Source organism: Natrix helvetica (genome assembly GCF_964273705.1).
Source record: "Natrix helvetica genome assembly, chromosome: 3".
Taxonomy (NCBI): domain Eukaryota; kingdom Metazoa; phylum Chordata; class Lepidosauria; order Squamata; family Natricidae; genus Natrix; species Natrix helvetica.
This window is the reverse complement of record NC_138549.1, coordinates 171166700-171449889: the sequence shown is the minus strand read 5'-3', so window position 1 is coordinate 171449889 and position 283190 is coordinate 171166700. Positions and strand designations below refer to the sequence as shown.

Below are 283190 nucleotides of genomic sequence, written 5' to 3'. Positions count from 1 at the left end.
GTGGAGGACTACCTGTATCCCAACCACAGTTGCAGGAAAGGGATTTCAACCCTGAGAATATTGCCCATCGATTCACCCTCAATTTCTTAGCCAAAAGTTGTAGACTGGCAAAGAATTGATTCCACTGGCAAAGAAGAGGAATGACTTGGCTCCAGAAGTTACGGGTGCTCCATCACTGGAGGATTTTAAGAAGAGCTTGGGAAAAAAGAACACATATAGACTGGGTGAAACCAGGCTTGAGAGCAGTAACTGTGAGAGGATCTTGGAGTCTTAGTGGACAACCAGCTAAATAGGAGCTAGCAGAGTGTGGCGGCGGCATCCAAAAAAGCCAACGCAATCCTAAATTGCATTAACAGAAGGACACAATCAAGATCAAGTGAGGTATTAATACCACTCTATAAAGCCTTAGTAAGACCACACCTAGAGTACAGCATCCAGTTTTGGTCACCACACTATAAAAAAGATGATGACACTCTAGAAAGAGAGCACAGAAGAGCAATCAAGATGACTAGAGGCTAAAACGTACGATGGACGGTTGCAGGAACGGGGCATGGCTAGTTAGTGAAGAGAAGGACCAGGGGAGACATGATAGCAGCGTTGCAATATCTCAGGGGTTGCCACAGAGAAGGGGGTGGTGGTGTCAAACTATTTTCCAAGGCACCCGAAGGCCAGACAAGGAATAATGGATGGAAACTGATCAAGGAGAGATTCAACCTAGAACTAAGGAGAAATTTCCTGGCAGTGAGAACAATCCACTGCTGGAACCGAAGTTGCCTTCAGAAGTTGTAGGAGCTTCATCATTGAAGGCTTTCAAGAAGAGACTGGACTGCCATCTGTCAAAAATGGTGTAGGGTCTCCTGCTTGGGCAGAGGGTTGGACTAGATGACCTACAAGGCCCCTTCCAACTCTGTGAATAGAGTTGGTACAGATATACCTTATATCTGTAAGCCATTTGTCTGAAATGGGATATGGTCTCCTGCTTGAGTAGGGGGTTGGACCAGAAGACCTCTAAGGCAGGGGTCCCCAACTCCTGGACCGCACCCCACTACCAGGCCGTGGCCTATTCAAAACTGGGCCACGCATGTAGCAGGCCGGAGTGTGTGCATGCACATGAGCAGCAAGCTCGTTGCCAATTCTCATCATGTCTCTATAATAAGGCATCCTGGGGTTTGAAGTCTACGCATCTTAAAAGGTTTCTATTTCTATTGTTAAGCCAGGCAGTCGTTAAGTGAGTTTTGCCCCATTTTACGACTTTTCTTAGCACTGATGTAAAATGAATCCCTGCAGTTGTTAAGTTAAATAGCACGGTCGTTAAGTGAGCCTAGCTTCCCCATTGATTTGGCTGGTCAGAAGAACGCCAAAAGGGATCACGTGACCCCGGGACACCGCAAGTCATAAATATGAATCCGTTGCCAAATGTCTGGATTTTGATCATGTAACCATGGAGATTTTGCAATGTTGGTAAGTGTTAAAAAAATGGTCATGTCACTTTTTTCACTGCCGTTGCAATTTCGAACGGTCACTAAACGAACTGTTGTAAGTCGAGGACTACCTGTATTGCATCTCTAGCCCTGTTTGTAGCCATTAGCAGGAGGGATAAGTAGGAGGACAAGTAGTCCTCGACTTACGACAGTTCATTTAGTGACCATTCAAAGTTACAACGCCTGATGACTGTGTTTCACACTTATGACCGTTGCACCATCCCCAGGGTCACATGATTTACGTTCGGATGTTTGACAATGATTCACATGACTGTTGCAGAGTCCCGGGGTGATGTGATCCCTTTTTTTTTTTCATCCTTCTGGGAACAAAATCAATGAGGAAGCCCGATTCACTTAATAACCGTGTGGCTCATTTAAGAACTGCAGTGAATCACTTAACAACTATGGCGAGAAAAATCGTAAAATGGAGCAAACTCATTTGACAAATGTTTCACTGAGCAACATACATTTTGGGCTCCCTTATGGTCATAAGTTGGGGACTACCTTTATTCATGAACCACTGGGAGTAATTGTTCCTATTTATTAATCAATCAATCCTAACCTTCTTCCCGCTTGGCATCCCGGCGAGGAGGGGGTTGGATTAGATGACCTCTAAGTTCCCTTCAAACTCTGTTAGTTTGCTTCTCCCTCTGCCAAACGCGTGGTCGCACAGCCACCCCCGCGAGCAAGGCAACAGTGGACCTTTCCCTTCGGCCCCCTCCCCTCTCGGCCCGCATGGTACGTTCCGTCGCTGCCTCCCTCCCGACTCGTCCGGCGTGTGACGTCAGAGGCGCTCTGGCGGTGGCGGCGGCGCCTGCGCAGTGGCGCTGGGCTGAGGGGGGCTGTTTGGCCAGCTGGGCTTCTGTTTACAGCCGTGGGACGCGGCGTGTGGCTGGGCGGGGGGAAGAGTTGGCGGCTCGGAGGGCCGGCGGAGGCGGCTCGCGCTGGAGGAACAGGTACAGCTGCGCCGGCTGTTCTTCCTCGGGGCTCCCTCCGTCCTCGAGTGACGGCAGGCCGGGGGGGGAGCCCCCCCCTCGCTCGTGTCAGCCCTGACAGCCAGGTCCCGCCCCCTTTGCCCCTAGCAACAGCCAGGCCCCGCCCCCTTTTGCCCCCCTAGCAACATCCTCCCCCCTTCCTGCCCCAACTTCTCCCCTTTTCCTCCGCTCTGGCGCCCTGCACAGAGGTTGGACCACAGGACCCATCATCCTTGGCCAGGGTCGGTGGTGATGATAGGAAGGGAGTTGCACTCCAGAGGGGTACTGGCCCAAGGCCAGAAAGCAGAAGTGCCTCTCATCAGCTGGGGGGGTGCCCATGGTGCTGTGCTGGCTGTGCACCATGGGTGGGAGGATTCCCTGCTAGGGATTCCCTTAGTATCCAGTTTGCCATACTGGCTGTGCATCATAGGAGGTGGCATTCCCTGCTAGGCATTCCCTTGGTGCCCCAGACTCCCATACCGGTGGTGCCTTATGGGGAGGAGATTTCCGGCTAAGGATTCCTATGGTTCCCAATCTCCCATCCTGGCTGTGCATTGCAGGAGGTGGGATTCCCTGAGTGCCCCAGACTCCCATACTGGATGTGCATTATGGGGAGGAGATTCCCTGCTAAGGATTCCCACAATGGCCAGCTTCCCATACTGGCTGTGCATCATAGGAAGTGGGATTCCTTGCTAGGCATTCCCTTAGTGCCCCTGACTGCCATACTGGATGTGCATTATGGGGAGGAGATTCCCTGCTAAAGATTCCCACAATGGCCAGCTTCCCATACTGGCTGTGCATCATAGGAAGTGGGATTCCTTGCTAGGCGTTCCCTTAGTGCCCCAGACTCCCATACTGGATGTGCATTATGGGGAGGAGATTCCCTGCTAAAGATTCCCACAATGGCCAGCTTCCCATACTGGCTGTGCATCATAGGAAGTGGGATTCCTTGCTAGGCGTTCCCTTAGTGCCCCAGACTCCCATACTGGATGTGCATTATGGGGAGGAGATTCCCTGCTAAGGATTCCAACAGTTGCCCAGCTTGCCATTCTGGCTGTGCATCATAGGGGAGTAGCAGCCCCCATATCTGGAAATCTCCCCTCGCCCTGCTGAACCCTTCAAAGGGGCGCTTGAAAAGGTTAATCTGGAAATAATAGCACTGCTGGGTTTTTTGTTGCCTTGCCCTGCAGCCCTTTTGGTGTAAAGTTTGAGTGCTGGGAGGGTTGCTTTTCTGTGTGTAACATCTTCATCAAAACAAAGCATCTTTTTATTGGGTTAATAAATGGCTGGCAGTGAATGGGACGTTGGTGTTTCTTCTTAGCAGATGTTTCTCAACCTGAGAGCCTCTCCAGATGTGTGGGATTTGGCTACCAGCATCCCCCTCCCTCCCAGCCAGCCTTTGCTGAGGAGTCTGGGAGTTGTTCCACATATTTGGAGATCGGGGAAGGCTGGCTCCCAACCATTTTGGTAGTGTAGAGTAACATCAAGCACACACACCAAAATTACTGTCCCCATTTCTTTCTCTTGAAGTAGGCCTTTGCCTTAGTTTCTTTCCTGGCGATGTGTTGCTTGCTTGGGAAGAGAGGATTGGCAACTTTCCTTTGCCCTGTATTTCATAATACTCCTCCTCTCGGAAGCAAGTGTTTTCTCCCTATCTCGCATACTGGATATAGGTAAATATTTATCTGGGTTTTTAATCCTTAAAAGTCCTTCTGGCTATTTGTCACGGTGAAAGCTGCTGTTATGTTGTTGTTGTTGTTAGTTGCAAAGTCATTTCCGACCCATGGACAATGTTCCTCCAGGCCTGTCCTCTGCCATCCTCTGGAGTCAATTGAAGCCCATGCCTACTGCTTCGGTGACTCCATCCAGCCACCTCCTTCTCTGCCATCCCCTTCTTCTTTTGCCCTCCATCTTTCCCAGCATGAGACTCTTCTCCAGGGAGTCCTTCCTTCTCATTAGGTGGCCAAAGTCTTTGAGTTTCCTCTTCAGGATCTGGCCTTCTAAAGAGCAGTCAGGGTTAATCTCCTCTAGGACTGACCCGTTGGATGGCCTTGCAGTCCAAGGGACTCGCAGGAGTCTTCTCCAGCACCAGAGTTCAAAGGCCTCCATTCTTTGGCGCTCAGCCTTCCTTATGGTCCAACCTTCACAGCCATCCATTGCAACTGGGAAAACCATAGCCTTGACTATACGCATTTTGGTTGGCAGGGTGATGTGTCTGCTGTCTAGATTTGCCATGTCTAGATTTGCTGTTATACAGTCTTGCAACTTACGCAGCTTTTGTCTTGTGCTGGTGTTTCCCTGCCATTTCTAAAAAAAAACTCCGCAATTACAGGTCGTTTGAAGCTTATGTGTTTTCTCACGATTCCAGATAACCTGCATTCCTGTACAAGTAGTCCTTGACTTAACAACTGAGCCCAAAATTTCTGTGGCTAAGCGAGGCAGTTGTTAAGTAAATTTTGCCTCATTTTCTGACCTTAAGGTTTCTGTTGATGAGTTGTTAAGTTAGTAACATTGTTGTTAAGTAAATCTGGCTTCCCCATTGATTTTGCTTGTCGGAAGGTCACAAAAAGTGATCACGCAATCCCAGGTCCGACCATGGGGGTGTTGCAGTGGTCGTAAGTGTGAAAAATGGTCATCAGTCTTTTTTTTCAATAGCGTAACTTTGAACCGTCACTGCATGAAGTGTTGTAAGTTTAAGAAATCCTGTTTCAGAATGGCTAGGCGGTATCTTTTGAGTGTTTGTGTTTGGAATTTCCTAATAGAATAGAATAGAAAATAGAAATAGAATAGGAATAGAAAAGAAAAGAATAGGAATTAGAAGAGAAGAGAATAAGTAGAATAGAATAGAATTCTTTATTGGCCAAGTGTGATTGGACACACAAGGAATTTGTCTTTGGTGCCGATGCTCTCAGTGTACATAAAAAGACAAGGTACGTTCGTCAAGAATCATAAGGTACAACACTTAATGATGGTCGTAGGGTACAAATAAGCAATCAAATCATACTAGGAAACAGTCAGTATAAATTTTAAGGATACAAGCAACATGGTTACAGTCATAAGTGGGAGGAGATAGGTGATGGGAACGATGAGAAGATTAATAGTAATAGTAACACAGACTTAGTGAATAGTTTGACAGTGTTGAGGGAATTATTTGTTTAGCAGAGTGATGGCATTCGGGGGGGAAACTGTCCTTGTGTCTTAGTTGTTCTGGTCATATAGCGTCATTTTGAGGGTAGTTGAATCTATTTATGTCCAGAATGTGAGAAGTACCTTTTGATTTCTCTGAAACAGGGCTGTTCCTTTTGAAACCCCAAGCGTTTCCTTTCAGAGCGAAAATCACTTCCGCTGTTTCAGGTTGGGTCCTGCGAACGTAGGCGAAGTTCTGCCCCACAACTTCATTGCTGTAAATAGAAGGAACATCTGGGCTGCCAATCCAAGGAGTAAAGCTTAGACACTCTTGTCGGTCTGCATGGAGCAAAACGCCAGGCCTTGTGATGGTCCTGTAGCAGGAAAAGAAACACAACAGATTTTTATTTTTATTGTATTTTGGCATTCGGAAACCAGGCTGCCTGCTCTCGGGCCTGGGCTGCAACGTGAGCGTGTTGTTGTCAGAAGAAAGCTATTCATTACCCTCCACACCCTCCTTCCCTTGGGATACACAGTCCTTCAGCGATAGGGCAACGCCGGCAGGAGACCTTGTTTTCGCGAAGTGTGCCCTGAGTTGGCTGCAAACCAATTATCTCTTGTTGTGGCTGAACAAAGCATGCAGAAGCATGCTAATAGCTCCTGTAACAAGAGAACCAGCCAGGTTCAGAGGACACGTGTCCTCCTGCAGAGAGGATCTTTGTGACTTTGAATATGTTGTTCAGGGAAGAAGGGACGGTAAGTTGAAAATTAAGCCACTAGATTATTCCGAATATAGGTGCTGACAGTAAGCGTTAAGGCGTAGGAAGCACCAGCAGTTGAATGCTAGGAGGAGGTGCATTTCTACTTAAAACCCATTTAGGACGCTTCGTTTTGGTCTCTGTTTCGCAGGATCCATAGGAGTCTGAGCTCAAATCCTGGGTACATCCATTCCTCGAGCTATAAATATGCTCCTTTATTGATATCCGTTCTTTCTTTGATTTTCTTTGAAAGCGGTCATTTTTACTTTCACTTCTAGAAACGGTCGTTTGATAACAAGGCGGGGTGGGGGTGGGGTTGGACTGGATGACCCACAAGGTCCCTTCCCACTCTGTTATTCTAACAAGAGAGTAGAGGGAGGGGGAAGGTGACCTACGCCTCAGGACCTTTTCAATTCGCGATCAGAATCACGTCTTTGTGGGGAAAGGTAGACTTGAAGGTATATTACAATAGACGATAGTTCATGAGGAAAGGAAAGAACAGTGTCAGTTTGGTCTAGTGGTTAAAGTCACCAAGCTTGAAAGCGAGAGTGTGTTATAGTCCCGCCTTAGCCATGAAATCAGCTGGGTGACTTCGAGCCAATCACCAGGAGACAGTGAGTTATAGTCCCGCCTTAGCCATGAAATCAGCTGAGTGACTTCGAGCCAATCACCAGGAGACAGTGAATTATAGTCCCGCCTTAGCCATGAAATCAGCTGAGTGACTTCGAGCCAATCACCAGGAGACAGTGAGTTATAGTCCCGCCTTAGCCATGAAATCAGCTGAGTGACTTCGAGCCAATCACCAGGAGACAGTGAGTTCTAGTCCCGCCTTAGCCATGAAATCAGCTGAGTGACTTCGAGCCAATCACCAGGAGACAGTGAGTTATAGTCCCGCCTTAGCCATGAAATCAGCTGGGTGACTTGCTCTTTCTCAGCCCAAGCCACCTCATAGGGTTGATGTTCTGGAGAAAATAGAAGGAGAAAGGAGTTTTGGATATGTTCACTGCATTGAGTTGTTTACAGAAATAAAGATGGAATGATTCAATCAATCAATAAAACCAATCAATCAATCACCCTTTTTGCCTATCTGGCCAGTGTTCAGGTCATCCAGCTGGCATCAGTGACAAAAGCATTATTTAAACCAGGCAGGCTGTTGAATTGATCCATCAAGGGAGCCTCGCAGCCGGCATCTTCCCAGCCCTATCTATTCCGTGGGATGATCAAATTAAATCAAAGACCGGATTGAGAAGCCCGGCATTCTGGCCCAGGCAGACCCATGGCTAAAGAATGGTCCGAAGTACTTTTCTGCGCCTGACTGTTGAATTCTGCTATTATCAGAAGCATATAGGTGATGATCTGCTTATGCGATTATCTCTGGGGCAGGTAGAGCTCCTGGGAAGATCCTGTCAGAGCCACAAATCCTTCACAGCCTCCTCATTTCAAGCCATGATTATCCCTTATCAAGCAGCTCTGCATCTGTTCAAACTCGGGCAGGGAAGCCAGATCCCAAAAATGCAGGTTTGCCCAACACAGGGGTCAGCAACCCGTGGCTCTTTCATCCCTCTGCTGCGGCTCCCTGTCGCCAGTTGGCGACACAATTGATGGGGCTTTCGGTTAGGACGAGTCCCTTCTGGGAGAGGGGGCGGTCTAGAAATCTAAATAAAAGTAAAGTAAAGGTAGAGGAAAAAGGACGCCACACTAGGAAGAGACTCTATGGTGGGAACTGGACTTCCGGTCGGCTTCAGAATTGAATGGGGGGGCTTCCATTTAGGATCTTTGTGGCTCTAAGTGTTTAGGGTTGCCAACCCCTGGCCTAACAGGTAGAGACAAGGTCCCTTCCAACTCTGTTAGACTGTTTTATTACAAACCTGCTGCCTACCTTTTAAATCGGGCAACAGTGCAGGTACTTCAACTTAGGACCAGTTCTTTAAGAACCTCAGGTAGTCCTCGACTTACAACAGTTCATGTAGTGGTCATTTGAAGTTGAAAAAAGCACTGAAAAAAGTACTTATGCCAGTTTTTCACACTTATGACCGTGGCAGTATTCCCACCGTCGCGCGATTTACATCTGGATGCTTAGCAACGGACTCACATTTATGACGGTTGCGGTGTCCCGGGAGTGACATGACCCTCTCTCGCGACCTTCTGACAAGCAAAGTCAACGGGGAAGCCAGATTCACTTAACAACCGTGTCGCTAATTGAAGAACAACAGTGATTCGCTTGCCAGAGGTGGCGGGAAAGGTCGTAAAATGGGTCGAATCTCACTCTGACAAATTTCTCATTTAACAACATAAATTTTGGCTCAACTGTGGTCGTACGTTGAGGACTACCCATATTCAAAGTTATGACAAAGCTACCTTGGCGCTGCTTGCTGCCCTGATTCAAAGTTAGGACAGTTACCTCTCCACCAAACGTCACATGCTTGGCAACATGGCTGCCTTTAGGTCTACAGTTTTTGATGGTTTTGCTGAAAACTGGCACTTATAGAGCGAACCTTTGTTCACTTAACAACCAAGGCTTAACGTAATGCCTGTGGATTCCCTTAATGACTGGGGTGTTTTGCTTAAGTACCCCTGTGAAAAGGACAAAAAAAAATCAGGTCAGCTATGTGACATGCTGTCACGTTTTATGACCAACCTGACTTAAAACCATGATGGGCAAGGCTCCATTATGGTCGTAGGTCAAGGACTACCCATAGTTCAGATTCAACTCCAACTGTATAAGCTCTCTTGGTGACTTTGGACCAATCACACGCTTTCAGCTTATCCTACCTCATAAGATTGTTGTTGTGATTAAAAAAACAGTCACATCTATTTGACCTCCTGCAGAAAAGTTGGTGTATCAATCTAACAAATAGATACCTTGATGCATGTTTTTTTAATATAGTTATTTTGCAGATTATCCGAAATCCAGCTAAGTACAATACCAGTATTTGTAAAAATAAGAACTCTTCCGAAGTTCTGGATTTTGAAGTGTGTTTTATTGTATTGATATAGTTTTGATACAGACAGGTAGTCATCAACTTGCAACAGTTCATTTAGTGACTGTTCAAAGTTACAACGGCACTGGAAATAGTGACTTACGGTCATAAATCACGTGATTTATATTTGGATGCTTGACAACTGACTCACATTTATGACGATTGCGGTGTCCCGGGGTCAGCTGATCCCCTTGTGCGACCTCCTGACAAGCAAAGTCAACAGGGGAAACAGATTCATTTAACAACCGTGTAACTAATTGAACAACTGCAGTGATGATTCAGTTAACAAATGTGGCAAAAAAAAAAGTCGTAAAATGGGACAAAACTCACTTAACGCATTTCTCACTTAAACTCAACTTAAATTTGCGCTCATTTGTCAAGGACTATCTGCATAAATGGATTATTGGTTTTCCTGAACACATGCCAAAGTAAAACATGTAAAACGGGGAACTAAAGACCAGGTTGTCTGCTTCTACAAGTCTTATTAGAAGAGCAAAATACCGTAATTAAAATTCCCTTGCTCTGTTTCCTGTATGTATTATTAACCGTCTATCTAAATGCCACTTGGTTATTAAACAGTGCTCGCTCGTTAGAACTGATGTGAAAAAAAAATTCGGTAAGATTTTTTTAATGTGATCCTTACTGTACAATGATCCCAGTTAAGACAATTATTTAAGAATGGACAACCATTTAAATAGGAGCCAGCGTGTGCAGCAGCTGCCAAAAAAGCCAACACAGTTCTAGGCTACATAAACAGAGTCAAAATCACGTGAAGTGTTAATACCACTTTATAAGGCCTTGGTAAGGCCACACTTGGAATATTGCATCCAGTTTTGGTCGCCATGATGTAGAAAAGATGTGGAGACTCTAGAAAGAGTGCAGAGAAGAGCAACAAAGAGGATTAGGGGACTGGAGACTAAAGCATATGAAGAACGGTTGCAGGAACTGGCTATGTCTAGTTTAATGAAAAGAAGGACCAGGGGAGACATGATAGCAGTCTTCCAATATCTCAGGGGTTGCCACAAAGAAGAGGGAGTCAAACTATTCTCCAAGGCACCTGAGGGCAGAACAAGAAGCAATGGGTGGAAACTAATCAAGGAGAGAAGCAACTTAGAACTGAGGAGAAATTTCCTGACAGAACAATTAATCAGTGGAACAGAAGTTGCCTCCAGAAGTTGTGAATGCCCCAACACTGGAAGTCTTTAAGAAGATGTTGGATAGCCATTTGTCTGGAATGGTATAGGGTTTCCTGCCTAGGCAGAGGGTTGGACTAGAAGACCTCCAAGGTCCCTTCCAACTCTGCTATTGTATTGTATTGTATTGTATATTTCAGTTAAGAGGATTTCTGGTTGAAATATTGGATTGGAGGTTGCCTGTGTTTTAAAGCAAGGATCCAAGCAACACTGACCCACATCCCAGATTTGTATAGTAGAACTTTGTACCCCTCTTTGACCTCTCTTGCCCAATTACTATTTTCAGACTGATCAACAGATATGTGCCTTTCCATCATCTTTAATTCCTTGTGCAATTTCAAGTGTAGATTATGCATTCAATTATAAAGTCTCATTGCTACTACAGGTCATCCTCAACTTATGACCACAACTGAGTCCAAACTGTAGGTTGTTAAGTGAGAAAGTTGTTAATGGAATGTTGCCCCATTTTTTTGGCTTTTTTTTTTTTGGCCACATTTGTTAAGTGAATCGCTGCAGTTGTTAAGTTAGTAGCATGGTCGTTAAGTGAACCCGGCTTCCCCATTGACTTGGCTGGTCAGAAGGTTGCAAAATGGGATCCCATGATTCCAGGACGCTGCAACCAGCATAAATGGCAAGATTTTTTTTGTCAAGTTTTTTTTATTTTTTTGATACAAATTATACATGTTATAGGAACAAAGAGTTCTCTGGGTCTTTATTTTTACATCCTCTCATTTATATACGTAGTCCATTTTACATCATAGTCTTGTTTTCACTTTCAGCCAAATTATTCTCTTCCATTATTTTTCATCTTTATAATTATTTTGTCTTACTGCATAAACAATATCTTCCATTGCCCTTTCACAGCTACACCAAATTTTCATTTCTTATTTTCTCTACTGGTATATTTTGCGACAAACAGCGTATATCCTCTAATTCAATTTAAACACAGAGAGCATTTCTTTCAGGTTTTTTCCTACACTTAACAATATACTATAGCAGTGATGGTGAACCTATGGCACGCGGAGCCATTTGTCAGGGCACGCACATGCGCTCTGGCCAGCTGAGTTCACCCTTTTTTAAGCCATTTTTCGCCCTCCCCAGGCCCCAGAGGCTTTATAGGAGCCTGGGGAGGGTGAAAAGAGCCCCCCCCGCCCCCCTGGAGGAGTTCCGGAGGTTTCATGAGCTTCCCTGAAGCCTCCGGAGCGCAATAAACCGGCCCTACGGGCAAACCGGAACTTCGGGAACGGATTTTCTGTTTGTTCGGAGGGTCGTTTTGACTGCTCCGGAGGCTTCAGGGAAGCTTCCTGAAGATCCCCGAAGCCTTTGGAGCACTTAAAACGAGTGTAACTTCAAATGGTCCATCAATTTTTATTTAACGGTCACAGATCAGCAAATAAAAGCATCAAAACCAACAACAATCGGGGAGAAGAGAGCTGACATAGCGACAGCATGACATGCGATCTTGGGGCTCCGAGATCGCAGTCGATATTTCTGCCGCTGGACGGTCTATTCAGACCTAAACTGTCCCGTAGAGATGGTGATTGAGAAGGGCACCTCCTGCTGATCTCAGGGACACGGCAAAGTCCCTGAAAGATCCAGAAATAGCCTTTTTTTCTGGTGACAGAAATGCAGTTAATGAAGCTGCTGAAGTTGGGACAGCTCCGGAACGGGAAGAAAGCGGAAAAGGAAAGTGTGTCGAATTGGTGAGGAAATTTTATTATTAGAAAAAGAGACTACCCCCAAAAGTAGTCTTAAGTTAAATTAAAATTGAAGACAGAAGACTGTAAGTGGTGAAATTAATCTACATTAAACTTAGTGTGTTATCCTGTTTCTAGTTTGTTTTTTTTCACGGATGGAATTTTTGCAAAGGCTCCCTATTTTTTAAACTGAATGGATTAATTCTTCCTTCTTCTTTTTTCACTTTTGCTTGCACCTATGGATTAAAAATTTTCTTCTTTTTTTTATAACGCTTGATTGGATTGTTTTTGATCTCCATTTAAGGTTTTTTTTTCTTTCTTAAGCTTGGAATATAAAGAAGATAATAAGGATTATAAGAAGGGTTGTAACAACCGGAGGAAAAGCAGTTACACTGTCACTTAGAGGCTGGAGGCTGGATACATAATAATAATAATAAATATTTATTTTTTAGCCGCACCCTCTCCCGAAGGACTCGGGGCGGCGTACAATGAAACATATGAAATAAATATGGACAAAACAAACATATAACAGAGACATATACCGAGACATACACAAGGAGGAGGTCGGCTGATAAATAAAACAATTAAAATACAGTCTTTAAAAACCCCTAGATAATTAAATATAATTAAAATACCCAGTAAAAGCCCGTCAGGAGCGATATGGTTAGATCAAAGTTGAGCCAGGCCAGCTGCTTGGAATAGGTGGGTCTTAAGCTTAATACGAAAGGAGCGGAGGTCAGAGGTATTCCTAATATCCGGAGGGAGGTCATTCCACAGGGCTGGGCCCGCCACAGAGAAGGCTCTACTCCTAGGCGCCGCCCCCCGACACTGTCTTGTGGACGGCACCTGGAGGAGGCCCTCTCTGTGCGAGCGGATTGGTCGCAGGGATGTATGGGGCAGAATACGATCCCGCAAGTAACTAGGTCCTGAGCCATGGAGCACTTTAAAGATTATCAAAACCTTGAAACGCACCCGATAGACCACAGGAAGCCAGTGCAGCTCGCGCAGGAACGGTGTCACATGGGAGTACCTAGTACTCCCCATAATTACCCGCGCGGCTGCATTCTGGACCAACTGTAGCCTCCGGGTACATTTCAAGGGAAGCCCCATGTAGAGAGCGTTACAGTAGTCCAAGCGAGACGTCACCAGCGCATGAGTGACTGTGCGTAAGGCGTCCCGGTCCAGTAGGGGGCGCAATTGACGCACCAGGCGAACCTGGTGGAACGCCCCCCTTGCCACGGCTGTCACATGGTCATCCATGGACAGCCGGGCATCCAGGAGGACGCCCAAATTGCGCGCCCGCTCCACGGGGGCAAGTTGAATGCCCCCAATGGCCAATGATGGAATTAATTGGCTGAACCGGGGAGCTGGTACCCACAGCCACTCCGTCTTGGAGGGGTTGAGCTTGAGTCGGTTGTCATCCATCCAGATCCGTACGGCTTCCACACACCGGGACATCACTTCGATGGCCTCGTTGGGGTGGTTCGGGGTGGAAAAGTACAGCTGAGTATCATCAGCGTACAGATGGTATCCCACCCCGAAACCACGGATGATCTCACCCAGCGGCTTCATATATGTGTTGAAGAGGAGTGGCGAGAGGACCGACCCCTGTGGCACCCCACAAGTAAGGGGGCGTAGGGTCGACCTCTCTTCTCCTGCCAACACACACTGCGTCCGGTCAGAAAGGTAGGAGCTGAACCACCGCAAAACGGTGCCCCGGACCCCCAGCCCCTCCAGCCGGCGCAGCAGGATACCATGGTCGATGGTATCAAAAGCCGCCGAGAGGTCTAATAGGACCAGGATAGAGGAACAACCTCTGTCTCTGGCCCTCCAGAGATCATCCACCAACACAACCAAGGCCGTCTCCGTGCTGTGACCGGGGCGGAAGCCGGAGTGGCGCGGGTCTAGATAATCATTTTCCTCCAGATGTCGTGGAAACTGGTAGGCCACCACACTCTCTACAACCTTCGCCAAAAAGGGAAGGTTGGAGACAGGACGATAATTGGCCAGCTCCAAAGGGTCCAGGGAAGGCTTCTTGAGCAAGGGTCTCACCACCGCCTCTTTCAAGGCGGCCGGGAGAGACCCCTCGCTCAGCGAAGCATTCACTAGGCCCAGGAGCCAGTCTCGTGTAACCTCCCAGGATGCCAGTACAAGCCAGGAGGGGCACGGGTCCAATAAACATGTGGTGGGTCGCAGTCGTCCACGCAATCTGTCCAAATCCTCGATGGCAACCAAGTCAAACTCCTCCCAGATCGATACCTCAAGACTCGCCATGGACGTCTCCATTGGATCACTGACAGGAACCCAATCTCTCCGGATTTGAGCGATTTTATCCTGCAGATATTTACCAAATTCCTCTGCCCTGCCCTGTAGGGGGGCCTCCCGCGGCCTCTGAAACAAGAGGGAGCGGGACACCCGAAACAGGGCGGCAGGGCGGTTCTCCGCGGATGCAATGAGAGTGGCACAATATTGGCGTTTGGCCACTCTCAATGCCACAAGGTACGTCCTTAAATGGGCTCGTGCCTGTGTTCGATCAAATTCGGAACGAGAGGATCTCCAACGACTCTCTAGACGTCTCTTGCGGCACTTCATCACCCTTAGCTCCTCGGTAAACCAAGGGGCTAGGGTGGATCGTTGCCGCCGGAGAGGCCGCAAAGGCGCCACCCGGTTCAAGGCCCCGGTAGTTGCATTATTCCACGCAACTACCAGGTCCTCTACCCGGGGGCGGGTCAAGGTTACAGGAGGTGGCTCAAGCTCCGTCTGGAACCTATCAGGTTCCATCAGGCACCTGGGGCGGAACCATCTGGAACTTTCCGGTTCCGCCTCCCCGCAGCGGGAGGTAGCACCAGGGAAGTCAAGACGGAGGAGTGAGTGATCTGACCATGACAGGGGAGTGATGGTTAAGTCCCCTCCTCCCAGATCACTCAGCCACTGGCCAGAGACAAAAACAAGGTCCAGAGTGTGTCCTCCCTCGTGTGTCGGGCCCTGAATCATTTGAGTCAGGTCCATGGCTGTCATGGAAGCCATGAACTCCCGAACCCCCTCTGATGCTTCTCCCATCGATGGCAGGTTAAAATCCCCCATCACTAAAAGTTTGGGGGTCTCAACTGCCACCGATGCGATCAGCTCAAGGAGTTCAGGCAGGGCCGCTGATGTATAGCGAGGAGCCAGGTATACTATCAGCAGGCCCAACTGTCTCCCAGGCCCCCATTTCACAACAAGGGATTCACATCCGGACGTCTGTGGCACAGTAGACTCCCTCGGCTCTAAGTCCTCCCGAATAATTGCTGCCACCCCACCGCCCCTTCCCTGGGCCCGGGGCTGGTGAAATGCTCGGTAGCCTGGTGGGCACATTTCGACGAGGGGAAGACCTCCCTCGTGGCCCAACCAGGTCTCCGTTATTCCCGCGAGGTCCGGCTCCCCCTCTAAAATTAGATCGTGAATGAGGGGGGCCTTGTTAACAACGGACCTCGCATTGCATAACAGCAGCCTCAGGCCTTGGGTCTGTAACTCTTGACCACCTAGAACGCGGGGGTTGGTACAAGCGACCGGGTGTAACCAGCAACCACGGTCTCCCAACCGACTGTAGGTTCTTAAGCTGTCCTCGTATCTGCCCCTCCCTGCGACCGTTGGAATTAAAGTGCCCTGTATAGAAATGGTGTCCTCCCCCTCCTCCTCCTTTCCGCTCCTTCTGTTCGCGACCACACCTGGAGGCCCGGCTCTCACATCGCTCCTGGTCTGACCCACCCACCCCCCCTCCCTGGAACCCCCTAAAAACAATGTAAAACATTTGACTAAAAATCCCCTCAGCTTCCGTTTCTTCCACCTCTCGGGGTTCACAAACCCGTCATCAAGGCAGGCCCTTGTAAGAGCCAAGGGCCATACCTGCGAGAGAGGGGCCTCCCGCAGGCGGAGCAGGTCTAACCTTGAATAAATTGATAGAATATTAAAGCCCAATTGGGTAAGGGTGCAGGTAGTAAAAGTCAATAGCCGGAGGGCTAAGGTCTTAATGGGATACTAAAGCTGGAGGCCTTAGTATCCAGATAGTACTTGGAAAGAGGGCGGGGGGGAAATGTTCAAATATTCCCAAAGTGGAGCAAATGGGGGACAGTCCAAGGTGGTTAAAAGTAGATGTAGTTACAGATGTTACAGATGTGGGTTCCTTAGTGAATGGGAGGTGGCCTTTTTAAGCCCAGCTGTTCTTAGTCTTAGTCTGGTCTGGGCAGTCAGTCTGGTCTGGGTAGTCAGTTAGGCTCATCCATGGCCCTAACACGGGTCTCCAATGACCTCTAAGGTTCCAGGCCATCCCAACCATTATTTAAGGTCTTCTTCTTCTTCTTACTGGTTCCCAACATCCTCACCTTGACCCCCCCATCCGGCGTCTCAGTTCTCAGTTCTCTTAACATTCGCAGCAGTTTGGGGAAACGCTTCCAAGATTATCAAGACACCAGAGCAAGTTCCCGGGAGCATGGGAGCAGCCAGGATACGGCCAGCTGTTATGGGGGAGTCCCTGGCTGCGGTTCTTTCCACACACCCAATACCGCAGCCATCTCCCAGTGCCGTTCCCTGCTGCCTCCCCATTCTGCTCACCATTCGGTGTCCTCTGGTGTCCTTTAGCATTGTAAGGCGGCTCCCAAACTTCCATTGCCTCCCTGTCCTCTCTGGTGCCGCTGGCTTGCCTTTTCCCCTTTCCTCTTTCAAGCTCTTTCAAACTCTTTCAAACTTCGCGCCGCGCTGCGCAGCTGCGATGCGCCGCCGCCGCCATTGCCTCGCGGCTTCCTTCCTCGGCTTCTCAGCTCCGCTCCGCTCCTTTTGCCTCCAAGCTTCTCCGACCACCCCTGGTGGGCTAAAACAAGCCCCAAACACGCCAGGGTGGTCGGGCTATCCGAATCTCAGCCCCCCGATGCCATGGGGACCGGCGGCAACCTCCTACCCCTGTTGGGCGCTCCCCGGTAAGCTAGGAGCTCAAACAGGCGACCGCCATCGCCGGAAGCTCCTCCCCCTTTTATTAATAAATAATAAATATTTATTATTATTACATTGTTTTTTTCTTTTTTCTCTTTGATCACTTGAGATTCAAGTTTCTTTCAGTTTGTTTACTGATAGTGATAGTAGGAAGAGCACAAGTTGTTTATACAGGTGCTTTTTGGGAGTTCTTTCACTAGCTATTGGAGGGAAGACAACATTTTGACTTGAAAGATAATAAATGAACCTGTTTGAAGTTTATTAAAATAGCCTTCAACCCTATAGTGGCAGTGCCTGCAAAATTGAAAGAATGGCTCAGCAGGAAAAAGAAACTGTAACATTGCAAATGATTATGTTTGAAATTCAAAATCTATTAGTTGTGACAGAGATAATTGAAAAGAGATTGGAGAATATGGAATACAAAATAGAAAAATTTGATGGAGAAACTGAGGATGTTTATCAAATGAAGAAAGTGAAGGACAGAGTTCAAAAAATGGAAGAAAAAAATGAGCAAAGAGATAAGAAAACTGTGGATACTGACAACAAAGTGAGTGTGGTTGGTAATGGCAAGAGTGGAATATGGAAAGGGGAGATAAATGGATTGGAACGTTATCCCAGACTTCAAAGCACAGAAGAAGAAAAGAGAGAAAAATTGACGGAGATAAGGAGAGAAATCTTGACAGAAGCACCAGCGATAACCAAAGATAAGTTGATGGAAAGAACAGATATTGGGTTTCAAGCTTTTATGAGATACGAAAGGAACAACATGTTGCGAAGAGAAGTTTATACAAGATTTATTAAGAAAGTAACTAGAACAGGGGTGGCGAACACGCGGCTCGTGAGCCGCATGCGGCTCCCGGCCAAAATAAATGAGGCTCTTTGCCTCTTATCATTATTTAGTATACTGTGGCTCGGATCGCGCGCTCCCTTTCGGAAGCTGGGGAGGTCCTTTGCAGGCAGCTAGAACGGACCGCCTGCAAAGGACTTCCCCAGACTTGCTTTGAGGAGCACGGGGCGACTGAGGCTAGTTGTGAAGCCCCAAAGCCCCCACCGCCACCGGAAGAACTGCTGCCACCTCCTCCTCCTCCTCCTCTAACAGGCAGCACTGCCGGATTTGCCGCCCGCCGCTGTGGCTGAGATGAAGCCGCCAAAGCTCCAGCCGGCATCTCCGCGCATGGCAGCGGCGCCTCCCCTCCGCTCGGAGCAGCTGAGCTCAGTCAGCGCTGGGTTACCCCTGCCCCCTCCTCCTCCTCCGCCGTGCTTTTGAGGAGCCATGAGGCTGCAGGAGCCAGTAGGAAGGCGGGGGGGAGCAGGGGGAAAAAAGCCTCATGGCTCCTCAAAAGCACGGAGGAGGGGGAGGGGGCAGAGGTAACCCAGCGCTGAGCTCAGGAGCAAATCTGGTGATTCTGTTGGAGGAGGAGGAGGAGGAGGAGGTAGCAGCAGTTATTCTGGTGGCAACTCGTACTCATCGGCATCTTCAGCAGAAGCCCTGCCCACAATGAAGAAAGCAAAGATGGAGCAGATCCACGCAGATGACGTCACTGCAACATGACTGGAGGAGGAATTCTGGGAGTTGAAGTCCACAAGTGTTAAAGCTGTCAGGTTTGAAGACCCCTGGGGTTTTTTTTCCCTAAAGGGTTAGGGGTGCAAGGGTCTTGTAACTTGACAGCTTTAAGAGTTGCGTGCTTCAAATGCCAGAGTTTCTGAGCCAACATTTTGGTTGCTAAGCAGGAGCGTTGTTAAGTGATACTGATATTATATAACACTTTGAATTAAGCGGGTACCTTGAAGAAACATAACTTTGAGTTTCAAATAATACTGATTTCGTTGTTGTCTTAGGTGACATCTGTGGAAAAAATTCGGCTGCTCAGGCATGAAAATGTGCCGCTCAAACACTATACTTTTCTGCTCACATCGAAAAAAAATTAGAGGGAACATTGCTTCCGGGTCTGTTTTGGCAGGTCACTGCGTGGTGTGGCTCTCTGACTCTCACAGTTTAAAATTTTGGCTCTTTTTGTCGAACTTGTTCGCCACCCCTGAACTAGAACATTAATGCTACAAATAGCAAGAGATATAAGACTGCACTATTACTGGAAAGATACAGGTTGATGCAATGAAAATGTATAATAAATACTAAGCTAAATTTAGTTCACTAGTAGTATGTATAAAATGAAGTGACAATAGCTATAGTTAAATCATGATTAATAATGATAACAATACATATAGATATATTAGTTTGAAAATATGAAATTTTAGATAAACAACACATGGAGAATATGAGAGGACGTTTAAAAGCTTTATCTAGATTATGTTATAAAGATGTATTGCGATTGGATGATTTCAGAATGATTTAATAGAATGTTATCATATAATCCTATTCTAGATTTTGAATATTATATATAAAAGGATGTAAAAACAATTATAGTCAAATTAAGGTTGAGATATAATAATCGTGATATACATGAATATAGGTGAATTTAAAATATGCGATTTGATATGAAAAGCAGGTGATGACTACGGAAGAGATGCATGGAAATACTGTAACCAACAGACACACTTTCTACAATTTGTAATGGAAGATGGTTTTTTTTAAATGTTTGTTTGTCTTTGTCCAAAAATAAATAAAAATTGTTTTTTAAAAAAACAATCATAAAAAAATAAAAGAATAATAAAGAATAATGCAATTATTGGTGGTTTAACAGTGGGCAGTTGGCCTAATTTTACACACAGCGTAGCCGAATGTGGCCACATTCAGGGAAACTACCATATTTTTCGGAGTATAAGACGTACCAAGATTTTGAAAAGCCAAATTTAAAAAAAAAAGGTTTTGCACTCTGCAGAGACCTCCCCAAAATGGTCCGGTTTTTGACAAAAAAAGGGCATGCATAACCTTTACAGGGCTTGCAGAGTGCTCCTGGGGGCTGGGGGGTACAAAAATAAGCAAAAAATGGCCTATTTTTCACTCATTTTTGCCCTCCCCAGCCCCCAGCAGCACTCTGGAAGCCTCCTAAAGTCTATGCACGGCCATTTTGGTGAAGGGGTTCTCGGGAGGCAAAAAATGCTGTATTCAGTGTATAAGACACACCCAGATTTTTTTTTAAGGAAAGCGGTGCGTCTTAGACTCCGAAAAATACGGTACCTCTCAAAGACGTTTCGTTTCTCATCCAAGTCACCTTCCAGTCAGAGCTGAAGAAGCTTCTTGGAGGAGAAGCGAAATGTCTTTTTAAAAAAAACAAGGAAGCCCAGTTGCCTCCTGAAAAAGGTTGTCCTTTGGGACAACCATGACTTGGATGACTGAGAATCTCTACAGCAGGGGTGTCAAACTCAAGGCCCGGAAGCTGGATCTGGCCCGCAGGGTGCTTAGATCTGGCCTGCAGGGCCGCCCTGGAAACAACGAAGGAATGGTGTTCTGACCGAGGCTTCCCAAGATTATGAAGCAAACTCCTGGTCCTAACAAAAAACCCTTTCATTAATTAACTGTGAATTCTGCTCATTCACATCCAGCAGAGTCTTTCAAGGGAGGATTTACAGTCACAGACCTTATCTGGCTTGGAGAGCTGCCAGGCCGATATCTACATAAGTTGGCAAGCAGTCTTGGAGAGTCACGAACCAATGAAGCGAACTAATGGTCTCCTGCAAGCTCTATTCCCCTTTCGCTCCTCTTTTATTTCCTCTGGGAGGGGCCATTCATCATTCACCTGTAGCCTTACTCCCAAGTCGACCCCTGTTCTTTAGCTGTTCCCTCCGTCTGGCAACTCTGCGCATGCGCCCACTGGGAACAGGCTGCCCCTATTCGTCTGCCCTACTGATGTCCGACTCCAAAGGCAGCTGATAACTGTCAGACGGCTCTAGCCCCATCTCTGCCTCCAACACAGAGCCCCCATCAGAGCCTTCCCCAGACTCCAGGACTGGCCCATGTTCCTCCCCAACCGCGTCACTGTCCAAATCTGCTGCCAGCTCCTCACAAAACTGGCCTGTGGTTGTCCTGCCAGCACAAAGGGAGCTTGGGAAGGCAGCACACGGTCCCCCCAAGCTCCATTTTTGCTGGCAGGGAGTTGCAGGAGGCCGTTGAAGCTGGCAGAGAGCTTGGGGCCCCCACAGGCTGGCCACGCCCACCTCAGTCCTTGAGGTCAAACTCAAACCTGATGCAGCCCTGAATGAAATCGATTTTGACACCCCTGCTCCACAGACTAGTCGCTAATAATACTTTTTCTGCTTCTTCTATCATCCAGGCTTGATTTTTTGGGGAACCGGCGTGGACAATGGGTGGTGCGGTGAGCGCGGGAGAAGACAACGACGAGTTAATTGATAACCTGAAGGAGGCTCAGTACATCCGGTCAGAGCTGGTGGAACAGGCCTTCCGGGCGGTCGACCGGGCTGACTACTACCTGGAGGAATTCAAGGAGAACGCCTATAAAGATTTGGCCTGGAAACATGGGAACATCCATCTCTCTGCCCCCTGCATTTACTCCGAAGTCATGGAAGCCCTGGACCTGCAGCCTGGACTTTCCTTCCTGAACCTAGGAAGTGGCACCGGTTACCTGAGCTCCATGGTTGGGCTCATCTTGGGTGAGTTGTCTTGCGTGGGTAGTCCTTGACTTATGACCGCAACAGAGTCCAAAAATATCTGCTGCTACGTGAGGCGTTTGTTAAGCGAGTCTTGCTCCGTTTGACCCCCCTTCCTTAGTTTAGTTGAGTTTATTGTCATTGCACCTCGTACAACGAAGTTAAATGCCCTCTTCCGTGTACATTACAGCTGTACAAATAAAAACACAAACGCACATCCTTCACATGCTATATAGTTGAAATTGAAAACCCAATACTGCATTAATAGTGCACTCTACCACCGATCCTCAAACTACGGCCCGTGGGCCAGATATGGCCCGCCAATGCAAAGTATTCGGCCCACCAAGTGGTGGAATTCAGCCCTGCTGTCAGCGTTCCAAATACTCCAAATTCCAAATTACCAAATTTCCAAATACCAAATACTGTATCATCCAGAATTAAATCAGAGTCCAAGGCAGAGCTTTCCTCAAAGTTCCAATTTAATAAGGGGAGACATGTTGGTACAATCTGTGGGAAACCCGAATCTGAAAGCTTCCTGGGTTTTCCCCACCCAGTTGAAAGTTCATGATCTTGTCCCCACACCCACAAGTTCATCCCATGGTCCAATCTTCCTCTGCCACGCTGGCATTTCCACCCATCTAGTTCCAGTCAGATGCAGAGGTGCGTAGACAAAGAATGACCTTGATTTCTAGAAAGCAATGTTTTATTTATTTATTTATTTATTTATTTATTTATTCAATTCAATATAGGCCGCACCCTCTCCACAAAGGGACTCGGGGCGGCATACAACTCAAAATACAAATAAATAACAAGGAGGAGGTAATCAAAACATTGTACAATTCATAAATAAATAATCATAAGTTAAAAACAACACAATAAAATTTAAAACAATTAAAATACCCCAAAAAATCAGTTAGTTTAAATTTAAAATTGTCCAGGGGGGATTAGAAAATGTAGTTGTAATTTAAGCCAGGCCAGCTGGTTGGAACAGGTGGGTCGTTTTTTTGAAAACAACACATTCTACACCTTACTATTCCCCTTCCCATTTCCCCACTAATGAAACAGCATAGTAAAGAAAGAGAAAGAGTGTGGCAGGCCAAAGATCCTAAAAGGAATATGGCTGCAGGCCTGACACCCGCTCCTCGCCCTGCCCCTCACCGTTGGCCTTATCTTCCAGCGAGCATCCACTCCAGCTGCACTTCTGCTTAGTTATTTCACTGGTTGAGCTGCACTTCTGATCGCACCGCTGCTGCCGAAGGTAAGGCTAAAGGGTGCTGACTGAGGGGTGACCTCATCAGTGCAGCCACGTCATCCAGGGCTGATGGGGTGAGTAGGGAAAGGGCTGCTGCCAGCTTGTAAAGTAGTGCTTTAAAAGTCTTTAAAAATATTTTAAAAACAGCCTTTCGGGATGTTTTCAACAGCCATAGGATCCAGGGCTGTTGGGTGTTTAGGAGAGGGGCAAGCAATGGGTGGAAACTAATCAAGGAGAGAAGCAACTTAGAACTGAGGAGAAATTTCCTGACAGTTAAAACAATTAATCAGTGGAACAGAAGTTGCCTCCAGAAGTTGTGAATGCCCCAACACTGGAAGTCTTTAAGAAGATGTTGGATAGCCATTTGTCTGAAAGGGTATAGGGTTTCCTGCCTAGGCAGGGGGTTGGACTAGAAGACCTCTGAGGTCCCTTCCAACTCTGCTATTGTATTAGTGTACTATAACCATTTGTCTGAAATTGTATGAGGTTTCCTGCCTAAGCAGGGGGTTGGACTGGAAGACCTCCAAGGTCCCTTCCAACTCTACTATTGTATTATTGTTATTGTATTGTATTATTGTAAGTACAGCAAGGACAAAGCAAAATGGACTGCTAAATTGGCCACACCCACCCAGTCACATGACCATCTAGCCACACCCACCCAGCCGGTCCGGCCCCCCCAACAGTCTGAGGGACTGTGAATCGGCCCCCTGTTTAAAAAGTTTGAGGACTCCTGCACTATACCATAGAATTCAATATAGTTACTGCTCTGGGATCGAAGCTGTTTTTCAGCCTATTTGTCCTTGTTTTTATTATCCTGTACCGTCTGCCAGATGGTAATAGTTTAAAAAACAAATCACTTTCTTGCCACAGTTAAATGAATCCCTGTAGTGGTTAAGTTTAGTAACACGGTTATTAAGTGAAACTGGCTTCCCCCCATCGACTCGGCTCCTCCGGAGTTCAGAAAAGGGGATCCCGGGACCCTGCGACAGTCATAAATATGGGTCGGTTGCCAAAAACCTCTGTATTTTGATTACTTGGCCGAAAGGCTACTTAACTTACAGGGCAAAATTCACTTCACAATTTTCACATAGCAGCAGAAATTTGGGGCTCAATTGCAGCCGTAAACCGAGGACTGCCTGTTATAGAGTGGGCACTGCCAGGATGCAGGTATGATTTGCTTATTTCCCCAAAACAGAGATTTTCCACCCAAGGAACATTGATAGACCGTTGATAGAATTACAGAATGTAAGAGTTTGTAGGCTCTGGAAGGCCATCTAGTCCATCCTCTAAGGAGTGCAGGAAGCTCCCTGATAGACACTCCCCCCCTCCCCCCAGCTCTGTTCAAACGCTCCAGTAAAGGAGAGCTCACTGCTTCTGAATGGTGTCCAGGTGAGAGTCAAACAAATGTTAAAATGCTCAAAGCTTTCCCAACTTAATCTACATCCTTATTGCTGCCCAAGGCTAAGTCAACCTCCCAGCCATGGTGGGTTGCAGGCGGTATGCCCCGGTACAAGCATACCGGTGCCTGCCCGTTCCGGTACAGTGCTCCGGAGGGCACACCCACTCACCCGAGCTCCTTACCTGTATTTGAGCTCTTCCGCGCATGCAGCGCATGGCGCCTGCGCGACGCTCCCCCAAGCAGCTGGAGAGTTGCAGAGGCTCACGGAGGCATCAGAAGAGGTAAGGACGCATGTGTGCATTCATATAGATCCGGAACCCACCACTGCTCTCAACATTTCCTTCTTTGAATGCTGACCAACCCCAGGCACCATTTCTCCTTCACTTTTGGTGGCCAATGTCCTTCCACAAATTTGGGGCACAGAATTGAGTGACACATCCTAGGTGTGAACTGAGCAGCCGAAAAAGAAAGGGAATCCTAGCTTCTTTCCAGCCAGAGTCTGTACTTCTCTAGGGATTTGTTTGGATTGCCTCACATTGCTGGCTTGTGTTTGTCTTGTAATCCAGAGATTCTCCCCCCCTCCCCCAGCCCCCCGCCCCCCACCCCATGCAATTCAGGATGAGCAAATCAGGGCCAGATCTGGCCATGTCACCCATTTCATTCAGGGGGTCCATTATGCTTTTGTGGCATATCTGTGGGGAAGACTGTGGGGGAATTACAGTTTTTCTGCATCTATTTCATGTTCCCATGTGCCGTCGCATCCTCCCTGCCTGGCTTCAGCTGTCAGTTTTAAACCAGCGACTTTCCTAGCCTGACCACGAGTTGCTGTGTGACTTTTTCCCTGCTTTGGAAACAAAATGAGTGCTCAGCACTATGTTGGATTAGCATCCTGCTGGCTGTTAGCACTGTTGTATTTTATAGCTCTCTCAACTCACTGTAAAAGTATTTCACAGTTCTCAAAAGCTCTGGTCCTTTGACGAGCTGGGAAAGGCTCTTTCTCCCCAGTTTGAATTGGCTTTAGGTCCTGAAAATAACTACCCTGTTTCCCCGAAAATAATACCTCCCCGGATAATAAGTCCAATCGGGCTTTTGAGCGCATGCACTAAAATAAGCCCTCCCCGAAAATATTTAACCGCATGCGTAGCCAATCACCGCCATTTCTGCCGGGAGGGGGGGTGCTGATCCGTGGGCCGAGGTTAAGGGGGCTCCTGCACCTCAAAAATAATAAGACCTCCCTGAAAATAAGGCCAAGCGCTTATTTCGGGGGTCAAAAGAAAATAAGACCTACACTATATTGCCAAAAGTATTCGCTCACCTGCCTTTACTCGCATATGAATTTATATTGGCTCCCAATAGATGTTCAGGTGCAATTCAAGTTTCCTGGTTATTGCCTTTAAAGCTTTAGAGGCCATAGAATTGAGCTACTTGCAGGACTCCCTGCTCCCCTCAATCTCTGCCTGCCCCATGCATTCCCATAAGGACATGCCGCATGCTTCAGATCTCTGCTGGCTGATGTCTAATGGATGTTGTTACAAATCCTCTACCCAATACGCATAGTAATACAGAGCAGATGCATGAAAATCAGTCTGATAAAACCCAGACTAACTGTAATTAGCACAAAGGATAATGAAAAAAGTCATTAATTTGGAGAAGTCACGTTATAACTGATAAGCATCTGTAGGATACTAAAAATGAATGAAGCATGGAGTAGACCAGCGATGGCGAACCTTTTTTCGCTCGCGTGCCATAAGTGGGGGGAGCGCAGGGGGGTAGTGTGCGGGTATGCCGCACCCATAATGCAATGCGCGACACCCCCCCCCCAGTGCATGCATGCACTACAGGCGCGACCCCCATTTTTTGCATGCTTTTTTTGTCCTCCCCAGGCTCCAGAGGCTTTATAGGAGCCTGGGGAGGGCGAAAACAGCCTCCCCCGCCCCCCTGGAAGCCCTCCGGAGGCTTGAGGGGCCTTCAGGACGCTTCCCTGAAGCCTCCGGAGCAGTCAAAACGACTCTCTGAGCAAACCGGAAGTCACTTCTGATTTGCTCGGAGGGTCGTTTTGAGCGCTCCGAAGGCTTGAGGGACCTTCCCGAACTTCCGGTTTGCCGGTAGGGCCGGTTTTTTGCACTCCGGGGGCTTCAGGGAAGCTCATGAAGCTCCGGAGGGCCTCCGGGGAGGCGGGGGAGGCTCTTTTCGCCCTCCCCAGGCTCCTATAAAGGCTCTGGAGCCTGGGAAGGGCAAAAAATGGCTTTAAAAAGGGGTGAATTCAGCTGGCCAGCGCACATGTGCGTGCTGGCCAGCTGACAGGGCAGCGCCTCGGGTGCCCTGACAAATGGCTCCGCGTGCCACCTGTGGCACGCGTGCCATATGCTCGCCATCACTGGAGTAGACTAAGGAAATACCTAGCTATCTCATGGGCACTAATGCAGTGTCAGTGACTCAACAATGAATCCAAAGGGGAAAAAATACTAACAGCAATTCAGTCAGGAAGAACATAATCACAGGTTAAATATTGTAAGTTCATATGCGAGTAAAGGCAGGTGAGCGAATACTTTTGGCAATATAGTGTATCTTATTTTGGGGGAAACACAGTATTAGAGAATATTTCCTAGGTGGCTTCGATTGGGGTCCTCTTCCCTGTATTCTTCCCCCTAAAGTGTTCGTTTGTTGGTCTACTTCTTGGTTTAAGATGGCTTGCTTTTTACTGCGAACTAGGATTCTTGCAACGTAGTTCAGCTGCCTCAACAGTGGCACACTTCTTAAAATGTTATCCCTTGTTACTGCAGCATTGGGTTGGTATTGACACCATGAATTCCGAAACCACTCAGACCTGGCAAAGAGGGGAACCCAAAGATTTAGTTCAAAAGCTTAGTTCTTGACAAGGAGAAAATCCCGTTCTGTCCCCTGGAGACTCCAGATACACAAAAAAATAGAACACACAATTTCCCACTCGGGAATAAGTGGGAACAGTTTAATTACCAGCCCTTATGCCAGACCTGGACATTTTATGGCTTCCTGGCCACATCCAGCTTTTTGGCTCTTCCTGTCTGGCCTGCGTGGATTGCTTTTATTTTGAAGGCGACTGCAATTTTTGTGTGTTTCAATTCACATCTTGTGCATGCATTCCTACACACCTTCACCTTCAATATTTTTCCAGCTTTCTAAATCTTTCTTTATTTGTGTCACTAGTTTATTATAATTATTGTCCTTAATTGTGGAACATTTTGCAGACACTCAGATCCCCAAGTATTTCACTTTCTTAGTTATTTGCATTCTAGTTGCTAATTCCAGTTCCTCTTCTTGCTTTTTTGTCATATTCTTGGTTATCATTTTTGTTTTGCCTTTATTGATTTTTAATCCTGCCACTTCGCCATATTCTTCTAATTTTTTAATTAATTTCAGACTGGATTCTAATGGATCTTCTGGAACAAATATTAAGTCATCGGCATAAGCTTGGGCTTTATATTCTTTATCTTTCTTTATCATAGAGATGATAAAACATAAGATCAACTTAATAACTCAAAAGGAATTAGCACAGAAAATTAAAGTGGCCTGACAAAATTACTTTGAACAAGCCAACAAACCTGGACAATGGCTGGCATATCGATTGAAGAATGAAAGAGAAAAAAGGATGATATACCAATTAAAAGATGATGAGGGAAGAATTCAATACAAAGCGGAAGAAAAGAAGCATATTATTCATAAATACTTCGCAAAATTATACGCACAAGATAGTATGGAGGAAATCAATATAGAACATTATTTAAACACAGAAAAGACCAATCTCAAAAGAACAAAGGGAGGCGATAAACAGGCCAATAACATTAGCCGAAGTGGAATTAGTCCTGAAAAACCAGAAAAATAATAAAACCCCAGGACCAGATGGAATACCTGTGGAGCTATAGAAATATAATAAAATAATATTGGAAGAACTAGGAGTGGAAATGTTTAACGAACTCTTAAGAAAAGCGAAGATGCCTGAATCATGGACTGAAGCAATAATATCACTAATCCCGAAAGAAGAAGAATGATGTGGAGACTCTAGATAGAGTGCAGAGAAGAGCAACAAAGAGGATTAGGGGACTGGAGACTAAAACATATGAAGAAAACGGTTGCAGGAACTGGGTAGGTCTAGCTTAAGAGAAAGAAGGACTAGGGGAGACATGATAGCAGTGTTCCAATATCTCAGAGGTTGCCACAAAGAAGAGGGAGTCAAGCTATTCTCCAAGGCACCTGAGGACAGGACAAGAAGCAATGGGTGGAAACTAATCAAGGAGAGAAGCAACATAGAACTGAGAAGAAACTTCCTGACAGTGAGAACAATGAATCAGTGGAACAGAAGTTGCCTCCAGAAGTTGTGAATGCCCCAACACTGGAAGTCTTTAAGAAGATGTTGGATAGCCATCTGTCTGAAACGGTATAGGATTTCCTGCCTAGGCAGGGGGTTGGACTAGAAGGCCTCCAAGGTCCCTTCCAACTCTACTATTGTATTGTACTAAGAAACCAACCTACAGGAAATTCAAAACTACAGACCAATTCCATTACTAAATTATAAAATATTTGCAGCAATTATGGCAGGAAGAATTAAACAGGTTTTAAATGAACGAATACCCCCGGACCAAAATGGATTTTTACTTCACAGACACATTAAAAATAATACGAGAGTCATCCTAGACATAACAGAATATTACGAGGCGCATCCCAGAAAAACAAATGGTACTGGTTTTCCTTGATGCACAAAAAGCATTTGACAACGTAATTTGGAAATTTATAATAACACTATTAGGATGAAATTCGGAGGAAAATTTACAAAAATGATAGAAAAACTTTATAACAGTCAGACAGCCAAAGTTCTGATGAACGGAGAACTAACAGAGAAGATCGAAATTAAAAAGGGAGTCAGACAGGGGTGCCCCCTCTCTCCTTTGCTGTTTATCTTAACCCTGGAAATTTTATTAAATGAAATTAGGAAGGACCAGGGAATAAAAGGTTTGAGACTCAAAATGAAGTTTCCTTAATTGGGCAGCTCTCTACTATTAGCTTGTTTTTTTCTGCCAGAAAACAACCAAGCTCAGAGAGAGCACCCCCCCCCCCCCCGCAGTTCAACCCTGAGCTATAAATTAATAGAACAATTAATCAGTGGAACAGAAATTGCCTCCAGAAGTTGTGAATGCCCCAACACTGGAAGTCTTTAAGAAGATGCTGGGTAGCCATTTGTCTGAAACGTTATAGGGTTTCCTGCCTAGGCAGGGGGTTGGGCTAGAATACCTCCAAGGTCCCTTCCAACTCTGCTATTGTATTGTATTGTATTGTAAATATTCTCTTCTATGAATATAAATCTATGGTATATATGCATGTGTGCTTTTATGGTTTTAAGTTCCTTTCACAGGCTAGGCTAAAATGTGTTTCTCTGTGTTACAGAAATACAGCATTTTCTTCGTTTATTGCCGAAATGAGGGAATCACAGCCAGGGTGTTAGCTAGGTGCCTAAATGTCTCCTTTAATTTCCCTCTTAACAGATGTTCATTCTATAGATTTTGAAGCATTGATGGCTTGGATTTGGGGTTGTTAGATTGAGTCCTTTAATTTGATGCCTTCTGCAGAGAAAAACCGCAGCTGTTCTTGTCTGAAGCGTTAATTATTGTTTTGCCGTGCTTCATATGTCAGCACAGCACAGCCGAAGAGGTCTGGGTGACCTGTGGATCCTCCCTGCGCACAAACATCTGCAGAGGTTTGTCAGGGGAAAAAATGCCTGATATCTGAGATCAATGGACCGTGGCTGATTCCCTTCCACATATCTTTTGAGATATTGAGAAAAAATAAAAGTCTTTTAAAATATTCTAATTAATAAACAAACTTTAATAATAAAATAATAAAAGTAAATGAAACAGCAATAACTAATTGGTTACATTTTGATAATGAAAGCTACGTCTGCCAAAGTTGGCTGCCGAACAAAGAAGAGAGGAATTTTGGAATGTGTAACGCGTGCGCAATAAATCACTTTCAGATAACATTTTGTTTTATGACCTGCGCAAGAAAGCTTTCTTAGTTTAACTCTTGAGTGTCAATTCAGGCAGTTCAGGCCTAGCAAACTTTTTAACATCGTGACACCCCTTCTTTTGCTAGTCTGGGCTGACGTCATCAAATCATCAATTAAGGCACATCTTCTTTCGCAGATACTCGTGTTGATTTGTGGCGAGTGGTTTGTTAAGCATGTCTGCAATCTGATCATGTGTAGAAACATATTGCAATTTAACAAAACCTTGCTTAACTAATTGCTTTGTGTTTTGATAACGAATGTCAATGTGTCTGGACCTAGAACCTGTAAAATGTGACTCAGAAATATAAACAACAGATACATTATCTTCCATCACGGTGATTGGTCGAATCGGACGTGTCCAGATATCTGTGATCAAAGCATCAAACCACGTTAGAGAATTACAAGCATCTGAAACACAAGCATATTCAGCTTCAGTAGATGAACATGAAACAAAACTCTGTTTTCTCACTTGCCAGTAAACAGGACAACCATTTAGGAACATCATGTAACCAGAAGTGCTTTTGCGTGACTTCTTGTCGCTCGCCCAGTCGGAAATCAACAAAACAAATCAACTTTGGTTGATCAGTGTGTGTTGGTTCTAGCAATAACTTCATGTGCTTAGTGTGTTTCAGGTATTTCAACAACTTCTTAATGCATGACCAATGAAATTGTGTTGCCTTACCTACGTGTCGTGATAAAAGATTAACACTAAGTGCGATGTCAGGTCTGGTCCAACTACTAATGTATAATAGTGAACCAATGACTGAACGATAAAGTGTTTGATCCTCGAACTCAGGACTTGGTTCATGTGTTAAGTTGTGAAAATCTGTTTGCATGGGTGTCTTTGTTGTGCTAGCATCTTTCATGTTGCAATGATGTAGAATGTGGTCAATTTTCTCTTCTTGTGAAAGACTAAACCCCTTCTGTGTCTTTTCAATTTGAACACCTAAATAAGTGCTAATGTGTCCTAAAGATTTTAGTGTGAAGTATCTCTGCAAACTTTTAGCAAAAATCTCACTCATTTTCTTATTTGGACCAATATAAACAATATCATCAACATAAACAAGAATTATCTCATATGCATTGTTAGATCTTTTTGTGAACACGCATTCATCAGTTTCGGACTTAATAAAGCCCATTGAATTTAGTTTGTCAGTAAGACATAAATACCACATTAAACCTGACTGTTTCAGACCATAAAGACTTTTGTTCAGGAACCAGGTATCCCCTTCTTGTTTTCGGAATCCTGGAGGGCTTCTCACGTAGATCTCTTCATCTAGGTCTGCATGTAGATAAGCTGTGTCCACATCAAATTGAAAAACTTCTAAACCAAGAATAGTTGCAGTGGTTAAAGCAATTTTTACACTTTCAGTTCTGACTGTTGGTGAGTAAGTGTTTGTGTAGTCCTCAGGATAAGGTTGAGCGAAACCCTGAGCTACAAGTCTGGCTTTGTATAAAGACTCACCATTCGGTTTCTTCTTGATTCTGTAGACCCATCGAGTGCCAATGACTTTCTTGTTTGCTGGAGGTTTTGCAGGTGTGAATACATTAAGTTTCTTTAAACTGTCCATTTCATCCTGCATTGCATCATACCACTTGTCTTGTTCTGAATCAGGAAGCTGTTTGATTTGTGTGAATGTCTCAGGAGGAAGAGTAACGTTGCAAATCAAAGGTACTGGTGTTTTTGTCAGTTGCCATGAATAACGTTGTGGAGGGATTCCTTTTGTGGCCCTCTTGGAGCGTCTAGGAACATCAGTCCAGTCTTCTTCTTCATCATCATCATCATCCTCGTCCTCACGTTCGTCGCTAGCATCAGCATCCGCGGCTTGCGAAGACGGAACATCAGGTTGTGAAGAACTGGTAGAAGGAACATCTGCCTGCGAATTGTCATCAGGCTGCGTGGCATCTGGAACACCATCTCTAGGAAAATAAACTTCAGGATCATTGGAATGAATCCTGGACCAGTCAATGTCTTCCTCAAAATTAGCAGATTGTGAAATGACAATCACATGTTTAGTATCAATGAATTTGTACCATTTTGAATTATCATCAATACCCATAAATCTCAGTCTCTTTGCTACTGTACCTCCCTTTCTTCTTTGACTTAAGGGAGTGTTCACCATAGCATATGAACCAAAAATGTGGAGGTTCTTGAGATCAGGCTTGTAGCCATACAGCATGTAGAAAGGAGTTTGATTGATTACACTGCTCCAAGTACGGTTGACAATGTAATTTGCATATTTGATTGCTTCACCCCAGTATGTGTTACTGAGATTGGCATCTTCTAGAAGACAACGCATCATGGTTTGTAGAACCCCTTGTCTCCTTTCTACGACTCCGTTATGAGCCGGTGTATATGGAGCAGATGTCTGATGAAGAATTCCATTCTTACGCATCCAGTCCTGGAAACGCTGAGACATGAATTCTGCACCACGGTCACTCTGGATTCTGGCAATGCGAACTTGGTATTGTGTAGAAACAAACGCTGCAAAGTCTTTAAAGATCTGAAAGGTCTCAGATTTCTCTCTCATAGGATATACAAATCCATATCTAGAATGATTATCTACAATTGTTAAAAAATACTTTCTGCCACCAAGTGTTGGTGGGAAAGGACCCACTATGTCAGTGTGTACCAAATCAAAAATGCGTGTTGACAGGCGTGTAGCGTGTTTGGGAATTGCAGCCGCCTTGGATGTAGCCTTTTTGCAAACCGCACAATCCAAAAACACCTTACACCCCTTTAGATCCAAACCTTTTGCGAACTCCGGCATCTTTCTAAGAACACGGAAACTGGCATGCCCCAATCTTCTGTGCCACTTGTGAATACACCTGGAATGCAAAGGTTTACCAGTTAGTGAATTCTCAACATTAACAGTTTCATGAGGACCCTCAGGCTTGCTCTGAGCAATCTGTTTCTGTTTTCTTTGTTTGTTGGCTTTAGGAGCCTTTGGCACAGTAACGCTTTCTCTCTCTGGGACAACTCTCTCTGGGTCTACGTTGTGCCTTTTTGGAGTTTGCATACTTGCCTGTGCTTGCCCTTTAGGCTTTGGCTTTAAGTAATAAACACCACCAATCAGCATGGTTTCAGCAACAATATCACCATCTTTAACTAAGTAACTTGCTTTTTCGAGGTGGTGAACCTGGAACTTTAACTCTCTAGACAAGTGACTTTGACTAAGCAAATTACTGGTTGCTGAAGGTATGTAATAAACATCAGGGATGTGTGTATCGAGCTCTTCAATGTAAACAGTTCCTTTTCCCATAACCTTGCAAGTGTGGTTGGTGAAGGAATACAGTTCTCGATACTCGGGCTCTGGTTCGCCCATCTCTGTGAAAAGTTCCCTTCTGTGGGTAACGTGCACAGCTGCTCCACTATCTAAAGTCCACAAAAGACGTCTGTCGAACTTTGGAACAGGTTGTGGAACGTTGGTTATGGCCAGTGTTGCAAGTGGAGCTTGTGGATCACGCCTTGGACCACGACGACCTTGTCTTCCGCCTCTACCTCTGCCTCTGGAATCTGTTCCTCTGGGCTGGTACGTGGCGGGAGCTGGAACTCGTTGGGGACAATCCCGGGTGTCATGTCCCACACGGTTGCAGGTGTAGCATTTTGACATCCTTGGAGCGTAGCCTCTTCCTCGGAAGGGACGTCTGGCTGGAGCCTTTGATGCTGGAGGCCGTTGCAGATGTGGGGTAGCTAACCTGATAGCTTCGTCTTCCACTAAAAGTCTGCAAACGTGGTTAACTGTGCGTTGAGCAATAGGCACGTAGTTAATCTTTGCAACAGCATCTTTCCATTCATAATTCAATGAGTTAATGATGATGCTAATCATTTGGATATCATCGATTACATGGCCATTTTGTCTCAATTCACTTCTCATTCTTTTCAGTTTGGTCAAATGTCCACCAATTCGTTCACCAGGTTTCAACTTCGAACCATGGAACTCAGACATGAGCAAACATGAAGATTCAATTGAAACGGGCCTGTAGCAATCTTCCAAAATAGCCCATATTTCTTGGGCAGTTGCATCAGGTGGAAAGATACCTTGGATCTCAATTTCCATTGACATGAGTAAAGTCGTGATTGCTCTGTTTTCGAGGTCTCTTATTGCAGGCGTCCACGGTGGAGGAGGAGGATTAAAAATCATGGAATGTGTGCCTTCTCTTCGAAGTAAGAGCGCAATTTCACTGACCCAGGCTTTATAATTCTCTCCTGACTCCTTTAATTTGGACTCACCAGTCAAGGGGGTGACTGTGAATACCTGCTGAGGAACAATTTGTTGCTCTGGTTGCAAATCTGGTTGTTGAACCAGGGGATGCTGGGGTTGCATCATTGGCCTTTGCGTGGCAACATCAAATTGGCTTCCTCGAATTCGCCTTTGGCTTTGCCTTTTTCCATCTAGGGAGGATTCAACGCCGCCAGGGGGTGTTGAAGACTTAACCTTTGGGGGCAAAGTTTGGGCTTCTGTAAAACTCATAGACAGATCTCTAAAAATCTGGTCCAACTGCTTCATCTTTTGCTGTAATAATTTTTCTCCGCCAGCAGATGGCAGTGCAGCTTCACTTTTTGGCTGCCTCACCTTTCTATACGTATGCGGAAGTTCAATGGGCTCAAAGGGACCACGTGACCTCGGTGACGTGTACATGTCTCTTTGTTCTAATTGACCAATGAACTCTGTGGGGTGTGTCTTAGGCTGTTGTTTTGAAGACAAGATGGCGTCCTCAGACATTTTGGGAATGGGGGAGCTCCTCCTACTTCGCTTTATTTCGTTAAAGCACTCTCTCACCTCCCTAGTATATTTTTCAAACAGCTTTATTTGATCAAGATAGCTTTGCATTTCTTGCTCATCATCTGGGGAGATTTCATAAACTTTGCTTTCTGCGTGGGAGGATTTTTTCTCTGCCGGCAGTTGCCATTTAGACTTTTGCCGTTCGTTAATTGTATCTTGATAATGAGGAAGATTTACTGACCTCAGTCCGTGGATCTTGCCTTCTGTAACTCCTTCCCCCACATCTGGCTCGGCACCTGAAGAATCTTGCTCCTCTGTGTCTGAGGGAATGGATTCTTTCGAGCGCTTTCCATGTCCGTGTTTTTTTCTTTTCTTTCTCTTCTTTGACATGGCTAATTAGCCTTAGTCGGTCATCTTTAGATAGCATGAAGGGAAAATACAGCCATAAATTGTAGCCATCTCAGCTTGTATCATCGGACCAACTCTGCTACCAAGTTGTCAGGAAAAAAAAAAAATGCCCTGGGATCAATGGACCGTGGCTGATTCCCTTCCGCATATCTTTTGAGATATTGAGAAAAAATAAAAGTCTTTTAAAATATTCTAATTAATAAACAAACTTTAATAATAAAATAATAAAAGTAAATGAAACAGAAATAACTAATTGGTTACATTTTGATAATGAAAGCTACGTCTGCCAAAGTTGGCTGCCGAACAAAGAAGAGAGGAATTTTGGAATGTGTAACGCGTGCGCAATAAATCACTTTCAGATAACATTTTGTTTTATGACCTGCGCAATAAAGCTTTCTTAGTTTAACTCTTGAGTGTCAATTCAGGCAGTTCAGGCCTAGCAAACTTTTTAACATCGTGACAAGGTTATTACGAAAGTTTGGGAATAAAAGCAAATTCAAAACTAAAGACTGTTGTCCGTGCTGCACGAAAAGAGTCAAAACAGGTTTCAGTGCCTCTGTTCAGGGTTAGCAAAGTGAGGGGGAAAATAAAGAAAAGCTAACGGTTAAAAGACCCTTTCCACTTACTCCTTGTCCTTTTTTAAAAAAAAAAATGCCTCTCCAAAATCTCGGTGCGTCTTATACTCCGATATATACGGTAGATTGTGGTCTACTTTGTCAAATGCCTTCCTGAAATCTAAGTCTACTATGTCCACAGCATTTTGCTGGTCTACTAATTTAGTCACTTCATCAAAGAATGAAATGAGATTGGTTTGGCATGATCTGTTTGTAACAAAACTGCTAGTTATAACTTTATTTGGTTCTAGTTGTTCGCAGATCTGTTTTTTGAGTGTCTTTTCCAGGATCTTCCCAGGTACTCTTTTTATCCACTGCACTAGTAAACAAAATTAAAGAATGTATTTATATGTGGCTTTAAATGAGAACCTGCCCACGATAGGCCAATGAAATTGCAATAACACTGCCTTAGTTTGTTTTTCAAGTCGGGAGGAACTTGTTGAGCTGAATCTGTATTTTTCCTACCTTTTATAACTTCTCTCTTTGCATTCCTTAAACATCTAGGTCCTTTTGGAATAAATCATGGCGTGGAACTTCATGCCGACGTTATAGAATATGCAAAGCAGAAACTGGACTTCTTCATCAGAACAAGTGACAGCTTTGACAAGTAAGATGAGAGGGTCGCTTAGGTTGCATTAAAACAGATTTTCAGAAAAAGTCCAGCCCTTCAGACAGTAATTCCTAGTTCTAGAAGAAAGGGAACCCAAGACAGGCTCATGTACCGTATTTTTCAGATTATAAGAAGGATCTTTTTCTCCCCAAAAAGAGGGCGAAAATCTGGGTGGGTCATACACTGAATACAGCTTTTTGCTTCCCGAAACCCCACCCCCTTTGCAAAAATGGGCATGCATAGCCTTCAGGAGACTTGCAGAGTGCTCCTGGGGGCTGGGGAGGGGAAAAATAAGCAAAAAACAGGTAGTTTTTTGCTTGTTTTTGCCTCCCCAGCCCCCAGGAGCACTTGATAAGCCTTCTAAAGGCTATGCATGGCCTTTTTTTGACAGAAAAAAAGGGGGGCCCTTTTCACAAAAAACAGGCCATTTTGGGGAGGTCTGCAGAGTGCAAAACCCTTTTTTTAAAAAAATTGCCTCTTCAAAATCTTGATGCGTCTTATACTCTGAAAAATACGATAATCCTCATTCAGCAGCCACTTGTTCAGCAACACAACTAAGCAAAAATCCCCATTCTCCTTGGTTCTTTTTTTAAAAGTTTTTTTTAATTTTTTTTTATTGTGAAAAAAGTAAGGTTCTATATTTGGGCAAGAACAGGTTCAGAATAGGTGGCACCTTGCTCAATAGTAGTAACTGTGAGAGGGATCTTGGAGTCCTAGTGGAGAACTATTTAAATATGAGCCAGCCGTGTGCAGCAGCTGCCAAAAAAGCCAACACAGTTCTAGGCTGCATCAACAGAGGGATAGAATCAAGATCATGTGAAGTGTTAATACCACTTTATAATGCCTTGGTAAGGCCACACTTGGAATACTGCATTCAGTTTTGGTCACCACAATGTAGAAAAGATGTGGAGACTCTAGAAAGAGTGCAGAGAAGAGCAAGAAAGAGGATTAGGCGACTGGAGACTAAAACATATGAAGAACGGTTGCAGGAACTGGGTATGTTTAGCTTAAGAGAAAGAAGGACTAGGGGAGACATGATAGCAGTCTTCCAATATCTCAGGGGTTGCCACAAAGAAGAGGGAGTCAAGCTATTCTCCAAAGCACCTGAGGGCAGGACAAGAAGCAATGGGTGGAAACTAATCAAGGAGAGAAGCAACTTAGAACTGAGGAGAAATTTCCTGACAGTTAGAACAATTAGTTGCCTCCAGAAGTTGTGAATGCCCCAACACTGGAAGTCTTTAAGAAGATGTTGGATAGCCATTTGTCTGGAACGGTATGGGCGCGCTGGCCAGCCTAGTTCACCCTTTTTTAAAGCCATTTTTCGCTCTCCCCAGGCTCCACAGGCTTTATAGGAGCCTGGGGAGGGCGAAAAGAGCTTCCCCCGCCCCCCGGAGGCCCTCCGGAGGCTTCATGAGCTTCCCTGACGCCTTCCGACCGCTCAAAACGACCCTCCGAGCAAACCGGAAGTCACTTCCTGTTTGCTCGGAATATCGTTTTGAGCGCTCCGAAGGCGTCAGGGACCATCCGGAGGCTTCCCTGACGCCTCCGGAGGTCGTCCGGGGAGCGGGGGAAGCTGTTTTCGCCCTCCCCAGGCTCCTATAAAGCCTCTGGAGCCCGGGGAGGGCAAAAAAAGCATGTAAAAATGGGGGGGAGCTCCTGTAGTGTGCATATGCGCACTGGACGTCCCGCATTGCATTATGGGTGCGGCACGCCCGCACACGACCCCCCTGCACTCCCCCCACTTATGGCACACGAGCCAAGAAAGGTTCGCTATCGCTAGAATAGGGTTTCCTGCCTAGGCAGGAGGTTGGACTAGAAGACCTCCAAGGTCCCTTCCAACTCTGCTATTGTATTGTACTGTATTGTATTGTATTTTGTTGAATTATAATCTTTCCTTAATTTTTGAATATTTCAATATATTGATTTTTTTTGGCCAACCTCCATATTCTTGAGATCACTTCTTTTACTATAGATAGAATGCCAATAATCATATTTGCTATGTTTAAGAATCTTCTATAATTCTAATAGTAGTACACTGATTTATATTGAATTATAATCTTCCATTGTTTCCCTTTCTAATTTTTAATTATGCCACTGTTATATTTAAAAAAGGTCCCCTTTCTAATCCCATTTTAAAAACAAATAAAACAATGTTCATCTTAGTTATATTTGACAAGTTACATAATTCTAATAATAGTAATAATAAATCTGTAATCTTTCATTATTATCTTGTTCAATAATTCAACATGTTGTTTTCATGCCAAATTCTACATATCATTCCTTTTACTATAAATAAATTTTTGATAGTCATATTTGTTAAATTTTAACAAACGTGTATGGTTATACCAATAATACACATATTTGTATTAAGTTATACTCTTCAATCTTTTCCTTATTCAATATTTCTATATGTTATTTTTAAAGCCATTACCATTTTATTCCAACATATTCAAAACTGTCGTCATGAAAAGCCTAGGTTTCCTTCTTATTATTAATTCACCTGGAAAAAAATATATACCCTGTTTCCCCTGAAAATAAGACCTCCCTGGATAATAAACCCAATCGGACTTTTGAGCGCATGCGCTAAAATAAACCCTCCCCGAAAATATTGCAACACCGCAGCAACCATGGGGTGACCACGATCGCTGCCTCCTGCACCTCAAAAATAATAAGACCCCCCAAAATAAGGCCAAGTGCTTATTTCGGGGGTCAAAAGAAAATAAGACCCTGTCTTATTTTCGGGGAAACACGGTATTACATTAGCCCCACCCCCACCCCCTTCTCTAACTTCCCACTCTCTTTGGTTCTGAAAGGTGAAGGTTGTATATAGTGGATCCCTATAATATGTTCATTTTTCTTTTTTTGCTGTCACAGCTGTTTTTGTGTGGACGGTTATTGTATGTGGGCTGAGCAGGTCTTATTTTCTTTTGGACCCCAAAATAAGCACTAGGGCTTATTTTCAGGGTGTGCCTTATTTTTTTTCCCCTTGTATGGGAGGCCCACTTCTTCTGGTTGCTTATGGCGGGGCAGGAGGCTGTGCAATGCCGCCACCGTGAGGCAGGGGAGTGGAACTGCCCCATGCGCCCACACTGGCTCACCCCAGAGCCCCCGCAGCCAGTCTCTCCATACCCCGACACCTGCCTCGCCTCGTGGCGGTGACTCTAGCAGCCACATCCCGCAGGTGAGGTTTAAAACTAAAATAAACTAAACCGCTCTCACTGTTGAATTCTCCTGCCGTGAAGAAAGTCTCGTTCACCACCCACCTTCCTTCCTTCCGAGGTTTGAGTTCTGCGAGCCATCCTTTGTCTCTGGAAACTGTTTGGAAATCTCTCCGGAATGCTCTCAATACGACCGCGTCTACTGTGGAGCCGGCGTCCAGAAGGAGCACGAGGATTACATGAAGAACTTGCTGAAAGTCGGGGGGGTTCTTGTCATGCCCCTGGAGGAGAAGGTTTGATAGTGGGATGGGTGCCTTCAATTGTCTCCGATACTGTTCTGAGTTCGGTAAATTCCATAAAGGGTGACCTTTATATACCATCTTCCAAGAGACAAATGAAAGGGCACCCACAAAATTAAACAGATCTGAGATAGCTGGGGGAATGGAGAGTGGGAGGCCTAGAGAAGGAGCAAGCCAACTGGTTGGAGAGTGGGAGACCTAGAGAAGGAGCAAGCCCACTGGGTGGAGAGTGGGAGACCTAGAGAAGGAGCAAGCCCACTGGGTGGAGAGTGGGAGACCTAGAGAAGGAGCAAGCCCACTGGGTGGAGAGTGGGAGACCTAGAGAAGGAGCAAGCCCACTGGGCGGAGAGTGGGAGACCTAGAGAAGGAGCAAGCCCACTGGGCGGAGAGTGGGAGACCTAGAGAAGGAGCAAACTCACTGGGCAGAGAGTGGGAGACCTAGAGAAGGAGCAAGCCCACTGGGCAGAGAGTGGGAGACCTAGAGAAGGAGCAAACTCACTGGGCAGAGAGTGGGAGACCTAGAGAAGGAGCAAGCCCACTGGGTGGAGAGTGGGAGACCTAGAGAAGGAGCAAGCCCACTGGGCGGAGAGTGGGAGACCTAGAGAAGGAGCAAGCCCACTGGGCGGAGTGTGGGAGACCTAGAGAAGGAGCAAACTCACTGGGCAGAGAGTGGGAGACCTAGAGAAGGAGCAAGCCCACTGGGCAGAGAGTGGGAGACCTAGAGAAGGAGCAAACTCACTGGGCAGAGAGTGGGAGACCTAGAGAAGGAGCAAGCTCACTGGGCAGAGAGTGGGAGACCTAGAGAAGGAGCAAGCCCACTGGGCGGAGAGTGGGAGACCTAGAGAAGGAGCAAGCTCACTGGGCGGAGAGTGGGAGACCTAGAGAAGGAGCAAGCCCACTGGGTGGAGAGTGGGAGACCTAGAGAAGGAGCAAGCTCACTGGGCGGAGAGTGGGAGACCTAGAGAAGGAGCAAGCCCACTGGGCGGAGAGTGGGAGACCTAGAGAAGGAGCAAGCCCACTGGGCGGAGAGTGGGAGACCTAGAGAAGGAGCAAGCTCACTGGGCAGAGAGTGGGAGACCTAGAGAAGGAGCAAGCCCACTGGGTGGAGAGTGGGAGACCTAGAGAAGGAGCAAGCCCACTGGGTGGAGAGTGGGAGACCTAGAGAAGGAGCAAGCCCACTGGGCGGAGAGTGGGAGACCTAGAGAAGGAGCAAGCCCACTGGGCAGAGAGTGGGAGACCTAGAGAAGGAGCAAGCCCACTGGGTGGAGAGTGGGAGACCTAGAGAAGGAGCAAACTCACTGGGCAGAGAGTGGGAGACCTAGAGAAGGAGCAAGCCCACTGGGTGGAGAGTGGGAGACCTAGAGAAGGAGCAAACTCACTGGGCAGAGAGTGGGAGACCTAGAGAAGGAGCAAGCCCACTGGGCAGAGAGTGGGAGACCTAGAGAAGGAGCAAGCCCACTGGGTGGAGAGTGGGAGACCTAGAGAAGGAGCAAGCTCACTGGGCAGAGAGTGGGAGACCTAGAGAAGGAGCAAGCTCACTGGGCAGAGAGTGGGAGACCTAGAGAAGGAGCAAGCCCACTGGGTGGAGAGTGGGAGACCTAGAGAAGGAGCAAGCCCACTGGGTGGAGAGTGGGAGACCTAGAGAAGGAGCAAGCCCACTGGGCGGAGAGTGGGAGACCTAGAGAAGGAGCAAGCCCACTGGGCGGAGAGTGGGAGACCTAGAGAAGGAGCAAGCCCACTGGGCGGAGAGTGGGAGACCTAGAGAAGGAGCAAACTCACTGGGCAGAGAGTGGGAGACCTAGAGAAGGAGCAAGCCCACTGGGCAGAGAGTGGGAGACCTAGAGAAGGAGCAAACTCACTGGGCAGAGAGTGGGAGACCTAGAGAAGGAGCAAGCCCACTGGGTGGAGAGTGGGAGACCTAGAGAAGGAGCAAGCCCACTGGGCGGAGAGTGGGAGACCTAGAGAAGGAGCAAGCCCACTGGGCGGAGAGTGGGAGACCTAGAGAAGGAGCAAACTCACTGGGCAGAGAGTGGGAGACCTAGAGAAGGAGCAAGCCCACTGGGCAGAGAGTGGGAGACCTAGAGAAGGAGCAAGCCCACTGGGTGGAGAGTGGGAGACCTAGAGAAGGAGCAAGCTCACTGGGCGGAGAGTGGGAGACCTAGAGAAGGAGCAAGCCCACTGGGCAGAGAGTGGGAGACCTAGAGAAGGAGCAAGCCCACTGGGTGGAGAGTGGGAGACCTAGAGAAGGAGCAAGCTCACTGGGCAGAGAGTGGGAGACCTAGAGAAGGAGCAAGCCCACTGGGTGGAGAGTGGGAGACCTAGAGAAGGAGCAAGCCCACTGGGTGGAGAGTGGGAGACCTAGAGAAGGAGCAAGCCCACTGGGCGGAGAGTGGGAGACCTAGAGAAGGAGCAAGCCCACTGGGCAGAGAGTGGGAGACCTAGAGAAGGAGCAAGCCCACTGGGTGGAGAGTGGGAGACCTAGAGAAGGAGCAAACTCACTGGGCAGAGAGTGGGAGACCTAGAGAAGGAGCAAGCCCACTGGGTGGAGAGTGGGAGACCTAGAGAAGGAGCAAGCTCACTGGGCAGAGAGTGGGAGACCTAGAGAAGGAGCAAGCCCACTGGGTGGAGAGTGGGAGACCTAGAGAAGGAGCAAGCCCACTGGGTGGAGAGTGGGAGACCTAGAGAAGGAGCAAGCCCACTGGGCGGAGAGTGGGAGACCTAGAGAAGGAGCAAGCCCACTGGGCAGAGAGTGGGAGACCTAGAGAAGGAGCAAGCCCACTGGGTGGAGAGTGGGAGACCTAGAGAAGGAGCAAACTCACTGGGCAGAGAGTGGGAGACCTAGAGAAGGAGCAAGCCCACTGGGTGGAGAGTGGGAGACCTAGAGAAGGAGCAAACTCACTGGGCAGAGAGTGGGAGACCTAGAGAAGGAGCAAGCCCACTGGGCAGAGAGTGGGAGACCTAGAGAAGAAGCAAGCCCACTGGGCGGAGAGTGGGAGACCTAGAGAAGGAGCAAACTCACTGGGCAGAGAGTGGGAGACCTAGAGAAGGAGCAAGCCCACTGGGCAGAGAGTGGGAGACCTAGAGAAGGAGCAAGCTCACTGGGCAGAGAGTGGGAGACCTAGAGAAGGAGCAAGCTCACTGGGCAGAGAGTGGGAGACCTAGAGAAGGAGCAAGCCCACTGGGCGGAGAGTGGGAGACCTAGAGAAGGAGCAAGCCCACTGGGTGGAGAGTGGGAGACCTAGAGAAGGAGCAAGCCCACTGGGCGGAGAGTGGGAGACCTAGAGAAGGAGCAAGCCCACTGGGCGGAGAGTGGGAGACCTAGAGAAGGAGCAAACTCACTGGGCAGAGAGTGGGAGACCTAGAGAAGGAGCAAGCCCACTGGGCAGAGAGTGGGAGACCTAGAGAAGGAGCAAACTCACTGGGCAGAGAGTGGGAGACCTAGAGAAGGAGCAAGCCCACTGGGTGGAGAGTGGGAGACCTAGAGAAGGAGCAAGCCCACTGGGCGGAGAGTGGGAGACCTAGAGAAGGAGCAAGCCCACTGGGCGGAGAGTGGGAGACCTAGAGAAGGAGCAAACTCACTGGGCAGAGAGTGGGAGACCTAGAGAAGGAGCAAGCCCACTGGGCAGAGAGTGGGAGACCTAGAGAAGGAGCAAACTCACTGGGCAGAGAGTGGGAGACCTAGAGAAGGAGCAAGCTCACTGGGCAGAGAGTGGGAGACCTAGAGAAGGAGCAAGCCCACTGGGCGGAGAGTGGGAGACCTAGAGAAGGAGCAAGCTCACTGGGCAGAGAGTGGGAGACCTAGAGAAGGAGCAAGCCCACTGGGTGGAGAGTGGGAGACCTAGAGAAGGAGCAAGCCCACTGGGCAGAGAGTGGGAGACCTAGAGAAGGAGCAAGCCCACTGGGCAGAGAGTGGGAGACCTAGAGAAGGAGCAAGCCCACTGGGTGGAGAGTGGGAGACCTAGAGAAGGAGCAAGCTCACTGGGCAGAGAGTGGGAGACCTAGAGAAGGAGCAAGCCCACTGGGCAGAGAGTGGGAGACCTAGAGAAGGAGCAAGCCCACTGGGTGGAGAGTGGGAGACCTAGAGAAGGAGCAAGCTCACTGGGCAGAGAGTGGGAGACCTAGAGAAGGAGCAAGCTCACTGGGCAGAGAGTGGGAGACCTAGAGAAGGAGCAAGCCCACTGGGTGGAGAGTGGGAGACCTAGAGAAGGAGCAAGCCCACTGGGTGGAGAGTGGGAGACCTAGAGAAGGAGCAAGCCCACTGGGCGGAGAGTGGGAGACCTAGAGAAGGAGCAAGCCCACTGGGCAGAGAGTGGGAGACCTAGAGAAGGAGCAAGCCCACTGGGTGGAGAGTGGGAGACCTAGAGAAGGAGCAAGCCCACTGGGTGGAGAGTGGGAGACCTAGAGAAGGAGCAAGCCCACTGGGTGGAGAGTGGGAGACCTAGAGAAGGAGCAAACTCACTGGGCAGAGAGTGGGAGACCTAGAGAAGGAGCAAGCCCACTGGGCAGAGAGTGGGAGACCTAGAGAAGGAGCAAGCCCACTGGGCAGAGAGTGGGAGACCTAGAGAAGGAACAAGCCAACTGGCAGAGGGAGAGAGGTACAAAGCTGAAATTGTTGGGCCTTTAGTTTGATAGGGAAGAGGCAATTTTTCAGACTAGGACTGAGGGACACTTTAAATTGTATAGCATGCTGGGAGTTGAAGTCCACAAGTCATAAAGGGGCCATTGTTCCCCACTCTGAGCTATCTGATGGCGCTGGGGAGAGATACCATATTTTTGGGAGTATAAGACGTACCTTCCCCCCCCCTAAAAGCGTGGAAATGTTAGTGCGTCTTATACACCAAATACAGCCTTTTTTGGCCTCCCAAAGCCCCACCCCTGCATCCTATTTTTGCAAAACGAAAGGGCTGTTTTTCGCAAAAACAGAGGCATTTTTACCTTCCCCCAGCCCCCAGCAGCATTCTGCAGGCTTCAGCAAAATCGCCTCCATTTTTGCAAAAAACAACCCGTTTTCCATCCGTTTTTTGCAGAAAATGGGAGCGTTTTTGCCTTCCCCCAGCCCCGCTGAAGCCTGCAGAATGCTCCTGGGGGCCAGGGAGGACAAAAACTTTTTTTTCTCACTTACCTCTTCGAAATCTTGGTGCGTCTTATACACCAGTGCGTCTTAACAGTCCGAAAAAATATGGTAGCTTGCTGGAAAGGCTGTTACGGTGCAGTGTATCTCAACCTCCACAACTTTTAAGATACGGGAACTTCAACTCCCAGAATTCCCCAGCCAGCATCCTGTCTAGAGCATTCTGGGCATTGAAGTCCACCCAACTTTGGAACAGTTGAGTTTGAGAAACCCTAGTTTCTCAGTCTACAGCCCGCCATCCCACTCTTAGCAACTTCCAGGTCTCTAGAGCAGTGTTTTTCAACCTTGGCAACTTGAAGATATCCGGACTTCAACTCCCAGAATTCCCCAGCCAGCGAATGCTGGCTGGGGAATTCTGGGAGTTGAAGTCCGGACATCTTCAAGTTGCCAAGGTTGAAAAACACTGCTCTAGAGCAACTTCCAGAATTTCCTTGGGCAACGGGGCCACGGCTAAGTCTTCTGGGAGCTGAAGTCTGCCGCGAACCACTACGACTGCTGGGATTTACGTTTAGCAAGGGTCACATTTGCAATGTCTGAAGCAGGGAAGTGGGTGGGTGTATTGGGGGGCGGGGGGGGGAAGGTTGTGTTTGATGATTTCTGCCCCAGCAGACACTTGACCTCCTGCTTTTGTCGTTCCATGCAGCTGACAAAGATTACTCGAACAGGCCCTTCCGCCTGGCAGACCAAGAAAATCCTGGCTGTCTCCTTTGCTCCTCTGATCCAACCCAACCACTTAGATTCAGGGAAGTCAAGACTGGTTCAATTGCGTAAGTCAACCACACCTACGTCCACATCTCTGTTTATCTGTCCATTCGCTCCATTTTGAAGATTGGGTCTAGTGCTTAAGCCCAGAAGCCAGGAGGGTGTGAGTTCTAGTCCCGCCTTAGGCATGAAAGCCAGCTGGGTTTCTTTGGGCCAATCACCAGGAGACTCTGAGTTCTAGTCCCTCCTTAAGCATGAACGGCAGTTGGGTGACTGGGCCAATCAGGCTGTGAGTTCTAGTTCCGCCTTAGGCATGAAAGACGGCTGGGTGCAGGGGTAAAATGCTACCAGTTCAGGCCAGTTCACCCGAACCAGCAGTAAAAAAAATGCTTGACAAAGTTAAAAAAAACTTCCGACGATCAGCTGTGCTGCGCGATGGTAGGAACTTTATTTTTACATACTTTTTTTAAGCATTTGGGGTCCATTTTTGTGCCCAGGAGGCTTCCCTGAGACCTGCTAGGCCAGTGATGGCGAACCTATGGCACGCGTGCCACAAGTGGCATGCAGAGCCATTTGTCAGGGCACGCCATTTTTCATCCTCCCCAGGCTCCAGAGGCTTTATAGGAGCCTGGGGAGGGTGAAAAGAGCCTTCCCCCCCAAGGCCCTCCGGAGGCTTTATGAGCTTCCGTGAAGCCTCCGGAGCACAAAAAACAGCCCTAAGGGCAAACCAGAAGTTAGGGAACAGACTTCCTGGTTGCTCAGAGGGTCATTTGGACTGCTCCGGAGGCTTCAGGGAAGCCTCCTGAAGCCTTCGGAACGCTTAAAACGACCCTCCGAGCAAACCGGAAGTGACTTCTGGTTTGCTCGGAGGGTTGTTTTGAGCGCTCCGAAGGTGTCAGGAAAGCCTCCTGACGGTCCCTGAAGCCTCCGGAGGGCTTCCAGGGGGGCAGGGGAGGCTGTTTTCACCCTCCCCAGGCTCCTATAAAGCCTCTGGAGCCTGGGGAGGGGAAAAAAGCATGTAAAAATGGGGGGGTGAGCACCTGTAGTGCGCGCATGCGCACTGGGGGTGTCACACATTGCATTATGGGTATGGCACGCCCGCACATGACCTCCCTGCGCTCCCCCCACTTAAGGCACGCAAGCCAAAAAAGGTTCGCCATTGCTGTGCTAGGCCAAAAATGGGATGGTGGTGCAGAGAGAGAGGGAGAGGGGGGAGGGAGGGAGAGAGAGGAAGGGAAGAAAAAAAGAAAGAAGGAAGGAAAGAAAGAAAGAAGAAAGAGAAAGAAAGAAGAAAAAGAAAGAAAGAAAGAAAGAAAGAAAGAAAGAAAGAAAGAAAGAAAGAAAGAAAGAAAGAAGAAAAAGAAATGGAGTGGGAGAAAAAAGTGAGGGAAGGGAGAAAGAAAGAGAGAGGGAGGAAGGGAAAAAAGAGAGGAAGGAAGGACCATAAACCTGGCATTAGACGCAGCTTCAGAGGATACCATGAAAGAACACATCAGTCCAGGGCTGGAAGGGACCTGGAGGTCATCTAGTCCAACCCCCTGCTCCAGCAGGACATTGTTAAAGTGAGTTTCTGTCTTTTACACCATCACCACCCTAGTCACATGACCCCCACCAAGCCACGCCCACAGAACTGGTAGGGGAAAAAAATAGATTTCACCACTGGCTGGGTGACTTTGGGCCAATCACCAGGAGACTGTGAGTTCTAGTCCTGCCTTAGGCACGAAAGCCAGCTGGGTGACTTTGGCTTACTTTTCCATCAGTCTAAACCACCTCACAGGGTTGTGGGGAAAATAAAAGGAGGGAGGAGTATTAAGAATGTTTGCTGCATTGAGTTATTTATTTAAAATATAATAAAGTCAGGTTAGAGACAAGCACATCAACATTGACCACACTCGGTTGCTGAAGTCGCATTTTCAGCAATCGAGTTTGGAACAGTTTGCCTTGAGTTTGTATCGATTGTTTGCCCGTGCATTATGGCGGTTGAAGCTGAAGTAGCCGTTGACAGGTAGGACGTTGTAGCGGATAATTTGGTGTACTCTGATTTAATTTGGGATGATGTTTGGAACCCTGACACTGCGCTTAGGTCAGACCGTAGGCGGCCTAGTTCCAGATTCTTGGATGAGAAGCGAAACGTCTTCAGAGAAAAACCAGGAAGCGCAGGGGCCTCTTGAAAAAGAGAAGAAGGGAGGGGGGAAGCATCTGACTGAGAATCTTGATACTCCACTAGGCGTTGCCGACTCTAGGGGGCGCCGTTCTTCTCCTTTTCAAAGCCATTGAGCCAGCGCTGTCCAAAGACACATCTGTGGTCACGTGGCTAGCATGACATCATCGCGGTGACCTTCCCACCAAAGTGGCACCTATTGATCTGTTTAGGCTAATTTCGGACCGCAGGAAGCTGGGGGGGCGGGGGGGAAGCAACATGGCAGCCGTTACGATACTGCAGTAACTCCTTGATGTTGCAGCCATTCTGGTTGCTCGGGAGATCTCATTACAGGTAGTCCTCTACCTGTGACCACAATTGAGGCCAACATTGATGTTGCTAAGTGAAACGCTTGCTAAGGGAATTCCGCCCCATTTTAACCCCTTTTCTTGCCGCAGTTGCGTTTCAAGGTTTTGATTACGATCTTTAAAGCGCTCCATGGCTCAGGACCTAGTTACCTGCGGGATCGTATTCTGCCCCATACATCCCTACGACCCATCCGCTCGCACAGAGAGGGACTTCTCCAGGTGCCGTCTACCAGACAGTGCCATGGGGCGGCGCCTAGGAGCAGAGCCTTCTCTGTGGCGGGCCCAGCCCTGTGGAATGACCTCCCCCCGGATATTAGGACTACTACTGACCTCCGCTCCTTCCGTGCCAAGCTCAAGACCCACCTTTTCCAAATAGCTGGCCTGGCTCGACCATAACTTCGTAACGCTCCTGATGGGTTTTTTAATTTGGTAATTTTATTAGGGGATTTTAAATTGTATTTTTAACTGTCTTTCACTTAAGTCCATCCTCCTCCATGCACATATGTATATGTCTCTGTTCTCTTGTATATATGTTTGTCCTATGTGTATTTTTTATCCGTTTGATTGTACGCCACCCCGAGTCCTTCGGGAGAGGGTTGCGGCTAATCAAATAATATTATTATTATTATTATTATTATTATTATTATTATTATTATTATTATTATTATTATTATTATTATTATTATTATTATTAAGTGAATCACTGCCCTTGGTAAGGTTGTTAAGCGAATCCAGCTTTCCCTTTGATTTTGCCTGTAAGAAAGGGGATCGCATGACCCTGTGACACGGCAACCGTCATAAATATGAGTCAGTTGCCCAGTGTCTGGATTTTGATCCAAGTGACTCTGGGGATGCTGTCACCGTCGCAAGCGTGAACAATGGTCGTAAGTCACTTTTTTCAGGGATGTTGTAACTTTGAATGGTCGCCCAATAAGTCGAGGAGTACCTGTATGTCCTGCCTCGCTTTGGAAGACATTGTAGAGACCAGTCAGCTCTCTGCTCGTGCCTGGCATAGATTTCTCCAACTGGCCACCAGCTCCTTGATCAGACGCACTTTTTTGATCGGTGTAATTCCTGTGGAGTCCTTGGTGCTCTCTGAGCTTGGTGGTTTTCTTGCAGACATTGCATGACCCAACTAGGTGACATCATCAGTGCTTGAAGGGAGGGGTGTTTGTATAGAGGAGGAAGAGGAGGAGGAGGAGGAAGAGGAGGACGGTGGGATCTTTGGTGCACACTGAGCTTGGGGGTTTTCTTGCAGACGTTTCATGATCCATCTAGGTAACATCATCAGTGCTTGAAAGGGGTGTTTGAGTAGTGGAGGGAGAAGGCGGAGGAGGAAGAGGAGGAGGTGGAAGAAGAGGAGGACAGTGGGGTCTTTGGTGCTCTCTGAGCTTGGTGGGTTTTTTGCAGACGTTTCGTGACCCAACTAAGTAACATCATCAGTGCTGGAAGGGAGGGGTGTTTGTGGAGTGGAGGGAGGAGGAGGAAGAGGAGGTGGAAGAAGAGGAGGACAGTGGGCCTTTGGTGCTCTCTGAGCTTGGTGGTTTTCTTGAAGACGTTTCATGTCCCAACTAGGTAACATCATCAGTGCTAGAAAGGAGGGGTGTTTGTGGAGTGGAGGGAGGAGGAGAAAGAGGAGGTGGAAGAAGAGGAGGACAGTGGGTCTTTGGTGCACACTGAGTTTGGGGGTTTTCTTGCAGACGTTTCATGACCCAACTAGTTAACATCATCAGTGTTTGAAGGGGGGGTGTTTGTGTAGTGGAGGGGGTAGGAGGAAGAAGAGGAGGAGGAAGAGGAGGACAGTGGGGTCCTTGGTGCTCTCTGAGGTTGGTAGTTTTCTTGCAGGCATTGCATGACCCAACTAGGTGACATCATCAGTGTTAGAAAGGAATGGGGTTTCCTCTCTGCATATATACAAATGGCGTGCCTTATCGGTGGGAATGTTCTTGGTAGTTCCTTGATCAGGCTTGTTACAAATAATTTGTGTATAAAAAGAGCATTCCCGTTTCCTTCTAATGCTGATATTACAGGGAGAATCAGTGGAATGACCGGCCTTCAGAAGTCATGGGTGCTCCATTTATTGGAGGTTTTTAAGAGGAGATTGGACAGCCATTTGTCCGGGATTTATTTCTATTCTTTATTATGAAATGTATTGCTTACCAATCTCGTATGCAATGACTCTGGTATAGGAATGGTATAGGACAGTGATGGCGAAACTATGGAGCTGAGTTCACCCTTTTTAAAAGCCATTTTTCACCCTCCCCAGGCTCCAGAGGCTTTATAGGAGCCTGAGGAGGGTGAAAAGAGCCTCCCGCCACCCCCAAGGCCCTCCGGAGGCTTCATGAGCTTCCGTGAAGCCTCCGGAGCGCAAAAAATGGCCCAACGGGCAAACCAGAAGTTCGGGAACAGACTTCCTGTTTGCTCAGAGGGTCGTTTTGACTGCTCCGGAGGCTTCAGGGAAGCCTCCTGAAGCCTTCGGAATGCTTAAAACGACCCTCCGAGCAAACCGAAGTGACTCCGGTTTGCTCGGAGGGTCGTTTTGAGCGCTTCGAAGGCGTCAGGAAGCCTCCTGATGGTCCCTGAAGCCTCTGGAGGGCTTCCGGGGGGCGGGGGGGCTGTTTTCACCCTCCCCAGGCTCCTATAAAGCCTCTGGAGCCTGGGGAGGGGAAAAAAGCATGTAAAAATGGGGGGGTGAGCACCTGTAGTGCGCGCATGCACACTGGGGGGGGGTCGCACATTGCATTATGGGTATGGCACGCCCGCACATGACCTCCCTGCGCTCCCCCCACTTATGGCACGCGAGCCAAAAAAGATTTGCCATCGCTGGTATAGGAACTCCTTCTTGAGCAGGGGTTGGACTAGAAGACCTCCAAAGTCTCTGCCAACTCTGTTATTCTGTTAGTTTGCTAATGCCATGTCTGCAAGAAAACCACCAAGTTCAGAGAGCACCAAGCGCCCTGGAGTTCAACCCTGAGCTCCAGAGATTCTCTGTAGACGCCTGAAGGCTAAAACAGGCGATGAACGGTTGCAGAAACCGGGCATGGCTAGTCTAGAGAAGAGAAGGACCAGGGGAGACACGAGAGCATCTTCCAATATTAGAGAGGCTGCCACAGAGAGGAGGAGGATGTCAAACTATTCTCCAAAGCCCCTGAAGGCCAGACAAGGAATGGATGGAAACTGACCAAGGAGAGATTCCACCTGGAAATAAGGAGGAATTTTATGACAGTGGGAACAATCAACCAAGGGAACAGAAGTTGCCTTCGGAAGTTGTGGGAACTTCATCCCTGGAGGCTTTCAAGAAGAGACTGGACTGCCATCCATCAGAAAGGGTGTAGGGCATTGGTGTCAAGTGTTCAAAACATGCATGCTTGCACGCTAATTGATGCACGTATGCCCCAATCTCCAAAATGGAATCTGAATGTCCCCCTGCGCATGCGCCCCACTCTGCGCATGCATGCACGTCTCTGCACATGCACCCCGCACCCCATTTTGGCCTCCAGGTTGGTGCAGGTGGCAGAAATGGAGTAGAAAGGTAGGGCATGCTGGGGAGGGAACCTGCGGAGATCGGGAAAGGCCCCGCCCTCAGTGCATGCACAGCAAAGACCCAATGACCAGCTGGCCGGCGGGAGGTTTGGGTGCATGCATGGTGGAGCTGCGCCGGGGTGATGGCTGGCGTGCTCACAGAGAAGGCTCTGCGTCCAGCTGTGGCTCGCGTGCCATAGGTTCGCCATCACTGGTGTAGGGTCTCCTGCTTGGGGGGGTGGGGGGTTGGACTAGATGACCTACAAGGTCCCTTCCAGCTCTGTTAATCTGTTAAACACCTGTTCTATCGGTTTAGTGTCTAATTTCTGGCTCCAACACAGATTCCCTTACCTGTTCCCTTCTCCTCTTCCCCGTTTCCAGCCCCGGTGATGGTTCGCGGCCTACAGGACCTGGCTCGCATCGCCATCCGTGGCACCATCAAAAAGCTGATCCCTCAAGAAACAGCCAGCAAAAACGGGAACGGCCTCCGGAACCCGCCGAGGTTTAAACGGCGGCGCATCCGGCACCGCCGGATGGAAACCATCGTCTTCTTGGACAAAGAGGTGTTTGCGAGCCGGATCTCCAACCCTTTGGAAGACAACAATTGTGAGGAATTGGAGGAAGATTGCCGGGAAGAGGTGGAGAAACCTATGCCGGAACTGAAGCCCGAGCCGGCTACAAACACCTTGAGAGAAAAGATTCTCAGCCTTCCTCTCCCGGATCCTTTGAAATATTACCTGCTTTACTATAGAGAGAAATAAGAGCCTTGGGAAGCGACCGATCCGTCTGGGAGGGAGGCAGGACGATAAAACACTCAGCACGTCTGACCAGCACAAGGCCTCTTCTTGCCTGTCCACACAACCACCCCCTCCCCGTGGGAGTGAGAGCTAAACTGGGGGAAGACGGCTGCCAGGAATTTAAAAACGGGATAGCCTCTTTTATTTTATTTTCTCCCCTCCAGATCCTTTCCCTTGATTTGTGCGCTCCGGTTTTGTCCTAAGCAGAACTTCCTTGGTGGAGAAGAGAATGCGGCAAGCCAATCCCGTATTATCTGACGGAAGGGAAGGGTTTCGTTTAAAAAAAAAAAAAACCTGAAAGGAAAATCACACATTTGCTGAAATACCTGTGAATATCTCTTCTGTTTGTTCGTTTGTTTGTCTGTTCCTTCGTTCCTCTTTCTCTCTCTCTCTCTCTCTCTCTCTCTCTCTCTCTCTCTTTCTTTCTTTTCCAGGAAGCAGTTTAGCGGGACCCAAATGCCTCCTCGATCAGCCTGCAAAAAAAGAAAAGAAAAAACCAGAAAATTGTTGCGTCGGATTGGATTCGCTCAGCCTAGCATCTCCAAGAACCCACTGGAAAAATAAAATAAAATAAAATAGAACTCTTTATCGGCGAGTGGGGCTGGGAGGCTGGCCTCAGCTGAACGCACAAGGAATGCCTTCCCATCAGATGTCGAAGCAGAGCTTTTGCAAGACCGATTCCCCAGAGAAAATAATCTGGAAAAGAAAGAAATCCTCCCGTAGGATTTAAAAGGAGAGAGAGAAAAGGCCCGTGCGGCTTAAGCGAGGACGGTCAAATCGCGACACCTTAACGCCGCAGAAGTCTGACTTTTTTCTTTTTTTTTTCATTTGCTCGCCTGAAAATTTTGCTGGGTTTAATCATTGCCCACACGGATTTCAGGCGACGGAGAAGGAAATCAGCAAGAGAAGGAAAGCAGTTCCTTCAAACCCACTGGGCCTTCCCCCTCCCCCCTAAAAAATAAGAGTCCATTATCAAGTATGTCACAGAAGAGAGAATAATCGGGCACCTTGTTCGAATTCAGGTAGTTAGTTATCCTAACAGGAAGGGCCTGGAGAAAACTACCAGAGGGTGGGGGTGGGCTCTTGTATCTTTAAACCCCCCCCCCAATCTTCTGCTTTGGCAGAGAGGTAAAAACTCACCTTAGGTTCATTTCCCCCCCTTTACGGTAAAGCTTACTTTGAAAACATGGCACAAGACTTCTTAAATGTCCTGCTACACATAAATCCTTATTCTGGAAAGTTAAGCTTGGTTTTTGGGTTGGAATTTAGAGTGAGCGGAAGCAATAACTCTCATTAACTTTTTAGGGGTTCCCCCCCCCCCTTCTAGCTGAAATATTGGGCAGAATCATCCGATATTCCTCCAAGGGAAGCTGAAGGTAGTTTTCAGTTTGCTTTAGATTTCCTGTGAAACATTTTTTAACTTCTCAATATTCGTGGTTTGGCTGCTTAACCGTAAACCAGAGGTTAGCCTTGTTTTGGTATTTTTTTAATTTTAAGTTGAAATGCAGGCAAGAAACCATTTGTTTTAGCTCTGGCAAGCAACTCTCCTCATTCTGAAGTGTAGCGGCAACATCCTCCAGATTTACTGGGAGCTGAATAAACCTGTGCTTTTGTGATTCCCGTCAGGGGAGGCACAGACACACCCCACTAGTCTAGTAGGCACTGCTTGTGCAATGTTGCGTTCCATGTTGTGTCCTCTGAAGCTTTTGTGTCAACTTCGGTATCTTTCATTCTGCTCTAAACGATGCTGTAAATTGTTTGATGCCCTGTATCGCTCCTCTGGTCCGTTGGTCCTTATTGGGCTCTCCATCCTCTTGGGTGAATGGCCCCGTCACGTTTTGACACCCTAGGCCTCTTTTCCCCGTGGCAGGCTCAAGTTTTTTAATTGTCCAGAAAGCAGTTTTATCAAAGAACCTACGAAGACTTGGGTTTTTATCCTCACCTTTCGTTCAGTCAACCTTCTTCTTTCGGCGTTAAATGAATTTCTGCCTCCCAAAGAGGCGTTCTTTTCATCCGCTATGACTTCTTTCCACTTGTTATTGGGTTTTCTCAAGAAAGAAGGATCGGAATTATTGGGTGAAGGTTTTTGCTTCGTTCTTCTCCGTTGTTAAAAAAAAAACACAACGATCTAGGGATCTTTTGTTTTCGGCGCGTAAAAAAAATCAAACAAAGAAAGCAACCAAGGATCTTATGCAGCCTTTTTCTCTCGTTTGGGGTGAAAGATAGCAAGGTTTGCAAGCCATCGTGATTTTGTTCCGTTGTTGTTTTATCAATATACGAAGGTAGAAAAATGTGCGTTTGGGTGACAGCATAACTGTGAAATAACATAGGCTTTAACGTTGCAACAGAAGAGGAATTGTTAGTGTGGTATTCCTACACACCAGCATTCACACACACACACACACACACACACACACACACGTTAATCCAGTCAGTGTGTTTTAGCAAACTAACGTGGCCTGTGACATCTGTTCTTGCAAAATATATATATATATATATTGCCGTTCCCTCCAATGTTTATTGTTTCCAGTTTCACATAAGCATCTTCTTTTTTTCTTTTCTTTTTTTTCTTTTTTGGTAGTTTTGGATAGAAAGAATCACCAAGTGGTACCCTTACAAAAGGTTTTGCTTTCCTAAGGTAGTTTAAAGATGTAAATAGCGTAGAGATGAAGATTGGAAAAGGAAAGTTACTTCTGGAGCACGGAGGCCGTTGGAAAGAAAGCGGTTTCAAAAGTACAGATTTTTATCCACATACATGTCTCTGTCAAATAATAAAAATGGTTCCACCTTAAGTGGTAGTCTTGGTGCTTCGTCCTGGGGATAAATTCTCCTGGTGGAGGTTCCTCCCGTTCTTCTCACAGTCACTTTCAGAATGGAGCTTCAGAATCGGGGGGCAGGGGGTGTGTGGCCTGGTTAAGGGAAGAAAGCTTAGAGAGTGTTCCCCTTTGAAAGAGCTCCAACTGTTTCTTTGTCCATTCATTATCTATCTATCTATCAAATCAATCTATGTATCTCTCTAGCTATCTCTCATCTATCTGTCATCTATCTCTCATCTATCTAACCATCTATTTAGCCATCTAGCTAGCTAGCTAGCTATCAAATCTGCCTATGTATCTCTCTATCTATCATCTATCTATCATCTATATAACTATCATCTAACTATCATCTATCTAACCATCTATTTATCTAGCCATCTATCATCTATCTGCCATCAATTTAGCCATCTATCTATCTGTCTGTCTATCTGTCTATCTTTCAAATCTATCTATGTTTCTCTCTAGCTAGCTATCATCTATCTACTATCTATATCTATCTATCATCTAACTATCATCTATCTAACCACCTATCTAGCTATCTATCATCTATCTATCTGCCATCTATTTAGCCATCTACCTATCTGTCTGTCTGTCTGTCTGTCTATCTATCTATCTGTCTATCTTTCAAATCTATCTATGTATCTCTCTAGCTATCTATCATCTAGCTATCTAGCTATCATCTATCTAACTATCATCTATCTAACCATTTATTTATCTAGCCATCTATCTATCAAATCTACCTATGTATCTCTCTAGCTATCTATCATCTATATATCATCTATATAACTATTTATCTATCTATCATCTAAATATCATCTATCTAACTATCTATTTATCTAGCCAGCTATCATCTATCTATCTGCCATCTATTTAGCCAACTATCTATCTGTCTATCTTTCAAATCTATGTATCTATCTATCATTTATCTGTCATCCATCTATCTAGCTATCTAGCTATCATCTATCTAACTATCATCTATCTAACCATCTATTTATCTAGCCATCTCTCTATCAAATCTATCTATGTATCTCTCTAGCTATCTATCATCTATCTATCATCTATATAGCTATCTATCATCTATCTAACTATCATCTATCTAACCATCTATCTATCGCATCTATATCATCTATCTAGAACTATCTATCTATATATCATCTGTCTGTCTATCATCTATTCTTCTATCTACGTACATACCTACCCTCCAGAAGTTGTGAGTGCCCCATCACTAGAGATTTTAAAGAGACTGGACAGCCGTTTGTCTGAAATGGACTAGGATCTCCTGCTTGAGCAAGGGGTTGGACTAGAAGACCTCCAAGGTCCCTTTCAACTCTGTTATTCTGTTATCCGTGTAGCGCAGAAGCCGAAAACGAAGCTGTGATAAAAGCATCCGTCCATTCCTATAAGCCATAGGAATTTTTAAAAGCGATCTGTTTTTGGTATCTGATAGATTTAAAATGTCATCTCTGCCCTTGAGACATTTAAACATGGGTCACTTAATAGGAAAGCAGTGACCTCATCATGAAGGACATTAAACTTTCTAATCCCTGGAGTTAAGATCCGGATCACCATCTTGTACAGAGTGAATCTTAAGAGTGACGCTTGAGGCTTTGTTCCCTGAGCAACCTGGGAGAAAACGAGCAACCTCCACAAATAATTGTCTAGTCACACAAAGGCACAGTCAGTGATCCAGGATAAAAGCACATTGTGTGTGTGAAACAAGTTTTGGGAGTTGAATTATGGGAGTTGAAGTCCGCAAATCCTAAAATTGTTGCGGTTGAGAAAACGCTCATCTTGCTTGAACAGGGGGTTGGACTAAAAGACCTCCAAAGTCCCTTCCGACTCTGTTCTGTAACTGGAAACAGGGAAAGTTTTCTCCTTCACAATATGTTTCTTCTCATTTATTTTTAACAGAACTGCATTCAGAAAGCCAGAAGGAACATGATTTATTTGGAAGGGTGAAATGTCAAAAGATTTGTAAAATGCTTTCCGTCTCCTCCTTTTGGGGCTTTCTCATCCTGAAAACTTATACGGAAAGAGTTTCTCAAAAGACACAATTCAAGAGACAACTGCACCTCTATCGGCTGCACACACAAACACCCTTAAATAGAGGACGAGTGTTACCAAATATTCATTGTGTCGTGGCCCGCCAGCGGTCACCAGAGCTGGCAGCAGATTCGGACAGTGAGGAGGTTGGGGAGGAACCTGGGACAGTCCTGGAGTCTGGGAAAGACTCGGATGAGGGCTCTGTGTCGGAGGCAGAGATGGGGCCAGGGCCGTCCTGCAGTTATCAGCTGCCTTCTGAGGCAGACATCAGTGAGGCAGATGAACAGTTGGAGCCTGTTCCCAGTATGTGCGTGCACAGAGTTGCCAGACGAAGGGAGCAGCTAAAGAACAGGGGCTGACTTGGGAGTAAAGCCACAGGTGGACGATGAATGGCCCCTCCCAGAGGGAATAAAAGAGGAGCGAAAGGGAGGTGGAGTTTGCAGGAGACCATTAGTTCACTTCATTGGTTTGTGACTCTCCGAGACTCCTGGCCAAGTTTTGCAGAGATCGGCCTGGCAGCTCTCCAAGCCAGAGAAGGTCTGTGACTGTAAATCCTCCCTTGAAAGACTTTGTCGGCTGTGAATGAGAAGAATTCACAGTAAATTAGTAAAAGGTGTTTTTGTCGGGACAAGGGGAGTGGAGTTTGCAATTAGTTGCAAAAGAGACAATTAGTTTGCTTAATTGGTTGGGTTTTGCTGGGTGATGATGTAACGAAAGGGCTTTGGGTTTCCTATTATGGCTCTGCCTGAAGGAGGCAGATCTTTGTTATATAGAATAGACTGGCTCAGGCCTTAATGGCCCATTGACAAAGGTGGGAGGAGCTGAGTTTCTGCCTCCCTTTTAGGGGGAATATTCTGCCCTTTTAATATTTCCTAAAATATTTCATTTTCCTAGGAGAGGGTGGATGCTAACTTCCTACAGGTCGTAACTTGATCAATATACCGAAGAGCACATAACTACCACAGAATTGCCAAAACGCCTCGACCAGCCCAGGAATAATCTCATTCTCTTGAAATCGTAGCCGATCAAGAGACAATAAACTTTGCCTCTCGGCTCTCCCTACCCGAGTTCACCATTCAAGAGCCAATCAGCAGAAATAACTTCTTTTTGCCACTAGATGGTGCTCTCCTCCTGGCTTTGTCAGAAACGCTTACAGCGTTTCTCCAGGAATACAAAACAAAGGGCATACAGAGAGTTCTTGACTTACGACCATTCGTTTAGCGACCAAAGTTACAATGGCACTGAAAAAAAGTGACTTATGACAATAATTCCCAACCTGTATAGCTGGGCGCATTGGGGGGAGGGGGAGGGGAGTGGAGTGCCAGCCAGTTGCACAAGTTGAGCTGCACAAGTGCACCCTGGCCCGTTGCTCACACAGGTTAAGTTGCACATGCGTGCACCAGAGGTGGGTTCCTACCGGTATGTACGGGTCGGCTGAATAGGTAGTAACTCCTGCAGACCCGTGACTGTTTTCTCCTCGGTGGCGCCATCTTGATTTTCTGTTCTGCACATGAGCAGAACGATCTTCATGGGAAAATTGTAATTTTTTTCCCTTTTTTAATGTGCGCATGCGCAAAATTTTTCAGGCACTGAACCGGTAGTTCCCACCCCTGGCGTGCACACATGCTGTCCAGACGCTCCCATGGCCCCATTTCAAACAGGCAATGGCCTAGTAAGTAGGCCGCGGCCCAGGGATTGGGGACCTCAGACATACGACCGCTTTTCACTCCACTGTTGAAGCAGCCGACTGTCATGTGATTGAAATCCAGATGCTTGGCAACTGGTATGTATTTATGACGGTTGCAGCTTCCCTCCATTTGCAACCTTCCCAGCAGCTTCCAACAAAGTTAAGGGGTGAAGACAGATTTGCTTAACAACCACATGATTCACTGAACAACTGCAGTCATTTATTTAATGACTTAACGGCAAAAAAAGTATGGCAAAACCGACTGAACACCTGCCTTGCTCGGCAACAGAAATTTGGGGCTCAATTGATACAGGTAGCACAGATAGTCTTCGATTTACGACCTCAATTTAGCCCAATCTTTTTGTTGCTAAGTGAGACATTTGTCCAAGTGAGTTTTGCCTTGTTTTATGATGTTCCTGGTATGGCCGGCCCCGAATCTAGCAGCAGATTCGGACAGTGAGGAGGTTGGGGAGGAACCTGGGCCAGTCCTGGAGTCTGGGGAAGGCTCTGATGAGGGCTCTGCGTTGGAGGCAGAGATGGGGCCAGGGCTGTCTGACAGTTATCAGCTGCCTTCAGAGTCAGACATCAGTGAGGCAGACAAACAGCTGGAGCTTGTTCCCAGTGTGCGCATGTGCAGAGTTGCCAGACGAAGGGAACAACTATGGAACAAGGGTCGACTAGGAGTAAGGCCACAGGTGGGACAGTGAATGGCCCCTCCCATAGGGAATAAAAAAGGAGCGAAAGGGGAGTGGAGCTTGCAGGAGACAATTAGTTCATTCCTGCATTCTTGCCAAGTATTGCAGCATCTGAAAGATATCTGCCTGGCCACTCTCCAAGCCTGATCAAGGTCGGTAACTGTGAACTATCTTGAAAGACAGTGGGAGAGGAAAGACTTTGCTGGAGAGGAATTCACTGGAAATTAAATAAAAGGGGTTTCTCGGGACCAGGACTCGGCTTCGTGCTGCTGGGGAAGCCTCGGTCAGAACAGTTCCTTACCATAATTGCGAAGTGAATCACAGCCTTAAGTGTGAGAAACGGCCATAAGTCCCTTTTTTTTCAGTGGCGTCGGAACTTTGAACGGCCACTAAGTGAACTGTCGTAAGTCAAGGACTTACCTGTAATTGAATTTTCCTGCAAAGGTAGCTCGGGGCAACATTACACACAAACACACACGAAGACACGCACAGAGACGGATGAGTCACTCCTTGAAGCTGGGCAGATCTGAATCAATGAATCAGAGCAAGGAAATTTCTTGCCGAAAGTCCCTGGTGGTTTTTCAGCCGGCGTGGTGACAGGCGTCCCATCCTGACCTCAGCCGAAAGTTGATTTTCTCAGCGGAGGAGCCAAAAAACCTCACCCACCCACCCACCCCCACCCTCCTTTTTTTCCTGAAAAGACACTGAATTTTGCTCCGGGGCTCCGTCTCAAGAAGATGACTAAATCCCGTAACCTCATTTCTTTGCAAAACAAAACAGACGCACCACTGACCGGTTTTTCCAAGAGAAACAACTCCTGGCGACTTCCCAAATCACTGAAAAAGGGAGATGACAGGTAGCCCTCCACAGGCAACAGTTCATTTGGGGATCGTTTGAAGTTACAGCGGCAGTGAAGAAAGGGACTTATGACCGTTGCAGCAACGACCGTGGTGACATGAACAAAATTCAGACTCTTGGCAACTGGCTCCTCTTTACGACGATTGCAATGTCCCGGGGTCACAGGATCTCCTTTTGCGACCTTCTGATAAGCGAAGTCAATGAGGAGGCCCGGTTCACTTAACAACCGTGTTACGAACAGAACAGAATAGAATAAGGAAATAGGATAGGATAGGATAGGATAGGATAGGATAGGATAGGATAAGGAAATAGGATAGGATAGGATAGGATAGGATAGGATAGGATAGGATAGAATAAGGAAATAGGAAATAAATAGAAGAGAAGAGAAGCCTGAATGGAAGGGGAGGGGAGGGAAAGGGGGAGGGGAGGAGAGGAGAGGAGGAGAGGGGAGGGGAGAGGAGAGGAGAAGAGAGGAGAAGAGAGGAGAGGAGAGGAGAGGAGAGGAGAGAATTCTTTATTGGCCAAGTGTAATTAGACACACATGGAATTTGTCTAATTTAACCACTGCAGTGATTTCCTTTAAGAACTGCAGCCAGAAAGGTTGCAAAATGGGGCAAAACTCATGTTAACACCTGTCTCGTTTAGCAACAGAAATTCTGGGCTCAGTTGTGGTCATAAAGCCGAGGACTGCCTATATTTATTTATTTTTCTTGCAAAATTACCTTTTTTTTAAAAAAAATCTGGGTTAAGATGCAAAAAGTTGCCATCCACTGAATGCTGTTCCTTCGTTCATCTGGGGACGGATTCTACATTACGAACCCTTTTTTTTCCCCCAGTGGAATCAATTAAATGACTCAGTGGGAGGGAAATGGGCAGGCTTCCCATCCAGATGTTTTAAATCTTAACGCTCACCTCTTCCTCCACACCCTGCTTTGACCCTCCAGAGCAACCCAGGATGACACATGAAGGGATCTAATCTCACAAAGAAGACATTTTTCAAGCTGGCAGAATGTCAGTGTATTTTATTAGATGTTTTTTATCCAGTTTTCATTACTTTGTAACTCAAGACGTTGAACATAATACTCCTTCCTCCTCCTATTTCGCCCACAACAACAACCTTGTGAGGGGTATTGTGCTAAGAGAGAGGGACTGGCCCAATGTCAAGCTGATTCTGATGCCTAAGGCAGGACTAGAATTCCCGGTCTCCTCGTGATTGGTCCAAAGTGATCCAGCCAGCTTTTGTGCCTAAGGTAGGACTAGAATTCACGGTCTCCTCGTGATTGGTCCAAAGTGATCCAGCCAGCTTTTATGCCAACGTAACACTAGAACTCACGGTCTCCTGGTGATTGGTCCAAAGTCACCCAGCCAGCTTTTGTGCCTAAGGTAGGACTAGAATTCACAGTCTCCTGGTGATTGGTCCAAAGTCACCCAGCCAGCTTTTATGCCTAAGGTAGGACTAGAATTCACGGTCTCCTGGTGATTGGTCCAAAGTGATCCAGCCAGCGTTCATGCTAAGGTAGGACTAGAACTTATGGTCTCCTTGGTGATTGGTCCAAAGTCACCCAGCCAGCTTTTATGCAGGACTAGAATTCACCTTGCCTGCTTTCATGCCTAATGCAGAACTAGAACTCCCTCCAGCACCTACAACACGTTAAACCTCAAAAAATCCAACCAGGCTTTAACCAACTTCAGCAGGTTGAGTGAACGCAAGTAGGGGATGCCATTTGAATATATTCTGTTAGGCAACTGGCCATTACGTAGCAAACAAAGGGGGGAAATCAAACTTTTTAAGACCTGCGGACTTCAACTCCCAGAATTCCCCAGTCCGCCGCGGCGACAGGGGAATTCTGGGAGTTGAAGTCCTCCCGCTTTAAATTTGTCAAGTCTGAAAAACACCAAATAAACTCTTCTCAGCAACCAAGATCCAGGGAATAGATGTCCTGAAACCCTTCTGTTAAATGTACCATCCGAGAACTGGCAGTTGATTTAATCAAGTCCATTTATCAAGGCTCAAAGGAGCTAGCAATTCATCGGAAAATTAAAAAAAAACCTCTAAGTAGGAATTCAACTTCTCTTTTTCACTCCCCCTGCCCTTCTGTTCTTCCATTGTGTGCCCTGAAACCCAAAGATTAAAAGACGTATTGAAAAGACATCTAAAGCTGCTTCTACAACCAGCGAGGTTCTTTGCCCTGACAATTAGTCTTAATTAGAGTTCGTTAATGTCTAAAAATCAGCCAAGAGTGAATAATCCTTTTCATTTAGGATGGATGGCTGTCTGAGCTGGCATCATCGGTGGGGCCTCAGCTGGAGGGATTCATCTGCGATGGGGCACTGTAGAGGGAAAGAAGAACAGAAGAACAGAATTGGAAGGGACCTCGGAGGTCTTCTAGTCCAACCCCCTGGCTCAGGCAGGAAACCCTGTATCAACCTGGATAAATGGCTGTCCAATCTGTTCTTCTTTTTTTAAAAAAAAAGGTTTTTATTAGGTTAAAAACATTTAAAACGTTGGACATTGTGCGACATTTCTGGCATAGTCATTTCCACAGAGTTTTTTTGATCTTACAGTAATAACAGTTTATATCCGTTACATAGGCACGTGTAGTCAGTCAAATTGCCTACCCATTTATCCCTTTCATTATATAGTTACTATCAGTAGATGTACATCTCCAATTCCTACCTATCGTACAGTCTTAAAACCATATTTTCCAATTCTTAACTACTCTGTGTTTTTCCTCTCCTGAACTTTTCCCCTCGTTTCTAACCATTGGTAAACATTTGTCCCAGATTTCGTGGTATTCCATCTCACTCTTGTCTTTGAGCTCTAGAGTCAGCCTGTTCATTTCTGCGCACGTCAGTATCTTCTTTATTATTTCTTGTTCCGGGGGAATCTCTCTCTCTCGTTTGTGCGGAGACCAGTCTTGCTGCCATTAAAATAGGCAACATTAAATATAATCCACCTTTGCTGTATTTTTCTTTTGTGATCCCTAAGAGAAATAGTGCTGGCCTCAACTCCATCCTTTGATTTAACATCTCTTCCAACCACTTTCTTATCTTTATAAAGCCTTGGTAAGGCCACACTTGGAATACTGCATTCAGTTCTGGTCGCCACGATGTAAAAAAGATGTGGAGACTCTAGAAGGAGTGCAGAGAAGAGCAACAAAGAGGATTAGGGGACTGGAGACTAAAACATATGAAGAACGGTTGCAGGAACTGGGTATGTCTACTTTAATGAATAGAAGGACTAGGGGAGACATGATAGCAGTGTTCCAATATCTCAGGGGCTGCCACAAAGAAGAGGGAGTCAAGCTATTCTCCAAGGCACCTGAGGGTAGAACAAGAAGCAATGGGTGGAAACTAATCAAGGAAGAGAAGCAACTTAGAACTGAGGAGAAATTTCCTGACAGTTAGAACAATTAATCAGTGGAACAGAAGTTGCCTCCAGAAGTTGTGAATGCCCCAACACTGGAAGTCTTTAAGAAGATGTTGGATAGCTATTTGTCTGAAACGGTATAGGGTTTCCTGCCTAGGCAGGGGGTTGGACTAGAAGACCTCCAAGGTCCCTTCCAACTCTACTATTGTATTGTATTGTATTGTATTATCTGGTGCCAAAAGGCTCCAGCTTTTGAGCACTCCCACCACATATGGTGAAAGGTTCCTAGCACAACATTGCATTCCCAACGTCGTGGCAATAAGTTTTTTTTATTAATTTTAGCTAATCAAATGGTTGCCCAATCTCTTCTTGAAAACCTCCAGTGTTGGAGCATGTACAACTCTTCTAAAAAGCAATCTGTTCCAGCCACTCTTTTGAAGACAGCAAAGTCCACATTTTGGGTAGAGAGGACCGCTGGTTTGAAAGAGGGACCAAAGAGGTCATCTATGTCAATATTGAACATCCCAAGAAGTTGCAAGGAGGCTCCACGCCATTTGCACCACTCAGGTGACCCTAAGGACACAGAGAAATATCCAAGTGGCCTCTAAAAGGATGCAAATGGCCAGCTGTCTGCAAGGTGTATAAATCCTTCCATTCTCCACCATCCAGTCAGAGCTGAAGAAGCTTCTTGGATGAGAAGCGAAACCTCTTCAAAGAAAAACAAAAACTCCTGTTGCTTCTTGGGGAGAGGGGGGAGAAACACCTTTGGGGACAATCAATACCTGGATGACTGAGAAGTTCCATAGATGTTCCATTGCTTTATTGTTCTTTCTGTCAGGAACTTTCTCCTTAGTTCTAGGTTGCTTCTCTCCTTGATTAGTTTCCATCCGTGGCTCCTGAGGAAGGGGGGAAAATGAAGGCATCTCAGAGTTGATAAACAAGGGCTGAGAAACTCTGCAGAAAATCCAAGGATAATGTCATATCTGCATTAGTACCTAACAGTCCTCGACTTACAACCACAATTGGGGACCTAATTTCTGTTGCTAAGCCAGGCGGACGGAATCTCTATGGAGATTCTTGGTCATCCTGGTCCTGGTTGTCCCAAAAGTGTTTTTGTTCAAGAGGCAACTGGACTTTCTCATTTTTTTTTCTTTGAAGAAGTTTCGCTTCTCATCCAAGAAGCTTCTTCAGTTCCGGCTGAATGGTGAGGAATGGAAGGATTTATATTCCTTGCAGACAGCTGGTCATTTGCATCATTTTCAGAGGGTTGTTGAGGCCACTTGGAGGTTTACCTGTATCCTCAGAGTCACCTGAGTGGTGCAAATGGGTGTGGAGCCTTCTTGGGACTGCTGAAAGGACCGTGTCATAGACTGGAGATAGATGAGGTCGTATCACTCCCCCTCTGTTGAGGGAGGGCTGCTTAATTTTGACATTCTTTTAGAGGAAGGGTCCCAAAACTTGGCAACTTTAAGACTTGTGGACTTCAACTCCCAGAATTCCTCCTCCAGTCATGTTGCCTCAGGAACTCTGGCATTGAAGTGTGCAAGTCTTAAAGCTGTCAAGTTAAAAGACCCTTGCACCCCTAACCCTTTAGGAAAAAAAACCCCAGGGGTGTTCAAACTTGACAGCTTTAAGACTTGTGGACTTCAACTCCCAGAATTCCTCCTCCAGTCATGTTGGCTCAGGAACTCTGGCATTGAAGTGTGCAAGTCTTAAAGCTGTCCAGAATTCCTCCTCTTGCTCTTCATCTTGATGATGTGCAGACGGACGGGGAGGGGAGGGAGCTGGAACCGGTTCTAAAAGGCACTGTAGATTTGTGAAACCTCTTCTACAGAAGAGCTTAGAACTGGCAGGAACTCACCCCTGCTCAGAGGTCTTCAGGTCCAACCCCGGGGATCCTATGCCATTTCAGACAAACGCCATTTCAGACAAACGGTTCTCCAATCTCTTCTTAAAAACTTCCAGTGTTGGGGCATTCACAACTTCTGGTGGCAATTTCTGTTCCACTGATTAATTGTCCTCACTGTCAGGAAATTTCTCTTTAGTTCCAAGTTGCCTCTCTCCTTGATTAGTTTCCACCCATTGCTTCTTGTCCTGCCTTCAGGTGCTTTGGAAAATAGATTGAACCCCCCCCCCTCTTCTTTATGGTAGCCCTTCAAAATAGAAGACTAGGCCTTCTAATCCAACTCCCGGTCTCCAAGCAGGAGACCCTGTCCCATTTCAGACAAGTAGCTCTTCGTTAAAATCTCTAACGATGGGGCACCCACAACTTGTAGACTAGCCGTGCCCAAATCCTGCAACGCACCATCGTTTCGATTGTAATGTACACTCAATGTCTCCCAGTGACCAAGGGAAAGTGAATTCACTCCCCCCCCCCCCCCGCTGGTGTCGTGGCAGAGAGCCGAGGGCGAAATTAACCACCAACTGTAATGGATTACGAAGGCCAACTAGGGTCGCCCGTTGCATTCTCAGATGTTATATGAGCATCTTAAGCCGGGAGGGTGGGAGGGGGGGGGGCTTGTCAAACTTAATAGGAAACATATGTTTGTGTGTCTCTCTGCGTGTGTGTGTGTGTGTGTGTGTGTGTGTGTGTGTGTTCTCCTCCTCCTCCCTGTTCGCTCTTAAAGCTGGGAATTTCCTGCCTGCCTCTTTTTTTTTTTTTCCCCCAGATCAAAAAATCGCAGAAACGTTCCCTTTCCAGCAAATACCATGCTAAGCACAATTGTAGCCTTTTCAAGTATTTGGCTTGTCCTGTCCACACCTCCCTTGGCCACTTTCTGTCCCAGCCGATGTCTGTGTTTCAGGACCACTGTAAGATGCATGCATCTGATGCTGGAGAGCGTCCCCGAAGTTTCGCCGCAAACCAACGTCCTGTGAGTAAATTGTTTTGCTTTGGGGTTATCATTGTCCTGGGTTTCGCTTCACTCAGATCAAACCGTGGCGGGCAAAGCTTTTCTGAGCCGATTAAGCCAAGAGAGCTGAGCCTGGCTACGTGTTCAGCAGGCTTCTGGTCGCAGATGTGATCGTTAGGATTGGATTGCAAAAATAATTGGTTTGCTGCTTCGCCTTCTTTTTAATGGCAGGGGAATAAGAAGAAGATACTTTTCAGGGCTGATCTAAGGGCAAACTTTAAGTGGATGGATGGATGGATGGATGGATGGATAGATAGATAGATAGATAGATAGATAGATAGATAGATAGATAGATAGATAGATAGATGATAGATAGATGATAGATAGATAGATAGATAGATAGATAGATAGATAGAGATGGATGGATGGATGGATGGATGGATGGATGGATAGATAGATAGATAGATAGATAGATAGATAGATAGATAGATAGATAGATATAGATGGCTAGATAGATGGCTAGATAGATGGCTAGATAGATGGCTAGATAGATAGACAGACAGATAAAGATTATATATTTATCTAGAGATCCCTCACATCCTGGACATAAATTGTTTCAACTTTTACCCTCAGAATAACGCTATAGAGCACTGCACATCGGAACAACTACACAAAAGGATAGGCTTTTCCTGCATGCCATCACTCTGCTAAACAACTAATTCCCACAACACTGTCGAACTATTTACTAAGGCTGTATTACTATTATTCTTCTCACCCTTCCTATTACCTATCTCCTCCTACTTAACGTTGCTTGTATCTCTAGGATTTATATTGTTTGATTTAGTTTCCTAGTGTGATTTGATTGCTTATTTAGTAACCTATGACTATCACTAAATGTTGTACCTTATGATTCTTGATTTTTATGTACACTGAGAGTTTAGGCACCGAAGACAAATTCCTTGTGTATCCAATCACACTTAGCCAATAAAGAATTCTATTTTGTTTTGTTCTGTTCTGTTCTGTTCCATTCTATTATATTCTATTCTATTCCTTAATTCTATTCTATTCTATTCTATAAATTCCATTCCTTAATTCTATTCTATTCTATTCTATAAATTCCATTCCGTAATTCTATTCTATTCCTTAATTCTATTCTATTCCTTATTTCTATTCTATTCCTTAATTCTATTCTATTCCATTTATTCTTATTCTTATTTTATTCTTATTCTATTTATTTCTATTCTATTCTATTCCTATTCTTATTCCTATCCTATCCCTATCCTATTCTATTCTTATTCTATTCCTTATTTTCATTCCATTCCATTGCATTCTTCTATTCTATTCTTATTCCATTCCTTATTTCTATTCTATTCTGAATTCTGAGTGTTGAAGTCCACACCTCTTGAAATTGCCATGGTTGGAGAACCCTGGAATAGGGCCAGAAGTGGTATTCAGCTGGTTCGGACCAATTTGGGCGAACTGGTAAGCACTGACGATCAGTTGGCCCCGCCCACCTGCCCCTGCCCTACCCTGTCCTTTATTTCCTCCTTTCTAGCGCATCTCAATCACGCGGCACAGCTGATCCCCCCCTGTTCTGCTTACTGCGGACTTGAAAGGTAAACAGCTGAGCTTCTAAATGCTCCATTTTCAGCGCTGCATGCAAGCACTTTACCTGAGCGTGCGCCAGTGGTGGGATTCAATTTTTTTTACTACCGGATATGTAGGCGTGGCTTGGTGGGCGTGGCTTGGCAGGGGCATGGCAGGGGAAGGTTACTGCAAAATCCCCATTCCCTCCCGATCAGCTGGGACTCAGGAGGCAGAGAATAGATAGGGCCGGTCAGAGGTAATATTTACCGGTTTTCCGAATTACTCAAAATTTCTGCTAATGGTTCTCCAGAACTGGTCAGAACCTGCTGAATCCCACCTCTGGCATTCACTGAAACAGTTGTTAAACCGCCAGCATCCCACCACTGTATAGGGACGTGATAACAAACCTATGGCACGCGTGCCACCTGCAGCCATTTGTTAGGGCAGCTCCAGAACTGTGGCCAGCTGACTTCAGCCTTCTTTTGATGCCGTTTTTCGCTTCCTTGAAGCCTCCAGAGCGCAAAAAAACGGCCCTTCGGGCAAACCGGAACTTTGGGAATGCACTTCCAGTTTGCCCAGAGGGCCCTTTTTCACCTCCGAAGCCTTTAGGAGGCTTCCCTGAAGGCTCTGGAGGCCATAAAACGGCCCTACAAGCAAACCGGAAGTCCACTCCCGAACTTCCGTTTTGCCCATAGGGTCGGTTTTTCGCACTCCGGAGGCTTCAGGGAAGCTCCTGAAGCCTCTGGAGGGCCTTTTGGGGAGGGGCTGTTTTCACCCTCCCCAGGCTCCTAGAAAGCCTCTGGAGCCTGGGGAGGGTGAAAAAACCAAACCACTAGTCTGAAATAATATAGGGCCGTGAGGGCAAACCCATGGCATGCGTGCCAGAGGTGGCATGCAGAGCCCTCTCTGTGGGCAAGTGCTGTCGCCAGGTGCTCTTTTGGTTTCCAGTATGCACATGCGCACCAACCAGCTGCTCTTCGGGCATGCCGGAGAACCAGAAAACCAAAAGCCAGCTGGCCGGTGCGAGTATGTGTGCCGGCCCCCTGGTCTTCAGATTTCTGATGCTCTGGTGTGCAAATGCTCACCCATGTTTTCCGATTTGGACACTCAATGGAGAAAAGGTTCACCATCCCTGGCATTGTCAGCGTTCCAAATATCATGCAGAATTAAATCAGAGTCCAAGGCAGGGCTATCCTTAAAGTTCCAATTTAATAAGACAGACATGTTGGCAACAAACTGTGGAATCCCAAATCTAAAAGCTTCCTGGGATTCCACCCAGTTGAAAGTTCATGATCTTATATCCCCACACCCATAAATCCATCACACGGTCCAATCTTCTTCGGCCACGCTGGCATCTCCACCCAGCTGGTTCCGGTCAGGTGCAGAGGTGCGGAGACAAAAGATGACCTTGGCTTCTAGAAAGGAATGACAACAACACATTCCACAATTCCTCTCCTTTCTATTCCCCCTCCCAATTACTACACTAATGAAACAGCATAGGAAAATAATAGAGAGTGTGGCAGGCCAAAGATCCTAAAAAGGAATATAACTGCAGGCCTGACAGGTATAGGGTTTCCTGCTTGAGCAGGGGGTTGGACTAGAAGACTCCAAGGTCCCTTCCGACTCTATTTTGATTGAAATCCTGTCTAGATTTGTGCTAGTGCAGACATTTTTGCTCAGATGGGAAGTGAAAAAGAGCAAGCAGCATCAAGTGTGCAATGGGCAGAAATAGTAAACATAAGATTCCCACGTGCTTTAGAGGGCTGGGCTGCACATTCTCTCTCTGTGCTGTTAAGAAGAAGATAATTTTCAAAGGATTGTGAATAGTTTCTACCTGACTGTGCTGGACCCTATCCAGGTAGACCTCGACGTACGGCCAACATTGAGCTCAACATTTCTGCTGCTAAGTGAGACGGTTGTGAGTGAGAGTTTTACCCTATTTTACTACCTTTCTTGCCGCCATTGTTAAGTGAATCACTCCAGTTGTTAAGTAAGTAACACGGTTGTTAAGTGAATCTGGCTTTCCCATTGACTCTGCGTGTCAGACGGTCGCAAAAGGGGATTGCGTGACCCCAGAACGTTGCCATGCCCACCAAAATTCCCTGAACAACTGTCTCACTTAGCAACAGACGTTTCGGGGTCATTTGTGGTCCTAATGCGCGGATTCCCTGTATATCAAGATATTTAAGATAATTAAAAGTATGAGAGGCATGGCTGTATTTTTAAAGAGAGCATTTTGAGAACATAGGACAAAATGACTAATCTTTTCAAGTTGCCTAGATTTAAAATATTTCTCAAGGTTTGCGGAGTTGGCTGTGATTTGAGTCTCCAGAGGAACTGAGGGGAGAGAGAGAGCTAGTGGAAAATATAGGATTTGCGCTCGTCTCTGATAGAAGAGGTCGGCAGTTCAGCGGTTCGAATCCCTAGCGCTGCTTAATGGGGTGTGCTCCCGTTCTTGTCCCAGCTTCTGCCAACCTAGCAGTCCGAAAACACATAAAAATGCAAGTAGAAAAATAGGAACCATATTTCTTGGGAAGGTAACAGCGTTCCATGCGCCTTCGGCGTTTAGCCATGTCAGCCACATGAGCACAGAGACATCTTCGGACAGCGCTGGCTCTTCGGCTTTGAAACGGAGATGAGCACCGCCCCCTAAAGTCAAGAACAACTAGCACATATGTGTGAGGGGAACGTTTACTTTTACCTTTACCTGGTGGGAGAACTTAAAAGAAGAAGTTTAGCTAGCCATTATGCAGCAGAGGTGTAGATGAAAAAAACAAAAGGAGAGAGAGAACATATGAAAATTTTATTCTGGCTGATCCATCAAAGATAAATAAGTAGGTTTCCTTTCCCTTCAATCAGTGTTTCTGAAACTTGACCGTTTTAAGATGAGTGGAATTCCCAGAATTCCCTAGGCAGCTTTGTATTTTGTATATTTGAAAAGCCTCAACAACAGGGGTTGTAGTGGAAACCTGCGGGTGGGGTGGCCCCCTGCCACAGCTCTTTGCTGTCCTATTTAGCCTCGTTTTCTAAGCCGTATGCATGCATGCATGCAAGCCACGCATGCAAGCAAAGCGCATGTGGAGAAGGCGCACGCACTCATGAAGGGAGTATGCATGCACACGCACTTACAGTTTCGGTGTGCAGTGAACTGGTGATAAAATTATGTGAAACCAGCTCAACAACCCCACCTGATGCTTCGATAACAAAAACTCCCATGTAAATTTATTCTTATTTATTTATAAACCTTTGTTTCTTGAGCCGTTTCTGTCTCGTAACCAGGAAGAGGGATCTGGTCCGTGTATTTAATCAAAAGGTACTTTGCTGTCTTAACAACATTCCTCGCAGGAAATCCCTCAGATTGTTATCCTAATTTTCTCTAAAGCAAGCCGTGCATTTCTCCCCCTCCTGCTTCTCCCCAAATTCGGCCAGCGAAGAGAGCAAATGCACAGGAAACTCGGCTCTGAAAATCGCCTGCCGGAGGAATGGCCCAAACTGTCTCTTGGCACTTCTCCTTTGGCGGCTGCTGGCTGCAGCTGGAGGCCCCAAAAGTGAAGGGCTGAACGGGTTCCAAGGCCAACAACAGCTGTGGGCCATTTGTGTTCTGCACTCTTCAAACCCAATGAGATCCGTGGTGGTTTGTTCCAGGGTTTGGGCTGTTTGAAGTCCAAGGTCAACTGCATGGAAAGGAACTCCGCATCGGTCCAGAAAAATCTGAATTGCAGCTTGCAGAGCGGATGGTGGGGAAGGGAGGAGGGGGGGGGGGGCTGGCTTATGCTTGGGTTTGGTGGACAAGAAGGTTACGGTTGGCTTGAGGCGCTTTGGTTTTTCGATGGTGCAAAACCCACAGATGGGCTCCACTAATTGATTCAAATGTGGCCTTGCCAAGATGTGGATTTCAAACAGAGCATCGATCTCGTTTTCTTTCTCTCCTTCTTCCCTCCCTCTTCATTCTTCTTTCCTTCTTTCTTACATTCCTTTTTAACCTTCTTTCCTTCCTTTTCCTTCTATCCTTCCTTTTCTTTGTTTCTTTTTCTCTCTCCTTCTTCCCTTCCTCCCTTCTTTCTTTCATTCTTTCATTCTTTTTTCCCTTCCCTTCTTTTTCTTCCTTCCTTCTTTCTCAATTTTTCTTCCTTTCTCTTTCCTTGTTCCCTTCCTTTCTTCCTTCTTCCTTTCTACTTTCCTTTCCTTTTTTCCTTCCTTCCTTCTTTCTTGTTCTTTTTTTTGCATTCTTTTTCTTTCCTTCTTCCCTGCCTTCCTTTTATTTCTTCCTTCATTCTTTCTTTCCTTTTTTTACCTCCTTCCTTTTTCATTTCCTTCCTTCCCTTTCTCTTTCTTTCTCTTTCCTTTTTCTCTTCCTTCCTTCCTTCTTTCTTACATTCCTTTCTTTTTACCTTCTATCCTTCCTTTTCTTTTTCCTTCCTACATTCCTATTTTCTTTCCTTCCTTCTTTTTCATTCTTTTTCCTCTTTCCTTCATTCTTTTTTCTCATTCCTTCTTCCCTTCCTTCCTTCATTTTACCTTCCTTTCTTTTTCCTTCCTTCTATTTTTCCTCTCCCTTTTCCTTCATTCTTTCTTCTTTCTTTCATTCCCACATTCCTTTCTTTTTTCTTACTTTCCTTTTCCTTCTTTCCTTTTATCTTTCTCTTCTTCCTTCCTTCATTCTTCCTCCTTTCCTCCTATCTTACCTTCCTTTCCTTCTTTACTTCTTTCTGACCTTCCTTTCTATTTACTTTCTTTTTTCTTTCTTTCTTTTATTTTCTTTCTTTTGATCTTTTTGTAACCTTCCTCTTTTTCTTTCTTTTTTAATCTTGTTTTTTTTAAAGGAATAACTCAAGGCAGCAATACTTCATATTCCTTCCTCTTTCTATTTTCCCCACAATAACTCTGTCAGGTGGGTTAGGCTTAGAGACAGTGACTGGCCCAAAGTCACCCAGCCACCTTTCGTGCCTAAGGTGGGACTAGAACTCAATGTCCCCTGGGGAGTGGCTCAAACTCACTCAGCTCCCTTTCATTTCTAAACCCGGACTAGATCACGAGATCACATTTTGGGAGCTCAATAGGCCTAATTTATGGCTTTAACCATTTGTCATACAATTTATCCTGCAATCTCTTAATCCTCGTTGTTGCTCTTCTCTGGACTCTTTCTTGAATCTCAGCATCCCTTTTACATCGTGGCCACCAAAACTGGAGGCACCACTCCACGTGGGGCCTTGCCGAGGCCTTAGAACAGGGGGGCCCAAAGTTGGCAACTTTTAAGAGTTGCGGACTTCAACTCCCAGAATTCTCCAGCCAGCATAAACAGCATAGCTCCAGCCACCATAGCTGGCTGGAGAATTCTGGGAGTTGAAGTCCACAAGCCTTAAAGGTGCCAAGTTTGGGCACCCCTGCCTTAGGAATTGGCATTAGCGCTTCACGGGATCTTGATTCTCAGTCCCGCTGTTGATGCAGCCTGGGAGTGCATGGGATTTCTTGGCAGCTGCAGCCAACTGCTGGTCTCCCATAAATGCAAGGCGGGACGCGCTACCGCGGGACTTTCACACGGAACGGAACGCTGCATCCCTCACGGCAGAATCGCAGCCTTCCCTCCTCGCAAAGCATCACGGTAGAAGGTAATGCAAATGAGGCTGCTCATCGCCCCGCCTCCCCGCCCAGTTCGTTCTCCGTGAGCTGCGATGCTGGCGAGAAACCCGGGCGATCCAATCGGAGCCACGCCTCAAGTTACCATCAGGATGCAGAGTGACGTCAGGTACGTGGGGATGTTTCATCTGACGTCACTTTCCAACCGCTTGAGGCGTGGCTCCGATCTGTGAGTGTCGGTCTTGACCCGCCAGCAAAGCATTAAACCTCATCCAAACGGAGCGGGGAGCTGAGCAGGCTCATTTGCATGGGCTTCAACCGTGATGCTTTGCGAAGAAAAAGGACCCGCGACTCTCCCGTGATGGGTGCCCCGTTTCGCTAACGTGCGGAAGTCCCGATTCTAGAACCGGCGGGAATGTTCGAAAACACCTTCTTGCCCATCCACGGACAGGTGTTTCGCCGCGGTCGCACGGGACGCCGTAATCTCAATGTGTATTGCCGCCATAGGGTTTGGTGTCTGTGACAAGCATTCTCCCTTCTCGGACGTGGAGATAGCATCCAGATGGGTTGTTATTATTGAATTTTTGGAGGCCCATTAGGGCTACTTTTATCTTGTAAAGGTAGATATAAGTTTGCGTATTGGCTGTTATATCTCCCTTTCCAATCGTTTTCTTTGTAGTATCATCTTGGTTGAGAATGGGTAGAGTATCCTTTTGTTCTCCTTTCTGTCCCCACCGCTGGCTTTTGGGTTTCCCCCTGGCTGGCTGGGGAGTTTTGGGAGTTGAAGTCCACCAGTCTTGAAAGAGCTAACTTTGCGGACCCCTGATGTAGCCGCACAAGTAAGCGTTGGTGGCGGTAACCCAAAAACCCAATGCAATCCTAAACTGCATTAGCGGAGGGATACAATCAAGGTCAAGTGGGGTATTAATACCACTTTTTAAAGCCTTAAGACCACACCTAGAATACTGCATCATAAAAAAAATGTTGAATCGCTCTTTCTAGAAAGAGTGCAGAGAAGAGCAACCAGGATGATTAGCAGACTAGAGGCTAAAACATATGAAACAGTTGCAGGACCTGGGTATACTTAGTCTGATGAAAATAACGAGGGGTGACATGATAGCAATGTACCGATATCTAATGGGCTGCCACAGAGAAGGGGAAGTCAAGCTATTACCCAAAGCACCTGAAGGCGGGAGAAGCAGCAAAAGCCCAAAGTCGCCCAGCCACCTTTCGTGCCTAAGGCGGGATTACAACTCACTGTCCCCTGGTGATTGGCCCAAAGTCACTCAGCTCACTTTCATGTCTAAAGCGGGACTAGATCACACGATCACATTTTGGGATCTCTGTAACACAACCTAATTTGTGGCTGTTTGTAGCAACCCATTGTCACCTGACAGTCACTAATGATGTTTTTATTTATTTATTTATTTATTTATTTATTTATTTATTTATTTATTTATTTATATTTGGTGCTTCTAGACCGCCCCCTCTCCCAGAAGGGACTCGGGGCGGTGTACAGTCCATAGAGAATATCACAAAATACAATAAAAAAGTGAAATATGTACAGTTTGGAGGAGGTTAAAATACAATTAAAAGAACTGTACAAAGCTAATATAAATATAAGTTTTTTAAATCCTAAAACAGATGCAACAAATTAAAAAACCCCTAAGATAGCCAGATAATAATACATTTGCCAGGAGGGACAGATTGTAATTATGCCAGGCCTGCTAATCGGAACAGGTGAGTCTTCAATTTTTGCCGGAAGGAGCGGAGGTCAGAAGTGGTTCTAATGTTTAGTGAAATACACTTCCTCTTTTGGGTAAAACCATGCCCGTTAACAACCATGGTGTCCATTTAACGACCACTGCAAAAGAAGCTCCTGAAGCCGCCTGCAAACTCCTCAGTCCTCGTTGTTGCTCTTCTCTGGACTGAGTCTCAACATCCTTTTTACATCGTGGCCACAAAACTGGAGGCAGCACTCCAAGTGGGGCCTTGCCAAGGCCTTAGAACAGGGGGGCCCAAAGTTGGCACCTTTTAAGACTTGTAGACTTCAACTCCCAGAATTCTCCAGCCAGCTATGGTGGCTGGCTGGAGAATTCTGGGAGTTGAAGTACAAAAGTCTTAAAAGGTGCCATTTTGGGGCACCCCTGCCTTAGAAAGTGGCACTAGCGCTTCACGGGATCTTGATTCTCATTCTCGCTATTGATGTAGCCTGGGAGTGCATGGGATTTCTTGGCAGCTGCAGCCAACTGCTGGCTCTCCCATAAATGTAAGGCGTCCCGCGCGACCGCGCATAAACACGTGTCCCTGGGTTCACAAGAAGATCTTTTCGGACATTCCCGCCGGTTCCAGAGCCGGGACTTTCGCACGGAGCGAAACGCTGCATCCCTCACGGCAGAATCGCAGCCTTCCCTCCTTGCAAAGCATCATGGTAGAAGCCAATGCAAATGAGGCTGCTCATCGCCCCGCCTCCCCGCCCAGTTCGTTCTCCGTGAGCTGCGATGCTGGCCAGAAACCCGGGCGATCCAATCGGAGCCACGCCTCAAGTTACCATGAGGATGCAAAGTGACGTCAGGCACGTGGGCCTCGTTCATCTGACATCACCTGCGTGTCGGTCTTGACTCTCCAACAAAGCATTAAACCTCATCCAAACTGAGCGGGGAGCTGAGCAGGCTCATTTGCATGGGCTTCAACCGTGATGCTTTGCGAAGACAAAGGACTCGCGACTCTCCCGTGATGGGTGCCCCGTTTCGCTACGTGCGGAAGTCCCGATTCTAGAACCGGCGGGAATGTTCGAAAACACCTTTTTTTCTATCCACGGACACATGTTTCGCAGCGGTCGTGGTAATCTCAATGTATATTGCCGCCGTAGGTTTTGGTGTCTGTGAAAATCGTTCTTCCATTTTCTGAAGTGGAGATAGCAGCCAGATGGGTTGTTATCGTTGAATTTTTGGAGGCCCATTAGGGCTAATTTTATCTTGTTCTTAAGGTAAATGGAAGTTTGCGAGTTGTCTGCTGTATTTCCCTTTTTATGTTTGGAAGTGTTTTTCACTCTCGTCCAATTACTGCTCGTTTTCTTTGTAGTATTTTATTGGGTGACAATGGTAGGGTATCCTTTCGTTCTGCTTTTGCCTCCACCCTGGCTGGTTGGGGAATTCTGGGAGTTGAAGTCCACAAGTCTTAAAAGTTTTTAAGTTTGGGCACCCTTGCCTTAGGAAGTGGCACTAGTGCTTCACGGGATTTTGATTCTCATTCTCGCTGTTGATGCAGCCTGAGAGTGTATGGGATTTCTTTACAGCTGCAGACAACTGTTGGCTCTCCCATAAATACAAGGCGTCCCGCGTAACCGCGCATAAACACGTGTCCCTGGGTTCGCAAGATCTTTTCGAACATTCCCGCCGCTTGCAGACAAGCGACTTTCGTACGGAGGGAAACGCTGCATCCCTCCTCGCAAAGCATCACGGTAGAAGATAATGCAAATGAGCTGCTCATCGCCCCGCCTCCCCGCCCACTTCGTTCTCCGTGGGCTGCGATACGAGCGATAAACCCGGGCGATCCAATCGGAGCCACGCCTCAAGTTAACATCAGGATGCAAAGTGACGTCGGGCACGTGGGCCTCGTCACTTTGCACCCGCTTGAGGCGTGGCTCCGATGTGAGCGCCTATCTTGAGTCGCCAACAAAGCGTTAAACCTCATCCAAACGGAGCGGGGAGGCGGGGAGCTGAGCAGGCTCATTTACATGGACTTCTACCGTGATGCTTTGCGAAGAGGAAGGACCCGCGACTCTCCCGTGATGGTTGCCCCGTTTCCCTTCGTACGGAAGTCCTGGTTCTAGAACCGGCAGGAATGTTCGAAAACGCCTTTTTGCCCACCCACGGACACGTGTTTCCCGCAGTCGCGCGGGACGCCGTAACCTCAATGTTTATTGCCGCCCTAGGACCTTGTGTCGGTGGACGCATTTTACACTTTTCTGTGCGATGTGGGAGACTCCACGTATGGGTTATTAACCAATTTTTGGAGGCCCAGTAGGGCTAATTTTACCTTGTTGTAAAGTTAGAGAAACGGTTGCTAATCGGCTCTTAATTTTTTATGTGTCTGTTTGAAAGTTACTTTAGGTATGTGCCAAATATTACTCTTTTGGGAGAAAGTCCTTTCATTCTGCTTTCGTCCCCCTATGGGTCCCCTGGCCGCGCAAGTAACCAGGATGATTAGCGGGCTGGAGGCTGAAACATATGAAGAACAGTTACTAGAACTCGGTGTACTTAGTCTGATGAAAAGAACGAGGGGTGACTTGATAGCAATGTACCGATATCTAAGGGGCTGCCACAGAGAAGGGGAAATCAAGCTATTCTCCAAAGCACCTGAAGGCAGGAGAAGCAGCAATGGCCCAAAATCACCTAGCCACCTTTCATGCCGAAGGCGGGACTAGAACTCACTGTCCGGTGAGGAGTGGCTCAAACTCACTCAGCTCCCTTTCATGTCTAAGCCGGGACTAGATCACATTTTGGAAACTCAGTATCACGACATAATCTATGGCTGCTTGTAGCAGCCCATTAACACCTGACAGTCACTAACGATGTTTTAATGAAATACACTTCCTCTTTTTGGCAAAACCATGCCAGTTAACAACCATGGTGTCCATTTAATGACCACTGCAAAAGTGCAGTAGTTTAAATTTACAATTTATGTACTCACATAATGGGCATTGTGGTCATAACTCAAGGATTCCCCACCTGCATTCCCAAGGGACAGATTCATCTTTTTGGAGCCTTTTCAATACATGTAGTTCTCAACTTACAACTGTTTGTTTAGTGACCAAACTTTAAACAGCATTGAAAAAAATGATTTGTGACCATTTTTCACCAGGGTCATCCCCAGGGTCATATGATCAAAGAACCACTAATTCCAACAACATGGTCAAACTATTTAAGGCTGTAATTCTTCTCCTTCTTATACAATAATACAATAGTAGAGTTGAAGGGACCTTGGAGGTCTTCTAGTCCAACCCCCTGCCTAGGCAGGAAACCCTATACCGTTTCAGACAAATAGCTATCCAATATCTTCTTAAAGACTTCCAGTGTTGGGGCATTCACAACTTCTGGAGGCAAGCTGTTCCACTGATTAATTGTCCTCACTGTCAGGAAGTTTCTCCTCAGTTCTAAGTTGCTTCTCCTTGATTAGTTTCCACCCATTGCTTCTTGTTCTACCCTCAGGTGCCTTGGAGAATAGTTTGACTCCCTCTTCTTTGTGGCAACCCCTGAGATATTGGAACACTGCTATCATGTCTCCCCTAGTCCTTCTTTCTCTTAAGCTAAACATACCCAGTTCCTGCAACTGTTCTTCATATGTTTTAGTCTCCAGTCCCCTAATCATCTGTGTTGCTCTTCTCTGCACTCTTTCTAGAGTCTCCACATCTTTTTTACATTGTGGCGACCAGAACTGAATGCAGTATTCCAAGTAATGCCTTAGTAAGGCCACATTTCTCATCCTTCCTATTACCTACCTATCTCCTATTTATGACTATAAACTTGTTGCTTGTATCTTTAGGATTTATATTGCTTTATTTCGTTTCCTAGTATGATTTGATTGCTTATTTAGTATCCTATGACTATCACTAAGTGTTGTATCTTATGATTCCTGATTTCTATGTATGCTGAGAGTTTAGGCACAGAAGACAAATTCCTTGTGTGTCCAATCACAATAAAGAAGGCCAATAAAGAATTCTATTTTGTTCTGTTCCGTTCTATTCTTTTTCTATTCTAATCTATTCTATAAATTCTATTCCTTATTCCTTTCCATTCTATTCTATTCTTACTCTATTCTTATTCTATTCTATTCTTATTCTATTCCTTATTTCTATTCTATTCTGAATTCTGGGAGTTGAAGTCCACAAATCTTGAAATTGCCATGTTTGGAGAACCCTTATATAGGGCCAAAGGTGGTATTCAGCCAGTTCGGACCAGTTCGGGCAAACTGGTAAGCACCGACGGTCCGTTGGCCCCACCCACCTGCCCCTGCCCCACCTTGTCCTTTATTTCCTGCTTTCTAGCTAATCTCAATCGCGCGGCACAGCTGATTTCCGCCCCCTCGCTGTTCTACTTACGGTTGTTAAGTGAATCTGGCTTTCCCATTGGTTCTGCGTGTCAGAAGGTCGCAAAAGGGGATTGCGCAACCCCAGAACGTTGCCATGCCCACCAAAATTCCCTGAACTGTCTCACTTAGCAACAAACGTTTTGGGGTCATTTGTGGTCATAATGAGAGGATTACCTGTATATCAAGATATTTAAGATAATTAAAAGTATGAGAAGCATGGCTCTATTTTTGGCTGTGATTGAGTCTCCAGAGGAACTGAGGGTCGTGAGAGCTGGTGGAAAATATAGGATTTGCGCTCCTCCCTATGGGAGACAGAGACGTGGTGGCTCAGTGACTAAGATGCTGAGCTTGTCAATCAGAAAGGTCGGCAGTTCAATTCCCTAACACCGCCTAATGGGGTGAGCTCCCATTACCTGTCCCGGCTTCTGCCAACCTAGCAGTTCAAAAGCACATAAAAAATGCAAGTAGAAAATTAGGAACCACCTTTGGTGGGAAGGTAACAGTGGTCCATGCACCTTTGGCATTGAGTGATGCCAACCACATGACCACAGAGACATCTTCGGACAGCGCTGGCTCTTCGGCTTTGAAACGGAGGTGAGCACTGTCCCCTAAAGTAAAGAACGACTAGGACATATGTGCGAGGGGAACCTTTACTTTTACCTTTACCTGATGGGAGGACTTAAAAGAAGGTGGAGGTGAGCTAGACTTTATGCAGCTAAGGTGTAAATGAAAAACAAAACAAAAGGGTGTGCACCCTTCCACAGCTCTATGCTGTCCTATTTAACCATGTTTTCTAAGGCGTGTACTGTACATGCATGCAAGCCACACATGCAAAGTACATGTGCAAAAGCTGCTTGCGCTCATGAAGCACGTTTTCAGTGCATGGTGAATTGGTGGTAAAATTATGAGAAATTCACCTCTGCTCATCAACCCCACCTGATATTCGATAACAAAAAAAACCATGTAAATTTATTCTTATTTATTTATAAATATGTGCTCCTTGAGCAGTTTCTGTCTCGTAACCAGGAAGAGGGCCACTTTGCTGTCTTAACATTCCTTGCAGAAAATACTTCAGGTTATTATCCTAGACTCTAAAGGAAGCCGTGCATTTCTCCCCCTCCTGCTTCTCCCCAAATTCGGCCAGCGAAGAGAGCAAATGCACAGGAAACTCGGCTCTGAAAATCGCCTGCCGGAGGAATGGCCCAAACTGTCTCTTGGCATTTCTCCTTCAGCTGCTGCTAGCTGCAGCTGGAGGCCCCAAAAGTGAAGGGCTGAACGGGTTCCAAGGCCAACAACAGCTGTGGGCCATTTGTGTTCTGCACTCTTCAAACCCAATGAGATCCGTGGTGGTTTGTTCCAGGGTTTGGGCTGTTTGAAGTCCAAGGTCAACTGCATGGAAAGGAACTCCGCATCAGTCCAGAAAAATCTGAATTGCAGCTTGCAGAGCGGATGGTGGGGAAGGGAGGAGAGGGGGGGCTGGCTTATGCTTGGGTTTGGTGGACAAGGGGGTTAAGGTTGGCTTGTGGTGCTTTGGCTTTTCGATGGTGCAGAACCCACAGATGGGCTCCACTAATTGACTCAAATGTGGCCTTGCCAAGATGTAAATTTCAAACAGGATCTGTCTTGCTCTTTCTCGTCTTCCCTTCCTTTTCTTCCTTTTCTTCCTTCCTTCATTCTTCTTTCTTTTCTTTTTCCTTCTTACATTCCTTTTTTCCTTCCTTTTCCTTCTTTCCTTTTATCTTTCTCATTCTTTCCTCCTTTGTTACATTCCTTTTTCCTTCATTTCTTTTCCTTCATTTTATTTTTTCTTTCTCTTATTCTTTCTTTCTCTTATTCTTTCTCTTCCTTCATTCATTCTTCCTCCTTTCCTTTTATCTTACCTTCCTTTCCTTCTTTCCTTCCTTTTCCTCCTTGTTTCTCTCTCTTTCCTTCTTTCTAACCTTCCTTTTCCTTTCTTTTTTAATCTTGTTTTTTATTTTATTTTTTTAGAAATAACTCAAGGCAGCAAACATACTTCATATTCCTTCCTCTCTCTATTTTCCCCACAATAACCCTGTCCAGGTGGGTTAGGCTTAGACACAGTGACTGGCCCAAAGTCACCCAGCCACCTTTGGTGCCTAAGGCAGGACTAGAATTCACCCTCTCTTGGTGATTGGCCCAAAGTCATCCAGCTGGCTTTTCTGGCTAAGAGGGGATTAAAACTCTCTGTCCCCTGGTAATTGGCCCAAAGTCACTCAACTCACTTTCATGTCTAAGCCGGGACTAGATCACATTTTGGGAGCTCAGTCACACGGCCTAATTGATGGCTTTAACCATTTGTCATACAATTTATGCTGCAAACCCCTCAATCCTCGTTGTTGCTCTTCTCTGGGCTCTTTCTAGAGTTTCAACATCCTTTTTACATCCTGGCAACTAAAACAGGAGGAAGCCCTCAAAGTGGGACCTTGCCAAGGCCTTAGAACAGAGGTCTCCAAACAGCAACTTTTAAAACTTGTGGACTTCAACTCAGCTATGCTGGCTGGAGAATTCTGGGAATTGAAGTCCAAAATCTTAAATGGTGCCATTTTGGGGCACCCCTGCCTTAGAAAGTGGCACTAGCGCTTCGCGGGATCTTAATTCTCATTCTCGCTGTTGATGCAGCCTGGGAATGCATGAGATTTCTTGGCAGCTGCAGCCAACTGCTGGCTCTCCCATAAATGCAAGGCGTCCCTCGCGACCGCGCATAAACACGTGTCCCTGGGTCCACAAGATCTTTTCGAAAATTCCCGCCGGTTCCAGAGACGCGACTTTCGCACGGAGCGAAACGCTGCATCCATCACGGCAGAATCACAGCCTTCCCTTCTCGCAAAGCATCACGGTAGAAAATAATGCAAATGAGGCTGCTCATCTCCCCGCCCAGTTCGTTCTCCGTGAGCTGCGATGCTAGCGAGAAACCCGGGCGATCCAATCGGAGCCACGCCTCAAGTTACCATCAGGGTGCAGTGACGTCAGGCACGTGGGGCTCCTTCATCTGACGTCACTTTGCACCCGCTTGAGGCGTGGCTCCGATCTGAGTGTCGGTCTTGACTCGCCAACAAAGCATTAAACCCCATCCAAACGGAGCGGGGAGCTGAGTAGGCTCATTTGCATGGGCTTCAACCGTGATGCTTTGCAAAGAGGAAGGACCCGCGACTCTCCCGTGATGGATGTACTGTTTCGCTTCGGACGGATATCCCGATTCTAGAACCGGTGGGAATGTTCGAAAGTTCCTTCTTTTCCACCCCCGGACACGTGTTTCACTGCGGTCGCGCGGGACGCCGTAACCTCAACATCTATTGTCGCCGTAGGGCTCGGTTTCGGCAGACGTAGTTATTCCGTTCTCGGAGTTGCGCAGGAGAGTCCAATAATGGGTTATTATTATGAATTTTTGGAGGCCCAGTAGGGCTATTACGTTGTTGTAAAGTTAGAGTAATTTTTGTCTTTTACCTCTCCATTTTTATGTCCCTGCTTGAAAGTGCATTTACTGTGTTCACGTTATTGCTGTTTTGCATTGTAGTATCTTAATAGGGGAGAATTCTTTTGTTCTCCTTTCATCCCCCCCTCCTTGGTTTATGTGTTCTCTGGCCGTACAAGTAAGCGGCGCCTTTTGGGATGCAGGCAGCATTTAAAACTACCAGGATGATGGGATTGGAGGCTGTGCTGTAACTCGGTATACTTAGTCTGATGAAAAAAATGAAGGGTGACATGATAGCAATGTACCGATATCTAAGGGGCTGCCACAGAGAAGGGGAAGTCAAGTTATTCTCCAAAGCACCTGAAGGCAGGAGAAGCAGCAATGGCCCAAAGTCACCAACCACTTTTCATGCCTAAAGCGAGACTAGAAATCACTGTCGCCCAGCTCACTTTCATGTCTAAGACGTCACTTTGCAGCCGCTTGAGGCATGGCTCCGACCTGAGCGCCTATCTTGAATCTCCAACAAAGCATTAAACCTAATCCAAACTGAGCGGGGAGGCGGGGTGCTGAGCAGCGTCATTTGCATGGGCTACTACCGTGATGCTTTGCGAAGAGGAAGGCCCCGCGACTCTCCCGAGATGGGTGCCCTGTTTCGCTTCGTGAGGAAGTCCTGCTTCTAGAACCGGCGGGAATGTTTGAAAATGACTTCTTGTCCACCCCCAGACACGTGTTTCGCCGCGGTGACACGGGACGCCATAACCTCAATGTTTAATGCCGCCGTAAGTCTTGTCGTCGGAGGAAGCAGTTTATTTGTTTCTCGTGGTGCGGTGGGACGAGCTACAGTTGGGTTTTTTCTCAATGAATTTTTGGAGGCCCAATAGGGCTAAATTTTGTCTTGTTCTAAGCATAAGAGGAAAGGTTGGTGATTGGCTCTTGTCCCTCTGCATTTTTTTACATCTCTGGATTGTGGTATCTTCATTAAGTGAGAATGGAGAAAAAGCTAATGAAGTTCTAAATTGCATTAGCAGAGGGACACAATCAAGATTGAGGTATTAATAGCCGCTCTGTAAAGCCTTACTTAGTAAGAACGTACCTAGAATACTGCATTATACAATAGATGAAGGGCAACCAGTATAATGGGACTGGAGGCTAAAGCTTATAAAGAACAGTTGCTGAAACTGGATATGCCTAGTCTGATATAAAAACTGTGGGAGACACGATAGTGTTCCAGTATCTGAGGAAGAGGAAGTCAGCCTATTCTCCAAAGCACCTGAAGTCAGAAGCAGCAAAGGCCCAAAGTCACCCAGCCACATTTCATGCCTAAAGCGGGACTTTGATCACATTTTGGGAGCTCAGTATCACTGTCTGATTTATGGCTGTTTGTAACCCATTGTCACGTGACAGTCACTAACGATGTTATTACTAATATATACTTCCTCTTCTTGGCAAAACCATGCCCGTTAAAAACCATGGTATACATTTAACAACCAGTGCAAAACAAGTTTAAAATTACAATTTATGTACTCACATAATGGGCAGGCTCCATTATGGTCATACCTCGAGGATTATCTACCTGCATTCCCAGGGGACAGATTCATCTTTTTGGAGCCTTTTCAACACAGGTAGTTCTCAATTTACACCCATTTAGTGACCAAAGTTACAACAGCGCTGAAAAATGTGATTTGTGACCATTTTTCACCCTTACAACCAGAGTGGCATCCCCAGGGTCACATGATCAAAACTCAGGTCCTTGGCAACTGAGCATGGCTGGGGAGAAATCGGGGGGGGGGGATGGAAGATTAAGCCCACCTTCTGCTAACAATGGCCTTCTCCCTCTCTCTCCCCCTGATTTATCCCTTGCCGCTTTCCCGGCCAGCCACCCAGCTAAGCAGGGCATACAGGGCTGCAGCCAACTGGAGCCAATAGGAAGGAGAAAGCCGAGCTTCTGCTAGGGACGGCCTTCTCCTCCCTCTCTCCCCCTGATTTCTCTCTGGCCACGCTTGCGGAGGAAGAAGGCAAGGATGCTGGCCGGCGCTTGCTTCACTTACTACCAACCACTGCCATCCCTGCACCTGCCAGCTTCAGCCCCCATCTGCCCTGCTTAGCTGGGTGACTGGCTGGGAAAGCGGCGAGGGGGCGAGTGCAGCCAGCATCCCTCCCTCCTTCCTCTGAGAGCTGCGGCGAGGTGGCCTCAGGTCAGATACCATCTGGGGAAAACGCCTCAGTGGTGTTGCTTCTTGTCCTGAAACAAAGCCGCAGCAAGGAAGGAGTCTCTGGTGGTTGCAGCAGAAGCGGTGGCGGAGACTGAAGCACTGTCCCGAGCATGTCCTGTTGTTTCTGGTGCCATTTTGGTGAATCTGGCTCGGCGATGGGGTTTTTGCCATTGCTGAGCATCACTGGCAGCCGCTTCTTACCATTGCCACCGAGTCAGATTCATCAACAGCAGTGGCAGCAGCAACGGGACATGCTCGGGGAAGGGAGAGCCGGAACTGACTGCCTGGGATTGTGTTTCAGCTGCTGCCGCCACTTCTGCTGCTGCTGCAGCCACCAGAGTGTCCTTCCTCACCGCCGCTTTGTTTCGGGCTGAGAAGCGATGCCTCTGAGGGGCTGTTCCCGGATGGCACCTGAGGCCACCTCGCCTCCTTCTGCCCCGTGGAAAAAATAGCAGCTCCCCTCTCACTTTCCTCAGCCTATGCACTATTCGGGGGGTGGGGGGGCCCTTCGGCTGCCCCTCCAGGAGGACCACCGCACATGCTCCATGGCTGGGAGATTGAAGGGGCGAACCACATGTGAAGAGCGGCGAGGGGGGGGGGTTGGCAGCGCAGGAGAAAGACTTCAAAGTCAGTGGAGGTGTTTTGTGTGGCTGGTGTGCCTTGTTCCAGACTCTCCCCGGGTGCAAAATGCTTTAAAAAATAGAAGTTTTAATTTTGGGTTTTTTTTTTTTTTATAAAGGTTAGAGTGCAAGGGTCTTGTAACTTGACAGCTGCACACTTCAAATGCCGGACTTTCTAAGCCAACATTTTGGTTGTTAAGCAAGTTTCACATTTTACAAGTTGACCACACTCACCCAGTCACATGACCACCACCCCATGCCCATGAAATAGGCCACGCCCACATAATAGGTAATGAAAAATTGTGAAAGCCACCCCTGGTCACTTGGTGATTGGCCCAAAATCATCCAGCTCGCTTTCGTGTCTAAGGCAGGACACATGATCACATTTTGGAGATCAGTAATAAAGCGTAATGTATGGCTTTACCCACCTGTCATACAATACTCTCCCTACAAACCCCTTAATACTCCTAATTGCTCTTCTCTGGACTCTTTCTGGAGTCTCAACATTCTTTTACATCGTGGCTACCAAAACTGGAGGCAGCACTCCAAGGGGGGCCTTGCCCACGCCTTAAAAAGTGGCACTAGAGCCGGGAATTTCGCACGAAGCGAAACGCTGCATCCATCACGGCAGAATCGCAGCCTTCCCTCCTCGCAAAGCATCACGGTAGAAGATAATGCAAATGAGGCTGCTCATCTCCCCTCCCCTACACCCATCTCCTTCTCCGTGGGCTGCGATGCTGGCGATAAACCCGGGCGAGCCAATCGGAGGAACGCCTAAAGTTACCATCAGACACGTGAGCCTCGTTCATCTGACGTCACTTTGCAGCCTCTTGAGGCGTGGCTCCGATCTGAGCGCCGATCTTGACTCGCCAACAAAGCACTAAAACTTATCCGAAATGAGCGGGGAGGCGGGGAACTGAGCAGCTTCATTTGCATGGACTTCAACCGTGATGCTTTGCGAAGAGGAAGGACCAGCGACTCTACCGTGATGGGTGCCCCGTTCTTTTCGTGCGGAAGTCCCGGTAATAGAATCGGCAGGAATGTTTAAAAGCGTCTTCTTGTTCACCCAGATACGATTTTCGGCGTTTGCACGGACGCCCTAACTTCAATGTCTATTTCCGCCGTAGAGTTTGGTGTCGGCGGAAGCTGGTTTTCGATTTTCGTGGAGTCGAGGGAGGAGCTACAGTTGGGTTTTATCAAAGCAATTTTTGGAGGCCCACTAGGGCTATCTTTCTGTTGTTCTAAAGGTAGATAATTGTTGTGAGTTACTTTTTATTTCTCTCCCTTTTTCGTATTTCTTTGAAAGTGATTTTCGCTGTGTTCCAGTTATTGCTCTTTTGCATTGCAGTATCTTCACGGGGAGAATGGGAAAACATTATTTCGTTCTGCTTTCGTCTCCCTCCCCCTGTGTTTTCTGGGTCCTCTGGACCAGGGGTCTCCAACCATGGCAACTTTAAGACTTGTGGACTTCAACTCCCAGAGTTCCTCGGCCAGCAAAGCTGACCGAGGAACTCTGGGAGTTGAAGTCCACAAGTCTTAAAGTTGCCAAGGTTGGAGACCCCTGCTCTGGACGACGCAGGCAGCATTCAAAATTGCCCAAGAGTGTGCAATGGTGACAGCCAAAAAAGCCAATGCAATTCTGAAATGCATTAACCGAGGGATACAATCAAGATCAAGTGGGGGATTAATACCACTCTTTTAACGCTTTTGGTAAGACCACACCTATAATAATGCATCATAAAAAAGATGTTGAGAGACTCTTTCTAGGAAGAGCGCAGAGAAGAGCAACCGGGATGATGAGGGGAGGCTAAAACATGGAGAACAGTTGCAAGAACTGGGTATGCCTAGTCTGATGAAAAGAACGAGGGAAGACATGATAGCAGTCTTCCAATATCTCAGGGGCTGCCACAAAGAAGAGGGAGGGAGTCAAGCTATTCTCCAAAGCAACTGAAGGCAGGAGAAGCAGCAATGGCCCAAAGTCACGTAGCCACCTTTCATGCCTAAGGTGGGACTAGAACTCGCCATCTCTTGCAGAGGTTGATTTCTCCCGGTACAGGCATACCTGTAGCGGAAATTGGCCGTATCTTTCCATACCATTTCTGATGGCAGACTGGTCACGCTCCCGTACCGTCCTTTGGCCTATCCCCGCTCACTCCCCCTGCCTGCCCGGTCACCGCTCTCTCTCTCGCCCCGCCTGTTCGCACCATGCTTACCCTGCCCACCCACTTCCTTTGTCCGCCCAGCCAGCGGGGCTGCAGCTGGTGGGTTGAAGGGGCAGCAGTGGCGAGCAGTAAGTGAAGCGAGCACCGGCCAACTTCCCTGCCTCTTTCCTCCACGAGCACGGCTGGTATAGTTTTCCCAAAAATAAGTATATTTTACTAAAAACATCGCTAGCGACTATCAGGTGACGGGATCATAAATAGTCATAAATTAGGCGGTGTTACTGAGCTCTAAAATGTGATCATGTGATCTATTCCCGCCTTAGACATAAAAGTGAGCTGAGTGACTTTGGGCCAATCACCAGGGGACAATGAATTCTAGTCCTGCCTTAGCCACAAAAGCCAGCTGGATGACTTTGGACCAATCACCAAGAGAGGGTGAATTCTAGTGCTGCCTTAGGCTCTAAAGGTGGCTGGGTGACTTTGGGCCATTGCTGCTTCTCCTGCCCTCAGGTGCTTTGGGGGATAGCTTGACTTCCCCTTCTTTGGGGCAGCCCCTCAGATATTCAGCAAGGCTTCTTGGCTAGCCAGAAAGATTGACATTCAAACGTGGCGCCCAGTGGTGGGTTTCAAAATTTTTTGGAACCTCTTCTGTAGGTGTGGCCTGCATTGTGGGAGTGGCTTGCCGGCCGTGTGACCGAGTGTGAGTGGCTTGCTGGCCGTGTGACCAGGTGGGAGTGGCTTGCCGACCATGTGACCGGGTGGGAGTAGCCAAGACGATGCCACTGAATTCTTTGCCCCAATGGATGATCTACAAAAAGAAGATATTAAAAAAGGAAATTTATTATTTTGTGCACTTACTACTTAAATAAGATTAAAATAAGTACACAAAACAATAAAAGAGCTACTTACAGAAGGTAAGTAGCTTACTACTTACTACTTGTATTTCAAAGGGAATACAATGCATATTTAATGTTATACATGTTAACAGCTGCTGGAATTGTGTTTGCACAACAGTGGAAAAAATAAAGATATGAAAATGAATAAATATTAGAATGTGCGGGAATGAATAAATTCACAATTAAAATCAAGAAGGCTTCGAATACTTTTTCACGTGGGATTTGTTTTATCAATTGCTAAGTAACAGAAACAGCAATTAGAAATCTAAAAGTATGAAAGAAAACACCAATTATGTAAGGAAAGGTCACTAAAATGTATAAGGAAATATTATTAGTACTTGATCATTATTGATGTGTAGATAACTGCGGGACATTATACACCCACACACACAAACTATGACAGTGCCAGGAAAACACCAAAAAATAACAATTTCCTCCCAATTGACTGCAGATGAAACCAGTTTTTTCCCTAACCCTAAGAACAGGAAAGACAAAACCACTGGAATAAAAACCCTCAAGGCATTGTGGGAAATTATAAAGGACAGTGCCAGGAAGCTCACAGAACCAGCAACCACCTCACAATTACCTAAACAACCAGGTATCACACACAAAATCTGGCAAAGCTGCCTTGCACCAACCTGGCCTGCCCATAGAAAAGCAGCCACCTTGAGATACATAAACCATGCACCAACCTGTACACTTAAAAGCAACATAGTGCATCACAAATAAAACATTTGCAAAAAAGAATAACATTTCTTGTAATAAACATTCTATAAACAATAAATAAATAAAATTTCCCTAAGAATAATTTTAAAAAAAGATATTCTATACACAATAAATTAAAATAAAACCATTAAAAATATTCTATACACAATAAATAAAATTTGAGATTGTGGAGATGTAATTCTGAGGCCGGTCATTGTGGAAGGCCCTGATGAGGAGTTCCTGATGACCATGAGGCAGGAGGCATATAAATTTAGTAAATGAAGAAATAAATGCCCTGTGGTCTCGAAGGTTTGCTTGCAGATATTTTATTGTCATTGGTGTGAGATACCTAGCTGGGTCATGAAATGTCTGCAAGAAAATCACCAAGCTCAGGGAACACCAAAGGACCCCACAGTCCTCTCCCTCCTTATCTTTTTCCTTTTTGTCCTTCTACTTCTCCTTCCTCCCAACCCCGCTCCCTTCTAGCACTGATGATGTTACCTAGTTTGGTAATAAAATGTCTGTAAGAAAACCACCAAACTCAGAAAGCAGCAAGGATCTCACTATCCTCCACCTCCCCTTTCTCCCTCTCTTTCTCCCTTTTGTCCTTCAATCTTTCTCCTCCTTCCCCCCAACCCCACTCCCTTCTAGCACTGATGATGTTACCTAGTTTGGTAATGAAATGTCTGTAAGAAAACCACCAAACTCAGAAAGCAGCAAGGATCCCACTCTCCTCCACCTCCTCTTTCTCCTTCTCTTTCTCCTTTTTGTCCTTCAATCTTTCTCCTCCTTCCCCCCAACCCCACTCCCTTCTAGCACTGATGATGTTACCTAGTTTGGTAATGAAATGTCTGTAGGAAAACCACCAAACTCAGAAAGCAGCAAGGATCCCACTCTCCTCCACCTCCTCTTTCTCCTTCTCTTTCTCCTTTTTGTCCTCTATCTTTTTCCGCCTTCCCCCCCAACCCCACTCCCTTCTAGCACTGATGATGTTACCTAGTTTGGTAATGAAATGTCTGTAGGAAAACCACCAAGCCCAGAAAGCAGCAAGGATCCCACTCTCCTCCACCTCCTCTTTCTCCTTCTCTTTCTCCTTTTTGTCCTCTATCTTTCTCCGCCTTCCCCCCAACCCAACACCCTTCTAACACTGATGATGTTAACTAGTTTGGTAATGAAATGTCTGCAAGAAAACCACCAAGCTCAGAGAGCACCCAGGACCCCTCATTACAACCTGGAGCTATCAAGAGTCTCTTCTGTTGGAGAGCCTTGATGCAAGGGAAAACTGAAAGTTTTAATTTTAATTCAGTTTTAGCATTTTAATCATCTTTGCCTCTTTCAAATTTTACGTGCTTTTTTTTTTAGGTTTTAATGCTTTATTTGTACGCTGCCCGGAGTCCCTTTGTGAGGGAGATGGTTAATTTGATCAAATAAATAAAAGCAGGGGCTGAGAGAAAATATGAAGGGACAAATATAAAAAGACCATCTCTGCAGTGTTTCATCCTCGTGGATTTTTAGCCTTCATTTAATTAAATTTAATGCTTGTCTCTGCCGATTAGCTTTTATAGCATTGTAAGCTGTCCCAAATCAGTTAAGCTAGTGAGATGGGAGGTATATAAAATTAATAAATAGACAAACTCAGTTATGGGCATGCAGAACAAATTGGAAGTCTCTAAATGATGGATTACAATTGGTGATTCTCACACAAGTCATTCCTCTTTACCCTTTCAAGAATATTTATTTTTTAAAAAAAACCTTTGGTGGGGATGTTGTCTTTGCATATAATCTGGCTTTTACTTTACTTGCAAGTACATATAGGTTCCTTCTGATAAAGACCCTTTTAACATTCTGAATTTGCAAAAGATGCTGATCTCTTGCAGGAGGACGAGTCACGCAAGAGCTAAACAATCTTAGCATTAGTCCTGGTTTTCATCTGTCCCACTAAACCACAATGGGGTTGATTGGATTCTGGTTGAGTAAACAGCAAACTTGGGGTACCTGAAACACAACTTGCAATCTGTGGATTGACCCCAGGATCCCAAATCCTGTAGCCCCCAAAGTTTCTTTTTTAATTATTGACCTATTTGAATTTATTAGCCGGCCAACTCCAATGGACTTCCCTGTCCAGCATCCCTTCCCCCCCTCACTCCTTTCACCCACTGCGTGTACACTACAGGCCCCAACAAAGGCAAGAAGCGAAACGGTGAACCCATAGAGGTTTAGAACGTGGGAACACGGTAGAGCCTTAAGGGGAAACTCGTTTTGCAAAACTCCTGTTCCGTGAGAGTTTCCGCCAAACCCTGTGGTGAAAATCCTCCCAAGCCGCTTCCCCCTCCGCGTTAGCCCCAAGAGCCACGGCCACCGATGCACGTGGAAACTAGTCAACTCCGCAGCCTCGGAAAGAAAAGGGGGACGGATTTATCGCGAAAAAGGAGCCTGGCAAAAGCCTAACGGGCGGAAAACTAAGCACTGCAGCCAAACCAACCTGGAACAAGGAGCAATTGCTTCCTCCGCCTGCTACTTCAAGCGGTAGGCCTCGGCGGCAGTTAAGGCTCCTATCTTTAAACGCGGATCTTTCCTCACCGCTTTATGAGGTTGGCCCGGACTTGCTTTCTGAGCACGGGGGGGGGGGTGGGCTGTAGTTTGCGCGGCTAGCGCAAACTACCGTCCATTTCCCTGTGTTCAGAAAAGGAAGCCCGGCTAACTCCTTTGCTAGCAGGCAGGTTCTAGGATGCCTGCCGCCACCAAAGCACCTTCCCGGAGTTACTTTTCTGAGCATGGGGAGAAGGACGGCACAAAATACCGTCCATCTCCCCGTGCTCAGAAAAGGAAGCCTGGCTAAGTCCTTTGCTAGCAGGCAGGTTCTAGGATGCCTGCCGCCACCAAAGCACCTTCCTGGAGTTGCTTTTCTGAGCACGGGGAAACAGACGGTAGTTTGCGCGGTGCGGCCGGCACCTAGGAGGTCCTAGGAGACCGGCTGCACTTTGTAAGCTCCCGTTGCCGTCCCGACCCCTGCGCCCGTGCTTTCTGGTGGCCCGGGATTGTTGCAAGGCCACAAAAGGTCACTGGACGTGCTTATAGTGCAGGGCCGCGGCAGCCCCCCGCCCCCCGCGCTTAGTTGCAGCTTACTTGCTGCCTCGGAGTCAGCAGGCAGCAATAGAGAGCCAAGCAGGAAAAAAGGTAAGTGGGTTTAGATAGGGCTCTTAGAGGTGGGCAGGGTTATTGGTGAGCCAGCCAATCAGTGAGTGGTGGGTGGGGCTAGGATAGTGCAGACGGGCGGAGGAGCAAGTGATGGAGTGGCTTCCGGACAGGCGGGAGCGAGCGAACGAGCGACAGGACCGGGTCAGGTGTTCCGGAACTTACTTCCGGGTCCACCGGTTCGGTAGATTTGATGAACTCGTTCTTTTTAACTGGTGCGAACCAGTTGGAACCCACCTCTGGTGGCGCGGCAATAGCTCGCAACGGCCACTCCGGATCCAAAGTGGTGCTATTTTTATGTTGTATCCCGTCCGGCAAAACTGGCGTTTATGTGTACCTTCGGCAGACACTATAAAAATACAGAAACAACTCCAACGCCATTAATGATTTGCGGGAGAAGCTGCACAACCTCGGCTTGCTCTGAGTTCCAGGCTCTCAGACCCCAGCATCGCCAGAAGCCAACGGATGGAGGAGGGGGCATCAGAAGCGGTGCGAGAGAAAGCGGAAGCGCGGAAAGCGAGCAGGGGTTAACGCTAGGCTAAAGGCAAACCCTAGCTGGCCTGCTCTACCACCCATCCTGCTAGCAAATGTCTGCTCCCTGCACAATAAAGTAGATTCCCTCAGACTCCAGCAAGGTACACTTTGTGAGTACAGACACTGCTGTATCTTTGTTTTCATGGAGACATGGCTGAGTGATAGTTCCGGATGCTGCTATTCAGCTGGACAAGTTAACTGCGTTTCGTGCCAATAGAAATGCAGCTCTGTGCGGTGGACTGTGTATATCAACACAGAATGGTGTAAAAACTCTGTCCTCGTTTCCACCTACTGCTCACCGTTTGTGGAGTTTATGGTTGTGAGATGTAGACCTTTTTATTTATCCAGGGAAATTCACCACTGCTATTATACTTGGCATGTATATTCCACCTAGCGCTAATGCTAAGGAAGCGCTCTGTATACTTCACCGGACCATCAACAGACTGCAGAACAGACACCCTGATGGATTGTTTATTGTTGCCGGAGATTTCAATCATGCAAATCTCAGGACTTTGCTCCCTAAATGTTATCAGAATGTGAACTTTGCAATCAGAGGGGAAAACACACTGGATGTTGTTTGTACAAACATCCTGAGTGCATACTGGGCGAAGCCCCACTCCCTTTGCTACTCAGATCACATCTCTGTTATGCTAGTTCCAGCATACAGACCACTCACCAGGCGTTCAAGACCAGTTCGGAAGCAGGTGAGGACTTGGCCAGCAGGAGCCATCTCTGCTCTTCAGGACTGCTTTGAATGCACTGACTGGGACATGTTCAGGGAGTGTGCAACCAACGGTGACTCCATTGACTTGGAGGAGTACACATCGTCAGTGACTGGCTACATGAGCAAGTGCATTGATGATGTCACAGTCTCCAAGAAAATTATCTCACCCCAACCAGAAGCCGTGGATAACTGGAGAGGTGCGTGCTCTACTGAAAACCCGAGATTCTGCATTCAGGGCAGGTGATAAAGCAGCCCTAAGAACAGCGAGAGCCAATCTGTCCCGGGCCATCAGAGAAGCAAAGCATGCACATGCCCAGAGCATCCACCAACACTTCACGAACAGTGGCGACACACTGCGTATGTGGTAGGGCATCCAAGCCATCACTAATTACAGAACAGCAACACCTGCCTGTGAGAGTGATGGCTCACTTCCAGACGTGTTAAACAGCTTCTACGCCCGTTTCGAAGCACAGAACCACATGACAGTGAGGAAGACCACACCTCCTTCCAAAGACCAGATATTTTGACTCTCCACTACTGACGTGAGGAAAGCTCTAAGCAGGGTCAACCCACGGAAAGCTGCGGGACCAGACAATATTCCTGGCAGAGTGCTCAGAGGATGTGCAGACCAACTGGCAAATGTTTTCACTGACATCTTCAACATCTCTCTGAGTACCACTGTTGTCCCAAAGTCCTTCAAGACAATGACCATCATCCCCGTGCCAAAGAAACCATCCACGTCCTGACTCAGTGACTACCATCCCGTTGCACTTACTCCCATCATCATGAAGTGCTTCGAGAGGCTCGTCCTGAGGCAGATAAAGACCCTGTTGCCCATAACATTGGATCCACTGCAGTTTGCATACTGCTCAAATCATTCCACCGACGACGCCATCTCCACTAGACTCCATCTAGCCCTCACTCACCTAGAAAACAAAGACTCATACATACGAAGGCTGTTCATAGACTTTAGTTCAGCATTCAACACTATCAATCCTCAACATCTGATGGGGAAGCTGACTCTATTGGGCCTGAGCACCTCCCTCTGTAACTGGATCCTGGACTTTTTAATTGGACTGTCTAACACCTTCATACTGAGCACTGGAGCCCCTCAGAGCTGTGTGCTCAGTCCCCTGCTGTTCACCCTTCTGATGCACGACTGTGTAGCAATGCAGAGTTTGAATCACATCATAAAGTTCGCTGATGACACGACCGTGGTGAGTCTTATCAGCAAGAACGACGAGACAGCATACAGAGAGGAGGTGGAGAAGTTAACGAACTGGTGTAAAGCCAACAACCTGTCTCTGAATGTAGACAAAACAAAAGAGATGGTTGTTGACTTCAGGAGGACACAACACGACCGCTCCCCGCTGAACATCAATGACTCCTCCGCGGAGATTGTAGAGGGCACCAAATTCCTTGGTGTTCACCTGGCAGAGAATCTCACCTGGTCCCTCAACACCGGTTCCATAACAAGGAAGGCCCTGCAGTCTCTTTACTTTCTTAGGAAACTGAGGAAGGCACAGCTTCCACCACACATCCTCACAACCTTCTGCAGAGGGACCATCGAGAGCACCCTGAGCAGCTGCCTCACCAACTGGTTTGGGAATTGCACCGTTTCAGATCGCAAGACCCTACAGCGAATAGTGAGGACAGCAGAGAAGATCATCGGGGTTGTTCTTCCCTCTGTCATGGACATATACACCACACGTTGCATTCGTAAAGCCAGAAACATTGTGGCTGACACCCCCAACCCCACATACATGCTCTTTACTCTCCTGCCATCTGGAAAAAGGTACAGAAGCATTCGGGCCCACACATACAGACTGTGTAACAGTTTCTTTCCACAAGCCATCAGACTCAACACTCTCTAAGTTCTTAGATTTAGAGCTATACAGGTGAAACTCGAAAAATTAGAATATCATGCAAAAATACATTTATTTCAGTAATGCAACTTAAAAGGTGAAACTAATATATGAGATAAGACTCATTACATGCAAAGCAAGATAGTTCAAGCGGTGATTTGTGATGATTATGGCTTACAACTCATGAAAACCCCAAATCCACCATCTCAGAAAATTAGAATATTACATGCAATCAATAAAACAAGGATTGTACATAGAACAATATCAGATCCCTGAAAAAGTATAAGCATGCATATGTACTCAGTACTTGGTTTGGGCCCCTTTTGCAGCAATTACTGCCTCAATGCGGCGTGGCATGGAAGCTATCAGCCTGTGGCACTGCTGAGGTGTTATGGAAGACCAGGATGCTTCAATAGCGGCCTTCAGCTCTTCTGCATTGTTCGGTCTCATGTCTCTCATCTTTCTCTTGGCAATGCCCCATAGATTCTCTATGGGGTTCAGGTCAGACGAGTTTGCTGGCCAATCAAGCACAGTAACCCCACGGTCATTGAACCAGGTTTTGGTGCTTTTGGCAGTGTGGGCAGGTGCCAAGTCCTGCTGGAAAATGAAGTCAGCATCCCCATAAAGCTCGTTTGTGGAAGGAAGCATGAAGTGCTCCAAAATCTCCTGGTAGACGGCTGCATTGACCCTGGACATAATGAAGCACAGTGGACCAACACCAGCAGATGACATGACTCCCCAAATCAACACAGACTGTGGAAACTTCACACTGGACTTCAAGCATCTTGCAGTGTGTGCCTCTCCATTCTTCCTCCATACTCTGGGCCCTTGGTTTCCAAATGAGATGCAAAAGTTGCTCTCATCAGAAAAGAGGACTTTGGACCACTAAGCAACAGACCAGGTCTGTTTTTCTTTAGCCCAGGTAAGAAGCTTCTGGCGTCGTTTGTTGTTCAGGAGCGGCTTGACAAGAGGAATACGACATTTGAAGCCCATGTCCAGGATCCGTCTGTGTGTGGTGGCTCTTGATGCACTGACTCCAGCCTCAGTCCACTCCTTGTGAAAGTCCCCAACACTTTTGAATGGCCTTTTCCTGACAATCCTCTCCAGGCTGCGGTCATCCCCGCTGCTTGTGCACCTTTTTCTTCCACACTTTTCCCTTCCACATAACTTTATATTAATGTGCTTTGATACTTTGGGAACATCCAACTTGTTTTGCAATTACCTTTTGAGGCTTTCCCTCCTTATGGAGGGTGTCAATGATGGTTTTCTGCACAACTGTCAGGTCAGCAGTCTTTCCCATGATTGTGATTCCTACCAGACTGAGAGACCATTTAAAGGCTCAGGAACCCTTTGCAGGTGTTATGGCTTAATTAGCTGATTAGAGAGGGACACTTTGAGCCTAGAATATTGCACCTTTTTACAATATTCTAATTTTCTGAGATTGTGGATTTGGGGTTTTCATGAGCTGTAAACCATAATCATCACAATTATGACAAATCATGGCTTGAACTATCTTGCTTTGCATGTAATGACTCTATCTCCTATATTACTTTCACCTTTTAAGTTGCATTACTGAAATAAATGAACTTTTGCACGATATTCTAATTTTTTGAGTTTTACCTGTATGTAGTTCTGTGTCATGCTCTTTTTCTTTTTTATCTATGTTGTCTGATGTAACACCTCGGTCCTGAGGAAACGTTTCATTTCACTGTGTACTGTACTGTATATTGTTGAAATGGCAATAAAACCTACTTGACTTGACTATTGGAATACTGCTATTATGTCTCCCCTAGTCCTTTTCATCAAACTAGACGTACCCAATTCCAGCAACTGTTCTTCATAGGTTTTAGCATTTAGCATATTAGTCCCCTAATCTTCCTGGTTGCTGCTCTTTGCACTTTTTCTAGAAAGGATCTCTCAACATCTTTTTTATGATCCATTATTGTAGGTGCGGTCTTACCAAAAGCTTTAAAGAGTGGTATTAATCCCTCACTTGATCTTGATTGTAACCTTCTGTTAATGCATTTTAGGATTGCATTTCCTTTAGCTGCTGCCACTGCACAGTCGTTACGCATGCTGCGAAATAGAAACCACGGAAGGGGGGAAGCAGAACTAAGGGATTTTTCTCCCATTCTCATTCATGAAGTTACTACAATATAAGTAATCAAAAACCAGCACAAAGCGAAAATCACTTCCAAACAAAGACGTAGAACCGGAGAGATACAAAAGGCAATTCAGAACTTACTCTCTAACCTTAAAACAAGATAAATTAGCCCTAATGGGCCTCCAAAAATTCTTGAATAACCCATCAGTGAGTTATCCCACGCCAACTTCGAGACAAGAAACTTTTTCCACCGACACCGACCCCTACGGCGGCAATAGATATTAAGGTTACGGCGTCCCGCGCGACCGCGATTAAATACGTGTTCGTGGGTGGAAAAGAAGGAGCGTTCGAACATTCCCACCGGTTCTAGAACCGGGACTTACGCACGAAGCGAAACGGGGCACCCATCTCAGGAGAGTCGCGGGTCCTTCCTCTTCGCAAAGCATCACGGTTGAAGCGCATGCAAATGAGGCTGCTCGGTTCCCCGCTCAGTTTGAATGAGGTTTAATGTTTTGTTGGCGACTCAAGATCGGCGCTCAGATCGGAGCACGCAAGACGAGCCCCACGTACCGCACGTCACTTTGCATCCTGATGGTAATTTGAGGCGTGGCTCCGATTGGATCGCCCGGGTTTATTCCCAAGCATTGCAGCCCACGGAGAACGAACTGGGCGGGGAGGCGGGGCGATGAGCAGCCTCATTTGCATTGGCTTCTACCATGATGCTTTGCGAGGAGGGAAGGCTGCGATTCTGCCGTGAGGGATGCAGCGTTTCGTTCCGTGTGAAAGTCCCGGCTCTGGAACCGGTGGAAATGTCCGAAAAGATCTTCTTGTGAACCCAGGGACACGTATTTATGCGCGGTCGCGGGGGACGCCTTGCATTTATGGGAGAGCCAGCAGTTGGCTGCAGCTGCTAAGAAATCCCATGCACTCCCAGGCTGCATCAACAGCGAGAATGAGAATCAAGATCCCGTGAAGCGCTAGTGCCACTTTCGAAGGCAAGGGTGCCCCAAAATGGCATCTTTTAAGACTTTTGGACTTCAACTCCCAAAATTCTCCAGCCAGGTATGGTGGCTGGAGCTATGCTGTTTATGCTGGCTAGAGAATTCTGGGAGTTGAAGTCTACAAGTCTTAAAAGTTGCCAAGTTTGGGCCCCCCTGTTCTAAGGCCTTGGCAAGGCCCCACGTGGAGTGCTGCCTCCAGTTTTGGTGGCCACGATGTAAAGGGATGCTGAGATTCAAGAACGAGTTCAGAGAAGAGCAACAAAGAGGATTAAGAGATTGCAGGATAAATTGTATGACAAATGGTTAAAGCCATAAATTAGGCTGTTACTGAGCTCCCAAAATGTGATCATGTGATCTAGTCTCACCTTAGCCACGAAAGGCAATTGGATGACCTTGCGCTAACATGGGGTGAGTTTCACAATTTTTTATTATCTATTCTGTGGGGCTGGCCTGTTTCATGGGGCTTGGCGGTCCTGTGACAGAGGCAGGTGTGGCCCACTTGTAAAATGTGAAACTCAACGCTCTTGCTTAGCAACCAAAATGTTGGCTCAGAAACTCTGGTGAAGTGTTTGAAGTGTGCAAGTCTTAAAAGCTGTCAAGTTACAAGACCTTTGCATCCCTAACCCTTTAAAAAAAAAAAAAAAACAATAACTTTATTTTTTAAAGTATTTTGCACCTGAGGAAAGTCGGAACAAGGCACACCAGCCACACAAAACACCTCCACTGACATAATAATAATAATAATAATAATAATAATAATAATAATAATAATAATAATAATAATAATAATAATAATAATAATAATAATTTATTTCTAAGCCGCGCCCTCTCCCGAAGGACTCGGGGCGGCGTACAATAAAACAAATAAAATACAAAGTACAATACAATACAATACAAATCTGAACACGACATACATATAACAAGAACGTATATAAAACGTATACAAGGAGGAGGTAGGCTAATAGCTAAAAAACAATTAAACAATTAACAATTAAAACAATTAAAAAGTCACAATATTTAAAAACCCCGATAAATAAATTCTATTGAATTACATTAATAAAAAACCCGTCAGGAGCGATATAGTTGGATCATGGTTGAGCCAGGCCAGCTACTTGGAATAGGTGGGTCTTGAGCTTAACTCTGAAGGAACGGAGGTCGGACGTCGTCCTAATATCCGGAGGGAGGTTATTCCACAGGGCTGGGCCCACCACAGAGAAGGCTCTACTCCTAGGCGCCGCCCCTTGACACTGTCTGGTGGACGGCACCTGGAGGAGTCCCTCTCTGTGCGAGCGAATTGGTCGCAGGGATGTATGGGGCAGAATACGATCCCGCAAGTAACTAGGTCCTGAGCCATGGAGCGCTTTAAAGATCGTAATCAAGACCTTGAAACGCACCCGATAGACCACAGGAAGCCAGTGCAGCTCGCGCAGGAGAGGTGTCACATGGGAGTACTTGGTACTCCCCATAATCACCCGCGCGGCCGCATTCTGGACCAACTGCAGTCTCCGAGTGCATTTCAAGGGAAGCCCCATGTAGAGAGCGTTACAGTAGTCCAGGCGAGACGTCACCAGCGCGTGGGTGACTGTGCGTAGGGCGTCCCGGTCCAATAGGGGGCGCAATTGGCGCACCAGGCGAACCTGGTGGAACGCCCCCCTGGCCACGGCTGTCACATGGTCATCCATGGACAGCCTGGCATCCAGGAGGACGCCCAAATTGCGCGCCCGCTCCACGGGGGCGAGTTGAATGCCCCCAATGGCCAGAGATGGGATTAACTGGTTGAACCGGGGGGCCGGAACCCACAGCCACTCCGTCTTGGAAGGGTTGAGCCTGAGTCGGTTGTCATCCATCCAGACCCGTACGGCTTCCACACACCGGGACATCACTTCGACGGCCTCGTTGGGGTGGTTCGGGGTGGAAATGTACAGCTGAGTATCGTCAGCGTACAGATGATATCCCACCCCGAAACCACGGATGATCTCACCCAGCGGCTTCATGTATGTGTTGAACAGGAGTGGCGAGAGGACCGACCCCTGTGGCACCCCACAAGTAAGGGGGCTTAGGGTCGACCTCTGCTCCCCTGCCAACACACGTTGCGTCCGGCCAGAAAGGTAGGAGCCGAACCACCGCAAAACGGTGCCCCGGACCCCCAGCCCCTCCAGTCGGTGCAACAGGATACCATGGTCGATGGTATCAAAAGCCGCCGAGAGGTCTAATAGGACCAGGATAGAGGAACAACCCCTATCTCTGGCCCTCCAGAGATCATCCACCAACGCGACCAAGGCCGTCTCTGTGCTGTGCCCGGGGCGAAAGCCGGACTGGCGCGGGTCTAGATAATCATTCTCCTCCAGATGTCGCGGGAACTGAGAAGCCACCACACTCTCTACAACCTTCGCCAAAAAGGGAAGGTTGGAGACAGGACGATAATTGGCCAGCTCCGTAGGGTCCAGGGAAGGCTTCTTGAGCAAGGGTCTCACCACCGCCTCTTTCAAGGCGGCCGGAAGAGACCCCTCACCCAATGAAGCGTTCACTAGGCCCAGGAGCCAGTCGCGTGTAACCTCCCAGGATGCCAGTAGAAGCCAGGAGGGACACGGGTCCAATAAAAATGTGGTAGGTCGCAGTCGTCCACGCAATCTGTCCAAATCCTCGATGACAACCAAGTCAAACTCCTCCCAAAAAGGTTCCTCAAGACTCGCCACTGGCGTCTCGACTGGGCCACTGAAGGGGACCCAATCCTTCCGGATTTGAGCGACTTTATCCAGCAGATATTTCCCAAACTCCTCTCCTCTACCCTGTAGAGGGGCCTCCCGCGGCCTCTGAAACAGAAGGGAGCGGGACACCCGAAACAGGGCAGCAGGGCGGTTCTCTGCGGATGCAATGAGAGCGGCACAATATCGACGTTTGGCCGTTCTCAATGCCACTAGGTACGTCCTTAAATGGGCTCGTACCTGTGCTCGGTCCAATTCGGATCGGGAGGATCTCCAACGACTCTCTAGGCATCTTGGAAGTCTTTCTCTCCCGCTGCCAAAACCAGTGTTACCTCTAATTTTTTTTCAATGTGAGCAGAAAAGTATAGTGTTTGAGCGGCACATTTTCATGCCTGAGCACCTGAATTTTTTTCACAGATGTCAGACAACAACGAAATCAGTATTATTTGAAACTCAAAGTTATGTTTCTTCAACGTACCCACTTAATTAAAAGTGTTATATAATATCAGTATCACTTAACAACGCTCCTGCTTAGCAACCAAAATGTTGGCTCAGAAACTCTGGCATTTGAAGCACGCAACTCTTAAAGCTGTCAAGTTACAAGACCCTTGCACCCCTAACCCTTTAGAAAAAAACCCCAGGGGTGTTCAAACTTGATAACTTTAAGACTTGTGGACTTCAACTCCCAGAATTTCTCCTCCAGTCATGTTGGCTCAGGAACTCTGGCATTTGAAGTGTGCAAGTCTTAAAGCTGTCAAGTTACAAGACCCTTGCTCCCCTAACCCTTTAGAAAAAAAACCCAGGGGTCTTCAAACCTGACAGCTTTAAGACTTGTGGACTTCAACTCCCAGAATTCCTCCTCCAGTCATGTTGCAGCGACGTCATCTGTGTTGATCTGCTCCATCTTTGGTTTCTTCATCGTGGGCAGGGCTGCTGCTGAAGATGCCGACGAGCTGCCACCAGAATAACTGCTGCTACCTCCTCCTCCTCCAAAAGCACCACCACATTTGCACCTGAGCTCAGCGCCACGTTATCCCTGCCCCCTCCTCCTCCGCCGTGCGCGGGGATGCCGGCTGGAGCTTTGGCAGCTTCGCCTCAGCCGCAGCGCCAGGTGGCAAATCCGGCAGTGCTGTTAGAGGAGGAGGAGGTGGCAGCAGTTATTCCGGTGGCGGCGGGGGCTTTGGGGCTTCACAAGTACCCTCAGTCGCCCCGTGCTCATCAAAGCAAGTCCGGGGAAGTCCTTTGCAGGCGGCCCGTTCTAGCTGCCTGCAAAGGACCTCCCCAGCTTCCGGAGCCTGTGGCAATAGAAATCACTGCGCGGCAGTTGAAAACTGCTGCGCGGCGTTTCCTTGCCATGTGCGCGGCCGCGCAGCCCCGCACCTTAGAGGGAACATTGGCCAAAACTTCTCGCCGCTCTTCACCTCCGGTAGCCCCTTCAACCTCCTACCCGTTAAGAATCCACAGTGGTCCTCCTGGAGGGGCAGCTGAGGGGCACTTCCCCCCCCCCCCCCCGAATAGCACGTAGGCCAAGGAAGGGGAGAGGGGAGCTGCTCTTTTCTCTGCAGGACAGAAGGAGGCGAGGCAGCCTCAGGTGCCATCCGGGGAGAGCCCCTCAGAGGTGTCACTTCTCGGCCCGAAACAAAGCGGTGGTGGGGAAGGTGTCTCTGGTGGCTGCAGCAGAAGCGGCGGTGGCAGCTGAAATACTGTCCTGGACAGTCAGTTCCGGCGCTCCCTTCCCTGAGCATGTCCTCATTGCTGTTGCTGCCGCTTTTGATAAATTTGGCTGAATGGTGATGGCAAGACGGGGCTTTGCAGTGATGCTCTCAGCGATGGCAAGAGCTCCACCGCTGAGCCAGATTCACCACAAGCGGCAACAGAAGCAACGGGACATGCTCAGGAAAGGAAGAGCCAGAACTGACTGCCCAGGACAGTGTTTCAGCTACCGCCACCGCCCCTTCTGCTGCAGCCACCAGAGACTCCTTCCTCGCCGCCGCTTTGTTTTGGGCCGAGAATCAACGCCACTGAGGGGCTTTCCCCAAATGGCACCTGATCTGATGCCATCTCACCGTGGCTCCTATAGGAAGGAGGCAGGAATGCTGGCCGGCGCTCACCCCCCTCACCGCTTTCCCAGCCAGCCACCTAAGCAGGGCAGGCGGGACTGAAGATGGTGGGCGGTAAATGAAGCGAGCGCCGGCCAGCAACCCCGCCTTCCTCCACGTGGTTGGCCAGAGAGAAATCAGGGAGAGAGGGAGGAGAAGGCAGTCCCTAGCAGAAGCTCGGCTTTCTCCTCCCTTTCTCCCCAGCCGTGGCAAAAGCAGCAGTGGCCCAAAGTCACCCAGCCACCTTTTGTGCCTAAGGTGGCACTAGAATTCACCCTCTCTTGGTGATTGGCCCAAAGCCATCCAGCTGGCTTTTGTGGCTAAGGCAGGACTAGAACTCACTGTCCCCTGGGGAGTGGCTCAAAGTCACACAGCTCCTTTTCATGTCTAAGGTGGGAATAGATCACATGATCACATTTTGGGAGCTCAGTAACATGGTCTAATTTATGACTGTTTGACCCCCATTTAACAACCATGGTGTCCATTTAATAACCACTGCAAAAGAAGTTTACATTTACAATTTATGTACTCATATAATTGGCAGGCTCCATTATGGCCATAACTCAAGGATTTCCTACCTGTATTCCCAGGTGACAGATTCATCTTTTTGGAGCCTTTTCAATACAGGTAGTTCTCAACTTACAACCATTTGTTTAGTGACCAAAGTTACAACAGCACTGAAAAAAGTGATTTGTGACCATTTTTCACCCTTACGACCATGGCTGCTTACCCAGGGTCACATGATCAAAACTCAGACCCTTGAAAACTGAGTTGTGTTTATGACGGTCACATTGTCCCAGAATCATGTGATCCCCTTTGGCGACCTTCCAACAAAGTATCTCTCACTTGATCTTGATTGTATCCCTGTTTTGGCTGCTACCACCGAACACTCTTGAGTAATTTTGAATGCTGCCTGCATCTCAAGAGGCGCAGCTTGCTTGTGGGGAGGGGGAAGAAACTAAACCAGAAGGAAAGAATTTTCTCCCATTCTGACACGACAACGGAAAAGAGCAATAATTGTAACAGAGTGAAAATTACTTCAAAGACACACGGAGAAAAGGAAAGAGAAAGAGAATTCACATTTTCTCTTTATCTTTTGAACAACGGAATATTAGCCCTAGTGGGCCTCCAAAAATTGCTTTGAAAATAACCCACACGTGGGCACTCCCGTCGTACAATGAAAAGGAAGAACCAACTCCACGTACACCCTACTCCACGGCGGCAGTAGACATTGAGGTTACGGCGTTCCGCGCAAACGCGGTGAAATTCGTCTCTATGGATGAATAAGAAGGCGTTTACGAACATTACCGCCGGTTCTATTACCGGGACTTCAGCAGGAAGCGAAAGGGGGTACCCATCACGGGAGAGTCGTGGGTCCTTCCTCTTCGCAAAGCATCACGGTTGAAGTCCATGCAAATGAGGCTGCTCAGTTCCCCGCCTCCCCGCACACTTTGAATTAGGTTTAATGCTTTGTGGGCGAGTCAAGATCGGCGCTCAGATCGGAGCCACGCCTCAAGAGGCTGCAGAGTGACGTCATCCAAACGAGCCCCACGTGCCTGATGGTAACTTGAGGCGTAGCTCCGATTGGATCGCCCGGGTTTCTCGTCGGCATCGCAGCCCGCGGAGAACGAACTGGGCTGGGAGGGGGGGAAAAATGAGCAGCTTCATTTGCATTGGGTTCTAACGTGATGCTTTGCGAGGAGGGAAGGCTGCGATTCTGCCGTGATGGATGCAGCGTTTCACTCCGTGCGAAAGCCCCGGCTCTGCAACCGGCGGGAAGGTCCGAAATGATCTTGTGAACCCAGGGACACGTTTTTATGCGTGGTCGCGCGGGACGCCTTGCATTTATGGGGGAGCCAGCTGTTGGCTGCACCTGCCAAGAAAGCCCATGCACTCCCAGGCTCCATCAACAGCGAGATTGAGAATCAAGACCCCGTGAAGCGCTAGTGCCACTTTCTAAGGCAGGGGTGCCCAAACATGGCACCTTTTAAGACTTGTGGACTTCAACTCCCAGAATTCTCCAGCCAGCTATGGTGTTGGAGCTATGCTGTTATGCTGGCTGGAGAATTCTGGGAGTTGAAGTCCACAACTCTTAAAAGTTGCCAAGTGTGGGCCTCCCTGTTCTAAAACCTTGGCAAGGCCCCTCTTGGAACTCTGCCTCCAGTTTTGGTGGCCACGATGTAAAAGGGATGTTGAGGCTCTAGAAAGAGTCCAGAGAAGAGCAACAAAGAGGATTGAGGGGTCTGCAGGATAAATTGTATGACGGATGGTTAAAGCCATAAATTAGGCCGTGTGTGTGACCAAAGTTACAACAGCACTGAAAAAAGTGATTTGTGACCAGTTTTTCTACTTCCGACCATGGTGCCATCCCCAGAGTCACATGATCGAAACTCAGACCCTTGGCTACTGATTCGTATTTATGACGGTCACAGTGTCCCAGAATCGTCTGATCCCCATTTCCGAACTTCTGACAAGCCAAGTCAATGGAGGAAGCCAGATTCACTTAACAACCAGGTGACTAATTTAAGAATGGCAATGATTCACTTAACAACAGTGGCAAGAAAGGTTGTATAATGGGCCAAAACTCGGTTAGTTGTCTTGTTTAGCAACAAATTCGGGGCTCAATTGTAGTCATAAATCGAGGACTACTCGGAGAGCTAATAAGTTACCTTCTGGGGAGGGGACAATCTTCCTAGGAAGCCTGGAATTGAAAAGGGGATTTCTGCAAAAGAAGCCATCCCCGATGCGTCTCTTTTAAATCCACTTTTAAATCTGTTCCTGGTTCTAGACTCAAAGTTTGCGAACTGGCAGTGGGTTCCTTCCAAGATCTTGTTTATCTTGGAGACTTGACTGAATGAAAGTTTCTTTCCTGCTGTGCAATCTGAATATTAGATGGAGCCAATCAAGATAAAAGTATTTGTAGGTTGGGAGAAAGAAAGAAAAGAAGAAAGAGAGAGAGAGAGAGAAAGAAAGAAAGAAAGAAAGAAAGAAAGAAAGAAAGAAAGAAAGAAGAAAGAAGAAAGAAAGAAAAGAAAGAAAGAAAGAAAGAAAGAAAGAAAGAAAGAAAGAAAGAAAGAAAGAAAGATCCCTGAGGCCTTTCAGCAAAAGATTTAGTGGCCTTGACCGTCCAACCAGATGTTCAGGGCTGTGAGTACAGACGGTGCAAAGAAGAAGAAGAAACAGGAGTAGATCCCAGACTCCTGCAAAAAGATGCCGACAGCTGATTACAAAACAACACCTAACACAGAGGCCAAAGTGAGTCACTCGAAGAACATCTGTAAAAATTATCCTGCGCCAGTCCTGAACATGGGTGGGAATTAGAAGGGACTAAAATATGTGGAAAATGAGCAGGTTAAAAGGTTGTGAGATTATCAAATACACCTGGACTTACGACCACAGCTGAGCCCCAAAATTTATGTTGCTAAGTGAGACGTTTGTTGTGTGAAGTTTAGCCCGTTTCCATGACCTTCCTTACCGCAGTTGTTTTACGTGAATTGCTGGATTGTTGAGTGAAAAACACAGTTTGTAAAATGAATCTGGCTTCTGCATGGATTTCATTTGACGGAAGGGCGCAAAAGGGGAACTTGTGACCCCGGGACACAAGAACCGTCATAAAGATGAGCCAGTTACCTAGCGGCTGGATTTGGGTCACGTGACCATGGGGTTGCTGCAGTGGTCACTAAGTGGGAGAAACGGTCTTAAGTCACTTGTACAAACTTGGCTCACAACTCAGCATATGGAACTGTTTTTGAACGGAAGAGAGTGTGGGTAATTGGGGTAATATCAGGAGATTGCACAGCTAGTCCTCAACTTACAACAGTTCAAAGTTACAACGGCCCTGAAAAAAGTGACTTATGACCGTTTTTCACAGTTACGGCCGTTGCAGCATCCCCGTGGTCGCGTGATCAGAATTTGGATGCTTGGCAGCTGGTTCATCTTTATGACGGTTGCAGGGTCCCGGGGTCATGGGATCCCCTTTTACGACCTTCTGGCAAGCGAAGTCATTGGGACAAACCAGATTCACTTAACAACCATATTCCTGACTTAACAACCGCCATGATTCACTTAACAAACGTGGCAAGAAAAGTCCTAAAATGAGCCAAAACTCACTTAACAAATTCTCACTCAACAACAGAAATGTTGGGCTCAGTTGTAGTCATAAGTCATGGACCTGCTGTAAAAAGAAGAGGAACAATTGAAGGGGGTGAGAGAGTCCAGAAGGGGAAACGGAAATTGGAAAATTGTCGCCTTAATCAGCCGTGATGCCCTCAATGGTGATTGGCAAACTGGCTGCCACAGCAAAACATCTCCGTGTATTGACCAAATCTGCCCATTGCAAAAGGCCCCCCTGCTTAGATCTGGGCATATGCAGGTAGTCCTCGACCTACGTCGAAAATTGAGCCCAACATTTCTGTTGCTAAGTGAGACATTTGCAAAGTGAGTTGTGCCACATTCTTGCCACATTTGTTAAGTGAATCACTGCAGTTGTTAAGTTAGGAACATGGTTGTTAAGTGAACCTGGCTTCCCCGTTAACGGTGGTTGTCACAAGGTTGCAAAAGGGGGTCACGTGATCCCGGGAAACTGCAACCGTCATAAATACGAGTCAGTGGCCAACTGTCAGAATTTTGATCACGTGACACAATGGTCATAAGTGTGAAAAATAATCATGTCACTTTTTTCAATGACGTTGTAACTTTGGCCACTAAATGAACTGCTGTAAGTTGAAGACTACCTGTATTATGCCATACTTAACGACATCCTAGGTTCTTGGGAAGAACTTAATGCAAATGACAGCAAAAGAGAGGAAAAAAGAAAAGAAAGGAGAGAAATACAAAGACCTGCAAATCGAAATAGAACAACTAAGGCAAAAGAAAGCAAAGGTAGCGCCAATAATGATAGGCCCCTTGGATGCAATTTCCAAAACAACTGGAGCACCACTGCAACCCCACCCCCCCACCCCCGGTGACAAAATCCACATTACAGCTAGTCCTCGACTTACAAGAGTTCGTTTAGTGACCGTTCAAAGTTACAAGGGCCCTGGAAAAAGTGACTTATGATTGGTTTGCACACTTGAAACCATTGCAGCCTCCCCATGGTCAGGGGAACAAAATTCAGATGCTCGGCAACTGACTCGTATTTATGACGGTGGCAATGTCCCAGGGTCATGTGATCCCCTTTTGATCCCCAATGGAGAAGCCCATGATTCACTTAACAGCCATGTTCCTGACTTAACAACTGCCATGATTCACTTAACAAACGTGGCAATAAAAGGTTGCAAAATGCGGCAAAATTCACTTAACAAACGTCTCCCTTAGCAACAGAAATTGGGGGCTCAATCCTGGTCGTAAGTTGAGGATTACCGGTAGCCAATTGCAAAAGGCAACTTTACTTGGAACAGGTGAGATTGTGCCCGGATCCTTTTCCTGCCAACGTCCCATCCTGTCCATGGGGAGAACTCCACAGGGGGACAAAAGCCCTAAATCCCCTCTCAACCTCCAGCTGACTCTGCCATCCGCCACTCCTCCTGAATTCAGTCCCAGGCCTACAAGTGGAAGTACCCCTTCCTTCCTCCTTTCACTTTCCTTCCTTCCTTCCCTCCGTCTTTCTTCCTTCTAGACTTCCTCCCTTTCCATTCTTTCTTCTTCCTTCCTTCCTTTCACCTTCCTTCCTTCCCTCCTTCTTTCTTCCTTCTAGTCTTTCTCCCTTTCCATTCTTTCTCCTTCCTTACTTCCTCTTGCCTATCTACCTTCTCTGTCTTTCTGCTCTTTCCATCCCTTTCCCTTCCTTCCTCCTTCCATCCTTTCATCTTCCCTTTCTCCTTCCCTCCTTCCTCCCTTTCTTCTTTATTTTTCTGTTCTTCCCCTTCTCTTCCTTTCTTTTTCCATTATTTTATTCTTTCCTCCCTCCCTCCCTCCCTTCTTTTTCCTTTTTCCTTCCTCCTTCCTTCTTTCTTTCTTCCTTCCTTCCTTCCTCTTGCTTATCTACCTTCGCTGTCTTTCTGCTCTTTCCCTCTCTTCCTTCCATCCTCTCTTCTTTCCTCACACACTCCCTTCCTTTTCTATCTTCCTTCCTCTTTCCATTCTTTCAGCTTCCTTCCTCTTGCCTATCTACCTTCTCTGTCTTTCTGCTCTTTCCATCTTTCTTCCCCTTCCCTTCTATTCCTTCCTCCTTCCATCATTTCATCTTCCCTCATTCCTATTTCTTCCTTCTTCTTCTTCCTGCCTATCTACCTTCACCTTCTCTGTCTTTCTGCTCTTTCCCTCTCTTCCCCTTTCATTCCTCCCTCCCTTCTTTCCTTTCAAGTTCCATCATCTTTTCTTCTTTCCTCCCTCCCTCCTTCCTTCCTTCCTCTTGCCTATCAACTTCACCTTCTTTGTCTTTCTGCTCTTTCCCTATCTTCCCCTTCTTTCTCCCTCCTTCCTTCTTTCCTCCATCCCTTCCTCTTTTTCTTTCTTCCATCCATCTTCCTCCTCCTTTTCCTTCCTCCTTCTATTCTTTCTCCTTCCTTCCATCTTCTTTCACCCCCCTCCCTTCTTCCCTTCCTCCTTCCTTCCTCTCCTTCCCACTCTCTCCTTGGGAGGGGACAAAACCCAAGGGCTAACGGGGTGGGAGGCAGCAGAGTCCAAATAAAGTCAGAAGATCTTATTAAAACTTTCCTGTTTGTTAGATCGCATTGCTGCGAACTTATAAACCAAATCAGGGGAACATTTTGCAACCGATGGTCCTGCAAGGAAAGGGGGGAGGGAGGCGACTTTGCCGTTTCCCCAGTTTTGCAGGGAATGAGAAACGGTGCTTTAATCCGAAGTAAAGGACGGCTGCAATCAGAACCTCAGATCCTTGCAGCACAAAGCCCACCTATGCCAGGTTGTGAGAACGCAGGTAAAAAAAAAAAAGCACAACGCCCTCCTGAAGCCGCGTTAACGTAACCTCCCTCCGCCCTCTGAATGGGACTCGGCGTGACTCCGATTTGAATACGAGCACACGGAGCCGGGCGGGGAGATAAGCACCTTCATTTGCATTTATTACTGGAACCGTGATGCTTTGCGAGGAACAATCCGCGGTGCTCCCCGTGACTTTTTGCATATTTTTCCTTTCGTGAGAAAGGCCCGGTTCTTAAAAGCGACGGGAACGGTAGCACAGATATTTCTCTCGACCGGGTGATGCGCGTTTTGATACGTCTCTTTGTACGCCATAATCTGGGCAGCCTTCGCCACCGTAGCGGTTGGCGTCGGCGAGGGTGGAAAAGCATACTCTGGTTTCTCTTCAGATCGTATAAATCTTTCGCCTTTTACTAAAGATTTCCGTGGAGAGGAACATTTATGAGTTTCGATTAATTTTTTGAGGCCCTGCTTCGGTGGGGCTACCTTTTCCTGGTTCTAAAAATAGAGAAGAAAGCATTGTCATTGGGCTGTTAATTCTCTCTTGCTGCAGCGAGGTTGTTTCTGCGCTTGCGTGCCAGTTGTTGCTCATTTACCTTACTATATCTGGATGGCAGACGAAGCAATCTTTTGGCATTTATTCTCATGGATTGTCGGTCTCCAAAAACCGGTCTATGGACCGACACCGGGCCGCACAAATAAGCGAGATGCCGGCAGCGCACAAAACCACGCCTCCTCTGGTCTACGAACTCGTGTATTAAATCTCTCTCCACTGGTTCTCCGATTGGTGCAAGGAACAATAATGGATATTTGTTGGTTGGTTTGTAAAAAGTATATGGGACCACAGGGCTGGAAGGGACCTTGGAGAAGACCTTCCCATCCAGAGGCCCCCTAACTCTTTCTGGCTCTGTGGACTGGCCCTCCTCTTGTGACATCCCCTCCAATACTGGGAGACAGTTTTCATGTCATTATTATTTTCTTTATTAGACTAGACCAGTGATGGCGAACCTATGGCACGCGTGCCACAAGTGGCACGCGGAGCCATTTGTCGGCACGCGAGGTGCTGCCCTGTCAGCTGGCCAGCGGGCATGCGCGTGCTGGCCAGCTGAGTTCACCTTTTTAAAAGCCATTTTTCGCCTTCCCCAGGCTCCAGAGGCTTTATAGGAGCCTGAGGAGGACGAAAAGAGCCCCCCTCGCCCCCACCGGAGGCCCTCGGGAGGCTTCAGGGACCGTCTGGACGCTTCCCTGACGCCTTCGGAGCGCTTAAAACGAAGGCTTCAGGGAAGCCTCCGGATGGTCCCTGAAGCCTCCGGGGGGCGGGGGAGGCTCTTTTCGCCCTCCCCAGGCTCCTATAAAGCTTCTGGAGCCTGGGGAGGGCAAAAAAAGCATGTAAAAATGGGGGGGTCGCGTGTTGCATTATGGGTGCAGCACGCCTGCACACAACCCCCCCTGCGCTCCCCCCACTTGTGGCACGCGAGCCAAAAAAGGTTCGCCATCGCTGGACTAGACATACCGAAGTCCGTCTAATCTTCTCTGGATTCTTTCTAGAGTCTCAACATCGTTTTTATGTTGGGCCAACCAAAACTGAATGGAGTATTCCAACTGTGGCCTTACCAAGGCATTATAAAGTGGTATTAACACTTCACGTGATCTTGATTCTATCCCTCTGTTTATGCTGCCCAGAACTGTATTGGCTTTTTAGGCAGCTGCTGCACACTGCTGGCTCCTATTTAAGTGCTTCTCCTGCTAAATCCCTCTCAGTTGCTGCTGTTGAGCCAGGTGTACCACCTATTCTGTACCTGTGCATTTGGTTTTTCTTCCCTAAATGTTCTTTTCTCACCAATGAACTGTGCCCATTTCATGGAAAACCACAGTGCCATTTGTTTTAGACAACACAACAGGTGCCTCAGGGTAATGTCATCTGAAGGCCAGCCAGCCTCCATGGATGGGCGTCTGTTGGACTTCTACTTGAAGAATTATCAAAACAGAAATTGGGTGTGAACTTTGATGGATTGGAACTACTCAAGGAGAGAAGGACATAACATTTGGAATGATTGCTAGCTCAAGCTGATTTCTGCTTGATCCATTGTGAAGAATAAATGATTGGAATGTTAAAAACTGCAGAAATGAAACACATGGGAATTGCGTAAAGGAAATTCATAAGAAACCCTGGAACATCATTCTTTGTCCATTACTTGCTTGAGGTTCCTTATGCATAGACTTGGATATCACCCAATGCATAATATTAAAATAAAACATATTTAAATAAATATATTAGGATGGAATAATCCAGGTAGCCAGAAATTTACAAATACAGATTTTGAAATAGATTTATTTTTAGTTATCTCCCCCCCAGCACTTTTTCATTTTCTGTTACATTTTTAACATGTCCCCCGCAATGACTTGTTAAGTAGTCCTTAGTATTCATTTAACAATTGGGACCAGAATTTCCTTTGCTAAGCAAGGAAATTTTAATGTGGCTTTTAATTGAGTCAATCATGTGACTGCACCTGATTTTATAACCTTGTTCTGCCAACTCCCTCGCATGGTGATTTGGTGAAACAAAAATCACATGGTGAAAGATTGACGGAATGCCTTACAATGTCCTCAATTTTGTCCCTATTTTAGGGCTTTATACATCAGTGATAAAAAACCAACCCTAATTTTTTAGGGTGGGTTGAAACATGTTCTTTCTAGGTAATGAGAAAGATTTAACAGTGTTTCCAGAAGGTCTTTCGGGCTGAAAATACCCTATTTTCCCTTCGGGGAGAGGGGGCGGTCTAGAAGTCTAATAAATTATTAATTTTTATTATTATTATTATTATTATTATTATTATTATTATTATTATTATTATTATTGGCATTTTTACAGAAATGTCATCGAAATCCATGATGGTTGAGAAGGCAGTTCCAGGCCACTTGACATGAATTACCCATAGCTGCTAGGGCAGTGATGGCGAACCTATGGCATGCGTGCCACAAGTGGCATGCGGAGCCATTTGTCAGGGCACGCGAGGCGCTGCCCTGTCAGCTGGCCAGCACGCATTGGCCAGCTGAGTTCACCTTTTTAAAAGCCATTTTTTTGCCCTCCCCAGGCTCCAGAGGCTTTATAGGAGCCTGGGGAGGGCAAAAAGAGCCTCCCCCCCCCCCCCCCCCAGAGGCTCTCCGGAGGCTTCAAGGACTCTTCGGAGGCTTCCCTGAAGCCTTCAGAATGCTTAAAACCACCCTCCGAGCAAACCGGAATGCTCGGAGGGTCGTTTTAAGCGTTCCGAAGGCTTCAGGGAAGCCTCCGGACAGTCCCTGAAGCCTCCGGGGGGGGGCGGGGGAGGCTTTTTTCACCCTCCCAGGCTCCTATAAAGCCTTTGGAGCCTGGGGAGGGCGAAAAAAGCATGTAAAAATGGGGGGGTCGCACGTTGTGCGCGCACGCATACTGGGGGGTGCGCTTTGCATTATGCGGCACGCCTGCACATGACCCCCCTGCGCTCCCCCCACTTGTGGCACACGAGCCAAAAAAGGTTCGCCATCGCTGTGCTAGGGGTTGAAAAAACTTGATGTCACATAATCATTAAAATGTATGGGGGTTCATTTAGCAACTGAAATTGGTCATGTGATCAAAATTCAGATGCTTGGCAACTGATTCATATTTATGACGGTTGCAGGGTCCCGGGATCATGTGATCCACTTTTGCAACTTTCTGACAAGCAAAGTCAAAGGGGCAGCCAAGATTCACTCTACCACTAAGTGGTAGAGAAAAGAAGGACTAGGGGAGACATGATAGCAGTGTTCCAATATCTCAGGGGTTGCCACAAAGAAGAGAGAGTCAAACTATTCTCCAAAGCTCCTGAGGGCAGAACAAGAAACAATGGGTGGAAACTAATCAAGGAGAGAAGCAACTTAGAACTGAGGAGAAACTTCCTGACAGTGAGAACAATTAATCACTGGAACAGAAGTTGCCTCCAGAAGTTGTGAATGCCCCAACACTGGAAGTCTTTAAGAAGATGTTGGATAGCCATTTGTCTGGAACGGTATAGGGTTTCCTGCCTAGGCAGAGGGTTGGACTAGAAGACCTCCAAGGTCCCTTCCAACTCTGCTATTCTATTCTATTCTAAGTTGCTAACTTAACAACTGCAATGATTCACTTAAGAATGGTGGCAAGAAAGGTTGTAAAAGAGGACAACACTCACTTAACTGTCTCCCTTAGCAATAGAAATTTTGGGCTCAACTGTGGTCAGAAGTCAAGGACCACTGCCATAGACTGTCTAGGAAATAAATAGAGAAGAGAAAGCAGGACACTCACAGTGGCTGCTTAACAGTCAAGGTAGGAAATCAAGGAAGTAGAAATAGCTCATGCTTCTTTTTTGCCTGGTCTACCTACCATACAATGCGGTGTATATTGCCTTATGCCAGGGGTGTCCAAACTTGGGAACTTTAAGACTTGTGGACTTCAACTCCCAGAATTCCCCAGCACTGGCTGGGGAATTCTGGGAGTTGAAGTCCACAAGTCTTAAAGTTCCCAAGTTTGGACACCCCTGCCTTATGCTTTATAAGGTATATACGTACAGCTATCACAGTGTCCTTGCAATGACATGAGCGCAGTTTGGATGCTTGCATTTATGGTGGTTGAAGCTTCTCAGGGCCATATGATCATGTGTGACTCCCAAGTGGCTTCCAACAAGCAAAAATCAAGGGGGAAATCTGGATTCACCTAATGACCAGAGCAAAAAAAAAGGTTATAAAGTCAGATGACTCAATTAAAAGCCACATTAAAATTTCCTTGCTTAGCAAAGGAAATTCTGGTCCCAATTGCTAAATGAATTTAAGGACTATTTAACATATCATTGTGGGGACATGTTAAAAATATAGAAAATGAAGGGGAAACAAAACATTTAACAGACTGAAGAAAGGGAAGGGGAGTGAAGAATAACTAAAAATAAATCCATATCAAAAATCTGTATTTGCAAATTTCTGGCTGTCTGGGTTATACTATTCCATCCTCTGCTTCTCTATAGTATGTTTATTTTAATATTATGCATTGGTTGATATCCAAGGAACCTTATGAATTTCATTTATGCCATTCCCATGGGTTTTCATTTCTGCAGTTTTGACATTCCAATCATTTATTCTTCACTATGGATCAAGCGGAAATCAGCTTGAGCTAGCAAGCATACCAAATGTTATGTCCTTCTCTCCTTGAGTAGTTCCGATCCATGTAAGTTCACTCATTCCCACAACATCCCATTTTCTATTCTTCATTTCTGTTTTGAGGATTCTTCAAGTAGAAGTCCAACAGACACCCATCCATGCAGACTGGCTGGCCTTCAGATGACACTGCCCTGAGGTCCTGTGTGAGGGACCGGTTGTCTGAATTGGATAAACACAAATGGCAATCTGTGGTTTCCCATGAAATGGGCACAGTTCAGTGATGAGAAAATAACATTTAGGGTAGAAAACCAAATGCACCTGTACAGAATAGGCGATACACCTTGTGGAGCACAGTCAATTCAATCCCACAACACCTGGCTCAACAGCAGCAACTGTGAAAGGGATTTAGCAGGAGAAGTACTGAAGTATGAGCCAGCCATGTGCAGCAGCTGCCAAAAAAATCAATATAGTAATACCACTTTATAAGGCCTTGGTAAGGCCACACTTGGAATACTGCATCCAGTTTTGGTCGCCATGATGTAAAAAACCTAGAAAGAGTCCAGAAAAGAGCAACAAAGAGATTAGACGGTATGATGAATGGTTTAAAGAACTTAAATGCTGAGGGGATGTCACAAGAGGGGATCAGCCTATTTCCCAAAGCACCTGAAGGCAGGACAAGAAGCAACAATGGAAACTAATCAAGCAGAGATCTAACCTAGAAATAAGGAGAATAATTAACCAGTGGAACCACTTCAAATATAGAATGGAATATCAATTCTTTAAAATTTCCAGGGTTGGAGCATTCACAACTTCTGGAGGTAAGTTGTTCCACTGGTTAATTGTTCTGTCAGGAAATTTCTCCTTGGAATTCCAAGTTGCTTCTCTTCTTGATTAGTTTCCACCCATTGCTTCTTCTCCTGCCTTTGGGTGCGTTGGAGAATAGTTTGACTCCCTCTTCTTTGTGGCAGCCCCTCAGATACTGGAAGACTGCTATAATGTCTCCGCTAGTCCTTCCAGTCCCATCATCATCCTGGTTGCTCTTCCCTGCACTCTCTCAACTTCTTTTTTATAGTGTGGTGGCCAAAACTGGATGCAGTATTCTAGGTGTGGTCTTAACCAAGACTTTATAGAGTGATATTCATACCTCACTTGGATCTCGATTCCCTCTGTTAGTGTAGTTTAGGATTGTATTGGCTTTTTTTGCTGCCATCACCACTCTCTTTTTGGGTAGTTTTGCATGCTGCCTGCATCCCGCGAACCGAGGCAGCGCGGACGCCCCCGTCCCCCCTCCCCGAAGATGTTACAATGCATACGAAGGATAATTGGCACACATAGAATCACACTTGAAACAAAGTCAAGAAAGAGAGAAATAAGATCAAATTCTTGTCCTTATCCTTGGAGAAAAGTAAAATAAGCCCTACCGGGCTCCCAAAATTTCTGGATGCTACTCTGCATCTATGAGAAAGGGTTATTTTCTCACCGACATCAAGTCCTACGGCGGCGATGGATACTGAGGTTATGGCGTTCCGCGCGACCGCGGTGATCCCCGTGTCCGTGGGTGGACAAAAAAGCTTTTTCCAACATTTCCGCCGGGTCTAAAACCGGGACTTCCGCGGCACCTATCACGGGAGAGTCGCCGGTCCTTCCTCTTCGCAAAGCATCACGGTTGAAGCCCATGCAAATGAGGGTGCTCAGCTCCTTGTCCAGTTTGGATGAAGTTTAATGCTGTGTTGGCGAGGCAAGATCGGCGCTCAGATCGGAGCCACGCCTCAAGCGGGTGCAGTGACGTCATCTAAACGAGGATCACGTAAATGACGTCACTTTACATCCCTATGATAACTTTAGGCCTGGCTCCGATTGGATCTCCCGCGTTTATCCTTAGCATTCCCACGGAGAACGAACTGGGCGGGGAGGCGGGGCGATGAGCAGCCTCATTTGCATTGGCTTCTACCGTGATGCTTTGCGAGGAGGGAAAGCTGCGATTCTGCCGTGAGGGATGAAGCGTTTCGCTCCGTGCGAAAGTCCCGGCTCTGGAACCGGCGGGAAGGTCCGAAATGAACTTGTGAACCAAAGGACACGTGTTTATACGCCATTTCGCGGGACGCCTTGCATTTATGGGGGAGCCAGCAGTTGGCTGCAGCTGTCAAGAAATCCCATGCTCTCCCAGGCTCCATCAAGAGCGAGACGGAGAATCAAGATCCCGTGAAGCGCTAGTGCCACTTTCTAAGGCACCTTTTAAGACTTTTGGACTTCAACTCCCAGAATTCTCCAGCTAGCTATGCTGCTATGCTGGCTGCAGAATTCTGGGAGTTGAAGTCCACAGATCTTAAAGGTTGGGCACCCGTGGTAAGGCCGCCCTTGGAGTGCTGCCTCCAGTTATGGTCGCCACGATGTAAAAAGGATGTTTAGAAAGAGTCCAGAGAATAGCAACAAAGATGATTAAGGGGGTTTGCAGGATAAATTGTATGGCAGATGTTAAAAAGAATTTGGGTATGTCTTAGCGAAAAGCATTAGGAATGACATGAAAACTGTCTTCCAGTATTTGAGGGGCTGCCACAAAGAAGAAGGGGGCAACCTATTTCCCAAAGCACCTGAAGGCAGGACAAGAAGCAATGAATGGAAATTGATCCTGGAGAGAAGGAACCAAGAAATGAGGAGGAATTTGTTGTGGATTTTCAAGAAAAGATTGGGCATCAGTATGTCTGGCATGGTATGGCCAGTCTGGCCTTGGGTAGGGATTGGACTAGAACAGGGGTCCCCATCCCCTCGGGCCACAGTCCGGTGCCAAGGCTGCAGCCCTTTGGAAACCAGGCTTCACAAGCTGCAGGGAAATGATGTTCCATTCGTGTAACAGCAGGTGTGTGCCAAAAAAAACCCCACCCCTGCTGCCAGTCCACAGAGCCAGAAAGAGTTAGGGGGCCTCTGGATGGGAAGGTCTTCTCCAAGGTCTCTTCCAGCCCTGTGGTCCCATATACCTTTTACAAACCAACCAAAAAATATCCATTATTGTTCCTTGCACCAATCGGAGAACCAGTGGAGAGAGATTTAATACACGAGTTCCACTGAGAAACGTAATCCCCACCCCACCCCACGGGATCAGCTACAGCAGCTGCCCTCAACCTTTGGGGCACCAGGTTCGTAGACCAGAGAAGGCGTGGTTTTGTGTGCTGCCGGCATCCCGCTTATTTGTGCAGCCCGGTGTCGGTCCATAGACCAGGTTTTGGAGACCCACAAACCATGAGAATAAATGCCAAAAGATTGCTTTGCCGGCCATCCAGATATAGTAAGGTAAATGAGCAACAACTGGTACGCAAGCGCAGAAACACCCTCGATATAGTAAGAAAGATTTAACAGCCCATTGACATTAATTTCTTCTCTATTTTTAGAACCAGGAAAAGGTAGCCCCACCGAAGCAGGGCCTCAAAAAATTAATCGAAACTCATAAATGTTCCTCTCCACGGAAATCTTTAGTAAAAGGCGAAAGATTTATACGATCTGAAGAGAAACCAGAGTATGCTTTTCCACCCTCGCCGACGCCAACCGCTACGGTGGCGAAGGCTGCCCAGATTATGGCGTACAAAGAGACGTATCAAAACGCGCATCACCCGGTCGAGAGAAATATCTGTGCTACCGTTCCCGTCGCTTTTAAGAACCGGGCCTTTCTCACGAAAGGAAAAATATGCAAAAAGTCACGGGGAGCCCCGCGGATTGTTCCTCGCAAAGCATCACGGTCGCAGTGAATGCAAATGAAGGTGCTTATCTCCCCGCCCGGCTCCGTGTGCTCGTATTCAAATCGGAGTCACGCCGAATCCCATTCAGAGGGCGGAGGGAGGTTACGTTAACGCGGCTTCAGGAGGGCGTTGTGCTTTTTTTTTTAACCTGCGTTCTCACAACCTGGCATAGGTGGGTTTTGTGCTGCAAGGATCTGAGGTTCTGATTGCAGCCGTTCTTTGCTTCGGATTAAAGCACCGTTTCTCATTCCCTGCAAAACTGAGGAAACGGCAAAGTCGCCTCCCTCCCCCCTTTCCTTGCAGGACCGTCAGCATGCGCTCCGTAGTGGGGGAAATCCCAGGCGCAAGTACAGCACTCAGCTCATGCTCAGAGGTCCCATTGCCCTAATCTTCAAATTGCAAGACCAGGTTCAAAATCAAAGAGCCTCGAAGCCTGAAGGAGACCAAATTCGGATTAAAATGGATCAGCCTCTTAACCAAGACTGCCGGCGAGGCTTTGTGACGTGACCTCGGGACGGAGGGCAGAATGAGGCAACCCACGTCGTCCCCCTTTTCTCTCCCCTCCATCCCTGTCGTGAGTTAGGACCCTTTTCCCTCCGCCCGGTTTCAAAATGTTCCCCTCATTTGGTTTATAAGTTTGGAGCAATGCGATCCGACGAACAGGAAAGTTTTAATAAGATCTCCTGCCTTTATTTGGTCTTTGCTGCCCCCCACCCACCCGTTAGCCCTTGGGTTATGACCCCTCCCAAGGAAAGGGTGGAAAGGAGGGAGGAAGAAAAAGAAGGGCTGGAGGGATGAAAGAAGAGAGGATGGAAAGAGAAAATATGGAAGGAGGGAGAAAGAAAGGAGAGGATGGAAGGAAGGAAGAAAAAAGGAGGGAGGGAAGAAGAGGATGGAAGGTGGAAGGATGGAAAGAGGAATGAAGTTAAGGAAGGAGAAATTATGGAAGGAAGAAAAAGGGAGGGAGGAAGGAAGAGAGGAGTGAGAATGGAAGAAAGGAAGGAATGGGAAGGAAGGAGGAAAGAAGGGAGGTAGGAAAGAAAGAAAAATGGATAAGCTAACACAAGGAAAAGAAAGAGACTAAATACTTTTTTTTTTATTAAAAGAGTTTTGTACAAACAGATTTTCCCCCTTTTCACCCCCCCCCCCGCCATACAATGTAAATCTCATACAAATGCTATACCCCCCCAACCCCCCCGCAAAAATTCACATTCAAATATTGTACCAAATACTTTGCCCCCTCCCCTCCCCCGTCTTAAAGTAAATTACTCGTATTGTAACCCCTCCTCCCAACAAACACAATATAAATTTCTCTTAGATTAATAATAACACATTGATCCCATTTTCTAAGCTAATTTAACATCTATAACTCTTAATATAAATTTCTCCTAGAATAACAATGTTTCGTTAATCCCATCTTCTAATTTATTCATACATATATATTGCCCCGCCCTCCACCCTAACCCTCCCCCACCTCCCACACAAACCCACCCCCCTGACTTCCGCTGTATACCACTCTAACAATTCCAAACATCCCATATATTATTTACTCTGATCATCTATCGGTCTAAACATTCTTACCTAAAGGCTACATAATAACTCCTAGTCTGGTATTTATTCTGTATATAATCAATCCATTTTGCCCATTCCTGTGTATAATCCTCCTGTTTCTGAGCTTTTAAGAACAACGGTCGAACAACGTATTACTAGATCCACGACTAGACAAATGCTAGAATCTCACAAGCGCGTCGACCCCCAAACACAATGAGACTAAATACTTTTTGACTTGGGACTTATTTTATCAATGGCTAGCCAATATGTTAACAGTTAAAAAAAATTAGATTATTATTATTATACAATTGTATCACAGCGGCCAGTTGTTTTGCCGGATTTGGCATTGATTACTAGTCGGGCCCCACCCAGGGGCCTAGGATGTCGTAACGTATTTTCGTAATATATGTGCGGATCCAAGCAGTGCAGCTTTTTGCATTTGACTGATGGTGATATTGTCAAGTTTATTATTATTATTATTATTATTATTATTATTATTATTATTATTATTATTATTATTATTGCATCAACAGAATTGTATCACAGAGGCCAGTTGTTTCGCCGGATTTGGCACTGATTACTAGTCAGGCCCCACCCAGGGGCCTAGGACGTCGTAACGTATTTTCGTAATATGTGTGCGAATCCAAGCAGTGCGGCCTTTTGCATTTGACTGATGGTGATTTTGTCAATTTTTAACTGTTTTAAATGTAATTCCAGTGCTTTTGGAATAGCACCCAGTGTGCCGATTACCACTGGAATTACCACTGCTGGTTTGTGCCATAATCGTTGAATTTCAATTTTTAAGTCCTGGTATTTTGCGATTTTTTCATATTCATTCTCGGCGACCCTGCTATCACCTGGTATTGCGATGTCTATGATTGTAACCTTATTTTTCTCAACCAGTGTGATGTCTGGTGTATTATGCGCCAGTATTTTATCCGTTTGTATGCGAAAATCCCACAAGATCTTGACCATCTGACCCTCGACGACTTTTTCAGGCTTATGTTCCCACCAGTTTGTTGCTGTTTTAATGTTATAATTTTTGCACAAATTCCAGTGGATCATTTGTGCCACTGAATTGTGCCGCATTTTATAGTCAGTCTGCGCGATTTTTTTACAGCAGCTGAGTATGTGGTCAACAGTTTCATCAGCTTCTTTGCAAAGTCTACATTTGGCATCATCAGAGGATTTTTCGATTTTGGTCTTAATGGCTTGTTCTTGCGCAGCCAGGATTAGTGACTCTGTTTCTTTCTTTAATGTACCTGCTGTTAACCATAACCAAGTTTTTTCACTGTCCACTTTATCTTTTATTTTTTCCAGAAATTGGCCATGCAATGCTTTGTTCTGCCAACTCTCCATTCTTAATTTTATCACATCTTTTTTGTATTCTTGTTTCGTCTGTTGGGCCTTCAATAGATTTTTGTTCTTTACTTCGATTAATAGATGTTCTTGACTTTCTTTTAAATAATCAGCCAGTGCATGTTTTTCTTTTTCAACTATTTGCTTCACTTGTAATAATCCTCTGCCACCTGATTTCCGGGGTAGGTATAGTCTATCAATATCACCACGTGGATGTAAACTGTAGTGCATTGTCATTAGTTTCCTGGTTTTTCGGTCTAAAATGTCCAAATCAGCTTGTGTCCAGTTAACTATACCAGCTGTGTATCTTATAACTGGTATTGCCCAGGTGTTTATGGCCTTGATTGTATTTCCACCATTCAATTTAGATTTCAAAATTTTCCTAACTCTGTTGGTGTACTCTCCCCTGACAATAGTTTTTACTTCTCCATGCTTGATGTTATCCAACTGCAGAATGCCTAAGTATTTGTAGGCTTCATTTTCGTTGCATTTAATTAGTTGGCCATTGGGCATTTCAATTCCCTCACACGCAGTGATTTTGCCCCTTTTTATGGATACAGTGGCACATTTTTCCATGCCAAACTTCATTGAAATATCGGTGCTGAATACTCGGACTGTGTTTGTCAATGATTGGATTTCTATTTCTGACTTTCCATAGAGTTTCAAATCATCCATATATAATAAATGCGAAATTTTTTCGGCTTCTTTGGCTGTTTGGTAGCCTAATTTCATTTTTTTAAAGATTACTGATAGTGGGATCATTGCGATGATGAAGAGAAGAGGTGAAAGTGAATCACCCTGGAAAATTCCTCGCTTGATATTAACCATTCCATAGTTCTCATTCCCTACTGCCAACTCGGTTCTCCATTGTTTCATCGCCTTTTCAGTAAAGGATGTAATATTTTTGCTAATGCCAGTTGTTTCTAAGCATTTTATGATCCAACTATGTGGCAATGAGTCAAATGCCTTTTTGTAATCAATCCAGACCATATTCAAGTTCATTTTTCTGTTCTTACAATTTTCTAATATCATTTTATCAATTAGGAGCTGATCTTTTGTGCCCCTGCTACTTCTTTTGTTGCCTTTCTGCTCTACTGGCAAGATGTTGTTTGTTTCCAAATAATCCATAATGTTATCTGCAATAATGCCTGTGAGTAATTTGAAGGTTGTTGGCAAGCATGTTATTGGTCTGTAGTTTTCAGGTATTGTTCCTTTAGTTGCATCTTTCTGAATCAAGTATGTTTTTCCAGTTGTCAACCATTCATCAATTTGGCCATTTTGTAACATCTCATTCAGTTGCCTGGCCAATATTGCATGTAAACTGGTCAGATATTTGAGCCAGAAACCATGTAATTGGTCCTTTCCAGGTGATGTCCAATTCTTTACTTTTTTTACTCGATTTTTGACCATCTCAGTTGTTATTTCTAATAATTGCATTTGTGTCACGATGTTAAAAAGTTTGCTAGGCCTGAACTGCCTAAACTGACATTCAAGAGTTAAACTAAGAAAGCTTTATTGCGCAGGTCATAAAACAAAGTGTTATCTGAAAGTGATTTATTGCGCACGCGTTACACATTCCAAAATTCTTTTCTTCTTTGTTCGGCAGCCAACTTGGCAGACGTAGCTTTCATTATCAAAATGTAACCATTAGTTATTTTCTGTTTCATTTACTTTTATTATTTTATTATTAAAGTTTGTTTATTAATTAGAATACTTTTAAAGACTTTTATTTTTCTCAATATCTCAAAAGATATGCGGAAGGGAATCAGCCACGGTCCATTGATCTCAGATATCAGGCGTTTTTTCCCCTGACAACTTGGTATGCAGAGTTTGGTTTTGATGATACCAGCTGAGATGGTTACAATTTATGGCTGTATTTTCTCTTCGCGCTATCTAAAGATAACCGACTAAGCCTAATTAGCAATGTCGGAGAAAAAGAAAAAAAAGAAAAGGAAAGATGGGGCGAGCACAGATGAATCAGCTTCCTCTGACAAGGAGGCTCCCTCGGACACAGAGAAGCAAAAACCTTCAAACGTATTCCAGGAGCAACAAAGTGCCGAGCCAAATATGGGGGAAGGAGCTACAGGACGCGACATCCACGAAACGAGGTCAGTGGTTCCTCCTTCTAAAATATCTCCAGGAGATTATGAATTTTTGGGGGCCAAGCCAAAACTTCCCACTCTGCCAGAGCCACTCCATTCCCAGACCCTCGCAGATTATCAAACAATTGATGAATGGCCGGCACAAAAAAAATTCTCCCACGCAGAAAGCAGATTTTATGAAATCCCCCCAGATGATGAGCAAGAAATGCAAAGCTATCTTGATCAAATAGAACGTTTCGAAAGATATGCTAGGGAGGCGAGAGTGTGTTTTGAAGAGATAAGGCGAAGTAGGAGAAGCTCCCCCACTCCCAAAATGTCTGAGGACGCCATCTTGTCTTCAAAACAACAGCCTAAGACACACCCCACAGAGTTCACTGGTCAGTTAGAACAAAGAGACATGTACACGTCACCGAGGTCACGTGGTCCCTTTGAGTCAACTGAACTTCCGCATACCTATAGAAAGGAGAGGCAGCCAAAAAGTGAAGCTGCACTGCCATCTGCTGGCGGAGAAAAATTATTACAGCAAAAGATGAAGCAGTTGGACCAGATTTTTAGAGATCTGTCTATGAGTTTTACAGAAGCCCAAACTTTGCCCTCAAAGGTTAAGTCTTCAACACCCCCTGGCGGCGTTGAATCCTCCCTAGATGGAAAAAGGCAAAGCCAAAGGCGAATTCGAGGAAGCCAATTTGATGTTGCCACGCAAAGGCCAATGATGCAACCCCAGCATCCCCTGGTTCAACAACCAGATTTGCAACCAGAGCAACAAATTGTTCCTCAGCAGGTATTCACAGTCACCCCCTTGACTGGTGAGTCCAAATTAAAGGAGTCAGGAGAGAATTATAAAGCCTGGGTCAGTGAAATTGCGCTCTTGCTTCGAAGAGAAGGCACATATTCCATGGTTTTTAATCCTCCCCGTCAACCCTGGACACCTGCAATGAGAGACCTCGAAAACAGAGCAATCACGACTTTGCTCATGTCAATGGAAATTGAGATCCAAGGTATCTTTCCACCTGATGCAACTGCCCAAGAAATTTGGGCTATTTTGGAAGATTGCTACAGGCCCGTTTCAATTGAATCCTCATGTTTGCTCATGTCTGAGTTCCATGGTTCGAAGTTGAAACCTGGTGAACGAATTGGTGGACATTTGACCAAACTGAAAAGAATGAGAAGTGAATTGAGACAAAATGGCCATGTAATCGATGATATCCAAATGATTAGCATCATCATTAACTCATTGAATTATGAATGGAAAGATGCTGTTGCAAAGATTAACTACGTGCCTATTGCTCAACGCACAGTTAACCACGTTTGCAGACTTTTAGTGGAAGACGAAGCTATCAGGTTAGCTACACCACATCTGCAACGGCCTCCAGCATCAAAGGCTCCAGCCAGACGTCCCTTCCGAGGAAGAGGCTACGCTCCAAGGATGCCAAAATGCTACACCTGCAACCATGTGGGACATGACACCCGGGATTGTCCCCAACGAGTTCCAGCTCCCGTCACGTACCAGCCCAGAGGAACAGATTCCAGAGGCAGAGGTAGAGGCGGAAGACAAGGTCGTCGTGGTCCAAGGCGTGATTCACAAGCTCCACTTGTGACACTGGCCATAACCAACGTTCCACAACCTGATCCAAAGTTCGACAGACGTCTTTTGTGGACTTTAGATAGTGGAGCAGCTGTGCACGTTACCCACAGAAGGGAACTTTTCACAGAGATGGGCGAACCAGAGCCCGAGTATCGAGAACTGTATTCCTTCACCAACCACACTTGCAAGGTTATGGGAAAAGGAACTGTTTACATTGAAGAGCTCGATACACACATCCCTAATGTTTATTACATACCTTCAGCAACCAGTAATTTGCTTAGTCAAAGTCACTTGTCTAGAGATTTAAAGTTCCAGGTTCACCACCTCGAAAAAGCAAGTTACTTAGTTAAAGATGGTGATATTATTGCTGAAACTATGCTGATTGGTGATGTTTATTACTTAAAGCCAAAGCCTAAAGGGCAAGCACAGGCAAGTATGCAAACTCCAAAAAGGCGCAACGTAAACCCAGAGAGAGTTGTCCCAGAGAGAGAAAACGTTACTGTGCCAAAGGCTCCTAAAGCCAACAAACAGAGAAAACAAAAACAGATTGCTCAGAGCAAGCCTGAGGGTCCTCATGAAACTGTTAATGTTGAGAATTCACTAACTGGTAAACCTTTACATTCCAGGTGTATTGACAAGTGGCACAGAAGATTGGGGCATGCCAGTTTCCGTGTTCTTAGAAAGATGCCGGAGTTCGCAAAAGGTTTGGATCTAAAGGGGTGTAAGGTGTTTTTGGATTGTGCGGTTTGCAAAAAGGCTAAATCCAAGGCGACTGCAATTCCAAAACACGCTACACGCCGGTCAACACGCATTTTTGATTTGGTACACACTGACATAGTGGGTCCTTTCCCACCAACACTTGGTGGTAGAAAGTATTTTTTAACAATTGTAGATAATCATTCTAGATATGGATTTGTATATCCTATGAGAGAGAAATCTGAGACCTTTCAGATCTTTAAAGACTTTGCAGCGTTTGTTTCTACACAATACCAAGTTCGCATCGCCAGAATCCAGAGTGACCGTGGTGCAGAATTCATGTCTCAGCGTTTCCAGGACTGGATGCGTAAGAATGGAATTCTTCATCAGACATCTGCTCCATATACACCGGCTCATAACGGAGTCGTAGAAAGAAGACAAGGGGTTCTACAAACCATGATGCGTTGTCTTCTAGAAGATGCCAATCTCAGTAACGCATACTGGGGTGAAGCAATCAAATATGCAAATTACATTGTCAACCGTACTTGGAGCAGTGTAATCAATCAAACTCCTTTCTACATGCTGTATGGCTACAAGCCTGATCTCAAGAACCTCCACATTTTTGGTTCATATGCTATGGTGAACACTCCCTTAAGTCAAAGAAGAAAGGGAGGTACAGTAGCAAAGAGACTGAGATTTATGGGTATTGATGATAATTCAAAATGGTTCAAATTCATTGACACTAAACGTGATTGTCATTTCACAATCTGCTAATTTTGAGGAAGATATTGACTGGTCCAGGATTCATTCCAATGATCCTGAAGTTTATTTTCCTAGAGATGGTGTTCCAGATGCCACGCAGCCTGATGACAATTCGCAGGCAGATATTCCTTCTACCAGTTCTTCACAACCTGATGTTCCGTCTTCGCAAGCCGCGGATGCTGATGCTAGCGACGAACGTGAGGACGAGGATGATGATGATGAAGAAGAAGAAGAAGACTGGTCTGTTGCTCCTAGACGCTCCAAGAGGGCCACAAAAGGAATCCCTCCTCAACGTTATTCATGGCAACTGACAAAAACACCATTACCTTTGATTTGCAACGTTACTCTTCCTCCAGAGACATTCACACAAATCAAACAACTTCCTGATTCAGAACAAGACAAGTGGTATGATGCAATGCAGGATGAAATGGACAGTTTAAAGAAACTTAATGTATTCACACCTGCAAAACCTCCAGCAAACAAGAAAATCATTGGCACCCGATGGGTCTACAGAATCAAGAAGAAACCAAATGGTGAGTCTTTATACAAAGCCAGACTTGTAGCTCAGGGTTTCGCTCAACGTTATCCTGAGGACTACACAAACACTTACTCACCAACAGTCAGAACTGAAAGTGTAAAAATTGCCTTAACCACTGCAACTATTCTTGGTTTAGAAGTTTTTCAATTTGATGTGGACACAGCTTATCTACATGCAGACCTAGATGAAGAGATCTACGTGAGAAGCCCTCCAGGATTCCGAAAGCAAAAAGGGGATACCTGGTTCCTGAACAAAAGTCTTTATGGTCTGAAACAGTCAGGTTTAATGTGGTATTTATGTCTTACTGACAAACTAAATTCAATGGGCTTTATTAAGTCCGAAACTGATGAATGCGTGTTCACAAAAAGATCTAACAATACATATGAGATAATTCTTGTTTATGTTGATGATATTGTTTATATTGGTCCAAATAAGAAAATGAGTGAGATTTTTGCTAAAAGTTTGCAGAGATACTTCACACTAAAATCTTTAGGACACATTAGCACTTATTTAGGTGTTCAAATTGAAAAGACACAGAAGGGGTTTAGTCTTTCACAAGAAGAGAAAATTGACCACATTCTACATCATTGCAACATGAAAGATGCTAGCACAACAAAGACACCCATGCAAACAGATTTTCACAACTTAACACATGAACCAAGTCCTGAGTTCGAGGATCAAACACTTTATCGTTCAGTCATTGGTTCACTATTATACATTAGTAGTTGGACCAGACCTGACATCGCACTTAGTGTTAATCTTTTATCACGACACGTAGGTAAGGCAACACAATTTCATTGGTCATGCATTAAGAAGTTGTTGAAATACCTGAAACACACTAAGCACATGAAGTTATTGCTAGAACCAACACACACTGATCAACCAAAGTTGATTTGTTTTGCTGACGCCGACTGGGCGAGCGACAAGAAGTCACGCAAAAGCACTTCTGGTTACATGATGTTCCTAAATGGTTGTCCTGTTTACTGGCAAGTGAGAAAACAGAGTTTTGTTTCATGTTCATCTACTGAAGCTGAATATGCTTGTGTTTCAGATGCTTGTAATTCTCTAACGTGGTTTGATGCTTTGATCACAGATATCTGGACACGTCCGATTCGACCAATCACCGTGATGGAAGATAATGTATCTGTTGTTTATATTTCTGAGTCACATTTTACAGGTTCTAGGTCCAGACACATTGACATTCGTTATCAAAACACAAAGCAATTAGTTAAGCAAGGTTTTGTTAAATTGCAATATGTTTCTACACATGATCAGATCGCAGACATGCTTAACAAACCACTCGCCGCAAATCAACACGAATATCTGCGAAAGAAGATGTGCCTTAATTGATGATTTGATGACGTCAGCACAGACTAGCAAAAGAAGGGGTGTCACGATGTTAAAAAGTTTGCTAGGCCTGAACTGCCTAAACTGACATTCAAGAGTTAAACTAAGAAAGCTTTATTGCGCAGGTCATAAAACAAAGTGTTATCTGAAAGTGATTTATTGCGCACGCGTTACACATTCCAAAATTCTTTTCTTCTTTGTTTGGCAGCCAACTTGGCAGACGTAGCTTTCATTATCAAAATGTAACCATTAGTTATTTTCTGTTTCATTTACTTTTATTATTTTATTATTAAAGTTTGTTTATTAATTAGAATACTTTTAAAGACTTTTATTTTTCTCAATATCTCAAAAGATATGCGGAAGGGAATCAGCCACGGTCCATTGATCTCAGATATCAGGCGTTTTTTCCCCTGACAACTTGTTTGTTGCCAATGCTTTTCTCAAAGTCATGTATCCATTTTGCTTCCTTATTGTAGTCCTTTGCATTTTCCCACAATTCTTTCCAGAATTCAACTGTGGCCTGCTTTTCTGGTTTTTGACTTTTGGTGTCATCATTCACATTAAGACTTTGATAAAAACGCCGTTGGTCTGATCGAAATTGCTGATTTTGTTTATACTGGATGATTCCTGCCTCATATCTTTCAATTTTCCTAGCTGTTGCTGTTATCTGCTGTTTTACAATCTCTACAGCTTCATTGATGTTTCTTGTATCCAATCTATACCTTCTGATTAGCTGATCTATAATTTTGTTGTTTCTAAGCCGTTGCTCACGCATGTTCTTCAGATTGCTAGCATCTGCCCTTAATTTTTTGACTTTTTGTTCCAATCGGATTTTCCACTTTGGCTTTGATGCTTTTTCTGTTGTGTAACTAGGTGCTTTGATTTTAATGCCTAGTTCATTAGTGACTATTGCGGCTGCGCTGTACATTAACTGGTTCGTTTCCAAGATGGATCCCGATTCAATTGTTGAAAGCACTGCATTAACCATTTTCATGATAGGGGCCAAAATTTTCTTAGGCACAGTTTTTAATGTTGGTAAACGTTGCCGTTCCTTATTAAGCAGAAAATGCTCCATGATCTTGTCATTATTATTATTGTTATTGTTATTGTTATTGTTATTATTACTAATATTACTAATATTATTACTATTATTATTACTAATATTACTAATATTATTACTATTAGAATTAGAATTAGAATTATTATTAGAATTGATATTAATGTAAGAAATATTGGTGTGAATACCATGATTATTATTTCCTAGAATGGATTGTACCGAGACAACACACTATTCAGCCGAAAAGGGAATCTTTGTATGTAAAAAATAAAATAAAACTTATATAACAAAGAAAGAAAGAAAAAAGGAGGGAAGGGGGAAGGGAAGGAAAGAGAGATGGAAAGAGCAGAAAGACAGAGAAGGTAGATAGGCAAGAAGAAGGAAGGAAGGAAGGAGAGAAGAATGGAAAGGGAGGAAGGCTAGAAGGAAGAAAGAGGGAGGAAAGGTAGGAAGGAAAGAAGGAAAGTGAAAGGAGGAAGGAAGGAAGGGCTACTTCCACTTGTAGGCCTGGGACAGAATGCAGGAGTAGACTCTCCATAGGATCCGCTGCTCCACTGATCATGGTCTATACAAGTGTTGCTTCCTGCCTGATGCACGCCAAACTTTAGACAGATGGTGCTTTGGGCTGCCCCTCAACCCCCCCCCCTTACTCCTCTCCGTGTAGAATTCAGCCCCCAGAGTTTTGCTTTTGAGGGGCATCTAAATTCCATGGGTGGTGATGGCGGATGGCAGAGTCAGCTGGAGGTTGAGAGGGGATTTGGGGCTTTTGTCCCCCTGTGGAGTTCTCCCCATGGACAGGATGGGATGTTGGCAGGAAAGGGATCCGGGCACAATCTCACCTGTTCCAAGTAAAGTTGCCTTTTGCAATTGGCTACCGGTAATCCTCAACTTACGACCAGGATTGAGCCCCCAATTTCTGTTGCTAAGGGAGACGTTTGTTAAGTGAATTTTGCGGCATTTTGCGACCTTTTGTTGCCCACGTTTGTTAAGTGAATCATGGCGGCTGTTAAGTCAGGAACATGGCTGTTAAGTGAATCTGGTTTCTCCCATTGACTTTGCTTGCCAGAAGGTCGTAAAAGGGAATCCCATGACCCTGGAACCCTGCAACCGTCATAAAGATGAACCAGTTGCCAAGCATACACATTCTGATCACGCGACCACGGGGATGCTGCAACGGCCGTAACTGTGAAAAATGGTCATAAGTCACTTTTTTCAGGTCCATTGTAACTTTGAACTGTTGTAAGTCGAGGACTAGCTGTGCAATCTCCTGATATTACCCCAATTACCCTCGCTCTAAAACAGTTCCATATGCTGAGTTGTGAGCCAAGTTTGTACAAGTGACTTATGACCGTTTCTCCCACTTAGTGACCACTGCAGCAACCCCATGGTCACGTGACCCAAATGCAGCCGCTGGGCAACTGGCTCATCTTTATGACGGTTCTTGTGTCCCGGGGTCACAAGTTCCCCTTTTGCGCCCTTACGTCAAACGAAATCCATGCAGAAGCCAGATTCATTTTACAAACTGTGTTTTTCATTCAACAATCCAGCGATTCACGTAAAACAACTGCGGTAAGGAAGGTCATGGAAACGGGCTAAAATTCACCCAACAAACATCTCGCTTAGCAACATAAATTTTGGGGGTCAGCTGTGGTCGTAAGTCCAGGACCACCTGTATTTGATAATCTCGCAACCTTTTAACCTGCTCATTTTCCACATATTTTCGTCCCTTCTAACTCCCACCCATGTTCAGGACTGGCGCAGGATAATTTTTACAGATGTTCTTCGAGTGACTCATTTTGGCCTCTGTGTTAGGTGTTGTTTTGTAATCAGCTGTCGGCATCTTTTTGCAGGAGTCTGTGATCTACTCCTGTTTCTTCTGCTTCTTTGCACTGTCTGTATTCGCAGCCCTGAACATCTGGTTGGACGGTCAAGGCCACTAAATCTTTTGCTGAAAGGCCTCAGGGATGTTTCTTTCTTTCTTTCTTTGTCCTCCCTACAAATACTTTTATCTTGATCTGGCCCTATCTAATATTCAGATTGCACAGCAGGAAAGAAACTTTCATTCAGTCAAGTCTCCAAGATAAACAAGATCTTGGAAGGAACCCAATGCCAGTTCGCAAACTTTGAGTCTAGAACCAGGAACAGATTTAAAAGTGGATTTAAAAGAGACGCATCGGGGATGGCTTCTTTCGCAGAAATCCCCTTTTCAATTCCAGGCTTCCTAGGAAGATTGTCCCCTCCCCAGAAGGCGACTTATTAGCTCTCCGAGTAGTCCTCTATTTATGACTACAATTGAGCCCCAAATTTGTTGCTAAGCAAGACAGCTAACTTGAGTTTTGGCCCATTGTACAACCTTTCTTGCCACTGTTGTTAAGTGAATCATTGCCATTCTTAAATTAGTCACCTGGTTGTTAAGTGAATCTGGCTTCCTCCATTGACTTGGCTTGTCAGAGGTTCGGAATTGGGAATCACACGATTCTGGGACACTGTGACTGTCATAAATACGAATCAGTAGCCAAGGGTCTGAGTTTCGATCATGTGACTCTGGGGATGCCACCATGGTCGTAAGTAGGAAAACTGGTCACAAATCACTTTTTTCAGTGCTGTTGTAACTTTGGTCACACACGGCCTAATTTATGGCTTTAACCATCCGTCATACAATTTATCCTGCAGACCCCTCAATCCTCGTTGTTGCTCTTCTCTGGACTCTTTCTACAGTCTCAACATCCCTTTTACATCGCGGCCACCAAAACTGGAGGCAGAGTTCCAAGTGGGGCCTTAGAACAGGGAGGCCCACACTTGGCAACTTTTAAGAGTTGTGGACTTCAACTCCCAGAATTCTCCAGCCAGCATAACAGCATAGCTCCAGCCACCATAGCTGGCTGGAGAATTCTGGGAGTGGAAGTCCACAAGTCTTAAAAGGTGCCTTAGAAAGTGGCACTAGCGCTTCACGGGATCTTGATTCTCAATCCCGCTCTTGATGGAGCCTGGGAGTGCATGGGATTTCTTGGCAGGTGCAGCCAACTGCTGGCATAAATGCAAGGCGTCCCGCGAGATGGCGTATAAACACGTGTCCTTTGGTTCACAAGATCATTTCGGACCTTCCCGCCGGTTGCAGAGCCGGGGCTTTCGCACGGAGTGAAACGCTGCATCCCTCACGGCAGAATCGCAGCCTTCCCTCCTCGCAAAGCATCACGGTAGAAGCCAATGCAAATGAGGCTGCTCATTTCCCCGCCTCCCCGCCCAGTTCGTTCTCCGCGGGCTGCGATGCCGACGAGAAACCCGGGCGATCCAATCGAAGCCACGCCTCAAGTTACCATCAGGCACGTGGGGCTCGTTTAGATGACGTCACTCTGCAGCCTCTTGAGGCGTGGCTCCGATCTGAGCGCCGATCTTGAGTAGCCAACAAAGCATTAAATCTAATTCAAAGTGCGAGGGGAGGAGGGGAACTGAGCAGCTTCATTTGCATGGGCTTCAACCGTGATGCTTTGCGAAGAGAAAGGACCCACGACTCTCCCGTGATGGGTACCCCCTTTCGCTTCCTGCTGAAGTCCCGGTAATAGAAGCGGCGGGAATGTTCGAAAACGCCTTCTTCACCCATGTAGACGAATTTCACTGAGTTTGCGCGGAACGCCGTAAGCTCAATGTCTACTGCCGCCGTGGAGTAGGGTGTCCGTGGAGCCAGTTCTTCCTTTTCAGTGGAGTAGAGGGAGGGCCCACATTTGGGTTTCTTTCAAATCAATTTTTGGAGGCCCACTGGGGCTAATTTGCTTTGTTATAAAGATAGGAGAAAACGTTGTCAATTCCTTTTCCTCCGCGTTTCTTTGAAAGTGACTTTCACTGTGTTCCAAGTATTGCTCCTTTCCATTGCAGTGTCTCGTTGGGTGAGAATGGGAGTAAGTTCGTTCGTTCTGCTTTAGTTCCTTCCCCCTGCTCCTATGTCCTCTGGACGGGCAAGCAAGCAGCACCTCTTGAGATGCAGGCCGCATTCAAAATTACCCAAGAGTGTTCGGTGGTGGCAGCCAACAAAGCCAATGCAATCTAGAAATATATTAACAGAGGGATACAATCAAGATCAAGTGTTGGAAGGCCGCCAAAGGGGACACTGTGACCGTCATAAACACAACTCAGTTTTCAAGGGTCTGAGTTTTGATCATGTGACCCTGGGTAAGCTGCCATGGTTGTAAGTGTGAAAAATGGTCACAAATCACATTTTTCAGTGCTGTTGTAACTTTGGTCACTAAAGGAATGGTTGTAAGTTGAGAACTACTTGTATTGAAAAGGCTCCAAAAAGATGAATCTGTCACCAGGGAATACAGGTAGGAAATCCTTGAGTTATGGCCATAATGGAGCCTGCCCATTATATGAGTACATAAATTGTAAATGTAATCTTCTTTTGCAGCAGGGACTTGCGGTCAGGGGAGGCAGAGCCTTACCGCTCTCATCATGAAAATAAAAAAAGGGAAAAGGCGCTGAGGAGCCTCCTGTACACGTCCCATTTCCCGCCTTCCTAAGTAAACATGGAAGGGGACCGCAGAGCGTGAGCCGCGGTACCCGTGGTCCCCTTCATGTTGACTCAGGAGTCAGGAAGGCGGGAAATGCCTCAGCTTCCTGCACACGTCGTCCCATTCCCCGCCTTCCTGAGTCAACATGAAGGGGACAGTGGAGCACGAGCTGCGAGACCGCGGAGCGCGAGCCGCGGTCCACTTCAAGATGAACCAGTTCCCAAGCATACAAATTCTGATCACGCGACCACAGGGATGCTGCAACCGCCGTAACTGTGAAAAACGATCATAAGTCACTTTTTTCAGGGCCGTTGTAACTTTGAACTGTTGTAAGCCGAGGACTAGCTGTGCAATCTCCTGATATTACCCCAATTACCCACACTCTTCCGTTCAAAAACAGTTCCATATGCCAAGTTGTGAGCCAAGTTTGTACAAGTGACTTATGACCGTTTCTCCCACTTAGTGACCACTGCAGCAACCCCATGGTCACGTGACCCAAATCCAGCTGCTGGGCAACTGGCTCATCTTTATGACGGTTCTTGTGTCTCGGGGTCACGAGTTCCCCTTTTGTGCCCTTTCAGCAAACGAAATCCATGCAGAAGCCAGATTCAGTTTTCAAACTGTGTTTTTCACTCAACAGTCCAGCAATTCACGTAAAACAACTGCGGTAAGGAAGGTCATGGAAACGGGCTAAAAGTCACTCAACAAAGGTGTCACTTAGCAACATAAATTTTGGGGGTCAGCTGTGGTCGTAAGTCCAGGACCTCCTGTATTTGATAATCTCGCAACCTTTTAACCTGCTCATTTTCCACATATTTTCGCCCCTTCTAATTCCCACCCATGTTCAGGACTGGCGCAGGATAATTTTTACAGATGTTCTTCGAGTGACTCACTTTGGCCTCTGTGTTAGGTGTTGTTTTGTAATCAGCTGTCGGCATCTTTTTGCAGAAGTCTGTGATCTACTCCTGTTTCTTCTGCTTCTTTGCACTGTCTGTACTCGCAGCCCTGAACATCTGGTTGGACGGTCAAGGCCACTAAACCTTTTGCTGAAAGGCCTCAGGGATGTTTCTTTCTTTCTTTGTCCTCCCTACAAATACTTTTATCTTGATCTGGCTCTATCTAATATTCAGATTGCAGAGCAGGAAAGAAACTTTCATTCAGTCAAGTCTCCAAGATAAACAAGATCTTGGAAGGAACCCAATGCCAGTTCGCAAACTTTGAGTCTGGAACCAGGAACATATTTAAAAGTAGATTTAAAAGAGACGGGGATGGCTTCTTTCGCGGAAATCCCCTTTTCAATTCCAGGCTTCCTAGGAAGATTATCCCCTCCCCAGAAACTGACTTATTAGCTCTCCGAGTAGTCCTCGATTTATGACTACAATTGAGCCCCAATTTTGTTGCTAAACAAGACAGCTAACCGAGTTTTGGCCGATTGTACAACCTTTCTTGCCACTGTTGTTAAGTGAATCATTGCCATTCTTAGTCACCTGGTTGTTAAGTGAATCTGGCTTCCTCCATTGACTTGGCTTCTCAGAAGTTCAAAAAATGGGGATCAGACGATTCTGGGACACTGTGACCGTCATAAATAAATAGAAATGTGAATGTGAATAAATAAATACGAATCAGTAGCCAAGGGTCTGAGTTTCGATCATGTGACTCTGGGGATGCCACCATGGTCGTAAGTAGGAAAACTGGTCACAAATCACTTTTTTCAGTGCTGTTGTAACTTTGGTCACACACGGCCTAATTTATGGCTTTAACCATCCGTCATACAATTTATCCTGCAGACCCCTCAATCCTCGTTGTTGCTCTTCTCTGGACTCTTTCTACAGTCTCAACATCCCTTTTACATCGCGGCCACCAAAACTGGAGGCAGAGTTCCAAGTGGGGCCTTAGAACAGGGAGGCCCACACTTGGCAACTTTTAAGAGTTGCGGACTTCAACTCCCAGAATTCTCCAGCCAGCATAACAGCATAGCTCCAGCCACCATAGCTGGCTGGAGAATTCTGGGAGTGGAAGTCCACAAGTCTTAAAAGGTGCCTTAGAAAGTGGCACTAGCGCTTCACGGGATCTTGATTCTCAATCCCGCTCTTGATGGAGCCTGGGAGTGCATGGGATTTCTTGGCAGGTGCAGCCAACTGCTGGCATAAATGCAAGGCGTCCCGCGAGATGGCGTATAAACACGTGTCCTTTGGTTCACAAGATCATTTCGGACCTTCCCGCCGGTTGCAGAGCCGGGGCTTTCGCACGGAGTGAAACGCTGCATCCCTCACGGCAGAATCGCAGCCTTCCCTCCTCGCAAAGCATCACGGTAGAAGCCAATGCAAATGAGGCTGCTCATTTCCCCGCCTCCCCGCCCAGTTCGTTCTCCGTGGGCTGCGATGCCGACGAGAAACCCGGGCGATCCAATCGGAGCCACGCCTCAAGTTACCATCAGGCACGTGGGGCTCGTTTAGATGACGTCACTCTGCAGCCTCTTGAGGCGTGGCTCCGATCTGAGCGCCGATCTTGAGTAGCCAACAAAGCATTAAATCTAATTCAAAGTGCGAGGGGAGGCGGGGAACTGAGCAGCTTCATTTGCATGGGCTTCAACCGTGATGCTTTGCGAAGAGGAAGGACCCACGACTCTCCCGTGATGGGTACCCCCTTTCGCTTCCTGCTGATGGTAATAGAACCGGCGGGAATGTTCGAAAACGCCTTCTTCTTCACCCATGTAGACGAATTTCACTGAGTTTGCGCGGAACGCCGTAAGCTCAATGTCTACTGCCGCCGTGGAGTAGGGTTTCTGTGAAACCAGTTCTTCCTTTTCGGTGGATGAAAGGGAGGGACCCCAACTGGGTTTCTTTCATATCAATTTTTGGAGGCCCACTGGGGCTAATTTGTTTTGTTATAAAGATAGGAGAAAATGTTGTCAATTACTTTTTCTCCGCGTTTCTTTGAAAGTGACTTTCACTGTGTTCCAATTATTGCTCCTTTCCATTGTAGTGTCTCGTTTGGTGACAATGGGAGAAAGTTCGTCCCATTCCCCCACTTCCTGAGTCGGGGGGGGGGGGGGGAACCGTGAAAGCAGCCATCGGCGCTGGGGGAGACGGCGGCTAATGCAAGCAGGTGATGCCTTGCGGAGGAGGGAGAAAGCAAAGCTGAAGAGGCGGGTGGAGGCCCCTGGCTTTGCGGGAGGGAAGTGCCACGGTTCTGGGAGCGGAGGAAGGTCTCCATTTTGTGGGACTTTGGGGCGGCAAGGTTTTTGGCCCGGTTTCTTTCCCCTTCCCCGTTCGCCTTGTACAGCTTGGAAAGAGAGCTTTGACTCGGCAAACGGACCCCGGGCTTGCACGCCTGCTGTTGGATCTGGGCAACGAGAGACAGACTGCGGACATGAAGTGACTTAACAGCTCTTTATTAATAGTAGCAGTGATCCAGCTTGCTCTGTGGTTGGAGGGTTCCCCTTTTATAGGGATCGGGTACGCCCCTCGACCAATCAGAACGATACCTGTTTCCCGCTGTAGCAGCGGACCAGAGGGGAGACTTACTACGATATATGCTAATATCTAACACCTCTCCCCTCCTAGATGGAACGTTGCGGTAGGTAACATAGTCTTTTAGGTATGTGGGTGTTTGTCTTGCTCAGGAGGAGCGTCGTAGTTCGGGTTGGTTAGAAGTGGTTGCAGGATCAGGTGCTTTTCCTGTTTCACGTTCGGGAGTTTTTGTGCCTTCGTTGCTAGGGCGTTCTGGAGTCTGCTCGGTTGCGTTGTCTGGGGTTTGCTCTGCTTCGTGCGTGTTTTCTTGTTCCAAGCTTGGTTCGCAGGTGTCGTAGTTTTCTATGATGGGGCTCTCGCATGGCTGACTTTCTGTAGGCAGGAAAATCTCGTCTTCGTTTCGAAGGTCTGAGTGTGCTAGGCGACCCCGAAGTTGATCGATGTGCCTTTTCCAGTTTCGCCCATCTTCTAGTTCCAGCAGATACGATTGTGGACCCGTGATGCCAATGACCTTTGCCGGCATCCACAATGTTCCCCCTGCATAGTTGTGGGCGTATACTGAATCCCCTATGCTGAAAGACCGAATTTTGCTTGTGGAGTCTGGGGGAGCTGTGGCAGAGTAATTTGGGTGAAGACGGTCCAGGTGAGACCGTAGACGGTGGCCCATGAGTAGTTCAGCGGGACTCCTACCCGTCGTTGAGCTTGGGGTAATATGCTGAATTAGGAGGTAATGGTCAATGCGTGTTTGCCAATCACCTGGACCCATCCTAGCGAGGGCCTCTTTTGCAAATCGCACCATTCTCTCCGCCTGTCCGTTTGATGCCGGATGGAATGGCGCGACGAGGGCATGCCGAATTCCCTGACCTGCTAAAAACGTTTCGAAATGCATGGCCGTGAATTGGGGCCCGTTATCGGAGACTAGGAGGTCGGGCAGGCCATGAGTGGCGAAAAGTCGCCGTAGAACCTTAATGACTGCCTCTGCCGTGGTTGAAGTCATTAGGACTACATCTAGCCATTTTGAGTATGCATCCACAACTATAAGGAAAGTCTGACCTTGGAATGGCCCTGCGAAGTCGATGTGTATTCGCGACCAGGGTGCTTTAGGTTTCTCCCATTCTGTGGCGGGCGCTTCCGGGGGTGCTGGTCTCGATTCCTGGCATGGTTCGCAAGTGGCCACCCACTCCTCTATTTCTTTGTCCATGTTTGGCCACCAAACGTAACTTCTTGCTAACGCCTTCATTCTAACAATCCCCGGATGACCCACATGTAAAGCATCTAATACATTCCTACGTAAAACATACGGAATAACAACTCGATCCCCCCACAATAAACAACCTTGTAACACTGAGAGTTCGTCCCGTTTTGACCAAAACATTTTGAATTCCGGGCCCACGTTTCCCTTCGGCCACCCCCTCCAAACCCAAGTTTGAACTTGCTTTATTACATTGTCTTTAGAGGAGAACCTTGCAACGTCGTATGAAGAAACCGGTCCAGAGTCCAAACAGTCAATGAGCAATACCGGTACTTCTGGAGTGGGGTCTGGCAGAATGTCAGGTAATGGGCAACGGCTGAGTGCATCTGCGTGTCCGAGAGTGGAGCCCGGTCGATGAATCAATTTGTATGAATACGCAGCCAGGAAAACAGTCCACCTGGTCATGCGTGGAGAAAGGGAGACCGGGGTGGGGCGGTTTCCCGCCAAAAGTCCCAACAACGGTTTGTGATCTGTAATTAGTTCAAAATCGCGGCCGTAGAGGTATTCGTGGAAACGCTTTACTCCAGCTACAGCAGCCAGCGCTTCCCTGTCCATTTGGCTGTAATTCCTTTCGGCCGATGAAAGAGTTCTGGAGTAGAAGGCGATGGGTGCTTCTTTTCCGTCGGGCATCCTGTGGCTGAGGACTGCTCCAACTCCGAAGGGTGATGCGTCGCAGGTCAATACCAGCGGTAGGGTCTGGCTGTATTGGACAAGCAGTGAGTCAGTGGTGAGCAGGCGCTTTACCCCGGTGAAAGCTGCGGCTTCGGATCGTCCCCATTTCCATGGTGCGTTCCTCTGGAGTAGACGGTGTAGTGGCTCAGCAACGGTCGCCTTCTGCCTCAGAAAAACGCTGTAGAAGTTAAGTAATCCGAGGAAGGCCTGCAACTCGGTCTGATTTCGTGGTGTGGGGGCGTCCTGGATCGCCTTAATTTTCTTTGAAGTGGGGTGTATTCCCTGACCATCGATTCTATAACCCAGGAATTCTACGCTAGGCACGTTAATTTGGCATTTTTCCTTTTTAAGGCGGAGACCCTTTTCTCTGATTCTGGCCAAAACAGTTCTGACTCTTTTATTTAATTGCTCCTCGTTTGCAGCGGACACCAAGATGTCGTCAAAATAGGGGACGACTCCCGGTATCCCTTGCAAAAGTCGTTCCATGACGCTCTGGAACAATCCTGGGGCAATGCTCACGCCGAATTGTAGCCGGTTGCATTTGAATGCTCCTCTATGCGTCACTATAGTTTGGGCCTCCGCTGTGGCGCTATCAACTGGCAGTTGCTGGTAAGCTTGTGCCATGTCTAACTTAGCAAATACCTTTCCTGGCCCCAACGAGTGCAATAAGTGCTGTACTACAGGCACAGGATATGCGCTCTGTTGTAGCGCGACATTAATTGTGCATTTATAGTCCGCGCAGATGCGGACTGATCCGTCTGGTTTGACTGGGGTCACGATGGGTGTTTCCCAGCACGCGTGATCTACCGGCTCAAGGATTCCTTGCTCCACTAACTTATCTATTTCCTTATCTATTTTTGGGCGGAGTGCAAAAGGCACTCGTCTCGGTTTAAGTCGGATTGGCGCCACCTTGGGGTCTAAATTGAATGATATTGGTTTACCCACATACTTACCAAGACCGGGGCTGAACACATCCTCGAACTCCTTAAAAATCTGTTCAGCGGCGTTGATTCCGGTGACTTCTAACCCCAGGGCTTCAAACCAATCAAGCCCCAGAAGGTTCTGTAATGGTGCGCTGGCGATGGTCACGGGCAGCTGGGCTTCGATGTCCTTGAAACGGATGTGGAATGTGCCTTGGCCCACGATGGGGACTTGGTTCCCCTGGTAGTCTCGTAGCAGGACGTCTGGAGTGCGTAGTTGGCTCTTTCTGAGGCTAGGGATAGCCTGTTTCATGGATGCCCATGAAATAATCGTCAGGGTCGATCCTGTGTCAACTTCTAGCTCGCAGGGTGAGCCCTCCAAGAGGACTGTGACTCTCAGCCTTTTTGGCCGCTTAGGGCGGACCTGATGTATTGTGGTGAGATACGTTCGCAACTCCTCTCTCTGGGTCAACTCTATCTCATCGTCTACATCCTGAAAATACTCTCGTTGAGCGTCTTGATAGAATGCTCTTTCAGCTCCTTGTGTGTATTCTCTCTGGGGATACGCTCGCTCAGCTCCTTGTGAGTAATCTCTCTGGGGATACGCTCGCTCAGCTCTTTGGGAATTTTCTCTCTGGGTATACACTTGTGGATTTCTCTCTGGGCGCCCTTTCTGATTCCGCCAAGCCCCTGGGTTGGGCTTCTGTTGGCGGTACATGGGTGGCTGCCCTGAGGCAGGGACTCCGCTCCGGCACACTCGTGCGATGTGCCCAAGTTTGTTGCAGTGCGAACAAACAACGTTCCTGAACCTACAAGTAGACCTGGGGTGATTCCCTCCGCAACTTGCGCAGGGCGGCAAACGGGATCCGGGTCTCCCCCCAGACCTCATGTGACTGCTCCGCATCAGGTGACTGTCCTTGAACTCGGGATCCTCGTAGGCGGGGCTTGTGTCCTCGTAGTGAACTTTGGTGTGTCTTGGCGCTGGCTGGTCAGTGTTGAACCCGCGTTGAATTGTCTCCGCTGATCTGTCTGCTGCTTCTGAAGCTCTTGCCTCCTCGAGTACAATCGGTAGGCTTAAATTGGTTTTTGCTAACAGCCGCTTTTGTAGGGAAATGTCTCTCAGCCCGCTAACGAGTCGATCCATAATCTGCTCATCCAGGTCTCTGAATCTACAATGTGTGGCTGCTTTACGTAGGGCTGCAACATATTGGTTGATAGATTCTCCCGCCTTCTGGTTCCTCGTGTTGAACGCTTGGCGGCAAACATGGCGGGAAGGTTTTGGCGCGTAATGAGTCTGTAGAGCCTGTTGCAACGTCGCCCATGATACTGCCTGTATTGGAGTAGGCGCGGTGAGGTCTCTGGCCGTATTGAAGACTTCCTTTCCGCAGTAGCCGAGGAAAATGTTTTTCTTCCTTGCGTCGGTGATCCCCGTGTATTCATTCGCTTCGAGGAAACACTCGAAACGAATCATGAAGGCTTCCCATTCGTCGTTTTCTGGGTCGAAAGGAGCGGGGGGAGCATGCATCGCCATCTTCTCTGTTTGAATTTGCCGCGCTGCGGTGATCTGATATGGCGGCCGGAATTTCTGCTGAATTCCTGGGCTGGATCAAATCCGGAGATTCTGGAGGTAGCGTTCTTCGTCCTATCTGCCTCTCGATCCCACCCTCGTCGCCAATGTTGGATCTGGGCAACGAGAGACAGACTGCGGACACGAAGTGACTTAACAGCTCTTTATTAATAGTAGCAGTGATCCAGCTTGCTCTGTGGTCGGAGGGTTCCCCTTTTATAGGGATCGGGTACGCCCCTCGACCAATCAGAACGATACCTGTTTCCCGCTGTAGCAGCGGACCAGAGGGGAGACTTACTACGATATATGCTAATATCTTACACCTGCTCTGGGCACGTTCGCAGGAGGGACGAAGAGACGCCCGAGTGCTCCATGGAGCTTTCGTTGTGCAATCGAATCTGGGAAAGAGAAACCTTCTGCTGTTTTTAATGTCGGCTGGGGCAGAAGGTTTTTTTTTATTCCGAGGTAATCCAGTTTCAGAGAGGTCAGCAGCCAGCCTTCCCCATATATTCAGATGGTTAAATTAATGTCGGAACCCGGGGTTACTATCTCCAGTATGAGGTCATTGGGGCATTTATTATAGAGTGCTTAAGTCAGCTTGGCATTCAGGTTATATGACTAATCCTTTACAAGTCTCTTTCCCCCCCCCAGCTTTTTAGGATGGCCTTTAAAAAAAAATCATCAATCACTCAGGAAGGAGGGAAATGGGACCACGTGTGCAGGAGGCTCCTCAGAGCTAGCCTCCTACACACGTGGTCCCATTCCCCTCCTTCCTGAGTCAACATGAAGGGGACCGCGGCTCGCGCTGATGTTTTGCAGTGGTTGTTAAATGGATACCATGGTTGTTAAATGGGGGTCAAACAGTCATACATTAGACCATGTTACTGAGCTCCCAAAATGTGATCATGTGATCACCATTGAGGGCATCACGGCTGATTTAGGCCACTATTTTCCAACTTCTGTTTCCCCTCTGGACTCTCTGATCCCTTCAATTCTTCCTCTTCTTTGCTACAGCTGGTCCTTGACTTACGACCTCGACTGAGCCTAACATTTCTGTTGTTGATTGAGAATTTGTTAAGTGAGTTTTGACTCATTTTATGACTTTTCTTGCCACCTTTGTTAAGTGAATCACTGCAGTCGTTCAGTTAGCAACATGGTTGTTAAGTGAATCTGCTTTCTCCCATTGACTTTGCTTGCCAGAGGTCATAAAAGGGGATCCCATGACCCCGGGACCCTGCAACCGTCATAAAGATGGACCAGTTGCCAAGCATCCGACTTCTGATCACGCAACCATTGGGATGCTGCAACGGCAGAACTGTGAAAAACGGTCATAAGCCACTTTTTTCAGGGCCGTTGTAACTTTGAACTGTTGTAAGCGAGGACTAGCTGTGCAATCTCCTGATATTACCCCAATTACCCACACTCTTCCGTTCAAAAACAGTTCCATATGCCGAGTTGTGAGCCAAGTTTGTACAAGTGACTTATGACCGTTTCTCCCACTTAGTGACCACTGCAGCAACCCCATGGTCACGTGACCCAAATGCAGCCGCTGGGCAACTGGCTCATCTTTATGACGGTTCTTGTGTCCCGGGGTCACAAGTTCCCCTTTTGCGCCCTTCCGTCAAACGAAATCCATGCAGAAGCCAGATTCATTTTACAAACTGTGTTTTTCACTCAACAATCCAGCGATTCACGTAAAACAACTGCGGTAAGGAAGGTCATGGAAACGGGCTAAAATTCACCCAACAAACATCTCGCTTAGCAACATAAATTTTGGGGGTCAGCTGTGGTCGTAAGTCCAGGACCACCTGTATTTGATAATCTCGCAACCTTTTAACCTGCTCATTTTCCACATATTTTCGTCCCTTCTAACTCCCACCCATGTTCAGGACTGGCGCAGGATAATTTTTACAGATGTTCTTCGAGTGACTCATTTTGGCCTCTGTGTTAGGTGTTGTTTTGTAATCAGCTATCGGCATCTTTTTGCAGGAGTCTGTGATCTACTCCTGTTTCTTCTGCTTCTTTGCACTGTCTGTATTCGCAGCCCTGAACATCTGGTTGGACGGTCAAGGCCACTAAACCTTTTGCTGAAAGGCCTCAGGGATGTTTCTTTCTTTCTTTCTTTGTCCTCCCTACAAATACTTTTATCTTGATCTGGCCCTATCTAATATTCAGATTGCACAGCAGGAAAGAAACTTTCATTCAGTCAAGTCTCCAAGATAAACAAGATCTTGGAAGGAACCCAATGCCAGTTCGCAAACTTTGAGTCTAGAACCAGGAACATATTTAAAAGTGGATTTAAAAGAGACGCATCGGGGATGGCTTCTTTCGCAGAAATCCCCTTTTCAATTCCAGGCTTCCTAGGAAGATTGTCCCCTCCCCAGAAGGTGACTTATTAGCTCTCCGAGTAGTCCTCGATTTATGACTACAATTGAGCCCCAAATTTGTTGCTAAGCAAGACAGCTAACCGAGTTTTAGCCCATTTTACAACCTTTTTTTTTTTAAACAAAGTTTTATTGGTTTGTTTTTAAAAAATAAAAAGGAAAGGGGTATTGGAATGGATTACAAATTTTGGCAGTTACAATGTGTGAAAGGTGTCCCGTCCCCCCCCCTACTCATAGTATTCATTTAAACAAATAATTCAATATTACATAATAGTAATTTGTCAGCATATAAATTCATATAATGGTTTCAATCAATTTGTATCAAGCCGATTTCCTTATTCATTTTTGTGATCTGAGTTTTCTTGGTATTGCCCCTTCTCCCCCGGCAGCAGGGCTCTGGCCCCTCCCGTGTCTTGTATATCAGGTGTAAGATCATCGGGTTTATCTAGGAGTGCTTTATTTTTTTCCATAAAGGCCTGTGCCTCTATGGTTGTATTAATTCTAACTCTAGCATCCTCCCAGAAAATTAACATACCTTCAGGCATCAACCATCTGAACCACACCCCTTTCTGGTAAAGCTTCTTCGCTAATTGTGAATAATTTTTTCTTTTCTCTCTCACTTTCTTAGGGATCTGTTTCAGAATGGTTATTTCTCTATCTTGATATTTCAACACTTGCCCTCTTTGTGCACTCAGAATCTCATCTCTTGTGGTCTTTCTGAGAAATTTAACATGTACCTCCCTGGGAACATTATGTGTTCTAACATATGCTGAGTTTACTCTATAAACCAGATCCAGTTCCCACCCCATCTGTTGTTTTTCTTTCTTTATGTATTCAGCCAAAATGTTTGTCATGATGTCCCTTAAATCTTCATCATCTGCCTCCACTACATTTTGGAACCTGAGGAAAAAGGACATTCTTTCAAATTCTGTTTTCATTTCATGGATTTCAATCTCCTGATTCCCCTTCTGCACCCCTTGCACCTCCCCCCTCATCTCAGCCATCCCTCCCTCCAAAATATCCAGTCTCTGTGTATTTTTACTCGTCTAGTCTTGGTTCGCTTTAAGCTGCTCTCTCATCTCCTTTAGTTCACTTTTTATGTCTTCCTGTCCCTTTAAAATTTGTTGGAACATCTGTTGAAAATACGTCTCAGCAGGTTTGGGTTGCATCAGTGATGTTAACGTTTGTTGTCTGCTCGGACTTGAAACTATAGATGTGGGGGCGGAGACAGCAAAGCCCGGCTTCCCCGGGGGTGGTCTTTTAGGTGGCATTATATTGAGCAGTAAAAGTTCACAGTCAATACAGAGAGGAAATTGAGGAGGGAAACCACCGAGAGAGTTCAGGAGGCTAGGAGTCCAAGCAGAGGGGAAATTATTCTAATTACTTCTGGCAGTAGAGTAAAAAAGTCCTTTGTTCCAGGGAGATACGATTCAACAGGAGATTTGTCTGAGTGTCACAGAGGACAAAGACAGGAAGCCTGAACTTCTATAGGTGGAGTCAGTTTTCAATGTTTATAAAGACAACGGAAGTGTGCCATCTTGCCCTGCCAACTTCGGGGTTTAGAGGCATAACAGAAAGTTTCCAAAGCTTCCAAAGTTTTCAGATCATCACCTCATTTATAAAGTTAAAATCCAAAATCCGCCTTTGTTATGGGCGTGAAATCATTAGTTGGCTCTCTCCCTTCCTCCTCTAGGGCCGAGAGCAAAATAAGCCGCCTGTCCGAGGGGGGAAGAAATCCCCCTCCCTCCAGTCACGCCTCTCCAGCCAAGTTGAAAACGACTTTAAAAACAGCTGGCAGTCTTTTCTTTCCTTTTCTCTCCAACAAGCAAGGGAAGGGGGGGGAGTTTCCACCTCACCACACAGTAACCACGTCCTTCAAATCGCGTGTTCTTCCAGGTGCCTCCTCACGAAGACGCTGCAGCGCCTCCCCATCATGCCTTCCGGTGCCTAGGGCGATGTGGGGGCTCCCCCGGCTGCCGCCGACTCAGGGGATCCCCCGCTACGCCGCCCCTTCGGCAGGAGCCTCTACGTGGCGTCCTGTGCCCCCCAGACAGTGGGGGGCCCACCAGAAGAGCGCGGGGCGAGCAGAGCCTGCCCGTCGGATCAGCAGCCGGAACCAGAAGCCCCATTGTACAACCTTTCTTGCCACTGTTGTTAAGTGAATCATTGCCATTCTTAAATTAGTCACCTGGTTGTTAAGTGAATCTGGCTTCCTCTATTGACTTGGCTTGTCAGAAGTTCGGAAATGGGGATCAGACGATTCTGGGACACTGTGACTGTCATAAATACAAATCAGTAGCCAAGGGTCTGAGTTTCAATCATGTGACTCTGGGGATGCCACCATGGTCGTAAGTAGGAAAACTGGTCACAAATCACTTTTTCCAGTGCTGTTGTAACTTTGGTCACACACAGCCTAATTTAACCATCCATCATACAATTTATCCTGCAGATCCCTCAATCCTCATTGTTGCTCTTCTCTGGACTCTTTCTAGAGTCTCAACCATCCCTTTTACACCATGGCCACCAAAACTGAAGGCAGAGTTCCAAGTGGGGGCTTCGCCAAGGCCTTAGACCAGGGGTGACCAAAGTTGGCAACTTTTAAGACTTGCGGACTTCAACTCCCAGAATTCTCCAGCCAGCATAACAGCATAGCTCCAGCCACCATAGCTGGCTGGAGAATTCTGGGAGTGGAAGTCCACAAGTCTTAAAAGGTGCCTTAGAAAGTGGCACTAGCGCTTCACGGGATCTTGATTCTCAATCCCACTTTTGATGGAGCCTGGGAGTGCATGGGATTTCTTGGCAGGTGCAGCCAACTGCTGGCTCCCCCATAAATGCAAGGCGTCCCGCGAGATGGCGTATAAACACGTGTCCTTTGGTTCACAAGATCATTTCGGACCTTCCCGCCGGTTGCAGAGCCGGGGCTTTCGCACGGAGTGAAACGCTGCATCCCTCACGGCAGAATCGCAGCCTTCCCTCCTCGCAAAGCATCACGGTAGAAGCCAATGCAAATGAGGCTGCTCATTTCCCCGCCTCCCCGCCCAGTTCGTTCTCCGTGGGCTGCGATGCCGACGAGAAACCCGGGCGATCCAATCGAAGCCACGCCTCAAGTTACCATCAGGCACGTGGGGCTCGTTTAGATGACGTCACTCTGCAGCCTCTTGAGGCGTGGCTCCGATCTCAGCGCCGATCTTGAGTAGCCAACAAAGCATTAAATCTAATTCAAAGTGCGAGGGGAGGCGGGGAACTGAGCAGCTTCATTTGCATGGGCTTCAACCGTGATGCTTTGCGAAGAGAAAGGACCCACGACTCTCCTGTGATGGGTACCGTCTTTCGCTTCCTGCTGAAGTCCCGGTAATAGAACCTACGGGAATGTTCGAAAACGCCTTCTTCTTCACCCATGTAGACGAATTTCACTGAGTTTGCGCGGAACGCCGTAAGCTCAATGTCTACTGCCGCCGTGGAGTACGGTGTCCGTGGAGTCAGTTCTTCCTTTTCTGTCGAGAAGAGGAAGTGGTCACATGAGGGTTATCACAAATCAATTTTTGGAGGCCCACTAGGGCTAATTTGTTTTGTTATAAAGATAGGAGTAAAGGTTGTCAATTCCCTTGTCTTCGCATTTCTTTGAAAGTGACTTTCACTGTGTTCCAATTATTGCTCGTTTCCATTGTAGTGTCTCGTTGGGTGACAATGGGAAAAAGTTCGTCCCATTCCCCCCCTTCCTGAGTCGGGGGGGGGGCGGAGCCCGTGAAGGCAGCGAGCGGCGCTGGGGGAGACGGCGGCTAATGCAAGCAGGTGATGCCTTGCAGAGGAGAGAGAAAGCAAAGCTGAAGAGGCGGGGGGGGGGGGGGGACTTCTGATCACGCAACCATGGGGATGCTGCAACGGCAGAACTGTGAAAAACGGTCATTAGTCACTTTTTTCAGGGCCATTGTAACTTTGAACTGTTGTAAGTCGAGGACTAGCTGTGCAATCTCCTGATATTACCCCAATTACCCACACTCTTCCGTTCAAAAACAGTTCCATATGCTGAGTTGTGAGTCAAGTTTGTACAAGTGACTTATGACCGTTTCTCCCACTTAGTGACCACTGCAGCAACCCCATGGTCACGTGACCCAAATCCAGCCGCTGGGCAACTGGCTCATCTTTATGATAGTTCTTGTGTCCCGGGGTCACGAGTTCCCCTTTTTCACCCTTCCGTCAAACGAAATCCATGCAGAAGCCAGATTCATTTTACAAACTGTGTTTTTCACTCAACAATCCAGCGATTCAAGTAAAGCAACACTTGTAAGGAAGGTCATGAAAACGGGCTAAACTTCACCCAACAAACGTCTCGCTTAGCAATATAAATTTTGGGTGTCAGCTGTGGTCGTAAGTCTAGGACCACCTGTATTTGATAATCTTGCAACCTGCTCATTTTCCACATATTTTCGTCCCTTCTAATTCCCACCCATGTTCAGGACTGGCGCAGGATAACTTTTACAGATGTTCGAGTGACTCATTTTGGCCTCTGTGTTAGGTGTTGTTTTGTAATCAGCTATCGGCATCTTTTTGCAGGAGTCTGTGATCTACTCCTGTTTCTTCTGCTTCTTTGCACTGTCTGTACTCGCAGCCTTGAACATCTGGTTGGACGGTCAAGGCCGCTAAATCTTTTGCTGAAAGGCCTCAGGGATGTTTCTTTCTTTCTTTCTTTGTCCTCCCTACAAATACTTTAACTTGATCTGGCTTTGTCAGATTGGAGACTTTCATTCAATCATGTCTCCAAGATAAACAAGATCTTGGAAGGAACCCAGTGCCCCTTCGCAAACTTTTAGTCTGGAACCAGGAACAGATTAGGAAACTCTGGCTGGAGAAATAAAAGTCGATTTAAAACAAAAGCATCGGGATGGTTTCTTTAGCAGAAATCGCCTTTTCAATTCCAGGCTTCCTTGGAGGTGACATTAGCTCTCTGGGTAATCCTTGATTTATGACTGCAATTGAGCCTAACTGTTACTGTCTTACTGAGCTCCCAAAATGTGATCATGTGATCGTGTCCCATTTTAGAAATGAAAGCAACTGAGTGAGTTTGAGCCACTCCCCAGGGGACAGTGACTTCTAGTCCTGCCTTAGGCACGAAAGGTGGCTGGGTGACTTTGAGCCAGTCACTGTCTCTAAGCCCAACCCACCTCATAAGGTTATTGTGTTGAAAATAGGACGACGAAGGAATATGAAGTATGTTTGCTGCCTTGAGTTATTCCTATAAAATAAAATAAAAAACAAGATTGAAAAAGAAAAGGTTAGAAAAAGAAAAAAGAAAAAAAAAGGAAGATAAGAAAGGAAAGAAGAATGAAGGAAGAAATAGAAAGGGAAGAAGGAAAAAGCAAAAGAAAGAAAAAAGAATTAGAAAGAAGGAAAAGGAAGGTAAGAAGGAAAGGAAAAAGAAAGGAAGGTAAGACAAGGAAAGGGGGAGGAAAGAAAAGGAAGAAGGAAAGAGGAATGGAAGAGAAGAAGAAAGAATGAAGGAAGGGAAGGAGAGAAAAAGAAGGAAGGAAGGAATAAAAAGAATGAAAGAACAAAGGGAAGAAAGAATAAAGGAGGAAAGAGAAAGAAAAAGGGAAGGAGGGAAGTAAAAAGGGAAGAGGGGAAGGAAAGAAAAAAGGAATGTAAAAAAGTAGAAAGGAAGGGAAGGAGAAAAAAAGAAAAAATGAGAAAGGAATGTAAGAAAGAAGGAAAGAAGAATGAAGGAGGAAAGGAAGGAGAGAAAGAAAGAACAAAAATGAGACCGATGCTGTTTGAAATTTACATCTTGGCAAGGCCACATTTGAGTCAATTAGTGGAGCCCATCTGTGGGTTTTGCACCATCGAAAAGCCAAAGCGCCTCAAGCCAACCGTAACCTTCTTGTCCACCAAACCCAAGCATAAGCCAGCCCCCCCCCTCCCTTCCCCACCATCCGCTCTGCAAGCTGCAATTCAGATTTTTCTGGACCGATGCGGAGTTCCTTTCCATGCAGTTGACCTTGGACTTCAAACAGCCCAAACCCTGGAACAAAACCACCACGGATCTCATTGGGCTTGAAAAGTGCAGAACACAAATGGCCCACAGCTGTTGTTGGCCTTGGAACCCGTTCAGCCCTTCACTTTTGGGGCCTCCAGCTGCAGCCAGCAGCCGCCGAAGGAGAAGTGCCAAGAGACAGTTTGGGCCATTCCTCCGGCAGGCGTTTTTCAGAGCCGAGTTTCCTGTGCATTTGCTCTCTTCGCTGGCCGAATTTGGGGAGAAGCAGGAGAGGGAGAAATGCACGGCTTGCTTTAGAGAAAATTAGGATAACAACCTGAGGGATTTCCTGCGAGGAATGTTGTTAAGACAGCAAAGTAGCTTTTGATTAAATACACGGACCAGATCCCTCTTCCTGGCTACGAGACAGAAACGGCTCAAGAAACAAAGGTTTATAAATAAATATGAATAAATTTACATGGGAGATCTTGTTATCGAAGTATCAGGTGGGATTGCTGAGTAAACTTAAAGGTAACCTAAAACAAGAACCTCCAAAAACTCCACTTCAATGGGAAAAACATCATTTGATGCTTCAATGCTGCTAATACATTGCATTTTCATACACCCCGGCGCTGGATACTGAGGTTACGGCGTCCCGCGAGACCGCGCATAAACACGTGTTCCTGGGTTCACAAGATCATTTCGGACCTTCCCACCGGTTCCAGAGCCGGGACTTTCGCACAAAGCGAAACGCTGCATCCATCACGGCAGAATCGCAGCCTTTCCTCCTCGCAAAACATTGTCGGTAGAAGCCAATGCAAATGAGGCTACTCATCTCCCCGCCGAATTCCTTCTCCGTGGGCTGCGATGCCAGCCATAAACCCGAGCGATCCAATCGGGAGTCACGCCTAAAGTTACTATCAGGATGCAAAGTGACGTCAGCTACGTGAGGTCTTTTTTTTAAGAAGGGGGTGTAACTTTTGCTTTCAAAAGGAATCCAAACTGAGCGGCGAGATGAGTAGCCTCATTTGCATAGGCTTCAACCGTGATGCTTTGCGAAGAGGAAGGACCCGCGACTCTCCCGTGATGGATGCACCGTTTCGCTTCGTGCGGAAGTCCCGGTTCTAGAACCGGCGGGAATGTTCGTAAAAGTATTTCTGTTCACCCACAGATCGGTGTTGGCCACGGCCGCGCGGGACGCCCTAATCTCAGTGTCCATCTCCGCCGTAGGGCTTGGTGTCGGTGAAAACAACGAGCATACTCTGGTTTCTCTTCAGATCGTATAAATCTTTCGCCTTTTACTAAAGATTTCCGTGGAGAGGAACATTTATGAGTTTCGATTAATTTTTTGAGGCCCTGCTTCGGTGGGGCTACCTTTGCCTGGTTCTAAAAATAGAATGAGCGATGTGTTGTCGGTTGTGAGAATATCACATTCCCCTGGGTACATAGTTAAATACTACAGTGTCTGACCCTTGTGAACTGTACTCACGTGGATGAAAGCCATTAACTTGGTTTAAACTAAGTGTGAATTGCCACCATTAGAAATTAAATTAACTGCCTGTAGGGCGTGGGATCTAGAGTCTAGAACAGTGATGATCTTTTCCAGTCAGAATGCCCAGAGCGTGCAAGCGTGCACATGCGCCCGAACCCGCAATGTATATACCCTGCCTCCCCCCATGCATATGCACGCTACCCCCTGCACATCCCCCCCCTGTACATGCGCACAAGATATCCCAGACCTGCCCCCAAAGGCCCGAAGATCAGCTGGCCGGTGGGAGGTGCATGCACATGCGCAGCAGAGCTGAAGTAGGGCAATGACTTGCGTGCTTTCAGGGACGACATTGCGTTCACCATCACGGGTCTAGACCATCATACCCAAATCCTGCAACCGTTCTTCCTATGTTTTAGTCTTCAGGCCATCAGCCATCTTAGTTGCTCTTCTCTGCACTTTTTCTAGAGTCTCAACATCTTTTTTATAATGTGGTGACCAAAACTGGATGCAGTATTCCAAGCGTTTGTTATAAAGCAATGCTCATTCTTCGCATGATCTTGACTCTTATCTCTCCGTTTATGCAACCAAGGATTGCATTAGATTGCACTCCACTTCTGTGGTGCCGTGTATGCCTCCAGAAAGAAAACAGATCGAATTGACAAGGATGAGGAAAGTTCTACGCACTCCTTAATTTTGGAAAGAAATGCAGCTGGGATGCGGATGAGTTTTCAACTCACATTTTCCTTGTTTTGAAATAAGACCCGGGATGCAAAAATCCATTTCGGGACTGCCAGACAAATCCATGGCTTTATAGATTTGGAAGGCAGTTTGGAAGTTTTCTCCCTGCCCAGTAGGGAATCTGCTGCAGTGTTTCTTAACCTTGGCAACTTTAAGAACTGTGGACTTCAGCTTCCAGAATTCCCCAGGCAGCATGGAGAATTCTGGGAGCTGAAGTCCAAACATTTTCGAGTTGCCAAGAGAGAGAAACACTATCCTTGCCCCTTCGTCTTACTCTTTCCCCCCCTTACAAGTTCTCATCCAGTTTGACAGGAAAGGATGTGTTTTGAAAAATGCCTCATCTTGCAATTTCCTGCTTATTTTTTAAAAAACCTTCCAAAGCTTTACGATCTCATGTTGTTGCTGGAGAAAAACACAGAAGGAATTCTTCTCTTTCTATATGTAGTGCGACTCATTTGGCATTTATGTGCAGGCGTCTCCCATTCCCATTTGAGACATCACCGTGGTGCTGACTTTTATTTGCTTCAATAATTTTTCTAAACGCTTTAGGCCAGGGATGGTGAATCTTTTTGTAAACGTCTGCCAAAATTGTCTGTGTGCGTGGCCCACACCCACAATGCAATGTGCCCCACCCACTTGCGCATGCACGCACGAACCCCGTGCATGCACATTAACCCCCCTTGCGCATGCGCGCATGCATGTTTGACCCCCTCCCCCTCCCAATGGGCCAACTGGAAGTTTGGAAATGATCCGTTTCCGGCTTGGCCAGGGTAAGGCCGTTTTTGTCCTCCATCCCCAGTCTCCAGGAAAGCCTCTGGAGCCTGGGGAGGGGGATGAAAACGGTTTCCCCCTGGAAACTGGAAACAGATAATTTCCAAACTTCCAATGGGCCCGTTGGCCCTGTTTTTTGCCCTCCCCAGACTCCAGACGCTTTTCTAAAGCCTGGGGAGGGCAAAAACGGTCTCCTCCCCCGGCCCGACTGAAGGCTGAAAATCAGCTGGCCGGCGTGCACATGTGCACTGGAGCTGATGGCTCGCGTGCCAGCAGATATGGCTCCAGGTGCCACAGGTTTGCCATCACTGCTTTAGGCTCTAACTCATAGGCACTTGGAGCGCCAAGTTAAAATAGAAACTCAGATCGTAGAGTGGCATGCGCAATCATATTGCATAGATTGAAATTGCTCATGCGTCAAGAACACCTGAAAAAGGTCCAGATATTATAGTGCAAGTGCCGTGTGTAATCCATGAAAGTGGGTTTTGGGCAGAGGTGGGCTGCTGCCTGTTCGGACTGGTTCAGGTAACTGGTAGTTCTGACCACCGGCTGAGCCTGCCCACCCGCCCTGGTGCTATCCCATCCTATATATCCAGGGTTGGGATTCAGCCGGTTCGGACCGGTTCAGGCTAACTCGTAGTTCTGAAAACCCTCTGAGCCTGCCCACCCACTCCGGTGCTATCCCATCCTATATATCCAGGGGTGGGATTCAGCCACTTCAGACCGGTTCAGGCTAACTGGTAGTTCTGACCACCGGCTCAGCCTGCCCACCCGCCCTGGTGCTATACCATCCTATATATCCAGGGTTGGGATTCAGCCGGTTTGGACCGGTTCAGGCTAGCTGGTAGTTCTGACCACCGGCTGAGCCTGCCCACCCGCCCCGGTGCTATACCATCCTATATATCCAGGGGTGGGATTCAGCCGGTTTGGACCGGTTCAGGCTAACTGGTAGTTCTGACCACCGGCTCAGCCTGCCCACCCGCCCCGGTGCTATCCCATCCTATATAACCAGGGTTGGGATTCAGCCGGTTTGGACCGGTTCAGGCTAACTGGTAGTTCTGACCACCGGCTGAGCCTGCCCACCCGCCCCGGTGCTATACCATCCTATATATCCAGGGTTGGGATTCAGCCGGTTTGGACCGGTTCAGGCTAGCTGGTAGTTCTGACCACTGGCTGAGCCTGCCCACCCGCCCCAGTGCTATCCCATGCTATATATCCAGGGGTGGGATTCAGCCGGTTTGGACCGGTTCAGGCTAACTGGTAGTTCCAGCAATCAGTTGGCCCCGCCCACCAGCTCCTGCAGTAGTCTGTCCTATATTTCCTTTGTTTGAAGCCCAGCTGATAGGCGCGGCAGAGCAGATTGCTGCGCCTCAGCTGTTTTACCGCGGCTGCAGTAGAAGGTAAGTTTTAGAGCTGTTTTCAAATGTACTGCATGCGTGCGGAGCATACGTTTGGCGCGCTCAGCGAACCGGTTCCACTGGTTGAATCCCACCACTGTAATATATCTGTTTGGCTTGCTCGCCCCGCCCACGCAGCCCAGCTGATTTCTACGTCTCATCTGCTTTACGCACCACGGCTGCCCGAATAAGAGTGCTGGAAGCTGCACGCATGAAATCGCCGTGTGTTTGAAGCCACATGTGTTCACATTTTTGGTTCTGCACTAGGCAAACCAGTTGTTAAATTACGTGAAGCACACCTCTGGTTTTGGCACTAGGTGCCTTAGGGTAGGGGTGTCAAACTCAATTTCATTGAGGGCCGCATCAGGGCTGTGGTTGACCTTGGGGAGGACAACTGGGTGGGTGTGGCCAGCTTGACGCCACTCCCCAAATTGCTGCCATGTCTCCTCTTCGCACTGGGTAGACCAGGCCGAAGCGACACCGGCCAACCCTTCACATTTTCCAGGATGGCCCCGTGGGGTGGATCCAAACATATCACGGACCGAATCCAGCCTGCGGGCCTTGTGTTTGACACCCCTGCTTTAGGGGGAATAAGACAGGTGTGTGCAACTGTTAGTTGAGCTTCTTAGCTCAACATGTCCTACAGACCTGCTCAAAAGTCAATTATTAGGATGATTGGGGGAGCTAAGCACACACGGGTGATGGACTAAGCTCTTTTCTCATTCTTTCCAGGGATCTGCGCTTCAACCGCATCAAAACCATCAAGCCAGGTGTCTTCAGGAATCTGAAGAATCTCGACACTCTGTAAGTTTCTCGTGTGCTCCCTTGCTCGTTTCACCCGCCTTGACCTAAAATGGAAAGATGGAAAGCCACCAGCTGTTTCTTGCCTAACCTGGCAGAAATAACCCCGCTGAGCCATGGATGGTTTTGATTTTCTTGGCTGGGGCACGATGCTTAAGTTCAGTCACGGTCTGCTGGATGAGTTTCAAGGTAGCTTGATTTGTTGGCTCAGATTGGGCAGGCAGAATCACCTGCTCTGTTGTGCTTGGACAGGGCTGTGTTTTATTGCATTCCACGAGATCATAGCTCATGAGTTGGGCTTCAGAACTCATAGGTTTCTAGGAAGCCTTGATCTATGTAGGACAGAGGCGGGCAATTAATTTTCTCCAGGGCCCACATGAGAAACTGGGACTGTTGTAGAAGGCCAAAATAAGAAAGACCCTTGGTGCTCTCTGAGCTTGTTTTCTTACAGATGTTTCGTTACCTAACTAGGTTATATCATCATTGCAAGAAGGGAGAGGGGATTGCAAGGAGAAGGGGAGAGGAAGATTGTGGGGTCCTTGATGCTTTCCAAGCTTAGTTGTTTTCTTACAGAAGTTTCATTACCCAACTAGGTAACATCATCAGTGCTAGAAGGGAGTGGGGTTTGTAAAGAGGAGAAGGAGGACTCTGGGGTCTTTGGTGCTCTCTGAACTTGATTGTTTTCTTGCAGACATTTTATTACCTAACTAGGTAACATCATCAGTGCTAGAAGAGAATGAGTTTGCAGGGGGGGGTGACGAGGAGGAGGAGGAGGACTGTAGAGTTCCAAAGGTGCTTTTTGCAAGAGGCAACTGGACTTTCTGGTTTTTCTTTGAAGATGTTTCGCTTCAGCTTCTTGGATGCTTTTTGTTTCTTCAAAAAAAGTCCAGTTGCCACTTGAAAGAAAGCACCATTGGGGGAGCCCATGACCTGGATGACTGAGAATCTCCATAGACTGTGAAGCCCTTGGTGATCTCTGAACTTGGTTGTTTTCTTGCAGACATTTCATTACCCAAACTAGGTAACATCATCAGTGCTGGCAAAAGAGTACCAAGGACCCGTCATTTCAATCCTGAGCTACCAATATTCTCCTTTATTAGAACCAATAAGGCTATGAAGGTGTATAGGGACATGCACATGCGCACCAGTGGTGGGTTTCAAATTTGTTTAGAACCTCTTCTGTAGGTGGGGCCTGATTTGTGGGAGTGGCTTGCCAGCCATGTGACCTGGTAGGAGTGGCTTGCTAGCCATGTGACTGGGTGGGCGTGGCCAACTTGTAAAATGTGGTGAAACTCACTTAACAACGCTCTTGCTTAGCAACCAAAATGTTGGCTCAGAAACTCTGGCATTTGTAGTATGCAAGTCTTAAAGCTGTCAAGTGACAAGACCCTTGCACCCCTAACCCTTTAGGAAAAAAAAAACCAGGGGTGTTCAAACTTGACAGCTTTAAGACTTGTGGAGTTCAACTCCCAGAATTCCTCCTCCAGTCATGTTGGCTCAGGAACTCTGGCATTGAAGTGTGCAAGTCTTAAAGCTGTCAAGCTACAAGACCCTTGCACCCCTAACCCTTTAGGGAAAAAACCCAGAGGTGTTCAAACTTGACAGCTTTAAGACATGTGGACTTCAACTCCCAGAATTCCTCCTCTCGCTCTTCATCTTGATGATGTGCGGACAGGCAGGGGGAGGGAGCTGGAACCGGTTCTAAACGGAACTGTAGATTTGTGGAACCTCTCTTATAGAAGAGCTTAGAACTGGCAGGAACCCACCCCTGGTGCACACATATATAAATTGAAACAAAAAGCACTAGTCACCTTTATCCTTGGACAGTAAAGGTGACTAACAAGCAAATTTTATTGCATTTCACTAGAAGGCAAAATCACAAAACTGTGTCTCACTTCTTTGGTCATTTGAAATCCACTGGAGAAAGCAATTTGTGTTTGGGAGAGTTAGCAGTAAAAGGAAACCACTTCAACAAAGAACGTGGTGGATAGACACTATCAAAACTGGCACCAGTTGGAACATAAAACAATTCAGACGGTGCCATATCTGAAGTGGAATATGCTATGCAGCCAGGGCCAAAAGAAGCAAACTTTCCTAGCAAAAAAGGAATGGATTCATGCTCACTTAATGACCACAGAAAAATGCTGTAAAAACAAGTCAGTTTTGTAGGTGCCTCGCTTACAGCCATCATGACATATGATGGAAATACCACGTTCCTTTTCCTACCGATGCACTGAAATGATTTTTCTGAAGCAGCAGAAAACAGCCAAGCAATTAAAAAAAAAAAGGAGCAGATTCCAACTTGGGATCCAAGCCCAAGAACTGAAGAAAGTGAGGAGGGAAACAAAACTGGATCAGTTCAAGGCAATCCAGGCCAAAAGGTTTAAGCCAAGAAGCTTATCACCAACTCTGCTTTGCAAACTTTGGCGATGTTGACGGATGCCGCTGGACGCAAATCCTTCTGTGGAAACAGACCACAGCTTGTTTTCACCAAAGCCAAAACACAGACAGCCAAATCTTTTGGCCGCTCTTCCAGATGTGTTTGACCGGTGCTGTTTCTGGAAACCATGGCAACCATCTGCAGATGTTTCAAGTGGAGACCTAAAACTGAAACCCTCATGAAATTGCAGATTGTGGAAACTCGCACTCCAGCCTCTCGTTTCCTGCCCTTTGAGGGTTTGTTATGAATCGTTGGGATAGGGCCGAATAACCCCTCGGTTGCCGTCCGAAGCATCGTTCAAAATAAGGTAGTCCTCGACTTACGACCGCAGTGGAGGCCCCCACATTTCCGTTGCTAAGCTGGACAGCTGTTGAATGAGTTTTGCCCCATTTTGCGTCCTTTCTTGCCAATGTCGTTAAGCGAATCACTGGAGTTGCTGAGTTAGTAACATGGTCGCTAAGCGAATCTGGCTTCCGCATTGAGGACGTAAAATCGGATCACAGGACACTGTGATCCGTCAAAATGTGAGTCAGGTGTCAAGCATCTGAATTTATCCAGTGACCGTGCAATGGTCGTAAATGTGAAAAATGGTCTTAAGTCACTTTTTTCAGTGCTGTTGTAACTTGGAATGAACTGTTGTAAGTCAAGGACGAGCCAACATATCCCTTGAAGATTGCTGCTCAAGAAGAATTTCCTTCACCCAGAGCCTGTCCCAGCCACAGAGGGAGGAGAAGACTTTAGCATCAACTTTTCAGTCTACCTGAAAAAAATATTGTTGCCTCTTTAGAGGGAAGTCGCATCATTCCAAAGCAGGTAGAATTTCTGTAACTCAGAGTTGATCTGGAATTGGCTATCTCTGAGCTTGCTTGTTTTCTTTCAGACATCTCATTACCCATATAGGTAACATCATCAGTCCTAGAAGGTACTGAGATTTGTGGGGTGGGGAGAGGAAGAGGAGGACTGTGGGATCCTTGGCTATCTCTGAGCTTGCTTGTTTTCTTTCAGACATCTCATTGCCCATATAGGTAACATCATCAGTCTTAGAAGGTAGTGAGATTTGTGGAGAAGAGGAGGGGGAGGAGGAGAACTGTGATGCCCTCTCTGAGCTTGCTTGTTTTTTGAACAGACATTTCATCACCCAACCTAAGTAATGGCATCAGTGCTAGAAGGGAGTGACGTTTCTTCCCTTTTTCTACCTAGCAACTTGCCATGCCATTCTTGGTAAGGCTGTGGCTTTTTCCTTGGCGTTCCTTGACTCTAGTGCATTGGTTTCTCCTCATTTGTTTGTCTGGTGTTAATCCCTGCTTATCTGGGTGTTGGCTGGTGGAGAGGATGCGCAAAATCACTAAAGAGCAAACCCCACTCCCTTCTAGCACTGGTGATGTTACCTAGTTGGGTAATAGATTGTCTGAATGCAAGCAAACAACCAAGCTTGTTTTCTTTCAGACATCTCAATACCCATATAGGTAACATCATCAGACCACTTTACAGCCCGGTGCTGCCTGATGGATGGAGTTAATTCCAGGCTTAACTGTAGCTGTTTTGTTCAGATTTATATCCTGTTTATATCCTTTACACAAATGTTTTTTTTTCTATTCCCAGTAAATTGAGGGATGGTTAAATGTGAGACTCACCTTTTATTAATCCGTCTACTGGGATTTCATAGTTGATTGTCTTACTTCTGAAGTCTTCGAATAATCCTTGGATGAGCAACGGATGATAATCGGTTCACGAGGAAAACATCGGAACTCAGCCGGAAAGCTCCAAATAATGTATTCATCCATTGCTTTGATCTATCTCTTTCAACCCCCCCATCCCCCCCCACCCTTCCAGGCTTTTGAACAACAACTTATTGAAGCACATAGCACAAAATTCCTTTGAAGGGCTTAAGAAGCTGAAATACCTGTGAGTATTGATCTTTCCACAGCTTTTGATATTCTCTGAAAAATCAATGTTTCTCAAACTTGGCAGCTTTAAGATGGGTGGACTTCAACTCCCAGAATTCCTCAGCCAACTGGGCCAATCACCAGGAGACGGTGAATTCTAGTCCACCCCTAGCTGAGTGAGTTCTAGTCCCACATTAGGCATGAAATTTGGTTGGGTAACTTTGAGCCAGTTTCTAGGAGACGGAGTTCTAGTTCCGCCTTAGACATGAAAACCACCTGGGTGACTTTGAGCCGGTCTCCAGGAGACTGTGAGTTCTAGTACCACCTTAACATGGAAGACCTTAGACTGGGTGACTTTGGGCGAATTCCCAAGTGATGGCGAGTTGTAGTTCCACCTTAGGCATAAAAGCCAGCTGAGTGACTTTGGGCCAGTCACTCTCACTCAGCCCAAGCCACCTCACAGGGTTGTTGTTGAGGGGAAAATAGAAGGAGGAAGGAGTATTAGAGGCCTGTTTGCCGCCCTGCGTTATTTATAAAGGCGGAATAGAAATAAATAAATAAACTGGTCCAGGCAGTCAGGAGGAGTCAAGACTAACTCAAAGGCTCAAAATACATATTGTGGTATAGCATGTTTGTTTGACTTCACCCCCAAATGCATTAAAACATACTTATGTTCTGCATGTATTAAATGGTATTGTAGTACTGTATTAAGTACAATAATATGTACAAATAATGCATGTACAGTATAACTATCACAAATATTTAATATAGTAGAACATTTCCTGCCCTTGAAACATTCCCGGAATGTGACATGGAATGGCTAAAAATGAATGTATAATCTGACGCATATAAGAGTGTAGGAATTTTGCTGCAGAAAATTTATAGCAGAGATAACATGGATATAACCTGTTTTATTAGAATTATTGGTTAATTCTGCATAGAGATAGTCCTCAACTTACAGAAATTCATTTAATGACTATTCGAAGTTATAATCGCACTGAGTAAAATGACTTATGAGCGTTGTTTATACCTACGACCACTGCAGTATCCCCATGGTCACATGATCGAAATTCAGACACTTGACAATTGACTCATATTTATGACGGTTGCAGGGTCCCAGGCTCATGTGATCCCCTTTGGCGACCTTCTGATAAGTAAAGGCATCGTCACTTAGCGACGATGTTGCTAACTTAACAACTGCTATGAATCTCTGTGGCAAGAAAGGTCGTAAAATGGAGCAAAACTCATTTAACAACAGTCTCAATTATCAACATAAACTTTGGGTTCAATTGCGGTCGTAAGTTGAGGATTACCTGCATTTGAGTCTTAGCTGGCTCAGGAAAATTGTTGCTGTTAGATTCATTACAAACTTATTATCTGGGATGCTGTAGTCCTTGACTTATGACCGTAGTGGAGCCTGCCATCTGCAGTTGTAAGTTGTGATGGCTGTAAAGCGGATCACATATACGACCGACCCTTTTTCATAGTGGTCATTAAGCAAACACTGCAGCCATTAAGCCAGGCATGTCCAAAGTGCGGCCCGGGGGCCAAACGTGGCCCTTTTTCAAATTTCAAGCGGTCCGCAGCCTCTTTTCCCCACTGGAGTTATTTGTTTAGTCTTTCATAAAATACCGTATTTTTCAAAGTATAAAGATGCATCTTTTTCCCCTCAAAAAAGAGGCTAAAAATCTGGGTGCGCCTTATACACTGAATACAGCATTTTTTGCCTCCCAAAACTCTGCCCCCTTCACCAAAATGGCTGTGCATAGCCTTTAGGAGGTTTTCAGGGTGATCCTGGGGGCTGTGGAGGGCATAAATGAGCAAAAAACGGGCCATTTTTTGCTCAACTTTGCCCCACCTAGCACCCAGGAGCACTCTAGAAGCCTCTTAAAGGCTATTCATGCCCTTTAAAAAAAAGGCCCATTTTCGTGAAAAATGGGCCATTTTTGGGAGAGTGCAAAAACTTTTTTTTTAATTTGCCTCTTCAAAATCTTGGTGCGTCTTATACTCCGAAAAATACGGTAGTTAATTCGTATTTAATGTTAAGGGTTCAAAGAATGTCAGGCTGAATGATCGGTCCCACACATTTTCACATCACCAAATCTGGCCCTCCTTGCAAAAAGTTTGGACACCCCTGCATTAAGCAAACCAGTGGTTTGCTATAGGCCGATTTGGCTGAAAGCTGGAAGTATATGCCGGTTTTCGGCAATCATAAAACACAGCCATGTGATATTGGTCATAAGCAGGGGTAGGATGGAAAAATGTTAGCAACCGGTTCTCTTCCTGGTTGCTGAGTGGGCGTGGCCATGGTGGGCATGGCCTACGGCACTATGGCAGGGGGGTAGGGGTGTTTTCATCCTCTCCAGGCTCCGGAGGCTTTCCTTGAGCCTTCGGGAGGGCAAAAATGGCTTCCACCGGGCTCCAGAGGCCCTCTGGAGGCCAAAAATGGGATCGTTTCCAGAATTTTTGGGAGGCCCATTTTTTCTCCTCCCCAGGCTCCGGAGGCTTTCCTCGAGCCTCCAGGAGGGTAAAAAAGGCCTACCCCGGGTTCCGGAGACCTTCTGAAGGCCGGAAACGGATCTGTTTCCGGAACTTTCAGGAGTCCCGTTTTTCGCCCTCCCAGAGCCTCCGCACGGGCCCTGCACTTACCTGGCATCCAAAACGGGCTGTGTGGAGACTCCTGGGAGGGGGAGGGGAGGGGTGGGAGGGGCCAGCCAGTCCTTGCAACTACCAGTTTGGCGAATCAGATGTAAAATTAACATCCGGTTTGCCCAAACCGGTCCGAACCGCCTGGTCATAAGTCGAGGACTACATGTATAATGGTGCATGAACTTTTGAGTTATTTTGCTTGCTTGCTTGTTTAAAGACTTACATACACCCAGACAATATTGTTTACACCACCAAAGATTTTCCCCGTCCTAATTCTTCCCTTTCTCTCTCTCTCTCTCTCTCTTTTTCCAAGTTACCTTTACAAGAATGAAATTCAAAGCATTCAGAGCGAGGCTTTCAAGGGGCTGCATTCTCTGGAACAGCTGTAAGTTGGGGCCAAACCTTAGGTTAGAAATTGCACAGAGACCGATGGAATTTCCTCTCTGGGTTTTAGCCATGCAAACCCCCATCTCTCTTGCCTCCCTCCCTCCCAAAAATAACAAATGCAAGTTGTTCTTAAAAAATATTTTGGCTGGCCAAGATGACCGTGAAGTCTTGGCAAGAGTTCGTTGGGAGAAGATAAAACAGCACCAAAGAGTTGGGGGTTTTTTTGCAAAAAGATGGAGACCTAACCCTCATCTCGTCTCCTCCCTTTAGAGCAGCGGTGTCAAACTCGATTTCATTGAGGGCCACGTCAGGGTTGTGTTTGACCTCGGGTGGCGTGGCAGGGTTTGGGCAGTTGGTTGGATTCACATCATTTAAGAACCAGTTTTCTGCCCTAATGGTCAGCTGTGTGGGCAGCACTCTGCCTCCTGGATTCCCCTGGGAGCAAAAAGGGCTGCTGCAGGGAGCTGTGCCTCACCTGTCCCCTGCACCCTGTTTTGGGCCTAGTAGGTCTCCCTGCACTTACCTGGGAGCCAAAACGGGGCACATGGGGACTCCCGGGAGGGGCAGGGCCAGCCAGCAATTTAACAATCGGCTCTTCCGAACCGGCTCAAACCGACTGAATCGCAACACTGGAGTTGGGGTGTATGTGGCCAGAGTTGGCATGGCCTGCTCGATGTCGATCACGTCGGGGGCCCCTGTGTGGTGGCCAAGTGCTAAGGCAGGATTTCCCTGAGATCCTCCCCCCACTCTCATTATAATCTTCCTTCCTTCCTTCTTCTTTTTCTTTCCCTCTTCGTTCTCCTTTCTCCTTCATTCCCCTTTCCTTATTTTTCCTTCCTTGCTCTCTTCTCATCTTCCCACCTTCGTCTTTCCCTTTCTCCTTTCTGCCCCTTCTTGCATGCTGACTCTTTAAACCGCTTAGAGAGGGCTGCAAAGCCCTGTAAAGCGGTATATAAATCTTAAGTGCTAGGGCTATTGCTGTGCTCAAATGCAAAAGGGGAAACATTTCTCCTTTTGTTTTCTTCTTACTTTATTTGCTAGCATTCTGCCAGCGAAAACAGAGCTCGGGCGGGAGGGTGTCACACATGGCCCCTGAGCTCTGTTTTTGTTGGCAGAGGGTTGCAGGAGGCCGTCACAGCCAAAAAAATGGGGTGCAGGGGGGGCGCAATAGGCCCCCCGAGCTCCATTTTTGCTGGCAGGGGCACCATGGGCCAATGTTTTACTGTTTCCTGGCTGGCCCTGAGGGCCAGATCTAAGCACCCCACAGATCCGGTCCTTGAGTTTGACACCCCTGCTTTAGAGAATTCCATGCTGTGTCTTCCTAGTTGTATAGCCTGGGTTATATATCGATATATCTTTAGATGTATTTATAAACATCTACTGGCAGTCCTCATCTTACAACAATTCATTTAGCGACCGTTTGAAGTTTCAACACACTGGGAAAAAAGGGGACTTAGCACCGCTTTTCATGCTGATGACCTTTGCAGCATTCGCACGTGGTCGTGCGATCGAAATCCAGATGCTCGGCAACTGGCTCGTATTCATGGCGGCTGCAGTGTCCTGGGGGTCATGTAAATCCCCTTTTGCGACTTCCAGCGAGTCAATGGGGAAGCCAGATCCCCTTAAGAACCGATGTGCCTTCCAACTCTGTTATTCTATTCCAGTGATGGCGAACCTTTTCGACACTGAGTGCCCAAACCACAATGTGTGTGGATATGTGTGCATGCCGGAGCACTGGAAATCCGAAGAGCAGCTGGCTGGCGTGCGCATGCCTGTTTTTTGGCTGCTTTTGGGACTGTTTGGGGGGCTGTTTTCCGGGCTGTTTTCCAGCTGGTGTTTGGACCAAAAACAGATTGAAAAACGGCCTGAAAGTTCCCTGAAAAACAGTCGGGAAAACGGCCCAAAAATAGCCCCAAAACAGGCCGTTTTCCGGGCTGTTTTTCAGGGAATTTTCAGGCCTTTTTTGAGCCTGTTTTTGACTTAAAAATAGCTTGGAAAACAGCCAAAAACAGGCCATTTTCCAGGGAATTTTCAGGCCTTTTCTCGAGCCATATCACCCCCCAAAAGACCAGAAAACGGCCACATGCAAGCCGTAAACAGAAGAGCAGCTGGCAATGGCACGCATGCCCACAGAGAAGGCGCTGATTTTCTGTTGTAGGAATAGCTTTTGATCCGGGTCCTAAAGCAGATGCCCTTCCATTTGCCCAAATCCATCTTGTAAAACTGAGCCGCTTAATGGGAGCCTCAAATATCTTTTTGGATGGAAACAGGAAAAAGACAAAGAAGAAGTTAGGAGAAAGGAGAAGAAAAATGATTAAAAGTGGAATTCTTGAGAACTCAAGAGAAAAGGGATAAAAGAGGAAGAAGGGGAAAAAAGAGTTGTATTAGTAGATTGAATGGAATAGTAGTAGGATTGGTATGCAACTAATTAAGAAATAAAGAATTTATAGCATATTGTTAACTGTGGAAAAAATGGGAAGAAATGCTCTCTGTGTTCAAATTTAATTAGAGGATATATGTTGTTTATAGTAAAATAGACCGATAGAGAAATAGGAAACGATAATTTGGTATAATTTTTGAAGGGGCAATTGAAGAGGTGGTTTATGTATTAAGAAGGAATAAATATAAAAATGGAAAATAATGGAAGAAAAGGATTTGGCTGAAACAAAGCTACGATGTAAAATGGATTATGTAAATGAGAGGATGTAAGAGGAAAGATCCGGTTAACACCTTGTTTGTATAATATGTGTAAATTTGTATTAAAAAAGAAAAAACACTGGATTAAAAAAAATACATTTTTCGATGGTGATCGGATTCTGGAAAAACGCTTGCACTGATCTCACTGTTTTTCCTAAATCCCTCCACCCGTTTGTGACTCATGCAGTGCAGCTCTCTTATCACACATCCAACTCAATGTGCAATGAATGGTCAATTCTATTCGGTCTCATCGGGTTTAAAATACTTTACCACATGTCAAAATGCATCGGAAGGGCTGAGAAAACTCCAGAATGCTGGATGTGTTACATTCCTGGCTAGAAAAACTAAACAATTATGTTGGAATCGAAGGATCTGTCCGGGATAATCAAGCAACATGGGAGAAGAGAAAGAATAATAGATGACAGACTTCTAGTTATTGCAGCCTAGATAACAATTGTTTTTTTTTTCTGGGTCTGTAGTAGCAACCTGACGGGGAAATTCAGTTGTTTTGAGGAATACATTTTTACACCAATAGAGAAAACTTTGAATTTCTGACTTTCTTGTTGCTAATTAAGTTTCCAACCCACCATATGCAGATAGTCCTTGACTTACAACCACAATTACGTCCCAAGTTACCGTTGCTAAGTGAGACAACTGTTAAGTGAATTTATTCCCCATTTTACAACCTCTCTTGCCACAATTGTTCAGTGAATTGTTCAGTTAGCAACACCGTTGTTAAGTGAATCTGGCTTCTCCATTGACTTTGCTTATCAGAAGGTCGCAAAGCGGGATCCTGTGACCCTGGAACACTGCAACCGTCATAAATACGAGCCAGTTGCCAAGAGGCTGAATTTTGATCATGTGACCATGGGGATGAAGCAACGGTTTTAAGTGTGAAAAGTGGCCATAAATTTTCAGTGCTGTGGTAACTTCAAATGGTCACTAAATGAATTATTGTCAGTTGAGAGCTATCTGTATATTGTACCTCATTCCAGATCCCCATTCCGAGGAAGAGGGACGGTTAAGATATATGAAATGTAAATAAATAAATACTTGTGGTTTAGTAAGCAGCCTAACTTTGGAAATTAATTAACTGTTCTGTTTCTTTATTTTTTACCCCTTGTCATACCAGCTACCTGCATTTTAACAACCTTGAAAATTTGGAAGTGGGAACTTTTAATGACCTACCCAAGCTGGAAAGACTGTAAGTGGTGAGGTGATGGACAATAAATTGGTAGTAACTTTTGCTCATGCAGATTTCATGTAGATTCCAAAGGGATGCTGATTTTTAACAAGGCAGCCAATGGCCTGGTTCACCAGGTGCCCTGAAATTCTAGATTATTAGTAATTTATTAGAAAGCTGAACTGACTAAGTTTGTCTCATATTTTACAACAGGAAGCCTTGGTTTCATGCAACCCACAGTGCCAAAAATGGAATAAACCACAGTGTGATTCTTATTTTACACTATACGTGTAAGGGACTTTCTGTTAATGGGGGTGGAACCACTCCGGGATCTCTCCTTAAGCCCAGGGTCTTTCATAGCTCTTCTGCAGCTGAGGGCATGTTTGACTCAGCTTGGAGCTGGAGCAACTTTTCTTCCTCCTCCTCCTTCCCCTCCTCTTCTTCCTCCTCCTTCTCCTCATGTCCCCCCTTCTCCTCGTTCCTTCTTCCTTCCTTTTTCCTTCTTCTCCTCTTCTTCCTCCTCCTTCTCCTCATGTTCCTCCTTCTCCTCGTTCCTTCTTCCTTCCTTTTTCCTTCTTCTCCTCTTCTTCCTCCTCCTTCTCTCCTCTTCTTCCTTCCTTTTTCTTCCTTCTCCTCTTCCTCTTCCTTTTCTGCTTCCTCTTTTTCCTCCTCCTCCTCCCGTTTCTCCTTCCTTCCTTTTTCTTTTTCCTCCTTCTCCTCTTCTTCCTCCTCCTCTCATGTTCCTCCTCCTCCTCTTGTTCCTTGTTCCTTCTTCTCCTTCCCCTCCTCTTCTTCCTCCTCTTCTTCTTCCTCTTCCTTCTACCTTCCTTTTTCCTTCTCCATCCCCTCCTCTTCCTTTTCTTCTTCTTTTTCCTCTTTCTTCTCTTCCTCGTCTTCCTGTTTCTTCTTCTTCCTTCTTCCTTCTCCTCCTCCTGTTCCTTCCTCCTTCCTCCTTGTTTCTTCTTCTTTCTCCTGTTCCTTCCTCCTTCTTTCTTCTTTCTTCTTCCTTCTCCTCCTGTTCCTTCCTCCTTCTTTCTTCTTCCTCCTCCTCCTGTTCCTTGTTCCTTCCTCCTTTCTTCTTCTTCCTTCTCCCTCCTCCTCCACCTCCTCCTCCTCCTCCTATTGAGGGAGATTCAAAATTCTGGTCCATGCTCTTCTGCTCTGTTAACTGATATTGCTGTGGTGTGTCTTCAATGTTGTCTTTCCATCTTCTGGATGTGCCTGGTGTTCTTTCACCTTCTTCCCTTTTTGTATATATGCCTCAAATCCCAAGTCAACCTCTCCCCTTTATCTGCTGCTTTTGTATGTAGGAGCCACTAATGTGAGAACTTTTTTGCAGCATTAATTTCAGAGCTTCAGAGCTACATAGTATGAACTATATCAATATCTTGCTTAGAGAAGACCCACCAACTGTAAACACTCACCTATGTGGGCCTACCTTTAATTTCCAAGTCTTTGATTCTTGCAGAAAATTAAGGGACTCAGACTTCGGAACCAAAAGAAGTAGTTTTTATTTGCGCAAAGGTTCAGAGCAAGATAGCCAGAGCAGACATCTAAACATCTGAACAACTTTCTTATGGAGAAGCAAGTTCTTATATGTTCTTCAAAAGCAGTCAGACCCGGAAATGTACTATGTCAGCGTTAATTGGTCACATAATCTATAGACTACTGTTACTATGCAAAAAGCAGATAAACATCTTGGCCTCCTCTCGTAGATCAAGGTCACAGGTGACTTGCAAAGAAGCCTCTAAGTTTCCGATAACGGGTTTGTGGTTGGCTGAACTTTAGCTGAACATGAGGCAGGTGTGAATGTTTAAATTTCCTGTTCTTCTACAAGTCTTAAAAGTTATTCCTTCTTTCTGTCTTGCCTCATTTCATGTCTTGTCTCACTCTTATGTCCTGCTTTACTTTATGTCCTGCCTCATGATGGTCACTCAAGCACATTCTCTTTGTTGTCTCCAACACAGATTCTTGAACAACAACCGAATTTCTCAGATCCAGCCTGGAGCTATAGCTCAACTCGAGTCTCTCAAACGCCTGTAAGTAAACAGCACCCATTACAGGTAGTCCTCAACTTACAACCACAAATGAGCCCAAAATTTCCATTCAAGCTCAAGCAAGGAAGTTGTTAAGTGAGTTTTATCCCATTTTGCGACCTTTCTTGCCGCAGTGAATCACTCCAGCGGTTAAGTTGGTATAATAACATGGTGGTTAGGTGGCTTCCCTATTGATATTGATTGTCAGAAAGTCGCAAAAGGTGATCACATGATCCCGGGGCAATGCAACCGTCTTAATAATACAATACAATACAATAGTAGAGTTGGAAGGGACCTTGGAGGTCTTCTAGTCCAACCCCCTGCCTAGGCAGGAAACCCTATACCGTTTCAGACAAATGGCTATCCAACATCTTCTTAAAGACTTCCAGTGTTGGAGCATTCACAACTTCTGGAAGCAATTCTGTTCCACTGATTAATTGTTCTCACTGTCAGGAAGTTTCTCCTGAGTTCTAAGTTGCTTCTCTCCTTGATTAGTTTCCACCCATTGCTTCTTGTTCTACCCTCAGGTGCTTTGGAGAATAGTTTGACTCCCTCTTCTTTGTGGCAACCTCTGAGATATTGGAAGACTGCTATCATGTCTCCCCTAGTCCTTCTTTCTCTTAAGCTAAACATACCCAGTTTCTGCAACCGTTCTTCCTATGTTTTAGTCTCCAGTCCCCTAATCCTCTTTGTTGCTCTTCTCTTAAGTACGAGTCCGTTGATTATGTCACCATTGGGGATGCTGCAATAGTCATGTGTGAAAAATGGTCATTTTTTTCAGTGCTGTTCAAACAGTCACTAAATGAATGGCGAGCTATACAAGAAATTATTCACCATCCTGTTTTTTTAATCTAAGGACCAGGAGAAATCCTTCTTCGGCAATCCAGGGGTTTAGTCCCTGATAAAAATGACCGGCCCTTAACCTTCCGAAAAACCAGATCACTGAGTACCCCTTACACATCCTTCCTCAACAAACCTTTCTTAACAGTTCTCACCCCCTGATCTCAGTTGGACAGTTGGACAATATCATTATTTTGTTCAGAAGTGCCAGTTTAAAGCTGCTGAATTTTGCTCTTTGAGGTTATACAAAAGTCACAATAAGCCAGAGGTGATATTCAGCAGGTTCTGACTAGGTCTGGAGAACTGGTAGCAGAAATTTTGAGTAGTTTGGAAAACCAGTAAATACCACCTCTGACTGGCCTCGCCCCCATCTATTCTCTGCCTCCTGAGCCCCAGCTGATCGGGAGGAAATGGATATTTTGCAGTATCCTTCCCCTGTAATGAGGAGAGAATGGAGATTTTGCAGTATCCTTCCCCTGGAGTGGGAAGGGAATGGGGATTTTGCAGTATCCTTCGCCTGGAGTGGGGAGGGAATGAAGATTTTGCAGTATCCTTCCCCTGGAGTGGGGAGGGAATTGAGATTTTGCAGTATCCTTCCCCTGGAGTGGGGAGGGAATGAGGATTTTGCAGTATCCTTCCCCTGGAGTGGGGAGGGAATGAAGATTTTGCAGTATCCTTCCCCTGGAGTGGGGAGGGAATTGAGATTTTGCAGTATCCTTCCCCTGGAGTGGGGAGGGAATGGAGATTTTGCAGTATCCTTCCCCTGTAATGAGGAGGGAATGGAGATTTTACAGTATCCTTCCCCTGGAGTGGGAAGGGAATGGGGATTTTGCAGTATCCTTCGCCTGGAGTGGGGAGGGAATGAAGATTTTGCAGTATCCTTCCCCTGGAGTGGGGAGGGAATGAGGATTTTGCAGTATCCTTCCCCTGGAGTGGGGAGGGAATGAAGATTTTGCAGTATCCTTCCCCTGGAGTGGGGAGGGAATTGAGATTTTGCAGTATCCTTCCCCTGGAGTGGGGAGGGAATGGAGATTTTGCAGTATCCTTCCCCTGGGGGGGGGTGGGAATGGAGATTTTGCAGTATCCTTCCCCTGGAGTGGGGAGGGAATGGAGATTTTACAGTATCCTTCCCCTGGAGTGGGAAGGGAATGGGGATTTTGCAGTATCCTTCCCCTGGAGTGGGGAGGGAATGAAGATTTTGCAGTATCCTTCCCCTGGAGTGGGGAGGGAATGAAGATTTTGCAGTATCCTTCCCCTGGAGTGGGGAGGGAATGGGGATTTTGCAGTATCTTTCCCCTGGAGTGGGGAGGGAATGGAGACTTTACAGTATCCTTCCCCTGGAGTGGGGAGGGAATGGGGATTTTGCAGTATCCTTCCCCTGGAGTGGGGAGGGAATGGGGATTTTGCAGTATCCTTCCCCTGGAGTGGGGAGGGAATGGGGATTTTGCAGTATCCTTCCCCTGGAGTGGGGAGGGAATGGGGATTTTGCAGTATCCTTCCCCTGGAGTGGGGAGGGAATGGGGATTTTGCAGTATCCTTCCCCTGGAGTGGGGAGGGAATGGAGATTTTGCAGTATCCTTCCCCTGTAATGAGGAGGGAATGGAGATTTTACAGTATCCTTCCCCTGGAGTGGGAAGGGAATGGGGATTTTGCAGTATCCTTCGCCTGGAGTGGGGAGGGAATGAAGATTTTGCAGTATCCTTCCCCTGGAGTGGGGAGGGAATGAGGATTTTGCAGTATCCTTCCCCTGGAGTGGGGAGGGAATGAAGATTTTGCAGTATCCTTCCCCTGGAGTGGGGAGGGAATTGAGATTTTGCAGTATCCTTCCCCTGGAGTGGGGAGGGAATGGAGATTTTGCAGTATCCTTCCCCTGGGGGGGGGTGGGAATGGAGATTTTGCAGTATCCTTCCCCTGGAGTGGGGAGGGAATGGAGATTTTACAGTATCCTTCCCCTGGAGTGGGAAGGGAATGGGGATTTTGCAGTATCCTTCCCCTGGAGTGGGGAGGGAATGAAGATTTTGCAGTATCCTTCCCCTGGAGTGGGGAGGGAATGGGGATTTTGCAGTATCTTTCCCCTGGAGTGGGGAGGGAATGGAGACTTTACAGTATCCTTCCCCTGGAGTGGGGAGGGAATGGGGATTTTGCAGTATCCTTCCCCTGGAGTGGGGAGGGAATGGGGATTTTGCAGTATCCTTCCCCTGGAGTGGGGAGGGAATGGGGATTTTGCAGTATCCTTCCCCTGGAGTGGGGAGGGAATGGGGATTTTGCAGTATCCTTCCCCTGGAGTGGGGAGGGAATGGGGATTTTGCAGTATCCTTCCCCTGGAGTGGGGAGGGAATGGAGATTTTACAGTATCCTTCCCCTGGAGTGGGGAGAGAATGGAGATTTTGCAGTATCCTTCCCCTGGAGTGGGGAGGGAATGGGGATTTTGCAGTATCCTTCCCCTGGAGTGGGGAGGGAATGGGGATTTTGCAGTATCCTTCCCCTGGAGTGGGGAGGGAATGGGGATTTTGCAGTATCCTTCCCCTGGAGTGGGGAGGGAATGGGGATTTTGCAGTATCCTTCCCCTGGAGTGGGGAGGGAATGGGGATTTTGCAGTATCCTTCCCCTGGAGTGGGGAGAGAATGGAGATTTTGCAGTATCCTTCCCCTGGAGTGGGGAGGGAATGGGGATTTTGCAGTAACCTTCCCCTGGAGTGGGGAGAGAATGGAGATTTTGCAGTATCCTTCCCCTGGAGTGGGGAGGGAATGGGGATTGTGCAGTATCTTTCCCCTGGAGTGGGGAGAGAATGGAGATTTTGCAGTATCCTTCCCCTGGAGTGGGGAGAGAATGGAGATTTTGCAGTATCCTTCCCCTGGAGTGGGGAGGGAATGGGGATTTTGCAGTATCCTTCCCCTGGAGTGGGGAGAGAATGGAGATTTTGCAGTATCCTTCCCCTGGAGTGGGGAGGGAATGGGGATTTTGCAGTAACCTTCCCCTGGAGTGGGGAGAGAATGGAGATTTTGCAGTATCCTTCCCCTGGAGTGGGGAGGGAATGGGGATTTTGCAGTATCTTTCCCCTGGAGTGGGGAGGGAATGGAGACTTTACAGTATCCTTCCCCTGGAGTGGGGAGGGAATGGGGATTTTGCAGTATCCTTCCCCTGGAGTGGGGAGGGAATGGGGATTTTGCAGTATCCTTCCCCTGGAGTGGGGAGGGAATGGGGATTTTGCAGTATCCTTCCCCTGGAGTGGGGAGGGAATGGGGATTTTGCAGTATCCTTCCCCTGGAGTGGGGAGGGAATGGAGATTTTACAGTATCCTTCCCCTGGAGTGGGGAGAGAATGGAGATTTTGCAGTATCCTTCCCCTGGAGTGGGGAGGGAATGGGGATTTTGCAGTATCCTTCCCCTGGAGTGGGGAGGGAATGGGGATTTTGCAGTATCCTTCCCCTGGAGTGGGGAGGGAATGGGGATTTTGCAGTATCCTTCCCCTGGAGTGGGGAGGGAATGGGGATTTTGCAGTATCCTTCCCCTGGAGTGGGGAGGGAATGGGGATTTTGCAGTATCCTTCCCCTGGAGTGGGGAGGGAATGGGGATTTTGCAGTATCCTTCCCCTGGAGTGGGGAGGGAATGGGGATTTTGCAGTATCCTTCCCCTGGAGTGGGGAGGGAATGGGGATTTTGCAGTATCCTTCCCCTGCAGTGGGGAGAGAATGGAGATTTTGCAGTATCCTTCCCCTGGAGTGGGGAGGGAATGGGGATTTTGCAGTATCCTTCCCCTGGAGTGGGGAGGGAATGGGGATTTTGCAGTATCCTTCCCCTGGAGTGGGGAGGGAATGGGGATTTTGCAGTATCCTTCCCCTGGAGTGGGGAGAGAATGGAGATTTTGCAGTATCCTTCCCCTGGAGTGGGGAGAGAATGGAGATTTTGCAGTAACCTTCCCCTGGAGTGGGGAGAGAATGGAGATTTTGCAGTATCCTTCCCCTGGAGTGGGGAGGGAATGGGGATTTTGCAGTAACCTTCCCCTGGAGTGGGGAGAGAATGGAGATTTTGCAGTATCCTTCCCCTGGAGTGGGGAGAGAATGGGGATTTTGCAGTATCCTTCCCCTGGAGTGGGGAGGGAATGGGGATTTTGCAGTAACCTTCCCCTTGCCATGGCCACCAAGCCACACCTACAGAACTAATAGTAAAAAAATTTGAATCCCATCACTGCAATAAGCCCTATATTTTTAACTCGGGGCAGGAAACACATTGGTGCAAATCTGTGTTTCACAAGCTTGGCAACTTTAATCAGAATAGAGCTGGAAGGGGACTTGGAGGTCTTCTACTCCAGCCCCCTGCTCAAGCAGGAGACCAGCCGATACCATTTCAGACAAGTGAATCTAATCTCTTCTTAAAGACTTCCAAGGTTGGAGTACCCACAACTTCTGGAGGCAATTTCTGTTCCACTGATTAATTGTTCTAACTGTCAGGAAATTTCTTTTTAGTTCTAAGTTGCTTCTCTCCTTGATTTGTTTCCACCCATTGCTTCTTGTTCTACCCTCAGGTTCTTTGGAGAATTGCTTGACTCCCTCTTCTTTGTGGCAGCCCCTGAGATATTGGAATTCAGCTATCATGTCTTCAATGAAATCCACACACTTGAACCTGTGTGGACTTCAACTCCCAGAATTCCCCAGACTGAAATTGAACTCACACACCCCTAATGACTATCCAACAAATACGAAATGTGAATTATTAAGTTCTAATAGTCCTTAGGTGGCTCAGTGGCTAAGACACTGAGCTTGTCGATCAGAAAGGTCGGCAGTTCAGCGGTTCGAATCCCTCATAACGGAGTGAGCTCCCGTGACTTGTCCCAGCTTCTGCCAACCTAGCAGTTCGAAAGCACGTAAAAATGCAAGTGGAAAAATAGGAACCACCTTTTGGTGGGAAGGTAACAGCGTTCTGTGCGCCTTCGGCATTTAGTCATGCCGGCCACATGACCACGGAGACGTCTTCGGACAGCGCTGGCTCTTCGGTTTTGAAACGGAGATGAGCACCGCCCCCTAGAGTCGGGAACGACTGGCACATATGTGTGAGGGGAATCTTTACCTTTATCTTTAATAGTCCTTACTTAGTGCTCACCAGTCATTAATGACCAATCAGTGACCATTCAAAGTTACAATCAACCCCCCAAAGATACTTATGAGCCAGTTCCAGAGTTCCAATGACAGTACTTGCCCCCATGGTCACATGACCACATTTTGGTTGCTTGGCTCTCCTTTAAATCCAGTTGCGGTCACATAACACGATTTGTGATTTTTTTCCCCCTGGAAACTGGCTGTTTTTTCACCAAAACCCCCTCATAGGCATGCATTGATTTATTTAATGGCCATCGTATTCGCTTTACGACTGTGCTGTTTCTTTTTGCCACAAAAAGTCATAAAACTAGGTCAAAACATGTGGCTGCCTCAGCTTACGACTATCATGATTTAGGATGGACATTCTCGGCCCTATTACAGTCGTTAAGCCGAGGACTGTGTGTAAGCCTCAGATTAGGAAGCATATAAAACGTGATGTTGTGTCAGATCCTTCAGCCGTTCAAAAGGACATTCCTTCTTATTTGTTTAGGTGATCAGAGCTTGGTCTATGTAAACTTTGATGTGGAAATACGTTGCTGGTTGAGCTGGGTGGCTGTTTAGCCAAACCTTCTGTGAAAGCATTTTTGAAACGCTTTTCGGATTTGGAAAAGGATTGTGCTTTAATAAAAAGAGCGGAAAACGGCATGTTTGCCTCAGAGAATTGTCTAAAAATAAATATTTGTGCAGGCAACGTCCCAAGAGACTCATGGCAGAGTAACGTTGACTATCTCAAACGATCCCTGAGCCAGGCATTGATTAGACTATTAGCGCTGTGCCAATTTTGTCCTTTCCCCCCGCCCCCTGGTTATTGTTTTGATTTCACGAAGAAAGATACGGAAACTTGAAACATTCTCCCCCCTCTCCCCAAGAAGAACATGGTGGGGAAACATCTCACAATTGGGACACAGGTTTCTTGCCCTGTAAGGCAAGAAAGGGGAGCGGACTTTCATTTTGGATTCCTCTCACCAGCGGCCTACAGCAGGGGTGTCAAACTCATGGCCCGTGGGCCCGATCTGGTCAGCGGGATGCTTAAATCTGGCCCGCTGGGACCAGGCTGGAAATAGTTAAGGAGCAGCCTGCAGTGCCTCTGGTAGCCAAAACAGGGTGTGGGGCAGTGGTGGGTTCCGGATCCCGTCGCAACCAGTATGCTGCGACGGGGCCGAGCGTCCACCTCAGGCGCTGCGCACACATGCACAGGCCACTGCCCTGCGACGCTCCAGCTACTCGGCGGAGATCGCACAGGCACCGCCGTACGCAAATGGCCCAATTGGCTTAAAAAGAGGCAAGGAATGAGGGCAGGAGGGTGGGCCCACTGCAACACCGTTCTGGTACGGTGGCTGCTGCTCCCAGCTGCCATCAGTATGCCTGTACCGGGGTGTACCGCTCGAAATCTACCACTGGCCCGCGTAAGCCCCCCCTCCCAGGCCCGTTTTTGACCTGGACGGCCTCCTGCAACACTTTGGTGGCCAAAATGGGGGGGGGGCTTACGTGGCCCCCTGCACCCTGTTTTGGCTGGCAGCGGGGTGCAGGTCATATCCGTCCTGTCGTCATCTCCCTCGGCCAGCCCATGGAAGAAAACAATGCTGATCTGGCCCTCAAAAAAATCCAGTTTGACAACCCCGGCCTTCAGCCTCTTTGGAGTCCCACACTTCCATTCTGTCTGCCTTTCTTGAGGTAGCTCAAACAAGAAACCCAAACTAGGAACATTTACACTACTTTTATTTTTAGGTAACGAGGAGAAATCTTGCAGTTCTGAAAGCTCCTCTTCCCTCCTCAACTTACGACCACAGCTGAGCCCCAATTTTTTTTAATTTTGCCCCATTTTAAAACCTTTCTTGCCACAGTTATTAAGTGAGTCACTGCAGTTATTAAGTTAGTAACAGGGCTCTTAAGCGAATCTAGCTGCCCCCGTGGACTGTGCTGGTCCGAAGGTTGCAAAAGGGGATCCCACGACCCCGGGATCCTGTAACCGTCATAAATATGAACCAGCTACCAAGCATCCAAATTCAGATCACGTGACCTTGGGCATGCTGCAACAGGTATGTCTGAAAAATGGTCATCTCTTTTTCAGTAGCTTTGGTCATTAAACGAATGGTTGTAAGTTGAGGACTACCTGTACTTTCCAGAGAACAAGGGAAGATTCCTTCTGAGATGTGTCTCGCACCTGTGGGCTGAGATGCCTCTTATCTCTCTGTTTGCCTAGGCTGCAGTTCTTCCTTCTCCTGTCTACCAAGGTCATTCTCACAGGCTATTTACACCTTTGATCACAAGGAAAGAAAACTTGCAAATTCTCTTCCCAGGTCCTTTTCAATCAGGAAACTCCCATTTGGATTGTTTTTGAGCATGGGTGTAGCAGCCTTCTGAAATAGCCTTAAAACTCATATTCAGAAAAAGGCCAAAGGCATGGAAAGGTGCTCTTTTTAGAAACCACTGTGAACAAATAAACCACTCACGCAAAGCCAAAGGAATATCTGGCAGATGCTAAATTCTGGTGGTCGAGTTCTTTCACCAAACTGACCTCTTCTGCCATTCGCTAGTCCCCAACCCCTGGTCCGCAGCCTGGTACCGGGCTGCAGCCCATTTGGAACTGGGCCATGGAAGTGGTGGGTGAGTGTATGTGTGTGTATGCGAAGCTCCAGTGTTTCACAAAGCATTTGTGAAATACCAGAGGTTTTTAAGTAGTGGTGGGATAACCATTTGTCTGAAAAGGTCTTAGGGCAGACTTCCCCAAGGTTTCCAGATTTGTGGATTGGGAGGGAGGGGGGAGGGAAGGGTTCACGCAAGTGGCCGGCAAACACCTACATGCAGCTGCTTTTGTACAAGTGGGGTGCCACTCATTTAAATGGAGTGCGGCAGTGGTGGGTTACCGGCGGTACGCCCTGGTACGGGCGTATAGGTGCCTGCTGGGAGCAGCAGGTATTGTTCCGGTACAGTGCTGCGGAGGGGCCACCCGCCCACCTGCTCTCCTAACTGGTATTTGACCCTACCGGGCCATTTGCACAACGTACGGCGCCTGGACAACACTCCGCTGAGCAGCTGGAACGTCACAGGACAGTGCCGGACGCCCAGCCCTGTCGCAGCATACCAGTTGCGACGGGATCCGGAACCCACCTATGGAGTGCGGGTGTGAGCTCAGCCGCGACGCGCGCAAATGAGAATATACACAAGGTTGCTTGCCGTTTCCGCGGCCCAGCTGCAAAACCCTCACTATATAATATCGTCAGTGTTAGAGAGGTGTGCGAGGAAGAGGAGGAGAACTGTGGGGTCCTTGGTGCTCTCTGAGCTGGGTTTTCTTGCAGACGTTTCATTACCCAACTATTTAACTTCATCAGTGTTAGTAGGAAGTGGGGTTTGCTCCCATTTTATACTCTAGTGCTGTGATGGCGAACCTCTGGGCACCTATGGCATGCAGAGCCCTCTCTGCGGGCACACAAGCCGTTGCCCCAGCTTAGCTGCACTGTATATGTGCGCCCATCCTGCCTGCCAACTGATTTTCAGGTCTCTGCCGTGCATGCGTGAGGCGGGGCGCATGGGGGAGACACGCACACAGGCGCGCGGGGTGACGTGCACAGGCGGGAGCATAGGGTCACCCCCACATGGCCCGTTTTTGGTCCCAGGAGACTGCAGGGAGGCCTACTAGGCACAAAATGGGGTGTCGGGGGGGGGGAATGTTGTGCACGCATTGAATTATGGGTGCGGGCTGTTGCGTGCGCGCACTTTCGGCACACAACAACAAAAAGGTTAGCTCTCACTGCCCTAGCGGCTTGCCCTGAGAGTATTGACAAGGGTGGCCTTGGTGTTTCCCTGATCGGCCTGTAGTTTGCTCTTCGCTTGCCTGGCAGATGACTGTCCTGTATCTATAGTTCAACAGGAAGGACGGTTAACCCATAAAGTCAACCCTTTTTCTTCCCCATCTGCTTCCTCCCAGGCGGCTGGATTCCAACGCCTTGCTCTGTGACTGTGACCTGATGTGGCTGGCAGAGCTGCTGAGGAAATATACCACGGAGGGCAACACGCAAGCCGCTGCCACTTGCGAGAGCCCACCTGAATTACTGGGTCGTTCAGTCATCACCTTGACTACCCGAGAATTCAACTGCGGTGAGTTGACATCATCCGATCCATTGAACTATTTTATGCACTGTTTTTCCTGACTGTACAGCATACCTTCACGCCTTACTAGCACTGATGATGTTACCTAGTTGGGTAGTGAAACAGTATGTAACAGTCTGCAAGAAAACAAGCCAGCTCGGCGACCACTAAGTACCCCATAGTCGGCGTTGGCGTCCTCCTCCCCCATTCCGTTCTAGCACTGATGATGTTAGATAGTTGGGTAACGAAAGGTCTGTAAGAAAATCATCAAGCTCAGAGAGCATCAAAGATCCCACAGTCATCCTCCTCCTCCTCCTTCTCCCCATTCCCTTCGAACACTGATGATGTTACCTAGTTGGGCAACGAAAAGTCTGCAAGAAAACAACCCAGCTAAGAGAGCACCAAGGGCCCCTCAGATGGTACAGGTAATTCTCGATTCACACTCATTTATTTAGTGACTGTTTGAAGTGGCAGCAGCCTTGAAAAAAATGACTCGTGACTGACCCTCACACTTAATAACCATCCCGGCATCCCCGTGAGTACATGGTCAAGATTCAAACATTTGGCAACTGGCATGTATTTATGGCGATTGCAAGATCCTGGGGTCATGTGATCGCCAGTGGGGACCTTCCCAGCCAACTCTCGGCAAGCCAAGTCAATGGGGGAATCTGGATTCGCACTATGACTGTGTGATTTGCTTAACAACTGCAGTATTTCTCATAACAACCGTGGGAAGAAGGATGCAAAATAGGGTGCAACTCGCCTAACCGCCACCTTGCTTTGCAACAGGAATTCTGATCCTAATTGTGGTCGTAAGTCGGTGATGACTTGCCTTGATTCATGTCCCAACAATCCCTGGGAGCAGTTAAGCAAATATTGACCTGGGTTTCTGGGCTGGGTTCAGACACTTGGCTGACTCTGACCCTTAATTAGCAAGTTTCTGGGTTCACATAACATATTTTGATTGACTGCCTGACTGATTGAATGCACAAGTGAGAGTAGGATAATTGTAGGGAAACAGTGCCATCTAGAGGAAATGTATGGTTCTTACAAGACTGATGTCAGCTCTACAAGGTAGATCAGATCAATTTCATGGGAAGGTAAAAATAACTTTTATTGCAATTGACTACAATAACAGAATCTTGCAAGTTAAGGCAATGGAATGGAATAGAGTAAAATAGAGTGGGGTAGAGTAGAGTAGAAAAGAAAAGAAATCTGAAAGGCACCTTGCAGGTCTTCTAGTCCAGCCCCCTCCTCAAGTAGGAGACCCCGTAGCATTTCAGACAAGTGACAGTCCAATCTCTTCTTAAAAACCTCCAGTGTTGAAGTGCCCACAACTTCTGAAAGCAAGCTGTTCCACTGGTTAATTATTCTCACCGCTGGGCAAATGAACAGCTTGCTTTCAGAAATGAATGAATGCCCACCTTCCTCCTCCTCCTCCTCCTTATATTTATATAATCGAATTAGGGAGCTGTTGGCCTGCGGAATAGGACAACTCACCCTGGCCATCTCGCCATGGCCAAATCGCCTCAGACAACTTGCCACAGGAAAACTCACCATTGCCAACTTGCTACAGGACAATTCAACCCGTTGATAATTCAAGAAAAGGGCAAGTAGAATTGCAGCTCACCCCAGCCTCAATAACTTCTAACTTAAGAAGTTCTCGAGCAATTCTGACAAATCATCCATCCATTCCATTTGCTCATAAATTCAGTAGAGCATCAAAGGTGATTAGGGGAGTGGAGGCTAAAACATAGGAAGAACGGTTGCAGGAACTGGGTATGTCTTGTTCAAGAAAAAGAAGGAGTACAGTAGAGGTGAATGATGCCCTGTTTCCCCAAAAATAAGACCTCCCCGGATAATAAGCCCAATGGGGCTTTTGAGCACATGCTCTAAAATAAGCCCTCCCCCAAAAATAAACCCTCCCTGAAAATATTGCAACACAGCAGCAGCCATGAGGTGACCTCGCTCGCTGCCTCCTGAACCTCAAAAATAATAAGACCTCCCCGAAAATAAGGCCAAGTGCTTATTTCAGGGGTCAAAAGAAAATAAGACCCTGTCTTATTTTTGGGGAAACACGGCAGCCGTCTTCTAATATTTGAGAGACTGCCACAGAAAAGAGGGTTTCAAGCTATTCTTCAAAGCACCAGAAGGCAAGACCAGAAGCATCGGATGGAAACTAATCAAGGAGAGAAGCAAGCTAAAACTAAGGAGAAATTTCCTGACAGAACAATTAATCTATGGAACGACTTGCCCTCAGAAGTTGTGGGTGCTCCGTCACAGGAGATTTATAAGAAGTAATTAGACAGACATTTGTCTGAAATGGTAGAGGGTCTCCTACTTGGTCAGGGGGTTGGGCTAGAAGACCTCCAAGGTCCCTTCCAACTCTGTTATTCTTCCTGAGCAGAGGCTGACTATAGAAAACAAATGTAGGGGGTGAATTAAATCAGACCAGAGCTCAATTTAAGCTCATCTTAATTAACACCCTAAGGGCCTTAATCTGGATGTTGGCTCAAGAGGGACCGTTAGGAATATTAATTGAAAACACCAAAGTCATGTATGACCTCCTTCAGCCTTTGAAGGGTTCCCCTCCGTTTGTCTGTGTGTTTCAGAGAGCCCTCGCATCACAACTGAACCGCAAGATGTCGATGTTACTCTGGGCAACACCGTCTATTTCATCTGCCGGGCAGAGGGGAATCCGAAACCTAAGATCACCTGGCTTCACAACAAGTAAGCAAGATGGACCGATGGGCATGATGGCGGAAGCAGCGTGCCAGTCTGTGTCGGAAAGACCTTGGAAGATGGAGCCGAGAGACAGTCCCAAGGGAATGGTCAGATAAGAGATAGCATAGCCCACAGTTGGATAGGGAAAGGGGCAAGAGGCTCTACTGACCCTCCCTAGTTCATTGAGCTGAAGAGCGGTGGGAGGATTGAACTTTCAGAGTTACAAGATTGGTGCCAGCTTCGCCGGGTAAAGCAGATAGAAATCACAACCAGGTGAGTTCATTCTACTTAATTGCAAAGCTACACAGACAGAATCTTGCCGGTATGAAAATAGAATTCTACTTCTCCGTCTCCTTTACAGCCTGAGAAACTAGGGAAAGTCTCTTCCGAGCATCAAACCTGGCCCATTATTCAGCTGCAATGTCAGGGGAAAATTTCACCCTGAACTAAATGAGGCTTAGACTGCGGCTTTTCCAAACAGGCATATTCTTCAAGAAGCGAAAATTAAAATAAAACCCGAGAACATGTTCTAATAAAAAAACATGTTTAATACAAAAATAAGAAATAAGGAAATAAAACAAATCTATCTAATTGTTACATTTTGGCAAAAGCAATTTGTCTCCCAGCTTCCTGGCAGACGAACAAAGATCAAAAGGAGAAGAAGTCTCTGGAATGTGTGATGTATATAAACATGTTAAGCATGCGCAATAAATCATTGTCAGATAAGGCTTATGACCTGCGCAGTAACTCTTTCAGTTCAGTTTGGCTAGCAAACATTTAATGCAGTGACATGCAAGCTATGCTGTCTCTTATCAGATCATTCCCTTGGCAGCATCTTTTTTTGCTCAGTCCCTCAAGGTCTTTCTCACATACCTTTACACGATCTCAGGTCAGGCGATATGACCTTCCCAGCTGGCTTCCAACAAGTGAAGTCAATCGGGGAAGCTGGATTCACTGAACGACCATGTGGTCCACTTGACAATTGCAGTGATTCACTTAACGACTGTGGCAAAGAAGTCGCAAAACTCATGACTTTGCCTTGCTTAGCAATGAAAATTCTCATGCCAATTTTGGTCGTACATCAAGGGCTACTTATACTCCCACGTTTCTGCACTAGTTTGACACACTTAAATTCTCTTGGCTCATGCTGCTTAAGGTTACTCCATGTCCCCCTTGGATAGATTGACAGCAGGCCTTTCCCCCATCTCAGATTCAGATAGTTGGGATTGTTATCTGGGAGTAACACCAGCTGTAGTCTAATCCTTCCCTAGATCAAAGAAGGAATGAAGCTGGCTGCCATCTTCTTCTTCTTTTTGCATTGCAGCAACGAGATTGACATGAGGGATGATGGGCGGCTGAACCTGCTACAAGATGGCACATTGATGATCCAAGACACTAAAGAATCCGACAAGGGAATCTATCAGTGCCTGGCCAAGAACATTGTGGGCGAAGTGAAGACTCCTGAGGTTGCCCTGCGCTACTTCGGCATTCCTTGTAATGTCCTTCAGATAAATGAAGATCTTGTCCCTAGGTCTACATAGAACCAGATGGATAATCTCTTCCTGCTGGTTTTAGGGATGGGGCCCTGAAATCCGGTCGTAGCATCTCACCTGCTTTGGCTGATGAAACTGGACCAATTTGGGAGAGTTTGCAAACTTACCGTTGTTACGGGTGGGATTTGCTATCCCATAAAATGCAAATGAGTGAAAAACCAAAAGGGTTTTGAGTGAATGAGTGAATGACGTGGCCAGGAGAACTGTGGTAAGGAGAAACATCTCAAGAACTTTGTCTCAGGGTCATCCGTGAGGGGCTGGTTAAGAAAGTCAACATGGCAACCACCACTGCACCATCAAATCAATTAATGACACTTTTTTTAAAAAGGGGTGTGGCTTTCATTGCACACCTTGTGATTGGCCCCTTGGCTCTTTTGACCCCCTCACTGTGGGCGGTCCTCTTCTGCCAAAGACTCACTCTTTCCTACAAATGTGGCCTTCAGGTTGATTTTAAAGAACCAGCACAACCTTTGATTCCTCACTCATGCTACAAGTGGTAGTGTCAAGCGAGATTCACACAATACGCCAAAATCCTAAACTTGAACTAAGAAAACATCGTTGCGATATTTGTATGTCATGTTATATATCCAAGGTCAAAATAAATCCATCCAAGTTTTCTCAACAACATTTTCCAAAGTGGTTTGCCACTGCCTTTTCTTCCCCCTAAGGCTGAGAGAGAGCTAGACTGGCCCAAAGTCACCCAGTTGGCTCCAGGCCCAAAGCAGGACTAGAACTCACTGTCTCCCACACCAAAGTGGCCATCAGCGTTCCAAATATCATCCAAAATTAAATCATAGTCCAAGGCAAAGTATTGCTCTAAGTTCCAATTTATTAAGCGAGACATGATGGCACCTCTGTGGAAAACCCAAATATGAAAGCTTCCTGGGTTTTCCACCCAGTTGAAAGTTCATCATCTTGCCTCACACCCACAAGTCCATCACATGGTCCAATCTCCCACTGCCACGCTGGCATCTCCACCCATCCAGTTCCTGTCAGGTGCAGAGGTGCAGAGACAAAGGATGACCTTGACTTTCTAGAAAGGAATGTTTTGTTTTGACAACAACACATTCTACAATTCTACTCTTTACTATTCCCCCTCCCAATTACCCCACTAATGAAACAGCATAGTAAAATAATAGAGAGTGTGGCAGGCCAAAGATCCTAAAAGGAACCAGCTGCAGCCTGACACTGGGACTCTAATAAAACACTATGGTTTAATACAGTGCTTTTCAATTCATTTTCAGGCAAGGAAAACAAATGCACAGGTACAGTATAGGTGGTACCTTGCTCAATAGTAACTGTGAGAGGGATCTTGGAGTCCTAGTGGACAACCATTTAAATAGGAGCCAGCCGTGGGCAGCAGCTGCCAAAAAAGCCAACACAGTTCTAGGCTGCATAAATAGAGGGATAGAATCAAGATCACATGAAGTGTTAATACCACTTTATAATGCCTTGGTAAGGCCACACTTGGAATACTGCATTCAGTTCTGGTCGCCACGATGTAGAAAAGATGTGGAGACTCTAGAAAGAGTGCAGAGAAGAGCAACAAAGATGATTAGGGGACTGGAGGCTAAAACATACAATGAACGATTGAAGGAACTACTAGGTATTGCCTATCAAAGAGAAAGATTGGGGTGGCCTGATAGCATTCTTCCAATATTTGTTCGGCTGCCACAAAGAGGAGGGAGAGTCAACCTATTCTCCAAAGCTCCTGAAGGCAGGACGAGAAGTAATGGATGAAAACTTATCAAAGGGAGATTCAACCTAGAATTAAGGAGAAATTTCCTGACCGTGAGAACAATGAATCAATGTAACGGCTTACCTCCAAAGGTTGTGGGTGCTTCATCACTTGAGGTTGTCTGGAGTGGCATAGGCCAGTTCTCAACCGGTGGTCTGCAGACCTCTGGAGGGCCCTTGAACAAAAAATGTTATGGTTTAAATCTTAAGTTAAGTTTTGGGGGTCCATGGCCACAAAGCAGGGTCTGTGGCAGTTGTGGGTTGCAAATATTTTTACTACTGGTTCGGCCGTGCTCCCGCACATGGCACAATACTTCTGTGCATGTATAGAAACATCTGGGCAGGTGGGCGGGGCCTCCTGCCACCGAGCCGGGAGCTACCCACCACTGGTCCATGGTGAAGAAAAGGTTGAGAATCACTGGTGTAGATTCAACTACTTGAGCAGGGGGTTGGACTAGAAGACCTCCAAGATCCCTTCCAACCCTGCTATTCTATATTGAGTCGGAATATTCTGAAATGGTCGGAGTTTCTTTACGGTATTCTTTACGAGCGCGTCTCTGTCCTTTATGTTTTTCAGCCAAACCTACATTTGTCATCCATCCCCAGAACACAGAAGTCCTGGTGGGGGAAAGCGTGACTCTGGAATGTGGGGTGTCAGGGCATCCCCTGCCTCGCGTCGTCTGGATGCTGAGCTCAGGGTCGCCCCTGCCCCAAAATCCACGCTTCAATATCACCAGCTCCGGCGGCCTCTATATCCAAAATGTCACTTTGTCGGATGAAAGCAAATACATCTGTCAAGCCACCAACAAAGAGGGATCCATTACGGCAACAGCAAATATCATTGTGCAAGGTGAGAATATTATCAGCCAAACTAAGGTGATAAATTAGACCAAAGTTGGGTGCAGGTAGTCCTTGTTTAGCGACCGTTTCAAAGTTACACAGGCACTGAAAAAAAGTGACGGTTTTTTCACACTTAAGACCGTTTGCAGCATCTCCTTGGTCACATGATCAAAAATCAGACACTTGGCTACTGACTCCTACTTATAACGGTTGCCGTGTCCTGGGCGTCTGTGATCCCCTTTTGCGACCTTCCGACAAGCAAAGTCGATGGGGAAGCCAGATTCACTTAACATCCGTATGACTAACTTAACAACTGCAGGGATTCACTTAACAACTGTAGCAAGGAAGGTCGTAAAATGGGGCGCAACTCACTTAACAACTGTCTCTCTTAGCAATATAAATTTTGGGGTCAGTCGTGGTTGTAAGTCGAGGACAACCTGTAGTTCAGCACGGGGGGGGGGGGGCGGGAAGATAAACTTGAAAGTTTCACAACTAAGACGTAAACCAGTTTTGTTCACTCAGTTCATTTATAGATTCTATAAGTAATACTTGATTTATAACATAATTGGGACTAGAATTTCCATTGCTCAGCAGCATGTTTCTTAACTGAGTTGTGCCTTGATTTCACAACTTATTTTGCCATGGCTGTTAAGCAAAGCAATGCAGTTGTTAAGTGCATCATACGGTTGCTAAGTGAATCCTGATTCCCCTATCGATAAGTCCACAGCTCTTCTCATGGCTGAGGTTGAGAAACATTGCCTTAATCTGGTCTTCTCCATCTTTCTCTGGGGTTTTAACTTAACCTTTGATGCTTGATGAAAAGATAGTTGCACATTCCCGCGCATCTTTATAGACGATGTCTCTTTTCCTTCTTTTCCTCCTGCAGATACCCCCAGGTTCTTGATAGCTCCCAGGGATCAGACCGTGACTGAGGGTCAAAATGTGGATCTGCTCTGCTCTGCAGATGGACATCCTCGCCCGGTCATATCTTGGACAAAAGAAGGTACTTTCTTGGCCTTGCTGTCTTCTGTAAGGATTTAGAGCAGGGGTGTCCAAACTTGGGAACTTTAAGACTTGTGGACTTCAACTCCCAGAATTCCCCAGCCAGCATGGCTGGCTGGGGAATTCTGGGAGTTGAAGTCCACAAGTCTTAAAGTTCCCAAGTTTGGACACCCCTGATTTAGAGTCATGGAATCATGAGCTGAAAAGGATCTCTAAGATTGGACTCGATCCGTGTTTCTCAACCGCAACAATTTTAACAGAATAACAGAGTTGGAAGGGACCTTGGAGGTCTTCTAGTCCAACCCCCTGCTCAAGCAAGAGACCATATGCCATTCCGGACACATCTCTTCTTAAAAACTCCTGTAATGGAGCACCCACAAGTTTTGGAAGCAACCTGCTCCACTGATTAATTGTTCTCACTGTCAAGAAATGTCTCCTTAGTTCTACGTTGCTTCTGTCCTTGATAGGTTTCCATCCATTACAATACAATACAATAGCAGACTTGGAAGGGACCTTGGAGGTCTTCTAGTCCAACCCCCTGCCTAGGCAGGAAACCCTATACCGTTCCAGACAAATGGCTATCCAACATCTTCTTAAAGACTTCCAGTGTTGGAGCATTCACAACTTCTGGAAGCAATTCTGTTCCACTGATTAATTGTTCTCACTGTCAGGAAGTTTCTCCTGAGTTCTAAGTTGCTTCTCTCCTTGATTAGTTTCCACCCATTACTTCTTGTTCTACCCTCAGGTGCCTTGGAGAATAGCTTGACTCCCTCTTCTTTGTGGCAACCCCTGAGATATTGGAACAATGCTATCATGTCTCCCCTAGTCCTTCTTTCTATTAAATTAGACATACCCAGTTCCTGCAACCGTTCTTGGTGCCATATGCTTTAGCCTCCAGTCCCCTTTATGTCTTGTCCTGCCTTCAGGTGCTTCCTCTGAAATGGGATACACAATACAGAATAATAGAGTTGGAAGGGAGACCTTGAAAATCTTCTAGTCCAACCAGTGATGGTTAACATTTTTGGTGCCAAGCGTCCAAAGTGCGTGCATGCGCACCACAATCTCCAAAATGCAATACGAGTGCCCCCCCATGTATGTGCCCCACCCCCAAGCATGCATGTGTGTTTCCTGTGCATGCGTGTCCCCCCCTTGCACATGCGCCCCCAGCCCTTGCAGGTTGGTGTAGGAGGCTTTTCAGGCCCAACATGGGAGGCCATGGAGAGGCCTCTCGATCTCTGCAGCTTCTCCTCCCCAGTGCAGCCTAGCTTTCCCCTCCATTTCTGCCTCCTGTGCATTCCCTGATCTCCGCAGTTCCGTTCCCCCCCCCCCAGCGCACCCTGGCTTTCTCCTGCCTTCCTGACGCGCGGTGCACCTGCAGAGGATGGAACCTGTGGAAATTGGGGCACAGGTGGCAGAAATGCAGGAGAAAGCTACAGAGCGCTGGGGAGAGAAACTGGGGAGATTGAGGAAGGCACGGGCAGCAGGAACGGAGGAGAAAGAGCGCGCAGGGGGGGAGGAAACTCTGGAGATCGGGGAAGGTCCTGCCCCCATGCATGCACGGCAGAGAGCCAAAGACCAGCTGGCTGGCGGGAGGCACAAGTGCGTGTGTGGTAGGGCTGGGCTGGGGTGATGGCTGGCGTGCCCGCACGGAGGGCTCTGCATACCACCTGTGGCCCGTGTGCCATAGGTTCGCCTTATACCATTCCCGACAAGTGATTGTCCAATTTCTTTTTAAAAGCCTCCAGCGATGAAGCACCCGTAACTTCTGGAGGCAAGTCATTCCACCGATTAATTGTTCTCTCTGTCAAGAAATGTCTCCTTAGTTCCAGGTTGCTTCTCTCCTCGATTAGTTTCCATCTCTTGCTGCTTGTCCTGCCTTCAGGTGCTTTGGAGAATAAGTTATTCTCTGTCAAAAGTTATCACCCAGCCCTCATTTCTTTCAACACCTCCTTTTTTGGGGAGCAGCCCCTCAAATACTGGAACACTGCTATCATGTCACCCCTAAGCCTTCTCTTGGCTAGACTAGGCATGCCCGATTCCTGCAACTGTTCATCATATGTTTTTGCTCCCCCACGCCAATCATCTTTGTTGCTCTTTTCTACATTTTTTTCTACTCTCCACATCTTTTTTTTATATCACAGTGGGCTTCCACTTCTAGAATTCCCTTGTCAGCATCTTAAGGATGCTGAGGTTGGGAAATGCTGTTCTAAGGAAAGGTGTGAGAAGAAATTAGATCCCAGACTAATTTTAGGCCTTTGACTCTCCTTTTAATCAGTAGTATGACTTGCAAGCAACCGAAACCAGGAAACTACAGTGCATCACAAACTAAACTAATGCAATTTTGCGAAGACCACTTAACTTCTTTCAGGTGATAACTGACAACCAGGCTAAATTAAGTGTCAGGCGTGCCTCCCTCAATAACCAAGAAAGAAAACTCCTAACTCCATTTTTCGTGGAATTAAAATACTTTTACTGGTTATGAAAAGATAGCAGCGAAAGTAAAGCAAGATCTGAGCCAGGAAGGAGCGAACAGATACATATCAAATGATAACCCAGCCCCCTCCCTACAAGGACCCTCATCCCAGTGTCCAATCTGCAACTCCTTTAGGTGTCATGTGGGGTGCATCTCCAAAAGGCATCGTCAGGTTGGTATGCAGGACGGTTGGCCTTGACCAAGTCCAAACACCCGGCCACCAGCATGCGCAGAAGATGGTGAGAAGAAAACTCCCTTTTTCATAGCACTCCTGTACCATTTATTCTCATCCCAAATACCATGCCCCCACCCTCCCCGTTTCCATGGCATCCGATAGTAAGTAAGCAAAGCAGAGGCTGACACTAAGTAGGAAACCAGGAAAATCTTTGTAGAAGACAAACTTTTCTGAGCACACACAGGTGGGGCCCAGTGGTGGGTTTCAAAAATTTTTGCCACCGATTTGGTGGTCATGGCTATGTGGGGGCATGTGATTGAGTGGGTGTGGCCAACTTGACATCACTCACGCACACTCAGTCACATGACTTCCCGCCACCACCAAGCCACGCCCGCCGAACTGGTGGGGACTTTTTGACACTTATGACCTGGGGGGCCATGGATCCGTGGAAACGAGGTCACCCTCTTCGCCGGGGACCTGGGCGCATCCTCAGTGAAGCCACCCCCAAGATATAGCGGGAAGCCTCTCTCCTACACGCTCATCTCGCGGACGGGACCTGGCCAGCCCGGTTCAGCGCACCAGCAGGAGGAGGGTGCTCCGGCTGCAACTGTGGGGATGGCCCGTCAGAGGCGAGAAGGGGGCACTTTTCCCATGGCCGTTGCAGAAGCTGCCTGGGTGAGCCTCTCCCCGCCTCCCCAGGCCAGTTCCGCAGCTCGTGCCAGACTGAGGCCGCAGCTGCCACCCACTACCTTTGTCTGCCTGGCCAGCAGGAGTGGAAACAGCACAGTTCAGGCCACCAGCTCTCAAAGAGGCAGCTGAGAGGCTTCTTTGCCAGCCAGTCGCTGGCCCCAGGGCGCCGAAAAGTCCTCTGTTGGCCGGCGAGAAGAAAGCTGCTGTCATCTTTTCACATGCGTTGAAGTCCACAAGTCTTAAAGTTGCCAAGTTTGGAGACCCCTGATCTAAATTAGGCATTTCCAGTGGCTATTTCCAATAACTTGTTAGTCCACTCCTGCTCTCTCTCTTTTCCCTATCTCAAAGTGGTATTTTTCCCTTTTCACACACACCCCACCAGCTCCAACCAACCATATTTACCTAGAAGATGTCTTGCAACCTTGGAAGGACGCCATTTCTCCACAGTGTCCTTCAATCCAGAAGAAAAGATCAAAGGAGAGTTACAGTTGGACTTTCAGGCTCAGCATCAAGACCAAGCATGGTGTCCCTCAGGAAGAAATCCAGGGTGAACCTCTCAAAATTAACAATCCGTTCTCATCAACTGGACCCAACTGGGTAGATAGCACCCCTGCTGTCCTTACTTATGGAGCTTCTCAGTCATCCAGGTCCTAGTTGTCCCAAAAATGCTTTTTCTAAAGGCTTTGTTTTTCCTTGAAGACATTTCGCTTCTCATCCAAGAAGCTTCTTGGATGGGAAGCGAAATGTCTTCCAAGAAAAAAACAAAGTCCAGTTGCCTTTTGAAAAAGCACCTTCGGGCCTTGTCTATCCGTCATGGGAGAATTTCTCCAACAGCACCATGTCTTCACACAGTCCTCTTGTTCATAGGTGGCCCATTACCAAACAGTTGGAGATACAGAGTCCTCTCCACGGGAACTCTGCAGATGGTCCAAGTGTCCCTTCATGATCAAGGCAACTATGAGTGCCATGCCATCAATGCTGTTGGAGCCCAGAGATTTTCTGCGAGCCTCAAGGTCACCCCACGCGGTAAGTGCAGGCGCAAAATTCATGCTGATCTCATTTTCCTTGTTCAGTTGATTTCGTTCTGCCTTTTACCGATAGATCCATAGAGGCACAGAAGAAGCAAAGCCAATTCTAAAGGTTTCCATGGAAAACAGCATAGGTAACATTCCCTTTTTCCCTGTTAGCCCCCGCCCCGTCCATAGTCCACAGATTCAATATGTTCTTTGTGTTTTGAGAAACAGTCCGTGCAGTTTGAAAAGTTCTCCGAACGTGACCTTGAAGTGTCCCTGTCCCTCCCAATTTCCCTAAGAATCCCACCCCCTCCCTTCAGTTTCTGCTATTGAGCTGCGAGAATTGCAGGTACTGATAGAATCCGAGTCGGCTTTGACACTGGTCTTCCCCAACCTCATATTTTCCAGAGTGTTTGGAGTTCAACGTTCATGGCCAACCCATGTGGAAGAAATGTCTTCCCTTAATTTCTGTCCCCAGTTAAATGCAGAACACAGCATAACAGTGTTGTAAGGGACCTTGGAGGTCTTCTAGACCAACCCTTTGCTCAAGCAGAAGACCCTGCATATACCATTCCAGACAAATGTCTGTCCAATCTCTTCTTAAAAGCCTCCACTGATGGAGCACTCACATCTTCTGGAGGCAAGCCGTTCTACTGCTTAAACCTGATTTAATGTTTTCATGTTTTCACCCCACCCCCACCCTTTTATCTTTCCTAAACAGTTATGCCCGTATTTCTTCATCCACCGCAAGATACGGTTGCAGAAGTTGGCCAAGACATTGAGATCCCTTGTACCGCCCAAGGGGACCCACAGCCAACGATAACGTGGTCGAAGGTCAGACGGTTTATCACTTAACACACGCAGGATCGCCTTTTGTGTAGGGCTGGGAGCAATGATTCAATTTTTTTTACTACCGTTTCTGTGGGCGTGGCTTGGTGGGCATGGCAGGGGAAGGAAGGTTACTGCAAAATCCCCATTTCCTCCCGATCAGCTGGGACACTGTATATCGGTGTTTCTCAACCTCATCTACTTTAAGATGTGTGGACTTCAATTCCCAGAATTCCCCAGCCAGCATTTCTGAAGTCACCAGGCTAGAAACCAATGAGTTCTAGTCCCAACTTAGTCATGAAATCTGACTGGGTGACTCTGAGCCAATCACAGAAGACGTGTGAGTTCTAGTCCCTCCTCAGGCACCAAAGCTGGCTAGATGACTTTGGGTCATTTCCTCAGCGCAACCCACCTCGCAGGGTTGTTGTTGTTGTGGGGACAATAGGATGAAGAAGGAAGATTAGGTATGTTTGCCACCTTGAGTTGTTTATAAAAGTAATAAAGGCGGGATATAAATTAAATAAATTAAATAGAGAGGTGAATAGAATTTGCTCCTCCTTCAGAATAAGACATCCCCCATCAGAAGCCCACATCCAATGTCTCCCAGCCAGAGATGGTATCCAGCAGGTTCTGACCAGTTCTGGAGAACCGGTAGCGGAAATTTTGAGTAGTTTGGAGAACCGGCAAATGCCACCTCTGGCTGGCCCCGCCCCATCTATTCTCTGCCTCTTGAGCCCCAGCTGATCGGGAGGGAATGGAGATTTTGCAGTAACCTTCCCCTGTAATGAGAAGGGAATAGAGATTTTGCAGTATCCTTCCCCTGGGGTGGGGAGAGAATGGAGATTTTGCAGTATCCTTCCCCTGGAGTGGGGAGGAAATGGAGATTTTGCAGTATCCTTCCCCTGGAGTGGGGAGGGAATGGAGATTTTACAGTATCCTTCCCCTGGAGTGGGGAGGGAATGGGGATTTTACAGTATCCTTCCCCTGGAGTGGGGAGGGAATGGAGATTTTACAGTATCCTTCCCCTGGAGTGGGGAGGGAATGGAGATTTTACAGTATCCTTCCCCTGGAGTGGGGAGGGAATGGAGATTTTACAGTATCCTTCCCCTGGAGTGGGGAGGGAATGGGGATTTTACAGTATCCTTCCCCTGGAGTGGGGAGGGAATGGGGATTTTGCAGTATCCTTCCCCTGGAGTGGGGAGGGAATGGGGATTTTATAGTATCCTTCCCCTGGTGTGGGGAAGGATGGAGATTTTGCAGTATCCTTCCCCTGGAGTGGGGAGGGAATGGGGATTTTACAGTATCCTTCCCCTGGAGTGGGGAGGGAATGGGGTTTTGCAGTATCCTTCCCCTGAAGTGGGGAGAGAATGGGGATTTTGCAGTATCCTTCCCCTGAAGTGCGGAGAGAATGGAGATTTTACAGTATCCTTCCCCTGGAGTGGGGCGGGAATGGGGATTTTGCAGTATCCTTCCCCTGAAGTGGGGAGGGAATGGGGATTTTGCAGTATCCTTCCCCTAGAGTGGGGAGGGAATGGAGATTTTATAGTATCCTTCCCCTGGAGTGGGGAAAGAATGGAGATTTTGCAGTATCCTTCCCCTGCAGTGGGGAAGGAATGGAGATTTTGCAGTATCCTTCCCCTGGAGTGGGGAAGGATGGAGATTATACAGTATCCATCCCCTGCCACACCCACAGAACCGGTAATAAAATTTTTTGAATCCCATCACTGATCCAATCTTTCCAGGTAGTTCTCATTACAATATAGGGAGTCCTCAACTTGCAACAGTTCATTTAGTGACCGTTAAAACGGCACACAAAAAACTGATTTATGACCAGTGGTGGGATTCAAATAATTTAACAAGTGGTTCTCTGGTTTCTAACAACAACTAGTTAATCAAACTGCTCAGAAAGTTAACAACCGGTTTTCCCGAAGTGGTGCAAACTGGCTGAATCCCACCACTGTTTATGACCCTTTTTCACAGTTACGACCTCTGCAACATCCCCATGATCACCTGATCAAAATTCAGATGCTCGGCAACTGGTTCATATTTATGACCGTTGCTGTCTCCTGGAGCCCTGTGATCCCCTTTTGCGACCTTCTGACAAGCAAAATTGATGGGGAAGCCAGATTCACTTAACAATCGGGTTACTAATTTAACAACTGCAGTGATTCACTTAATAACTGTGGCAAGACAGGTCATAAAATGGGGCAAAACTCACTCTACAAATGTCCCACTTTACAACAGAAATTTCGGGCTCAATTGTCAAGGACTACCTGTAGTTCTTTTAGTGACCGTTCAAAGTTACAGGGGCACTGAAAAAAGTGACACAACTGTTTTTCACACTTACGATGGTTTGAGCATGCCTGTGGTCACATGATCAAAATTTGGCCACTTGGCAACTGACTCATATTTATGACAGTTGGCAGTTGCAGTGTCCCAGGCGATCTCCTTTTGCGACCTTCCGGCAAGCAAAATCGATGGGGAAGCCAGATTCGCTTAACAACCATATTATTAATTTTAACAACTGCAGTGATTCGCTTAACAACTGTGGCGAGAAAGATCGTAAAATGGGACAAAACTCACTTTAACAACCAGAGAAATCTTGGACTCAATAGTGATTGTAAGTCGAGGGCTACCAAATTTATATTCTGTTGGTGAACGAAATTAATAAATTAAATAAAGCCCGTGGCTCTACTTGTGGGTGCCATTTTGCCTTTTTTGACCTTGGTGGATGACTGTGGACCAGATCGTGATCTCCCCACCAGAGAGAATCCTATTCATGCTCCAGATTTTTTTTTTCCTTTTTCTACACCAGGACCGGATTCAGATCACAGAGAGTGGCAAGTTCCACATCAGCCAAGAAGGCACTTTATCCATCCGGGATTTGGGTCTGGCAGATCAAGGACAATACGAATGCATAGCCAGGAGTAGCTTTGGGCTAACCGCCAGTGCCATGCAGCTAACCATCATCGGTAAGAGAAAAAGAGACATTCTTCCTTCCAAACCGATTTTGTTTCATTTTTTCCTAGAAGGGAAGGTAGGAGAGAGACTTCTAACTTCTAATGCCAAGGAGAGAGAGAGAGTCAAAATGTTAAGAGCAATAAGGTAACAAAAGACCCACCTTTTTTTTAACCTGTATTGTAAGTGATTGTGCAGAAAAAGAGACAGGGCTTTGATTGTATGGTTGTGGTTGTCTTTCACATTGTGAAAGATCATGTCAACACAAATTACGGCTTCGCCATTGTCTTCTCCATTAATTGTTTGTGACCGTGAGATGCTGCATTGACTATAAATCCAAGAATCGGTGGCAAAGTTGGCTTTTTTTAATAAAGTTTTTTATTTGTTTTCAATTTTAAAAAATATAAACATTCCATCTTTCCATAAGCAGCGGGTCGTCTGGGTATGTATTTCTTCCCTAAATTATAATACATTGAATATTTAGGACATTATAAAACTCAATATTTCCTTCTTAACATATCTTCTAATAAAAAAATACAATAATAACATTAAACATCATTATTTTCATAATATTGGTACTAACAATTGTCATTTAACTCTCATCTCTATTTTGCTATATTTTCTATTCTTCTTTTAACCTTCTTCTATTTCCAATTTCCTTCTTTTATTCTCTAACCATTGAAAGAACACTTCCCATATCACAAAATAACCAGTTTGTTCTTTCTCCTTAATTGCCAATGTTAATCTACTCATTCCTGCAAAGCTGGTTTTATTCAACTGTTGTAACCGTGAATAGTCAGTCGGTAAGCAAGCAAGGCATACCTGCATTACCTACAAGCTATTGAGATCCTAGTCAAATGAGCTCTTGCTTAATTTTCATGAATCCTTTCAACTAATTACATTCTTATTCTTAAAGCCACGAACATCGGAAGGAGCGGTGATACCTTTGTAGCCACCTCCATCCAGGAAGCCATCAGCAGTGTGGACTTCGCCATCAACTCGACACGCGCCGAACTGTTCAGCAAGTAAGACTATCAGGAATTCCATAAACACTGAATGAGATTTGTTGCCACGCTGCACATCAGATAGGTGGTACCTTGCTCAACAGTAGTAACTGTGAAAGGGTTCTTGGAGTCCTAGTGGATAACCATTTAAATATGAGCCAGCAGTGTGCAGCAGCTGCCAAAAAAGCCAACGCAGTCCTAGGCTGCATCAACAGAGGGATAGAATCAAGATCACGTGAAGTGTTAATATCACTTTATAAGGCCTTGGTAAGGCCACACTTGGAATTCTGCATTCAGGTTTGGTCACCACAATGTAGAAAAGATGTGGAGACTCTAGAAAGAGTGCAGAGAAGAGCAACAAAGAGGATTAGGGGACTGGAGACTAAAGCATATGAAGAACGGTTGCAGGAACTGGGTGTGTCTAGTTTAATGAAAAGAAGGACTCGGGGAGACATGATAGCTATGTTCCAATATCTCAGGGGTTGCCACAAAGAAGAGGGAGCCAAGCTATTCTCCAAGGCACCTGAGGGTAGAACAAGAAGCAATGGGTGGAAACTAATCAAGGAGAGAAGCAACTTAGAACTGAGGAGAAACTTCCTGACAGTGAGAACAATTAATCAGTGGAACAGCTTGCCTCCAGAAGTTGTGAATGCCCCAACACTGGAAGTCTTTAAGAAGATGTTGGATAGCCATCTGTCTGAAATGGAATCGGGTTTCCTGCGTAGGCAGGGGGTTGGACTAGAAGACCTCTAAGGCCCCTTCCAACTCTGCTATTGTATTACAGATGCAACAGGTAACAATCAACCATGGAGTCATTGGTGCCTGTCTGAGCTTGATTGTTTACTTGCAGACATTTGATTACCCAACTAGATAATATCATCAGTGCTTCAAGGGTATGGACTTTGGTCTCTGTTTATATACAATTGGCTTGCCCTGTCAGAGTAGAAGTGTTCTTGGTGGTTCCTTGATCAGGCTGTCTTTAATGTTTGTTTGTTTGATTGATTATTGAGTTGGTAGTTTCTTGATTGTGGAATTGTATACTGTTTATGAAGATGTTGTTTACCTCTATGTGCCTGTTAATGGTTGATTCAACAGAGCGCCAGGCTTCCCAGAATTCTCACAGTTGCTCACCGTTTCCCACTTAATGTCCATGTGTTGTGCAATTAAGGATGTCTTCTGACTGCTAGTTGGTGTTCATCAATGTGCCCTGTTAGTGTTCTGTCTATCTGTCCTACACAGTGGCTGTTACAATCCCTTCTAAACAACTTCTAAGCATTGATGTTACCTAGTTGGGTAATGAAATGTCTGCAAGAAAATAACCAAGTTCAGAGAGCATCAAGAACTCCACAGTTGAACACTGAAGTACAAATATACTCTTCTATTGGTAACAACCAACCAGTCAGGAAATTAATTGGGGAAAAATATTACAATGCAGAAATCGAAGTTTGCAAGATACGATGAGCCACTAAAAGGATCACATTCTTTCCCTCCCAAACAGGAGACCCAAAACACCGAACGAATTGCTGGCCCTTTTCAGATATCCACGGGATCCCTATACCATCGAGACCGCTCGGGCTGGAGAAATCTTTGAAAGAACCTTGCAGCTCATTCAGGATCACGTGCAGCAAGGATTATTCGTGGACATGAACGGAACGGGTATAAAGTGGGAATATTCCCCCTGCTTTTTTTTTAGTCGTAAGAATATACTCCAGGAAAATAAAAAACTGTTACATCGGGTAATGAGAAGGCAGACACAGGCTTAACATAACAACAGCTCTTTATTATAGAGGAACAAGTCTGTACAATCCAGCAACTATTTGGTCTGACAGCAGCCCTTTTATAGGGAGCTGTCAGACCTCTTAACCAATGGGATTCAATCTCTGTTCCCGCCTGAACAGAGGACCTTGTTGGAAACCACAGCAGACAGAGTTAATATCTAACAAAAAACGACGTCGTTTTTTCTTGCTAAGTTGTTAGCAGGAGCACCAGAGCTTCCTGCAAAATTCAGCGGGCATTTCCTATATTCTAGGCCAGGGGTTGGCAAACTTAAACACTCATAGAGCCATTTGGACCCATTTCCCACAGAAAACACAGGGAAGCCACAAAGATCCTAACCGGAAGCCCCCTGTTCAATTCTGCAGCTGACCGGAAGTTCAGTTTCCCCACCATAAAGTCTCCTCCTAGTGCGGCGTACTTTTTCCTCTACCTGTCATAACCGAAAGCCCTATCAATTGTGGAGCTGACTGGAAAACCCTCCCCTTGCCATAGAGTCTTCTCTGGCTCACTGTGCTTCTCCCCCCCCCCCACTCCACCGGAAGCTCCTCTCAAAATTGTGGCGCCGACCGGTGACGGAGGCACAGCAGAGTGAGGAAAGAGCCACATGCGGCTCCCAGAGCCGCAGTTTGCGAACCCCTGTTCTAGGCAACCTTCGTAGGAGTCTTAGGCTGTTAAATTATGAAATGTGGAAAGCCTTTTTACATCATTTCATACTGAATGGCTGTGTTCCAAACTCCTAGAGCTGTGATGGTGAACTTTTGGCACTGCCCTCCCCCCCGCGGCCCATTTTTGCTCCCAGCAGGCTGCAGGGAGGCCTACTAGGCCCAAAACGGGGCACAGGGTGAGGGGTTGTAACCCCCTGCAGCCCGTTTTTGCTGCAAGGAGGCTGCAAGGAGGCCTACTAAGCCCAAAATACAGCATGGGGAGCGCACATGTACGCGGGGGACGCACAAGGGTTGCATGCACGTGTGCAGGGGGGGAGAGGAGTGTGGGGGGAGGTCACACACGCATTGCATTGTGGGTGTGGGCACACATGTGCCCCAGGGCAGACACGCACACTTTTGGCACGCGACAACCGAAATGTTAGCCGTCACTGTCCTAGAGACTTAGAACAGGTAGTCCTTGACTTACAACTTTGAATTTAGTGACTATTCAAAGTTACACCAGCCCTGAAAAAAGTGACATGGCCATTTTTCATATGACCGTCGCAGCATCCCCAGGGTCACGTGATTAAAATTTGGAGGCTTGCCAACTTACTCATCTTGATGAGTTTTGCAGTGTCATGTAATTCACTTTTGCAATCCTCTGGCAAGCCAAGTCAATAGGGTAGCCGGATTCACTTAACGGCCATGTTAGTAATTTAGCAACTACAGTGAGTCATTTAACAACTGTGGCTGCAAAGGTTGTAAAATGGAGCAAAGCTCACTTAAAAGCTGCCTTGCCTAGCCACATAACTTTTTGGCTCAATTGTGGTCATAAATGGATTAGTTATGCCTCTGGAATAGACGTAAACAATCAGGAAAAAGATGGATCTATTGATAGCATCTCATAAACTCGCACAGCCCGGAGGCTGGGAAGAAACACTTCGAATCACTGAAAGAGATGCTGCCTTTATGAACTTAACTCTTAATGAGTCTGAGAAATTCTCTTCATTCGTATCGTCCCGTCCCACCACCTCACCAGATAAGGAACAATGCTGGACTTGGCAGTAAAGTTTAAGCAGATTGCAAAATGTAGGAGGCTAGAAAGTGGGAGATCGTGAGTTCAAGTCTCGCCTTAGCCATTAAAGCCAGTTAGTTGAATTTGTGCCAATCACAAAGAGATGGTGAGTTCTAGTCACGCCTTAACCATGAAAGCCAGCTGGGTGACTTTGGGCCAATCACAAAGAGATGGTGAGTTTTAGCCCCGCCTTAGCCATAAAAGCCAGCTGGGTGACTTTGGGCCAATCACAAAGAGATGGTGAGTTTTAGCCCCGCCTTAGCCATAAAAGCCAGCTGGGTGACTTTGGGCCAATCACAAAGAGATGGTGAGTTCTAGTCCCACCTTAGCCATGAAAGACAGCTGGGTGACTTTGGGCCAATCATAAAGAGATGGTGAGTTCTAGTCCCACCTTAGCCATGAAAGATAGCTGGGTGACTTCAGGCCAATCACAAAGATGGTGAGTTCTAGTCCCGCCTTGAAAGCCCACTGACTGCCTTTGGTCTAGTCCCTCTCTCCCAGCTCAATTCATCTCACGGGGTTGTTTTGTGGCAACGATAGGAAGAAGGTGGTGTGTTGTCTATGTTCACCACCTTGAGTTATTTGTAAAAATAAACAAACAAACAAATGTAGTTCATCCACTTAGATTCTAATTCTAACTCCAATCCAACATTTTAACCTTGTCTTGCAGGCTATCGCTACAATGACCTAGTTTCCCCGCACTATCTGAACATGATTGCCAACTTATCAGGATGTTCCGCCCACCGCCGCACCCCCAACTGCTCCGACATCTGCTTCCATAAGAAGTACAGGACCCACGACGGGTCTTGCAATAACCTCCAGCACCCTATGTGGGGCGCATCCCTTACGGCCTTCCAACGGCTGCTGAAGCCCGCTTACCAAAACGGCTTCAACCTCCCCCGGGGCTTCTCCTTGGCGGAAGATTCCAGGGATCTCCCCCTTCCTCTGCCTCGCTTGGTCTCGACCGCCCTGATTGGCACGGAGACCATCACCCCGGATGATCGCTTCACTCACATGCTTATGCAGTGGGGGCAGTTTCTGGACCACGACTTGGACCAGACGGTGGCTGCGATCAGCATGGCGCGTTTCTCGGACGGGGTGTCATGCAGTCAGGTGTGCACCAGCGATCCCCCTTGCTTCTCCATTATGATCCCCAAGAATGACCCCCGGGTACGCCGAGGACGGTGCATGTTCTTTGTGCGTTCCAGCCCCGTGTGCGGCAGCGGGATGACCTCCCTGCTGTTGAATTCCGTCTACCCCCGGGAACAGATCAACCACCTCACCTCCTTCATCGACGCTTCCAACGTCTACGGTAGCACTGAACAGGAGTCCCTCGAACTGCGGAATCTCAGTAACCAGAACGGGCTTCTGAAGTCAGGCCAGGTGGTTCCGAGTTCGGGAAAACCCCTCCTGCCTTTCGCCACTGGGCCGCCGACTGAGTGCATGCGGGATGAAAGTGAGAGCCCGGTGCCGTGTTTCTTGGCTGGGGATCATCGGGCCAACGAACAACTGGGATTGACTTCCATGCACACCTTGTGGTTCCGTGAGCATAACCGGGTGGCTGCCGAGCTCCAGTCTTTGAACCCTCACTGGGATGGGGATACCATCTATCATGAGGCTCGCAAGATTGTGGGGGCCCTGATGCAGCACATCACCTATTCCCACTGGCTTCCCAAGATCCTTGGAGAAGCTGGGATGAAGGTCATGGGAGACTACAAAGGCTACGAGCCCACCACCAATGCTGGCATCCTGAATGTTTTTGCCACCGCGGCTTTTCGCTTCGGCCACACCCTCATCCATCCGCAACTCTACCGGTTGAATGAAACTTTCAAGCCCATCCGGCAAGGCCATGTCCCACTTCACAAGGCGTTCTTCTCCCCATTCAGGATCATCCAGGAGGGTGGCATTGATCCCCTTCTGCGCGGACTTTTTGGCGTGCCTGGGAAAATGCGGGTGCCTTCTGAACTCCTCAATATGGAGCTGACCGAGAAGCTGTTTTCAATGGTGCACTCGGTCTCCCTGGACCTGGCAGCCATCAATATCCAGAGAGGGCGCGATCATGGCATCCCTCCTTATAATGACTTCCGGGTCTTCTGCAACCTCACCTCTGCTCAGGAGTTTGATGACCTCAGGAATGAAATTAAAAATCTGGAGATCAGGGAGAAACTCAGGAGGTATGGGAGCATGGACAATGGATGCTAGAGAAGTCTCCATCTCCCTTCTTTCTCCTCCTTCTGTGTCTCCATCTCCTTTCTTCTTCTTCCTTTCTGTTTCATCTCCCTTCTTTCTCCTTCTTTCTCACTTTATGTCTCCATCTCCTTCTCCCTCTCCTCTCCACCTCCTCTCCCTTCTTTCTCACTCTGTCTCCATTTCCTTCCTCCTCCCTCTCCTCTCTATCTCCATCTCCCTTCTTTCTCCTTACTCCGTGTCTCCACCTTCTTTCTTCTCCCTCTCCTATCTCGCCTCCCTTCTTTCTCCTCTCATTGTTTCCCTTTCTTCTCCCTCTCCTATCTCATCTCCCTTCTTTCTCCTTCTCTTTCTCACTGTCTCTCTATCTCCTCCTTCTCCTCCCTCTCTATCTCCATCTCCCTCCCTTCTCCTTTATCACTGTGTCTCCATCTCCTCTCTTCTTCCTCTCCTCTCTAGCTCCCTCTCCCTTCCTTCTCCCTCTGTCTCCACCTCCTTTCTTCTCCCTCTCTTTCTCCCTCTCCCTCCTTCTCCATTCAACTTGTTGGGTCAATGCTTCTTCAATGTCACTCTCCCAGTCTAATATCATAGCCAAGATATCTGTCCAGTGTAGTTCTGGGTTTATCCGTTACCATTTCAAAAAGCCGAGACCTTCCCTTTGTCTCTTCTTGAAAGATAAACATTTCACCCCCATGAAAATCCTTGCAGTCCCTCAATTGGATCTGCTCCACGTCTCTTAATCTTTTCCTCCTTCGCTCCTGCAGCTTATATGGAATTACAAAGAATATGGACCTCTTTCCCGCCTTGATGGTAGAAGATCTTATCCCAGGGACCAGAGTAGGGCCAACTCTCATGTGCTTACTGGTGACGCAGTTCAGAAGACTCCGAGATGGAGACAGGTAATTCCCAATTTTCCCTCAGAAACCAGTCTCTCTACCAGCTTCTTCAGTCTGGCAGCCAGCAGGTATGTCAGTCCCCATCAACCTTGCCAGAAAGATCATGCTAGTTAACAGAGTTGGAAGAGATCTTGTAGGTCATCTAGTCCAACCCTGCCCCCCCTCCCGCCCAACCAGGAGACCCTACCTACACCATTTCTGACAGATGACAGTCCAGTCTCTTCTTGAAAGCCTCCAGGAATGAGTTGACATCCAACATTTGGAGGCTGCCAAGTTGGAGAAGGTTGCTCTTTATTCTTTTACCCAAGCAACTTGCTGTTGATTTACCCTATTTCCCTGAAAATAAGACCTCCCTGGGTAATAAGCCCAATCGAGCTTTTGAGTGCATGCGCTGAAATAAGCCCTCCCCTGAAAATAAGCCCTCCCCCAAAAAATATTGCAACATAGCAGCAGCCGTGAGGTGATCACTCTCGCCGCCTCCTGCACCTCAAAAATAATAAGACCTCCCTGAAAATAAGGCCAAGTGCTTATTTCGGGGGAGGGGGGGGTTTCAAAAGAAAATAAGACCCTGTCTTGTTTTCAGGGAAACACGGTATCATAATTTATTATTTGTCATAGCTGTTTGTTCTGACCCCCTCTCCACGCCTGTGAATAAACCAGAACACAGAGTTGGCTGTTTGCCACTGTTTAATTATTGAGATAACGAATCCTTTGACTGAGAGGCCAGACAACTCACGTTCAAATGAAGCAACACAGATAGTCCAAACGAACAGACACGGCTAGAATAAACAGATAGATTTTCTTAACTACTAATTCGAACGGTTGTTTCCTGCAAATGTCCCCTCCCAACGCCTCACCTATAATCTCTTGGGAGGGGCCAATCCACAACCACCTGTGCATAATCATCTTCTGTGAGTCTGCCTATGGAGTTGCTGCTTCCGTTTCTCAGCCCTTCTCAATCTAGCATCAGGGACAAACTGCCTTTGAACCTCCCCACTGCTCCATGCCTCAGGCGCCTCCTGGTGGCCAACCAGCCTCTCTGGTCCCTGCTCTGAGGCTGAACCCTGAACAGGGTCCTCCACATCATCCAGGGCAAACTCATATGGTTCCTCGCTATCCGAGTCCATCAGCAGCTCAACCGGATCCTGCTGGGCCACAACAGCTATTTATATCTTACTTTTCAGGATAACAGCCTCCTTGAAAAGGGCTTTCAATCCAGAGTGATAATTATAAATGAAACACAATATTTGGTGATTTTATTTACTGTTAAATCCACTTCAGCAGATTAGCCTTTCTCCCATTTCCTTGGGGAATCTGTTGTTTTAATCAAGGCTCACCAGCCCTGGCAAAGAGCGTGTTTTTACATTAGTCGTATCTTATTTGGTGAGTTCCCATCTGTTCTTGCCGAGATATAGCAATAGCACTTAGACTTATATACCGCCTCCCACAGTGGTGGCATTCAATATTTTTTTTACTTCCGGTTCTGTGGGCGTGGCTTGGGGGCAAGGCATGGCTTGGTGGGCGGGGCAGGACGGATACTGTAAAATCCCCATTTTCTCCCGATCAGCTGGGACTCAGGAGGCAGAGAATAGAAGGGGCGGGGCCAGTCAGAGATGGTATTTACCGGTTCTCTGAACTGCTCAAAATTTCCATTACAGGTTCTCCAGAACTGGTCAGAAACTGCTGAGTACCACCTCTGGCCTCATAGGGCTTTACAGCCCTCTCTAAGCAGTTTACAGAGTCAGCCTATTGCCTCTCACAATCTGGATCCTCATTGTACTGGCCTCGGAAGGATGGAAGGCTGAGTCAACCTTGAGCCAGTCAGGATCAAACTGCTGGCAGTTGGCAGTGTTAGCTTGCAAAACTGCATTTTAATTGCCATGGCTCTTATAGAGGAGCACATCTAGAGAGTCTATGGAGATTCTCCGTCATCCAGGTCATGGATTGTCCCAAAGGTGCTTTTTTTCAAGAGGCAACTGGACTTTTTGTTTTTTTTTTCTTCGAAGACGTTTTGCTTCTCATCCGGGAATCTTCTTTCGCTCTGACTGGATGGTGAGCCTCCCATTTCCCACCATCCAGTCAGAACTGAAGAAGCTTCCTGGATGAGGTGCAAAACGTCTTCAACCCCCCCCCCCCCAAAGCCCAGTTGCCTCTTGAAAAAAAGCACCTTTGGGACACATCTAGAGAGAGGAAAAATGATGTTCTTTGAAGACCATAATTAAATCTCCCTCTTTTGAGTTCTCCAGATGTTCTATATCCTCACCTTTTTGCTTCTCTCTCTTAGGTTTTGGTATGAAAATCCAGGTGTGTTCACTTCGGCCCAGTTGACACAAATCAAGCAGGGATCCCTGGCCCGCATTATCTGTGACAACAGTGACCACATCCAGCAGCTCCAGAGGGATATCTTCCAGGTGGCCTCCTACCCTCAAGGCATGGTGGACTGCAGTGAAATTCCCCAGGTGGATCTGCGTTTGTGGAAAGACTGCTGCGAAGGTGAAGAAATCACAGCACGGTGACACTTTGCAGGAATAGGTCAAAAAAGTGCCTTTCCCCACTTAGAAGACACTATTATCTCTTCTGACCTAGACTTCCTCATACAGTAAAAAGCAGACGCTTAGTCCCCCAAATCCTCTTTTTATTTCAAAGGCTGTGAATTATGTTCATTCACAGCCCATAATTAGTCCCAACTAGTTCGTAAAGGGTTGCAAAATCCCCATTCCCTCCCCACTCCTGGGGGAAGGATATTGCAAAATCTCCATTCCCACCCCACTCTGGAGCCAGCCAGAGGTGATAGTTGCCAGTTCTCCGAACTACTCAAAATTTCCGCTACCAGTTCTCCAGAACGTGTCAGAACCTGCTGAATTTCACCCCTATTCATAACTCACATTTTTCAGTGCCATTGTCACTTTGAACTGTCACTAAATGAACTACCTGTAACTATATTTCAGAGTCCTTGGTGCTCCATGAGTTTGATTGCTTTCTTGTAGGCGTTTCATGACCCAACTAGGTAACATCATCAGTGCTACAAAGGGGTGGGGTTTACTTCCTGTAAATATATTTACCTTGTCAGTGTTGGTGGAAATACTGTTTTTTGTCTTGGTGGTTCCTTGATTAGATTGATTATTTGTGCTGGTAATTTTTTGATTGGGGTATATCGTTTATTGCTTGATTGTTGGTATATCTTGGTGTTAATCTCTGCTTATCTGGCTGTTGATTGCTGGCGAGGAGGTGTTTTGGCCTTTTGTTTCCTTTTTCAGCTTTCATCATGTCTTCGGACTGCCAGTTGGTATTCATGGATGCACTTTACTAGTCTCCTGCTTGCCTCTCCTACGTAGTGGCTGTCAGTGACGTGCAGTCAGGGGAGGCAGAGCCTCACCGCTCTCATCATGAAAATAAAAAAAAATACTCCGGGAAGCCGCGAAAGTGGCTGGGAGAGGTGCGCGGCTTGGTTTAGCCTCCCTGGACATCTCAGCAGCAGCCCCAAGTGTGCTGATCTCACCATTTTTTGCATCGGGCGAGCCCGGGATCCTTGCAAGGGGAATGGGACCACGTGTGCAGGCGGCTCCTCAGCGCACAGCCTCAGATTAGCACAGCCGCAATCCCCTTCCCCTGCACACGTGGTCCCATTCCCCTCCTTCCTAAGCCAACATGAAGGGGACCGCGGCTGCGCTGATCTAAGGCTGTGCGCTGAGGAGCCGCCTGCACACGTGGTCCCATTCCCTTTGCAAGGATCCCGGGCTCGCCCGATGCAAAAAATGCCTAGGAAACATCATCAGTGCTAGAAGGGGGGGGGAGGAGAAAGGAGAAGTTTCTCTTCTCAGAAATGTCTTCTCAGTGGAGCTGCTGCAGCCTGTCTGTCCCTTTCTGACATTTGAATGATAAAAGAAGAAGTGAAAGTTCACCTGCAGTGGCCTTCAACCTAGGTAGCGTGACATAGTCCTTGCATAAAAAATGCGAGTTGATACATGTGTGTTAAGAAACCTCATTCTTTGAGACACATGGAGGTGACTCACCCGATGAATTGAAATTCAGCTGTCTCCCAGAGAATGGTATTTTTGAGGCATCTCATTTCAAGGATTGCATAGAACATAGAAGAATAGGATTGGAAGGGACCTTGGAGGTCTTCTGGTCCAACCCCCTGCTCAGGCAGGAGACCCTGGACAAACTGCTGTTCTTCAAAGGCTGGAGTTCTGGAGGAAAGCTGTTCCAGACTGTTTGTTTTCACTGTCAGGAAACTTCTTTTTTTAAGGTTCTTCCTGCCCTCCAGAGCCTTTACCATTCTCGTTTTTCTTCTCTGCCCATTTTCTAGAGTCTCAACATCTTTTTTTATATTAGGGTGACCAGAAATAGATGTAGTGTTCCTACGGTAGCCTCACTGGTATCCTAAATAAGATAATGTCTTCTTGGAGAACATACAATACAATACAATAGCAGAGTTGGAAGGGACCTTGGAGGTCTTCTAGTCCAACCCCCTGCATAGGCAGGAAACCCTATACTGTTTCGGACAAATGGCTATCCAACATCTTCTTAAAGACTTCCAGTGTTGGGGCATTCACAACTTCTGGAGGCAAGTTCTGTTCCACTGATTAATTGTTCTAACTGTCAGGAAATTTATCCTCAGTTCTAAGTTGCTTCTCTCCTTGATTAGTTTCCACCCATTGCTTCTTGTTCTACCCTCAGGTGCCTTGGAGAATAGCTTGACTCCCTCTTCTTTGTGGCAACCCCTGAGATATTGGAACAATGCTATCATGTCTCCCCTAGTCCTTCTTTTTATTAAACTAGACATACCCAGTTCATGCAACCGTTCTTCATATGTTTTAGTCTCCAGTCCCCTAATCATCTTTGTTGCTCTTCTCTGCACTCTTTCTAGAGTCTCCACATCTTTTCTACATTGTGGTGACCAAAACTGGATGCAGTATTCCAAGTGTGGCCTTACCAAGGCATTATAAAGTGGTATTATCACTTCACGTGATCTTGATTCTATCCCTCTGTTGATGCAGCCTAGAACTGTGTTGGCTTTTTTGGCAGCTGCTGCACACGGCTGGCTCCTATTTAAATGGTTGTCCACTAGGACTCCAAGATCCCTTTCACAGTTACTACTGTTGAGCAAGGTACCACCTATCCCGTACCTGTACATAAATGTTCTTCAGTTGAAGTTTAAATGTAGTCCTTTCAGATATCGAATTTGTGACCGTTTCTTATGCGTTTTGTCCAGCAAAAAGTGGCAAGGGGTGTTGCTGACCTGAGGTTAGCTTTTTGGAAAGAGAAGTGAACATGCGCTTTTGTATAAAACCCATTTAGCTGGTTCCCCTGTATCTTCTACATGCAGGGAGAATGAAGAAAGCTAAGATGACAGATATGGGCATTTATGAGTTTTGGTTTTTTTTCAAAAGTTGTGAAATTCTTCTTCTTGCCCTAGATTGCAACACAAGAGGTCAATTAGGGGCTCTCTCCCAGCAGTTCCGAAGCAAAAGATCATCCAACTTCAGCTATCCAGGAGAAAACCCATCCAAAGCCACGTTAGGAGAACCAAGGTATATTTCTGAGCTTCTTCTTCTTACACTTGCGTAGTTTAAGATTTAATGGACTCTTTTTTTAAAAAAAAAGCTCATCCTCTATATATTTTTTGCATGATCAACACATTTCTGGGTTTATTCACAGAAGGGCTAAGGCAATTTCAGCTACATTGTGTGTGGACGTCAACTCCCAGAATTCCCCAGTCAGATGAAAAAGCCAGTTGAGAAACATTGGGCTAAGACTACCAGATGTGGTTTGAGAAATTCCACATGACTGCAGTATGGTCTAGTGGTTATTGTTCTAGTAGCTAAGGCACCAGGCTAGTAACCAGGAGACGGTGAGTTCTATTCCCACCTTAGGCATGAAAGCTAGCTGGGTGACTTTGGGCCAATCCTTGTCTCTCAGCCCTCACAGGTTGTTTTTTGTGGGAAAAATAGAATTATTTATTTATTTATTTTATTGAACTTATTAGTCGCCCCCTCTCCCCACAGGGACTCGGGGCGACGTACAGAGCAATAATCAAGATAGCACCATATATCGTGCAGAGGAGGTAAAAATAAGTCCATAAATAAGCATACTTACAAAATTTAAAACCCCAAAAATATTAAACTCTAAAAACTTTAAAAAACAAAATTTCCCATTATAAAATGACCTGGGGTGGCAAGATTGTAACGTTATGCCAGGCCGGCTTGACAAAACAGGTAGGTCTTCAGCTTCATACGGAAGGAGCGAAGGTCGGTTGTTGTCCGGATGTCTGGGGGGAGGTCATTCCAAAGGGTAGGGCCCACCACAGAGAAGGCCCTACTCCTGGGCACCGCCCTCTGGCACTCTCTAGAGGACGGCACCCGGAGTAGCCCCTCTCTGTGTGAGCGAATGGGTCGCAGGGATGTATGGGGCAGGACGCGATCCCGCAGGTAACTGGGCCCTGTGCCATGGAGCGCTTTGAAGATGGTAACCAGTACCTTGAAGCGCACCCGGTAGGCCACAGGAAGCCAGTGCAGCTCGCGCAGGATAGGTGTTATATGGGAGAATCTCGATCTCCCCATAATAACCCGCGCGGCTGCATTCTGGACCAACTGCAGTCTCCGGGCGCACCTCAAGGGGAGCCCCATGTAGAGAGCGTTACAGTAGTCCAGGCGGGACGTCACCAGCGCGTGAGTGACTGTGCGCAAGGCCTCCCGGTCCAAAAGGGGCCGCAACTGGCGCACCAGGCGAACCTGGTGGAACGCCCCCCTTGCCACGGCCGCCACGTGATCTTCTAAGGTCAGCCGATCATCAAGGAGGACGCCCAAGTTGCGCGCCCCTTCCACCGGGGCTAATTGCTCATCCCCGATGGTCAGCGATGGAATATGCTGATTGAATCGGGAAGCCGGGAACCACAGCCACTCTGTCTTGGAGGGGTTGAGCCTGAGCCTGTTGTCATCCATCCAGACCCGTACAGCTTCCAGACACCGGGCCATCACTTCGACAGCCTCGTTGGGGTGGTTTGGGGTGGAAATGTACAACTGAGTATCATCAGCGTACAGATGGTAACTCACCCCAAAACCACGGATGATCTCGCCCAGCGGCTTCATATAAATGTTGAACAGGAGAGGCGAGAGGATCGACCCCTGTGGGACCCCACAAATGAGGGGCCTTGCGGTCGACCTCTGCTCCCCCGTCAACACACATTGCGTCCGGCCAGAGAGGTAGGAGCGGAACCACCGTAGCACGGTGCCTCCAACCCCCAACCCCTCCAGCCGGCGCAATAGGATACCATGGTCGATGGTATCGAAGGCCGCCGAGAGATCTAATAGGACAAGGATGGAGGAACAACCCCCATCCTTTGCCCTCCAGAGATCATCCACCAACGCGACCAAGGCCGTCTCCGTGCTGTGACCGGGTCGGAAGCCGGACTGGCGCGGGTCTAGATAATCAGCTTCCTCCAGGTGGCGCGGAAACTGCTGAGCCACCACACTCTCAACAACCTTCGCTAAAAAAGGAAGGTTGGAGACAGGACGATAATTTGCTAGCTCCTTTGGGTCCAGAGAAGGCTTCTTGAGCAGGGGCCTGACCACCGCCTCTTTCAAGGCGGCCGGCATCAGGCCCTCCCCCAACGAAGCGTTCACCAGTCCCAGTAGCCAGCCTCGTGAGCCCTCCCAGGAGGCCAGCACCAACCAGGAGGGACACGGGTCCAGTAAACATGTGGTGGCCCGCAGTCGCCCGCGCAACCTGTCCAAATCTTCGATGACAACAGGGTCAAACTCCTCCCAGCATGGTCTCTCAAGACTAGTCTCGGACGTCCCCACTGGAGCACTGGAGTGGGTCCAACCTCTCCGGATATGATCGATTTTATCCTGCAGGAACTCTCCAAATTCCTCTGCCCTGCCCTGCAATGGGGGGTCCCGCTGCTCCTGTGACAGAAGGGAGCGGGTCACCCGAAACAGGGCGGCAGGGCGGTTCTCTGCGGACGCTATAAGAGTGGCACAATACTGACGTTTGGCCACTCTTATTGCCACAAGGTAGGTCCTTATGTAGGCTCTTACCTGTGTTCGGTCAGCTTCGGAGCGGGAGGATCTCCACTTACTCTCCAGGCGTCTCCTAAGGCGTTTCATCGCCCTTAGCTCCCCGTTAAACCAGGGGGCCCGGGTCGATCGTGGCCGTCGGAGAGGCCGCAAAGGCGCCACCCGGTCCAAGGCACCGGCAGCCGCACTATTCCATGCGGCTACCAGGTCCTCAGCCCGGGGGCGGGACAGGTCAGCAGGAGGTGGCCCAAGCTCCGCCTGGAACCTATCTGGTTCCATCAGGCGCCTGGGGCGGAACCATCTGGGATAATCTGGTTCCGCCTCCCCGCGGTGGGGAGTAGCGCCAGGGAAGTCCAGCTGGAGAAGTGAGTGATCTGACCATGACAAGGGCGTGATGACTAAATGCCCTCTTCCCAGATCACTCGTCCACTGGTCGGAGACAAACACAAGATCCAGAATGTGGCCTCGCTTGTGAATGGGGTCCTGAATTACTTGAGTCAGACCCATGGCTGTCATGGAAGCCATGAATTCCCGGGCTACCTCGGATGCCTTTCCCGTCGACGGCAGGTTGAAATCCCCCATCACTAGTAGTTTGGGGGTCTCAACCGCCATCTCCGCGATCCGCTCGAGGAGCTCGGGCAGGGCCGTTGATGTATGGCGGGGAGCCAGGTATACTATCAACAGGCCCAACTGACTCCCTGGGCCCCACTTTACGCCCAGAGACTCACAACCAGATGTCTGCGACACAGTGAATTCTCTCGGTGCCAGATCGTCCCGGATGATAATTGCTACCCCCCCACCCCTACCTTGGGCCCGTGGCTGGTGGAATACACGGTAACCTGGAGGGCACATTTCCCTGAGGGGCAACCCCCCCTCCGGGCCCAACCAGGTTTCCGCTATTCCTGCGAGGTCCGGCTCCCCCTCTGTGATCAAGTCACTGATGAGGGGGGCCTTTTTAACCACGGACCTCGCGTTACATAACATCAGCCTAAGGCCCAGGCTCTGCTGATCCTGTCCACCTAGTCTGCGGGGGTTGGTACAAGCGACCGGGCGTATCCAGTGGCCCCGGTCTCCCAACCGACTATACGTTCTTCTAGTGTCCTCGCGCCTGCCCCTCCCTACGACCGTCGTGATTGGAATTCCCCTTATAGGAATGGGGATAGTATTATGAATGTTGGCTGCCTTGAGTTATTTATAAATTAAGAAAGGTGGGTAGAATAGAATAGGAATAGAAGAGAATTATTGACCAAGTGTGATTACACGCAAGGGATAAAAAGCAAAAAATAAGATTAAAATTGCAAAGGGTTAGCTTTTTCTTCAACCCTTTACTTCCACCTAATAGTAATTTGGTTGCCCTAAGCAGAATATCTCTCCCCTAAGTTTACCAGAAACTCCCACATAAGCATTATCTCACTTAGATACCCCTGTGAACTCCAGCAAAGTTCTATCCTTGCTTTTATTCACTTCTTGTTAGGGTGGAGGAATCACCTTTGAAAGATGAAGAAAACCTCAGATCTTTAGTGAAGGAACTTGAACAAACTATCTTTTCTCTTCGGAAACAGGTACCTGGGTGGGGAGATCTGGTTTATATCACCTTCTGTTTCAAAGTCCTTGACATTCGTAAGGAATTCTTGCTGTTTCACCTGTGAAGGCTATCCAAAACCTCTTATGGAATCTGAAGTTTCTGTAAGCAGCCCAGAGTTGCTCTATCAAGGAGACGGGCAGCATATAAATTGAATATATAGATAAAGTTAGTAACATTTTTTATTAATGGTATTTTATATTACTGGCTTTGTGCATCTTATGACTTGGCCTTAGCAAAAACCTTGCCAATGATGCTCTTCTAAATCACGGTAACATAAATCATTATATATGTGGGACTCTAGACATCAAATCAACCGATCAGGTTATCTCTACTGCAGCCTTCCTCAATCTTTTACTCTCTGGGTATCTTAAACTGCACTTTCCATCATACTATCAGGCAGGCCATTGTGGCAACAGTCTAGCACAGGGTTGTCAAACTCACATTGTCACGTGACGTATCACAACTTTTGCTAAACTGGGGGTAGGCGCGGCCAGCATGTGATGCATCTGGTCTGCGGGCCGGGAGTTTGACACCCCTGGTGTACCATCTTTGAAGGACACTAAATTAAGAATGGCTGCCAAGTTCATTGCTTCCGATTAATAGTGATTGCTTCCGATTAATAGCGATTAATAGATTGGTTCCCCTCTACTAATCGCTCTCCTGATTTTCTCTGCTGCCAGGTCAATGGCTTGGAAGGTCAACTCAGAAGACACCAAAGAATTCTTGCTACTAAATATGGCCGCCATCAAGAGAATGGAGCAAAGGAGAAAAAAAGATGACCTCATTTAGGTGCTGCTTGAGTGAGAGGACAATCTGTGGGTGAAAGAAGGAAGGGTGGGTTGAGGAATGTTTTCTGGAGCAAGGCCAAGAGCATTGGTGTCCATAGATGGGAGAAATGGTGACCCAGGGATCAAATGACTCAACCGATGCACTTCTAACACCCAGTGGTTCAATGCACATCATCACTTCATTGATGGAATGACATCAGGATTCCTGTATCACCATGTTGATGTCACTGTGGCTTATAAAAAACATCAGTCGTTAAGAGTACTATTTGGATTGTAAGACTCACTTCTGAGCAGCTGGTCTTTCTTAAGCCGTGCACCTATCTCTTTTTCAAAAAAAAAGAATCTTGTATGGTATTGGTAGTCAGTGTTGAAATAGCAGAAGTACTGATAGGCAGATCCAATGATGGTCTTTCTTCAGCCTGAGTTTTGTTTTCAGAGGAAAGTTAAGAAGGTCAAGACTCCCACAAGTGAATCTTCATCCTTAATGACTTAATGGACATGTCCATGTAATTTTCCCTATGTCACAAACGGGGATGGTTTGCTATGGCCTCCTGGGATATTTTTTTCAGCTTTCCTGTTTAGTTTGCAGATCTAGGATTTCTTGATGGTGTCATATCAAAGTGTCCAAAATATCTAACCCTGTTTAGCCTTTTGATATCAGCCAAAGTCAAACTAATGATTTCCACCTTCTGAGATACCTTCAAGTTAAGCTTGATTCCTGGTGGATTCATGGATTCATACATATTATTTTCTGGGTGACAATATGGAAGTGATTTGTGTTGGCACTGACCTATTGCAGCATGTGGGTTATTTACTTCCCACTTAGTCCATAGCTATGGTTTTCTCTGATGGCCTCCGGCTGAAGTACTAGCTAGACGTGACTTTACAATATTTAGGTTTTAATCTTAGATCAGATTGCCCATGTGTTGCTACCCATTAAAGCTGAATAACAGAATGACATAGTTGGAAGGAACCTTGGAGGTATTCTAGTCCAACCCCACACTCAAGCAGCAGATCCTATACCAGTGATGGCAAACCTTTTTGGCACCAAGTGCCCAAATTGGAATGCATGTGTGCGCGCATGTGTGCATGCACTGGCCAGCTGTTGTTCGCATGCAGTGGAGTGCCGGAAATCTGAAGACCAGCTGGCCAGTGCGTACCCGACACTCCGACGCATGCAAAGACCAGCTGGCGACAGCACGCATGCCCACAGAGAGGGCTTTGCGTGCCACCTCTGGCACGCATGCCATAGGTTCACCATCATGGTCCTCCTATACGATTTCAGACAAATGGCTGCCCAATCTCTTCTTAAAAACCTCCAGTGACGGAACATCTACAACTTCTGAAAGCAAGCTGTTTCACTGATTAACAGTTCTCAATGAAAGGACATTTCTCCTTAGTTCTAGGGTTGCTTCTCTCCTTGATTAGTTTCCATCTGTTGTTTCTTGTCCTGCCCTCAAGTGCGTTGGAAAATAGCTTGACTCCCTTTTTTGTGTGGCAACCCCTAGTTCTAGCTAATTAGATGCTCTTGGGTAGTTCTACTTCAATATATTTCATTTTTCCCCATGCTACATTACTTGAGTCTGGCAATATGCCCAGGTTGTGTTGCACAAGCAGGCCTTATGGATTTATAGGCTTAGCCCGGCTAGCAGTGAATTCTAGTGTACATTCATTATATTGAAGTAAAAAGGTAGGCCTTATTTCTTCCTAAACTACATCTTGAAAAGAGACAAGCATGTGAAAAAGACTTATAGCTCCCTTATACACAAAAGAACAAAAAATTAAACTATCAATAGGTCATCCCAAAGGTGCTTTTAAGAGGCCACCGGACTTTCTGGTTTTTCTTTGAAGACATTTCATTTCTCATCCTCTTGAAAAAGCACATTTGGGACAACCATAACCTGCATGACTGAGAATCTCCATAGACATTTATCAATAGGTCAGATGAAAAACTTTGTGAAGGCACTGGCATTATCTGTCTCTTTCTATTCATTTTAGCAGTCAACTCACAAGTAGAGATGTTGCCCTCTCTAGCAGCTACCGTATTTTCAGAGTATAAGACACACCGGAGTATAAGACACACCAAGGTTTTGAAGAGGCAATTTTTTTAAAAAAAAAGTTTTTGCACTCTGCAAACCTCCCAAAAACGCCCCCTTTTTCGCGAAAACAGGCCCGTGTTTTTTTTTTAAAGGCATAATAGCCTGTGGGGGCGTGCAGAGTGTTCTGGGGGGTACCCCCCCCCAACGGGCAAAAAACAGCCCCTTTTTTGAAAAAACAGGCCTGTTTTCTTTTCCAAAAAAAGGCATGAATAGCCTTCGGGGGTGTGCAGAGTGCTCCTGGGGGGTGTTTAATTGAAATGTTCCTCGAACTCTGGGCAGTCTTTTTAATTCTGTTGTCACGTTGCTCCTCAAAAAGAGCAGGGTTTGCATTGTGATTATGCAATACACAACTGGTCATGCACCACTGCAGTCCACAGATGGCTCTGGATTTAGCATTCTCCTTCTAGATTTTGGGAGATGGGAGTATATTTGTTTCTAATTTTGCTGCAGGAAATTACAAATAAAGCAGTTGTATTCTTTCTGAAAACATTTTGTTCCATTTTTTTTTACTGATTCCTTTTTCCTGGCTATGGCTTTCTCCATAAAAATTCAGTATCTCTTTCTGTATTATTTGGAATGCAATACTCTCTTTCACCAAACCAGCTGTCATTACAAAATGCATGGTCAAAGTATGTGGAAAAGGAAAACGTTTGGTAGGCTAACTTATTCACCTGTCCTGGTTTTTAAGTTGAGGATTTCCAGTACTTATAAACCTTATGACCTCTCAAAGATAAATGAACCTTTGAAGAGATCTCATTGAGTGTTCTTCATATTAACACTTTGCCTTTAATAAAGCTTTCCAACCCTGGATGCAAATTACTCACAAGTTCTTCACTGATCCATGTTAAATTTTATTATTAGACATCATGTTTCTTTGGAGATTTTCCCAGTATATTTCTGGATTGTGGGACCTGGTTTGATTTTGTTTTCTTTTGTCTTGCTCCGATAATAAGCAATTCTCCATCTATTTAGATTCTTGAAGATCTCTTAGACAGAATCTGTCCTGACTGGCTTCATTTATTTGATTTCTTAGCAAGAAGTTGGGCTTTATTTTCAATTCCACCCCTTGGCCTCCATTCCACACGTTTTCAAAATAGCTCACAGGCACACCATAAAGTTACTGCTGTTTAATTTTTACATCCCTTGTTTGCTTAAGTTTTCTTTCATCGTCATGTAGTCCAAATCCGTTTTTTGAAGGCGGCTTTAGTTTCTGTCATAGTCTCCTTGATGTGGCTTATTAACTAATCGCTTTCTCTGCTTGCTGCCCATCACTTGTGTTAGGAGCCAATATGGAAAGGTTGAGATACAACTAGTTCATACTTGGGGTATATTTACAGAGCCATGAAGAGAAGATAAAGCGGCTGTTGCTCTTGCAGGTTGGCTTCAGTATGAACCTCCACCTTGCTAAGTAATATATTAAACTACAGAACCATTGATTGACTGAATTGAACTGCTGCTCTCATATTCCTTGCACAATTTGCAAGATGTGGACTCATAAGAAAAAATGTGATAATGCAAAGCAATAATTTGTAATATAATTCAAATTAAACTATGAGGTAATACAGAACAGCAAAACTGGTAAACAAACCACAAGAATAAATAAGATAGTAAAATGTTCCTTTATTTAACAATAGTAAAAGAATAGTAAAACTAAACCAATGTTCACTGTGATTACTATTTACTGATTAGTTATGGAAAGAATAGCAAAATGTTTCAGAAGTTTATATACACTGGAATATTTGGTTTGATGATACAGTCCTTGCTCACATTGACACATACAATTTGAGATGGCAATGAAGTGTAAGTATCCACACACCTGCCTTTTAGGTGTAATTAGGTCAGTAATAAATATTCAAGGAGTGTCTTATACCTTGAGAAACCTTATAGCATTTTATTCAGAGCTGAACTGCTTTTACTGGTTACTGAAACGTGTTAGCCGTGCTCCATCCATTTTTAATGTTCCTCTCCCATGGAGGTATCTTTATCTCCCATGGAGATTTCCATTTGTTCTGAAGGATTTTTCCCACTCCATACATTTCTAAACTTTCTTCTCTGAGAGTGGTTAAATCCAAATGAATCATGATTGATCCTTTGATTGAGGTTTCCACTGTTAATTAAACTCTTTATCCCAGAATCATCAAATAATTTCTTTTCAATTTTATAGGTGATGTTTGAAACAGAAAAAGCAATTTTGCTAGGATATTCATTTTTATTTTTTCTATATCTAATTTTATTTGCTTAAGTAGTTTTATATACTTGTCTTTTTTATCATTGCTTATCTTGCTGTTAAGTATATTCCCAAGTATTTCTTAACTATTTGAATGGTTTCTTTGATGATTATAAAGATTTCTCCTGTTAGTGAAGCTCTTTCCACACTCCAGACATTTATATGGTTTTTCTTCTGTGTGAATTCTTTGATGTTGATGGAGATGTCCAACCCGAGCAAACCTCTTTCCACACTCCAGGTATCTGTACGGTTTTACTCCAGTGTGAATTCTTTGATGATTATTAAAACTCTTTCTCATAGTGAAGTTCTTTCCACACTCCAGGCATTTATAGGGCTTTTCTCCTGTGTGAATTCTTTGATGGAGATGGAGGTGTCCACCCTGAGTAAAGCTCTTTCCACATTCCAGACATTTATATGGTTTTTCTCCTGTGTGAATTCTTTGATGTTGACGGAGATTTCCATCCTGAGCAAAGCTCCTTCCACATTCCAGGCATTTGTAGGGTTTTTCTCCTGTATGAATTCTTTGATGGAGACGGAGGTGTCCACCCTGAGTAAAGCTCTTTCCACATTCCACACATTTATAATGTTTTTCTTGAGCGTGAATTCTTTGATGTTGATGGAGGTGTCCATCCTGAACAAAACTCTTTCCACATTCCAGGCATTTGTAGGGTTTTTCTCCAGTGTGAATTCTTTGATGTCTATAAAGATTTCCCCTCACACTGAAGCTCTTTCCACACTCCAGACATTGATATGGTTTTTCTCCTGTGTGAATTCTTTGATGATTATCAAGAATTCCCTTCAGAGTGAAGCTCTTTCCACATTCCTGACATTGATATGTTTTTTCTCCGGTGTGAATTCTTTGATGATTATCAAGAGTTTTCATCAGACTGAAGCTCTTTCCACACTCCAAGCATTTGTAGGGTTTTTCTCCTGTGTGAATTTTTTGATGTTGACGGAGGTGTCCACCCTGAGTAAAGCTCTTTCCACACTCCATACATTTGTAGGGTTTTTCTCCAGTGTGAATTCTTTGATGATTATAAAAATTTCCCCTCACATTGAAGCTCTTTCCACATTCCAGGCATCTGTAAGATTTTTCTCCCGAGTGGATTCTTTGATGTATATACAGACCACTTTTGTGACAAAAGCTCTTTCCACATTCCACACATTTATAAGGTTTTTCTCCTGTGTGAATTGTTTGATGATTATTAAGAATTGTCTTCAGATTGAAGCTCTTTCCACATTCCAGACATTGATATGGTTTTTCTCCGGTGTGAATTCTTTGATGTCTACAAAGATTTCCCCTCACACTGAAGCTCTTTCCACATTCCTGGCACTGATATGGTTTTTCTCCTGAGTGGGTCCTCAGATGGGTTTGAAGCTGCTGATTTGTTTTGAAGGATTTTTCACATTCTGTGCATTCGTGTTTCTTTTCTCCCTGGCGGCTTCTTCTTCCTCGGGGATTCCCGCGCTTTCCGTCTGTTCTGAAGGACTCTCCGCACTCCGGGAGCGTCTCGGCGGCTCCGCTTGTTCCCGCCTTTCCCTCTTTCTCTCGGCTTCTCCCTCCGGGCATCTCCCTTCCTCTCCGGCTCATCCCGTTTGCGGGCGGCTCTTCCGCAGCCCGAGAGCGGCCGGGATTTTCTTGCCGCCACCGCCTCCCGCGGAAGCCGCGCCTGAGGTGGGCAGGGCTGCCCCGCGAGGCCGCTCCTCTCCTCTCGGCCGGCGCTTTCTTCCTCCGCCGGGCTCGTCCGTCCTCCTAAAGGGGCGAAGGAGGAGGAAGAGAGGCGCGTCAGGGCTTCGTCCCTTTCCCCCCGAGAGGACTCCCAAGCCCGCCCGGGGAGGAAGGCCGAAGCCGCCGCCGCTCACGGGTCTTTCAGGCAGCCTCCCTCCCTCCTCCCCCGCCCGGGAGTCTTAAAGCGTCCCCCGCGCCCTACCTGCCTCGGGCGTCCGCCAGGCCAGACCCTCCGTCCAGTCCCCGCACTTACGCGTCCCGATATCCTCCCGGTGACGTCATTGGAATCCGGGCGCTTGGCAACCGGTATGCATTATTCATGACGGCTTCAACGTCCCCGAGTCATGTGATCCCCCTCTGAGCGCCTCTCAGCTAAGCAAAGTCCATGGGGGAAGATGGATTCGCTTAACAGCCGAGTGATTCATTTAGAAACGGCAAAGATTTGCTTAACAAATAGAGATCTCTATGGAGACTCTCGGTCATCCAGGTCATGGTTGTCCCAAAGAGGCTTCCCCCCCACCCAAGTGGCAACTGGAGTTTCTGGTTTTTATTTGAATATATATTTCCCTTCTCACCCAAGAAGCGTCTTCAGCTCTCACTGGAGGGTGGGGAATGTATACATCCTTCCATTCCCATCCCACCACCCAGTCAGAGCTGTAGAAGCTTCTTGGATGAGAAGGGAAATATATATTCAAAGAAAAAAGTCCAGTTGCCTCTTGAAAAAAGCACCTTTGGGTTAACAAAGAAAGGTTGAGAAATTGGGGTGACTCCCTTAACAATTGCATTGCTTAGCAATTGGAATTCTGGTCCCAACTGTGTCCTAAGTCAAGGACTACCTGGATAAATAGGTAGGTAGGTAGTTGGATGGATGGATGATAGATATAGATAGATGATGCAGATGGATGATAGGTAGACAGGTAGGTAAGTAGATGATAGATATATAGATAGTTAGATAGATGTTGGATAGATGATAGATAGATGGATAGGTAGGTAGATAGGTGATTTAAAGATGATAGGTAGATTGGTCGGTAGGTAGATATATAGATTTATTTATTTATTTTTTATTTGATTTGATTTCTAGACTGCCCCCTCTCCCCGAAGGGACTCGGGGCGGTGTACAGGTACCAAATTAAAAACCTTACAAATAATCATAAATATAGTTAAAATCGAATTAAACTTTAAACCCCTGTACAAATTTATAAAAATTAAAAACTTAGCCTAAGACCAAAATTTAAAAATACAGGCTGAGGTGGGAGAGCTGGAATTAGGCCAAGCCGGCTAGATTAAACAGGTGGGTTTTGAGCTTCTTACGGAAGGAGCGGAGGTCCGTGGTTGTTCTAATATCAGGGGGAAGGTCATTCCAGAGGGTCGGGCCCATCACAGAGAAGGCCCTTCCCCTGGGCGTCGCCCGCTGGCACAGCCTAGTGGACGGCACCCGGAGGAGTCCCTCTCTGTGTGAGCGAATCGGCCAAAGGGATGTGTGGGGCAGGATACGATCCCGCAAATAACTAGGCCCTGTGCCATAGAGCGCTTTAAAGATGATAATCAGCACATTGAAACGCACCCAAAAAGCTACAGGTAGCCAGTGCAGCCCTCGCAGGAGAGGTGTTATGTGGGAGTATCTAGCGACTCCCGAGACTGCCCGCGCGGCCGCATTCTGAATCAACTGCAGTCTTCGGGTGCATCTCAAGGGGAGCCCCATGTAGAGAGCGTTACAGTAGTCTAGCCGGGACGTCACAAGCGCATGGGTGACTGCGAAGGACGTTCCGATCCAATAGGCGACGCAATTGGCGCACCAGGCAAACCTGGTGAAACGCCCCCCTTGCCACGGCTGTCACATGGTCGTCCATTGACAGCCGGGCATCTAGGAGGACGCCCAAATTGCGTACCCTATCCACGGGGGCCAGATATTCGCCCCCAATGGCCAGTGATGGAATCAGCTGGTTGAACCGGGGTGCCGGTAGCCACAGCCACTCCGTCTTGGATGGGTTGAGCTTGAGTCTGTTACTTCCCATCCAGATCCGTATGGCTTCCAGACACTGGGACATCACTTTGACGGCATCGTTGGGGTGGTTCGGGGTAGAGATGTACAGCTGGGTATCATCCACGTACAGATGGTAATCTACCCCGAACCCACGAATGATCTCACCCAGCGGCTTCATATATGCATTGAACAGGAGAGGCGAGAGGACTGACCCCTGTGGCACCCCACAAGTGAGCGGCCTCGAGGTCGACCTCTGCCCCCCTGCCAATACAAATTGCACTCGGCCAGAGAGGTAGGAGGAGAACCACCGCAGAATGGTGCCCCTCACCCCCAGCCCCTCCAGTCGATGCAATAGGATACCATGGTCGATGGTATCAAAAGCCGCCGAGAGGTCTAGTAGGACCAGGATGGAGGAGCAACCCCCATCTCTGGCCCTCCAGAGATCATCCACCAACGCGACCAATGTCGTCTCCGTGCTGTGGCCGGGCCGGAAACCGGACTGGCGCGGGTCCAGATAATCAGTTTCCTCCAGGTGGTATGGAAACTGTTGTGCCACCACACTCTCTACAACCTTCGCCAGAAAGCAAAGGTTGGAGACGGGACGGTAGTTGGCTAACACAGCTGGGTCCAGGGAAGGCTTCTTGAGTAGGGCCCTCACCACCGCCTCTTTCAGGCCGGCCGGCAAGAACCCCTCACTCAAAGAAGCGTTGACTAACTCCTGGAGCCAGCCTCGTGCGACCTCCCAGGAAGCCAGTACAAGCCAGGAGGGACACGGGTCCAGTAAACATGTGGTGGCTCGCAGTCGCCTATGCAGCCTGTCCATATCGTCGGAAGTAACAGAGTCAAACTCCTCCCAGAGTGGAGCCTCAAGACTCACCTCCGACGTCCCCTCTAGACCACTAGTAGAGACCAACTCGCTTCGAATCTGAGCGATTTTGTCCTGCAGATACTCCCCAAATTCCTCTGCTCTACCCTGCAAAGGGGCTTCCCGCGGCCTCTGGTGAAGGAGGGAGCGGGTTACCCCAAACAGGGCGGCAGGGCGGTTATCTGCGGACACAATAAGGGTGGCACAATACTCACGCTTGGCCACTCTTAACGCCACAAGGTAAGTCAGTAAATGGGCTCTCACCTGTGATCGGTCAGATTCAGAGCGTGACGATCTCCATCTGCTCTCTAGGTGTCTCTTGCGGCGCTTCATCACCCTCAGCTCCTCGGTAAACCAAGGGGCCTGGGTGGATCGCTGCCGCAAGAGAGGTCGCAAAGGCGCAACCCGGTCCAAGGCCCCGGTGGCCACACTGTTCCATGCAGCCACTAGGTCCTCCATCCGGGAGCGGGTCAGGGCTACAGGAAATGGCCCAAGCTCCGTCTGGAACCTATCAGGTTCCATCAGGCGTCTGGGGCGGAACCATCTTGGACATTCCGGTTCCGCCTCCCCGCGATGGGGAGTAGCGGCTGGGAAGTCGAGCCGGAGAAGTGAGTGGTCTGACCATGACGGGTGTAATAACTAAATCCCCTACTCCCAGATCACTCCTCCACCGGCCAGAGACAAAGATAAGATCCAGTGTGTGACCTCCCTCGTGTGTGCGGCCCTGAATTAACTGGGTCAGGTCCATGGCTGTCATGGAAGCCATGAACTCCCGAGCTACCTCGGATGTCTCCCCTACCGATGGCAAGTTAAAGTCCTCCATGACCAACAGCCTGGGGGTCTCAACTGCCATCTCGGCGATCACCTCGAGGAGCTCGGGCAGGGCTGCTGAAGCATAGCGAGGGGCCAGGTATACAATCAGCAAGCCCAACTGTCCCCCTGGGCCCCATTTCACGCATAGGGACTCACAACCCGTTATCTGTGGCACAGTGGTCTCTCTCGGCTCGAGACCTTCCCTCACAATGACCACTACCCCACCACCCCTGCCTAGTGCCCGTGACTGATGAAATGCGCGGTAACCTTGCGGGCACATTTCCACGAGAGGGAGACCTCCCTCATGGCCCAGCCAGGTCTCCGTAATTCCTGCCAGGTCCGGCTCCCCCTCCGACACCAAGTCGTTAATGAGGGGGGCTTTGTTGACAACGGACCTGGCATTGCATAGCATCAGTCTCAGGCCCTGGCTCTGTAGGGCCTGACCACCTAGATTGCGGGGGTTGGGACATATGACCGGCCGTACCCAACGACCACAGCCCCGGTCTCCCAACTGGCGATAAGATCTCTGGCTACCCTCGCACTTGCCCCTCCCCACGACCGTTGGAATAAAAAGACCCTCTTCCGGAATATCACTACTCCCCCCCCCTTAATGGCTCCGCTCACATCCTTATTAACTCCACCCGCCGGCTTGGCATTAGTCCCTCCCTCAGTCTTACTAGCCCCTCCCCCACCCTGGAATCCCTTAAAAAACGAATAAAACATTTAACTAAAATGATAATAAATAAATGATAAATAGATAGATGATATATAGATGATATAAAGATAGAAGATAGGTAGATAGATAGATAGAAAATGAAAGCATGTATTGCACCCATAAACCACAGGTATTACACCACTGGGATTGCCATCTTGATTTTTCTGACCACCACCTGTCTTTTTTATTTCCTTCAGTCTGAAGTTTGTCTTTAAATACAGGAAGTTCTCAACTTACAACCACAATAATTCAGTGGTTAAGGCAGGTGTTTTGGTCTATAGTAGTCAAGGCAGGTGTTTTGGTCTATAGTGGTCAAGGCACCAGGCTAGAAAATAAAAGACTCTGAATCTCCTCCCACCCCACCCCCCCAGGTATGAAAGTCTTTGGTGCTATACAGGTAGTCCTTGCTTCATGACCCTCATTCAGTGGCAATGGCACTGAAAGAGTGGTACTTATGACTGATCCGCAAAGTTGTGGTCATTGTAGTACCTCTGAATTTTGGGAGGGGGGGGTAGTCTATTTGTTTCTAATTTTGTTCCAGGAAATTACAAATAAAGCTGTTTTCTTGTCTTTCTGAAACACATTGTGATCCATTTTATTCTACTGCCTCCTTTTTCCTGGCTATGGCTTTCTCCATAAAAATTCAGTATCTCTTTCAGTGTTATTTGGAATGTACCGTATTTTTCGGAGTATAAGACGCACCGGAGTATAAGACACACCAAGGTTTTGAAGAGACAATTTTTTAAAAAAGTAGGTAGGTAGATAGAGGGATTGAGAGGGAGAGAAAGAGAGAGAAATACAGTAGGTAGGTGTAGAGAGAGAGTAGTTAGGCAGGTAGATAATTCCAGGTGTATTTATCCATGGGCTGGAGAAGGAAATTGCTGACAATCTGCAGAACCTAACACTTTCTCTCTGCTCGCACAGCACTTAAACAATGTAATTCTCATCAATCAGTTAAAAAGCTTCCCAAAAGGAAAAAAGTTTTTTCACTCTGCAAACCTCCCAAAAATGGCCCTTTTTTAAAAAAAAGGCATGAATAGCTTTGGGGGGGGGGCTTGCAGAGTGTTCCTGCCCCCCCCCAAAAAACAAGAGAAAACTGCCAGTTTTTCGCGAAAACGGGGCTGTTTTTTGTCAAACGAATTGCATGCGTAGCCTTATGGAAGCTTATAGAGTACTATTGGGGGGCTGTTTTTTGCTCATTTCTGCCCTCCCCAGCCCCCAGCAGCTCTCCGAAAGCTTCCATAAGGGTATGCACGGCCATTTTGGTGAAGGGGCGGGGCTTCAGGAGGCAAAAAAATGCTGTATTCTGTGTATAAGTCACACCCAGATTTTCAGCCTCTTTTTTTGAGTGAAAAACGTGCATCTTATACTCTAAAAAATACGGTAATACTCTCATTCACCAAACCAGCTGTCTTTGCAAAATGCATGGTCAAAGTGATGTGGAAAATGAAAACATCTGGTTGGCTAACTTATTCACCTGTTCCAGTTTTTAAGTTGAGAATTCAACTTACAGGTAATAATATTATCTTGTGTCATGTGTTCAAATCTCCCCCCTTCTATTGCATTAAAAAGAGTAACTGGCAAAACTTAGCAAGGTCTCTAAACCTGGATCACAAAACTACTTTGGAGAGGGGGGTTACATTGGGCACTAAGAAGATAACTGAAATGAAGCAACTTTGGATACTGTGGCATACATCTGGCTTTCTCTGCTTGCTGCTCAACACCTGTGTTGGGGGAGATATGTTCCAGCCAAGATGGAAAGGCTGAGATGCAAATAGTGCATACTTGGGGAATATTCACAGAGCCAGGGAAAGAAGATAAAGGGGCTGTTGCTGTTGCAAGTTGGCTTCAGCATGAACCTCTACTACTGAAAGGGAAAGATATACTCTGGCCTACCTTGCTAAGTAATATATTAAACTACAGCACCATTGATTGACTGAATTGAACTGCTGCTCTCATATTCCTTGCACAATTTGCAAGATGTGAATTCATTTATAAGAAAAAAATGTGATAATGCAAAGCAATAATTTGTAATATAATTCAAATTAAACTATGAGGTAATACAGAACAGCAAAACTGGTAAACAAACCACAAGAATAAAGGAGATAGTAAAATGTTCCTTTATTTAACAATAGTAAAACAATAGTAAAACTGAACCAATGTGGACTGTGGTTACTTTTTAGTGACTAGCTATGAAAAGAATAGCAAAATGTTTCAGAAATTTACCTTGAGAAATCTAGTAGCATTTCATTCAGAGATGAACTGATTGTTCTGAAACATGTTAGCCATGCTCTATCCATTTGTAAGGTTCCTCTCCCATGTAGATTCTTACATAGTTTTGGAGATTTCCATTTCTTCTGAAGGATTTTTTCCACTCCATACATTTCTACATTTTCTTCTCTGTGAGAGGTTGAATCCAAGTGAATCATGACTGATCCTTTGATTTCGGCAGAGGTTTCCACGGTCAATAAAACTTTATCCAGAATCATCAAATAATGTCTTTTCAATTTTATAGGTGCTGTTTGGAACAGGAAAAGTAATTTTGGTAGGATATTCATTTTTACTGTAGCAATTCCGCGCAGCATTGTAGATTTTTCCATTTTTTCAAATCTAATTTAATTTGCTTAAGTAGTTTTATATACGTCTTCTTATATCACTGAGTATCTTGCTGTTAACCATATTCCCAAATATTTAACTTTCTTAACTATTTGAATGGTTTCTTTGATGTTTATAAAGATTTCTGCTGTTAGTGAAGCTCTTTCCACATTCCAGACATTTGTAGGGTTTTTCTCCAGTGTGAATTCTTTGATGTTCACTGAGGTGTCCACCCTGAATAAAGCTCTTTCCACACTCCATGCATTTGTAGGGTTTTTCTCCTGTGTGAATTCTTTGATGTGTACAAAGATTTTCCCTCACACTAAAGCTCTTTCCACAATCCAGACATTGATACGGTTTTTCTCTAGTGTGAATTCTTTGATGATTATCAAGAATTTTCTTCCGATTGAAGCTCCTTCCACATTCCAGACATTTGTAGGGTTTTTCTCCAGTGTGAATTCTTTGATGTTGACGGAGGGTTCCACCTTGAGTAAAGCTCTTTCCACACTCCATGCATTTGTAAGGTTTTTCTCCGGTGTGAATTCTTTGATGATTATCCAAACTTCCCCTCACACTGAAGCTCTTTCCACATTCCAGACATCTGTAAGATTTTTCACCTGAGTGGATTCTTTGATGTTCACGGAGGTGTCCACCCTGAGTAAAGCTCTTTCCACACTCCATGCATTTGTAGGGTTTTTCTCCCGAGTGGATTCTTTGATGTATATAAAGACCGCTCTTATGACAGAAGCTCTTTCCACATTCCACACATTTATAAGGTTTTTCTCTGGTATGAATTCTTTGATGATTTTTAAGAATTGTCTTCAGATTGAAGCTCTTTCCACATTCCAGACATTGATATGGTTTTTCTCCGGTGTGAATTATTTGATGTCTCCAAAGATTTCCCCTCACACTGAAGCTCTTTCCACATTCCTGGCACTGATATGGCTTTTCTCCTGAGTGGGTCCTCAGATGGGTTTGAAGGTTCTGATTTGTTTTGAAGGATTTTTCACATTCTGTGCATTCGTGTTTCTTTTCTCCCTGGCGGGTTCTTCTTCCTCGGGGATTCGCGAGCTTTCCGTCTGAGCTAAAGGACTCTCCGCACTCCGGGAGCGTCTCGGCGGCTCCGCTTGTTCCCGCCTTTCCCTCTTTCTCCCGGCTTCTCCCTCCGGGCATCTCCCTTCCTCTCCGGCTCATCCCGTGTGCGGGCGGCTCTTCCGCAGCCCCGGAGCAGCCGGGATTTTCTTGCCGCCACCGCCTCCCGCGGAAGCCGCGCCTGAGGTGGGCAGGGCTGCTCCGCGAGGCCGCTCCTCTCCTCTCGGCCGGCGCTTTCTTCCTCCGCCGGGCTCGTCCGTCCTCCTAAAGGGGCGAAGGAGGAGGAAGAGAGGCGCGTCAGGGCTTCGTCCCATTCCCCCCGAGAGGAGTCCCAAGCCCGCCCGGGGAGGAAGGCCGAAGCCGCCGCCTCTCACGGGTCTTTCAGGCAGCCTCCCTCCCTCCTCCCCCGCCCGGGAGTCTTAAAGCGTCCCCCGCGCCCTACCTGCCTCGGGCGTCCGCCAGGCCCGACCCTCCGTCCAGTCCCCGCACTTACGCGTCCAGATATCCTCCCGGTGACGTCATTGAAACCCGGTCGTTTGGCAACCGGCATGCATTATTCATGACGGCTGCAACGTCCCCGAGTCACGTGATCCCCCCTCTGAGCGCCTCTCAGCTAAGCAAAGTCCATGGGGGAAGATGGATTCGCTTAACAGCCGAGTGATTCATTTAGAAACGGCAAAGATTTGCTTAACAAATAGAGATGTCTATGGAGACTCTCGGTCATCCAGGTCATGGTTGTCCCAAAGGTGCTTCCCCCTCCCCCCCTAGTGGCAACTGGAGTTTCTGGTTTTTATTTGAATATATATTTCCCTTCTCACCCAAGAAGCGTCTTCAGCTCTCACTGGAGGGTGGGGAATGTATACATCCTTCCATTCCCATCCCACCACCCAGTCAGAGCTGTAGAAGCTTCTTGGATGAGAAGGGAAATATATATTCAAAGAAAAAAGTCCAGTTGCCTCATGAAAAAAGCACCTTTGGGTTAACAAAGAAAGGTTGAGAAATTGGGGTGACTCCCTTAACAATTGCATTGCTTAGCAATTGGAATTCTGGTCCCAACTGTGTCATAAGTCAAGGACTACCTGGATATATAAATAGGTAGGTAGGTAGATGGATCGATGGATGATAGATATAGATGATGCAGATAGATGATAGGTAGACAGGTAGGTAAGTAGATGATAGATATATAGATAGATAGATGTTGGATAGATCATAGATAGATGGATAGGTAGGTAGGTAGGTAGATAGGTGATTTAAAGATGATAGGTAGATTGGTCGGTAGGTAGATAGATGATAAATAGATAGATGATATATAGATGATATAAAGAAAGAAGATAGGTAGATAGATAGATAGATAGATAGATGATAGATAGATAGATAGATAGATAGATAGATAGATAGATAGATAGATAGATAGATAGAAAAAAGAGCATGTATTGCAGACATAAACCACATATTTCTGCTCCACAGGTATTACATTGTTGGGATCGCCATCTTGACTTTTTTGACCACCACCTGTGGCTTTCTTCTTATTTGCTTGAACCTGTGCTTGTGAATGACCGCAATACTTTTTTATTTCCTTCAGTCTGAAGTTTGTCTTTAAATATAGGTAGTTCTCAACTTACAACCACAATAGAGAATTCACAGAAAAAAACATTTATAGGTAGAGATCAGTTGTCTGTAGCTAGATCTTCAAATTCCAAAGACTCCTCAGCTAAATTGCCTACAATTCACATAGGGATTTTAATCAACTGTAACAATCTTGCAGATGTTCCATTTAAAATATCCCTTTCTGCTAAACTAGCAGTTTAAATGTGAATTTTGGGGGATGATTGTATAACCCTTCATACATCTCCCTATTTTTCCCTTCTTTCTGTGGAAAAACGCCTCAAACTTCCCTCTTATTAGAGCAGTGTCTTTCAAACTCAGCAACTCTTAAGATGTATGGACTTCCATTCTCAAAATTCCTCAGGAAGTCATGCTGATTGGGGAATTCTGGGAGTTGAAGTCCAAGCATCTTAAGAGTTGCTCAGTTTGAAAGACACTGCTCTAATAGGGAGGAAGTGAAGTGGCTATCAATCCACCACGGTTATCATTTTGTCCCTCCTTTTTTATATGCTTTCCATTTTCAACTCTAGTTTTTGAAATCTGGACTTGAAAAATAGACACTGTTCTACACGTTGATCACAGTAATTGGGAGAAAAAAACCCATGCCCCTATTGCACTTCCTCGAATTCTAGACAGCATTTTTAATTCCTCTGTCACATTGCTCCTCATAAAAAGTGGGGTTTGCATTGTGATTATGCAATACACGACTGATAATGCACCACAGATGGCTCTGAATCCAGCAGATTCTCCTCCTCGATTTTGGGAGGGGGGGTAGTCTATTTGTTTCTAATTGTGTTCCAGGAAATTACAAATAAAGCTGTTTTCTTGTCTTTATGAAACACATTTTGATCCATTTTATTCTACTGCCTCCTTTTTGCTGGCTATGGCTTTCTCCATAAAAATTCAGTATCTCTTTCAGTGTTATTTGGAATGTACCGTATTTTTCGGAGTATAAGATGCACAGGAGTATAAGACACACCAAGGTTTTGAAGAGGCAAATTTTTTAAAAAGTAGGTAGGTAGGTAGAGGGAGTGAGAGGGAGAGAAAGAGAGAGAAATACAGTAGGTAGGTGTAGAGAGAGAGTAGTTAGGCAGGTAGATAATTCCAGGTGTATTTATCCATGGGCTGGAGAAGGAAATCGCTTACAATCTGCAGAACCTAACACTTTCTCTCTGCTCGCACAGGACTTAAACAATGTAATTCTCATCAATCAGTTAAAAAGCTTCCCAAAAGGAAAAAAGTTTTTTCACTCTGCAAACCTGCCAAAAATGGCCCATTTTTTAAAAAAAAGGCATGAATAGCTTTGGGGGGCTTGCAGAGTGTTCCTGCCCCCCCCCCAAAAAACAAGAGAAAACCACCAGTTTTTCACGAAAACGGGGCCGTTTTTTGTCAAACGAATTGCATGCGTAGCCTTATGGAAGCTTATAGAGTACTATTGGGGGGCTGTTTTTTGCTCATTTCTGCCCTCCCCAGCCCCCAGCAGCTCTCCGAAAGCCTCCATAAGGGTATGCACGGCCATTTTGGTGAAGGGGCGGGGCTTCAGGAGGCAAAAAAATGCTGTATTCGGTATATAAGACGCACCCAGATTTTCAGCCTCTTTTTTTGAGTGAAAAACGTGCATCTTATACTCCGAAAAATACGGTAATACTCTCATTCACCAAACCAGCTGCCTTTGCAAAATGCATGGTCAAAGTGATGTGGAAAAGGAAAACATCTGGTTGCCTAGCTTATTCACCTGTCCCAGTTTTTAAGTTGAGGATTCAACTTACAGGTAATAATATTATCTTTTGTCATGTGTTCAAATCTCCCCCCTTCTATTGCATTAAAAAGAGTAACTGGCAAAACTTAGCAAGGTCTCTAAACCTGGATCACAAAGCTAATTTGGAGAGAGGGATTACATCAAGACACCTGAAAGGAAACAACTTTGGATACTGTGACATACATCTAGCTTTCTCTGCTTGCTGCTCAACACCTGTGTTGGGGGAGATATGTTCCAGCCAATATGGAAAGGCTGAGATGCAAATAGTGCATACTTGGGGAATATTCACAGAGCCAGGGAAAGAAGATAAAGGGGCTGTTGCTGTTGCAGGTTGGCTTCAGCATGAACCTCTACTACTGAAAGGGAAAGATAGACTCTGGCCTACCTTGCTAAGTAATATATTAAACTACAGAACCATTGATTGACTGAATTGACTGAATTGAACTGCTGCTCTCATATTCCTTGCACAATTTGCAAGATGTGGACTCATTTATAAGAAAAAAATGTGATAATGCAAAGCAATAATTTGTAATATAATTCAAATTAAATTATGAGGTAATACAGAACAGCAAAACTGGGAAACAAACCACAAGAATAAAGGAGATAGTAAAATGTTCCTTTATTTAACAATAGTAAAACAATAGTAAAACTGAACCAATGTGGACTGTGGTTACTTTTTACTGACTAGCTATGAAAAGAATAGCAAAATGTTTCAGAAGTTTACCTTGAAAAGCCTAGTAGCATTTCATTCAGAGCTGAACTGATTGTTCTGGTTACTGAAACATGTTAGCCATGCTCTATCCATTTATAAGGTTCCTCTCCCATGTAGATTCTTACATAGTTTTGGAGATTTCCATTTCTCCTGAATGATTTTTCCCACTCCATACATTTCTAAATTTTCTTCTCTGTGAGAGGTTGAATCCAAGTGAATCATGACTGATCCTTTGATTTCGGCAGAGGTTTCCATGGTCAATAAAACTCTTTATCCAGAATCATCAAATAATTTCTTTTCAATTTTATAGGTGCTGTTTGGAACAGGAAAAGTAATTTTGGTAGGATATTCATTTTTACTGTAGCACTTCTGGGCAGCATTGTAGATTTTTCCATTTTTCCAAATCTAATTTAATTTGCTTAAGTAGTTTTATATACGTCTTCTTTTATCACTGTGTATCTTGCTGTTAACTATATTCCCAAATATTTAACTTTCTTAACTATTTGAATGGTTTCTTTGATGTTTATAAAGATTTCTGCTGTTAGTGAAGCTCTTTCCACACTCGAGACATTTATAAGGTTTTTCTCCAGTGTGAATTCTTTGATGTCGATTAAGATTTCTCCTCAAACTGAAGCTCTTTCCACACTCGACATTTATAATGTTTTTTTTTGGGGGGGGGGGGGGGAATTCTTTGATGTTGACAGAGGTGTCCATCCCGAGCAAAGCTCTTTCCACATTCCAGACATTTGTAGGGTTTTTCTCCAGTGTGAATTCTTTGATGTTGACGGAGGTGTCCATCCCGAGCAAAGCTCTTTCCACATTCCAGACATTTGTAGGGTTTTTCTCCAGTGTGAATTCTTTGATGTTCACGGAGGTGTCCACCCTGAATAAAGCTCTTTCCACACTCCATGCATTTGTAGGGTTTTTCTCCTGTGTGAATTCTTTGATGTGTACAAAGACTTTCCCTCACACTAAAGCTCTTTCCACAATCCAGACATTGATACGGTTTTTCTCCAGTGTGAATTCTTTGATGTTCACGGAGGTGTCCACCCTGAATAAAACTCCTTCCACATTCCAGACATTTGTAGGGTTTTTCTCCAGTGTGAATTCTTTGATGTTGACGGAGGGTTCCACCCTGAATAAAGCTCTTTCCACACTTCATGCATTTGTAAGGTTTTTCTCCGGTGTGAATTCTTTGATGATTATCCAAACTTCCCCTCACACTGAAGCTCTTTCCACATTCCAGACATCTGTAAGATTTTTCACCTGAGTGGATTCTTTGATGTTCACGGAGGTGTCCACCCTGAGTAAAGCTCTTTCCACACTCCATGCATTTGTATGGTTTTTCTCCAGAGTGGATTCTTTGATGTATATAAAGACCGCTCTTATGACAGAAGCTCTTTCCACATTCCACACATTTATAAGGTTTTTCTCCTGTGTGAATTCTTTGATGATTAGCAAGTGTTCTCCTCAGATTGAAGCTCTTTCCACATTCCAGACATTGATATGGTTTTTCTCCAGTGTGAATTATTTGATGTTTACAAAGATTTCCTCTCACACTGAAGCTCTTTCCACATTCCTGGCACTGATATGGCTTTTCTCCTGAGTGGGTCCTCAGATGGTTTTGAAGCTGCTGATTTGTTTTGAAGGATTTTTCACATTCTGTGCATTCGTGTTTCTTTTCTCCCTGGAGGGTTCTTCTTCCTCGGGGATTCCCGCGCTTTCCGTCTGTGCTGAAGGACTCTCCGCACTCCGGGAGCGTCTCGGAGGCTCCGCTTGTTCCCGCCTTTCCCTCCTTCTCCCGGCTTCTCCCTCCGGGCATCTCCCTTCGGCTCCGGCTCATCCCGTTTGCTGGCGGCTCTTCCGCAGCCCCGGAGCAGCCGGGATTTTCTTGCCGCCACCGCCTCCCGCGGAAGCCACGCCTGAGGTGGGCAGGGCTGGCCCGCGAGGCCGCTCCTCTCCTCTCGGCCGGCGCTTTCTTCCTCCGCCGGGCTGGTCCGTCCTCCTAAAGGGGCGAAGGAGGAGGAAGAGAGGCGCGTCAGGGCTTCGTCCCTTTCCCCCCGAGAGGAGTCCCAAGCCCGCCCGGGAAGGAAGGCCGAAGCCGCCGCCTCTCACGGGTCTTTCAGGCAGCCTCCCTCCCTCCTCCCCCGCCCGGGAGTCTTAAAGCGTCCCCCGCGCCCTACCTGCCTCGGGCGTCCGCCAGGCCAGACCCTCCGTCCAGTCCCCGCACTTACGCGTCCCGATATCCTCCCGGTGACGTCATTGAAACCCGGTCGTTTGGCAACCGGCATGCATTATTCATGACGGCTGCAACGTCCCCGAGTCACGTGATCCCCCCTCTGAGCGCCTCTCAGCCAAGCAAAGTCCATGGGGGAAGATGGATTCGCTTAACAGCCGAGTGATTCATTTAGAAACGGCAAAGATTTGCTTAACAAATAGAGATGTCTATGGAGACTCTCGGTCATCCAGGTCATGGTTGTCCCAAAGGGGCTTCCCCCTCCCCCCCAAGTGGCAACTGGAGTTTCTGGTTTTGATTTGAATATATATTTCCCTTCTCACCCAAGAAGCGTCTTCAGCTCTCACTGGAGGGTGGGGAATGTATACATCCTTCCATTCCCATCCCACCACCCAGTCAGAGCTGTAGAAGCTTCTTGGATGAGAAGGGAAATATATATTCAAAGAAAAAAGTCCAGTTGCCTCATGAAAAAAGCACCTTTGGGTTAACAAAGAAAGGTTGAGAAATTGGGGTGACTCCCTTAACAATTGCATTGCTTAGCAATTGGGATTCTGGTCCCAACTGTGTCATAAGTCAAGGACTACCTGGATAGGTAGGTGGGTGGATAGATGGATAGGTAGGTAGGTAGATAGGTGATTTAAAGATGATAGGTAGATTGGTCGGTAGGTAGATAGATAGATGATAAATAGATAGATGATATATAGATGATATAAAGATAGAAGTTAGGTAGATAGATAGATTTAAAAGAAAGCATGTATTGCAGACATAAACCACATATTTCTGCTCCACAGGTATTACACTGCTGGGATCGCCATCTTGACTTTTTTGACCACCACCTATGGCTTTCTTCTTATTTTGCTTGAACCTGTGCTTGTGAATGACCGCAATACTTTTTTATTTCCTTCAGTCTGAAGTTTGTCTTTAAATACAGGAAGTTCTCAACTTACAACCACAATAATTCTGCTACAGAAGACAGTTTTAAGTGAGTTTTGCCCCAGTTTATGACATTTCCTGCCATTGTTGTTCTGTGAATCACTGCAGTTGTTAATAACACAGTTGTTAAGTGAATCAGACTTTCCCATTGACTTTGCTTGTCAGAAGGTCGCAAAAGGGGATCATGTGACCAGTTTCGTTGTATTTAAGTACAATGACAATAAAGATTATACTTACGTGACTTTCAGGACATTGCAACTGTCATAAATATGAATCAATTGCCAAGCATCTAAATTTTGATCATATGACCACAGGGTGCTGCAATGGCCATAACTGTGAAAAACAGACACGTCCCTTTTTTCAATGCCCTTGTAACATCAAATGGTCACTAAATGAATTGTTGTAACTCAAGGTCTACCCTATCATACTTACTCTGTGGCTGAAGAGGGTGCCATCAAAGCTTCAAATTGTGTTCTCTCCTCCCTTTCTCTCCTTTTCCCTACTTCTTTTTGCTGTAAAGGATAAGTATAATGCCATTTATTCGTCATTTAGTTCTTTATTGCCACTACCTACAAAAACTTCTCCCCCGGATTCTTCTGATTTACCCTTTGTTGGATTCAAAAATCTACATTGCTGCCAAAAAACAGGGATTTAGGCCAGTGGTTAAGGTAGGTGTTTTGGTCTATAGTGGTCAAGGCACCAGGCTAGAAAGTAAAAGACTCTGAATCTCCCCCCCCCCCCCCCCCAGGTATGAAAGTCTTTGGTGCTATACAGGTAGTCCTTGCTTCATGACCCTCATTCAGTGGCAATGGCACTGAAAGAGTGGTACTTATGATTGATCCTCAAAGTTGTGGTCATTGTAGTACCTCTGCAATAATTATATTTTTAATTATAATTATGTTTCAGAAGCTCAGTGATCAGCCCACGCTTCTGACTGTCAGTTTCAAGTTGTCACGTGATCATAATTTTCAGCTTTTCCTGTTGGCTTCCAACAAGTAAAATCAATGGGGAAGCCAGCAGGCAGTCTGAGGCAGTCGTTTGTGTTTCAGGGACTCAGCAACCAGCTGAGATTTTATTTTATTTAGGCACAGCTCAAGGCTTCCTGAGTTGCAAGCAAAATGGCCTGACAAGTGTATGGATTTTTATACCCATCTTCCCTTTGAAGTTGGTGTGATTTGATGAGATTTTATATGTGCCTATCGTTAAGGTGATTCCTCTGAATTCCTGACTTAATGGTTTAATCCTGTTTCTGCACTTTTGTCTTTCTTATCTTTTGGATTTAATCTTATCAGGGGCAGGAAAAGGGAAGTTCTCATGAGTTGTTTTAGTCTGGGCTTCTATGTGTTTTACCACTAGAAATGGTTAATATTTGTTATTGTTAGTAATTGGCTTCTGGCAGCTTGCTCAGAATCTCAGTCACCACCACTGGCTTCAAGCCTTCCTGCCTCAAAGGAAAAAAACCCTGTAAACTGCCCCCTTTTAATTCTAGAACTGTTCCGAACTTCTCTGCTACTGTCTTCTGGGATCAAATGGCTTCCCTCCTTGGATGCACTTCCCTCAAAAGTGTCCTAAAATATTTTCCAGAATTTAAGGAAGCCCAAGAACCTGCAAAAATTGTTTTCTGTTACCAGATATTTAGGATTATTGAAAGAGAGAATTCACAGAAAAAAAACATTTATAGGTAGAGGTCAGTTCACGACCACTCACTCAGTGGCAATGGCACTGAAAGAGTGCTACTTATGACTGATCCTCAAAGTTGTCGCCATTGTAGTACCTCTGCAACTATATAATTGTGTTTCAGAAGCTCAGTGATCGGCCCACACTTCTGTCAGTTTCAAGTTGTCATGTGATCATAATTTTCAGCTTTTCCTGTTGGCTTCCAACAAGTAAAATCAATGGGGAAGCCAGCAGGAAGTCTGAGGACGTCGTCTCAGCCTCCTGCACACGTCCCATTCCCCGCCTTCCTGAGTCAACATGAAGGGGACCGCGGCTTGTGCTGATGACATCACCAGCCTCATAAGCCATAAACTTCACCGCACGTCACTTTTACTTACAGCCTGTTGCTGCTGAGATAAAACAATTAGGAGGCAAGCCTGGAGAAATATCTGAGGCTGGAAGATGTTCTCAAAAATGTTCAGACTAAATGCCATATGTCCAGCTGGAATTCACCTAGCATAGCTGTTGTGATGGATTCTCCTTGTTGATTCAGAATCACTCCAAGGACCTATGTTTGAAGTGCCAGCCAAAGCAATAAGATCTTTATAGTAGTTTCTACTGCACAATTATTCCATTGCTTCAGCTAGAACTGTTTTGAATCTGATTTCAAATTAAGATACCTGATGCTCTTTCATTGCATTGAGATGCTTCAGGAAAATCAGTGGTGCTATGCTATACAGGTAGTCCTTGCTTCATGACCACTCATTCAGTGACAATGGCACTGAAGGAGTGGTACTTACGACTGACCATCAAAGTTGTGGCCATCGCAGTACCTCTGCAGCCACATAATTGTGTTTCAGAAGCTCAGTGATCGGCCCACACTTCTGTCAGTTTCAAGTTGTCATGTGATCATAATTTTCAGCTATTCCTGTTGGCTTCCAACAAGTAAAATCAATGGGAAAGCCAGCAGGAAGTCTGAGGCAGTAACATTTGTGTTTCAGGCACTCAGCAACCAGCTCACACATCTGACCATTTCAGCATCCCATTGTCATGGGATTGTGATTCACAACCTTCCCTGTCAGGCTTCCAACAAGCAAAGTCAATGGGGAAGCCAGCAGGAGATTGGAAGTTATGGTCACATAAGGTGCTTTGTTAATAACCCACACAGTCCTCACCTAACTGGGACTGCCATAACTGGCAACACTAAGTGGAATAGTCACATGGCTTTCAACTTCGGAGTGAGTTGCTTAACAATGGAGTTTCTGTTTCTAGTTAGCATCATTAAATGAAGAAGACATGTATTCTGTTGTACTTCACACTGGCCAGTATAATATATTTTAGATAGAGGCTCTTGGGATAAGGAAATCTCCAGAGACAGTTGGTGCTAACAACCTTGAATATGAACATTACGCTTGTTCTTTCCAAAACAAATTGTTGGAAAAAATTTCCCTGGTTTGTTCCCAGCTGGGAAGCAGTCATCGATTCTGAGAAAATAGACATGGAAGCAGCTGCCAGAAAAGGGATCCTTTAATTCGCGAAGGCAAGAAAAGTAGAGGCACAGCTCAAGGCTTCCTGAGTTGCAAGCAAAATGGCCTGACAAGTGTATGGATTTTTATACCCATCTTCGCTTTGAAGTTGGTGTGATTTGATGAGATTTTATATGTGCCTATAGTTAAGGTGATTCCTCTGAATTCCTGACTTAATGGTTTAATCCTGTTTCTGCACCTTTTTCTTTCTTATCTTTTGGATTTAATCTTATCAGGGGCAGGAAAAGGGAAGTTCTCATGAGTTATTTTAGTCTGGGCTGCTATGTGTTTTACCACTAGAAATGGTTAATCTTTGTTATTGTTAGTAAGTGGCTTCTGGCAGCTTGCTCAGAATCCCAATCACCACCACTGGCTTCAAGTCTTCCTGCCTCAAAGGAAATAATCCCTGTAAACTGCCCCTTTTAATTCTAGAACTGTTCTGAACTTCTCTGCTACTGTCTTCTGGGGTCAAATGGCTTCCCTCCTTTCATGCACTTCCCTCAAAAGTGTCCAATAATATTTTCCAGAATTTAAGGAAGCCCAAGAACCTGCAAAAATTGTTTTCTGTTACCAGATATTTAGGATTATTGAAAGAGAGAATTCACAGAAAAAAAAAACATTTATAGGTAGAGGTCAGTTGTATGGACTTCCATTCTCAAAATTCCTCAGCAAGTCATGCTGATTGGGGAATTCTGGGAGTTGAAGTCCAAGCATCATAAGAGTTGCTGAGTTTGAAAAATACTGTAGAGAGAGGTGGTTATCAACCCACCACACTTATCATTTTGTCCCTCCTTTTTTATATGCTTTCCATTTTCCACTCTAGTTTTTGAAAACTGGACTTGAAAAATAGACACTGTTCTACACGTTGATCACAGCAATTGAGAGGAAAAAAACCCATGGCCCTATCGCACTTATTTTCAGTTTATTTTGGGATCATCTCAAGCAGGGAATTTAATTTTTTCACATCATAGACTGGCTCCCTGTGTTTAAATGAAATCTTCCTTGAACTCTAGACAGCCTTTTTAATTCCTCTGTCACGGTGCTCCTCATAAAAAGCTGGGTTTGCATTGTGATTATGCAATACACAACTGGTCATGCACCACTGCAGTCCACAGATGGCTCAGAATCCAGCAGATTCTCCTCCTCAATTTTGGGAGGGAGGGGTAGTCTATTTGTTTCTAATTTTGCTCTAGGAAATTACAAATAAAGCTGTTTTATTTCTGAAACACATTTTGGTCCATTTTATTCTACTGCCACCTTTTTCCTGGCTATGGCTTTCTCCATAAAAATTCAGTATCTCTTTCAGAGTTATTTGGAATGTACCGCATTTTTCGGAGTATAAGACGCACCGAAGTATAAGACGCACCAAGGTTTTGAAGAGGCAAATTTTAAAAAAAGTAGGTAGGTAGATAGAGGGATTGAGAGGGAGAGAAAGAGAGAGAAATACATTAGTAGATATATAGAGAGAGTAGTTAGGTATGTGGTAGATAAAGGGATAGAGAGAGAGAAATAGAGAAAGAAAAATAGAGAAATACAGTAGGTAGGGAGAGTGAGTGAGTGTGTAGGTAAGTAGGTAGGTAGAGGGATAGAGAGAGAAATAGAAAGAGAAATAGAATAGATACATAGGGAGAGAGAGAGTAGGTAGGTACAGAGGTAGATAAGAGGGTAGGGAGAGAGAGTAGTTAGGCAGGTAGATATTTCCAGGTGTATTTATCTCTTTCAGTGTTATTTGGAATGTACCGTACTTTTCGGAGTATAAGACGCACCGAAGTATAAGACACACCAAGGTTTTGAAGAGGCACATTTTTTAAAAAGTAGGTAGGTAGATAGAGGAATTGAGAGGGAGAGAAAGAGAGAGAAATACAGTAGCTAGGTATAGAGAGCGAGTAGTTAGGCAGGTAGATATTTCCAGGTGTATTTATCCATGGGCTGGAGAAGGAAACCGCTGACAATCTGCAGAACCTAACACTTTGTTTCTGCTGGCACAGCACTTAATCAATGTAATTCTCATCAATCAGTTAAAGAGCTTTCCAAAAGGAAAAAACAGTTTTTTCACTCTGCAAACCTCCCAAAAATGGGCTGTTTTTTTTTTAAAAAAAGGCATGAATAGCTTTGGGGGGGGGGCTTGCAGAGTGCTCCTGCCCCACCCCAACAAGAAAAAACTGCCTGTTTTTCGCAAAAACAGGGCCATTTTTTGTCAAACGAATTGCATGCATACCCTTATGGAGGCTTACAGAGTACTACTGGAGACCTGTTTTTTGCTCAATTCTGCCCTCCCCAGCCCCCAGAAGCTCTCTGAAAGCCTCCATAAGGGTATCCACAGCCATTTTGGTGAAGGGGCGGGGCTTCAGGAGGCATGAAAATGCTGTATTCGGTGTATAAGACGCACCCAGATTTTCAGCCTCTTTTTTGAGGGAAAAAAGTGCATCTTATACTCTGAAAAATACGGTAATACTCTCATTCACCAAACCAGCTGTCTTTGCAAAATGCATGGTCAAAGTGATGTGGAAAAGGAAAACATCTGGTTGCCTAGCTTATTCACCTGTCCCAGTTTTTAAGTTGAGGATTCAACTTACAGGTAATAATATTATCTTTTGTCATGTGTTCAAATCTCCCCCCTTCTATTGCATTAAAAAGAGTAACTGGCAAAACTTAGCAAGGTCTCTAAACCTGGATCACAAAACTACTTTGGAGAGGGGGGTTACATTGGGCACTAAGAAGATAACTGAAATGAAGCAACTTTGGATACTGTGGCATACATCTGGCTTTCTCTGCTTGCTGCTCAACACCTGTGTTGGGGGAGATATGTTCCAGCCAATATGGAAAGGCTGAGATGCAAATAGTGCATACTTGGGGAATATTCACAGAGCCAGGGAAAGAAGATAAAGGGGCTGTTGCTGTTGCAGGTTGGCTTCAGCATGAACCTCTACTACTGAAAGGGAAAGATAGACTCTGGCCTACCTTGCTAAGTAATATATTAAACTACAGAACCATTGATTGACTGAATTGACTGAATTGAACTGCTGCTCTCATATTCCTTGCACAATTTGCAAGATGTGGACTCATTTATAAGAAAAAAATGTGATAATGCAAAGCAATAATTTGTAATATAATTCAAATTAAATTATGAGGTAATGCAGAACAGCAAAACTGGTAAACAAACCACAAGAATAAAGGAGATAGTAAAATGTTCCTTTATTTAACAATAGTAAAACAATAGTAAAACTGAACCAATGTGGACTGTGGTTACTTTTTACTCACTAGCTATGAAAAGAATAGCAAAATATTTCAGAAGTTTACCTTGAAAAGCCTAGTAGCATTTCATTCAGAGCTGAACTGATTGTTCTGGTTACTGAAACATGTTAGCCATGCTCTATCCATTTATAAGGTTCCTCTCCCATGTAGATTCTTACATAGTTTTGGAGATTTCCATTTCTCCTGAATGATTTTTCCCACTCCATACATTTCTAAATTTTCTTCTCTGTGAGAGGTTGAATCCAAGTGAATCATGACTGATCCTTTGATTTCGGCAGAGGTTTCCATGGTCAATAAAACTCTTTATCCAGAATCATCAAATAATTTCTTTTCAATTTTATAGGTGCTGTTTGGAACAGGAAAAGTAATTTTGGTAGGATATTCATTTTTACTGTAGCACTTCTGGGCAGCATTGTAGATTTTTCCATTTTTCCAAATCTAATTTAATTTGCTTAAGTAGTTTTATATACGTCTTCTTTTATCACTGTGTATCTTGCTGTTAACTATATTCCCAAATATTTAACTTTCTTAACTATTTGAATGGTTTCTTTGATGTTTATAAAGATTTCTGCTGTTAGTGAAGCTCTTTCCACACTCGAGACATTTATAAGGTTTTTCTCCAATGTGAATTCTTTGATGTCGATTAAGATTTCTCCTCAAACTGAAGCTCTTTCCACACTCCAGACATTTATAATGTTTTTTTTTGGGGGGGGGGATTCTTTGATGTTGACAGAGGTCTCCATCCCGAGCAAAGCTCTTTCCACATTCCAGACATTTGTAGGGTTTTTCTCCAGTGTGAATTCTTTGATGTTGACGGAGGTGTCCATCCCGAGCAAAGCTCTTTCCACATTCCAGACATTTGTAGGGTTTTTCTCCAGTGTGAATTCTTTGATGTTCACGGAGGTGTCCACCCTGAATAAAGCTCTTTCCACACTCCATGCATTTGTAGGGTTTTTCTCCTGTGTGAATTCTTTGATGTGTACAAAGACTTTCCCTCACACTAAAGCTCTTTCCACAATCCAGACATTGATACGGTTTTTCTCCAGTGTGAATTCTTTGATGTTCACGGAGGTGTCCACCCTGAATAAAACTCCTTCCACATTCCAGACATTTGTAGGGTTTTTCTCCAGTGTGAATTCTTTGATGTTGACGGAGGGTTCCACCCTGAATAAAGCTCTTTCCACACTCCATGCATTTGTAAGGTTTTTCTCCGGTGTGAATTCTTTGATGATTATCCAAAGTTCCCCTCACACTGAAGCTCTTTCCACATTCCAGACATCTGTAAGATTTTTCACCTGAGTGGATTCTTTGATGTCCACGGAGGTGTCCACCCTGAGTAAAGCTCTTTCCACACTCCATGCATTTGTATGGTTTTTCTCCCGAGTGGATTCTTTGATGTATATAAAGACCGCTCTTATGACAGAAGCTCTTTCCACATTCCACACATTTATAAGGTTTTTCTCCTGTGTGAATTCTTTGATGATTAGCAAGTGTTCTCCTCAGATTGAAGCTCTTTCCACATTCCAGACATTGATATGGTTTTTCTCCAGTGTGAATTATTTGATGTTTACAAAGATTTCCCCTCACACTGAAGCTCTTTCCACATTCCTGGCACTGATATGGTTTTTCTCCTGAGTGGGTCCTCAGATGGTTTTGAAGCTGCTGATTTGTTTTGAAGGATTTTTCACATTCTGTGCATTCGTGTTTCTTTTCTCCCTGGCGGGTTCTTCTTCCTCGGGGATTCCCGCGCTTTCCGTCTGTGCTGAAGGACTCTCCGCACTCCGGGAGCGTCTCGGCGGCTCCGCTTGTTGCCGCCTTTCCCTCCTTCTCCCGGCTTCTCCCTCCGGGCATCTCCCTTCCTCTCCGGCTCATCCCGTGTGCTCTTCCGCAGTCCCGGAGCAGCCGGGATTTTCTTGCCGCCACCGCCTCCCGCGGAAGCCGCGCCTGAGGTGGGCAGGGCTGCTCCGCGAGGCCGCTCCTCTCCTCTCGGCCGGCGCTTTCTTCCTCCGCCGGGCTGGTCCGTCCTCCTAAAGGGGCGAAGGAGGAGGAAGAGAGGCGCGTCAGGGCTTCGTCCCTTTCCCCCCGAGAGGAGTCCCAAGCCCGCCCGGGGAGGAAGGCCGAAGCCGCCGCCTCTCACGGGTCTTTCAGGCAGCCTCCCTCCCTCCTCCCCCGCCCGGGAGTCTTAAAGCGTCCCCCGCGCCCTACCTGCCTCGGGCGTCCGCCAGGCCCGACCCTCCGTCCAGTCCCCGCACTTACGCGTCCCGATATCCTCCGGGTGACGTCATTGGAATCCGGTCGTTTGGCAACCAGCATGCATTATTCATGACGGCTGCAACGTCCCCGAGTCACGTGATCCCCCCTCTGAGCGCCTCTCAGCCAAGCAAAGTCCATGGGGGAAGATGGATTCGCTTAACAGCCGAGTGATTCATTTAGTAACGGCAAAGATTTGCTTAACAAATAGAGATGTCTATGGAGACTCTCGGTCATCCAGGTCATGGTTGTCCCAAAGGGGCTTCCCCCTCCCCCCCAAGTGGCAACTGGAGTTTCTGGTTTTTATTTGAATATATATTTCCCTTCTCACCCAAGAAGCGTCTTCAGCTCTCACTGGAGGGTGGGGAATGTATACATCCTTCCATTAGAAGCTTCTTGGATGAGAAGAATTCTTGTAACATCAAATGGTCACTAAATGAATTGTTGTAACTCAAGGTCTACCCTATCATACTTACTCTGTGGCTGAAGAGGGTGCCATCAAAGCTTCAAATTGTGTCCTCTCCTCCCTTTCTCTCCTTTTCCCTACTTCTTTTTGCTGTAAAGGATAATTATAATGCCATTTATTCATCATTTAGTTCTTTATTGCCACTACCTACAAAAATTTCTCCCCCGGATTCTTCTGACTTACCCTTTTTGGATTCAAAAATGTACATTGCTGCCAAAAAACAGGGATCTTGGCTAGTGGTTAAGGCCAGTGTTTTGACCGCACAGCACTTAATCAATGTAATTCTCATCAGTTAAAAAGCTTTCCAAAAGGAAAAAGGTTTTTTCACTCTGCAAACCTCCCAAAAATGGCCCTTTAAAAAAAAAGGCATGAATAGCTTGGGGGGGGGGGGGGCTTGCAGAGTGTTCCTGCCCCCCCCCCCAAAAAAACAAGAGAAAACTGCCAGTTTTTCGCGAAAACTGGGCCGTTTTTTGTCAAACGAATTGCATGCGTAGCCTTATGGAAGCTTATAGAGTACTATTGGGGGGCTGTTTTTTGCTCATTTCTGCCCTCCCCAGCCCCCAGCAGCTCTCCAAAAGCCTCCATAAGGGTATGCACGGCCATTTTGGTGAAGGGGCGGGGCTTCAGGAGGCAAAAAAATGCTGTATTCTGTGTATAAGACACACCCAGATTTTCAGCCTCTTTTTTGAGGGAAAAAAGTGCATCTTATACTCTGAAAAATACGGTAATACTCTCATTCACCAAACTAGCTGTCTTTGTAAAATGCATGGTCAAAGTGATGTGGAAAAGGAAAACATCTGGTTGGCTAACTTATTCACCTGTCCCAGTTTTTAAGTTGAGGATTCAACTTACAGGTAATAATGTTATCTTTTGTCATGTGTTCAAGCCTTCTCCCTTCTATTGCACTAAAAAGAGCAACTGGCAAAACTTAGCAAGGTCTCTAAACCTGGATCACAAAGCTACTTTGGAGAGAGGGGTTACATCAAGCATTGAGAAGATACCTGAAAGGAAGCAACTTTGGATACTGTGGCATACATCCAGCTTTCTCTGCTTGCTGCTCAACACCTGTGTTGGGGGAGATATGTTCCAGCCAAGAAAGGCTGAGATGCAAATAGTGCATACTTGGGGAATATTCACAGAGCCAGGGAAAGAAGATAAAGGGGCTGTTGCTTTTGCAGGTTGGCTTCAGCATGAACCTCTACTACTGAAAGGGAAAGATAGACTCTGGCCTACATTGCTAAGTAATATATTAAACTACAGAACCATTGATTGACTGAATTGAACTGCTGCTCTCATATTCCTTGCACAATTTGCAAGATGTGGACTCATTTATAAGAAAAAATGTGATAATGCAAAGCAATAATTTGTAATATAATTCAAATTAAATTATGAGGTAATACAGAACAGCAAAACTGGTAAACAAACCACAAGAATAAAGGAGATAGTAAAATGTTCCTTTATTTAACAATAGTAAAACAATAGTAAAACTGAACCAATGTGGACTGTGGTTACTTTTTACTGACTAGCTATGAAAAGAATAGCAAAATGTTTCAGAAGTTTACCTTGAAAAGCCTAGTAGCATTTCATTCAGAGCTGAACTGATTGTTCTGGTTACTGAAACATGTTAGCCATGCTCTATCCATTTATAAGGTTCCTCTCCCATGTAGATTCTTACATAGTTTTGGAGATTTCCATTTCTCCTGAATGATTTTTCCCACTCCATACATTTCTAAATTTTCTTCTCTGTGAGAAGTTGAATCCAAATGAATCATGACTGATCCTTTGATTTCGGTAGAGGTTTCCACGGTCAATAAAACTATTTATCCCAGAATCATCAAATAATTTCTTTTCAATTTTACAGGTGCTGTTTGGAACAGGAAAAGTAATTTTAGTAGGATATTCATTTTTACTGTAGCACTTCCGGGCAGCATTGTAGGTTTTTCCATTTTTCCAAATCTAATTTAATTTGCTTAAGTAGTTTTATATACGTCTTCTTTTATCACTGTGTATCTTGCTGTTAACTATATTCCCAAATATTTAACTTTCTTAACTATTTGAATGGTTTCTTTGATGTTTATAAAAATTTCTGCTGTTAGTGAAGCTCTTTCCACACTCGAGATATTTATAATGTTTTTTTTTTTGGTTGGGAATTCTTTGATGTTGACAGAGGTGTCCATCCCGAGCAAAGCTCTTTCCACATTCCAGACATTTGTAGGGTTTTTCTCCAGTGTGAATTCTTCGATGTCTATAAAGATTTCCCCTCACACTGAAGCTCTTTCCACACTCCAGACATTGATACGGTTTTTCTCCAGTGTGAATTCTTTGATGTCTATAAAGATTTCCCCTCACACTGAATCTCTTTCCACACTCCAGACATTTATATGGTTTTTCTCCAGTGTGAATTCTTTGATGGAGACGGAGGAGTCCAATTCGATCAAACCTCTTTCCACACTCCAAGCATCTGTAGGATTTTTCTCCAGTGTGAATTCTTTGATGTTTATTAAAATTCCACTTCACATTGAAGCTCTTTCCACACTCCAGACATTGATATGTTTTTTCTCCGGTGTGAATTCTTTGATGATTATCAAGAGATTTCTTCAGATTGAAGCTCTTTCCACACTCCAGGCATTTGTAGGGTTTTTCTCCTGTGTGAATTCTTTGATGTTGACGGAGGTGTCCACCCTGAGTAAAGCACTTACCACACTCCATGCATTTGTAGGGTTTTTCTCCTGTGTGAATTCTATGATGTTGACGGAGGTGTCCACCCTGAGTAAAGCTCTTTCCACACTCCATGCATTTGTAGGGTTTTTCTTCTGTGTGAATTTTTTGATGTTGATGGAGGTTATCACCCTGAGCAAAGCTCTTTCCACATTGCAGACATTTGTAGGGTTTTTTTTCAGTGTGAATTCTTTGATGTCTATAAAGATTTCCCCTCATACTAAAGCTCTTTCCACACTCCAGACATTGATACGGCTTTTCTCTAGTGTGAATTCTTTGATGATTATCAAGAATTTTCTTCAGATTGAAGCTCCTTCCACACTCCAAGCATTTGTAGGGTTTTTCTTCTGTGTGAATTCTTTGATGTTGACGGAGGGTTCCACCCTGAGTAAAGCTCTTTCCACACTCCATGCATTTGTAAGGTTTTTCTCCGGTGTGAATTCTTTGATGATTATCCAAACTTCCCCTCACACTAAAGCTCTTTCCACATTCCAGGCATCTGTAAGATTTTTCACCTGAGTGGATTCTTTGATGTATATAGAGACTGCTTTTTTGACCAAAGTTCTTTCCACATTCCACACATTGATAAGGTTTTTCTCCAGTGTGGATTCTTTGATGTCTATAAAAATTTCCCTTCACATTGAAGCTCTTTCCACATTCCAGGCATCTGTAAGATTTTTCTCCTGAGTGGATTCTTTGATGTATATAAGGACAACTCTTGTTCTTTCCACATTCCACACATTGATAAGGTTTTTCTCTGGTGTGAATTTTTTGATGATTATTAAGAATTCCCTTCAGATTGAAACACTTTCCACATTCCAGACATTGATATGGTTTTTCTCCAGTGTGAATTATTTTATGTCTACAAAGATTTCGCCTCACACTGAAGCTCTTTCCACATTCCTGGCACTGATATGGCTTTTCTCCTGAGTGGGTCCTCAGATGGTCTTGAAGCTTCTGATTTGTTTTGAAGGATTTTTCACATTCTGTGCATTCGTGTTTCTTTTCTCCCTGGCGGGTTCTTCTTCCTCGGGGATTCGCGCGCTTTCCGTCTGTGCTGAAGGACTCTCCACACTCCGGGAGCGTCTCGGTGGTTTCGCTTGTACCCGCCTTTCCCGCTTTCTCCCGGCTTCTCCCTCCGGGCCTTCGGCTCCGTCTCATCCCGTTTGCTGGCGGCTCTTCCGCAGCCCCGAAGCGGCCAGGAATTTCCTCCCGCCACCGCCTCCCGCGGAAGCCGCGCCTGAGGTGGGCAGGGCTGCTCCGCGAGGCCGCTCCTCTCCTCTCGGCCGGCGCTTTCTTCCTCCGCCGGGCTCGTCCGTCCTCCTAAAGGGGCGAAGGAGCAGGAAGAGAGGCGCGTCAGGGCTTTGTCCCTTTCCCCCCGAGAGGAGTCCCAAGCCCGCCCGGGGAGGAAGGCCGAAGCCGCCGCCTCTCAAGCGTCTTTCAGGAAGCCTCCCTCCGTCCCTCCCTCCTCCCCCGCCCGGGAGTCTTAAAGCGTCCCCCGCGCCCTACTTGCCTCGGGCGTCCGCCAGAGCAGACCCTCCGTCCAGTCCCCGCACTTACGCGTCCCGATATCCTCCGGGTGACGCCATTGGAATCCGGGCGCTTGGCAACCGGCATGCATTATTCATGACGGCTTCAACGTCCTCGAGTCACGTGACCCCCCTCTGAGCGCCTCTCAGCCAAGCAAAGTCCATGGGGGAAGCGGGATTTGCTTAACAGCCGAGTGATTTATTTAGAAACGGCAAATTTTTTTAATTTAATTTAATTTAATTAGCACTTCTAGACCGCCCCCTCTCCCAAAAGGGACTCGGGGCGGTGTACAGTCCATATCAAAACATCATACATAATAACAATTAAAAATTATTAAATGGATAAATACATAAATAAGAGGAGGATAAAATAGACAGAACTGTAATTGCTAAATAAATAATTTAAAATATACAAAGTTTAAAACCCCAGTGTCTTATAAAATTAAGTCCCCTAAAAAACCAGTAGGAAATATATATGCCAGGAGGTAGACGTTAAGAATTATGCCAGACCAGCCAGTCGGAACAGGTGAGTCTGCAGTTTCTGCCGGAAGGAGCGGAAGTCAAAGATTTGCTTAACAAATAGAGATGTCTATGGAGACTCTCGGTCATCCAGGTCATGGTTGCCACAAAGGGGCTTCTCTCTCCCCCCCCCCCAAATGGCAACTGGAGTTTCTGGTTTTTCTTTGAATATATATTTCCCTTCTCACCCAAGAAGCGTCTTCAGCTCTGACTGGAGGCTGGGGAATGTATACATCCTTCCATTAGAAGCTTCTTGGATGAGAAGGGAAATATATATTCAAAGAAAAAACAAAGTCCAGTTGCCTCTTGAATATATATTTCCCTTCTCACCCAAGAAGCGTCTTCAGCTCTGACTGGAGGGTGGGGAATGTACATCCTTCCATTAGAAGCTTCTTGGATGAGAAGGGAAATATATATTCAAAGAAAAAACAAAGTCCAGTTGCCTCTTGAAAAACCACTTTTGGGTTAACAAAGAAAGGTTGAGAAATTGGGGTGACTCACTTAACTCCATTTAGCAATATAATTTCTGGTCCCAACTGTGATATAAGTCAAGGACTACCTGGATAGACAAATAGGTAGGTAGGTAGGTAGGTAGGTAGGTAGGTAGGTGGGTGGGTGGATGGATGGATGGATGGATGGATGGATGGATGATAGAAAGATTATAGATAGTGTTAGATTGGGTAATGATAGGCACACACAGTCTTAACGGTGACAACAGCTCTTTATTAAGTACAACAAGTCAGAACAATCCAGCGAAGGTTGAGTCTGACAGCAGCTCTTTTATAGGGAGCTGTCAGACCCTTCGACCAATAGGATTAAACGTCTGTTCCGCCGGAAACCACTGTAGTTAGAACAAGTATCTAACATCCCTCCCCTCTTGCATGGAACAATCCTACTTGTTACGTAGTCACGCAGGTAGGCGGGCTTTGGGGTAGCTCTGCCTGACCTGCGCAGTTCAGTAGGAGGGGTTTCCTTGGACAGGTCGGACGGACCTGTTTGCTCCACAGCTCCGCTTGGTAGAAGTTCCTGGAACCTTTCACAGCCTGGAGCTTCTAGAGCCGGTTTGCTCGGAGCTCGCTGCAGTCCCGGTACACGCGGGCTTGAGCTGGCCGTGGAAGGAGTGAGTGTTTGCTCCGTTTGGGTAGGGCTTTGGCTAACTCATGCAGGAGTTACCTCTGGTTGTCTAAGAGTGGAGTTGTAGAGGTGGCCATGGAGTTGGTCAATATGCCTTCTCCAATTCCTACTGTCGTCGAGCTCTAGGAGGTAAGAGCGAGGGCCGGTGATGTCTACCACTGTGGCGGGAATCCACAGAGTTCCCCCGGCGTAGTTGTGGGCGTATACGCTAAATGACCAAATCTTGCTTGTGGAGTCTGGTGGCGATGAGGCAGAATAATTGGGGTGTAGCCGGTCTAAGTGGGACCTTAGCCGGCGACCCATGAGAAGCTCGGAGGGGCTTCTCCCTGTAGTGGCACTGGGTGCGATGTGCTGAATTAGGAAATTGTGGTCAACCCATGTTTGCCAATCTCCTGGGCCCATACTATAGAGGGCTTCTTTTGCAGATCTCAACATTCTCTCTGCCTGACCATTGGAGGCTGGATGGAATGTCGTGACCAGGGCATGCCTGATTCCCTGAGCTGCTAGGAAGGTCTCAAATTGCATGGCCGTTAATTGGGGCCCATTGTCAGAGACCAAGACGTTGGGCAGGCCGTGCATGGAGAAAACTCTCCGTAGCAGCTTGATGACCGCTTCTGCCATAGTGGAGGTCATGAGGACTACCTCTAACCATTTCGAGTAGGTGTCCATTGACTGGCTCACCAATCGCCCTGCCCGCCTCTAAGAGTCCTATCTAAACCTTAAAGTCTTAAAGCTGTCAAGTTTGAACATTCTTGGGTTTTTTTTTCTAAAGGGTTAGGGGTGCAAGGGTCTTGTAACTTGACAGCTTTAAAACTTGCGTGCTTCAAATGCGAGAGTTTCTGACCCAACATTTTGGTTGCTAAGCAAGAGCGTTGTTAAGTGAGTTTCACCACATTTTAGAAGTTGACCACGCCCACCCAGTCACATGACTGCCAAGCCACTCCCACTCACTCACATGGCTAGCAAGCAGGCCACACCTACAGAAGAGGTTCTAAAATTTTTTGAAACCCACCGATTTTGGGGGATAATTGTATAACCCTTCATGCATCTTCTGTGGTAAAAAGCCTCAAACGTCCTTCCTATTAGAGCAGTATTTTCAAACTCAGCAACTCTTAAGATGTGTGGACTTCCATTCTCAAAATTCCCCAGCAAGTCATGCTGATTGGAGAATTGCGGGAGTTGAAGTCCAAGCCTCTTAAGAGTTGCTGAGTTTGAAAAATACTGTTTAGAGAGGTGGCTACCAACCTACCCCACACTTATCGTTTTGTCCCTCCTTTTTTATATACTTTCAATTTTCCACACTAGTTTTGAAAACTGGACTTGAAAAATAGACACTGTTCTAGACATTGATCACAGTAATTGGGAGAAAAAAACCCATGCCCCTATCACACTTATTTTCAGTTTATTTTGGGATCATCTCAAGAATTTAATTTTTTCACAGCATACACTGGCTCCGTGTGTTTAATTGAAATCTTCCTCGAACTCTAGACAGCCTTTTTAATTCCTCTGTCACGGTGCTCCTCAAAAAAAGCTGGATTTGCATTGTGATTATGCAATACACAACTGGTCATGCACCACTGCAGTCCCAGATGGCTCTGGATTTAGCAGATTCTCCTCAATTTTGGGAGGGGGGGTAGTCTATTCGTTTCTAATTTTGCTCCAGGAAATTACAAATAAAGCTGTTGTTTTCTTTCTGAAACACACTTTGGTACATTTTATTCTACTGCCTCCTTCTTCCTGGCTATGGCTTTCTCCATAAAAATTCAGTATCTCTTTCAGTGTTATTGGAATGTAATACTTCTCCTTCACTAAACCAGCTGTCTTTGCAAATAATTAAAAAGGTCGAAATACATGGAATATGGACAAATATGAAACTGATATGGGGAGATTGTAAGCAGAGGTTTGTGATTCACTTTTTTGCATGATAATTAAACTGAGTTGCTAATTGATTGAATATGACAATAGGACAATTAAACATGGGTTAAAATATAAGGAATATGGATATATATAGAACCTTTAAGATGATGAATAAAATGGGAGGTGTACCGCTTGTTATTCTGTATAGTAGATTGAGAGAATTGTAAAGAACACTGAACAGTAAGAATTGCCATTTATAGACAGTTAAGGGTAATCTAATCCAAGATATGGAAAAATGGAGAGGAAACATGAAATATGCTTACAATGGGAAACTATTGAGATTGAAAGACAGAATCAAAATTGAGGGTGTGTAAGGATGTATAATTATATAAATATAATGATGAGAATAGCTGGGAATTGTAACCAGGTCTACATCTCGGCCAAAAATAGGCTGGAGGTGAGGGATGGGGTTTAAAAGCACAATGACTATATATGCATACTTTTTTGTTCTCTTTTTTTAAAAACAAGGAGCAATATATGTCAAAATTGAGTGTTATTTTACTGTTATTTGGAATGTAATACTCTCCTTCACCAAACCAGCTGTCTTTCCAAAATGCATGGTCAAAGTGATGTGGAAAACGAAAGCATCTGGTTGGCTAATTTATTCACCTGTCCTAGATTTTAGGTTGAGGATTCAACTTACAGGTAATAATATTATCTTTTGTCATGTGTTCAAATCTCCCCCCTTCTATTGCATTAAAAAGAGTAACTGGCAAAACTTAGCAAGGTCTCTAAAGCTGGATCACAAAACTACTTTGGAGAGGGGGGGTTACATTGGGCACTGAGAAGATAACTGAAATGAAGCAACTTTGGATACTGTGGCATACATCTGGCTTTCTCTGCTTGCTGCTCAACACCTGTGTTGGGGGAGATATGTTCCAGCCAATATAGAAAGGCCGAGATGCAAATAGTGCATACTTGGGGTATATTCACAGAGCCAGGGAAAGAAGATAAAGGGGCTGTTGCTGTTGCAGGTTGGCTTCAGCATGAACCTCTACTACTGAAAGGGAAAGATCGACTCTGGTCCATCTTGCTAAGTAATATATTTAACTACAGCACCATTGAATTAAATCTGCAATGATTATATAATAATATACAATTGAATACTGTTGCTCTCATATCCCTATTACTATTTGCAAGATGTGGACTCAGGGGTGAAATTCAACAGGTTCTGGAGAACTGGTAGCGGACATTTTGAGTAATTCAAAGAACCAGCAAATACCACCTGTGGCTGGACCCCGAGTGGGGTGGGAATGGAGATTTTGTAGTATCCTTTCCCTGGAGTGGGGTGGGAATGGAGGTTTTGCAGTATCCTTCCCCTAGAGTGGGGTGGGAATGGAGAATTTGCAGTACACATCCCCTGCCACACCCACAGAACCGGTAGTAAAAATATTGAATTTCACCATTGTGTGGACTCATAAGAAAAATGTGATCAAGCAAAACATTTAACAATTTGTAATATAATTCAAATTAAACTATGAGGTAATACAGAGCAGCAAAACTGCTAAACAAACCATGTCAGGCTTGCAGCCATGTTCCTTTTGGATCTTTGGCCTGCCACAATAATTTTCTATTCTACTATTGTGTTTCATTAGTGTGGAATTGGGAGGGGGGATAGTACGGAGTAGAATATTATGTTGCCAAAATAAAATTCCTTTCTAGAATCCAAGGGCATCCTTTGTCTCTACACTTCTGCACCTGACCGGAACTGGATGGGTGGAACTGCCAGCATGGCAGTGGAAGATTGGACCATGTGATGGACTTGTGGGTGTAGGGGCAAGATCATGAACGTTAACTTGGGGGGGGGGGGGAACGGAAGAAGCTTCAGATTCGGGTTTTCCCAGATATGCCAACATGACTCTCTTAATAAATTGGAACTTTGAGCAATACCTTGTCTTGGACTCTGATTTAATTTTGGATGTTATTTGGAACCCTGACAACATAAGAATAAAGGAGAAAGTAAAATCTTCCTTTTATTTAACAACAGTAAAATAATAGTAAAACTGAACCAATGTTAATTGTGATTACTATTTACTGACTAGTTATGGAAAGAACACTAAAATGTTTCAGAAGTTCTATAGCCTGGAATATTTGAGTTGATAAAGTCCTTGCTCATGTTGACACATACAATTTGAGATGGTTATCTATACTTTTAGCCATGTTATCACTCATTCTTGGTAATATAGAACCAATCTGGTAGTCCAAACTCTCCATTTTCTTTAGATTCTTGTAAAAGTTTCCATTTTATTTTCACTTTTTTTTCTTGCCAAATAAATTTCAAAATCAATTTATTCAAATCAACAAAGAATTTCTTTCCAATTTGTATAGGTGTTGTTTGGAACAGGAAAAGCAATTTTGGTAGGATATTCATTTTTACCGTAGCAATCCTTCCCAACATTGATGTAGATGTTTACATTTTTAAATTTTAAATTTTATTTGCTTAAGTAGGTTTATATAATTATCTTCTTTTATCATTGCGGATCTCAGTGTTAAGTATATTCCCAAGTATTTAAGTTTATTAACCATTTGAATGGTTTCTTTGATGTTTATAAAGATTTCTCCTGTTAGGGAAGCTCTTTCCACACTCGAGACATTTATATGGTTTTTCTCTTGTGTGAATTCTTTGATGTTGACGGAGGTGTCCATCCCGAGTAAAGCTCTTTCCACATTCCAGGCATTTGTATGGTTTTTCTCCAGTGTGAATTCTTTGATGATGATGGAGGTTTCCAAGCTGAGTAAAGGTCTTTCCACACACCAGGCATCTGTAAGGTTTTTCTCCAGTATGAATTCTTTGATGATTATTAAAATTTCCCTTCACATTGAAGCTCTTTCCGCACTCCAGGCATTTGAAGGGTTTTTCTCCTGTGTGAATTCTTTGATGTCTATAAAGACTTCCCCTCACATTGAAGCTCTTTCCACACTCCAGGCATTTGTAGGGTTTTTCTACTGAGTGGATTCTTTGATGTGTATAAAAACTGCCCATCTGACTGAAGCTCTTTCCACAACCCTGGCATTTATATGGTTTTTCTCCTGTGTGAATTCTTTGATGTTGACGGAGGTATCCACCTTGACTAAAGCTTTTTCCACATTCTAGACATTTATATGGTTTTTCTCCTGTGTGAATTCTTTGATGTTCACGGAGATGTCCACCCTGAGTAAAGCACTTTCCACACTCCAAGCATTTGTAGGGTTTTTCTTCTATGTGAATTCTTTGATGTTTACTGAGGTGTGCCCTCTGAGTAAAACTCTTTCCACACTCCAGGCATTTGTAAGGTTTTTCTCCAGTGTGAATTCTTTGATGTTGATGGAGGGATCCACCATGAGTAAAGCTCTTTCCACACTCCAGACATTTGTAGGGTTTTACTCCAGTGTGAATTCTTTGATGATTATAAAAATTTCCACTCACATTGAAGCTCTTTCCACACTCCAGGCATTTGTAAGATTTTTCTCCTGAGTGGGTTCTTTGATGCCTATAAAGACTGTCCATTTGATTGAAGCTCTTTCCACATTCCAGACAATTATAAGGTTTGTCTCCGGTGTGAATTCTTTGATGTTGACGGAGGTGTCCATCCTGAGCAAAGCTCTTTGCACATTCCAGGCATTTGTAGGGTTTTTCTCCAGTGTGAATTCTTTGATGTTGACGGAGGTGTCCACCCTGAGTAAAGCTCTTTCCACACTCCATGCATTTGTAGGGTTTTTCTCCAGTGTGAATTCTTTGATGATTATAAAAATTTCCCCGCACATTGAAGCTCTTTCCACATTCCAGGCATCTATAAGATTTTTCTCCTGAGTGGATTCTTTGATGTATATACAGACCACTTTTGTGACCGAAGCTCTTTCCACATTCTACACATTGATAAGGTTTTTCTCCTGTGTGAATTCTTTGATGATTAGCAAGTGTTCTCCTCAGATTGAAGCTCTTTCCACATTCCAGACATTGATATGGTTTTTCTCCGGTGTGAATTATGTGATGTCTACAAAGATTTCCCATCACACTGAAGCTCTTTCCACATTCCTGGCACTGATATGGTTTTTCTCCTGAGTGGGTCCTCAGATGGTTTTGAAGCTGCTGATTTGTTTTGAAGGATTTTTCACATTCTGTGCATTCATGTTTCTTTTCTCCCTGACGGGTTCTTCTTCCTCGGGGATTCGCGCGCTTTCCGTCTGAGCTAAAGGACTCTCCGCACTCCGGGAGCGTCTCGGAGGCTCCGCTTGTTCCCGCCTTTCCCTCCTTCTCCCTCCTTCTCCCTCCGGGCATCTCCCTTCGACTCCGTCTCATCCCGTGTGCGGGCGGCTCTTCCGCAGCCCCGGAGCAGCCGGGATTTTCCTCCCGCCACAGCCTCCCGCGGAAGCCGCGCCTGAGGTGGGCAGGGCTGCTCCGCGAGGCCGCTCCTCTCCTCTCGGCCGGCGCTTTCTTCCTCCGCCGGGCTCGTCCGTCCTCCTAAAGGGGCGAAGGAGGAGGAAGAGAGGCGCGTCAGGGCTTTGTCCCTTTCCCCCCGAGAGGAGTCCCAAGCCCGCCCGGGGAGGAAGGCCGAAGCCGCCGCCTCTCACGGGTCTTTCAGACAGCCTCCCTCCCTCCTCCCCCGCCCGGGAGTCTTAAAGCGTCCCCCGCGCCCTACCTGCCTCGGGCGTCCGCCAGGCCAGACCCTCCGTCCAGTCCCCGCACTTACGCGTCCCGATATCCTCCCGGTGACGTCATTGGAATCCGGGCGCTTGGCAACCGGTATGCATTATTCATGACGGCTTCAACGTCCCCGAGTCACGTGATCCCCCCTCTGAGCGCCTCTCAGCCAAGCAAAGTCCATGGGGGAAGCGGGATTTGCTTAACAGCCGAGTGATTCATTTAGAAACGGCAAAGTTTTGCTTAACAAATAGAGATGTCTATGGAGACTCTCGGTCATCCAGGTCATGGTTGTCCCAAAGGGGCTTCCCCCTCCCCCCCAAATGACAACTGGAGTTTCTGGTTTTTCTTTGAATATATATTTCCCTTCTCACCCAAGAAGCGTCTTCAGCTCTGACTGGAGGGTGGGGAATGTACATCCTTCCATTAGAAGCTTCTTGGATGAGAAGGGAAATATATATTCAAAGAAAAAACAAAGTCCAGTTGCCTCTTGAAAAAAGCACCTTTGGGTTAACAAAGAAAGGTTGAGAAATTGGGGTGACTCACTTAACTCCATTGCTTAGCAATACAATTTCTGGCCCCAACTGTCATATAAGTCAAGGACTACCTGGATAGATAAATATGTAGGTAGGTAGGTGGATGGATGGATGGATGGATGATAGATTATAGATAGTGTTAGATTGGGTAATGGATAGGCACACACAGGCTTAATGGTAACAACAGCTCTTTATTGATTACAACAAATGAGAACAAGCGAAGTTTGAGTCTGACAGCAGCCCTTTTATAGTGAGCTGTCAGACCCTTCGACCAATAGGATTAAACCTCTTTTCCCGCCAGAATAGAGGACCTTGGTGGAAACCACTGAAGTTCGAACAAATATCTAACAGATAGATTATACAGATAGATGATAGGTAGGTAGGTAAGTAGATGATAGATAGATGATAGATATAGTTAGATGATAGATGGGTAGGTAGGTAGGTAGATAAATAGATAATAAAGATAGATGATAGGTAGATGATAGATGGATAGGTAGGTAGGTAGGAAGGTGGGTGGGTGGGTGGGTGGGTAGGTAGGTAGATAGATGATAGATAGATAGATAGATAGATAGATAGATAGATAGATAGATAGATAGATAGATAGATGATATAAAGATAGATGATAGGTAGATGATAGATAGATAGGTAGATGATATAAATATAGAATATAGGTAGATAGATAGATAGAAAAAAGGAAGCATGGATTGCACACATAAATCACATATTCCTGCTCCATAGTTGTTACACTGCTGGGATCGCCATCTTGACTTTTTTGACCACCACCTGTGGCTTTCTTATTTTGCTTGAACCTGTGCTTGTGAATGACCGCAATATTTTTTTTAATTTTATTTCCTTCAGTCTGAAGTTTGTCTTTAAATACAGGAAGTTCTCAACTTACAACCACAAAAATTCTGTTGCTAAAGAAGACAGTTTTTAAGTGAGTTCTGCCCAAGTTTATGACATTTCCTGTCCCTGTTGTTCAGTGAATCACTGCAGTTGTTAATAACAAGATTGTTAAGTGAATCTGACCTTCCCATTCACTTTGCTTGTCAAAAGGTCGCAAAAGGGGATCACATGACTCCATTCAACTGTCATAAATATGAATCAATTGCCAAGCATCTGAATTTTGATCATATGACCACGGGGATGCTGCAATGGCCATAACAGGGGAAAACGGACACATTCCTATTTTCAATGCCCTTGTAACATCACATGGTCACTAAATGAATTGTTGTAACTCAAGGACTACCTGTATCATACTTGCTCTGTGGCTGAAGACGGTGGCCACCAAAGTTTCAAATTCAGGATTTTAAGTGTCAAACTATCAAGTGTATTCTCTCCTCCCTTTCTCTCCTTTTCCCTCACTCTTTGCTGCAAAGGATAATTATAATGCCATTTATTCATCATTTAGTTTTTTATTGCCACTACCTACAAAGATTTCACCCCTAGATTCTTCTGATTTACCCTTTGTTGGAGTAAAAAATCTACATTGCTGCCAAAAAACAGGGATCTTGGCTAGTGGTTAAGGCACTAGGTTAGAAAGGAAAAGACTATGAATTCTCCCTCCCCACCCCACCCCACCCTCTGAAAGTCTTTGGTGCCAGACAGGTAGTCCTTGCTTCATGACCATTCACTCAGTGACAATGGCACTGAAGGAGTGGTACTTACGACTGACCATCAAAGTTGTGGCCCTCGCACTACCTCTGCAGCCATATAATTGTGTTTCAGAAGCTCAGTGATCGGCCCACACCTCTGTCAGTTTCAAGTTGTCACGTGATCATAATTTTCAGCTATTCCTGTTGGCTTCCAACAAGTAAAATCAATGGGGAAGCCAGCAGTCACATTTGTGTTTCAGGCACTCAGCAACCAGCTCACACTTCTGACCATTGCAGATTGTGATTCACAACCTTCTCTGTCAGACCTCCAACAAGCAAAGCCAATGGGGAAGCCAGGAGCAAATTAGAAGTTATGGTCACATAAGGTCCTTCGTTAATAGCCCACACAGTCCTCACTTAATAACAGGAACTGGGACTGCCATAATTGGCAACACTAAGTGGCATAGTCACATGGTTTTCAACTTCTGAGAGAATTGCTTAACACTGAAATGAATATTGAACTGCGAGGTTTGCTACTCATACACAACTAAAGGTAATCTAATCCAAGACAAGGAAAAATTGGAGAGGGAACATGAAATACACTTATAATGGGAAACTATTGAGACTTAAAGGCAGAATCACAAATTGGGGGCGCGTACGGATTCTGCTTCCGGTCTCTGGGGACGACGGACATGTTGACTGCCATTTGCCGTCTTGGTGGGCTCCCCCTGATTCAGGGGGGGCACAGGGTGCCTTATAGGGGCTCCCTGGTGAAGGGGCGGCTTGCTGGAGCCTCCTGGAGCGGCGGCGGCCGCAGGGGGGCTGCCAGCTTTGCCCTAGGTGCCGGGAGGCATAGGGGGTGCGCAATCCATGCGCGCCTTCGTCCTGAGGAGATCGGAAGAAACGCTTTATGTGAAGGCAACAGCTGAAATGCGGTGAGAGGGGAATTCCCCCGGGGTCTCTCTTTTTCTTCTCGGAGCAATAAGTAAATAAGGATTAGCAGCTTCCCTAAGACTCTTCGATCTTGGAAAAGTGTTAAGATTGGAGAGGGGTTTTCCCCCCCCCTCTCGGAAAAGCGGCTTTACATGATCTTACTCTCGGAGGAGAGTGAGAGAATTGGAAAAAAACCCTTTTGATATTCACTTCTTTCAAGCAATGGGACAATGACTTGCTAGAACAATTGCGAAAGAAAGAATGTGAGCTGACTTTATAAACTATGAATGGAAACTTTTTGAATGGTTGTTCTCTGATCCCCTGGGAGGGCTGAGCCAAAATGGAGTTTCTCCCTTCTTTTCTACTGCCGTTACAAATGAACTGTCGCTTTTGAAAAATTTTCTGGGTTGGAATTACTATACCCCAGTGAATCCTAGAGGTATAATCTCTTCGTATAATCTTCCTTGGGCTGGGAAAAATTGATTTTAATTGGCGGGGAGCTGTATTGAAAGACTAATATCCCACATTGGACTTTGCCTGTGGGAACAAGGTCCCCATGGTATATGTGCAGATCAGTTTTCCTGATTGGAACACATATATGGAATTTGGGACTGGAATAAATTGAGTAGTAAATGCGGGTTGAGATGGATGCCCACTGGGAGGACCCAAATTAGAAAGCTGTGTTTGCAATGACAATAGCAATGCTTAGATCTTAACAGGAACTCTCAAACTGAGGAAGTTACTAGCTGCATAGGAAACACGTAGTAAAAGCGCTTAAGCAGGTATAGCTAAAAATAACCATATTAGGTATAACGCTGTATTTTAACCAATAATAAATTACGATGCTTTATTTCCTTATACGCTCTTAATAAAAGGGGGGTCCAGATAATGTTCTGGGCCACTCGTGTATCAAGAAACCTGTGTGTTGTCTTCATTATGCGCAGCCCATTATTTGCAGGGGGGCAAACCCGCAACTGGTGACCCCGACGTGATTCATCAGAATCAGTCTTGGACCGTCTGTACCTACTCGCCTGGAAGAGGCTGGCCTTTCGACCTGTCTGAAACATGACCGGTTTCTCGTAAGTATAGATGGAAGATTCTCTCATGGGCAAGTTTGTACATTTGCAAGAGTTGGGAGAATCAACCGAATCCTCCACTAAAATTGCCTCAAATGGAGGGAAATCTCTCCCTCGTTTGACAAAAAAGGAGTTAATTGGCCTTCTGTCTTAAATTTGGAAACAGTGTCCATAAAATTTCGACATGGACAAAATTGGGGGAATATTTCCATGCAGCTACTAGAGCCCCAGCCCAAATTTTGACTACGTGGCGCGTAGTCATAGAATGATTAATTATAAATTTGATAATCAGACGCCTGCAGAAGCAATACCTCCCCTGTACAATTCTGCAATGGCTTGCGCTTTATTACTAGACAGGAAACCTCAAGAAAAGCGTTATTTTAAAAGAGAGTGTAAAAATCCAAGGAGGGGCATGTCTGTAACATCTCGCCCTCTCCTTCATCAGGGATCAAAACCCTAGTACAAAATGATTTATGTGTCTCTATTTTTTCTCCCTGTCTTCACGGAAAAGGGAGCCTGTTGTTTTAAAAACAATTTGTTTCCTTTCCTCTCACCCCCCCCCTCTTTTTCTCTGGTGAGAAGGCAGGAGGGGGGGGGGCTGTGTTCTTTTCACCATTTTTTTTCTTTTCTCTCCCTGCCGAACAAGCCAGCGAGAGAAAGGCAGGGTAAAGGGTGATATTTGATACCTGCAATTGCAGTTTTTAATGCAACTTTGACTTTTGGAAATTTTTGATATTCTCATAACCAATTAAATTTCAGAGTATTGACTCAAATTATCTTATTTAGATTGTTTGTTTTATTTTTGAAGCTGTTTTTTTCTCTCTCTTTTATGTTTTTATAATGAGGAACTTTCTCTGAAATTGGCTTATGAAAATGCTAATAGGAATTGTCAAAAGGTTCTTTAACCTATAGCAAATTGTCTCGGCGTTACTTTAGCTGATTTCCTTCAGGCTTGTCGCATCGTGGGTACAACTGACCACAAGTTGGGGGCTCTTGCTGCTGCGTTGCAACAAAATGGCGCGTTTCCTGCTTCTTCTTCATCTGCTTCTTCCCGCCCTACCGGAAATTGCTTTAATTGTGGGAAACCTGGTCATTTCAAGGCTCAGTGCCGCGCCCTTGGGGGCGGTGCAAACAGGATCTCTTTCCTTCTATTGAACCTACCTTGCTGTCCCTTTTTCTTTCTCTACAAATTCTTATTTCAAAAAGACGACACTCATTTCATGTTTCTCACATCAGAAGCCATCAGCCTTTTCCTGGGCCTATCCAGGAAGGAAATGACGTAGCTGATGCTGCGGCGTCAACTGCTTTTACAGCCTTGACTCTACAACCTGCCTCTTCCCTTCCTTGGGAAAGTCATTCAGGCACTTATGAAACAATTTGATCTCTCTTCAACAGAAGCGACTGCAATCATTCAACAATGCCCAACATGCAGTCATCAAGCACATTCAGTGCCTATGGGAGTAAATCCCAGGGGCACTGAATCCTGACAGATCTGGCAAATGGATGTCACCCAATATGCTTCATTTGCCCCGTGGAAATATCTACATGTTTCCATTGACACTTATCAACCACTGCATTCGTACCTTTGCAATGTTGGGACGCCCAATTGAACTGACTCACAAACATGCCCTGAATAAATCAAAAGAGGAAAAATGCCTCGGCCTCCCAGCCCTGCAAAACAAACTCAATCCTTGTTTATTTACTTTGAATCAATTGAATTTTTCCATTTCTAATTCGACCACTTATCAGAGGCATTTTCAACAAAAAACAAGTTTGCCTCTTCATCTGGTATATTTACACCAATTACCAGACAAAACATGGTTAACACCGATTACTTTAATTACTTGGGGGTGGGGCTAGGCTGCTGTGTTTACATCTACAGGGTCCAGCCAAAGATGTCGTGCCACCAACCCCTGACTCCTATCCCAGAGATGGCAACGGCGACTCTACACCAACCCGATCCTGTCATGCCAGTCATCCAGTGACATGGGGAGATGTGAAGAATTTAACCACCAAAGCGCACCCGAGAATTTGTGTGCTGCAATTTTTGTGTTTGATTGATAATAACTGTATTTTGAGCTGTTATATCACCCAGACATTTGCTTGAACAACACATGAAACAAGACTTATGGGTACAGCTTGCATACATCACACAAACTGATGCCTTTTGTTTGTCTCAAGTGTATATATGGAAAATTTGCTTTCTACATGTTTAATTCCAAAACCACATCTCACGTTGCCCCAGGGTCAGGTTTATGCCTTGTATAGACAACTGCAGGGATATCCCTCTCCTGATAATAGTTCCTTTTCTAGCCCTTTGTAAGAAGATGACTTTACAAACCATTACACTATGAACAAAACTTACTCAGTGACACTTTTTATCTCATTTCCTGCAGAATTTTGCATCAAACAGAATAATTCTGCCACAAGGAAGCTCTCGGACATTACAAACCCTGCACAAAAATCCTTCCACTGCCTGGCACCTGCCCTGAGGAACCATGGTCTCCAACAATCCTGTGCAAACATGGAAGGGGATGGACCTCTCTGATGCCTTTAGTGGATGGTGGTCAAAATTGCCTGGTTTGCAAACTGTAGTTGCGCTTATTGGAATGATTGCTTTAGGCTGCATAATATTACCCTGTGTTTTGCCAATCTTTGTTCGTACTATCTCCAATAGTTTGTCATTGTTAGCTGAAAAAAGGGCAACAGCACGAGTCTATGCGTTGCTACACACTCGTGGCTCCTATCAACTCCTGCCTCAGGAAGATGAGGTGTCTGCAAAAGTTCCCCTCACCTTAAACCAGTGGTTCTCAAATAGTGGGGCGCGCCCCCCAGGGGGGGCGCGAGGCTCTGTAAAGGGGGGCGCGAAGGCTCCCTTTCCATCTGGGTGCAACGGCGGCGGCAACAGCGCAGCGGTGGTGGCGGACTGGAGTTTCCCGCCAAGGTTGCCTGTCCGACCAGCCCCCGCTGGCTCCTGGCTGAGGGAGGAGCTGCCGCTCCGCCTTCTCCGAGCGGGATCCACGCCCTGCAACTGGCCGTGAGGGGAAGGTTTTGGCCAAAAAACGGGCCATTTTTGCCCATTTGTTGCCAGTAGAATGCTTCTGGGGGTGGGGGAGGTGAAAAATGGGGTGCACGGATGCCCCAGGAGGCACAAAAAATGGGCCCCTTTTCAACCCCCCCCACCTTCAGAAGATGATAGAGAAAGAGAGAGCTAGTGAGAGGGAGGGAGGGAGAAGTGAGACAGAAAGAGATAGACAGAGAGAGAGACACACACAGAGAGAGAGACAGAGAGAGACAGAAGGAGAAAGAGGGACAGAAAGAGAGAGAGAGGAGAGAGAGACCGAGAAAGACAGAGAGAGACAGAGAAAGACAGAGAGAGAGAAGAGAGAGACAGAAAGAGAGAGTGAGACACAGAGAGACAGAAAGAGACAGAGAGGAGACAAAGAGAGAGAGACAGAAAGAGACAGAGAGAGTGAGAGAGAGACAGAGAAAGACAGAGAGAGAGAAAGAGAGAGGGAGACAGAAAGACAGACAGAAATAGAAGGAGAGACAGAAAGAGAAAGGCAGAGAGAGAGAGAGAGGGAGAGAGATGAGGGAGAGAGAGAGACAGAGGGAGAGACCACTTGGACTGTCTTCGCATCTGGGATGCATGGGTCTTTCCCATTGAGACGAGCAGGTGTTGTTTCTAGAAATCACTGCATGCAGGAAATATATGTGTGTGTTTGTGTGTATATGTTACGGTGAAAGACCGAAATTAATGGACGTCGACATTCACCGGTGAATGTCGACATTCACCAATCTCGCTTGGTGAATGTCCGAAATATTTGCTAAATGCCCTTATTTCTGACTTACACCGGTGAATGTCGACATTCACCAAGTACGTTTTCCCCTCTCTTTGGGGAGGAGGAGAGCCAGAGGATCGCCTCTCTTTGGGGAGGAAAGTACGTTTCCCCCTCTCTTTGGGGAGGAGGAGAGCCAGAGGATCGCCTCTCTTTGGGGAGGAAAGTACGTTTCCCCCTCTCTTTGGGGAGGAGGAGAGCCAGAGGATCGCCTCTCTTTGGGGAGGAGGAGAGCCAGAGGATCGCCTCTCTTTGGGGAGGAGGAGAGCCAGAGGACCGCCTCTCTTTGGGGAGGAAAGTACGTTTCCCCCTCTCTTTGGGGAGGAGGAGAGCCAGAGGATCGCCTCTCTTTGGGGAGGAAAGTACGTTTCCCCCTCTCTTTGGGGAGGAGGAGAGCCAGAGGATCGCCTCTCTTTGGGGAGGAAAGTACGTTTCCCCCTCTCTTTGGGGAGGAGGAGAGCCAGAGGATCGCCTCTCTTTGGGGAGGAGGAGAGCCAGAGGATCGCCTCTCTTTGGGGAGGAAAGTACGTTTCCCCCTCTCTTTGGGGAGGAGGAGAGCCAGAGGATCGCCTCAAAGGATGCCCCAAAGAGAGGCAAAACGTACTTTCCTCCCCAAAGAGAGGCGATCCTCTGGCTCTCCTCCTCCCCAAAGAGAGGGGGAAACGTACTTTCCTCCCCAAAGAGAGGCGATCCTCTGGCTCTCCTCCTCCCCAAAGAGAGGCGATCCTCTGGCTCTCCTCCTCCCCAAAGAGAGGGGGAAACGTACTTTCCTCCCCAAAGAGAGGCGATCCTCTGGCTCTCCTCCTCCCCAAAGAGAGGGGGAAACGTACTTTCCTCCCCAAAGAGAGGCGATCCTCTGGCTCTCCTCCTCCCCAAAGAGAGGGGGAAACGTACTTTCCTCCCCAAAGAGAGGCGATCCTCTGGCTCTCCTCCTCCCCAAAGAGAGGCGATCCTCTGGCTCTCCTCCTCCCCAAAGAGAGGGGGAAACGTACTTTCCTCCCCAAAGAGAGGCGATCCTCTGGCTCTCCTCCTCCCCAAAGAGAGGGGGAAACGTACTTTCCTCCCCAAAGAGAGGCGATCCTCTGGCTCTCCTCCTCCCCAAAGAGAGGGGGAAATGTACTTTCCTCCCCAAAGAGAGGCGATCCTCTGGCTCTCCTCCTCCCCAAAGAGAGGTGATCCTCTGGCTCTCCTCCTCCCCAAAGAGAGGGGGAAACGTACTTTCCTCCCCAAAGAGAGGCGATCCTCTGGCTCTCCTCCTCCCCAAAGAGAGGGGGAAACGTACTTTCCTCCCCAAAGAGAGGCGATCCTCTGGCTCTCCTCCTCCCCAAAGAGAGGGGAAAACGTACTTTCCTCCCCAAAGAGAGGCGATCCTCTGGCTCTCCTCCTCCCCAAAGAGAGGCGATCCTCTGGCTCTCCTCCTCCCCAAAGAGAGGCGATCCTCTGGCTCTCCTCCTCCCCAAAGAGAGGCGATCCTCTGGCTCTCCTCCTCCCCAAAGAGAGGCGATCCTCTGGCTCTCCTCCTCCCCAAAGAGAGGGGAAAACGTACTTGGTGAATGTCGACATTCACCGGTGTAAGTCAGAAATAAGGGCATTTAGCAAATATTTCGGACATTCACCAAGCGAGATTGGTGAATGTCGACATTCACCAGATTTCGGACTTTCACCGTAACATGTATACATGCACATACAAGTGTCATTTCTTCAGTGTTATCACAGAAGTGAGTACACCCCTTAACATTTTGTAAATATTTAAGTATACTTAAATATTTACAAAATGTTAAGGGGTGTACTCACTTCTGTGATACTCTATATATAAATATATGTATATATATGTTCTAGCTGTGCTCCTTTAAATCTTTTCTGCTACAGTTAATAAAGCTATTCTTTGTTGTAAATTGATCCACATTTTTCTTTTTTTATTCTCTTATACGTTAATAAGGATACAGTGTTATGCAGAGGTGTACTTATAACAATTTTATAGACAAATGATACTATTTACAGTCACGCGGGGGGGGGGGCGAAATGTTTTCTTCTTCCTAGGGGGGGCATGACAGAAAATAATTGAGAAGCACTGCCTTAAACAGTGAGGATGAGAACAAGGACACCACTGAACAAGCCTCTGGCAGCATCCCCTCGCTCACTGCACCCTTCGCATTAACCAACTGAGAAGGGGACGAAGAAGAGTGTCTTTAAAAAACAAAAACAGAGGAGATGTGGGAACAAGGTCCCCATGGTATATGTGCAGATCAGTTTTCCTGATTGGAACACATATATGGAATTTGGGACTGGAATAAATTGAGTAGTAAATGCGGGTTGAGATGGATGCCCACTGGGAGGGCCCAAATTAGAAAGCTGTGTTTGCAATGACAATAGCAATGCTTAGATCTTAACAGGAACTCTCAAACTGAGGAAGTTACTAGCTGCATAGGAAACACGTGGTAAAAGCGCTTAAGCAGGTATAGCTAAAAATAACCATATTAGGTATAACGCTGTATTTTAACCAATAATAAATTACGATGCTTTATTTCCTTATACGCTCTTAATAAAAGGGGGGTCCAGATAATGTTCTGGGCCACTCGTGTATCAAGAAACCTGTGTGTTGTCTTCATTATGCGCAGCCCATTATTTGCGGGGGGGCAAACCCGCATTTGCCTGCCTGTGGATCTCCCCTGACGGTGCACTTCTGCAGACACCATTTTTTCTGTCTAGACTTATAACTTTCTCTGAGTTTTGCAATGCCTGCGAAAAAGCCCCCCCCCCCCAAACCAGTGTTGGCTCCAACATCTTCTGTTTCAAGTCCTGTTCCCCAACAAACACAATTATCTTCCTTTTTACAACCTAAAGCTTCTGAGGGGGAACAGCTGTCTCAAGAAATGTTTCAACGTATGTTCCAGACGCTTATAAAGGGACAGGATGAAATTAAAAAGCAGTTGGCGGACTTAAAGGAACAACTCAGAGAGAATCAACAACAAACTTCACAAAATAGACAGAAAATAGACGCCATGGAGGAGGGTGCTGTGGGGATGAGAAAAGAGGTGAAGGCACTGCAAAAAGATAATTGAATTGAATGGAATAATGGAATTGAAAACTACATGGAAAAATTGGAATTTGAAAGGATGTCTCTCTTACTTAGATTTCAAAATATACCTGAAACGGAGGGTGAAGATTTAAGAGAGACTATGATAACAATGTTAGCAGACTATATTAAGAGAGATAAAAAACAGCTAGGGTGGGATATTGACTTGATATACAGAATTAATTCAGCATCTGCTAGAATACACAATGCTCCAAGGGAAGTTCATGTTAAATTTTTTAGAAAGACTATAAGAGATGAGATTCTAAGGGTTCAAAGGGGGGAACCTTTAAGATATAAGGATAAAGAAATAACCATTTTAAAACAGATACCAAAAAGAATAAGAGATAAGAGGAAGAAATTTTACTTTTTAACTAAAAAAAACTGTATGAAAAAAATATCTGGTTTAGATGGTTAATTCCAGAAGGGTTGTTGATTTTCTGGGAGGGTGGTAGAGTGAGAATTAATACAGTGGTAGAGGCGGAAGCCTTCTTGGAAAAACACAAGATCCTTCTAAACGGAACAAGTGACAGTGCGCAAGATATGAAAGGGGGAGGGGCCATGCCTCAGCCAACAGACAGGGGAGAGGAGGCAGCAATGAGACTCAGGTCACAGAAATGAATTAAAAGTACATTGCAATTGTTAATATAATGAAATGGTTAGAAGTGATATAAAGTATGATTGAAGATGTTAAAGAATTTGAGGTAAACCTAAACTGCTAATATGTATGTAATAATGATATTTTGATATATATAAAATAAGAGAGAGATGTAAGATCTCGGGGGAGCACCACCTTCCATATGATGTAGCTGTCAAAAATTTTCTCCACACTTATGTACCCTTTTCCCCAAAATATTTGTAAAAACCAATAAAAACTTTTTATAATAAAAAAAAGGATAACTAAGCATGGGTTAAAATATATGAAACATGGATATACATAGAACTTTTAAGATGATGAAATAAAGTGAGATTTTACCATTTGTTATTCTATACAATAGATTAAGGGAATTGAAATGAATATTGAACTGCGAGGTTTGCTATTCATACACAACTAAAGGTAATCTAATCCAAGACATGGAAAAATTGGAGAGGGAACATGAAATACACTTATAATGGGAAACTATTGAGACAAAGGCAGAATCACAAATTGGGGGCCCGTACGGATGTATAATTATATAAATATAATGATGAGAATAACTGGGAATTGTAACCAGGTCTACATCTCGACCAAAATTAGGCTGTGGATGGGAGGGTGTGTGTTTAAAAGTACAATGACTATACATGTATACCTTTTTGTTCTATTTTTCTTTTTTAAAAAGGAGAATATATGTTTAAAATTAAATATGTATATTGAAAAGGAACTATAAATACCATCAACATGAAATGGAGCTTGCTCAGAAGCTGAAATACACCAAGCAAATGAGATGAAGAGTGGGAAGAAAAGGAGAGAGGTAAGGGAAGGAAAGAGAGATGGGAGAGAGGATAGGAGGGGGGAAGAGGAGAGAAATGAGGAGTGGAAAGGGGAAAGAGGAGTAGGAGAAAGGAAGGGGAAGTAGAGAAGGGAAGGAGGACAGAGAGGAGAAAGGAGGTAGGGAGGGGAATGAGAGAGGGAGAAGAAAGTGAACACGCAAATATAGTTTATGGAGAGCAGAAGATCCAATAACTGGGGGTTTTTTCTTTTTCTTATGGGGAATTGATGGTAAGATGAATTGATGTAAACATTTAATAATACAATACGATGTTGGCTATGTAATAGTATACATGTATATGTTATGAAAATGAAAAATAAAAAACTTTACAAAAAAAAAAGAAACTCAATCACTACAATGGCTTCAAGTCTTTCTGCCTCCAGGGGAAAAAAACCCCTGTAAACTGCCATTTGTAACTCTAGCACTGTTCTGAAACCCTCTGGTATTATCTTCTGGGGTCGAATGGCTTCCCTCCTTGGAGTGCACTTCCCTCAAAAGTGTTCTATATTTTCCAGAATTTAAGGTAGCCCAAGAACCTGCAAAAAAGTCTTTTCTGTTACCAGATATTTAGGATTATTGAAAAAGAAAATTCACAGAAAAAACATGTATAGGTAGAGATCAGTTGTCTGTAGCTAGATCTTCAAATTCCAAAGACTCCTCATTTCTAATTTTGCTCCAGGAAATTACAAATAAAGCTGTTGTTTTCTTTCTGAAACACATTTTGGTACATTTTATTCTACTGCCTCCTTCTTCCTGGCTATGGCTTTCTCCATAAAAATTCAGTATCTCTTTCAGTGTTATTGGAATGTAATACTTCTCCTTCACCAAACCAGCTGTCTTTGCAAATAATTAAATAAAGGTCGAAGTACATGGACTATGGACAAATATGAAACTGATATGGGGAGATTGTAAGCAGAGGTTTGTGATTCATTTTTTTACATGATAATTAAACTGAGTTGCTAAATGATTGAATATGACAATAGGACAATTAAGCATGGGTTAAAATATATGAAACATGGAGATTATATATATATATATATATATATATATATATATATATATATATATATATATATATATATATATATATATATATATATATATATATATATATATATATATCCTTTAAGATGATGAATAAAGTGGGAGGTGTACCGCTTGTTATTCTATATAGTAGATTAAGAGAATTGTAAAGAACACTGAACAGTAAGGATTGCCATTTATAGACAGTTAAGGGTGATCTAATCCAAGATATGGAAAAATGGAGAGGAAACATGAAATATGCTTACAATGGGAAACTATTGAGATTTAAAGACAGAATCATGGGCTGGGGTGTGGGGTGTAAGAGCACAATGATTATATATGTATACTTTTTTGTTCTCTTTTTTTTAAAAGGAGGAATATATGTCAAAATTGAGTGTTATATTAGTGTTATTCGGAATGTAATACTCTCCTTCACCAAACCAGCTATCTTTGCAAAATGCATGGACAAAGTGATGTGGAAAACGAAAACATCTGGTTGGCTAATTTATTCACCTGTCCTAATTTTTCGGTTGAGGATTCAATTTACAGGTAGTAAGATTATCTTTCGTCATGTGTTCAAATCTCCCCCCTTCTATTGCATTAAAAAGAGTAACCGGCAAAACTTAGCAAGGTCGCTAAGCTGGATCACAAAACTACTTTGGAGAGGGGGGTTACATTGGGCACTGAGAAGATAACTGAAATGAAGCAACTTTGGATACTGTGGCATACATCTGGCTTTCTCTGCTTGCTGCTCAACACCTGTGCACTATTGAATTAAATTTGCAATGATTATATAATAATATACAACTGAATACTGTTGCTCTCATATCTCTAGTACTATTTGCAAGATGCGGACTTGGGGGTGAAATTCAACAGGTTCTGGAGAACTGGTAGAGGACATTTTGAATAGTTCAAAGAACCAGCAAATACCACCTGTGGCTGGCCCCCGAGTGGGTTGGGAATGGAGATTTTGTAGTATCCTTCCCCCGATATTGAATTTCACCACTGTGTGGACTCATCTATAAGAAAAATGTGATCAGGCAAAACATTTAACAATTTGTAATATAATTCAAATTAAACTATGAGGTAATATAGAGCAGCAAAACTGCTAAACAAACCATATGTCAGGCTTGCAGCCATGTTTCTTTTGGATCTTTGGCCTGCCACAATAATTTTCTATTCTACTATGGTGTTTCATTAGTGGGGAATTGGGAGGGGGGATAGTACGGAGTAGAATGTTATGTTGCCAAAATAAAATTCCTTTCTAGAATCCAAGGACATCCTTTGTCTCTACACTTCTGCACCTGACCGGAACTAGATGGGTGGAACTGCCAGCATGGCAGTGGAAGATTGGACGATGTAATGGACTTGTGGGTGTGGGGGCAAGATCATGAACTTTAACTTGGGGGGAAAACGGAAGCAGCTTCAGATTTGGGTTTTCCCAGATATGCCAACATGACTCTCTTAATAAATCCCTGCGACCAATTCGCTCTCACAGAGAGGGACTCCTCCGGGTGCCGTCCACCAGGCAGTGTCAGAGGGCAGCGCCCAGGAGTAGGGCCTTCTCTGTGATGGGCCCAGCCCTCTGGAATGACCTCCCCCCAGATATCAGGATAACGACCGATCTCCGCTCCTTCCGCACGAAACTCAAGACCCACCTGTTCCAACTAGCCGGCCTGGCTTAACTAGAACCTCTAACCTCCCTGGCAATTTTAGTACTGTAAATGTAAATTTTGGGTTTTTAAATTGTTTTAACTGTCTTAACTTATGGCTATTTATTTTAACTTAGTGGCTTGCACTTGCATCTGTATTGTTAAACATTGATGTTACCTCCTCCATGCCACACTTGTATATTTGATGTGATTGTACGTCGCCCCGAGTCCCTTTGCGGAGAGGGGGCGACTGATAAGTCAAATAAATAAAATAATAATAAAATAAATTGGAACTTTGAGCAATACTTTGTCTTAGACTCAGGTATAATTTTGGATGTTATTTGGAACCCTGACACCATAAGAATAAAGGAGATAGTAAAATCTTCCTTTTATTTAACAACAGTAAAAGAATAGTAAAACTGAACCAATGTTAATTGTGGTTACTATTTACTGAGTAGTTATGGAAAGAACACTAAAATGTTTCAGAAGTTTCTATACCCTGGAATATTTGAGTTGATGATACAGTCCTTACTCATGCTGACACATACAATTTGAGATGGTTATCTATACTTTTAGCCATGTTATCACTCATTCTAGGTAATATAAGAACCAATCTGGTAGTCCAAATCCTCCATTTTCTTTAGATACTTGTAAAATTCTCACTTTGTTTCCTTGCCAAATAAATTTCAAAATCAATTTATTCAAATCATCCAAGAATTTCTTTCCAATTTGTATAGGTGGTGTTTGGAACAGGAAAAGTAATTTTGGTAGGATATTCATTTTTACCGTAGCAATCCTTCCCAACACTGATGTAGATTTTTCCATTTTTCCAAATTTATTTTTATTTGCTTAAGTAGTTTTATATAATTATCTTCTTTTATCATTGCGCATCTTACTGTTAAGTATATTCCCAAGTATTTAAGTTTCTTAACTATTTGAATGGTTTCTTTGATGTTTATAAAGATTTCTCCTGTTAGGGAAGCTCTTTCCACACTCCAGGCACTTGTAGGGTTTTTCTCCAGTATGAATTCTTTGATGATTATTAAAATTTCCCTTCAAATTGAAGCTCTTTCCGCACTCGAGGCATTTGAAGGGTTTTTCTCCTGTGTGAATTCTTTGATGTCTATAAAAACTGCCCATCTGACTGAAGCTCCTTCCACAACCCTGGCATTTATATGGTTTTTCTCCTGTGTGAATTCTATGATGTTCACGGAGGTATCCACTCTGACTAAAGTTTTTTCCACATTCTAGACATTTATATGGTTTTTCTCCTGTGTGAATTCTTTGATGTTCACGGAGATGTCCACCCTGAGTAAAACACTTTCCACACTCCAGGCATTTGTAGGGTTTTTCTATGTGAATTATTTGATGTTTACTGAGGTGTGCCCCCCGAGTAAAACTCTTTCCACACTCCATGTATTTGTAAGGTTTTTCTCCAGTGTGAATTCTTTGATGTTGATGGAGGGATCCACCCTGGATAAAGCTCTTTCCACACTCCAGACATTTGTAGGGTTTTAATCCAGTGTGAATTCTTTGATGGCTATAAAAATTTCCATTCATATTGAAGCTCTTTCCACACTCCAGGCATTTGTAAGATTTTTCTCCTGAGTGGGTTCTTTGATGTCTATAAAGACTGCCCATCTGATTGAAGCTCTTTCCACATTCCAGACAATTATAAGGTTTTTCTCCGGTGTGAATTCTTTGATGTTGACGGAGGTGTCCATCCTGAGCAAAGCTCTTTCCACACTCCAGACATTTGTAGGGTTTTTCTCCAGTGTGAATTCTTTGATGTTGACGGAGGTGTCCATCCTGAGCAAAGCTCTTTCCACACTCCAGACATTTGTAGGGTTTTTCTCCAGTGTGAATTCTTTGATGTTGACTGAGGTGTCCACCCTGAGTAAAGCTCTTTCCACACTCCAGACATTTGTAGGGTTTTTCTCCAGTGTGAATTCTTTGATGTTGACGGAGGTGTCCATCCTGAGCAAAGCTCTTTCCACACTCCAGACATTTGTAGGGTTTTTCTCCAGTGTGAATTCTTTGATGTTGACTGAGGTGTCCACCCTGAGTAAAGCTCTTTCCACACTCCAGACATTTGTAGGGTTTTACTCCAGTGTGAATTCTTTGATGATTATAAAAATTTCCACTCATATTGAAGCTCTTTCCACATTCCAGGCATCTGTAAGATTTTTCTCCTGAGTGGATTGTTTGATGTACATAAAGACCGCTCTTGTGACCGAAGTTCTTTCCACATTCTACACATTGATAAGGTTTTTCTCCTGTGTGAATTCTTTGATGATTAGCAAGTGTTCTCCTCAGATTGAAGCTCTTCCCACATTCCTGGCACTGATATGGTTTTTCTCCTGAGTGGGTCCTCCGATGGTTTTGAAGCTGCTGATTTGTTTTGAAGGATTTTTCACATTCTGTGCATTCGTGTTTCTTTTCTCCCTGGCGGGTTCTTCTTCCTCGGGGATTCCCGCGCTTTCCGTCTGTTCTGAAGGACTCTCCGCACTCCGGGAGCGTCTCGGCGGTTCCGCTTGTTCCCGCCTTTCCCTCCTTCTCCCGGCTTCTCCCTCCGGGCATCTCCCTTCCTCTCCGGCTCATCCCGTTTGCGGGCGGCTCTTCCGCAGCCCGAGAGCGGTCGGGATTTTCTTGCCGCCAACGCCTCCCGCGGAAGCCGCGCCTGAGGTGGGCAGGGCTGCTCCGCGAGGCCGCTCCTCTCCTCTCGGCCGGAGCTTTCTTCCTCCGCCGGGCTCGTCCGTCCTCCTAAAGGGGCGAAGGAGGAGGAAGGGAGGCGCGTCAGGGCTTCGTCCCTTTCCCCCCGAGAGGAGTCCCAGGCCCGCCCGGGGAGGAAGGCCGAAGCCGCCGCCTCTCACGGGTCTTTCAGGCAGCCTCCCTCCCTCCTCCCCCGCCCGGGAGTCTTAAAGCGTCCCCCGCGCCCTACCTGCCTCGGGCGTCTGCCAGGCCAGACCCTCCGTCCAGTCCCCGCACTTACGCGTCCAGATATCCTCCGGGTGACGTCATTGGAATCCGGGCACTTGGCAACCCGCATGCATTATTCATGACGGCTTCAACGTCCCCGAGTCACGTGATCTCCCTTCTGAGCGCCTCTCAGCCAAGCAAAGTCAATGGGGGAAGCTGGATTCGCTTAACAGCCGAGTGATTCATTTAAAAACGGCAAAGATTTGCTTAACAAATAGAGATCTCTATGGAGACTCTCGGTCATCCAGGTCATGGTTGTCCCAAAGAGGCTTCCCCCCCACCCAAGTGGCAACTGGAGTTTCTGGTTTTTCTTTGAATATATATTTCCCTTCTCACCCAAGAAGCATCTTCAGCTCTGACTGGAGGGTGGGGAATGTATAAATCCTTCCATTAGAAGCTTCTTGGATGAGAAGGGAAATATATATTCAAAGAAAAAATGTGGGAACAAGGTCCCCATGGTATATGTGCAGATCAGTTTTCCTGATTGGAACACATATATGGAATTTGGGACTGGAATAAATTGAGTAGTGGAACACATATATGAAATTAGAAATTGAAAAATTCAATTGATTCAAAGTAAATTAACAAGGATTGAGTTTGTTTTGCATGGCTGGGAGGCCGAGGCATTTTTCCTCTTTTGATTTATTCAGGGCATGTTTGTGAGTCAGTTCAATTGGGCGTCCCAACATTGCAAAGGTACGAATGCAGTGGTTGATAAGTGTCAATGGAAACATGTAGATATTTCCACGGGGCAAATGAAGCATATTGGGTGACATCCATTTGCCAGATCTGTCAGGATTCATTGCCCCTGGGATTTACTCCCATAGGCACTGAATGTGCTTGATGACTGCATGTTGGGCATTGTTGAATGATTGCAGCCGCTTCTGTTGAAGAGAGATCAAATTGTTTCATAAGTGCCTGAATGACTTTCCCAAGGAAGGGAAGAGGCAGGTTGTAGAGTCAAGGCTGTAAAAGCAGTTGACGCCGCAGCATCAGCTACGTCATTTCCTTCCTGGATAGGCCCAGGAAAAGGCTGATGGCTTCTGATGTGAGAAACATGAAATGAGTGTCGTCTTTTTGAAATAAGAATTTGTAGAGAAAGAAAAAGGGACAGCAAGGTAGGTTCAATAGAAGGAGAGAGATCCTGTTTGCACCGCCCCCAAGGGCGCGGCACTGAGCCTTGAAATGACCAGGTTTCCCACAATTTAAATAATTTCCGGTAGGGCGGGGAGAAGCAGATGAAGAAGAAGCAGAGGAAGAAGAAGCAGGAAACGCGCCATTTTGTTGCAACGCAGCAGCAAGAGCCCCCAACTTGTGGTCAGTTGTACCCACGATGTGACAAGCCTGAAGGAAATCAGCTAAAGTAACCCCGGGACGATTTGCTATAGGTTGAAGAACCTTTTGACAATCCCTATTACCATTTTCATAAGCCAATTTCAGAGAAAGTTCATCATTATCAATTTGTCTTTCTAGTGCCAATTGTTAAGTATGCAAAGTGCGCGCAAACATAAAAACATAAAAGAATAAATAAAACAGCTTCAAAAATAAAACAATCTAGATAAGATAATTTGAGTCAATACTCTGAAATATAATTTGGTTATGAGAACATCAAAATTTCCAGAAGGCAAAGTTGCATTCCTGAGCCAAGATAGTAAACCTGCAAATGCAGGCATTTAATATCACCCTTTACCCCGCCTTCCTCAGGCTGAGACGTCAGGGAGAGAAAAGAAAAAAGAAATGGTGAAAAGAACACAGCCCCCCCCTCCTGCCTTCTCACCAGAGAAAAAGAGGGGGGGGGTGAGAGGAAAAAAAAAGTTTGTTGTTAAAACGACAGGGAGAAAAAATAGAGACACATAAATCATTTTGTACTAGGGTTTTGATCCCTGATGAAAGAGAGGGCGAGATGTTACAGACATGCCCCTCCTTGGATTTTTACACTCTCTTTTAAAATAACGCTTTTCTTGAGGTTTCCTGTCTAGTAATAAAGCGCAAGCCATTGCAGAATTGTACAGGGGAGGTATTGCTTCTGCAGGCGTCTGATTATCAAATTTAAAATTAATCATTCTATGATTACGCGCCATGTAGTCAAAATTTGGGCTGGGGCTCTAGTAGCCGCATGGAAATATTCCCCCAATTTTGTCCATGTCGAAATTTTATGGACACTGTTTCCAAATTTAAGACAGAAGGCCAATTAACTCCTTTTTTGTCAAACGAGGGAGAGATTTCCCTCCATTTGAGGCAATTTTAGTGGAGGATTCGGTTGATTCTCCCAACTCTTGCAAATGTACAAACTTGCCCATGAGAGAATCTTCCATCTATACTTACGAGAAACCGGTCGTGTTTCAGACAGGTCGAAAGGCCAGCCTCTTCCAGGCGAGTAGGTACAGACGGTCCGAGACTGATTCTGATGAATCACGTCGGGGTCACCAGTTGCGGGTTTGCCCCCCTGCAAATAATGGGCTAACTCATAATGAAGACAACACACAGGTTTCTTGATTACACGAGTGGCCCAGAACGTTATCTGGACCCCCCTTTTATTAAGAGCGTATAAGGAAATAAAGCATCGTAATTTATTATTGGTTAAAATACAGCGTTATACCTAATATGGTTATTTTTAGCTATACCTGCTTAAGCGCTTTTACTACGTGTTTCCTATGCAGCTAGTAACTTCCTCAGTTTGAAAGTTCCTGTTAAGATCTAAGCATTGCTATTGTCATTGCAAACACAGCTTTCTAATTTGGGCCCTCCCAGTGGGCATCCATCTCAACCCACATTTACTACTCAATTTATTCCAGTCCCAAATTCCATATATGTGTTCCAATCAGGAAAACTGATCTGCACATATACCATGGGGACCTTGTTCCCACAAAAAAACAAAGTCCAGTTGCCTCTTGAAAAAAGCGCCTTTGGGTTAACAAAGAAAGGTTGAGAAATTGGGGTGACTCACTTAACAATTGCATTGCTTAGCAATTGGAATTCTGGTCCCAACTGTGTCATAAGTCAAGGACTACCTGGATAGGTGGGCGGGTGGGTGGGTGGATGGATGGATGGATGGATGGATGATAGGTAGGTAGATAAATAGATGGTAGAAGATAGATAATTATAGATGGATGATGGCGTGATTGATTGATGGATAGATGATAGGTAGGTAGACCTATAGTAGATAGATGACTGATAGATAGATAGATAGATAGATAGATAGATAGATAGATAGATAGATAGATAGATAGATAGAAGCTAGATATATCAATAGATAGATAATAGGTAGATGGATAGATGATAGATTGGTAGGTAGGTAGGTAGATGATAGAAAAAGTTAGATAGATGATATATAGATTGATGATAGATATATACCTCTGTAGCTGAATGAAGAGGGTGGCCATCAAAGCTTCAAATTTAAGGATTTTAAGTGTCAAACTATCAAGTGTGTCCTCCCCTCCCTTTCTCTCCTTTTCCCTCACTCTTTTTGCTGCAAAGGATAATTACAATGTTATTTATTCATCATTTAGTTCTTTATTGCCACTACCTACAAATATTTCTCCCCCAGATTCTTCTGATTTACTCTTTGTTGGAGTAAAAAATTTACATTGCTGCCAAAAAACAGGGATTTTGGCCGGTGGTTAAGGCAGGTTTTTTGGTCTTTAGTGGTCAAGGCACCAGGTTAGAAGGGAATTCCCCCTCCCCTCCCCACCCCACCCTCGGTATGAATGCTAGACAGGTAGTCCTTGCTTCATGACCGTTCACTCAGTGACAATGGCACTGAAGGAGTGGTACTTATGACTGATCCTCAAAGTTGTGGCCATCGTAGTATCTCTGCAACCATATAATTGTGTTTCAGAAGCTCAGTGATCAGCCCACACTTCTGTCAGTTTCAAGTTGTCATGTGATCATAATTTTCAGCTTTTCCTGTTGGCTTCCAACAAGTAAAATCAATGGGAAAGCCAGCAGGAAGTCTGAGGCAGTCGTTTGTGTTTCAGGCACTCAGCAACCAGCTCACACGTCTGACCATTTCAGCATCCCATTGTCATGGGATTGTGATTCACAACCTTCCCTGTCAGGCTACCAACAAGCAAAATCAATGGGGAAGTCAGCAGGAGATTGGAAGTTATGGTCACATAAGGTGCTTTGTTAATAACCCACACAGTCCTCACTTAACAACAGGAACTGGGACTGCCATAACTCACAACACTAAGTGGCAGGGTCACATGGTTTTCAATGCCCTTTTAACTTCAAATGGTCACTAAATGATTTGTTGTAACTCAAGGACTACCCGTATCATACTTGCTCTATGAGTGAAGAGAGTGGCCATCAAAGCTTCAAATTCAGAATTTTAAGTGTCAAACTGTCAAAAGTGTCCTCTCTTTCTCTCCTTTTCCCTCACTCTTTTTGCTGAAAAGGATAATTATAATGCTGTTTATTCATCATTTAGTTCTTTATTGCCACTACCTACAAAGGTTTCTCTTCCAGATTCTTCTGATTTACCCTTTGTTGGAGTCAAAACATCTCTAAAGAGCATGCCTTCCAAAAAAGAAAAAGGAACATACATTTTAATAAGACGTGAGTCCCACTGGCAGCATACGAATTACTTTTGGGTGAACAGGTAAAATATTACATTGCTCAGGGGCCTTTTTCTTAAGCAGCAGGCAAGATTTGGTCAGGCTGACGTAACATGTAATTTAATGAAGAGACAGCATCATATCTATATATGCACTCTTCAAGAAGGCAGTCCCTATTGATTTCATTACCCACATCTAGTATTGACGTAAAAATTGGGTCTCCTAGCAATTCCAGCATAAAAAAGCAAGTTGGAAGAATAATACTGTAATAGTAACAGTATAAACAATAGTTGTAGAAATAGTAGTAGTAATAGATGTAGTAATAGCACTATTATTAATAGTATAGTAATAGTAGTATTAGAGGATATTACTCTAAGTTCCCCAAACTCTATATTGCTGTCAAAAAGCAGGGATTTGGACCAGTGGTTAAGGCACATTTTTTTTTTAGTCTATAGTGGTTAAAGTACCAAGCTAGAAAGTAAAAGACCGTGAATTCCCGCCTGCCTGCTCTACTTCTCCAGCTGCCCAGTTTCTACTCTGACTGATCTCCTTGCTTCATAAACCATGTCTCCAAAAAGACCACCTCCTGGAAAGCCTGGCTTTGCTACTTCTGCTCCAACGTCTGCAACGTCCAGTCCAGCCACACAGTCAAAGATAACAGAACTGATGCAACCCAAGACTACAGAGATAGACTTTCAACAAATGCTTCAACAAATTTTACAGGGCCAGGAGGAAATTAAGAAACAGTTAAGGGAAATGAAAGATGAAATTAAAGAGAATCAAGCCCAAATCTTTAAGAACTCACAGAGACTGGACCTTGTGGAGGGTGGGGTGGCGGAGGCGAAAGGGGGGGTAGAGGCTTTACAGAAGGGGAACAAAGAACTTGACATCCAACAAATGAAAACAGAGTTTGAGAGAATGTCCTTTTATCTTAGATTTCAAAATGTAATAGAAGCAGATGGGGAAAATATAAGGGACATTATGACTAATATTTTAGCTGAATACATACACAAAGATAAACAGCAGATGGAATGGGAGATAGACCTAGCCTATAGAGTGAATTCAGCATATGCCAGAACACATAATGTACCCAGCGAGGTTCATATTAAATTCCTTAGGAAAACCACAAGAGATGAAATTCTGGGTGTACAAAGGGGGCAAACACTGACATACCACGACAGGGAGATAACCATTCTGAAGCAGATTCCCAAAAAAATTAGGGAAAAAAGGAAAAGCTATTCGCAATTGGCGAATAAATTATACCAGAAGGGGGTGTGGTTTAGATGGTTGATGCCTGAAGGTATGCTGATATTCTGGGAGGAGACAAGAATCAGAATCAACACACCCATAGAGGCACAGGCCTTTATGGAAAAAAATAAAGCGAACCTAGAAAAAACAGAAGACACTACAACGGTCATACAGGACACGGGAGGGGCCGGAGCTCTGCCAGCGGGGGGTGAAGGGGCAACACCAAGAAAGCTCAGATCACAAAAATAAATAAGAAAACCACAATGTTATAAACAGACCGAAAGTAATAATGAATTCATAACTAGACTATATATTATAACTATATAAACTGATTGAAAATTATTTTTTCTAGAATTAATATGCTGATTTTTTATGATTATGTATTAAGGTTTGATATTTAGATGTAACCTAGGAGTTTGGAGGGAGGGGGCGTCTGCCACACTTGCAACTGCCAAAATTTGTAACCATTCCACTTACCCTTTTCCGTATAAATGTTTTAAAAAAACCAATAAAACTTTTTGAAAAAAAAAAAAAAGACCGTGAATTCCCTCCCCACCCTTAGGCATGAAAGTTGATTAGGTGACTTTGGGCCAATCAGCAGAAGACTGTGAGTTCTACTCCCGCCTTTGCCATGAAAGCTGGTTGGGTGACCTTGAGCCAATCACCAGGAAACGATGAATTCTAGTCCCACCTTAGCCATAAAAGCTGGTTGGGTGACTTTGGACCAGTCACTCTCTCTTAGCCTAACCCACCTCACTAGGTTGTTATTGCGGGGAAACTAGGAGGTGGAAGTGACTTGGATATGTTCTCCGCCTTCAGTTACTTGTAAAAATAATAAAGGCTGGATAAAAATCTAATAAATAAATAAACAAATCAAAGGTTTTCATCACTGCGGAAGTTAACATTACACAGGTGGAGAAAAGAGATGATAGATGAATTTTGCAATCACCCATAAATCAGAGATTGCAATCATGAGAGCAATCAGAAACAGGATAGACATAATTTGTACGCTTTGCTTGGAATTCAGGTTGGAAATCACCAATTTTACAATCTAGCACGTGTCTCTCAATCTCAGCCACTTTTAAGATGCGTGGACTTCAACTTCCAAAATTCCATGCTGGCTTGGGAACTCTGGGAGTTTCAAGTCCACACATCTTAAAGTGGCTGAGACTGAGAAACACTGATCTAGCATATTACCTAGGTGAATTGGTAGGTTTTGAAGAGCCACTATTAATCTGTATAAATTTAAGATTAAAAATCACAGGTGGGAGAATTGATAAAAAGGTGGAAGGAACATATTAACAGATTCCTCCAGGTTATTTTGCAAGAGTGTTTTTAAAGGCTTTGCAAATGCTGCATTCTGAAGAATATCCCAAAATGCAGCTGGACCTTCTTGGTTTCTTCTTTGAAAATATTGTGCTTTTCATCCAAGAAGCTTCTTCAGTTCAGAAGCTTCTTGGATGAGAAGCAAAACATTTTCAAAGACGAAGCCAAGAAAATCCAACTGCCTTTCGGAAAAAGCACCTTTGGGACAGCCGTGACCTGGACAATTGAGAAT

General features: G+C 45.9%; 8 protein-coding genes and 1 long non-coding RNA gene across 16 annotated transcripts; 3 read left to right on the top strand and 6 right to left on the bottom strand.

The window, feature by feature from the left end:
- The first annotated feature begins 2325 nt into the window (after window positions 1-2325).
- PCMTD2 (protein-L-isoaspartate (D-aspartate) O-methyltransferase domain containing 2) lies at window positions 2326-55697 on the top strand. Its single transcript, XM_081949775.1, has 6 exons — window positions 2326-2437; window positions 21408-21744; window positions 36683-36785; window positions 40068-40239; window positions 46020-46143; window positions 52490-55697. Exons 2-6 carry the CDS (start codon window positions 21438-21440, stop codon window positions 52867-52869), a joined length of 1086 nt encoding a protein of 361 aa, XP_081805901.1. The 5' UTR covers window positions 2326-2437; window positions 21408-21437; the 3' UTR covers window positions 52870-55697.
- An 11386-nt stretch (window positions 55698-67083) lies between these two features.
- LOC309390390 (peroxidasin homolog) lies at window positions 67084-227750 on the top strand (the record flags this gene model as incomplete). Of its 3 annotated transcripts, XM_081949689.1 has the most annotated exons (23): window positions 67084-67247; window positions 157360-157431; window positions 161702-161773; window positions 164717-164788; window positions 168620-168691; window positions 170638-170709; window positions 180569-180738; window positions 183342-183459; window positions 184778-184947; window positions 187321-187593; window positions 188470-188586; window positions 192791-192949; window positions 193658-193770; window positions 196580-196736; window positions 197639-197747; window positions 199225-199382; window positions 201892-203395; window positions 204173-204307; window positions 206589-206797; window positions 209724-209838; window positions 213800-213887; window positions 214591-218961; window positions 227646-227750. In XM_081949689.1, the coding sequence occupies 22 exons, from the start codon at window positions 67084-67086 to the stop codon at window positions 214687-214689; spliced, it is 4218 nt and encodes a 1405-aa protein (XP_081805815.1). In that variant the 3' UTR covers window positions 214690-218961; window positions 227646-227750. The 3 variants fall into 3 exon arrangements, with proteins under 3 accessions (XP_081805815.1, XP_081805816.1, XP_081805817.1); XM_081949691.1 differs by lacking the exons at window positions 67084-67247; window positions 227646-227750 and adding an exon at window positions 150016-150053 and having other exon boundaries at window positions 214591-217509; XM_081949690.1 differs by lacking the exons at window positions 192791-192949; window positions 227646-227750 and having other exon boundaries at window positions 67137-67247; window positions 214591-217509.
- On the top strand, window positions 87088-89963 carry LOC309390471. The gene is made up of 3 exons (XR_014175135.1): window positions 87088-87771; window positions 87877-87996; window positions 89566-89963. It is a non-coding gene; the product is annotated as an uncharacterized lncRNA (long non-coding RNA).
- Window positions 217625-221031, bottom strand: LOC309390432 (uncharacterized protein). Its single transcript, XM_081949774.1, has 2 exons — window positions 221007-221031; window positions 217625-220777 (listed from the first exon to the last, which is right to left on the bottom strand). Exon 2 carries the CDS (start codon window positions 220613-220615, stop codon window positions 219107-219109), a length of 1509 nt encoding a protein of 502 aa, XP_081805900.1. The 5' UTR covers window positions 220616-220777; window positions 221007-221031; the 3' UTR covers window positions 217625-219106.
- On the bottom strand, window positions 227237-235354 carry LOC309390408 (uncharacterized protein). 4 transcript variants are annotated; one of them, XM_081949730.1, is made up of 3 exons: window positions 235077-235350; window positions 233642-234898; window positions 232786-233466 (listed from the first exon to the last, which is right to left on the bottom strand). In XM_081949730.1, the coding sequence occupies exons 1-3, from the start codon at window positions 235182-235184 to the stop codon at window positions 233389-233391; spliced, it is 1443 nt and encodes a 480-aa protein (XP_081805856.1). In that variant the 5' UTR covers window positions 235185-235350; the 3' UTR covers window positions 232786-233388. The 4 variants fall into 4 exon arrangements, with proteins under 4 accessions (XP_081805857.1, XP_081805856.1, XP_081805855.1 ...); XM_081949731.1 differs by lacking the exons at window positions 232786-233466; window positions 233642-234898 and adding an exon at window positions 227237-229081 and having other exon boundaries at window positions 235077-235354; XM_081949729.1 differs by having other exon boundaries at window positions 232786-234898; window positions 235128-235353.
- Window positions 235355-242438: 7084 nt separating this feature from the next.
- Window positions 242439-245466, bottom strand: LOC309388685 (uncharacterized protein). Of its 2 annotated transcripts, none has more exons than XM_081946217.1 (2): window positions 245226-245466; window positions 242439-244526 (listed from the first exon to the last, which is right to left on the bottom strand). In XM_081946217.1, exons 1-2 carry the CDS (start codon window positions 245339-245341, stop codon window positions 244184-244186), a joined length of 459 nt encoding a protein of 152 aa, XP_081802343.1. In that variant the 5' UTR covers window positions 245342-245466; the 3' UTR covers window positions 242439-244183. The 2 variants fall into 2 exon arrangements, with proteins under 2 accessions (XP_081802343.1, XP_081802344.1); XM_081946218.1 differs by lacking the exon at window positions 245226-245466 and adding an exon at window positions 244756-244887.
- Window positions 245467-246657: 1191 nt separating this feature from the next.
- Window positions 246658-249879, bottom strand: LOC309388682 (uncharacterized protein). 2 transcript variants are annotated; one of them, XM_081946214.1, is made up of 2 exons: window positions 249494-249879; window positions 246658-249256 (listed from the first exon to the last, which is right to left on the bottom strand). In XM_081946214.1, the coding sequence occupies exons 1-2, from the start codon at window positions 249548-249550 to the stop codon at window positions 247262-247264; spliced, it is 2052 nt and encodes a 683-aa protein (XP_081802340.1). In that variant the 5' UTR covers window positions 249551-249879; the 3' UTR covers window positions 246658-247261. The 2 variants fall into 2 exon arrangements, with proteins under 2 accessions (XP_081802340.1, XP_081802339.1); XM_081946213.1 differs by having other exon boundaries at window positions 249447-249576.
- Window positions 249880-254992: 5113 nt separating this feature from the next.
- LOC309388683 (uncharacterized protein) lies at window positions 254993-257715 on the bottom strand. Its single transcript, XM_081946215.1, has 2 exons — window positions 257703-257715; window positions 254993-257473 (listed from the first exon to the last, which is right to left on the bottom strand). Exon 2 carries the CDS (start codon window positions 257309-257311, stop codon window positions 255551-255553), a length of 1761 nt encoding a protein of 586 aa, XP_081802341.1. The 5' UTR covers window positions 257312-257473; window positions 257703-257715; the 3' UTR covers window positions 254993-255550.
- Window positions 257716-273238: 15523 nt separating this feature from the next.
- Window positions 273239-275898, bottom strand: LOC309390108 (uncharacterized protein; the record flags this gene model as incomplete). Its single annotated transcript, XM_081949188.1, has 2 exons — window positions 273239-275612; window positions 275791-275898. 2 exons carry the CDS (start codon window positions 275896-275898, stop codon window positions 273777-273779), a joined length of 1944 nt encoding a protein of 647 aa, XP_081805314.1. The 3' UTR covers window positions 273239-273776.
- Window positions 275899-283190: the final 7292 nt, after the last annotated feature.

What these genes read in the sequence shown, in the direction of transcription:
- PCMTD2 (XM_081949775.1), top strand. Translation starts at nt 21,438, where the DNA reads ATGGGTGGTGCGGTGAGCGCGGGAGAAGACAACGACGAGTTAATTGAT. An exon ending in ACAAGTGACAGCTTTGACAA is followed by an intron (nt 36,786 to 40,067) that starts GTAAGATGAGAG and finishes CTTCCTTCCGAG; the next exon opens with GTTTGAGTTCTGCGAGCCAT. An exon ending in GTCAAGACTGGTTCAATTGC is followed by an intron (nt 46,144 to 52,489) that starts GTAAGTCAACCA and finishes CCCCGTTTCCAG; the next exon opens with CCCCGGTGATGGTTCGCGGC.
- LOC309390432 (XM_081949774.1), bottom strand. Translation starts at nt 220,615, where the DNA reads ATGAGCCGGAGAGGAAGGGAGATGCCCGGAGGGAGAAGCCGAGAGAAA.
- LOC309390408 (XM_081949728.1), bottom strand. Translation starts at nt 235,184, where the DNA reads ATGCCGGTTGCCAAACGACCGGGTTTCAATGACGTCACCGGGAGGATA. An exon ending in CTGGCGGACGCCCGAGGCAG is followed by an intron (nt 234,899 to 235,076) that starts GTAGGGCGCGGG and finishes TCGCCCCTTTAG; the next exon opens with GAGGACGGACCAGCCCGGCG.
- LOC309388685 (XM_081946217.1), bottom strand. Translation starts at nt 245,341, where the DNA reads ATGATGAATAAATGGCATTATAATTATCCTTTACAGCAAAAAGAAGTA. An exon ending in GCACCCTCTTCAGCCACAGA is followed by an intron (nt 244,527 to 245,225) that starts GTAAGTATGATA and finishes TCGCCCCTTTAG; the next exon opens with GAGGACGGACCAGCCCGGCG.
- LOC309388682 (XM_081946213.1), bottom strand. Translation starts at nt 249,554, where the DNA reads ATGCATGCCGGTTGCCAAGCGCCCGGATTCCAATGGCGTCACCCGGAG. An exon ending in TGCTCTGGCGGACGCCCGAG is followed by an intron (nt 249,257 to 249,446) that starts GCAAGTAGGGCG and finishes TCGCCCCTTTAG; the next exon opens with GAGGACGGACGAGCCCGGCG.
- LOC309388683 (XM_081946215.1), bottom strand. Translation starts at nt 257,311, where the DNA reads ATGAGACGGAGTCGAAGGGAGATGCCCGGAGGGAGAAGGAGGGAGAAG.